Here is a 288,358-nt window from a genome sequence, read left to right as displayed (position 1 = left end):
CTCCATCTCCGTGCTCCGTTATATATAGTAAAATCTTTATTGACGTATTTCGGTTGCAGTTATATGTGGTAAAACCTTTTGGGACGTATTTCAGTGAAAAAACTATTTGTATTCAGAATTCAGTGCTGCAGTTATATATGGTAAAATCTTTTGTGATGTATTTTGGTGGAAAAACAAATCTTATTCAGCGTACAGCACTGTACTTATATGCGGTAAAATCTTTATTGATGTATTTCAGTGGAAAAACAAATTGTATTCAGCGTTCAGCGCTGCAGTTATATGTGGTAAAATCTTTTGTTTTTCCACTAAAATACGTCACAAATCTTATTCAGCATTCAGCACTGTAGTTATATGCGGTAAAATCTTCTGTGACTTATTTTGGTGGAAAAACAAATTTTATTCAGCATTCATCGCTGTAGTAATATGCAATAAAATCTTTTGTGATGTATTTCGGGGGGAAAACTAATTTTAATCAGTGTTCAGCGCTGTAGTAATATGCGGTAAAATCTTTTGTGACGTATTTCGGTTGAAAAACTAATTTTATTCAGCGTTCAGCACTGTAGTAATATATGTGGTAAAACCTTTATTGAAGTATGTCGGTCAAAAAACTAAATTAATTCAGTGGTCAGTGCTGCGGTTATATGCGGTAAAATCTTAATTGAAGTATTTTGGTCAAAAAACTAAATTTATTCTGTAGTCAGCGCTGCAGTTATATACAGAAAAATCTTTATTGACATATCTTGATGAACTTCTCGACTCTTCCAGGCTCAAAGCTATCTTGATGCTTTGTTATGTCATTGTCTGTAGCTACTAGATGCCTGTTCATGCCAGGCAGGTTCCCCCAGAAGTATCTTGGTCAATCGACACTCTGTCACTGTGCCATTCTGTGGCTTCCTCATACTGCTTCCACCTCCACACTCTGTCATTGTGCCGCTCTGTGGTCTCCTCCTGATGCTGATGCTGCTGCTGCCACCTCCAGACTTGGTCATTGCGCCACTCTGTGGCCTCCTGATTCTGCTGCCACCTCCAGATTCTGTCATTGTGCCACTCTGTGGCCTACTAATGCTGCTGCCACCTCCAGACTCTGTCGGTGTGCCACTCTGTGGCCTACTTATGCTGCTGCCACCTCCAGACTCTGTTGTTGTACCACTCTGTGGCCTACTAATGCTGCTGCCACCTCCAGACTCTGTCGTTGTGCCACTCTGTGGCCTACTTATGCTGCTGCCACCTCCAAACTCTGTCGGTGTGCCACTCTGTGGCCTACTTATGCTGCTGCCACCGCCAGACTCTGTTCTTGTACCACTCTGTGGCCTACTCATGCTGCTGCCACCTGAACAGGACTTCAACTAGAACCACACTCCCGCTGTTCCAAAACCAAATGAAGCTATCCTGAGCAAGGAGTGATGGGCAAAGTTAGACTAAATAGGGAGAGGTAAAGGTCACATGATCCACACCTGAACAGGAGGTGTGGACATACAAGCAACACACAGACAAAGTGAAACCAAAACCAAAAGAGGCTGTCAGATCACTAATGTGCAGATAATCTTTCAAACCTTCTAAAACCTGTCACAGGTGTGACAGTCATTGTGCCATTCAGTGGCCTCCTTCAGTGGCTTCCACCTCCAAACCCTGTCATTGGGCCACTCTGTGGTCTCCTCATGCTGCTTCCACCTAACCACTTTGTCATAGGTTCACTCTGTGGACTTCTCATGCTGTTCCCATCCTTCCCCACTTCATGACTGGTCCACTATTTTGACTTTTGGCCTGGCTGACATCATCATTTATTTGACACTTCTTCTGATCTGTCAGAAGAAAGGAAAAATTAGACAAACAATGGATCCTGTCTGTGTAGCAGCTGTAATGCCTGTATGGTCCTATCAGAATTGGCTTATGAATTGGTAGCCAAAAGCAGCAGTGGGTAGAAAACACAGAAGGCATACAAATATTCTATTTACGTGTCATACTGATGGATTACTGCCCAAATGCTGACCGAGTGAGGGCGGATGCTCCACAGACAGGATCCGTTTTTTGAGGGGTTATTGTTCTGACAGATCAGAGGAAGGGCAAAATAATCAGTGACGTCAACACAAACTTACTTCTGACACCCTCTCCACTCTGTCGGGGGGCTCTACTTGTATAAGCGTTTAATAGAACAGGTTCTGTAGACATCTATGTAGAATCAGCTGATGAGGGTGTAAAAGGAGTGCGCTTATTCTTGACGCTAACATCTACCAGTAAGGCTGAGTTGATGCTTGAGTTATTTGGTCAGTTTTGGCCTTGTGACTGCCCAAATAAGTGAAGTATGCAGTGATTCTAAGAGCTACACCTGTCATGTGCTTGTCATATTGACTCACAGTATTGTTTTACTACCATAGCAGACTCCCTATGCGTGTTACTGCAAGCCAGAGTGTTCTACACCCCTATAAATGCTCTCTGCCTGGAAATAGCCGTTTTTTTACACGGTTCGCCGCAAATAAAATCGGATCGAAGCAATTTTTTCCCAAAAATGCGCAAACCGGCCGAATAGAATTTTTGAAAAATTCGCTCAACTCTAGTTATTACACATTGGGTGAAATATTGAACAAATAATTGAGTATGATACATCTAATTTTACAATTTTAGCTTTGGTAGAGGACTATGGATAAGCAAATCGACTTCGGATGAAACATCCAAAGTCGATTCACATAAAACTCTGCTCTCATACTGTACGGAGCAAGAGCTCCGTACAGTATTAGAATGTAATTGCTCTGAACTCAAGTTCGGGAAATGTTTTTTTTTACAGTACAAATTAATTTATGAAGTTATTGCGCGAAGTCTTGCGAGACTTAGCAAAGCAAAAACTTCGGCTCATCGAAGCCAATACAATCCTGCTCCATACAGTATTAGAACTAAGTTTTATGTTTCTTCCGAAGTCGATTCGCTCATCCCTATAGAAGACCTCTATGGCAATGTTATTTAAAAGCTTCGGACCGACAAAAGTTATATTGGGACATTTTGTAAATTAGTTTGTTTTGTTTAATCCATCTAAATGCCACACAACAAAGTTTTAAAACTACTCCACCCATCAACAGCTCACATTGCCATAGAGTTATAGTCCAAAAATGCCTTTTAGTAATACGTTAATCCTGAACTGAATTTATTTTGAAAACCAAATTATTTCTGCTAGAAAACGATTCAAGTTTATCTTAAATTCTATCTTCCCTAAGTGCAGACTGTATCAGCTTCACTGCCCAAAAATATAAACGCAGCACTTTTGGTTTTGCTCCCATTTTGCATGAGCTGAACTAAAAGATCTGAAACATTTTCTACATACACAAAAGACCCATTACTCTCAAATATTGTTCATAAATCTGTCTAAAACTGTGTTGGTGAGCACTTCTCCTTTGCCAAGATAATCTATCCCACCTCACAGGTGTGGCATATCAAGGTGCGAAATGGGAGCAAAACCGAAAGTGTTGTGTTTAAATTTTAGTTCATTGTATTTAGCAGAACCAGGACCATACTTTACCCCTGACATTCTTGACAAGGGAATGGGCTTAGTGGAAAGGGGGTAGGGCCTGATATGTGCCATTTTGAGCCAAAATTGCACCACAATTCTGGTGCAAAAATTTGTCTCGAAGTAAGCCAACCAATAGTTGAGTCAGAGAAGCTTGTCTATCCCTGAACAATTCGTATTTGTATATATAAAGCAATTTTTCATTTGCAATATTTTTTTGTGTCAGTTTTAAGTCTATCTGTGATTTGTGTTGCTGTGCCAAATTTTTGAAGTGGAGCTCTGTTTTAATAAATTCTGCCCAAATGCAGTGTGGTTTAGTACACCAGAGGGTTTCCTGGCATGGAGATGCGACTTTAAAAGTTGCAAAAAAAAATATTTGACTTAACACTGTTCTAACCTCTAATCTGGACCAACTTCTAAAAGTGGCAAGGCTCACTAAATGTCACAAAATTTGCCCAAATGTTGCATAAAATATTGCATTTGACATCTCTTGCACTATTTTTACGCCACAAAACTGGCATACCAGATTTGATAAGCTAAACTTTTATATAAAGTCCTTAAAAGTACTCCTTAATACCCAAAATAAATACCAAGCTTAAAATATAATATACAGTATACTATATACGAAATAGTGGGTGGATATATAGGGATTAATGATGAGTGAATAGATTCTAATTGTACCAAATTGATTCATCTCATTAGCAAAAGTTCTTCACCTGTGAGGTGTTGTCAGCACAGGTGAAGGAGTACCATTTTGCTGTTGATTCACAAGGAAGGACATCTTTACCTAACAAACTCTCATCTGTGCTAATGAAACAAATCGATTTGCTCATCCCTAATAGGGATTCATTAGCCATAAGCTTTTTGGAGAGATAGATAATCCCAGCACCGAATTTATAATCCATTCTGGGCCACTGTGATAAATCTAGTGTAGGTGTAGACAGCCTGTTTAAAGTTATACCATATTTAGGATTACTAAATATAGGCCACTAAATCAAAATAAAGACCAAAATACTGCCATATAAAAGTGGACTAAAGGTCAACTTGCAATGTTTTTTAATTTTAGCGTTTTCATTTTTCTTTCCTATGTTCCTTGAACCATAACTTTTTTATTTTTCCACTCACATAGCTATATGTGGGCTTTTTTTTTTCAGGACAAGTTGTACTTTCCAATGCAACCATTTAATATGGCATACAATTTAGTGGGAAGCGTAGAAAAAATTCCAAATGGGGTGGAATTGGAAAAAACGCAATTCCTCCACTGTTTTACAGGTTTTGATCCAACGACGTTCCCTTTATGGCAAAACTGACCTGTGCCCTTCATCCTCTGCATCAGTACGATTGCAACGACACCACATATGTATAGGTTTTTATGTCTAAATAGGGTAAAAATAAATTAAAACTTTGAGAAAAAATGTTTTGTTACATCACCATATTCTGACCCCCATAACTTTTTTTATAGTTATATTTATTGAGCTGTGAGAGAGGCTCATTTTTTGCGGGGTAATCTTTCATTTTTTTATACCATTTTGGGGTGTGTGTGACTTTTTGATCATATTTTATTTCATTTTTTGGTTTTAACCCTTTTTCCGATACGCCATTCGCCGTATTGGAAAAATATTTTTATATTTTAGTATACTTTAGTATTCTTTGTATACAAGAGAAGATCAGGACTCACAGACTTTGTATACAGGAAAAGATCAGGACTTACAGTCTTTGTATACAGGAAAAGATCAGGACTTACAGACTTTCTTTATGTACAGGGGAAGATCAGGAGTCACATGCTTAATCTATAGAATATATGGGGGAAGATCAAGACTCAAAGGTTTTCTCTATGTACTGGAGAAGATCAGGACTCACTGTCTTTTTCTATGTACAGGGGATGATCAGGACACACAGGCTTTCAAAATGTACAGGAGAAGAGCAGGACTCCCAGGCTTTCATATGAACATGTGAAGGACTGGGAGGCTCCCACTTATGTGGGAAAGAGCAGAACTCACAGGATTTTTCTGTGTATGGGGGAAAATCAGGATTTAAATGCTTTCTCTATGTTTGGAGAAGAACAGGACTCCCAGGCTTTCATATGAACATGTGAAAGACCAGGACTCGGAGACTTTCACCACTTATGTGGGAAAGAGCAGAACTCACAGGATTTTTCTGTGTATGGGGGAAGATCAGGACTCAAATGCTTTCTCTATGCTCGGAGAAGAGCAGGACTCACAGGCTTTGTCTATGCCTGGGGGAAAAGCAGGACTTACAGCCTTTCTCTATGTCTGGGGGAAGAGCAGGATTTACAGACTTTCTCTATGTCTGGCAGGACTCATAGGCTTTCTCTATGCAAGGGGAATAGCAGGACTCACAGGCTTTCTCTAAGCACAGGGAATAGCAGGACTCACAGGCTTTCTCTATGCACAGGGAATAGCAGGACTCGCAGGCTTTCTCTATGCACAGGGAATAGCAGGACTCACAGGCTTTCTCTATGCACAGGGAATAGCAGGACTCACAGGCTTTCTCTATGTCTGGGGGAAGAGCAGGATTTACAGACTTTCTCTATGTCTGGCAGGACTCACAGGCTTTCTCTAAGCACAGGGAATAGCAGGACTCACAGGCTTTCTCTATGCACAGGGAATAGCAGGACTTACAGGCTTTCTCTATGCACAGGGAATAGCAGGACTCACAGGCTTTCTCTATGCAAGGGGAATAGCAGGACTCACAGGATTTCTGTATGCATGGGGGAAGAGCAGGACTTACAGGCTTTTTCCGTATTTAAATCCTGGCTACATTCAAATAATGAACCAGATCATAGGACGATAAACCTCCGAGCTCATTGTCTCTCTTCTACCCTATGCTGCGCTCAAATTCTGTAGGAGACATGATAAGGCCACTTTAACGCAAGGCTTTGCCAGCCGTAACTAGAATAATTTTGCTATACGGTAATATAAATGTTTATATTTGTTTTTGGTTAAAAAAAAAAAAACAATGGCATAAGCATCAATTCCACTATTTTGTTGTAAGGTTTATGAAGCAGGATGAAGCTTCATTGTTTCTGTATAGCCAGAAAGGAGACAATAAAGCCTGATCAGCTGAATGCTTAAATATGGCTGAATGTTTGATGAGATGAAGATGTAATTTTGTCCGTGCTCCCCAAGGATATGGTTTAAATATGACTACAGCCCCTAATCAAATAGCTAGCTCCCGAACAACCGTCCCTTCCACATATTTTATTCCGTGCATGCCTCCTTTCCCCCCTCACTCCACCAAAACCATTACTTATTCAATGGTTTGTCAGCAGTGTGCATTATTAGCGCTCCACAGATAAAAATTTTAAGTGTTGCTCCCAATTAGCTCAACAGTGACCACGTACCATGCCTGGCGCTTAATGCCTGCTCGCCGAAAGAAGCTAGTTTTGAAGGTCTGAGGTGGAGGAGAGCGGAAAAAAAAAATGAAACAGCTTAAGTATTCATTTTGAGAGGAAAGACAGCTCCTATTAACATTTAACAGCATTTGTGCAACTTGGTGCGGAGGTTATGATGCAAATGAGGAGGAATTAAAAGTGGCCAGGGGTTTGTCATTGATGGATTGCAGTCTGGCGGTGTTCACACTTCTGCTGTGTCCATCAGAAGCGATTACTGTGTAATTAAACCTTATTTCTCGACTCTCTAGTGCATAATTACTTTGTGAATATAACCATCATCTAAAAAAGCTACCAAAATGCTTTAGCATTTAGTCTGGCAGTCATTCCCTTAGCTTGTGTCAGATACAACCATCATACAGTGCAAAAGAACTGTCACTTTTAATAAGCAGGAAAAAATTAAATGAAACAGTATGCCTATTACAGGAATATTAGGCGTTCAAGTGGTAGAGTCCTTTTTCTGCCATTTGCATAATTTATTCTTTCTTTTTCATTTTTTTTCTTTTTTGTCCCTCACACCAGAAGCTTCGAGCAATTTTCTTCACATTTAAATAGATCGCACATTTAAGGCCTACTTAAGGAAAATTATCACTTTGCATATTTTAATTGTTATGAAGAAAGTGAATAGAAGAGGTCTGCAGCGTGGACTCTTGAGTCGGTCAGACGTTCAACTGTCTGATTCTGTAGCTCCCCACCGGTCCACTTGAGATAACCCTACAGTTCACCGCCGCACACATACATTTCATCAGCATGCAAATCAGCTTTCAACATTACAATAAAGTGGATCTTTGATATTTACAAACTAGCCACTCATAACAAAAATGGAAAAGGTTTGAAAGAACTTTAGGATTTTATCTTCCTTTTTTTAAATATTATTTTGTATTTTTGCCTTTTACATTTTGTATTCATGATACATCCCAGGTTCAATGCAAATTTTAATGAATATTTTCTTTTCCATTTTAACACTATCTGACCATACGGAATATTATTTTATACGACTTCATATTGTTATATTCTCTCTTCCAAATGTCAATATTTACTACATTAAATCTGTGAAATCATACAGCCCAAGTAAGGTTTAAACACAAAAATGCCATTATATTTGCCTGTATTTTCAGATCTACTGGACTGTCATTCTGGTGAACGTACCGGAGAAGGAATATCAATAACCTAATTTGCTGGTTTGTGCAAAAATGTAAAACAGGGTGTTATGAAACAGCAGATTAAAAGGTACGGGCTGTGAACAGACTGCTGACTTGTCTTTTAATTATGAGAGCTTCTTCAAAATATTTATATATTAAGAGGGCTTCCAAATTGTCTCTTTTTTAACGTTTGAAGAAAGAGAAAAAAAATATCTCAAATAAAATTGCTTCACTCATCTCATCACAAAGGGTTAATATGGATATTGTATACCCCTGATTAATTTCAACATGTCAGCTGTAACAGCATTTAAACGTGATCCCTTTGTATTCTTTCTTGGATACTGCAACCTATAATAAATGCACATTAAATAAAACAAGCTTGCAAGCCTATAAACAAAAATGTGTGCAAATTAACCCATACCAGTCCAACCATTGACACCCATCTGCAGATATCACAGTTGTGTGGTTTTTGCATGCCCTTTCTTGGCATGGTCACAAAAATAAACTGCAGCTACATGAATGGGTTTTCACACAGCTGCCACTTGGTTTTTGGTAAAAAAAATTCCACCAAATCGGACTTGTCCATCAGATTGCCAGATAAAGAAACATGATCCATCCATCCACAACAGTGTTCCTCAACTCCAGTCCTCAGGGCCCACCTGCTGGTCATGTTTTCGCAATTTCGTTTGTATTGGGCAGGTGATATTGTGATTGTCAGTGCATCAGGACTTACCACAGGTATTCATTAGTTGGGGTATTCTCAAATCGTGACTGGTAGGTGGTCCCTGAGGACTGGAGTTGGGCAACACTGCTCCACAGATCATGTTTCCACTGCTCCAGAGTACAGTGGTGGTCTCTTTTATACAACTCCATCTGATGTTTGGCCTTATGCTTGATCATGAAAGGCTTGCATCCAGCTGCTGAAAGGCTTGCATCCACTTTTATGCACCATACGCCTCAGTCTGCCACTTTGTTCTTAAAGGCTTCCACGTGATCATGGAATATCTAGGAGGGAAGACATTTCATAAAATGGCTTATTGAAACATTGGCAGGGCCACACTGGAATTCAGTGCAATCTTTAAAATGATCCATTTGTAAAGGCAGACTGCATGGAAGCTAGGAGCTGGATTTTGTACATCTGTGGCAATGAGACTGAACAAAACACCTGAATTCAATGATAATAGTGGTGTCCCAATACTATTCTTCATATAGTGTATGTCCATAGGGAGTAATGTACAAGCCCTTCTTAAGGGGTTATTCAAGATAATAAAAAATGTCAACAAGACCCCAATTGGTCTAAAATAAAAAATAATGTTATACTTACTTTCTCCAGCAACCTTTTATGTGTAGCTGGCCTGGTCCTCATCTTCTGCTTGTTTAGAAACGACAGCATTGATGTACTGGTATATGGTATGTGACTGTTACAGCTAGATATTCTAAGCTGTCTAATGATGAGAACAGAGATTGGGTACATCTGTCATAAGATGTACAGTACTCAGCAATACTTTTAGGCAGGTGCGAAAAAAATTCTGAAAAGTAAAAATGATTACAAAAAAATTAAAGTGTTAATAGTTATAATCAATTAACAAAATGCAAAGCAAATGAACAAAAGAATTTAGTGTGACCACTCATTGTCTTCAAAACAGCATCAGGTTTTTGAAGGAACATGGTAAGGAAGTTGTTCCAAACATCTAAGAATGAACTTATCACAAAACTTCTGTGGTTTTAGGCTTGCTCAAATCCTACCATCTCTTCATGTAATGCCAGACAGACTGGAAGATGTTAAGATCAGGGCCTTGCAGGGCCATATGATCACCTCTAACAATATTGTATTTCTGGAAAAACAAATACTGATACGATATTCTGTAGGCACTGCTATCATTCAGTTTCCTATTAAACAAACTTCAAAAATGAAATTTTCTGAAACCAGAACATGTTAAAAATATTAATCCAGGGATTTCTAGATGGCAAAATCAATTTGCTAGGTTCACGAATCTCAGTGATTTTTTTAAAGGAGTTGACCAGCCTTAACTAGGAGATGGCCTATCCTGAGGTTAGACTATCACTAGTGATCGACAGGGGTCCAAAGAGCTAATCTAACCTCCACCGAACAGCTGTTCGGGTGTCGCTCTGTCACCAAAACTACATAGCTCAATTAACTTTGTAGTGGATGGAGCTTGTGACTACAACACTGCTCCCATTATAGTCAAAGGGAGCAGTGCTATAGTTACAAGGTCCCTTCACTAAAGGGTTGACGATGCTGTGTAGTTCCAACACCAAGTTATGGCACACTTGAAGTTACACCCAAACACCTGATTTGTGGTGGTGTGAGAAGTAGCCCCCCTGCCAATAAGCTAGTGATGGCCTATCCTGAGGGTAGGCCATCACTAAGTAAGGAATGGACAACTCTTTTAAAGATGTTTTTATTTGTTCCTGTCGCTATATTTAAGCGGTAGCTGGAATTGTCCAGAAGACTATATAACCACTTTAGGCTAAGGATAGACACAGACTTGAAACACTTTGGGCTTTTTCTATAAAATATGTCCTATGAAAAACGGTTGCCCATAGCTACCAATCAGATCAACTTATTTCAAAATATGCTTTGGAAAGATTAAAGCTGGACAGAATTGTTGCTAAGGGCATCATTTGGCCATTAAAACAGTCACCCCCATAAGAGGCAAAATGAAAATGAGGAAAAAACTTTTTCATCTTATTGATTTTGGCTTGGTATTATAAAGGATCATGCACAAGATGATATTACCGCTTCATTTTGTACTTAACTGTACTAGGGTTCCCATAGAAGTGTATGAATCCTGTACCTCCATATGTCATCGAGTTCCCTAGTATGGAGGCTATAAGGCTCTGTACTTCCATGCATTGCTGTACCAGCTCCATACAAGGATCTGCTGTGTACATGAGCCCTTAGAGTCAGCATTGCTAATTATCATATGACTATATTATATCCATCAGTTTTTTATTTTATTATAAAAATATAGAAACCATGCATTATTATATTTCTTCTTGGCATTGAAATTAGATACACTAATCTAACAAAAGAAATAACACTAATTCTAACAATTTATCAATTATAATAATTTAAAATATAGGTAATTAAGAGTTAAAGGGGTTTTCCAGGCTCCCCATATTAATAACCTATCCTCAGCAAAGGTCAATAGTACCCAATTGGTGACTGTCTGACACCCAGCACCCCAACCAATCAGCTGTCCACTTTAGCCTGGACTTAAAACTGTGAATGTAACAGAAAGAACAGCTCCATTCAAAGTGCAGTGCTTGTGCCAATTAACTGCAGCTCAGCTCTGATTCACTTCAATTGGTGCTGTTGTGCACTAACTAGGGTGGCCACTACACTTTGAACGGAGCTGTGCTTCGAGCTCCATTCATAGAGCTAAGTCCAGTGCCGGAGGCTTCAGGGAACAGCTGATCAGTAGGGGTACAGGTTGCTGGACCCTCACTGATCAAATACTAATGACCTTTCCTAAGGATATGTCATCAATGTCAGGAGCCTGGAAAACCCCTTTAATGAGGAGTGGAGACTAGAGTCCTGAATTTAGAATCTTCATCTATTATTGAGATTAATGAGTGACTACAAAGAGTGTCTCTCGCTGTGGAGGAGCGGGCACGTATTTATATTACATGAACAGTCCATACGGTTTCCTTAAAAATAATGTATTTCTTTATTTATCCTGTGGTGGTGAACACTTGGTCTCTGATTCCACTATAGATTTAGGCTCATTGCTGGGGGTTTCAGCAGTTGGAAACTTAACAACTTATCGTGGGGGGTGGCTCATCCAATAAAATGTGATTGTCCAAAGCAAAACCCACAACACTATTAACAAGAAACTTACCACCGAAAAAGAGAAAAGCTGAATCACGAATTTAAGACTCTGAGTTATCCTCTTGTCTTAACCATTTCTTGGAAAGTTGAGTGACAACTGGTAAGGCTACCGCTACTTCTGCATGCAAAAGATATAAGTGCAAATAGATAAATTTATGAACAAATCAAAAAACATAGCCATCTGGTAGACTTATATTGTTCATTTTATGGGGTTCACCTTAAGGTTTTTAATTAAAATAGTGGTTGAATGTAAAATTGGGACAAAACCTTTATACATTCTGGAGAAGGACAGTTGAAATATTTTTTTCCAACCGAGGTAAACAAGAGAGTGTTCGTATAAGGAATTGTGCTCAAGGTCAACAAGAACTACCCAGGGATGTATAGAGGCCAAGAAGTCTTCCCTCGAGGTTACAAGGAGGATTGCATATAGGAGAGATATCACTTATTTTTGCCATGGCATTTCATGAAATGCATTTAATTTTACACAGCAGCAGTAAAACAACAGCTTTATTACCAGAAAAGTGCACTTATCAAATGATATACCTCTTTTATTCTTCAGGCTGGGTTGTCTTACACCAACTATAACTTAAACAACATTCACTGAAAAGTCACAAGATGTGCAACCACTGTACATCCATTTAACATTCGGTCGATTTGGCCGGTTCGCCAAATTTTTAGAATTTTTTTTGTTTGATCCGAATTTATTTGCTGTGAATCGCATAAAAACAACGCTATTTCCTGGCTGCAGAAAGCCTTTATAGTGGTGTAGAACACTGTGCCTTGCAGTTAAACACATAGGTAGTCTGCTGTGGTAGTGAAATAATACTGTGAATCAGTATGACAGGCATCTCTCTTAGAATCACTGCACACTTCACTTATTTGGGCAGTCACGGGGCCAAAACTGACCAAATAACTCAAGTGTGAACTCAGTCTTACAGGTAGATGTTAGCGTCAAGAAGAAGCGCACTCCTTTTACACCGTCGTCAGCTGATTCCACATAGATGTCTACAAATCCTGTTCTATTAAACGCTTATACAAATAGAGCCCCCCGACAGAGTGAAGAGGGTGTCAGCAGTAAGTTTGTGTTGACGTCACTGATTATTTTGCCCTTCCTCTGATCTGTCAGAAGAATAACCCCAAAAAAACGGATCCTGTCTGTTGAGCATCCGCCTTCACTCGGTCAGCATTTGGTCAGTAATCCCTCAGTATTGCTAATGCCCAAAAAAAGGAGTGGATCCAAAACAGAGATGACCGAGTCAACCATTCAAGAACCGCTGGGTTGCTGGTCAAGACACAACCGCTAGATGACACCGGGAGATCAGGCCTCTGACTGCGACTCCTGCTGTCACGCCCCCTTACTCTGCTGCGACCTGTGCCTGCGCCAGAAACATTTAGGCCGCTGTCATTTCCCTGTGCAGGGCCTGGCGCTTCTCTGTCTGTCATACTGTTAGATCAGATAAATAAATAAAAAGGAAATTAAAACACCCCAAAAAAGTATTTAATTTTCTCACTTTACCACACAACGGCTAATAAGCCCTTTTTTTTCCAGTAATACAATCTAAAAAGGGCTGTCATTTTCTCACTTCACCACACCACGGCAAATACTTTTTTTGTGCCACTAATACATGCAAAAAAGGGCTTTAGAACATATAACTGCACTGCTGACCGGCAAATAGGCCCTTATTTTTTTCCACTTATACACGCCACAGAAGGCTTTAGAACATATTATTACTGCACTGCTAAACGGCATATAATATATATTTTTTAACCACTATTACACACCAAAAAGGGCTTTAGAACATATAACTGCACCACTGACCGGCGAATATATTTTCGCAATTAAAATATTCAACACTATTTGTGAATACGAATATATAGCACTATATTCTAAATATTCGCGAATTCTCGAAGTGGCGATATTCGCGATTAAAATTCACGATTCGAATATTCACGCTCAACACTAATCACTTGGCACCATGAAGTCGCAGCTTCACCTCACAATGTTTTACATCAACACAAATAAACGCTTGCCTGGCCAGGCACTCACTATACAGAGGTTTTCTCTAACTCACCTCTAGCTCAGTGTTCACACTGTGGTATTCGGCTTCGGTCAGAGAGCCTCCTAGCTGGGACCAGTGTAACCCACCAGTCCTCCTGGTGGAAGCAGCAAAATACCTTGGGGGGATATGCTCCAGCTGTCCTCCTGACTCTGACCGTGCGACACCTCTCTTCTTCAATCTTCAGGCGACGATGGGTCCTCCCAAACTCAGGCTTCCTCTACCCTCCTGGCTGAAACCACACAGAGCCTCTGCAGGCTTCCTTAGCCTTGTGGCCACCCAGCCCTCCTGGCTGGGACCACACAGGCTGCCTGCAGGTCTGTTCCCTGGGGCCTAACTCCTCCTCGCACCTGGCCTCACCTCAGGCCTGGTGATCGTGGGGAAAACACAGCAAATCATCACATACATCTGCTCTAATAGGTTTCCTGCACCCTTCTAGGAGACACATATCTTCCCTTTTCATAGATGAGGCCTCTTACTGCCTCACAAGAGATATACTTTAGAGCAGCCACATGGATGATTGGCAACTGCAGACTGGAGATGGCTTATTGACTTCTTTGAGACTGTGTTTTGGGCATGATCTGTGTCCTGTGCACAGGTCATTGCTCAGAAAGAGGAGATGGTGAGCTGTGAAATTATCATTTGTGAATAGTGAATCCAAAACAATTTACATTCAATTGTATTGAGTGGGCACAATGACAGGGAACGGCGATCGCGCCGCCCCTATCATTTAACCCCGCAGATGTCGCATTCAATGCAGATCGCAGCATCTGAGAGTCACATTCAGCTTATTAGAAGGTTAATAAGAAGTTAAAACAAAATAATACATACTCACCTTATCTATTTGATTGCAGAAAGCCCATTGCGGCCATCTTTATTGCAGAGAATGCGGAAATTCTCACATGCCCTGACATGTGACGTCGGCATGTCATCACACTGGGCGGGCGAGGTGATGTCATCAGTGATGATGTCATTGCACCCACCCAGCATGATGAGGTGGTGACGTCACATGTCAGCGCTAGTGTTGAGCGAACGGTGGACTTCTATCCGAATTTCTGGATAAATTTGATTAGCCGCAAAGCTAAATTTCCTTGTGCTTCATGGTAGCAAATCGATTTTTCATGAAATTGTGTAAAAAACTAAAAAATCATACTTGAGTAAGATCACACATGAGTGAAGTATTCAAAAATGTAATTTGGCTGCTTTTTAAAAAAATTAGCTTTGTGACAAATTACTTTTTCACGAAGTGCATTTCAAGTAGTACTTCCAGTGAAAGGGAGCGGCAATAGCGTCGCTACCCGTCATTATACCCCTCAGATGCCCTGTTTATAGCTGATCACAGCATCTGATAGAAATAACAGAGTAATAAATGAATAAAATAAAAAAAAATCATACAAAATCCCATGTGCAGTAACGTATGACGTCAACCCGCTGGCTGGCATGATGACATCATGGACCGTGCAAGATTTTGCGCCAGATCTTCAATCAAGATGGCGGCGGCCGGCCTGTCGCAAGCAAATGGATGAGGTAAGTATGATTATTTATTTATTTTTTATTTATCACTCTGTTATTTCTATGAGAGGCCGTGATCCGCTATGAACACGGTATCTGAGGGGTAAATTGACGGAGAGTGGTGAAATCGCCGCTCTCTTTCTTGCAAGCACTACTTACAAAGAAATGCACTTTGTGACAAAGTAATTGGCATGTTTTCTTCAATGAAGATGTCTGCGACGGCCTCTCCGCGATCCAATGGATGTGGCGAGTATGTATTTCTTTTTACCGCCATTTCAGGAAAAATTGATTCGTTGCGCTTCGTGTTGTGTTGAAATTCGGATTCAAGGCAAATCAAATTTTTCCTGAAATTCAGATCAAATTCCACTTCATTAACTTCAATTCGCTCAGCACTAATATTGAGATGAATGCTGAAGAGTGATCTCTACAGAACAAGGACTGGGTCACTTCAATACACCACAAAAAATGTTAAAAAAAATTATCCAGCAAATTTTTTGATGGCATGTTCATTTCTACTGGACGCTGTGGGGAAGTTAAACTCAGAAATGGAAGCTTCTATGCAAGACATTAGCTCTCTATCTATGAATTTAATAAAAAATTAACCCATATTTATAGCATTATAGTTGGAGATACAGCCATTACTCATCGAGGATGATGGAGTCCCACTATTGAGTAAAAGGAATAAACGGAATGGGATGAATTAAAGGGGTTGTGCAGTGGAAAAATATTGGTGATCTATCCTCAGGTCATCAATATCAGATCGTCAGGGGTCGCATTCCCGGCATCTCCACAGATCAGCTATTTGAAGAAGCGGCGGCACTCGTGTTCAAGGTTACCTGCGCGTCATCTTGCTTGTAGAGCCAGCACAGAGTAATAATAGCTGCTCATCCACCTCATTGAGATGAGCAATTGCAATTACACTGTGTCACCCCTTCAAGCAAGACAACATGCAGGTAGTTATGAGGAGGAAGCAATGCCCGGCTGCGCGCCGCCTCCTCTTCAAACGTCTGATCGGTGGAGGTGCCTGGAATAGGACCTGTGCCAAACTGATATTGATGGCCTATCCTGAGGATAGATCAATATTTACCCACTGCCCAACCCTTTTAAACCCTGGCAATATGCAATGTTCTGACTGGTTGACTTTCCAGTACTGGGCAGTCTCTGCTGACATATCGATTTTTAAACGCCTTGTTAGTTGAAGGTAGCAGTTTTAGCACCACAGCTATTTTCTGTGATTTCATAAATGGAAAGTAAAGAGTACTTCAGAATTATTTTCAAGTGGAAAATACTGCGCGAACAGACACAGAAGGTGGTAGACGTTTGTTTTGATGTTGGGAATAGGAGCTATTGCTATATGCTCAGGGAATGTCGGCCTGTGCATTAGACAGCCTAGCGCAGCTTTACAGACATATAAATTATCATTGCCCCATAGCCCTTGGTCATTTTTATGATCCAATTTCTTTTTTTAAGTGCAGCATTTATAGAAAGGAGCACAGAATTGTAAACACTAGACAAACATTAATCTTCAAAGTAAAGTGAAATAGACTTAAGCTCACAAAAGCCATCAGAGCAATGCCAAAAACTATGAAAGAGCATTGAAAAGCAATACTTTAAGGTCAGTAAAGATCCAGGTCTCTAGTATCGAAAGAGAAGAAAACATTTACATAGAGTGTTCTTTATTGCCATGCTTCAGTAATAAGACTGGAAAGTTGTTCAAACAGGAAAGTAACAAGTGACATAAGTAGATTGCCGTTCTCATTTTCCAGGAGTGCATTGAAAGAGGTTTTAATGCACAAATGGGAGCAACTGAACAACATATAAGCAATTTATGCTACTTATATGCACAAGAGATAGATTGGCACAATGGGTGAGCATAGCGTGCAGCCTCAAGAACAGCTTCTTATTCTTTTATAATACAAATTCCTTCAACGTATTAAGATGGTTTATTTCCATTACAAAAGGAAGAAAAAGTGTGGCCATCTTTAAAGGAAATCCATAAAAATGCCATGATGAGGACAGAATTTTCAGTTTTACAGGATTTTAGAGATCTGTCCCTGACCTTTCCTCTTGAGCCGATATATCCCAAGATAAATGACCAACTATGAATAAAAACTTGCAGGAGTTGTTTATGCTATATGGGTCACCATCACGGCATCTGACAGTAATAATAGAGTGCAAAAATTTAAAAAACACTATTTCACTTCAAATTGATTCGCTACCTTGAAACATGAGGAATTTGCACCCAACCCGCTGTCCATGCCTACTTGCAGAGCAGGCCCTAAGTGGCAAGTCCACAACTGGTCAACCGTTCCTATGCTGGTAAGTGCATGTAGTCAAACCAAGCATCGGCGGTAAAAACTGCGGGGATCTGTTCACACAACTGGAAGCCAGAAACAGACAAACACACAGAGAAAGGACGTGCAGGAAAAGGTTCAAAGCCGGGAGGTCAATACAGTACCAAATCACAGAGCAGAGCGAGAGGTCCAAGTCAAGCCAAAGTCAAATCCAATAGTAACAATCCAAACCACCAAATAGCAAGTAGAGCACAGCAAGAATAACCTATAACTGGCAAGGGTGTGTTATCGACGGGGGTTTAAATAGAGCTCCGAGTCCCTGGATCAGAACCTGATAGGTCCATGACTCGGTGCTCCATTAGTCAGAACACAGCACACAGGAGAGATCAGGTGAGCAATCAGCCCACTGCTAGTCTCCGCTGTGGGGGGAAAGAGCATAGCATCCAGTTGCTAATGATACTGTCGCATCACCACGGAGCGTGCCTTAGCAGCATGTCTCTCCTGGCGCATTTGTGCTGAAGCTGGAGCTCTCACTGCAGGAGCCCGGACAGATATGTTTGCGACAATAGCTTTCTAGAAGCACTGGGACCGCTCGTCCTGCAGAAACGCAGTAGCTGCTGTTCTCCTCAGCAGCCTGTTCTAGCAGAAAGTTACATTCGACCATTGATGGGGCCATGGGCCCCAGTGGCCGCCCGATATGGCCTTATTGTAATTCATCATTGCAAATACAATCTTACATGGAACCTGTCACAGTTAATATGGAGTGTGATATGTGACCAACAGGTTATAGAGCATGAAGAGCTGAGCAGATTATATATAGTTTTGTAAGAAAATATTCTGTAATTAATTAATTTCAAATTCTGCATATTCTAGGCTACTTAGCCCAGTGGGTGGGCCTATCAGTGACTGACAGCTTTCTTTAGGTAAGTGTGTAGTCACAGATCACTAACTAGGGTCACCGTCTGGTGGTCCTAATCACAATTATATTAATTAAACGGCCTATCCCTAATGTTGATCGTGAATATTCTAATCGCAAATTTTCATTGCGAATATCGCCACTTCGAGAATTCGCAAAGATGTAGAATATAGTGCTATATATTCGTTATCACAAATATTCTAGATTTTATTTTCATCAGTAACCTCCCTTCTTGCTTGTGGGCCAATGAGAAGGCTCCAATCTCTTTGTCAGAGCTTAGCAACATCCCTAGCAACCAATAGGAAAGTTACCTACCCCTTACTATATAAGAACCTCCCCAGAAGCCATTTTCTGTAGTTTTTTTTTTGCAGTTCTTAGAGAGCAGTGACATTGCTGTGCTCTGTGCTTTCATCCGGATCCTATTCCTTATCCAATTACATTAGATAGTTAGTTAGCTCATATATATAATACAGATAGTTAGTGGGAGATAGTCAGTGTAGGTTAGATAGTGATATAGTGCAGCTGATAGGTTCCAGTGCAGGGTGTTAGGTAGTGTAGCTGATAGGTTCTGCTGTCCATACATACACGCTACAGACACAGTGCTGTGATGTCACAACAATACTTAGTGCACCAATCAGTAATATCTACTCAGATCTGCTAAAAGGCTAAGTTGCATGTATTGCGCAAATAATATGCGCATAATTAGTGCCAATTTGCGCAATCACAAAAATAATGACTAGAGATCACAAATTCTAGAATTCACAAATTTATTGCGAATATTATGCGAAAAATTCGCGAAACTGAATATTGCCTATGCCGCTCATCACTAGTTATCCCATGATAAATAAACAATGAAAATCAGACATCATACAGTAAATGAAAGTCTCTTTCTAACAAAGCTAGAACCAGCCCTGCACCTCTCATATATCCAGAGAGCTCCACATTCATTGCTCGGCTAGATTTATATCAAGCTGACAGCCCAAGGGGAGTGTCTTTTCTGCTGCAGCTCAGTGGGCGCGTCCTTTCTGCTGGAGCTCTCTCCCTATCACAGCTCAGGAGGCAGTTAGTTGAAGTATGAAACTGAGCATGTGCGGCCATCTCATCGAGCTGGACAAAGAAATAAAAAAAAGAACAAAGAGTAGATGGCGCTATACAGATCTATTTATTGAATAACTCAGTGGCTTTACAAAAAAATGTATAACATGGAATTACAAAAGTATTCAGATCTAATTGCTGGTTTGAAACTGTAAAATATTTTTCGTGGGACAGCCCCTTTAAAAAAATGTTTTAATTAATATTTCTCTTTTTCATTCACTTTCTCTCATTCTTTCTCTCTCATTCTGCCCCTCCTTCTCTCCATCATTCTCTTCTCATTCTTTCTCTCATTCTTCGCCTCTCATTCTCCCCCTCTCATTCTCCCCCTCTCATTATCCCCTTCTCGTTCTCCCCTTCTTATTCTTCCCCTCTCATTCACCCTTCTCATTCTCTCCCTTATTCTACCCTTCTCATTCTCCCCTCTCATTTTCCTCCTCTCATTCTCCCCTTCTCATTCCCCCCCTTATTCTATCCGTCTCATTCTCTCCCTTTCATTCTCCCCTTCTCATTCTCTCCCTCTCATGTTCCCTTCTTATTCTATCCATCTCATTCTCTCCCTCTCATGTTCCCTTCTTATTCTATCCATCTCATTCTCTCCGTCTCATTCTCCCTCTCATTCTCCCCCTTTTCATTCTCTCCCTCTCATTCTCTCCGTCTCATTCTCCCTCTCATTCTCCCCCTTTTCATTCTCTCCCTTTTCATTCTCTCCCTCTCATTCTCTCCCTCTCATTCTCCCCTTCTCATTCTCTCCCTCTCATTCTCCCCTTCTCATTCTCTCCCTCTCATGTTCCCTTCTTATTCTATCCGTCTCATTCTCTCCCTCTTATTCTCCCCTTCTCATTATCTCCCTCTGATTCTCCCCTTCTCTTTCTTCCCCTTTCATTCTCCCCCTTTTCATTCTCTCCCTCTCATGTTCCCTTCTTATTCTATCCATCTCATTCTCTCCGTCTCATTCTCCCATTCTCGCCCTCTTATTCTCCCCTTATCATTATCGCCCTCTCATTCTCCCCTTCTCTTTCTTCCCCTTTTCATTCTCCCCCTCTCATTCTTTCCTTTAGGCCTCTTTCACACAGCCATGTGCTGGCCAGGGCATGGGCACCGACTGTGAGCCAGCAGCATGCGAATTGTGGACCTATTCACTTGAATGGGGTCCGCGATCCGTCTGTTCCCCAAAAAGATAGAACAAGTTGTATATTTGTATGTAACAGAAGCACTGGGTTCCGTTCAGTGCATCTGCTTCGTTCAGCATCTTCTGTTCCGATCCGCATTTCTGAATGGGGTCCGCGATCCGTCCGTTCCGCAAAAAGATGGAACAAGTTCTATATATTTTTGTAGCGGAAGCACGGGGTTCCGTTCCATGCTTCTGTTCCGTTACGCATCTTCCGTTCTATTCTACATCTCCGGATGGGGTCCGCTATCCGTCTGTTCTGCAAAAAGATATAACAAGTTCTGTAATTTTGTGAAACGGAAGGACGGGGTTTCGTTCCGTGCTTCTGTTCCGCATCTCCGGATTTGCTGACCTATTCAAGTGAATGGGTCCACATCCGTGATGCGGAATGCACATGGCTGGTGACCCGTGTATTGCGGAACCTCCATATGCGGCTCGCAATACGGCCACAGAACAAATACGTTTGTGTGAAAGAGGCCTCATTCTTTATCTTATTCTCTCTCATTTCCACTTGTATTCTCTTTCTTTCTTTCTCATTTCCATTCTTATTTTCTTTCTTTCTTCCTTTCTCTCTCATTCCCTCCCTTACATTCTCTTCTTCTCATTCTCTCTCTTATTCCTTCATTCTCTCTCATTTTCTCTCCCCCTCTCTCATTCTCTCTGTTGGCAAAAATGATCTCAAATTAAATCAAATGATATTCTGATTCTAAAGAACCACATTTTTTAGGTCGAATGTTGATTCTATAGAATCTTTTTGATCATCTCCTAGTCAACATACATCATTTCAAGAGTTGAGCGAATCGAATCCCACGAAGTGTAATTTGTTCTGAATTTCAAGATAAATTCGATTCGCCTCGAAGCCGAATTTCCTCGTGCTTCGTGTAAGCAACTCGCTTTAACCTGAAATAGTGTAAAAAACAAAAAAAAATCATATTTACCTCTTCCATTTGCTCGCAACAGGCCGCCAACCGCCATCTTGATTGAAGATCTCAGCCGAAATACCATGGGTGGAGACGTAATCTCGCGCAGCGTGATTTTGAGCCAGATCTTCAAGCAAGATGGAGGCGGCTGGCCCGTCGCGAGCAAATGGAGGCGGTAAGTTTGATTAAAAAAAAATTAATGTTAATTTTACACAGTTTTTACACTCAGATGCCGCAATTATGTATGAACATGGCATCTGAGGGGTACAATGACGGGGGGAGGGGAGAGTTGCGGCGCTATAACAGCCCCCTGTCGTTGCACCAGCTACTAAATTTGAGTAATTTGTCACTAAGCGTACAGGTGAATCAGCCGAATCGAACTTTTGGAAAATCATCTCTAATCTTTTCCATACTGCACAATTTTGGAGTAAAATGTAGCAAAATGCACTATTCTTGATGTATTATTTTGTTTATAATATTTTTGAATAATCTCAATGTAACTTTTTTTAAATATTTTATATTTCTTGGCTAATTATCCCAAAATATAGTTTTTTTCTAAAATGTATATTCCTGTATTTATTGGCAGATCGACTTTGCAGCTGTGACCAAACAAATGAAATAATCAGATAGAAGACTCAGTTTTAATCATTTAAAGTTGACTTACACGAATGATGATTATAATCAACCTTGCTGTTTTTGTTGCACCCGATTGACGGCCATCGGACAAGGATTAAGCCCCGTGCACCCTCTCTCGGTTTATACGGAGCATCTAATTCCCTTTGCTGATACAAATCCACAATATGCTTTCTCCAGCACTTGTTGACATTATCAGAGCCGTTATTTCACGGTGGCATTTACACGTGAATGAATACCCTTTCTGCCTTTCTTCTGCAGCCCTGCATGCACAGCTGCTTATAGTCAAGTGGATGGATAACTAATGGTTGGTGATGATGAGGAAATAGGAAACAAAAAAGTTTATTCTGTTAGGCACATAAGCTGCGGTACTTTCACCTCTGCCCAGCTGGTAATAAGCAGTATTCAGACAATGTCCTGTAGCTAGCCAGGCTGAGATGGGACAGCTGCCTGGCTGCTGTTTAATAGAATTCATATGCCTGGAGGGTGTGGATCTTTATTGGCTACCTCCAGCAATTGAGCAACTGCTGTTTTAAATTATACTCATTGGGGCTTGTGTTTAAACACAGGACAAAACATGTTTTGACACTGCACCAGCTCTAGTACAAAATCGAACTCTGCTGTATTTCCCAAATTTTTGCAGCTCTAATAAATGAAACTATTTTAGTAAGTAGAGAAAGCTAGCGCTGAGCTATTAGGCTCCCTCACATGGAAATGTATTAGCATTTTAAAAAATCAAGTGTTTTGTGCAAGCAATGTACTTTTTTATTTATATTTAATTTTTTTATTCATTTATTTTAACATGCATTTATACAATTGTATAATAAATGCCCATTGGAAAGCACCTAAAAAATACCTCGAGCATGGTGTATTTTGAAGAAAAATGTCATACACCCGAAAAAGACAGTAAGTTTGGTTTAGGGCTCATGAACACGACTGTATGTATTTGGCGGTCCGCAAAACACGGATCCGCAAAAAAAAAATGGATGACATCCGTGTGATGTCCGTGTTACATCCATTTTTTTGTGGATCTATTGTAAGGTCTCTTGCACACGAGCGTGTGCGCCCCGTGGCCGTGCTGCGGCCCGCAAATTGCAGGCCACAATGCACGAACACCCACCGTGGGGCAACCGCAGTGGATCGCGGAACCATTCACTTTAATGGGACCGCGATCCGACCGTTCCGCAAAAAGATAGGACATGTTCTATATTTTTGCGGAACGGAAGTACGGGACGAAACCCCCACGGAAGCACTCCGTAGTGCTTCCGTAGGGTTCCTTTCCGTGCTTCCGTTCCGCATCTCCGGATTTGCAGACCCATTGAAGTGAATGGGTCCGCATCCCTGATGCGGAATGCATAGAGAACGGTGCCCATGAATGGCGGATCCGCAAATGCGGTCCGTAATGCGGCCACGGAGCGCACACGTTTGTGTGCAATAGACCTAACAATGTCTGTCTTTGTCCGCAAAATGGACAAGAATAAAACATGTTTTATTTTTGGGGGGGAACAGACTTACGGATATACGGATACAGAATGCACACTGAGTCATTTCAATTTTTTTTGCGGCCACATGGAAATGGGACGGAAATAAAATGGTACAGACACGGACAAAAAAATACGTTTGTGTGCATGAGCCCCTACACATAGGCGTTTGCTGCATTTTTTGCTACATTTTTAGCAGCTTTGTCTGCGTCTGCGGGTTTTAGCAGCATTTGTTGGCTGAAGGTCTGTGGGAAATATGAAATGCCGGATACACAAGGTTTTGTTCGTTACTGCTTTTTTTGTTTGTTTATTATGTGGTGTGTTTTTTCTTTTATTTCTACATTCTTTTCAAAAACTCAACATGCTGGAGCTCTTGACATTTTTTGAGGCGTTTTGACATCACCTTCTTTATAGAGGAAAAATGCAGTGAAGAAAAGGCTAGTGGTAAGACACACTTGGAGCAGAACAACGGATGTAACAAACCCAAGTGTGAACCTTGTAAAGTTGTGACTGTTTTTATCTATTTATTTTATTCCTGTTTAGAAAGGACAGATTGCGTAAAGGTTTGTGATTATAACTTTTTTTATTTTTACCAAACAGTGAAACAGCATGAGGGGGAACATAAGAGGTCAGACTCGCAGCGTGAGTATGCAGCAGCTCCTGTCCTGACATCCTAGTACTACTGTGGTCCCATACCATAATAATGATTTAAGATGCTATGTAACCCTTACAGTTTTGGAATGCACTGGATAGGGGCTCATTCCGTTTCCGTATTGCGGCCCGCATACGGCGGATCCGCAATACACGGGGGAACCGGTCGTGTCCATGCCGCATAACGGATGTGGACCCATTCACTTGGGTCCACAAATCCAGAGATGCAGTGTGGAACGGAAGCACAGAATGGAATCCCACGAAATCACTACGGAGTGCTTCCGCGGGGTTCTGTTCCGTGCCTCTGCACGGCAAAAAGATAGAACTTGCTCTATCTGTTTGCGGAACGGACGAATTGCAGAACCCATTCAAGTGAATTGGTCCGCGATCCACATGCGGCTGGCCCACGGTCTGTGCCCGTGCATTGCGGACCGAAATTTGCGGTCCAGTACACAAGCACGGAGCCCTTACGTTCATGTGAGCAAGCCCTAACACTGACACTGTGTTATTCAATGCATTCCAGAACTGTAAGGTTTAGGGCTCATACACACGACCGCATGCCCTCCGAGACATACGGTCCGTGAGCGGGCCATATGTCCCGGAGCGGCATACATCGTGCGCACGGGAGCTACAGCATCATAGGTTACTATGTTGCTGTGCGCATCGAGCCGCCCGCGGGACTATTGTCCCGCACTCATATGATCTTATGACTGCGGAACAATAGCCCCACGGGTCGCCAATGCGCACAGCAACATAGTAACCTATGATGCTGTGCGTTCCCGTGCGCACGATGTATGCCGCTCCGGGACATATGGCCCGCTCACGGACTGTATGTCTCGGAGGGCATACGGTCGTGTGTATGAGCCCTTATATAGCAACTAGAGATGAGCAAATTGACTTTGGACGAAACATCCGAAGTCGGTTTGCATAATACTTAATTTGAATACTGTACGCTAAGTGGTACCTTGAAACCGAACCCGAGTTCAGGAAATGTCCGTCATCCGAATTTCCGTTCCGCGTCCCTGCAAAAGAAATAGAGCATGTCCTACCAGGAATAGGCATTTCTATTATAGGGCCGGCCATGTGCGGTCTGCAAAATGCGTAACCCAGACGTCTGGTATCATTGTTTTGCGCATCTGCAATTTGCGGACCGCAAAACACTTACGGGTGTCTGAATGGACCCTTACACTCATGCTGAGATTCCAGAGTGTGCAACTCGCTCGCCTGAGAGCGGCCATATTCTACATTATGAATGGCCTGCCCACTCTGCAACTATGGGAAGAGAAAATAGAAAAGGCTACTCCTTTCATTATTAGTGGTTTTGAGAGAAAATAATAGAATTAGGTGTGATGCTGTTCAAAGAGGATATACTACTGAAATAAAAAAATAAAAATAAAAATATCTGGAGAAATGCACACCATTATTTTATTTCTGTTTTACATTGCAATTATTACCTTTTTTAGCTTCCCTAGTCACCCCCTTGCAGATCTGTAATCTTTACTTTCTGTGGGTGTAAACTTATCACATGTGACCATCAAGTACCCGCATCTCTCAGAAGTGCATTGTAGTTCTCTCTTGTTCACCTGTTGTCAACTGGCCAATTTTCCACTTTCGTTTTTCACTCCCTGCCTTCCCGGAGCCATTTTTTTGGTTGGATATACAATATAGCAGGAAGCTGGAAAAAAATTCCAACAGAGTGGCATTAGAAAAAAACACAATTCTGCCATAGTTTTTCTTTTTTTTTTTCCCGAAGTCTAAGGCCCCTTTCACACGGGCGAGTATTCCGTGCGGATGCGATGCGTGAGTTGAACACATTGTACCCGCACTGAATCCTGACCCATTCATTTCTATGGGGCTGTGCACATGAGCGGTGATTTTCACGCATCACTTGTGCGTTGCGTGAAAATCGCAGCATGCTCTATATTCTGCGTTTTTCACGTTGAAGTGAATGGGGCCGCGTGAAAATCGCAAGCATCCGCAAGCAAGTGCGGATGCGGTGCGATTTTCACGCATGGTTGCTGGGAGACGATCGGGCTGGGGACCCGATCTGTATTATTTTCCCTTATAACATGGTTTTAAGGGAAAATATTATCATTCTGAATACAGAATGCAAAGTAAAATAGTGATCGCGTAGTTGCGGATCTCTGTCTTCTTCTGGAATGTTGAGCTGCCGGCTAAGGACCTGTGGTGACATCACATCACATGATCCAATCACATGGTCCCTCACCATGGTGATGAACCATGTGATTGGACCATAGTGACGTCACCACAGGTCTTTTGCCAGGTCCTGAAGATAGAACAGAGACCGGCAGCTATGGAGCAGGTAAGTTAACTTTAAATTTTTTTTTAACCCCTCCATCCCTAACTTACTTTGCATTCTGTATTAAGAATGCTATTATTTTCCCTTATAACCATGTTATAAAGGAAAAAATAAAATGTACACAACACCGATCCCAAACCTGAACTTCAGTGATGAAGTCTGAGTTTGGGTCTGGGTACCAAACATGGCGATTTTTCTCACGAGCGTGCAAAACGCATTAAAACTCTTTGCATTCGCGCGGAAAAATCACACATTTTACCGCAACGCACCCGCATCTTATCGGGCCCTCACACGCCACGCTGGTATGAAAGAGGCCTAAGGGGTTTAGTATTAACACCTTGTGTCTTCTTCCCCTGCATAGAAAATTATCCCTCACACACAGCTCCAGTGATTGCACTTATAAATAGTACTATAGTATGCAATGCACTCCTATTTCATTTACTGTCTAGAGAGAGATTTCTAATAAGGCCTCTTTCACACGGGCGTCATGTTTTTTGCCCGGATAAGAGGCGTGTGCGTTGCGGGAAAATGCGCGATTTTTCCACGCGAGTGCAAAACATTGTCATGCGTTTTGCACTCGCGTGAGAAAAATCACGCATGTTTGGTACCCAGACCCGAACTTCTTCACAGAAGTTCGGGCTTGGGATTGATGTTCTGAAGATTGTATTATTTTCCCTTATAACATGGTTATAAGGGAAAATAATAGCATTCTGACTACAGAATGCTTAGTATAATAGTGCTGGAAGGGTTAAAATAATAAAAAAGTTAACTCACCTTCTCCTCTTGTTAGCGTAGATCCCGGTCTGTTCTTTAGCTGTGGACTGAATGACCTGAGGTGATGTCAGATCACATGCTCCAATCACATGGTCCATCACCATGGTGATGGAGCATGTGATCTGACGTCATCAAAGGTCCTTCAGCCACAGCTAAAGAACAGACCGGCCTCTACGCGAGAACAAGAGGAGAAGGTGAGTTAACTTTTTTATTATTTTTAACCCTTCCAGCACTATTATCCTAAGCATTCTGTAGTCAGAATGCTATTATTTTCCCTTATAACCATGTTATAAGGGAAAATAATACAGTGAATAGACTGTCACCTAGAACCCATGCGTGAAAATCGCACCGCATCCGCACTTGCTTGCGGATGCATGCGATTTTCACGCATCCCCATTAATTTCTATAGGGCCTGCGTTACGTGAAAAACGCACAAAGAGGAGCATGCTGCGATTTTCACGCAACGCATAAGTGATGCGTGAAAATCACCGCTCGTGTGCACAGCCCCATAGAAATGAATGGGTCAGGATTCAGTGCGGGTGCAATGCGTTCAACTCACGCATCGCACCCGCACGGAAAACTCGCCCGTGTGAAAGGGGCCTAAGGCCCCTTTCACACGGGCGAGTTTTCCGTGCGGGTGCGATGCGTGCGGTGAGCGCATTGCACCCGCACTGAATCCTGACCCATTCATTTCTATGGGGCTGTGCACACGAGCGGTGATTTTCACGCATCACTTATGCGTTGCGTGAAAATCGCAGCATGCTCCTCTTTGTGCGTTTTTCACGTAACGCAGGCCCTATAGAAATGAATGGGGTTGCGTGAAAATCGCATGCATCCGCAAGCAAGTGCGGATGCGGTGCGATTTTCACGCATGGGTTCTAGGTGACAGTCTATTCACTGTATTATTTTCCCTTATAACATGGTTATAAGGGAAAATAATAGCATTCTGAATACAGAATGCTTAGTATAATAGTGCTGGAAGGGTTAAAAATAATAAAAAAGTTAACTCACCTTCTCCTCTTGTTCGCGTAGAGGCCGGTCTGTTCTTTAGCTGTGGCTGAAGGACCTTTGATGACGTCAGATCACATGCTCTATCACCATGGTGATGGACCATGTGATTGGAGCATGTGATCTGACATCACCTCAGGTCATTCAGTCCACAGCTAAAGAACAGACCGGCATCTACGCGAACAAGAGGAGAAGGTGAGTTAACTTTTTTATTATTTTTAACCCTTCCAGCACTATTATACTAAGCATTCTGTATTCAGAATGCTATTATTTTCCCTTATAACCATGTTATAAGGGAAAATAATACAATCTTCAGAACATCAATCCCAGACCCGAACTTCTGTGAAGAAGTTCGGGTCTGGGTACCAAACATGCGTGATTTTTCTCACGCGAGTGCAAAACGCATGACAATGTTTTGCACTCGCGCGGAAAAATCGCGCATTTTCCCGCAACGCACCCGCCTCTTATCCGGGCAAAAAACATGACGCCCGTGTGAAAGAGGCCTAAGGCTTATTGCACACGAACGTGTGCGCTCCGTGGCCTTATTGCGGACCGCATTTGAGGATCAGCAATACATGGGCACCGTTCCGTGTGCATTCCGCATCACGGATGCAGACCCAATCAGTTCAATGGGTCCGCAAATCCGGAGATGCAGAATGGTGCGAAACGGAAGCACGAAACGGAACCCTACAGAAGCACTACAGAAATTCTTCCGCAGGGTTTCGTCCCGTACTTCCGTTCCGCAAAAAGATAGAACATGTCCTATCTTTTTGCGGACCGGTCGGATCGTGGACCAATTAAAGTGAATCCACTGTGGCTGCCCTACGGTGGGTGTTTGTGCATTGCGGGCTGCAGCACGGCCACGGGGCGCACACGTTCGTGTGCAAGAGGCCTAAGCATTTAGAAGTAGGGATGAATGATCACTACCCCAGCACTGAGAGGAGGAAGCTACTGACTACATTAGTTCACCACTGAATGCAGGAAAAAATGGACCAGAATTTTGGCCAAAGGAGTAACTATTTTTATTTCATAGATATTGCACTAATACTTCATCTGACAATGGTAAAGCAATATTTTCATGGGATTACCCTTCAAAATCTGATCTGCATGCTGTAGAGCAGATGGAGCTGAGCTGACTAATATATAGCTTTGTGGGGAAAAGGTACATTATTGCATGTATTTTTTTAATTTGAAATCCTGCATTTTTGGTTTACTATTCCAGTGGGTGGTCTTATCAGAGAGTGACAGTTATCTCTGTATGCAAGCTCATACATTGAAGGCTATCAATCCCTAATAAGACAACCCACTGCATTCCTAAGCCTAGAAAAGGCAAGTATGTATACAGCATGAATTAAATCCAAGTTACGCCTCATGCACACGACCGTTGTTTTGGTCCGCATCCGGACCTATTCACTTCAATGGGGCCGCAAAAGATACTGACAGCACTCAGTGTGCTGTCCGCATCTGTTGCTCCGTTCTGTGGTCCGCCCAAAAAATAGAACCTGTCCTATTCTTGTCCGTTTTGCGAACAAGAATAGGCAGTTATATCAATGGCTGTGCGTGCCGTTCCGCAAATAACTACTGTGAGGGGGCCTATATCTGGACATAACTACTGTGAGGGGGCCTTTATCTGGACATAACTACTGTGAGGGGGCACATATCTGGACATAACTACTGTGAGGGGGCACAAAAATGGGCATAACTACTGTGTTAGGAACAAAGGAGGACATAACTATTGTGAAGGGGCCACAAAGTGGGCTTTATTATTGTAAGGGGCCACAATGTGCACATTAGTACTGTGTGGTGGCACTTAGGGGAAATGCCCTAGATTACCCTGCCATACATTGGCATGGCTCAGTCTTACAGGCCAGCACAGCACCCCCTGCTGGTGATTTCACAGGGGCAGTCATCCCTTCCTTGTGTGATTATTCTTTCTTCTCTATGACCACAGGGACCTTGTTCTGCATCCAGATGAGGTCATGCCGATGCCAGCGACACCCTGGATAAGGTAGGACCAGCTTTTATTATTTAGGAATGGGTGAGTGTAGCCATGCATTGGGTTTAGTGTAAAAACTTTGCTGCCTCTTTGTATAAATTGGGGCAGGTGGGGGGCAGATCCAAAGTTTGCACTGGGGCCCATAACACACTAGTTACTTCACTAGTAATAGTAGTAGCAGAGGTAGTAGTAGTAGAGTTAGTAGCAGTAGCAGAGGAACTGTCAGTAGTAGTAGTAATAGTAGTAGTAAGGGTAGTGTTAGTAACAATAGTAGCGGTAATAGCAGTAGTAGTATTAGTAGTAGTGGAGGCAGTATTAGCAGTAGTAGTAGAGGTAGCAATAATATTAGCAGAGGTAGTAGTAATAGTAGTAGAGTTGGAAGTAGCAGCAGTAGTAGAAGTAGTAGTACTAGTAAAGGTAGTATTAGTAGCAATAGTAGTAGAGATAATATTAGTAGAGCCATTGTAGCAGTAGTAGCCACTACTAGGGAGAGCTCAGTGCAAAAAGATTATTTCAGCTTCCAGTGAATAGTAACTGTATAAATTCCTGTGCACTGAGCTCCCTCTAGTGGTGGCTGCTGGCAGACAGCTGTATAATAGAAGGGAAGCAGGTATGTATTAATATATTTTTGCCAGTTGTCTGGTGTGAATAAATTGAGAAATATGGTTTTCAAAATGAGCACAATGTTTATGAAGCAATAAAAAAGTTAATTTGTCAATTTTCTGGGGCATTGCACTTTGCATTACCTGGAAGTGATTGTCGCATGCATACTTGTTGGGATAGGGGGGCCTATAAGTTTTAGCAGTAGTAGCAGTAGTAAAGGTAGTGTTACTAGTAGTAGTAGTCATAGTAGTAGTAGTACAGGCGGTAGTATAGTTAGTATTAGTAGCACAAGTAGTAGTAGTAGTACAGGTGGTAGCATTAGTAGAAATAGTATTAACAGTAGTAAAGGTAGTATTAGTGGTAAAAGTAGTAGTAGTAGTAGCAGTAGCAGTATTAGTAGTACTACAGGCTATAGCAGTAGTAGAGTTAGTATTAGTAACAGCAGCAGTAGTTGTAGTATCAGTATTAGGGCTCATTCAGATGATCGTATGCTGTCCGCAAAAATGCTGATCCGTTTTTTTGCAGTTTAGATGCTGTCCCATTGCACGGCTCAGCAAAAAAAAAGGAAACATGTCCTATACTTGTCAGTGAAAATCATGTCATGGCCCTATTGAAGTCTATGGATCAGCAAAAAAAACTGAATGCAATCCGTTTTTTGCGGACATGCTGAACTGTCCGCAAAAAAATAGATCTGCATTTTTGTGGACAGCATACGTCTGTCTGAATAAGCCTTTAGTAGTAGTAATGCAGGTGGTAGCAGTAGTAGAGGTAGTATTATTGTTATTATTATTATTAGTAGTAGTAGAGGTAGTATTTGTAGTAGTAGAGGTAGTATTTGTAGTAGTAGTAGTAGTATAAGTGATAGCAGTAGTAGAGTTAGCATTAGCAGCAGCAGAAGCAGTAGTAATAGTAGTAGTAGAGGTAGTATTAATAGTAGTAGTAGTATAAGTGATAGCAGTAGTAGAGTTAGCATTAGCAGCAGCAGAAGCAGTAGTAATAGTAGTAGTAGTAGTAGTAGTAGTAGTAGAGGTAGTATTAGGCCCCTTTCACACGGGCGAGTTTTCCGTGCGGGTGCGATCCGTGCGGCGAACGTATGGCACCCGCACTAAATCCTGACCCATTCATTTCTATGGGGCTGTGCACATGAGCGATGTTTTTAACGCATCACTTGTGCGTTCAGTTGAAATCGCAGCATGCTCTATATTTTCCGATTTTGACGTGACGCAGGCCCCATAGAAGTGAATGGGGTGTGTGAAAATCGGATGGCATCCGCAAGCAAGTACGGATGCCGTGCGATTTGCACGCATGGTTGCTAGGAGACCATCGGGATGGAGACCCGATCATTATTATTTTCCCTTATAACATGGTTATAAAGGGAAAATAATAGCATTCTGAATACAGAATGCATAGTAAACCAGCGCTAGAGGGGTTAAAAAATAAATAAAAAATTTAACTCACAAGCTAGTCCACTTGCTCGCGAAGCTGGCATCTCCTTGTGTCTCCGCTGCTGATGAACAGGACCTGGGGTGAGCTGCTCCATTAAATAGAGGTTAAGGACCTTCGATGACGTCACTCCAGTCATCACATGATCTTTTACCATGGTGAATCACCATGGTAAAAGATCATGTGACGTACCATGTGATGACCAGAGTGACGTCATCGAAGGTCCTTAACCTGTATTTAATGGAGCAGCTCACCCCAGGTCCTCTTCATCAGCAGCGGAGACACAAGGAGATGCCAGCTTCGCGAGCAAGTGGACTAAGGTGAGTTAAATTTTTTTTTATTTTTTTTTTAACCCCTCTAGCGCTGTTTTACTATGCATTCTGTATTCAGAATGCTATTATTTTCCCTTATAACCATGTTATAAGGGAAAATAATACAATCTTCAGAACATCAATCCCAAGCCCGAACTTCTATGAAGAAGTTCGGGTTTGGGTACCAAACATGCGCGATTTTTCTCACGCGAGTGCAACGCATGACAATGTTTTGCACTTGCGCAGAAAAAATCGCGCATTTTCCCGCAACGCACCCGGCTCTTATCCGGGCAAAAAAACTCACGCCCGTGTGAAAGAGGCCTTAATAGTAGTAGTAGTATAAGTGATAGCAGTAGTAGAGTTAGCATTACTAGCAGCAGAAGTAGCAGTAGTAGTAGATCTAGTAGGGCACTCATAGTATGGCTCTGCTGTAGGACATTCACCCATCACATTGTCTACTTCCTCTCCATCCAGGCTGCCATGTGCTCCACTTGTCTTATAACAATGGTTGCAGGGACTAATGTATTCCAGCGCACCTTCTTCTCTGCTGCATATATGTTGCCTGCCAGAGGCATGCCAGGGAGGACATACATCTGTGCTGGCGTCAGAAGCCAAGTAGAGGTTCACAATAGGCACCAAGAAGTGATTGTAATAGTCAAAGGTAGGGAAAGCAGAGAGACGTTACGTGATGGAGGTCGCCTGTAAAAATAGCTTATAAGAATGTGAACTAGACTGATGTGTAACTATTAAAGGCCTAGAGCGAAACACTCTTCGAGGGGAATCATCAACATTTCTATTCCGTCAGGCATTTTATAATGAGTAACGTGATACTCCCATTGCTGTCAATGATGTTATTCAAATGTCAATGTGGCACGACGTACACATGTACAGACACAGTAGTAATGTAGAATAAACCGAAGACTTATCATCATAGGTTTGGAAAAACACACTTCATACGTCCCTTGTGCCCAAGATGTTAATATCTCGCATTCTTCTCCGTGTCTATAAATGACTGTCTCTTGGCTGCTTAACAGTGCGGCTATTCAAGAATCTGTAGATCATTGGAGAGCAGCCACAGCCAGAGGGACATTCATTCCTAGACCAATTGTTTAACAAGCCGTCTTAGAGGTGCAGATAAAGAGGATAGCGCAGTCGACTAAATGAGCCGTTCCCTGTCAATCTGCAACTGGAATGAGAGAGGAGTCAAATCGTTATGAAATTTTTATCCAAACTAATGCGGTCGCCTTCAGGAGTTTATTTATGAACCAGTGGGCGCAAATCATTCCGTAAAGGCAGTGAACGAACTTCGAGATTTTTTTGCATTCGTAATAGCGGATGAGAGACACAACGCTGTTTGCTTGATGGATTTGGAATGGCAACCAAAAATATCTGTATAGAGATGTCGGCTTACCTGTTCTCTCCGTCAGCTCGACCCGTGGGTCATATGCAAGTGCCAACAACCAGCCTCTTAAAGAGCTAATCACTAGTGATGAGCGAGCATGCTCGGCCGAGTACCGGTTCGGCTCGAGCATCGCTATGCTCGGCACCTGGCGGTACTCGGCCGGCCTAATACCACGTGTGCTCGTCACATTGCTCGAGTCTCCTCCCCGCACGTTTGACGCCTCCTAAGCAGCCAATCAACGTTCAGGTAAGTAATTCCCTTCAGTGTAATGCCATGGTAGCTATAAGCCTTACACTGATTGGCTGGCCGGAACACGTGATACCAGTTTATATAAGAGCAGATGCCCCTCGCTCGGATCATTCAGCGTCAGGGAGAGCCGACAGTAATCAGGGACAGATAGCGTTTTGCTGGAAATTTACAGATTTAACTCCTGAAAAACTATTGAAAGACCAAACAGTCCCCTTAAGGACTACAGCGTATGTTTGACAGCAGTGCAGGGGTTAAATTCAGGGACTGGCGTCTTCAGGAAGGGACAGATAGTGCAGGGCAGGAAAATCGCTTTTTTTAAGAAAAAGACAGAAAGATTTGATATTAGTGAGATCTACAGTGCGCCATCAGAAAGCAGTGTGTTTAGCAGACATTATAAAAAGGGGCTTATTCACTAGAGTGTGCCTGCTAGTGAGATATACACCGCGCCATCAGATACATTATTTTTATGGGGAAATTAACCTAATTTGTGCCACATCTGTGTGTGCGTTCAATTCGCAACGTTATATTCAGTACTCCAGCAGAGAATTATTTATATTTTGGGCAAATTTAACTAGTTTTGGGCACATCTGTGTGTGCGTTTTGGCCGCAACCGTATATACAGTGTTCCAGCAGATAATAAATTTTATTTGGGACAAATTTAACTAGTTTTAGGCACATCTGTGTGTGCGTTCAATCCGAAAACGTTATATACAGTATTCCAGCAGTGAATACATTTTATTTGGGAAAAATTTAACTAGTTTTAGGCACATCTGTGTGTGCGTTCAATCCGAAAACGTTATATACAGTGTTCCAGCAGAGAATTAATTGTATTTGGGACAAATTTAACTAGTTTTGGGCACATCTGTGTGTGCGTTCAATCCACAAACATTATATACAGTATTCCAGCAGAGAATACATTTTATTTGGGACAAATTTAACTAGTTTTAGGCATATCTGTGTGTGCGTTTAAGCCGCAACCGTAAATACAGTATTCCAGCAGAGAATTATTTGTATGTGGGACACATTTAACTACTTTTGGGCACATCTGTGTGTGTGTTCAATCCACAAACGTTATATACAGTATTCCAGCAGAGAATACCTTTTATTTAGCACAAATGTAACTAGTTTTAGGCACATCTGTGTGTGTGTTTAGGCCGCAACTGTATAAACAGTATTCCAGCAGAGAATTATTTTGCATTTGGGACACATTTAATTACTTTTGGGCACATCTGTGTATGCGTTTAGTCCGCAACCATATATACAGTATTCCAATAGAGAATTATTTGTATTTGGGACAAATTTAACTACTTTGGGGCACATCTGTGTGTGTGTTCAATCCACAAACGTTTTATACAGTATTCCAGTAGAGAATTATTTTGCTGGGGCAAATTTAAATAAGTTGTCCAACATCTATTGAATAAACCTTTTAATGTGAAGAAGGTGAGCACTAAAGGACGGGGAAGTAGGTGTGTTGCTGACGGTTCAGGAAGAGGCCGTGGCCCTGCATGAAATGAAACTGTGCCAGCTGTCGGTGAAACTAGAAAAAAGAAAAATTCCACCATACCCAGTTTCATTTCACAGTTAACTGGGCGTTGCAGGACAACAATGTCCAAGTCGGACCAGTGCGACCAGGTGGTCGGTTGGATGGCAGAAGATAATTCTTCCACCCTCTCTTGTCTCATTAGCAAAGAGTCTGGTCCACAGAATCCTCACCCTGATCCTCCTTCCTCCCACGATGAAGAGTCAGGAGTCGGACAAACCTTTGATAACATACTTGGATAATCCGAGGACCTATTTTCATCGCCACCACTAGATTTGTCCCTCTCGCCAAGCACGCTTGAAGGGGCACAGATCTTCTGCCCTGAATCACAACCTCTTGACTTATCACAGGGTCAAGAAGATGAGGTGGTAAACGTCAATTATTTGTTAATGAGGTGGATGAGGATGAGACACAGTTGTCAATCACTGATGTTGGGGGATAGGTCAAGTCAGGAGAATGTGGAAGAGGAAGTGGTGGATGATGAGGTCACTAACCCAACTTGGAAAGGTGAAAAGCCGAACGAGGAAAGCAGTACAGACGAGGAGGGATCTGCAGCACCGCAACATGCTGTAAGAGGCAGTAGTGTGGCAAAAAGTACTCGGCCGGACACATGGACAAGTGCTGGTGGCCAGGGACGCTACATTTCCCTGACTGCACACAGGGTGAATGTTGTGGAGGCCGGGAGTGAGTCGTACCCTGGGATGGCACAGGTGCTACCCACGCCCTGGATTGCGGGCCCTATGTCCATCAGGGTCTCCACCAGAAGCTATGTTACTGGCTCCAACCCCCACTTCTCCTCCTCCTCTTCCGACGCTACCTCCAACACTTCTACCTCCAGCAGTCAGCCATTAGTCGGTAGCTGGAAGCAGTGTAGCACTGCTGTGGGGAAATGTCAACAGGCCGTGCTATAGTTGATCTGCCTAGGGGCAAACAGCACACTGCTGCAGAGCTTTGGCAGGGTATAAGGGACCAGACCGAGCTGTGGCTGTCGCCACTCAACCTACAACCAGGCGTGGTTGTGTTGGACAATGGCCGTTACTTGGTGGCGGCTTTGGAGCTCGGCAACCTGATGCACGTGCCATGCCTAGAGCACGTATTAAACTTAGTGGTTCAGTGGTTTATTAAAACATACCCAAATTTGACAGAGCTACTAGTAAAGGCGCGCCCTGTGGGTGTCCATTTACGCAAGTCGTCCACAGCTTCAGCCGCTCTGTCAACGCTGCAGCAGCGCTTGGGGCTTCCAGCTCACCGACTGTTGTGTGATGTGAGCATGCGCTGGAACCAGTGGCGTACCGCCCATAGAGGCAGACCACGCCACTGCTATGGGGCCCGCGGCACTGGGGGGCCCGTAGCGCAGATAAGGCCCCGCCCACTGATGACCAGCAGCCGGCTATGCGGCTGCTTTTCTCCCCAGGGCCCCCCCCCCCCCCCATGTTTAGCTGAATCGCCTCCCAGAGGCGCGGCTAAGTCCTAGACACCCGCCCCCCTCCTCAGCGCTGCGCTCTGAAACACCCGATCCTCCTCTCGTCGGCGTCCCAAATCCCGCGCAGGCGCAGTGCCGGCGATTGCCTGCGCCTGCGCTCTGATAATACGGCTGAGGGCAACAGCTTCAACATCGTCACTGGGCATGCGCCGAGCCCAGTGACGATGTTGAAGCTGTTGCCCTCAGCCGTATTATCAGAGCGCAGGCGCAGGCAATCGCCGGCACTGCGCCTGCGCGGGATTTGGGACGCCGACGAGAGGAGGATCGGGTGTTTCAGAGCGCAGCGCTGAGGAGGGGGGCGGGTGTCTAGGACTTAGCCGCGCCTCTGGGAGGCGATTCAGCTAAATGATGGAGGCGTTAGAGTTTTCATATTTAGGCGGGCACGGCACTAATCAGAGGGGCACCGTGGAGAAAGAAAAACGCCCCTCTGGGCTCCAGTCCGGCTTACAGCAAGAATCGATTTTTAGAAGAAAGGACAAGACTGACATGGAAAAGAAGAACACAGATGGAAAAAAGGTACTTTATTAAACATGGATCCATGAGTACCTTTTTTCCATCTGTCTTGTTCTTTGGATTGTGAGTCTTGTCATTTCTTCAAAAAATCGATTCTTATGATATGTAAATGACGCTGTAAGGAGCCCAGAGGGGCGTTATTCTTTCTCCACTGTGCCCAGGAACGCCCCTCTGAAGTGCCGTGCCCGGCTAAATTTGAAAACTAATAACGCCTCCAAGTTCATCTAAATCGCCTCCCAAATCCGATCCTCCTCTCGCTGGCATCCCAAATCCCGCGCAGGCGCAGTGCCGGCGATTGCCTGCGCTATGATAAGATGACTGACGGCACTGCGCCTGCGCGGGATTTGGGATGCCGGCGAGAGGAGGATCGGGGTGTTTGCCGCAGAGCGCGGCACTGATGAGGGGGGTGTTGAGCACTTAGCCGCGCCTCTGGGAGGCGATTTAGATGAACTTGGAGGCGTTATTAGTTTTCAAACTTAGCCGGGCACGGCACTTCAGAGGGGCGTTCCTGGGCACCGTGGAGAAAGAATAACGCCCCTCTGGGCTCCTTACAGCTTCATTTACATATCATAAGAATCGATTTTTTGAAGACATGAAAAGACTCACAATCAAAAGAACAAGACAGATGGAGAACAGGTACTCTGTTAAACATGGATTCATGAAAAAAAAATTGGGGGTAAATTGCTAGTGACAGATTCCCTTTAAGGCTACTTTCACACTTGCGTTCAGAGCGGATCCGTCTGGTGTCTGCACAGACGGATCCGCACCTATAATGCAAACGCTTAGATCCGTTCAGAACGGATCCGTTTGCATTAACATGAACAAAAAAAAAAAAAACAACATTTTTTTTTTTGTTCATGATAGTGCAAACGGATCCGTTTTGACTTTACATTGAAAGTCAATGGGGGACGGATCCGTTTGAAAATTTAGCCATATTGTGTCAACTTCAAACGGATCCGTCCCCATTGACTTACATTGTAAGTCTGGACGGATCCGTTTGCCTCCGCACGGCCAGGCTGCAAGCAGCGTTCAAGTGTCCGCCTGCTGAGCGGAGGACAGACGGAGCCATACTGATGCATTCTGAGCGGATCCGCATCCACTCAGAATGCATTAGGGCTGGACGGATCCGTTCGGTGCCGCTTGTGAGAGCCTTCAAACAGAACTCACAAGCGGAGACCCGAACGCAAGTGTGAAAGTAGCCTAACATGGCACCCCAAATAAGGAGACCTGCAGGCTGCAGCAGATATCCCATGTGACAGGTCACCCCCAGGAAACCCCTAACAGTTTCTGTAGGTCATGTATAAATTTATTTAATGGGGGTGTGGCATGGGAGGAGCAAAGTCAGGAAGTGGGAGGGGCCATGGTGGGTAGTGGGCGGGGTTAAGGGGCCCAATTCAGATTTTTGCTATGGGGCCCAGTGATTCCTATGTACGCCTCTGGCTGGAACTCTACATTCCACATGTTGTCCAGGCTTTGTGAGCAGCAGAGAGCAGTTGTGGAATACCAGCTGCAACATGGTCGTCGCCTTTCGAGTCAACTTCCACTATTCACAAGCGAGGAGTAGGCATTGATGGCAGACCTCTGTGAGGTTTTAAGAAACTTTAATGAATCCACACAGATGGTTAGTGGCGATAACGCTATAATCAGCGTAAGCATCCCACTTCTGTGTCTACTCAAACGATCACTGCTCACAATTAAGGACGACGCTCTGAATGTGGCAGACGTGGAAATGGAGGAGGACTTTAGTGTGGGTGATAGCCAGACCACTCACATTTTGTTTTCTCAGCACAAATTGGACCATGAGAAGGAGGAGGAGGAGAAGGAGGAGCTGGAGACAGTTGCCTCTGCTACAGAGGGTACTACCGACAGAACTTTAATTCCATTGGTTCGATGTGGATGGGCACAAGGGGATGAGGAGCAGGATGAGGATATGGAGAGTCATCCTGACGTCGACATAGACGCCTTGCTTGTTGGTACTCTGGCACACATGGCTGACTTCATGTTAGGCTGCCTTTCCCACGACCCTAGCGTTATACTCATTTTAGATAACATGGATTACTGGGTGTTCACCCTTCTCGACCCACAAAGAGAACTTCTCATCTCTCATTCCTGTGATGGAGAGGGCAAGTAAAATGGTGCAATACCAGAAGGTCCTTGTTGAGAAATTGCTCCCAGCATTTCCATCTGACAAAGCTGGCGGCTGAGTCCGTACTTCAATAGGCAAACGAGGAAGGCAGACAACAGTAACATACTCCAGTTCCAACAAAGGCAGGGCAACACTCTCCAAGGCATGGGACACTTTCATGACACCCCGCCAGCAACCGCACCCTGAAGCGTGGCCTACTGTCACAAGGAGGAAAAAGTTTTAGAAGATGGTCAAGGAATACATAGCAGACCGTGTCAGTGTCCTCAATGATCCCTCGGTGCCTTGCAACTACTGGATGTCCAAGCTGGACACGTGGCACGAACTTGCGCTCTATGCCTTGGAGGTGCTGGCCTGCCCTGCCGCCAGCATATTGTCTGAGCGTGTATTTAGTGCTGCTGAAGGCATTATAACAGATAAGCGTATCCGCTTGTCCACTGGCAATGCTGACAGGTTGACTCAGATAAAAATGAACAAGGCCTGGATTGCCCCTGACTTCTCCACTCCACCAGAGGAAACCTGAGCTAATGAGGAACAAAAACGCTAATTAAATGTATGCTTTATAATGTACTCAATCCACAAGATTCAGATGCACCTTTTTCACCGCAAAAAAAAGGGTATATGTTTGAATCTTGTTTTCTCATCCTCCTCCTTCTTTTCCATACAGTATATATGCCCTCACTACAATGTTTTATATGGTCTGCTCACCTGTAGGCCCTTACCTCTAATGATTTATACGGTCTGGTGACCTGTAGGCCCTCACCTGTAATGTTTTATGTCAGGGGTGGCCAACCCGTGGCTCGCGAGCCGCATGCGGCTCCTTGCACCTTGACCTGCGGCTTTCAGAGGAGCGCGCTCTCGTTTACATATGCGGCTCGCAGGGGAGCGGGGATCAAAATATTAGCAGCACAGGGGAGAAGGAAGAAGAAAGCAGTCCGCCCTACCCCCTGTGCTGCTGCTGCTGCCACCAATAAGAATACAGAGGGAAAGAGGAGGGGAGGGGCTGTGGCCACTGCCACCAATGAAGGTAACTCACTCATTTATTCAAATACAGGAGGCGGGTGCTGGCTGCAGAATAATTTAGCCCGCACCCGACCTCTATAGCTGAGATCCGCGGCAGTTAATTGACATGTCATTGGTGGCGCAGTGCCCCCCCCCCCCCTTAATACGTGAAGGCCCGCGCTCTGACCTGACGCTGTGCACGTCAGGTCACTGTGGAGAGGGCACCACAGTCTTCAGAGCAGCGGCAGCAGAGGTAGGATAAGCCTCCCGCACAGTTTTATTTTATTAAAGTACTGATCTGGGGGTCTTATCTGACATGGGGGTAGTATGAGCTCAGATAAGACCCCCAAATCCTCATCAGACCCACAAAATAAGCCTCACCAGTGCTCATATAAGACACAAAAAATCTGACACCCTATGCTCACATCTCCCCTATGTCAAATCACCCCTGAGCATCTGAGCATGGGGCGGTCATCTGAGCATGGGGCGGTCATCTGAGCATGGGGTGTCATCTGAGCATGGGGTGTCATCTGAGCATGGGGCGGTCATCTGAGCATGGGGCGGTCATTTGAGCATGGGGCGGTCATTTGAGCATGGGGCGGTCATCTGAGCATGGGGCGGTCATCTGAGCATGGGGCGGTCATCTGAGCATGGGGCGGTCATCTGAGCATGGGGTGTCATCTGAGCATGGGGTGTCATCTGAGCATGGGGCGGTCATCTGTACATGGGGCGGTCATCTGATAATAAGGCGGTCATCTGAGCATGGGGTGTCATCTGAGCATGGGGTGTCATCTGAGCATGGGGCGGTCATCTGAGCATGGGGCGGTCATCTGATAATAAGGCGGTCATCTGAGCATGGGGTGTCATCTGAGCATGGGGTGTCATCTGAGCATGGGGCGGTCATCTGAGCATGGGGCGGTCATCTGAGCATGGGGCGGTCATCTGTGCATGGGGCGGTCATCTGATAATAAGGCGGTCATCTGAGCATGCGGCGTCATCTGAGCAATCTTGAAACACATTGTGAAAAACAAAGATTGCCAGAATTCTCACTAAAGCTGTTTACACTACAGGTAGGAAAGATGGTTTAAATGCACTTTTAAATGTTTGATAACTCAATTGCAGTAATACTGTCGTGTGCACGCATATTTGTGTAAAAGGATAGCTTGTGGCTCCTGGCAGTCATACGATTTTTTTTCTGGCTCTTTGTGTCTGTAAGGTTGGCCACCCCTGTTTTATGTGGTCTGCTCACCCGAAGGCCCTCACATATAATGTTTTAGAGCAGACATGCTCAACCTGCGGCCCTCCAAGTGTTGCAAAACTACAACTCCCAGCATGCCCAAACAGCTTACAGCTATCAGCCTACAGCAGGGCATTGTGGGAGTTGTAGTTTTACAACAGCTGGAGGGCCGCAGGTTGAGCATGCCTGTTTTAGAGCGTCAGCTAAACAGCAGGCCCTCATATATAATGTTTTAGAAGATCAGCTCAGCAGTAGGCACTTGCCGCTAATTTTTTATAGGGTCACCAGCATGCCCTCTCTCCATATGTTTTGGAGGGTAACCAGCTGGCCATCAAGGATAATTTTTTAAGGGTGAGTATGATGCCCTCCTTTATGTGTAAGAAAGGGTGTATTGGAGTGCCGGTTCCTTGTAATATTTGGCAGCCCTTTCACTTAGTGCATAGGTTTTAGGAGTGTAGCAGTGTACCTGAACAATTATAGCACCATGTTAATGAGGCCCTCCTTTACTCCTGTATTGGAGTGCTTCTTCCTAAACTGTATTAAAAATTGTGGGGGGGGGGGGGGGGGTTTTGGGCGTTTTTTTGTCGGTCTGTAAAAGTGGCCTACAACATGGTTCCCAGCAGCGACATTGAAGTCCAAGATGCATCCAGACATGGTCCCCCTGCTGTTCCTAAAGATTTCAGAGGTGTTTCCATCACTTTCAGACCTTTTCCTATGAACCAGGCACCCTCCCCTCATCCAAGCAGGGGGTGCCTGGTTGTCTCCAATTGACTTCCATTTTACTCGGGTGCTCGGCTGAGCGCACAAATATCGTTATGTGTTCGGACCGAGTACCCGAACACCCAAACACTTTGGTGCTCTCTCATCACTACTAATCACCCCTGACTTCAGCCAATGCTTGAAGGGGTTGTCCCACGAAAAATATTTCACATTTTTCGAAACAGCACCTGGATTTGAATACTTTTGTAATTGCACGTAATAAAAAAATTTGTATAGCTACTGAGTTATTCAATAAAATGTATCTGTATAGCATCACCTGCTGTTTGCTCTTTTTCTAATTTCTCTGTCCTGCTCAGTTTTCATCTTTCAAATGCAGCAGAAAGGACGCGCTCCCAGAAAAAGTGCATGCCTCCTAAACTGCTAGCTTAGAATAAATCTAGTAGATCAACTGGAGAAATGAATGGGGAGATCTGTGGATCCATGTGAGGTACAGGGCTGGTTCTAAGTTTGTTATAAAAAGACTGTCTTGCATCCGATTTTCATTTTACATTAATCATGGGATAAACCCTTTAAATAATCCACACTTTTTAATAGGGTTTTAAGGGATTACTAAGGTGTTTAACAGATCAGCAGTTGCTTACTTCATGTACATCTTCCCCAAGCCTTTTCATTGTTAATTTGGACTCTTCTGACCCATTTTCACCATATAAATCAATCCCTCCGGTTTGTTTCCATCCTGTACAGTGGATATAAAAAGTCTAAAAATTTTTTATTTATTATTTTTGCTTTCTGTTGATTTTGGGCTAAAATCATTTTTTTCAGTTGGTCTCTATTTATAAATTTTTAACCACTTTCCCAGTATAATGTTGTAATCTGTGTATTTGCAGGGAAGCAGGATTCAGTGTTTACAATAAATCCCGTCATCTGACTGCTCATGTGAATCTCTTATCTGTGATCTGCTGAAGGTAGGTAAGCCATATTCTTATCAGTGTTACAAAAGTTGAGCTGTAATGAGTATTTATGAGTTGTCAAGAGTTGGGCAAAAGTCTGAGCAAGCATCTCTACTGGATGAGGTTCTCAGGGCAAATAGAAACTGATTGTCTGCACATACACTCTCAATTAACCCTGTAGTACAGGAACTGCTGGGAATGAAAGAGTATTTTTTAGTCCAAAATGAGTACAATGCAAAACTACAAAAACAATGCCCCCAAAGGTGACCACAGCCTTTCAGGACGATAAGGTCTTCAAAGTCTAGACCCATTTATTTTATCTTAGTTCTCTTTCTTCCATACTATATAATGTGTGTCCAACTGATCTCAATGGATTTGCTTTTTCTTTCCTTAGGATATGTTCACATGGGATGTAAAAAGCAGTGGAGAAAAACAAGTGGCAAAATCTGCATGAGTGACATCTGGATATTGTCATGGAATTTGCTGCATATTTTCCGTGCATTTCACCCCAGGCATAAACTGACATTTACAATCTGCGTCAGATTCCTGCAGAGATATTTTTCACGACGTGTGTATGAGATTTATATTAAAAGCTTATCCATCTTACTGCTGCAACAAAAATGTAATATATATTTTTAACAGCAGACCTGCAACATATATGCCCTGTGTGAACATATCCTAAAACCACAGTCAAAAAAAAAGGCATAAACAAGTTGCTGTCTTATGTGGAGGCTGTTTTTCTGCAACAAAGATAAAATATGGTAGATAATTATTATTATCATAAATAATATGATAGTGCCCATATGGTATATCACGTAACTTTCTATAGGTCCTGAAGGACATAGCAGCTTGTTAGCAGTTTTGACATAAGTCCAGTGCTGCAGAGACCACCGGGGAGTGCGTGGAGGATGGGAGTGGTCGTTTTGGCTGATGGGAGTGGCTGTACTTTAAGTTCATGGTGGCAATCACCACTTTGGCGCTCACTAGGGCTGTGCAGTGACTTGAAGGTACATCCTCTCTACCCTTGGGGCACACCTTGGTCTTGGGGCTCCTGCTTTCTGGTAGTTGGGGTGCTCTTTATTGTAAACAGTTTGGCAGGGTGCAAGGAAGGATCATAGATGCAGTAGGCCAGCAATTGAATGGTGGAGTCAATAACCAGCCTGCAATAAAGACTTTCTTTAATGATTTGACACAATATAATCCTCTCCTATAGGCACCAACAATGATGGCAGTAGTAGTGCTCCCTGGTTCTCTCTGTTTACTTTGTAGTCACTCAACAGAACTACAGGCAAATATATCACCCGTGGGTGATGTTGGACATCAGCGCTGGAATTACAATATGAACAGCTACTGCCTGCTGAATAGATAAACTGAACAGGTTGATGGCACTGAAGGAAGAAAAGGGGGAAAAATACACAGGCAGGATGATATGTCCGCGGACTATCTGTGTGGGAAGGTGTCGGTAAATCTGCTGCAACTGAGGGCATAAAGGCACCTATGTAAAATAATGTGACCTGTACCTGAAAAGCTTCTGCCTGGATTGCCTCTTTGTATTAGTGGTGTTCGCCTTCCTTCTTTTGTAGGGACTTGAATCTTCTTTCTTCACTTCGTTTGTATCTTTTCAAATAAGCGCGTCCTCCTAGCTCACCTTCTAGCACGAGCGCTGCCCCGGCCGGAAGCACGCGCGGTGCGAGGTAGCTTGTTACTTTGGTTGTCCTGGAAACCGCTTCGGTGACGTCACCTCTAGAGATACCATAGCCTCCGTGGGACAAAAAACCTCCTACGCGTTTCGGGGCCTTACGGGCTCCTTCGTCAGAGAACTACAGGCAGCAATTGGTTTCTTCTTATCTCCTTCTGCAGTTCCCATGCTGAGGGCTGCAAATTTTAGAAACAGAAGCTCAGTCGGTCTCAAAGTGTCGTAGGTGCCAGAGTAAATAATAATTTCCAAAGCAGTAAAGTATCTTATGCCATAAATGAGTGAATACCTTATAGCCTTGTTAATTCTAGACCTTCTATAATATCTAGTCTCTTTCAGGGGTACTCTGATAGTAGAGTTACTTATTTGGCAGCTCTAGTCTCAGAGTTGCAGTTCTATGGACTTGGGCCTGGTCTGCAGGAACTCATGCACACACATCCTTCCTGTAGTTCTGCAGACTAGACTCACTAACTAGGGGCAAGCTTAGTCCATCACCTTGGTAACCTAAACAGTCTGCCAATATTAACTGTTTGCTTGCCCATACATTGCTATCATGTGTACATAAAACACACATACATACATAAATCACAACATTTCATCTCAACTAGAGATAAGCAAAGTATTGAAAAATTCCATTTAGCGGTTTCGATAAATTCCACAAATTGCTATGTGACAAATTACTTAATCAAGAAGCGCATCATGTAAGTAGTAGGTGCAATTGCCGTCCCCGTCATTGCAACCCTCTCATACATGATACATGATCGCAGCATCTGATGTACATAACACGGTCAAAAATTAAAATAAATAAATCATACTTACCTGCTCCATTTGCTCCCGATGATCTGGCCAACGCTATCTTGCTTGAAGATCTGGCGCATACTCTCAGGCGGCCCGAGATACGTCACTGCACAAGGAATTTTGACCGAGATCTTCATTGAAGATTGCCGGCCTATTGTGAGTATACAAACTACAGATTGATGTGGTATTAAAAAGCAGGAAGAGCTCAACCCCATATGCAGTGGTGCATCTATACCAGGGGGGCAGAGCCTGCACTTGCAGTCCACTGCTAATAGCAATCCCCAGCCAAAATGCATACAATGGAGGATGCCCGCAGCGGACCACAAGTACTACAATGAACATCCTACACAGGATGGCAAATGTGTGGATGTGATAAACAGTAAAAATAATATAACAAAAACAAAGACTGGTGCACTATGTGGTCTTACTAACCCTCGTACTGGTGTTAAATTGAAAGATTAGCCAATATATCCTGCTTGGAGGACATGTCTGAGCCCGAGCACCGCGCCAAGGTTTCTCAAGTAGTTAGGGACCTAACGCTAAACCTACCTGGGCCGTATGGGCAATACCAGGAGCCAGTGGGCAAATTACAGGAGCGCAAGATCCGACTCATAGTCAATCTCCCAGTAACCTCCAGCATGTGACCATGCATAGAGTAGGAAGAGGGAGAGAGCTCCGAGCCCCACCCAAGACTAAATGATATAGCCTGGGCCTCTCATGTGTACCAGAATGCTACCTGTGGATGGAAATAAAGGCACATTCAGACTAGGAGTTTATACGCCTCCAAAAAATTCCATATACAAACTACAGATTGATGTGGTATTAAAAGGCAGGAAGAGCTCAACCCCATATGCAGTGGTGCATTTATACCGGAGGGGGGGGGGGGGGGGGGGCAGATCCTGCACTTGTGGTCCGCTGCTAATGGCAATCCTCAGCAAAAATGCATACAATGGAGGATGCCTGCAGCAAATACCACAATGGACATCCTACACAGGATAGCAAATGTGTGGATGTGATAAACAGTAAAAATAATATAACAAAAACAAAGACAGATGCACACTGCGGTGTTACTAACCCTCGTACTGGCTATATCAGCCAGTCTTTGGTGGGGCTCAGGGCTCTCTCCCTCCTCCCACTGTATGCATGGTCACATGCTGGAGGTTACTGGGAGATTGACTGTGAGTCGAATCTTGCGCTCCTGTAATTTGCCCACTGGCTCCTGGTATTGCCCATACGGCCCAGGTAGGTTTAGTGTTAGGTCCTGAGCTACTTGAGAAACCTTGGCGCGGTGCTCGGGCTCAGACATGTCCTCCAAGCAGGATATGTTGGCTAATCTCTAAATTTTACACCAGTACGAGGGTAAGTAAGACCGCAGTGTGCACCGGTCTTTGTTTTTGTTATATCATTTCGGCTTATTGTGAGCAATGGAGCAATTATGATTTTTTTTCTTATTTACATTTTTTGGGGATTTTTTTTTCCAGGTGGAATCGATTCGCTACCACGAAACACAACTAAATTCAGCAGCAAATCAAATTTATCCTGAAATTCAGATTCTCAACATTAATCACAACATTTAACTCAATAATATTGGAATAACCTTTTTTAGCAGTAGCTAACCCTTTACAGGAGTCCTCTGGGGTACTGCACTAGCTGCTGACAGCACTAGATAGGGGCAAAAGAGCAGAATCAAAATAGCTTTTTGTGCAGGTTTTTCATCAGGAGTAGTGCTAATATAAAGATTTATTCTGACAGATTCTGCATTGAGTTGATTCACAGCCTATCTTCTCTGCTCTGAGTGACCGCTGTAGTGTTTGGATGCTACAGAGCAGAGAGAAAGGGCTGTGTAGGAACCTGTGTCATGTTCAGCTCCCTCAAGCCCTTCACTAGGCATATCACAATGTACGTCCTATTTCTGCACTGTTCCTTTAAAAACAATCTTTCATGCATCTAAAAGGACATAACACAACATATAGTGTTAGGCGAGCATGCTTGGCTGAACACTAGTTCGGCTCGAGCATTGCGGTGCTCGGCACATGGTGGTGTTTGGCTGAATACCGCGTGTGCTCTAGTGTGCTCTAGTGCGTGTGCTCTAGTTTGCAGGTAAGTACTGCGATTCACTGTAATGCCATAGCCATGTTGGCTGCTGGCATTAGTGTTTGGCTGGGCATCCGATGACACGTGTTCAGCTCAGTATTAGTCAGGGAGAGATGGAGAGCAGAAGGGAGAACATAGTGTAGGGAGTGAAATAGCAATATTTTAGTTTTATACTTGTTATAGACCCAAAAGTCCTTTTAAGAACTATTGTGTGTGGCAGCAATATATAGTTTAAGCGCAACCTGCGCTAAATTGCTAAAACTTGTTAGAGACCCAAAAGTCCTTTTAAGGACTATAGTTGTATCTGGCAGCAATATATAGCGCAGGTTGCGCTAAATAGCTTGCAATTGTTTGGCCGCTGCAGACAGCGACATGTTCTGCGCTACATCTCCTGTCTAACATGTGGACAGTCTAAAAATATCTGTGACATCCAGTGTACTTTTTCCGTAGACAGTGTCCGCTGCGGACAGTTACATTACCTGCTCTACATCCCCTGTATAACGTTTGCGTATCCGAAATATAAGTGTCATTCAGTCAAATTTTTTTGCTGCTGGTAGCAGCGACATTACCTGCCCTACATCTCCAGTATAATGTTAGCACATGCAAAATATTACTGACATTCAGTGTAATTTTTTTTCGCCGCTGGTGACAGCGACATTATCTGCGCTACATCTCCAGTGTCACGTGTGCGCAGCCTAAAAATATCTGACATCTAATGTACTTTTTCTGTAGACTGTGTCCGCTGATTTTTTTGCTGCTGGTGGCAGCGACATTACCTGCGCTACATCTCCTGTATAACGTTTGCCCATCCTAAATATCAGTGATATTCATTTAGTGTCATTTTTTATTAGGCGCTGGTGACAGTGACATTACTTGCGCTATACCTCCTGTTTAATGTGTGTGCATCCTAAATATCAGTGACATTCATTCAGTGTAATTTTATATTATGCGGTGGTGAAAGCAACATTACTTGCGCTATATTTCCTGTATAACAGTTGCACATCCTAATATTATCTATGACATTCAGTGTAGGAAATAAAAGAATTGTCATTTGCAACCTGTGCCATACCAAAAAGAGCAGAAGCATGAACACTAGCAACCTTAGCACCACCAGCATGATCCGCCACATGGTATCAAAGCATTCTAATAGGTGGGCCGAATGCCTGGGTCCATAATCAATGTCTGCAGGTCACACCACTGCCTCCTCTTTCCCTGTGTTACGTGCTGGCCAATCCCCTGTCGAAGACGCATGCCCGGATGCCTCCCAGCATGCACCTGGACCTTCGCAAGCACCATCAGCTAGCACAGCCACTTCTGTATCCCAGCGCAGCGTACAGATGTCTATACCCCAGACCTTTGAACGAAAAAGCACAAATACCCAGACACCCACCCACATGCCGTAGCACTAAATGCGCACCTTTCCAAACTGCAGGCCCTGGAAATGTTGCAATTTATGTTTGCGGACACTGAGGTCTGATGGCGGTAGCCGTCCCGCGTTACTCTGTCCCCAGCCGCCAATATTTCTCATGGTATGCAGTCCCAACCTTACATGAGCATGTGTCCCGTAACATCACCCATGCCCTGATCCACGCAGTTATTGGGAAGGTCAAGTGCTTTTGGCCATGGATGCTACATTTCCCTGATGGCACACTGGGTGAATGTTGTGGAGGCCGGGAGCGAGTTGTACTCTGGAATGGCAAAAGTGCTACCGACACTAAGGATTGCGGGCCCTACTTCCATAAGGGTTTCTGCCACCACCTACGTTAGTGGCTGCAACCCCCCCCCCCCCTTCTCCTCCTCCACCTCTGAATTATCATCTTGCAGCACCAGTCAGACATAAGTCAGTAGCTGTAAGCAGTTTAGCACTGCAGTGGGGAAGCGGCAACAGGCCGTGCTCAAACTGATCTGCTTAGGTGACAAACAGCACATTGCCGCAGAGCTGTGGCAGGAGATAAGGGACCAGACTGAGCTGTGACTCTCGCCACTCAACCTACAACCAGGCATGGTTGTGTCTGATAATAACCGTAACTTGGTGGCAGCTTTGGAGCTCGGCAAACTCACACACATACCATGCCTAGCCCATGTGTTCAACCTAGTGGTTCAGCGGTTTCTCAAAAACTACCCCAATTTGCCTCAGCTACTGGTGAAGGTGCGCCGCATGTGTGCCCATTTCCGCTTCCACCGGTCTGGCAATGCTGCAGCAGTGCTTGCAATTGCCAGCTCGCTGACTGTTGTGCGACGCAAGCATGCGCTGAAACTCCACGTTCCACATGTTGGCCAGGCTTTGTGAGAAGCAGAGGGCAGAAGTGGAATGCCAGCTGCAACATGGTTGTCGCCTTTCCAGTCAGCTTCCGCTCTTCACATGCAACAAGTGGGTATTGATGTGCTGCGATTTTATCTTTTGCCTGATCAGTCAAAACGACTGAACTGAAGACATCCTGATGTATCCTGAATGGATTACTCTCCATTCAGAATGCATGGGGATAAAACTGATCAGTTATTTTCCGGTATAGAGCCCCTGTGACGGAACTCTATGCCGGAAAAGAAAAACGCTAGTGTGAAAGTAGCCTTAGTCTAGAAAACACTACACCCAAATGTCAGTAGTTGTTTGATTCAAATCAGCAGTATTCACTCAATTTATGTATGGTTAATAATAAGGAAGAAGTACAGTCCAGTGCCGGTTTTATACTTACTCCCTTAACATCACCTATTGTGTAAGTATTAGTTCGCTACACAAGATAAACTGGGATCGATACTTTACCAGTTCACGTAGCTTGTCGGAAATTATTACAGTCGGTGCCTCAATGAGACCTACGCGGCATACACGTGGTCTGTGGGCCTCACAGTGGCATCCAACTTGGCCTAGACTGGGTTATCCTCAGATCAGCTGTGTGTTTTTCCTGACTGTCGGAAGGTACTGGGTCCTAGTGTCCGGACCAGACGATACCTATCCTTCGGAGTCGTTTTCTGACAACAAGTCCGTTCGTGTATCCAAATAATAGCGTACTTGGTGTTGGATTAAAATGCCAAATAGATGTCCCTTGCCAAACATGTTTCTGGGTCACACTACCCCTTCTTCAGTGGTCAGAACAGTGAGCATGCTGTTGTGTCCTTTTATATGCTTCTTGGCATTCAGATGGAATTGATTGGGACTGTGAGCCTTTCTCAAAACATGGACTCGGATCCTGCTTTCAACACAAAGTTAACGCTTGGTTGATAACAAAAACGTAACTGCGGTATCCATGCGTCTTCAATGCGTTTTTTAGGTTTTTAGTAGTATTCATGTGCTGCATTAATCTTGATTGGATTAAAAATTAAAAATTTATTATTTCCATATAAGAGAAGTATACAATGTGAAAATATAAAAAAAATATATAAAATATAAAAAATACAAAAAATACGGAAATATGTATCAAACCTATTTATGTAGGGACATATTCATATACATGCAAAGATGAACAGGATATTAAATATTGATGAACTAAAAAGCTTGATTGGTGACCAAAGAGGAGGTGGTCGGCCGGGGAGGGGCGATCGAAGTGCTGATAAGCAGCCGGACATTCGGTTTCCCGTTATATATTTATCCTGTGACCACCTAATGTACCTCCAGCCACAGAATCCAAAGTTCTTTGCTGTCAGGTGAATTCCTATTGGATAATTTTTGGGGTCTGTACTGGCCAACAGTTAAATTTTATATCTCTAGCAACATAATCACATCCCTGTCTCACTCCTCTGCCTCTCATTATGGTGGTGTATGAACCGCATTCACCGAAAGGACCTTCTAACGTCACAGGGTCATGTGACTGTGTCCCCCACCCAGCATCCACCTGTCAACTGAAAATGCTGACCGGTTGACTCTAATAACATAAAGCTGAACATAAAGACACTCTAAATGTGGCTTTTATGGTGTATTGAATACACTGTACTCCCATGCACCCCTTCCACCACTAAAAAGGGTATATGGTTCAATCTCCCTTTTTTCATCCTCCTCCTCCATCATATCAACATGCTTATTAGGCTGCCCTCGCTCCTAATATTTTAGAGGGTCAGCTCAGCAGAGGGCCCTCACCCATAATGTTTTAGAGGGTCACCAGCAGGCCCTCACCCATAATGTTTTTGAGGGTCACCAGCAGGCCCTCAACCATAATGTTTTTGAGGGTCAGCTCAGCAGCAGACCCTCACCCCTAAATTTTTAGATGGTCAGCTAGTCAGCATGCCCTCGCTCACAAAAGTTTTTAGACAGTCAGTTCGGCAGCAGGCCCTCACCCACAAAAATTTTTAGATGGTCAGCTCAGAGCAGCAGGCCCTAGCTCCTAATGTTTTAGATGGTCAGCTCAGCAGCAGACCCTCACCCCTAATGTTTTAGATGGTCAGATCAGCAGTAGGCCCTCGCCCAGGGGCGTTGCTAGGGTCTCAAAAGATCCGTGGCCCAAGCCCCAATGCATATGGCCCAAATCTCTAAGTCGACCAATCGCTGACACCCCCCTCCCAACTCCTGCAGACACTAGAACTGAAGACTTCTACTTCTCTCAGTTGCCTCGTCTCTGCAGAGTGTGACACATGCACATCTTAGGTTCCTCACTTTTCTGTACCCCCAAATACTATCCTGAAGAAAAATAAGTGCCATTCAGATAATTTTCCCCATAGTAATAGTGCTCCTCATAGTCCCGCCAATAGTAATTCCCTTCTAGAATGCCCTCATTAGTGATACTGCCCCCTACAATGCCCCCAACAGTGATAGTGCTCCCCAAGAGTGTCCCCATTCATAGAAGAGCCCTCCAGTATTAATAATGCCCTTACAGAGCCCCAGTAAAAATAAGGACCCCCTACTGTTCACCCAGTGGTAATAAAGCTCTCTACAGACCCCTCAGTAAGGCACCGCATAGTGCTCTTAGTAGAAATAATGCGGATCCCACCTATAAAGCCCCCAGTAGTAATAAGAACGCCTAATGTACCCTGGATTTAAAATGCCCCCACAGTGCCCCCAGTATTTATATCGCCCCCTACTATTATAATGCTCACCCTTAAGTACCCCAGTTTTTATACCACCCTCTACTGTTATAATTCTCGCCCTTAAGCGCCCCCAGTATTTATAATGCCCCTTGCAGTGCCCCCTGTAGTTATATTCCTCCTTTTAGTGTCCTCAGAAATTATAATTCCTCAGCACCTCCACCATATAGTCCCATGTAAATAACATTATTTTCCTCCCTCTGCCATAGAGTCCCATGTAAATACCATCACACCATTTCTCCAGCCCCCTCTAATATACAGTCCCATGTAAATAACATCCCTCTCTATCTACAGCCCCCTCCAAAATACAGTCCCATGTAAATAACATCACACCATCTCTCCTGTCCCCTGCAATATACAGTCCCACGTAAATAATATCACCTCCTCCTCGGCCGCCTTCAACATACAGTCCCATGTAAAGAACATCACCCCCTCCCCAACCGGCCACCGTCAACATACAGTCCCATCACCCTTTTAATATTCTGTCCTATGTAAATAACATCACTCCGCCAGACACCTTCAACATACTGTCCTATATAAATAAAATCACCCCCTCCCCAGCCACATCCAACATGCAGTCCCATGTAAATAACATTACCCCTTTACATTCAGTCCCATGTAAATAATTTCACTCCCTCCTACAGCTGCCTTCAACATATAGTCCCATGTAAATAACATCACCGTGCCCTAGCCACCTCCAACATGTATTCTCATGTAAATAATAACACCCCCTCAACTTTCAGTCCCATGTAAATAACATCACCCTGCCCCACCCACCTCCAACTTTCAGTCCCATGTTATTAACATTACTTCACCCCACTGTCCCATGTAAATAACTTACCTCCCTTCAGCCCTAACATACAGTCCCAGTTAAATAACTACAACTCCCAACATTGCTCTTCCTCTCACACTGAGTAATCTAGCCCTTCACTTACCTCTCCTCATGTACAGACCTCACCACAGCTTCTTCCCAGGACTTCTCTTCACTGCTGAGCCATCCTCTCCTGCACTGGTCACATGATGGTGACATTATCGCAGGTCCTTTTCAGCTACTGCACTTTAAACTGATCACATGGACTGGGATGTAACCACAGGTCCTTCAGCTCTTGAAGGGCATTAGATTCAATTGTATTGTGGTCCTGAGGATGGCGATACAGTTGTATCTAACTTGCAGGTAGGACATTCGGGGCCTGGGACAAAACATCAGGGGCCCAGGCCCCAAATGTTTTAACCTAGCAATGCCCCTGCCCTCGCCCCTAAGGGTTTAGAGGGTCACCAGCAGGCCATCAATCATAATTTTTCAAGGGTGTGTATGATGCCCTCCATTATGTGTAATAAAGAGTGTATTGGAGTGCCCGTTCCTTGTAATGTTTGGCAGCCCTTTCACTTTGTGCATAGGCTTTATGAGTGTAGGAGTCCCACTACCTGAACAATTGTACCACAATGTGAATGAGGCCCTCCTTTATGTGATATACAGGTTGTATCGGAGTGCCTCTTCCTTGTAATGTTTGGCAGCACTTGTACTTTATATACAAGTAAATATACAGGAAAGAATGTTTCCTAACAATGTTTCCTCTAAAATCGATTTTATCTTTGGTTTTGTACATATTATTGTCAGTCTGTAAAAGTGGCTTACTACTCTAACAACTCCGTTCCCAGCAGCGACCTGGAAGTCCAAGACGCATCCAGACATCCTCCCCATGCTGTTCCTGAATCATTTCAGTGGTGTTTCTATAAATTTCTGACCTTTTCCTATGAACCAGACACCCTCCCCTCATCAGAGCAGGAGGTGCCTGGTTTAATGCTCAGGTTCTCCCATTGACTTCCATTGTGCTCGGTAGAGCACCCGAGCATCCCGAGGTGTTTGACCCGAGCACCCGAACACCCAAGCACTTTGATGCTCGACCAGCACTAACAACGTATTAAAACACTTTATTTCCTTCAAATTACTTTTATTTTACATGAATTCTTTGTACTAATTCAGTGAAAGCTACAATTGGGGAGAAGGTCTCTGCATAACACCTCATTTACATTTCAAAGCACAAAAATAAAGATAATAGCAACAAAAAAAACAAAGAAAAAAAAAAACAGCTCAAGCAACAGAAAACGAAGGAATCGTTAATTGTTGGCCGTGTGGTGTGCAATTAGTCACATAAGAGTCTAAATCATTACACAAAGCTGAACGTCAAAGCTAAATTTGCATAGTATTAACGTAGATTACATGAATGTTAGATAAAAATGACCACTAGTAGCAAGTCATTAGCGGCTGTGTTGGTATCCGCAGCACAAACACAAATGCAGCATATTTTCTATGCAAATGACTGCAGATTGAGAAACCCATCAATAGGTGCTACAGTCTGCAAATAGTTTCAGTGTCGGCTTGGCAACTGTGACTCACGCTGTTGGACAAGTGAAAAGAAACCCACAGTCAGCAGCTATTCAGCAGCAAATCATTAATTAATTACATTTTAATGAACCTTAAGCGGCTACTGTGGGAGCCTTCAGAAGTTTATCAAAAATGAAGAATTGCCTTGTGTAAATCTTAAGCTGACTAAAAAAGCATGGTGCCTCGGGGTAATAGTACCGCACAATTTATACAGATAATGTAAATTCTTACTGATAAAGCGCTGGTAGGACAAACAAATGTGAACATACTAGGTACGATGCAGTGAAGGCTTAAGAAGGTCGAGTGGATATCAAGGATGGAGAGAAATTGGTTGGGGTCCCTGGTAAATAATGATCATTTGACTCTTACCAACCATCATAGGTTTAATGGGACCAACACAGATGCCTTCAGCTGCCAAGCGCACATGCAGCAGGTCAGCCAGTTTCATAGGTACAAATCTGCTGAGGGAAGCCCTTTAATACATTTTGTGACTTGCTGCATTGTGGGGTGAAACAAGACACGGTGACTAACAGGGGCATACATAGAAATCACTGGGACCAATCGCAAGAATTTAAATTGGGCCCACATGCCCCATTTAAAGCACATCCCAATAACCATTCTGGGCCTCTCCCTTTCCTTCATTAACTATGCTTGCTATATGTTATATTGTGTGTCATCAGGGCCAGACTGGGATTACAAAACTGCACTGGCACACAAAAAAGGTATAATAGATGCAGTGTGTACAGGTGTATAGTATATACAGCAGTGTATTGGCATGTGAGATATGAGGTATTAATTACAGCTCGTAACTCACATATCAGTATCTTTACATTTTGCATCTATAATACTGTGTAATATATGCAGTGTGTGTGTGTGTGTGAGAGAAAGGGAGAGAGAGCAGTGTACTGATGTGAGACATATAAGATATAATAGTGTCACGGTACCTTCTGTGACAGAGGTTAGAAGATCGGAGAGACTGACTGCACGTGAGGTTAACTGACAGTCTCTTGATTCTCAGTGTTGTGGTTTCTTAAAGGGAACCTGTCACCGGGATTTTGTGTATAGAGCTAAGGACATGGGTTGCTAGATGGACGCTAGCACATCCACAATACCCAGTCCCCATAGCTCTGTGTGCTTTTATTGTGTAAAAAAATCGATTTGATACATATGCAAATTAACCTGAGACGAGTCCTGTCCCTGACTCATCTCACATACAGGACTCATCTCAGGTTAATTTGCATATGTATCAAATAGGTTTTTTTTACACAATAAAAGCACACAGAGCTATGGGGAGTGGGTATTGCAGATGTGCTAGCGGCCATCTAGAAACCCATGTCCTCAGCTCTATACACAAAATCCCGGTGACAGGTTCCCTTTAATGACCACACCTCTTGTCAGGTGCAGCCTGTGGTCATTACTGCATTCCTTACTTAGTTTGGTCTCACACTTCATACCATGAGGTTGATATTCTCTGCTTGGATTTGGAAGAGTTGGTTTGGGGACCTTACCTGTGTTTCTGCTTATCCATTTTCTATAAGATAAGTTGTAGTGCTCTTTGTATTTTGTTGTTTCCCTGTGTTTGTTGTTACTAGGCCTCAGGGAGATGCTGGTTTGTTCACCTGGGAAGGAACCAGTTGTCTCATTCTCTGCCACTACCTAGGGCATTTCAGGGCTCCTAGGGTCTAGGCTCCAGTGTATGCATTTTACCACCTTCAGGGTCTATACATACTGACAGGAGTCAGTGCCAGGTTTAGGGGGTTTCTAGGAGGTGACCTTTTCCCTCTCCCTAGCCTTGAGGCCTAGTTCTGTGTCCCTCCCCTCCCCTGCATTCGTGACTAGTGATGAGCGGCAGGAGCAATATTCGAATTCGCGATATTTTGTGAATGTTTTGTAGAATATTTATCATATATTCGCGAATTCAAGATTATATTCTTGATTGCGAAAATCGACAATGTATTATTCCCGTAATGGGCGCATAATACCGGTGTGGGTCACTGATGCTACATTTTTCAAGCTGGTATAAGTTTCCTGAGACTGGAGAAAATGGTTGACATGGCAGAACATTAAAATAGCTTTATATTCTCGAAGTGCCGATATTCGCGATAAAAATTTGCTTTTCGAATATTCGCGCTCAACACTATTCGTGACATTATCAACCGCCTAAAATCGCAATTTTTTTCGTATCAGTGCAGCTATGGATCCTATGTCTGCACTAGTCGGACAGCTACAGGATCTGTCTTTGGAGGCAGCTGACCTCTGCGCGACCGTCTTGCAGATCCAGAGACCACAGGTGGCTGGTTCCGGTGGTGGGTACCAGGCCTGCACTGAACCTAAGGTTGCCCTCCTGGATAGATTTTCCAGAGGTAGCGACAATTTCATTTGGTTCAGGGAGTCGTGAAAATTGTACTTTAAGCTGCATTCGTACTCTTCTGGGGATGAGAGTCAACGTGTGGGTATGATCATCTCATTGCTTAAAGGCGACGCCCAGTCTTGAGCTTTTCCTCTGTCGACCAGATCACAGTCCCTTCAATCGGTAGATTAATTTTTTTAGAGTCTTGGGTCTTATTTACGATGACCAAGATCGAACCTCTCAGGCCGAGACCTATTGCTCTGAATTTAGGAGATGGTCTACGGATACGGAGTGGAATGATCCTGCTTTCCGTAGCCAATTCTGTCAGGGGCTATCTGAGAGGCTGAAGGACGTGTTGGCCTTTCATGAAAATCCTGGGTCATTGGAAGCAGCTATGTCCCTTGCTATATGTCTTTGATAGACGCCTGAGAGAGAGATCTAGGGTTCCTCACCCTGTGGACGTACTGTTGAATAATCTGTCAGCTTTCTTTTACACGTATGGTGGAGAGACACCTGTGGTTACGCCTTGTGACGAGCCTAGGCAGTTAGGAGGAGCTACTCATGAAACTGGTGGCAAGAGCTTTGGACATATAAAGATAGTCTGTTTTTGTTGTGGAAAGAAGGGACATTTTGTGAAAATATGTCCGTACGTTCAGCGTCAAGGTGAAAACAAACAAAAAAAAAAAAAAACATTTCATTCCCAACTTACTATTGGTGGTGTGGGTGTGGAGCCAGAAAACGAACTTTTTTCATTTACTGGTAGTACCCGTCAGTGGATAACAATTTTTCTGTAGGCCAGTGGAGTAGAGGCCCCAAAAATTATGTGTTTACCTGACAGAAAAGAACAAGTGATTATGTGGCTGAAGATATATTAGGTGGTCAGTGGATAATAATTTTACTGTAGGCCATTGAAGTACAGGCCCTAAAAATTATGCATTCACTGGACAGAAAAGAAGAAGTGATTATGTGGCTGTAGGTACAGTACAGACCAAAAGTTTGGACACACCTTCTCATTCAAAGAGTTTTCTTTATTTTCATGACTATGAAAATTGTAGATTCACACTGAAGGCATCAAAACTATGAATTAACACATGTGGAATTATATACATAACAAAAAAGTGTGAAACAACTGAAAATATGTCATATTCTAGGTTCTTCAAAGTAGCCACCTTTTGCTTTGATTACTGCTTTGCACACTCTTGGCATTCTCTTGATGAGCTTCAAGAGGTAGTCTGCTTTGAAGAACCTAGAATATGACATATTTTCAGTTGTTTCACACTTTTTTGTTATGTATAAAATTCCACATGTGTTAATTCATAGTTTTGATGCCTTCAGTGTGAATCTACAATTTTCATAGTCATGAAAATGAAGAAAACTCTTAGAATGAGAAGGTGTGTCCAAACTTTTGGTCTGTACTGTATATTAGACGGTCAGTGGATAACAATTTTACTGTAGGCCAGAACAGGCCCCAAAGATGAGGCATTCACCTAACGGGAAAGAACTAGTGATTATGTGTCTGGAGGTACATTAGGCGGTCACTGGATAAAATTTTTACTGTAGGCCACTGGAGTAGAGGCCCCCAAAATTAGGTATTCATCTGACAGAAAAGGCCTTTTATGCTGCTGTATATACTTAAGACAAGGACAATTCTTTGTTCTGTGTGGTGGCGGACATGTGTGGGCTGGCATGAGGAAATTCAATTACATGTGGTCGTCACAGGTTTTAAATTCATCCGAGATTCATGCCTCATTAATTTTTAGAAATGTGAGGTAGTCTACACTGTTGTAACCTAGGTGAGTGCGCTTATCGGTCACGACCCCCCCTTCCCCCCTGCTGTGCTGAACGTCCTTTTGGAGAGGACACTCGACAAGGAGCAATCCAAGAGTTCCATGGCAAATTGTGCCAGCTCTGGCCAGAGGTCAAGCCTGCACACCCAGTAGTCCAGGGGTTCCTCGCTTCTCAGAGCGTCCACATCGGCCGTTAACCCGATGTAGTCGGACACCTGTTGGTCTAAGTGTTACCTGAGGCTGGATCCGGAGGGTGGCTCTTGATGGGTTGTTTGCAAGAATGATCTCATATCTGAAGTGACCAACAAATCTTCAAACCGCACTCTTCTTGCTGGCGCACCTGTTTCGCTGTGGGTGGAAATTCCTCTGCCAGCGCCTGCAACAGCAGAATGCAGCATCTCTCACAGCAAGGCCTGGAAATGATGCATTTTGAAAGCGCTCTGTGATGCTGATAACATGTCTGCGATTTTGTGTTTCTACTGGGGGTCTAAGTATGTTGCCACCCAGTATTGGTCCTAGCCCTTTATGCTTTTGATACGGGGGTCCCTCTTCAAACACTGGAGCATAAAGGCCCCCATTTGCACTAAATTGGAAGCAGTGGAGTGCAATGACTCCTCCTCATTGCCCAGGAGAATGTCGCCCTCGGTCTCCTACCCCCAGCCACGGACAACACCAGGGATCCCCGAAAAGGTCAGCAAGGCGGGCCATGGCCGTGTAGGATCTTCTAAAATGGCCAGAGAATTTTCTGGCCTGCCGTAAGATGTCCTGGACCCTGGGGTATTTGGCAGCAAATCGCTGCACGACTAAGTTCAAGACGTGTGCCATGCACAGCATGTGTGTCATTTTGCCCTGTTTTAGCGTGCTTAGCAGATTGGCACCATTGTCGCACACCACATTACCAACTGTCAAATTGAGCGGGGTTAGCCACTGATCAGCCTGTAACTGCAGAGCTAAAAGCAGTGCAGGACAGGTGTGGCTCTTAGCTTCCAGGTACATCAGCCGCAGCACAGATTGGCAACGTCTCACCTGGCACGTCAAATAGGTTCTGGGGAGCTTGGGGCTTGTAGTGGAAGAGGCGGTAGCAGTGGAAAAGATAGAGTCAGCCGAATAGACAGAGGATGGAGAAGGAGGAGGAGAAGAAGAGGGAGGCCTTACCACACGGGTGCCAAGAATTACATGGTTGACGCCCGTAAGAAGATTAACCCAGTGGGCAGTAAAAGTTATGTACCTTCCCTGCCCATGTTTGCTAGACCACATGTTTGTGGTCAGATATATCTTGGCACTCACACTTTGTGCCAGAGACATATTAACTTGCCGCTGAATGTGGCCATATAGCTCTATGATGCCGTTCTGGGAGAAATTTCTCCTTTGGGGACCTTCCATTGCGGTGTGCCACTGGCCACAAATTTTCTAAAGGCCTCAGAGTCCACCAGTTTATATGGCAGTAGTTGGCGGGCTAGCAGTTCCGACAAGCCAGTGGTCAGCCATTGGGCAAGAGGGTTACCCGGTGTCATCAACTTTTTGCTCTCGAACATTTGGGCCACAGAAGCCTGCCTTCTTCCAGATGAATGCGACGATGGCATGGTGGAAGGTGGAGTGGAGGACAAATGGAAGGTGAGAGGAGAAGGAAAGGCAGGACGTGGAGCACTGGGAGTGTGGCTTTGTGGGTTCTGACGGCGTTGCTCCCACTGGGCTTGGTGATGAGAGGCCAGGTGCCTTCTTAAGACAGTTGTCCCTAGGTGAGTGTTGGGCTTACCGCGACTTTGCGTTGACAGCACAGGCTGCAGATGGCAACACTATTGTCAGCAGCAGACACGTAAAAAAAAAAAAAAAACACACTTCGGAGCCATGTGCCGGCGTCCTGGGAGCGCAAGATGTGACCGTGCATGGTGTATGGCTCGCTCCAGATACATTAGCAGTCTGCTTTTTGCCTCCTGTGCACTAAGAGTTCTGCCTGCTTCTCCTCCTTCTCCTCCCTATCTGCTGCTCCGTCTCTCCCTCTGAACTCCCCTCCTCTTCCTTTCTTGTGGGTGACATCCATCGACACGTCATCATCGTCACATTCACCACCACTGACATTAGAGATCTCGGAGTAGGCAGAAACAGCAGGGACCACCGTCCTTGGGCTGATCTGGGTACTGTCGTCAGACCGCTGGGTGGTAGCCGTTGATACCTCCCCCTCTTCATCCGATGCCAAGAATGGCTGCGCATCCGTAAGGTCTGGGAATGGATGGGAAAATAATTCCTCTGACTCGAGTGGAAGAGCTATGGTGGTGGTGGTGTCTATGGGGGTGCACACAGCAGAGAGTGAGGAGGGAGCAGATACAGAGGATAAGAAAGGTGCAGAAGTGGAAAGCTGAGTGAGCCACTCAACCAACTCTGGTGCGTCCTTTGATGTAATCGCACACGCACCTTCTCCAATTTCCCACTTAGGTTCCGGCCTGGTGCACCTCCCGGACCTCTACCACTGCTGAGGAATGGCCTGCCTCATCCTCTGCCTGTCATTTTCAAAATGACCCTGTGCCAATGTCCCTAGAAAAGAGCAGTATTTGTGGAAGCAGGTATATCGCAAGCCTCAATCAGTAGTTGGTGGAAGCCAGTATATCGCACCCCTCAATCAGTATTTTGTGGAAGCAGGTATATCGCACTCCTCAATCAGTATTTTGTGGAAACAGGTATAGAGAGCATCTGAATCAATATTTGGTGGAAGCAGTTACAGATGGCCTTGCGGTTCGCCCGGCCGTCGTTTTGCGGCGAACTTTGCTCATTCGTGGTTCGCCGAGCGGGCGAACATATGGCGATGTCTGCCGGCACCATATTCTTTTACATTGTGAAGAACTTTGACCCATGACACATCCATCAGATGGTACAGGACAGCCAATTGAGACGTTTTAGCACATGGACATACTTCCTACCTTATAAATAAAACCGATCTGGCCGCCATTTTATATTCAGTGTTTTGCCAGTGTAGGGAGAGGTTGCTGTGTGAAGCAGGGACAAAATGTTAGGCACACCAAACGCTAGCTAATAGAGCCACAAAAGTCTTTTTAAGGACTGGTATAGGTGTGCCATCGATAAGTGTGACTTACTGAGCGGTGTGATATACTTATAATATACTTTCTAAAATAGAAAGTACCAATAATATACTTTCTATATAGTGCATTTGGGTAGTGCAGCATTTGTTTGCGGTTTTGCTGCGTAACCGCAGCTACACAGAGTGACAAACGCTATTGGAACAAATAATTTCTACTGGTGTGATATACCAGTTGCACCCCCAAAAAGTGATTAAAGCAGGGGTGTTATATACCAATAATATACTTTCTATATAGATCATTTGGGTAGTGAAGCATTTGTTTGCGGTTTTGCTGCGTTACCACAGTTACACAGAGTGACAAACGCTATTGAAACAAATAATTTCTATTGGTGTGATATACCAGTTGCCCCCCACCAAAAAAGTGATTGAAGCAAAGGTGTTATATATACCAATAATATACTTTTTATATAGTGCATTTGGGTAGTGCAGCATTTGTTTGCCTTTTTGCTGTGTTATCGCAGCTACACAGAGTGACAAATGCTAGTCAGACAAATAATTTCTACTGTTGTGATATACCAGTTGCCCCTCCAAAAATGTGATTGAAGCAGGGGTGTTATATACTAATAATATACTTTCTATATAGAGCATTTGGATAGTGCAGCATTTGTTTGCGTTTTTTTCTGCGTTACCGCAGATACACAGAGTGACAAATGCTATTGGAACAAATAATTTCTACCGTTGTGATATACCAGTTGCCCCCCACCAAAAAAGTGATTGAAGCAGGGCTGTTATATACCATTAATATACTTTCTATATAGTACATTTGGGTAGTGCAGCATTTGTTTGCGGTTTTGCTGCGTTACCGCAGCTACACAGAGTGACAAACGCTATTGGAACAAATAATTTCTACTGGTGTGATATACCAGTTGCCCCCCCAAAAAAACTGATTGAGGCAGGGGTGTGATATACCTTCTTTCACAAATACTGCTCTTCTATAGGGACTTTTGTCATAGGGTAATTTTGAAAATGACAAGCAGAGGAAGAGGCAGGCTATCCCGCAGGTTGCAGAAGGTGCGTGCGATTATGTCAAAGGACGCACTAGACTTGGTTGAGTTGCTCACTCAGCTTTCCGCTTCTGCACTCTCGTCATCCTCTCTATCTGCACCCTCTTCACTCTCTGCTGTGTGCACCCCCAAAGACACCACCACCACCATATCCCCTCCGCTCGAGTCAGAGGAATTATTTTCCCATCCATTTCAAGACCTTACCGATGTGCAGCCAATCTTGGAATCAGATCAGGAAGAGGAGGTATCAACGGTAGCCACCCAGCAGTCTGACGACAGTACCCAGATCTGCCCAAGGAGGTTGGTCCCCGCTGTTGCTGCCTACTCCGAGATCTCTAATGTCAGTGGTGGTGAAAGTGACAATGATGACATATTGATGGACGTCACGTGGGTGCCCACAAGAGAGGAAGAGGAGGGGAGTTCAGAGGGAGAGACAGAGCAGCAAATAGGGAGGAGAAGCAATCAGAACTTACAGTTCATAGGAGGCAAAAGGCAGACTGCTAATGTATCTGGAACGAGCCATCCACCATGCGCGGTCACATCTTGCGCTCCCAGGACGCTGGCACATGGCTCCGCAGTGTGGGCTTTTTTTTTACGTGTCTGCTGCTGACAATAGTGTTGCCATCTGCAGCCTGTGCTGTCAAAGCATAAGTCGTGGTAAACCCAACACTCACCTAGGGACAACCGTCTTAAGAAGGCACCTTGCCTCCCATCACGAGCCCAGTGGGAGCAACACCGTCAGAACCCACAAAGCAACACTCCCGGTGTTCCATGTTCTGCCTCTTCTCCTTCTCCTCTCTCCTCCCATTTATCCTCCACTCCACCTTCCACCATGCCATCGTCGCGTTCATCTGGCAAAAGGCAGGCTTCCGTGTCCCAAATTTTCAAGCGTAAAAAGATGATGACCCTGGATAACCCTCTTGCCCAACGGCTGACCGCTGGCTTGTCGGAACTGCTATCCCGCCAACTACTGCCATATAAACTGGTGAACTCGGAGGCCTTTCAAAAATATGTGGCTATTGGCACACCATAATAAAAGGTCCCCGGAGGAAATATTTCTCCCAGAAGACATTCCAGAGCTTTAAGGCCACCTTCAGCGGCAAGTGAATGTATCTCTGGCAGTTATGGCATTTTGAAGAGAGAGCACCGGTTTAGACTGAGCATTGAAGCCCAAAGGCCTAGGATATGCATCTATGTTCTTCGCTGGTTTCCTTCAGGTACTTCAGTTTTCTCCTGAACCCCAAAAGCATACTGTGATTATCAGTATTGACTCAAGTGTGTGTGCGTGAAATTGGGAATGTAGACTGTAAGTTCCATTGGGGACAGGGACTGATATAAAAAAGGAACAATGTGTACCCTGTTAGAGTATATGATGACACCATATAAGCAAAATAGGCAGGGTTAAGCTGTATAGGTCATCAATAGCAGACTGGGGGAGGGGACGAATTCAGAACCCCCGTGATCAGCTATTTGAGGATGCTATGACATCAGAAACTAACAGGTATGGATGGATGCAGAAGGCTCTGCACATTGTATAATTTTGAGTGCCAACTCCAATTCACCTCACCTGAGCTGCAGTGCCTCAGCATATCCACTGCAGTCTGCCTCCAGTTCTGTACCCTATATAGCTACGGGCACTGGGCAGCCTGAAACAGCTGTTTAGTGGGGTGCTGGATGTCAATCTCATACTCATGGCCTATCCAAAGGATAAGTAATCAAACTGTAGCCTGGAGAACACTTTTAAGTTAGGTGTTCTTTCTCAGAGATAAAAAAATAAAACATCTGGCACCTTTTTTTTTAGACAAGTGGTACCATAGTAACAGAGGTGTTTTCAACCATGCCTTTCCCTTCCTTCAGAGAAATAAGTTTAAGTAGACTAACATGACCAACAAAACTTCTAAGACCAATATACCGTATTTTTTGCTCCATAATAGACATTTCTTTCCCCAAAAACAGCAGAAAAATGGCAGTGATCTTATGGATCGAATACTAGTGAACAGTGATAGTCAGTTTGCCGTGTTCGCCAGGGAACACATGCGGGCTGCCATCTTTAGTAAGGCAGATTCACCCGTCCGGCGATGCACAGGTAAGGCCCTTACCTGTGTCGGGAGCCGGTCTGAAATCAAATGCAGTCACCGGGAGCAGGCAGTTCCGAAAACAGCCGCCGGGGGCCTTCATCAGGCTGTTCTCAGAACTGCCTGCTCCTGGTGACTACATTTGATTTCAAACCGGCTCCCGGCACAGGCACAGGTAAGGGCTTACCTGTGCATCGCCGGACAGGTGAGTCTACCTCACTAAAGATGGCAGCCCCATTAAGGAAGTGCTCACTAGTCCACAGTAGACAACAGGAGAAGTGAATACAGCACTCCTGTTGCTGACTGTACTCACCGCTTCCTGGTCTTTTCTGGGCTCCATGCTGCACTGTCTTGACTGTGTACAGCGCCAGGACGTAGTGCCTGCAGTATGACCTGATGCTGTGTGACTTCAGGTCACAGTGCAGCGTTGGCCTGGAGAAGACCAGAGAGCAGTAAGTGCAGAAAGAGCTGCTGAATCTGCAGAGTGGCAGCACCATGCTGAGCAGGAGATGTAAGTTCTTTTATTGTCTGATGGGGGTCTGATCTGAGGTCTGATGGGGGTCTGATATAAGTTTTAATGAGGAATGGGGGTCTAATCTGAGGTCTAATGGGGGTCTGATCTGAGGTCTAATGAGAAATAGGAGTCTGATTTGGCGGTCTGATCTGAGATCTGATGGCAGTATGATGAGGTATGGGGGTCTGATCTGAGGAGGGTCTGATCTTAGGTCTAATGACGAATGCGGGTCTGATTTGAAGTCCAATGAGAAATTGGCGTCTGATTTAAGGTCTTATGAAGTTATGATGAGGAATGGGGGTCTGATCTGAAGTCTGACGAGGATTGGGGGTATGAGCTCAGGTCTGATCAAGATTGGGGGTCCGATTTGCGGCCTGATTAAGTATGAGAGTCTGATCTGAGTTCTGATGAAAAAAAAAATCCGATTTTCTTCCTCTAAATACTATGGAGCAAAAATATGGTATTAAAATTTTACCTTCACAAATAAGCAATTAATTTTAAAAAATTCAGAATACTTTTACACATTATATATTCTTTTTTATTGTGTCATGCTAGCCTAGCTATATGTAACCTCTTGTAGAATGAGAAAAAAAATATATAAACTACTGGTGGCAAACTACATTATATTTTATTGTTTCCAATGGATACTGTTGAAATCAGTCTAATATGAATAAAATAGATATTTATCCGTGGAAGCAGGCATTAATGAAAAGAAGTATTCAGCAGGGATGGTTAGTTACAATACTGAGCACTGATTTTATATTTTTATATTACCATTCAGACACCTAAGAAAATGAGATGCGATGAATTACAATTGAAACTGTAGCTATGGGGACAAAAAGCATTTTCAGATCTCCAAGTTAATTGTACAGCAGCTTTCTACACACACATGATCAATCATCTAATGATTCCATCAACATAAAAATCTAAGCAGAAATGTCTCATTTACATTAATAATGTCCACAAATTATATGAATTCATTTTGCAAGTGATGGATAATTTAAGCTTTCATCATCTAAAGCTTGTCTTTTTTTTCCAAGAGAAATGGACTATTTCATTTTTAATGAGTGCAATGATGATACATTTAGTTGCAGCAGATGCAAAATAAAACACAACAATAATGATTTTGAACCGGCAGAACAAGTAAACATACGCTGGAGGGAATTAAAGCAAAAAAAAACGTCCTTTATAAATATAAATGTTTGGGGAAAATGGAAAATCATTCACAATTATTATATATTCCCGTGATTCATCCTCCTAGAGAGGTTGGTAAACTACTGTAGGTATAAATATCCCGTATAAAAGCAGAAATGATCACAATGTTTCTATTGGGAACTTCTGCTGGCAGTTTTTTTTATTATGGGATTGCTACTATTATGAAGAATATAACAAATCTGGGCTGTAGTTGTCCCAACACCAAGCTGTTCCACCTACCAACAGACATTGACATTTTGTTGATAGAATGGTGGTAGAGCTTCTCAAAGGGGTTATCCCACAAATTTAATAAAAAAAAAACTTCTACAGTAATGCACACCATTATTTTAACTATATCAATGAAAAAAACTCTGCCCTCCAGTGTCATTTGCACTTTTTTTTCTCTCTTTTAACTCACATTGTCTGGAGGACTTTCTATGGAAGTCAGCAGCTCTTCATGTAAGACAATCAAGCACCTACATCTCCCAGGATACATTGCAATGAGCTTTCATTAACTCTTTTCTCCTCTGCATAGAGAATAGTCCCTCGCTCCAGAGAGCACTATGGTATGTAATGCTCTTCAATTTTATTCTGCACTGTCTAAAGCAAGGATGCCCAACCTACTGCCCTTGATGCCTATATTGTGCCTCCATCCCTCTAGTCACAGATATGCTTGTCTATTAGTGTTGGGCGACCATGCTCGGCCAAACACTTGTTCGATTCGGCATCGCGATGCTCGGCACATCGTGGTGTTCGGCCGAATAGGGTAAGTACTGCCATTCACTGTAATGCTGTAGCCATGTTGGCTGCTGGTATTACAGTGATTGGCTGGTCGGAACGCGTCACCGGGTGCTATATAGCACCTGATTACACATGTTCGGCTGGGTATTAGTCAGGGAGAGCAGAAGGGAGAGATAGTGTAGGGCTTGAAATAGCAATATTTTAGTTTTTATACTTGTTATAGACCCGAAAAGTCCTTTTTACTGGCAGCAATATATATTTTTAGTGCAACCTGCGCTAAATAGCTTGCATTTGTTTGGCCGCTGCAGACAGCGACATTATCTGCGCTACATCTCCTGTCTAAGGCTACTTTCACACTCGCGTTTGGTGCGGATCCGTTATGGATTTGCACAGATGGATCCGCACCGATAATACAACCGCATACATCCGTTTAGAACGGATCCGTTTGTATTATCTTTAACATTGCCTTGAACACCACTGAAATTCAATGGGGGACGGATCAGTTTTCTATTGTACCATACTGTGTCAGTGAAAATCCGTCCCCATTGACTTACATTGTGTGTCAGGACGGATCCGTTTGCCTCCGCATCGTCAGGCGAACACCTTAATGCTACAAGCAGCGTTTTGGTGTCTGCCTCCAGAGCGGAATGGAGGTGGAACAGAGGAAACCTGATGCATTCTGAACGGATCCTTATTCATTCAGAATGCATTAAGGCAAAACTGATCAGTACGGATCTCAGAAACGGAAACCAAAACGCCAGTGTGAAATTAGCCTAAAATGTGCGCAACCTAAAAATATCTGGGACATCCAGTGCACTTTTTCTGTAGACGGTGTTCGCTGCGAACAGTTACATTATCTGCGCTAAATCTCCTGTATAAAGTTTGCGTATCCAAAATATCAGTGACATTCAGTCTAATTTTTTTCGCCGCTGGTGACAGCGACATTATCTGTGCTACATCTCCTGTGTCACATGTGCGCAGCCTAAAAATATCTGTGACATCCAGTGTACTTTTTCTGTAGACAGTGTCCACTGCGGACAGTTACATTAACTGCGCTACATCCCCTGTATAACGTTTGCGTATCCAAAATATCTGTGACATTCAGTCAAAATCTTTTGCTGTGCTATACCTCCTGTATAATGTTTGTGCAACCCAAATATCAGTGACATTAATTCAGTGTAATTTTTATTTAGTTATATACCTCCTGTTTTAACGTGTGTGCATCCTAAATATCAGTGACATTCATTCAGTGTAAATTTTTATTAGGTGGTGGTGACAGCGACATTACTTGCGCTATACATCCTGTTTAACGTGTGCGCATCCTAAATATCAACAACATTCATTTAGTGTAATTTTTTATTAGGCGGTGGTGACAGTGACATTACTTGCGCTATACCTCCTGTTTAACGTGTGCGCATCTTAAAAATATATGTGACATTCTGTGTACTTTATTTGCGCAAACACTTATAAAACCTGCGCTACTGTACGTGTGACATACTATATTTTTCGATCTATAAGACACACTTTTCCCCAAAAAAAGTGCGTCTTATGGGGAGAATGCTGCAGTTTACATGGACGGTGGGTGTATCAACTGAGAGGGAGGAGGGACTGGGGGCCGGCATCTGGATTAGGAATGACAGCGGGGATTGGTGCAGGCCCTGTATTCTATTGCACTGCCCCGCTCACTGTTGTATAATCTTATCTAACCTGTAGGCATTGCTAAGATATAATAATCATGTGTAATCCATCTGTATTACTTACAACATTAAGTTCCATAGCAGAGATGAGGGAGGAGGCAGGCCGGGAGGGCGGGCGGGCAGCGCGTCACTCACTACGTCATGCGCCTGCTCCGCCCACTTTATGAATGAACGTCAATTAGTGTTTCACAAGGTAGATGATGATGATGAGACACAGTTGGCAATAAGTCAACCGCATTTAGTGTCTCAAGAGGTTCATGATGAGAATGAGACACAGTTGGCAATACCTGAGGTTGTTGTTAGGTTAACAAGTTAGGAGGAGGACCAGAGTGAGGAAGTGGAGGTGCTGGAAGATGACGTCACTGACCCAACCTGGGAAGGTGGCAAGCCGAGCGAGGACAGCAGTACAAAGGTGGAGGGTTCCACAGCACCGCAACAGGCTGGAAGAGGCAGTGGGGTGGCAAAAGAGAGAAGGCGGGCCACACCAAACAGGCCCGCAAATGTTCCCCGGAGCACCCCCTTGCGGCAATCTCCCTTGCCAAGGGGTAGGTGTTCTGCAGTCTGGTGCTGTTTTTGAGGAAAGTGCGGACAATAAAAGAATTGTCATTTTCAACCTATGCCTTACCAAAATTAGCAGGGGCACTATCAACCTCACCACCACCAGCATGATCCGCCACATGGCATCAAAGAACCATAGTAAGTGGGCCGAACGCCTGGGTCCTCAACCAGTGTCTGCGACTCATACCACTGCCTCCTCTTCCCCTGTGTTATGTGCTGGCCAATCCCCTGTACAAGATGCAGGCCCGGATGCCTCCCACCATGCAGCTGGACCTTCGCAAGCACCATCAGCTAGCATTGACTTCTATGTCCCAGCGCAGCGTACAGATGTCTATACACCAGGCCTTTAAACGAAAGTGCAAATACCCAGCCACCCACCCACAGACCATAGCACTAAATGCGCACCTTTCCAAATTGCTGGCCCTGGAAATGTTGCCATTTAGGCTTGTGTACACTGAGGCTTTCCGCAGCCTGATGGCGGTGGCCGTCCCACGTTACTCTGTACCCAGCCGCCAATATTTTCCACGGTGTGCAGTCCCAGCCTTACACCAGCATGTGTCCCGTAACATCACCTGTGCCCTGACCAACGCAGTTATTGGGAAGTTCCACTTAACGACTGACACATGGACAAGTGCTTTTGGCCAGGGATGCTACATTTCCCTGACGGCACACTGGATGACCGGACGCCGGGAGCGAGTCGCACGGGTTTGCGGGCCCTTTTTACATCAGGGTATCCGCCGCCACCTACGTTAGTGGCTGCAACCTCCCCTTCTCCTCCTCCACTTCCACCTCTGAATTATCATCTTGCAGCACCAGTCAGTCATCAGTCAGTAGCTGGAAGCAGTGTAGCACTGCATTAGGGAAGCTGCAACAGACCGTGCTTAAACTGATCTGGTTAGGTGACAAACAGCACACCGCCGCAGAGCTGTGGCAGGGGACAAGGGACCAGACTGAGCTCTGGCTCTCGACACTCAACCTAGAACCAGGCATGGTTGTGTCTGATAATAGCCGTAACTTGGTGGCGACTTTGGAGCTTGTCAAGCTCACACACATGCCATGCCTAGCCCACGTGTTCAACCTAGTGGTTCATCGGTTTCTCAAAACCTACCCCAATTTGCATGAGCTACTGGTGAAGGTGGACCACGTGTGTGCACATTTTCACAAGTCATCGACAGCTTCCGCTGGTCTGGCAGCACTGCAGCAGCAGCAGAGAACATTGGTAAAATACCAGCTGCAACATGGTCGTCTCCTTTCCAGTCAGCTTCCGCTATTCACAAGCGACGAGTGGGCATTGATGTCAGATCTCTGAGAGGTTTTACGCAACTTTGAGGAATCAACACAGACTGGTGAGCGGCGATAACGCTATTATCAGCATAACCATCCCACTTCTGTCTCTAAGGCGAACGCTTCACATATGGAAGAGGTGGAAATGGACAGTACACAGGGTGATAGCCACACCACCCTCAGTTCATCTTCTCAGTGCGAATTGGATGATGATGAGGAGGAGGAGCAGGAGGTGGTTTCCTTTGCTACAGAGGGTAGTACCCATGGAAATTTTATTCCATCTGTTCAGTGTGGATGGGTAGAAGAGGAGGAAGAGGATGAGGAGATTGAGAGTACTCCTCCTGATGAGGACAGCGAAGTCCTGTCTATTGGGACTTTGGCACACATAGCTGACTTTATGTTAGGCTGCCTTTCCCATGACCTTCGCGCTGTACTCATTTTGGCGAACACCAATTGCTGGCTGTTCACCCTTCTCGACCCCTGCTACAAAGAGAACTTCTCATCTCTCATTCATGTCGTGGAGAGGATGAGCAAAATGGTGCAATACCAGAAGGTTCTTGTGGAAAAATTGCTCCCAAAATTTGGCTGCAAAGTACGTAGTTACTTGGCCAACTGAGGAGGGGAGACGAGGGGAACACACAGCAGTTCAAACAGAGGCAGAGCAACACTCTCCAAGGCCTGGGACAGTTTCATTAAACCCTGCCAGCACCCTCAACCTGATGCGCGGCCTAGTGTCACAAGGAGGGAAAAATTTTGGAAGATGGTGAAGGAGTACATAGCAGACCGTGTCAGCGTCCTCAGTGATCCCATTGTGCCTTACAACTATTGAGTGTTCAAGCTAGATACGTGGCACAAACTGGCGCTCTACACCTTGGAGGTGCTGGCCTGGCGCGCCGCTAGCGTTTTGTCAGAGTATGTATTTAGTGCAGCTGGGGACATAATAACTGATAAGCGCATCCACCTGTCAACTGAAAATGCTGACAGGTTGACTCTTCTGAAAATTAACAAGGCCTGGATTGCCGCTGACTTTTCTACTCCACCAGAGGAAAGCGGCTGAACATAAAGGCACTCTAAATGTGGCTTTTATGATGTATTGAATACACTGTATTCCCATGGACCTCTTCCACCACTCAAAAGGGTATATGGTTCAATCTTCTTTTTCTCATTCTCCTCCTCCATCATATCAACATGCTTATTAGGCTGCCCTCTCTCCTAATGTTTTAGAGGGTCACCAGCAGACCCTCACCCATAATTTTTTTGTGGGTCACCCGCAGGCTCTCAACCATAATGTCTTAGAGGGTTAGCTCAGCAGCAGACCCATACCTCTAAATTTTTAGATGGTCAGCTCAGCAGCAGGCCCTCACCCACAACATCTTTTAGATATTCAGCTCGGCAGCAAGCCCTCACCCACAAAATATTTAAGATGGTCAGCTCGGCAGCAGGCCCTCACCCCTAATGTTTTAGATTGTCAGCTCAGCAGCAGACCCTCACCCCTAATGTTTTAGAGGGTCACTAGCAGGCCCTTGCTCCTAATGTTTTTCAGGATCACCAGCAGGCCATCAATCATAATTTTTTATGGGTGTGTATGATGCCCTCTTTTATGTGTAAAAAAGGGTGTATTGGAGTGCCAGTTCCTTGTAATTTTTGTCAGCCCTTTCACTTAGTGCATAGGCTTTATGAGTGTAGGAGTTGCAATACCTAAACTATTATACCAAAATGTGAATGAGGCCTTCCTTTATGTGATATACAGGTTGTATCGGAGTGCCTCTTCCATGTAATGTTAGGCAGCATTTGCACTTTATATACAGGAAAGAATGTTTCCTAACAATTTTCCCTCTAAAATAGATTTTATCTTTGGTTTTGTGCGTATTATTGTCAGTCTGTAAAAGTGGCGTACTACTACAACATCGTTCCCAGCAGCGACCTGGGAGTCCAAGATGCATCCAGACATCCTCCCCATGCTGTTCCCGAATCATTTCAGTGTTTTTTCCATCAATTTCTGACCTTTTCCTATGAACCAGACACGCTCCCCTATTCAGAGCAGGGGGTGCCTGGTTTAATGCTCGGGTTCTCCCATTGACTTCCATTGTGCTCGGGTGCTCTTTAGATGTGCTCGACCAACACTATTGTCTATATCTAGTAACTGCTCATTAGCTGTATTTTCCTTGTCAGGGGCTGGCCTGCAGGATGGGAGCATGGACAGATAAGTGCTAATGGTACACTTTGTGACCATATCTAGGACCACACATATTGGCAGAATCGGGGTCTCTTCACCCGTCTGAAACTCTAACAAGAAGTCGATGAGGTAGACAAGTATGAATGCATGTAGCTATATTTATTGTACTTTATGGAATAAATGAAATACTCCCGTGTCTGTACTCCTCCATTCTAGGGTATGAACAGACCACTCCAGATCGGTGTTTTTTCTGTAGTGGGAAAAGTATGGCAGACAGTTATGGCATAAACGTTTGATATGTCATAAATGTTTCAGTTGGCAATACACCTTTTTAGCTTTTTTGTGGCCCATGGAATTGGTTCAGTCTGACAATGTGGCCCTTGGACCAGAAAAGGTTGTGAACCCCTGGTTTATAGAGATATATAGCTACTGTATATACTTCTAAGAATTTAAAAGGCTTGACTGAATGAAAGGTGAATCACTATGTCAGGACTGAAGGGTGGGGGGCAGAGAAGCTACTGAACATGTTAGTTCACACCTGAATGCTGGAGAAGGTGGACCAGAATTTTATCCACAGGAGGAAAATGTAGTGTGCATAGAAAAAAGTATTTTATTGCAACAATACTTCATTTGAAATGGCCTATTCATTGCATAGTAATACTTTTCATGTTATAACCCTATAAAAATGGACACTTATCCTAAAATAATGTAAAGAATAGGGACTTGCTCTGCAGAGCTTTTCTTTGTCCCAGTTGATTTTTAGTCTGTGTTCAACCATTCTTAAAGAGCATATCACTAGGATATGCCATGAAGGTGAAAAAGCTGGGGGTAACAGCCTCTTCGTGCCTAAATGGATAAGGTATGATTTTATTCCTAATTTTTTAATTTTTATAGCCCTAATTTTTCATCTCAGATGCCTCAATAAACAATGAGAGTGGCATCTGAGGGGTTTAATGACGGGGGCGGTACAATCGCTGTTCCCCCACTAATTACAAAGAAATACTGTACTTCACTTGTCATGAAGCGAAGTTCTTGGTGAAATTCAGCGAGGCAGACGAATCAAATTTTTGTAAACTTCTCTCATCACTAAGTATGATGGATGTTTTTTTGAAGAAGTCCCAGCAAACATAATGCAAATCTAATGTAGCCCACTGATTAATATTTAGGATTGACAGGTTTCCATAGCCTCTACACTGTTTCTTTTTACAGAAACAGTGCTGAACAGTGCCACCGGCCATGCTATTCTTTCTATCAAAAACAGAGAATTTGCTAACAGAAAAAAACACTAATGTAGAATTAGCCTTAAATAGTGTATAAAGGAGCTGTGCATTTACAATAACCTATTATTTCATACTCATCTATAAGAACTTCCACACTGATTTGTTCTGTTATTCATGACGGAAAAAAAATGTCCTGTCGACAGGACTTTTTTTTTGTCACGTATTACGGAACAAAATGGAATGCCTCTTAAAAGCTTCAGTTTTGCATTATATCCTAGAATTCCGTTATATTCTGTTATAACTATTTTATAACGGAACACTATAACAGAATTTCTGATGTTAATGCAAACCTAACTGCTATAGTCAATCACTGGCCAGTGGTGACAAGCCTCAATACTGACAGCTGCATCCAGTGTGGTTTGCAGTGGTTGCATGTCCAGTATTTAAGCTATGAAACTTTTAGAGAGTTTCTACCTACAGGGGAAAAATGACCACACTTTAGTTAATCAGACATTAAAGCACCAGTCAACATTTAGTAACTCTGTTAGTTTTACCTACAGAGATATTAGTACTGGTGTAACAGCCTGTGAACCACTCATTGTGACCCCTTAAAAAAAAAAAAAAGGAAATCTTCAAAGAAGACAGCCCCTTTAAAGGAGATGTCCACCTTCACAATCAATTAAAAATTTTAAGCTCTGGTGCATTTAAAGTGAAATAAAATACAATTTTGTAAATGTTTCACTTGCACAAAAAAATAAAAGATTACTTGTTTGTGTCTACATGCCGAGGTAGATGTACGTGTTTCCATGGTTACAGACTATAAACAAGCCCTCTTCATTGCTTATTCCTAAAACATATAAGGGCAAGTTTACATCGCTGCTACAATTCTGTCAGTCATTTTAGTCATTTCAACGGAAAAGACGGGTCCATCACTTTATTGGGCTAAATAAAACTGCATTCTGCAATATCTTGTCCTTTTTTTTTTTCAGAATTGGTGAAAACATACTAGTAGGCTAGCAAGAAATAGTGCAAAAAATAGAAGTATAACTGCAGCCTGTCAGCTTTAATTTGAGGGTATTTACATCCAAATCAGGTGAACGGTGCAGGAATTACAGCAGTTTGCATATGTGCCTCCCACTTGTTAAGGAACCAAATGTAATAGGACATAATAATAATAATAATCATAAATAAAACTTTCACTTTTTAATACTTGGTTGCAAATCCTTTGCAGTCAATTACAGCCTGAAGTCTGGAACGCATAGACATCACCAGATGCTGGGTTTCATCCCTGTTGATGCTCTGCCAGGCCTCTACTGCAACGGTCTTCAGTTCCTGCTTGTTCTTGGGGCATTTTCCCTTCAGTTTTATCTTCAGCAAGTGAAATGCATGCTCAATTGGATTCAGGTCAGGTGATTGACTTTGCCATTGCATAACATTCCACTTCTTTCCCTTAAAAAACTCTTTGGTTGCTTTTGCAGTATGCTTTGGGTCATTGTCCATCTGCACTGTGAAGGGCCGTCCAATGAGTTCTGAAGCATTTGGCTGAATATGAGCAGATAATATTGCCCGAAACACTTCAGAATTCATCCTGCTGCGTTTGTCAGCAGTCACATCATCAATAAGTACAATAGAACCAGTTCCATTGGCAGCCATACATGCCCACGCCATGACACTACCACCACCATGCTTCACTGATGAGGTGGTATGCTTAGGATCATGAGCAGTTCCTTTCCTTCTCCATACTCTTCTCTTCTCATCACTCTGGTACAAGTTAATCTTGGTCTCATCTGTCCATAGGATGATGTTCCAGAACTGTGAAGGCTTTTTTAGATGTTGTTTGGCAAACTCTAATCTGGCCTTCCTGTTTTTGAGGCTCACCAATGGTTTACATCTTGTGGTGAACCCTCTGTATTCACTCTGGGGAAGTCTTCTCTTGATTGTTAACTTTGACACACATACCCTTACCTCCTGGAGAGTGTTCTTGTTTTGGCCAACTGTTGTGAAGGGTGTTTTCTTCACCAGGGAAAGAATTCTTCGGTCATCCACCACAGTTGTTTTCCGTGGTCTTCCGGTGTTGCTGAGCTCACCGGTGCGTTCCTTCTTTTTAAGAATGTTCCAAACAGTTGTTTTGGCCACGCCTAATGTTTTTGCCATCTCTCTGATGGGTTTGTTTTGTTTTTTCAGCCTAATGATGGCTTGCTTCACTGATAGTGACAGCTCTTTGGATCTCATCTTGAGAGTTGACAGCAACAGATTCCAAATGCAAATAGCAGACTGGAAATTAACCTCAGACTTTTTATCTGCTCATTGTAATTGGGATAATGAGGGAATAACACACATCTGGCCATGGAGCAGCTGAGAAGCCAATTGTCCCATTACTTTTGGTCCCTTAACAAGTGGGAGGCACATATGCAAACTGCTGTAATTCCTGCACCGTTCACCTGATTTGGATGTAAATACCCTCAAATTAAAGCTGACAGTCTGCAGTTAAGGCACATCTTGTTTGTTTCATTTCAAATCCATTGTGATGGTGTATAGAGCCAAAAATGTTAGAATTGTGTCCATGTCCCAATATTTATGGACCTGACTGTAAGTCATAACAAGAGCTAAATACTCAAAACGGCTTGAAGTAAAAAAGAAAATCAGCCATGTACCCTTTAAAGCTAATATAACAGTCAGGATCTCTCTGCTATCGCAGTCAAAGTACAGTTATAGTCATTTTAACGAACATAGAACATCTAGAAAAATCAACGTAAAAAAGCCTTTAACTAAAAGAACATCTCAGCACCTTGATGCCTTAAATATCTGAACCTTTAGAATGTTCCATTTATCCTTTGTTTTTTTTTAGAACATTTTACTCCTTCATGCTGTCTTTGTTTCATCCATGTCTGGGTCTCTGTAAAGCTAAAATTGAGTTTGGATTTCTTCCAACAATCTTGACTGCTACACCAGTTTGCACATAAACGATAAATATACAGTACAGCGACTATTGCTATGATATATCTTTATTGTTCTATCACGTGAAATACTTCATAATATTTTTTTTTTTCCTTTTGTTAAGAGTTTTTATGGTGTCCAGACTTTCGGACTTGCAAACAACTGATGTTACAATTTAATATAATTATAAATTTAAAGAGGTAGAAGTTTTTTCAGCAACAGTGCTGCTTTTGTTAAAGGGCTTACCCTGGTATTGCATCTGAGGCTACTTTCACACTAGCATTTATATTTTCTGGTATTGAGATCTCAATACCGAAAAAAAAAAAACGCTTCCGTTTTGTCCCTATTCATTGTCAATGGGGACAAAACGTAACTGAACAGAGCGGAATGCTCCAAAATGCATTCTGCTCTCATACCGGAGAGCAAATCGTAGCATGCTGGATCCGTTCATAATGGATGCAGATGGTTGTATTATCAGTAACGGAAGCATTTTTGCTGAGCCCTGCCGGATCCAGTAAAAACGCTAGTGTGAAAGTAGCCTAAACTTTCATTAACCTGAAAGGGTTTTTCTAACATTTTTATACTGATGTTGGCCTATCCTGAGTGACGACACGTTCCTCTGTCACATGGACTAGGAGCAGCTAAGCCTCATTCAAGTGAATAGGCGGTAACAAGCATGGCCGCTATGCAATGTACAGCTCTGTGCTTGGTGAGCTGAGAGAAGGCCCCGAAGCTTATGTCGGACCTCCACCAATCAGATACTTATGGCCTATCCAGTGGATAGGTCATCTTTTAAAAAATCCTGGAAAACCCTTTGAATGGGGCTGAGCCGCAATACCAGACACAAGCCGTGGACAAGAGTGGTGCAAAAACAGACATTATGTAGCATTTAAACTAGATGGATTTTTTTTTAAAGCGTAGTTTTTGTCTTTATTAGGAATAATTCAGCTTTATCACCACATTACATAAAATAAATAACTGCAAAACATAAAAAGTAAGCAGTACAATTTAATACTGATAGAAAATAGCATAGGGTTATATCAAAGTATCCACATTAAAGGATGAGGGAATCAGATCTACTGGTTTTGAATTCATTCTGAATTTCCCCAAAAGTTCAGAAATTACCTGCATCTAGTTCTTTCAGGACAAAAGTCGTTTATTAGAGTAAAGCAGATAGAGTCATCCTTTCTAGTTAAGTGTTCTTAGGGGAACTCTGGGTGGGTATATTTGTATTATGGAGACCAATTAATATGTGTTGACTAATGTAGGCTAGGCAACGTTCCTCTCGGTTTCTGGGAAAAAATATATCAAATTAACAAATGCTATACCTGCTGGTATCAGCTAGGCTTAGGAAAACTAATTTGAATATATTTCCCAGAAACCCTGAGGGGCATGGCCTGTCCTACAATACTCTGCACAAGTACTACGCATACTGAGAAAGAGTACCTATCCGACAATGCATATATATGGCTGAAAAAACAACAGTAGCATATTATTCTCTCTCTCGGATGGATCTTGCTGAACGCATTGCTTAGGTCAGTAACTGACTCCAGCGATCATACAATGTTGACATGAAATTACAGCTGAATCTGGGTAAACAGAGCAGTGGCGTTGGACCTGTCAAGTAACAATCACTTCTTTATTACAAGCAGAAACCAGACAACCTCTTTAACTGAAAGATAGTTTACTGTACCCTTAGAGGGAATCTATCATCTCCAAAATTAGTTTCAAAGTAAGCATATGGTGTAGGCACCCCAAAATATAACCATATCTTTCTGGTCCTCTCTCCCTGAGAAATGTTTTTTTTTATATGAATAAGGTTTTTGGTGTACCATGGACACAATTGCTTCACTGGTCAGGACACCAGTCCACATCCCTTGTCTAAGTCCCTGAGATTTTAGAGTTGGTAGCAGTGACACAGGAGATGCCAGGTACACTGAATAGAATGGCCCTGACCATTCATTGAAATATAAGAAGCATTTCTCAAGATTTAGAGGCTCAGATTTTCTCAGGTAAGCTATGGTTAGGATTCAGGGCATCCACACTATATGACAGTATGCTTACTTTGAAACTGATTTTGGAGGTGACAGACTCCCTTTAACTGCTTGCTGACTTGCAGTTGACTGTATACATCTTGGTGGGTGGAATATATCTCTGGGTGGACGTTTTAATATGTATTTGCAGAGATCTTAGCTGCGTACTAATCATGAAGCTGTGGGAGCAGGGAACCAGTAGGGCTCCCCATTGAGAAAGTAGGTATGTTTTTCCACTGTTCCTGCCATTCTCATCGCTATGTATAGAGACCAGAAAGTGCCTCTCTGGTTCCAGCAGTCTTGTAATCACTAGGGACTGGGTGTCTGTACGAGGTTTTGGGTCTTAGCAGATCCAGATCAGCTCCACAGTGAGGTTATACAAGCAGTGTACAACCTCTCTGGGGGCTGTATTCCCCCTGTAACTGGGACTAATATGTCAGCTTTCAAAGCTGAGCTGAAAGACACAGTCCGGACTGCTGTGCCATTCTAAGTTACTAGAGAGGACTCCTAGAGCAGTTCTGACAGTGTATTTCAGTGCAGCTGCCCACTGCAAGCCTACTGCAATGTTCAGTATTTGTGCCAGAGGCTTTGCCAGCAAATATCCTGTGGGCAGGGGTGTAGCAATGTGAAGCTGTATCTCATAGATACACTGGAGATTCTGCACACAGCACTCACAGGTAGCATAGAGAGTTAGCATTAGTCATGTAAGATTTATAACTGCAGCTCATAACTGTATAGACTCACCTATTTTATCACTGCATTACTGCTTCCTTAGATAGTAAAAAGATGATATCTTCATTAGCATTATGGGACGTTCACAGTTGCATTTCTAAATCCAGCCGTCTCTTACGGTAGCCGTTTCCAGCATAAATGCTGGCTGTTGGCCAGACAAAAAATGCTGCATGTGAATGGTACTGGCAGTGAATGGTAGAATTTGATCCAGTAACATCCAGTGGGTTGTTCCATGCAGGAACAGCCTGCCTGATCAGATTACTGTATGTTTGAATGAGGGATGGGTCTGAGAACTAAAAGGAAGGATTTGATAGATAATTTAGTCATGTAATTCACAGGAAGTCCTCCATACAGGAAAGGCTGAGATCTGTCTACACAAGAGAGCCTGGACTGGTGATATATGCTTGCATATTGCTGGTCAGTTAGCATTACATATGTAAAAATGCTGGAGTGCTTATTTATCTCCCTAAAGGCTATGTAAACCTTAAGAGCCTATTTTAAAATTATTGATTAACATGTATGGTAGGCTCCATTTTTGTATTAGGTTTTATAAAATATTTGTGACGGTTTGGCTCATATGGCTGCTTTATTTCACAATACATAGCAGCTTTCGAAAGCTCTGATAGAGCCGTCAGCTCAATCTCCAGCACCCCTCTGATATCTTCAGAACTTTCTACTTATAACTTATTACAAAAATGTTTATTAGCACCAAATACATGTAAATCAATAATAATAATGTATTAAAAATTGTCTTTGAAGGTTTACAGATGCAGCCTAGTCTGAGCTTCAGGGTAGTGCCTTGTTTTTTCAAATCTGGTGTGTCACTTTATATGGGAATAACTTTGGAATGTTTGTAACAAGTAAGGTAGGGGGCGGCACCACTATTCCGGCCGAACACACATGAATCTGACATGAATAAGCTGCTGAATTTTGGGTGAGTGCCGCTGTCTTCACTTTGCTCTTCACCACGTTCATACTGAATCTTACCTGCGCAGCTGAGCACCACCGACCGTGTGTGTCCTCTCCAGCCGTTAACAGCATACGATTCATCCTACCTTACTTGTTACAATTGTTCAGGACTTTCTCTTTGGGATTTGAGCACACTATATATCGCCGGCTGAGCAACACACAGGATACATTTTGCAACTACTGAATGATCATGGCTACAGAGGCATCCAGCCAATCTTTACTTGAAGGCAGACAAGGGGCGGAGGATTTTTTCACGCAGTGCAACGCCAAAGACGCCCTGCAAAATCTGAGCACTCGTGCGCTTGAGTTCAAAATAGCGCAGTTAGCAGAGAAAGAGATACGTCTCTTCTGGACAGTTAAATCACTTAATCCTATAAGGAAAGTGGAAGTGCCCAGGGGCTTAAGGATATACAAAGTTCCTGCACAGTATGAACACGATGACGTTTTTTTAAAGGAGTGGCAATCATTACACATGGGCTTTTCTCTGCAAATATTAGAAATGGTACTAAAAAGAGACATCAAAGAATATGACACCGTTAAAAGCGAACTTGATAAAGCACGGACAGAGCTGGAATCCAGGTTATCTGAAAATCTTCTGGACACCTTTGATAAAAAGCTGAATAAAAAGTTAACTGTCACGCAAGCCAAAGTCAAGGAAAGAAAAAGAGATAAATTTGTAAGAGATAAGCAGGATTATGAGTCGGGCACAATCTTTAACTGGAACACCGGTAAAAGATTTAATAAAAAACAACAAAAGAAAAAAAACTATCGACGCCAGAACAACGATTATTGGACAACGGATTCCGATTCCAGTGTTTCGGATGATCCTGGTCATACGTCAGCTGATTCTGTAAGGGAGTCATGTGACCCTTTAGGAAAAGGACCAGAAGAGGAGGGAAGACAAACAAAAGTAACAGGAGTCAGAAAATCAGGAAGGGAGAGGAAACAAGTCTCTTGGAGGAAGTAGACGTCCTCTCACCCTCTGATGAGAGTTTAGTGATCTATTTAACTGGCCGTCTATTACCTCCGGGATGCTTAAAAGTCCTTAATAAGGGACTTGGTTATAGTTTAACCGAAAAATTTGATCCAACAACCTTTGAAGTTGATCTATTTAAAGCTACCCGTAAACTATACCTGCATAAGCTATTTAGAGACACTCCACAGAAATTATCTACCACTCAAGGAGAGTTGCCACTTCAGCCGGATCCTGTGGCTTTCCAAGTATCCAACAAATTCAATGAGGATGAACGAGCCTGTCTGGAGTTTCTTACTGGAATGGATGTCACTGAGAGATCCTTAACTGATGTCTCCGTGGATCCATTTGTTGGTGGAGTTAAATCCACATTTTGCCCCCCTATGCCCGCCGGGAGTAGCATTGATATCTTCCAATATCAAGTTATGAGGGATATTAAAGCAGTGATATATTCCACTGCTCAACCAAACATCACTATAGAGGAACAAAAAGCCTTACAGTGGCTACGTTCCCAGGAAGATATAATAGTGAAACCGGCGGACAAGGGGGGTAACGTTGTTCTCATGTCTAAAGAATTTTATGTCAACGAGGCCATGAGACAATTGGGTGATACCTGTGTTTATGAAAGGATGCGGGGGGATCCCCTACCTGGTACCCAGCAGTTGTTGCAATCCCTCGTTAGAAGATACGTGGAGGTGGGTTTTTTACCCAGAAATATGTTGGATAAACTTGTCCCGCTATCTCCAGTCAAGCCATCTTGATACTTTCTCCCAAAGGTCCATAAGTCACTGAGCCACCCCTCGGGGCGTCCCATCGTCGCGGGGATTGGCTCAGTGACTGAGCCTTTATCCAAGTATGTGGACTGGCTCCTGAGACCAATACTCAGTAGTGCACCTGCTTATCTCAGGGATACTAATGAATTCTTGTTGGCTCTCAAAGAAATCCACTGGCAGAAAGATTACCAATTGGTGTCCCTCGATGTGGAAAGCCTCTACACCCGCATCCCTCATGATGCCGGTGTAGAGGCGGTCCTTGACATCGTGGCGAACCTGGGTAAAAGCCCTGTGTATTGTGAATTTATTGGGGAGGCATTAAAGTTCATCTTGACTAACAACGTATTTCAATTCGGTAACGAGTGGTTCAGGCAAAGACTGGGTACGGCTATGGGGACCCCCGTATCCTGCACTTTTTCTAATATGTACCTTGCCAGACTAGAAGACAGATATGTGTACTCTGTGAACAACCCATTTCTTTTAAAACTGAAAACATACCTACGTTTTGTAGATGATGTGTTCATAGTCTGGGAGGGTACGGAAAAAGAGTGCAGTGATTTCGTTGATTACTTAAATAAAAACGACATGGGCATGACTTTTACCCTTAATTTTGGGGGCAACAGGTTAGAGTTCCTGGATGTGGCTGTCGTGGTGGAAGGCGACGAGTTGGTCACGGAGGGTTTTCGGAAGCCCACGGCGACCAACTCCTTGCTCCACCACGACAGCTTCCATCCACGAAGCGTCAAAAAAGCCGTACCATACGGACAGTTCATCAGACTAAGATGCATTAACAGCAAAGATAGTGGCTACCATAGACAGGCTAATGACCTTAAACAGCGCTTAGTAAAGAGGGGTTACCCCGAAGAAACACTAAGCAGGGATATGGAAAAAGTGGAGAGAAATTTCTCACAGGATAGCCTCTTGAGCAACGGTAATCAGAAATTGGATAGAAGTGCTGACCAGATTGGGGGCACCAGATTTGCGTTCTCCTTCAAATACAGCCCTATGGCTGATCGCATTCGATCAGTCATATTTAAGAACTGGGATGTTTTGAGGAGGGATGCAACTCTAAATGAGCTGACAGGACAGAGACCCCTCATTTCTTTTAGAAGGAGTTACACCGTTAAGGACAAACTTGTCAGGAGCAGACTTCAAATGGACAACAGTAAGAATTGGCTCAAACGCAACCTTCCAAAAGGCAACTACAGGTGTGGAAATTGTTCACTGTGCACCAATAATTCCCAGAAAAAGAGTATTGAATTTGCTGGTATTAAACATACAGTCAATACCTTTATTAACTGTCGGAGTACTTATTTAGTATACCTATTATTGTGCACATGTGGACGTTTCTACATTGGAAAAACTATTAGATGCCTTTTTGAACGTGTGAGGGAACATTTTAATTCCATCAAGACAGGGAAATGTTGCCCTAGGTTCATAGAACACATGAGAATTGCACATGATGGCGACACAGGTTGCATTTCCTTCTCTGGCTTGGAAACCGTATCCACTCCTCTGCAGGGGGGAGATAGACACCGCCTCCTCCTGCAGAGAGAGGCTAGGTGGATATTGCGTACACAAGCCTTAGGAGAACTTGGACCTAATGACAGAAACGATCTTAGCCCTTTTTTGTAATGTCATACCACACTAAAAGTTGTTGTTTGATTTGTATGTATATCATGGTTATTGCATGTATTTTGTTTTTATATGTGTCCTACCTTAATCACCTCCTCTATGCAGACGCAATCCGATTTGTCAGTTTCCATGATGACGGCTTGCGGCAGCATTTAAAAGGAGTGATGTGGAGGCACGCATTGACGCACAGCCAGAAGAAGCGCATGTAGCGCGAAACGGTCGCCGCTGATCAATGCGTGCCTCTGAATGTCCGCCCCCTGCCTGATGTAATTTGGGATCAATAAAGCTGCTGAATTTTTTGAATACACACGGGTGAGTGCCGCTGTCTTCACTTTGCTCTTCACCACGTTCATAACTTTGGAATGTTGATTCTGAGAGTTGTTTTTCATGATAGGTTGTACCTCATGTTATCGGTCATTTTTGGCCACTATATTATGTGCTTACTTATTATCAAAAGTAAAAAAATAGCAAGTTGCATTTTTTTTATTTTTCTGAGTCACACAATACAAATTAGTTAACAATTAACAATTACCATATGTGTATTTTATTATGACATCTGTTTCAATGTGTTAGAACACTAATACGTTGAAAAACAATTTTTCAAAGTAAAAAAGATAAATATTCCAAAGCTTATTTTTTAAAGCATCAATTCATTTCGGAAGTGGTTTGAGGTGCCTATATATTAGAACCCCCAAAAATTACCTTGTTTTAAAAACTACACCTCTTAAAGTATTCCAAAAAGCATTTGGGAAGTTTGTTCAAAAAGTTAAAAACTAATTTTTTTGGCAGAATTTAGTTTTAATACAGGTGTTATCGGGGAAACAAAACTCAAATATTTATTACTACACTTGTGCAGTTTTTAGAAATATCCCATATTAAATGCGGCCCCAGTGTTCAACTTGACCTAAACACAGGTTTTGGAAATAAAGGAGCACCTTGTAGATTTTGAGGGCTTTTTATTAAAATGTTTTTCAGGCACAATTTTAGGTTTGCTGGAGTCATTGAGCTTCTAAAATATGAGAAACATCTTCCAGTAATTTATAGATTAAGCTCAATTGTTTTTCATTTTGACAGGATAATAGGAGATAGGAGAAATCGTGTAACATTTTGTGGAGTGCCTAAGTATGGCAATACCGCATATTTAGTCATAAACAGCTATTTGTTTTATTGTTTTATTGTTTTAGAAGGAATGGACTACTACTTGGCTTTGCAGTATGATTTTTGCTGGAATGATTATCTAACAGTCAAAAGGTAACTTTATATAATCTATCTCTCTATGGAGCTGTCTGTAAAAAAACTGAAAAGATTGGTGCCACATTGCGCATTCACCCCTATATTGAAAGGGACTGGGGGAAGGAAGTAATACCACTCGTCTTTTTTTTTTTATTCTCTTTCTTCACCCCCCAACCTCCTCTTCCACACCATATGGACGCCAGCTGGAAAAAAAAGGTGGAAAGGTGGAATCTGATTGGTTGCTATGGCAACTAAATCAGTTCTATGTTACACCAGTTTGATAAATGACCCCAATCATGTAGACAGAGAGTTCAGCAGGAGGGCATTTAAAGGAAACCTGTCACCTTTACTATGCTACCCTCACCAAAGCGTTTCTAAATGTTCATTGTGTAACCCTAAACATATAAATTACACTTAATTTCATTTGCAGACGAATTCAATAAGTATTATGCATTTTTGTACTTCCCGCCTTTTATCCAAATTGACATAAGAGTCATATCTTACTTGTGTGACCAGAGAAGAGTCATATTTTCAAGCTCTGACTAATCTCAGGTTAATTTGCATATGTATCAAATTGTTTTTTTTTTTACACAATAAAAGCACACAGAGCTATGGGGACTGGATATTGCGGATGTGCTAGCGCCGATCTAGCAGACCATGTCCTCAGCTCTATACCCAAAATCCAGGTGACAGGTTCCCTTTAAGGCTCAGCATTGTACATGTATGGAACCGTCAGGGCCCTGGATTAATAGCTAGGCCTGTGCCATCTGCAACGGTCTAATCCAGTCTCGGCTGTTAAGCCACTTACATGCTGTGGTCAATACTTGAGATGAGCAAATTATTGAAAAGTTAGATTTGGCTGATTCACTGAATTTTACAAAAAAATTTGCTTCGTAACAAAGCGCATTTTTTTGTAAGTAGTGGGTGCGATGACAGGGAGCTGCAATAGCAGCCATCTGATCGCGGCATCTGAGTGTAAAAACAGTGTAAAATTAACATTCAAAAAATTAAATAAAACTTACCTCCTCCATTTGCTCGTGATGGGCCAGCCGCAGCTATCTTGCATGTAGATCTGGCGCTAAATATCGTGCGTCGCGAGACGTTGTCATCACACACGGGATTTCGGCCGAGATCTTCAATCAAGATGGCAGCTGGCTGTCCGTTGCGAGCAAATGGAGGCGGTTAGTTAGATTTTTTTAGTTTTTTACTTTATTTCAATTTAAATTGATTCCCTAACACGAAGCACGAGGAAACTTTGTGGGTTTCAATCTGATCATCTCTAGTCAATAGGTACCATAGTGCTAGGCAGTTGACAAATGAAAGTGGACGCTCTGTACTCCATCGATAGATATACTGGCAGGTATAACACACTGCAATACATTTCCTTTATTTTTGAGAATCAGCAGCCCTCTGACCCATTCATTGTTTAGCAAGAGCAGAGGTTGCTACACCATTAGCTAGACAATCGAGCTGCAGTAATCATCTGATTTCCTACCTCTCTGTAACAGAGTTGTGCCTGGTTTGCACAACTATTTAAAGGGAACCTGTCATCGGATTTTGTGTATAGAGCTGAGGGGTTGCTAGTTGGCCGCTAGCACATCCGCAATACCCAGTCCCCATTATTCAATATATTTGAAGTTCTAGAGTTTCGGTAGCTCTCATGCACAGCAAAGTACCGGAGCACTCTGCTGTTTCCCGGACGGGAGGTGGTCGTAACTGTGTCTCATCTTGCCTTAGTAACGGCAAGTTGAGACAACCCCTTTAAAGGGTTTGTCCAGGATTAGAAAAGAGGGTTTGCTTTTTCCTTCAGAAATACTCCTATCTGCTTGGTATTGCAACTTTTTCCTATTAAATGAAAGCGCTTAGATGCATAGCCCATGAGCATAGCCCTAGAAAAAGGTTGAAAACTCTATTCATATTCTGGAAAGAAACCTTAAAAGGGTATTTGGGTTATAACAAGTTATCCCCTATCCACAGGGTAGGGAATAACTATCAGATTAGTGAGAGTCCTACTGGGATGCCCGCAGCTCATGAGAACGGGGGGCCCGAACCCTGTGAAAGCCCCCTGAAATGGACTATGGGAGCACTAGAGATGGCTAAGCATTGTATTTGGGTATCTCCAGTACTCCCAAAGAAATGGATGGGGTGGTGGTGCACTTTTCTGACCAGCCTCTCTGTCCATTCCAAGGGGTGTCCCACAAGGTACACGGCCAATGTTCTCGTGATCAGTGGGGATCCCAGTGATAGGACCCCCATCGATCTGATAGTTGTCCCCTATCCTGTGGATGAAGGATAACTTGCTATAACCAAAATACCACTTTAATTTCTTCTGTTTAATCAGCCTACGGTCCTAGGGACCTCTGGAGAAGATTTAATATGTTTTGGAGTCATCTTGCAAGAAGACACTTAAGAAAATGAATAAGAACCTGGTTGGTGCCATATTTAAAGCAGCAAATGAACCAATCATTCTCAATCATTCCTAAATTTATGAAAAAAAATGGATCCTAAAGGGGCTGTCCGGTTTTCTCATATTGATGACCTGTCCTCAGGATAGATCATTAATATAAAATCAGCAGGGGTCCAACTAATGGCAGCCCCACCAATCAGCTGTTTGAACAGACCACAGTGTTGCTATGAGCACCCCATTCTCTTCACTGTTTACCAGCTTGCCATCTACTGTAGATGGCAGCAGCGAATCAGTGTAATTACAGCAGTTGTAGTTGCACTCCATCCTATTCAAGTGAATGAAACAGAGAAGCAATAATAACTCTACTCTCTGCCACTGCAATTGTTGACCACAAGCAGATAAACAGTGAAGAGAAGGAATGAGCGACAGTCTCTTCTAACAGCTGATCCATGGGGGTGCCAGGAGTTGTACCTCCACCAACCTATTATTGATGATCTATCCTGAAACAAGCCATCAAGATCAATATCCTAAGTCATAGACGCTCTCAACAGGGTAGACAAGTGAAGCTCACTTTGGAGAACTAATGTAATTTTGTTTTCCTGTCAATAGTCCCAAAGGCTGGAGTCACACCTCCAGTTTCTGAAGCAGATTTTTGAACCAACACAGGGTGGGTACTAGGGAGACTCATTCCTTCACAATTTTCTTTTAGATCTACTCCTGGCTTTTGTGAATTGGCCTAAAAAGAGCAGTTTTTGAGTAGATGTAACCCAAATAGTCATCGGTAATCAGAACTACTGTCTTGTGATCTACCCATGACCTTCAATGCTGTGCAAAGATTCAATAGTTTATCCATTCAAAGAGTTTTCATTACTTTCCCTGTAAAATTAGCTCCTTGGTATTATGACATTATTTATGGTAAACCCTAGTGAGAAAGGAACATGTCCCTTCAGTGTTCCACAATGACCTTGCAGTCACAGTAGCACATCTAAGGAAAACCCTTTTAACTAAAAAAATCAATAAGTCCATATTTTAGACCCCCCTTTAATATTGGAAATAACTTTTTATGAATTTGTGTGAATACCACAATTGCTATTGTACATATGTGTATTAACTACTGTATTAGCTACTGATACAGGTTTAGGGACATTGTACACATATTCAACAATCCGTTTTCCAGAATACTGTAACATCTGGACCCATTACTCCTCTGCTAAACTGAACTTCATATGGTTCTACACAATCAGTTCAGCAGAACCAAGGATTGTCTACATGTTACAATTGAACTATGGACTGTTAAACATGGATACAATAGAGTCCTTTCTAAATGAACCCTTAGGGTGTATATTTTTGTACATCTTTGCAATGTTTTACCCATCGTAGGACCTAATAACACAAAAGTCATGTCTATGTGTTGTCCATGTTCTGTATAATCAAACATCTGTGTTTTATCAAGGACTGTCAGCCCACAGGAAATGCACAGGAGCATGTAATACTTTGGTCTGTTTTATGGACAGTGAAAACCAGTGTTGAGCAAATTGAAGTCCACTTCCAAATTTCAGGGAAAATCTGATTTGCTGAGAAGCTGAATTTCCTCGTGCTTCCTGGTAACTAATCAATTTTCCCTGAATGGCAGCAAAAAAATAAAAACAAAATCATACTTACCTTATCTGTTTGAGCGCAAAGAGCCGGCCGCTGCCATCTTGATTGAAGATCCCGTGCGAAATCCCGTTCCCGGTGACGTATGACATCACCACGCCAGAGCAAGACTTCACTCTAAATCTTCAATCAAGATGGTGGCGGCCTGCTCTTTGCAACCAAAAGGATAAGGTAAGTATGATTTTTTTTATTTTACACTGTAGTCTACAATTTCTTCCGATGCGTTTCTGGACTCAAGAGGTATCCGTAGGAGCGTGTGATGTCAAACTGAAGGTCTGCTCTTGAGTAATTACTTGCTGGGCTTCCCTTCGTGCGCGCGAGCTGCCGGCCAGGGCTGCACACTTCAGAAGGAGGAAGCTGAAGTTCTCTGCTCTGCAAGCACTAACTAAAATCAAGCAGGAACCGAACTATACCACCAATAACAAGTATAAGAGACTTTTTGCAAAAAGTGGTGTATAATTCATAATAAATGTCTCCCTAAATGTTTTGTATTTAGAGTAAAATATTGAACAATGTCAACCGAGTATGTTCATCATAATTTTGTTACCCCAAGTCGGTTTTTCCTTGCTGTTGCCAATTGATGTTGACTAGTCTCCATTTTCCTGAGCAGCAGTGTGGGTCTTTATTTTTCTGTCCATTTCCATTCACTAACCAGCAAAGCCATAGTAAAGCCGCGAGGAGAAAGAGGCTCACCATACTAACTGGCTCTCTACAGGTTGTGTCACATTAATGTAGAAGAAGATAGAACAACACAATACTCTGCACAGCATTTTAAATAGTTGGACACCAACAAGTCTGGATCTCCTAAGACTTGAAGGGCTTGTTCAAGATTAGCGAAACATCCCTACTTTCTTCCAAAAAACACCACCCCAACCTTCCGCAGGTTGTTGCAGCATTGTAGCTTAGTCCAATTCATTCCAATGGAGCTGAGCTGCAATGGACAGAAGATTTTTAATTCTAAACAGCTACATAAATAGTCAAGTGACTCAAGTCTCAAGCTTGAGTAAAGATTTTATCTGTGCCAAGACATCACATGACGTAGGTGTTGATCCAATAAAAACAAAAAAATTCTGAATGAGATGCTATTGTGTTCTGGTTTCTTTTCTGTTGTTTCATTATATTGCCATGGGCTTAAAGGGGATCTACCTCCGCCGACATGTCTATTTTATTAACTATTTACATTCCCCAAGTAATAACAATTCTGGAGCATCTATTCTTATGACTCTATGATGCACCATAGAGCCATGAATGAATTACCAGCAGTTTACAATAAAGGTCCAGCAGAGTGTTACCAGTTGAGGGTGTGTTCCTGCACAGTCTGACACTGGCAGCGCTGATTGGATAATGTCAGACTGTGCAGGGACACGCCCCCAACTGATAACATCCATCTGGACCTTCACTGCAAACTGCTAGCAATTCATTCATCACTTCTAGCAGAAATAATAAAGGAATGCATAACAGAATAGATGCTCTAAGATTATTATTACAAGAGCGATGCAAGTAGTTGCTAAAAGAAGCAGTGTCAGTGTCAGGGCTGGTTTTAGGAAGGCTGTCCGTGTATAGTCCCTAATAGAGATATAAGTGACCGAGATACTAAGAGTTCTAAGTAGATGGATTTGGTGAAATCTGCACATTATCATAGAGCTGTGGTAGTAAGATATGGTAGTAAAATCCTTCATAAGCTGTAAATCACATCTCAACTTTTAGGTGGCAACACATTTGTGCTAGACCTCTGGACACAGAGTATCAAAAAATCATGTTTTTTTTGTTTTGTTTTTTTCAACCAAGAGCATCGGACATCTGTACATATAACATAAAAGCTGTGTGCAGGATTTACTGTGTCACCTATGTTGCTCCGTGTTGTGCGACATTACAAGTTTATTCTCACCTACAAGCACTGCTCCATAATACTGCACCCAGTGTGACATGTTATGCTTTTTTTCTCATTTATGCAAAATCAGAAAGAAAAATCAGCGCATATAGTAGATGTCACAATTCTAACCCAATTACTACCTTTATGAATGATAATACTATAAAGCTTTTAGGATCCCTTACGTACGTTTGCTATATACGTTTGATAAAATTTGGCGGGATCAGTCGGCAATTTAATCTTGTGATTTCTACTGAAATAAAGGTGCCGCTTCATCATGTGTATGTGTTAGAAGAGAACCATTCTGCTCATTTATCTTCAGTTGTTCCCAGAGAACCATTTGGTTTTATAGGGGCTCTCTCTCTGTGTAACAGGAAAACATTTGGATAAGGGTCCATTTTAAGCTTCACTTTGCTCTTATTTGAGGTTTTTCATTTGTTGCCTAAGCTCGAAATAAATCTTTAAAAGGATTTAAAAGGGTAGTCTGAAAATAAAATAAAAACTCAGCAGCCCTGTAAATGATTTAAAATAATAAAAGTAATTAAATGCACCCTTTTCTCCCCTGCTTCTTCCTGCATTGTGCCCCAGTCCTCCCTGCCAATGATGTCATCTTCCATGCACATGTAACATCACTGCTGAGGCCAGTGGCCATTCGCGACCTGTACGCACTGCTGCAACCAGAAAAAACCCAGCAGTGGAGCAGACCGAAGCACAACATGGGAAGAAGCAGGGTAGAAAATGGGTGAGTAGCAATTTTTTTTTATTATATACCATTTATAGAGGCTACCTGAGTTTTTAGACAACCCCTTTAAGGATTAGAGACTGCACCACTGTATTAATTACTGAAATATCTTTACCAATGCAAGAAAATATAACAACAGAACTGAATTTAGGACGGTGATACTGGAGTTAAAAAGGATGTATCACAATTGTAGAGCAGGAGTAGCTGGACATACTGATATATAGTTTTCTGGGGAAAAGATTCAGTAAAACATATTTAATACATAATTTGATATTTAAATATTTGGTCTTCCCATGCTTAGGACTAGGAGTCATGTGGATGGTCCTACTTTGTGGGTTTTCTGGATTTTTTTTACCGATTACCTACGGTATCCTCTGGAAAGGTCATCAGTATCTGATCGTGGGGGTCTGACACCAGAGACCCTCGCCAATCAGCTGTCACAAAGCGCATTTCCTTGTATGTAGCAGGCACAATGAAAGGGAATGGCAATCGCGATGTTCCCCATCATTGAACCACACAGATGCAGCGTTCATGTTTGATCGCAGCATCTGTGATAGACATCAAAGGCTTTCAGGGGACACAGAAAACACTGTCTGTAATCTCACTTGGTGATGATGTCATCACGCTGGCCGGCGTGGTGACATCATATATCACTGCATTCAAGACTTTGTGCAGTATCTTCAAACAAGATGTCGGCTTCTTCATGCACAACTGGATGAGGCGAGTATGTTTTTTTCCGCCATTTCAGAGAAAATTGATTCGTTACCATGAACCGCGAGGAAATTCGGCTTTGCGGAGAATCAAATGTTTCCTGAAATTCAGATGAAAGTCAATTTGTTTGACTTTGATTTGCTCAACACTAGTCACTTTCATAACTTAAAGCAGATGTAATAAACTTTATACAGTATAGCAAAAAAATCTAAACAGGATGGAATTTAGTAGTAATTATAGTGGTGGTTAAGTATTTAGATTTTTTTTTTTTTATATATATATATATATAACACAATAAATTTAATAGTTATTTTGAGCCACTAAAAATCCTTAAAGTTTTGTTCACAGCAATGTAATTTACTAATAATATACTTGTCCCTGAAAGAGATGCAGTTGAGAGCTTTATGTTTAAAGAAGAAAAGACATGCAATTACACTAGTTATTGTTGGCACCCATTTATTCTTGGAAAATAGGTTTGATTCTCAATGCGTATTTTTGTCTTTGGAAGTGCAATTTCATTTTTTTTTCTCATTTTCAACATCAAACTTTCCTAAAAATAATAAGAGAAACATATTTGTTTCTGAGAGTAAACAAATAAACAGGAGCAAATGTAATGGAATTTCTCTGTACGATGTTCAGTGCATTTATTTAATGTCGAAAATGTACATCATTTGCCAGTGCTTTGGAACAGCTTTGCCACTGTCTCCATTTAAAGTAAACAAAAACAATACATTCAAAAAAAGCCAAGCTGTCCTGCTCATGAGTTGGCAGGCGTGAGACAGCTATAATCTGTACACTACTCCTCGATCAAAATGCATCACCCAGCATCAATTAGCTGTCTTGATATGTCGTAAATAACAAAACTGCCAAAATAAACAAACCACAGTAGGTGACAGTACAAGTTAGGGGGGAAAAAAATAAAAGATAAATGTCACAAGTATTAGACAATTGTTTAAAAATACATAGTAAACGTAGGTACCTGTAGGTAAAAAAAAAAAAAAAAAAAAAACAGGAGGATAGACTCTTTGGAGCCAGTAATGGCAACCATAAAATATTAATAGCTCATGGAATAATATCACATATCAAATATCAAGAACAAATAAACCAATGTTAAATATTTGTCAAATTAAAGTTATGCAATAAAGCTTCAATTTTCCAGTTTGGAAAAGAGTGTCAACAAAATATTTCTTCAGAAATGGAAGGGCATATGGTTTCTTTATAGCCTTCTTGAGTCACATGTAGTCCAAGAGTATATAACAAGATGAAGAAAGGTATGTCTTCTAGGCCAAAACACAGGTACAAGAACCCCAATAGTACATTGTTTAAATAAAAAAAATATAAATAAATCTCACTTTCATATGTATTTTGGTTGCAATGCTAATACTGAATGTCTTCAGCCCATATATCAACTTGACTTTGGAAGGCCGAATGAAACGTCCTCTGTGTGCCAGCCATAAGCCCCGGTAATGGAGAATTACAAGGTTAGCAAACATTTTGGGTCTTTTAAAAAAAAAAAAATTTAAGGCCTGGGCTATCGGGTCTTCACTGCAGTCATTTCCTATAGCATAAAAAATACCAAGCAATCTTGCAATGGTTACCAAAAAATCCTACAAGGTTGAATTTTTTCCAACCAATGCAAAGTAGCTCTTGTTTTTACCATTATCACAGCAGTTTATTGACAGCACAACCAGAAGTCACCGTGTAGGCCAGGCCTAAACTGAATATTTTTTATGGTCACCTGAAGCGATCCACACTTTTTTTATTTTTTTATCAACTGTAACCATTAGTCTTCTTGGCCAATGTGTCAACTGCAAAACTGTGCAACATATCAGGTAGATGCTAATGTATATCTAGGAAACATAAAGGCTACCTATAATGTCAATGCCTACAACTGACCATATTGGGGATTTCCTTTAATAAAAACTAAACTGTTTTTACAGTTGTTGGACTGATGTTGAGTTCATTACGGCCATAAAAATTTTGTTTCTGTAAATATATCTCTTTATAAAGAATACTTGCACCATCTGAACTTATTAAAAAAAAACTTTGATTTAATATCGTAAATGGTCATTCTGAATAACGTATCATTTACATAGGGAGAAGTCAGTTACAAATTAATATGGCAAGACATTAGCCATTTTCTTTAGGATCAACCAAATACATTCAAAGTAATTTTCCATGCCACTTTCCAATTTTTTTGAGGTAAACATACATTTGTAATATAAAGCAACAATGACGCCAACCATCTCTCTCAGCAGTAAATAGTGCTTTCAACACATTCCTTTGAGGTACTGTACAAATCAACTTTCCTGAGGTTTTTTTTTGTTTGTCATTTTTGCAGACAGAACGTTAAAAGAAATAAACTACAGAAATTAAGTTCCAGATTAATTTTCTTATCCCTTCTGCAGAACAGACAGGACTGAGGAATACTGTTGCTCGTAACATGGCAAAAAAAAATCTGGCTCTCTGTCTTTTCAACTTATCTGTTCATCTATAGTCCATTAATGTTTGAAGTTAAAGCTCTTAATATTAGCACATGCCACCAATGTAATTGTGAGGCAAACAAAAAAAGAAAGCACCACTTTAGGCACTTGACAGCAACTAAATTTCAAGAACAGCTGAATGGAATCAGTACACGGGATTCATGTCCTTCCAATGTCAACCCATGTCCACCCTGCTTCTTTGTAAATGTCGGTTTCGTTAAACAGAACTAAGCATTAAAATATGCTTACTGTCACGTCATTCAATTCAGAACATTGGCTGTTTGATGCACATTAAAGTCTACCATCTGAAGACGCAAGTCTATTTTGGCTGCCTTGTTACCTTTATCATTTAGGTCACTGCCAAAAAGGGACCCTTACCCCTTGGTCACCTAAATTTGTGTGCCAGCATTCATTGTAATGTTTATTATCACTGACTGCAACCAAACATTTTGTTCCATTCAATGTACGTGTCGAGTTCTTTCTGTGATATGCTAGGCTGAATTTTGCAGAATACATTTTCAAAGTCTTGGTATGTTACGGGCCTCAACTGGCTCGGCATAATAGCTGAGAGGTCTGAGGGTGGTATGGCATGGAGAGGACCAACCACAGCTTCCTGACACAAGCGAGCAACATCCAGTCCAGAAAAACCTTCTGTGCGCTGCACTAGGAGTGCAACTTCTTTGTCATTGAGACAGTAATTGTGCTGTGAGAGCAATTGTATTATTATTTGATGTCTGGCTGTGCTGTCTGGAAGAGGGATAAGAAGTCTCTTCATGAAATATCTCCTTAGAGATTCATCTATTTCTTCGGGTTTACTTGTGGCACAAATAACAATTATTTGGTCCTCAGCAGATGAAAGAACGGAATCTAACTGCATAAGAAACTCTGTTCTCATTCTGCTTATTGGATTGTGTTCTTCACCTACTTGGGAAGAAAGTAGCATGTCTATGTCACTTACAAAAATTACAGAAGGTTGCCGACACCTTGCCACAAGAAAGGATGCATGGACAATTTTTTCTCCTTCATTAATCCACTTTGTGACAAGATTAGAGCCGGTAATTTTAAAGAATGTGGCACCTAGCTGACTAGCTATGCATCTGCCCAATAATGTTTTGCCCGTTCCTCTAGGTCCAAATAAAAGTAAGCTCCTAGGCAAAGCTGTAAGCCCACTGAATGCATCAGATCGGATAACAGGCCATAATACTTCTTCCTTTATAAATGCCTTTACCAAATCAAGGCCAGCAATCTCATCCCAGTCAACTGGATGTCCCTGGTGGATAATCTCATTAGTTACAAGGTCAATGAGGTGAGTATCAGTGTTCTTCAGCTGTTCGTCCACAGAGTGGTTGGATGAGGTAGCTGTATGAAGTCCAGGGCCTTGCAGAGTATGTGGGAGCAGTTGTCTATGCTCTTCATTGTGTTCATTGATTGCAGATGAGTTGTATTTTCCAAAAGCTTCACTTGATCTTGAATTCTTTCCAGTGCTATATGAAGGTGGTGTAAGGGCTCTTGTTGACTGACTGCTAAATTTTCTTTGCTGATCAGTAGGAGCTAGCTGCTTTGTGGGTTTGAATGCCAAGGATGAAGACTCAGAACTTCGGTCATAGCCATTTCCTCTATTTGAGTTGGATATACTTGTGTCGGGCATTCTGTACATAGGGCTATGTGAGGTTCTTTGTTGTCCATAACTATAGCTTCCATAACTAGAATCTAAATCCCCCTGTCCTGCCATATAGAACGCTTTTCTTTTGAGGGAGCTAGCTGAACTTGATGGAGTAATTGGGGTCAAACCATGTGTTTGATAGCTGTAGCCTGGAACTGTTGTTGGTGGAAGAGGAGTTGGGGCAGGGATACCAGAAGGGAGGTAAGCAGAAGGAGGTGGTGCACTTCCAGGGCTATACCCTGACCCAACACCAGACTGTGGAGGATAGCCTGCAGGTGGATAGTTGTAGCTTGAAAGGTTAGAGGCTCCATTGTAGCCTGGTACAAGAGCTGATGGGGGTGGTGGAGGAGGCTGTAGGAGGCCGGAACTATGAAGTGGGGATGGATGAGGTGATGGCAATGCAGATGCAGATTGACTACTGTAGCTTGAATGCAGGTAGGAGCCATTATAGCTTGCTCCATATTCCTGAGACGGTAGCCCTGAATGTAGACTAGGAACTGAGTGACTTCCACATGTACTACTGGAATAACTAGGTTCTGTCAAGTTGTTGCCCACCCCAGGAGAACTGCCTATGCTGGCATCTGATGGAGGTATAGTGGCTCCTACTCCAGTTTTGCTTGCTGCAATAACATCGGAAACACAATTCATAGGATAGACGTCTGAGTTCCATGGTTCTCCATCATTTTTTCGACCATTCACAAGGCCTGACTGAGCTTCAGTGTAATTGCTGAGAAGAGGTCTTTCCATAGATCCTTCCAATATTCCAGAATATTTCTCAGCATACTTTTTCAGTAGATTTGATGCAGTTAAAGCTGATATATCATCATTGGCCCAGGCATACTGGTAAGTGCGTTGCAAATGACCACGATATGCTTCCACTTTATGAGCCGGTGACCTCGTGGTTGACGATATATCGAAGTGCTGTTCTGGCCATTGAGCATGCTCTGGCGTCCACTGCATCTTCAAGCCTATATAAATAAAAAAGAAAAGAATCAATATGATAATACTATAATGATTTCATGCACAATATACTGCATGTAACAATATATTAGAAAATTAGCAGATATTCTTATTTTTAGACCAGTCCAGTGATTGATTTTTGTAAAATACAGATACAGGTCTCCAGAAACACTTAAAATGCTATGTCTGCAGTGGTGGCTGGCTACACAATATCAGTTTTCTCCCCAATCTAAAAATATGAGACACAGCTGACAGATCACATCTAGGATACCTCTCTTATTTGGTGCTGAGCACCTAGTTAGCACAGCATAATGTACCCTGTGCTCAACAATATGACACAGACATTGCAGGTCATTCCATAATCCAACTCTCATCTAAAGTGGTCCACGACAGTTTCAAATCTGCTTCGTGGAGTGCAGCAAAGCAATCTCCCAGGCATCGGTCCATCGCTTTCATCACACAAAGCTTACAACTCAGTATGAATTACAATTGCTTTCTTTCTGCTTCTGAGCTCTGGTGTTGAGCCCCTATAGAAAAAAAAAAAACGTGTAGTGCTTGTCCTCTAGTCCGTTTCCCCTATAGGTCTCCGGGGTGCAAGGAAGAAACCTCCACTGACTATTCCCTAAAACTTTATTTTTTGTCCCAGTTTTACCCTTTGGATGCTGTGCAGCTGGAATCTATCATATAGACACAGCATTTGTTACAAGTCACATTTCAAGAGATGTCTGGAAACAAACGTAATACACAGTAATTGTGTTAATAATATATACGGTATAGGAGATAACTCAATCTAATTGGTGGGGGTCCAGCTTCTGGTACCCCAGCCAATCAACTGTTTAAAGAGACTGCAGTGCTCTGGTGACGTCAATGGGCTGCATTACCAAGCACAGACAATATATGATGAACTTAGTAAGCTTTGAGGAGGCCGCAGTCAGCTGATCAGTGGCGATGCTGGGTGTCAGACCTCCACCAATCAGATATTGATGACCTGTCTCAAGGATAGTTCATCAATATTATATTCCTAGAAATCCCCTTTAAACCTGATATCATTTTACATGATGCTGATCTAAAAGTTTATAACGATGCAGTAAAATTCCTTTAATTTACTTTGAATGGGCCTGAAGGGCAGTGGATTATCAGATATCTCAGATTATTAGATGACCATAAAAAATTATATAAAACCTGTCCTTGTAAATGTGCAAAATCTTCTAGGAAAGAGGAATCCTCTAGGAAGAAAGTCCAAAAAATGATAAAGGTGTTGTTTGAGAGTATAAGAATTTAAAGTAGCTGCAGGTAAATGTTAGAATTAAAAAAAAAATCATCTGATAAATTCCCTGCCGATCCAGGTCTGCCGCCCGCTGGTCTTTATTTATTTTCTTGGATGATGTGCAATAAGTCCATTGATTGGCTACACAATATCATCAAACCAGGAAAATAAATGAAGACTGCAGGGAATCATCTAAGTATCGGGGCCAGATCGGTGGAAGATCTAACAGGTGACTAACAATTGCTTTATAATTTTATAACATTTCCCACAGGTGATTCATTTCTAAGACAACCTGTTTAACACAAACTTAGACTTGCTATTTTTATAAGCTCTCGTGCACAAAGGTACATTAAGGGTCCCCCATTGCAGAGAGCCATAATGGTGTCCCCATAGAGATATATGAGTAGCTTTCTCTATATCTGTTTGCCTTCAATTTAATATAGGGGTCAAATAGAAGTTTGTTTGTTTTTCAATTGGATTCCATATGAACCTAACAGAAAAGAAGCGTTCTTCCTTAGACCTCCATCTATGAGCCATAACAGGGGATGGTGAAGTAGGAGCTTGTCCCATTGTGGCACACCTGCTTTGGCTATGTATCCATTACCTGATCAGCCTTTCAATTTGAACAGGGTAGAAAGGACCCTTACCTTATCTCAAATTTGGGCTAATTTCTCAAAAAAAACAAATTCAATAGAATATTATGAAATGCTTGCAAAATCAGGCCGCAATGTGTGGCTACACATGGACATATAGGATAGACATCTCATGACAGACTGTCGCAAAATCATGTCTTTTAAAAAAAAAATAGTGGTTATCCTACACCACACATCTCTGGATACATCTAACCAAGAGGAAAGGTAAGGAAGACCACATCTGTAATACCATTTTCACATTACTCTTTGGCAAGCCCCAGCTTTGGTGACAAGAATAGATTGAGCGGGTTGGGAGGTGACCCTGTGGCTATTAGCTGATGGCTCGCTTTCTTTATAGAAAAGGGGACGTCTTTAATGGAACCAGTGATCTAGATGGACAGTGCACAGAGTGCATTAGAACATATGGCAGAATAAATTTCATAGGCTAAAATATCACTGAAGGTGAAATAAACGTATGTGGTCCTATTAAAATATTGTTTGGAAATTGTCAATGTTGCAGCACATTATATGCACAGGATATGGAGCTAATAGCTGTAAATCAGTCAATTGTATCCTATCTCCAAGGAGAGTCCTTGGTTTGTAAGTGATGTCCCTGGAATTCTTTGTCCTTTTTATTTTTTTAAACCAGCAAGAAGTGGCCATGACGCTCTGCAACTATTTCTCTATTTTTTCACTATCTACTCAGCGAGTGATACTGTGTCATTTCTATGGGATCTATGTAGATTTTGTTGTCTAAATAATTGTTCCTATAGGGAACAATCCAAATAGCATGATGATTATATTTTATTAAAGAGATTTTCCAAGAGTTTAATATATATAACCTATCCTTAGGATAGGTCGTCAATATCTGATTGGTGGGAGTCTGACTCCTAGCACCCCCACTGACCAGCCTCCTCACAGCATAAAAAGCCTAGTGCCTTACACTCTATGTGCTTCGTATAGCAGCCCAGTCCCATTCACTTAAATGGGACAGGGCTTCAAATAGGTCATGTGGCTAAGAAATGTGATGTCAATGGCCTAGAAACAGGCCACTGCGATCACCAGAGTGCCACAGCCTCCTTAAACAGATGGTTGTAGGGATGCCAGGAGTCAGGTCTTCACTGGTGATAGATTCTGTTTAAAGGGGTTATTCTATTGAACAGCCCTTATGTGTCCACCTCAGTAAATGTGTCTAGGAGGACATACAGGTCTTGCCTCTATTTGTGATCCTTCAGGTATGCAGAGGGATGCCCTATGTGATGAGTCAACTGCTTCTGAAGCTTTAGCATCGTTTCTGCTTTTCAGAGATGATGATGAGCAAGTAATGAGACATTGAGACATCATTACTGAAAATGCACTCGCTGAGCATCTCCTCTGAGAAGCAGATAAGACGTTGACGATTCAGAGGCAGCAGGCTCACTATACCAGGGATCCCTCCATATATCCAAAAGCAGATAGAGCCAGATAGAGAATCAAGACTAAGCAAGTGTGTCCACTTAAACACATTTACTGAGGTGGACATAGAACAGTTGTTCAATAGAAACAGTAGATGGTGCTATGCTATATCGATATTCCATTATTATTATTTTTTTTGCTATTGCAAATACACAAATGTTTATAATTATGGTCTGGATTTAACTCTTACAAATATTTTTCATGGGATATCCCCTTTATGGCTTTTTTGTAACCTCACGCACTTAAGACATGTCCAAGTTACACTTTGACACCTACAGTACAAGAAACTATTCTGACACTCTATAAATGTCTTTGCCCTTTGGCTTTTATACTTTTGTAAATGTGAAACTACATTCAGTAGGATAAAAGTAATAGGAGACAGATGGAAGGGAGCATTACAGCAGGATCCGAGCATTGGGAGGTTGTTTGTAGTCTGTTACCACTGAGACCCACAGCTGTAGAAAAAGTGGTAGGATTTTTATTTTTTTTATCAAGACTATCTGTAAAACTTTATTTTTTATTGTTGATGGATCTGAAGTAAAAAAAAAAAAAACTGTTGTGTAGGTGGAAACCTGTAAATGTTTTTTTTCTGCTTTTGATGAGCTAGGTCCCTCAACAGGGTAAATGATGCATTGCACAATTTCCGTAAGCTATTCATGTCAGGTCCCCATATAGAGGCATATACTCTTTTTACCTGCTTTCAACCATGGCTAATATATGAGGATCATGAACAGGGAACCCCCCCTCCCCCTCTAAATGCTGGTCTATCACAATCTCTTTAAATGTATTTCAAGATTAAAAAGCCAAGTGACAATGTTAATATGAGACAAATAGAAATCAAATTTTAATCAATTTTATAAGTAAACATTTTTAAGAAATTTTTATATATTTTTTTACTATTTTCAATATTAAACAAAATCCTGATCTCTTGTCACTGACCCTCAGAATTCATCTCATTATCATCAATATAATAATAGGATATATATACAGTACAGACGAAAAGTTTGGACACACCTTCTCATTCAAAGAGTTTTCTTTATTTTCATGACTATGAAAATTGTAGATTCACACTGAAGGCATCAAAACTATGAATTAACACATGTGGAATTATATACCTAACAAAAATGTGAAACAACTGAAAATATGTCATATTCTAGGTTCTTCAAAGAAACCACCTTTTGCTTTGATTACTGCTTTGCACACTCTTGGCATTCTCTTGATGAGCTTCAAGAGGTAGTCACCTGAAATGGTTTTCACTTCACAGGTGTGCCCTGTCAGGTTTAATAAGTGGGATTTCTTGCCTTATAAATGGGGTTGGGACCATCAGTTGCGTTATGGAGAAGTCAGGTGGATACACAGCTGATAGTCCTACTGAATAGACTGTTAGAATTTGTATTATGGCAAGAAAAAAGCAGCTAAGTAAAGAAAAACGAGTGGCCATCATTACTTTAAGAAATGAAGGTCAGTAGGTCCGAAAAATTGGGAAAATGAAAGTGTCCCCAAGTGCAGTCACAAAAACCATCAAGCGCTACAAAGAAACTGGCTCACATGCGGACTGCCCCAGGAAAGGAAGACCAAGAGTCACCTCTGCTGCGGAGGATAAGTTCATTCGAGTCACCAGCCTCAGAAATCACAGGTTAACAGCAGCTCAGATTAGAGACCAGGTCAATGCCACACAGAGTTCTAGCAGCAGACACATCTCTAGAACAACTGTTAAGAGGAGACTGTGTGAATCAGGTCTTCAAGTTAGAATATCTGTTAGGAAACCACTGCTAAGGACAGGCAACAAGCAGAAGAGACTTGTTTGGGCTAAAGAACACAAGGAATGGACATTAGACCAGTGGAAATCTGTGCTTTGATCTAATGAGTCCAAATTTGAGATCTTTGGTTCCAACCACCGTGTCTTTGTGCGACGTAGAAAAGGTGAACGGATGGACTCTACATGCCTGGTTCCTACCGTGAAGCATGAAGGAGGAGGTGTGATGGTGTGGGGGTGCTTTGCTGGTGACACTGTTGGGGATTTATTTAAAATTGAAGGCATACTGAACCAGCATGGCTACCACAGCATCTTGCAGCAGCATGCTATTCCATCCGGTTTGCATTTAGTTGGACCATCATTTATTTTTCAACAGGACAATGACCCCAAACACACCTCCAGGCTGTGTAAGGGCTATTTGACAATGAAGGAGAGTGATGGGGCGCTGCGCCAGATGACCTGGCCTCCACAGTCACTGGACCTGAACCCAGTTGAGATGGTTTGGGGTGAGCTGGACCACAGAGTAAAGGCAAAAGGGCAAACAAGTGCTAAGCATCTCTGGGAACTCCTTCAAGACTGTTGGAAGACCATTTCAGGTGACTACGTCTTGAAGCTCATCAAGAGAATGCCAAGAGTGTGCAAAGCAGTAATCAAAGCAAAAGATGGTTACTTTGAAGAACCTAGAATATGACATTTTCAGTTGTTTCACACTTTTTTGTTAGGTATATAATTCCACATGTGTTAATTCATAGTTTTGATGCTTTCAGTGTGAATCTACAATTTTCATAGTCATGAAAATAAAGAAAACTCTTTGAATGAGAAGGTGTGTCCAAACTTTTGGTCTGTACTGTATGTATATATAGATATATATATATATATATATATATATATATATATATACATATACCGTACACATATAAAAAATAAACTCTGCGAGACTTCCGCGAATCTGCGTTTATTCACCCAGTATCGTGAATAAACACACATTCACGGAAGTGCCGCAGAGTTTCTTTATTTTTGGGTTTTAGGGATCGCCCTCCAGCCACTGGCAATCCAGCATTTGCTTGATTTACAGCGGTGTTCCCTGATTTATTTATTATATATATATATATATATATATATATATATAAAACAAAAAGGTCCCAACATTTATTCACAATAGTGGATGGTCAGAGATCACCTCCTCCCCGCCCATCCCTGCACATTGACTTCTCCACCGGTCACAGATCATGCCCACAAACAACCTCCCATACAAGTCAATGTGTTACACACACACACACACACTCACACACACACTCACACACACACACATACATCTGCAAATTATTATGTTCATTATTTCAGCTGGTAACAGAAAATCATTACAGAAAATAAAATAAAAATAAAATTTAATTTAATTTAAAAAAACTCCAATCATACATGACATGTGTAACAGGTGCACAGCTGGTGTGAGATAAACATTTATCCCTGATGTCATACTCCACTCAAAAACCTAATTCTGACACATCCCTGAACACTATTACATATTCTGAATAATTGATTGTTTGCTGGAGATTGCTTGATGTGCAGTTGACAGACTAATTGACACCTCCATGTCCCCTTCCATATGAAATCCATTTACAGTTCTATATCATTCTCTATGCAAAATTTACTAAATGTTCTATTTAAAAAAAAAACATGTTTAACTCTTTTATGGTCTTCTAAATATAGAGCCCATTCAGTTGATTTCCGGCAAGAACACAGATGACGAATATAGTAGCAAGTCAATTCCCTACTGATGTTTCCCGTTTGTTTCAAGACTATGGAAGTTAATTAGCGGGATGATACAATGTTAATTGTTTTAGTTTACAAGAATGCAGTCAACAAAAAATGCACCAAACCTGGCGTTGCTGTCACATTTTAGGCATAATGTTTTTTTATTACCAAAACAGGCAGATAATAATAGATTATGTACAAAGAAATTCCAGAGGGTTATATTATCTATACTCAATTTATTGACATTTATATTAGATTTACATTGTGACAGATTTAATGTCAGTTCCAGTTCTACCAGTTCTTGAAGAGGTTGACCAGTTTATATGACTAGCAGCACATGCATACAGCTAGTAGTAATTATTATTATGTCGGCCCTGATGTCCGATAGTTTACCAGGTATAATTCATGTTTACCTACGGGCCTCCTGACCTGCATGCCGGTGCTGTTCTGGGAACATGGCTGCTGATGGAGGATTCTGTCTATCAGCGGCTTCCATTCATTTACACTGAGGACTATCAAGGACACTTGCGCATGCGCAGTCCATCCCCAGTGTTACTGAATGGAGGTCGCTGATGGATCGAATCTTCCTTCATAAGTGGTCATGTTTGCAGTGCAGTGCTGGCATGCAGGTCAGGGAAGCTGTATATAGGCACGAATAACGCATATTAAACTATCGGACTTCAGTGCAGAATTGGTGCAAATACAGTGGCGGACACATGGATGAGCTCAAAACAAATCTCATCCACATGCATGAAGAAATTGACCCGTGGTACGGATTTTCAAATCCACAGGATATTAGTTTCTGCTGAAAGTGCACCCATAGTCAATGGGGAAGAGGAAAGAAATATACTAGCTTTACTTATGGTTGCCTATTGCCAAGTCTAAAAGAGTTTAAAATTAAAGAAATATACTATTGTCAAAGTTTAAAACAACAATAATTAAAAAAATGCAGCGGCTGCAGGGGTCACAGGTAGTGACATGTTAACCCAGGGGACTATCCAGGGAATGCTGCGATAGGAGTGCCAGTAGAGCATGGTTTTGAATGTATTTTTCTGCAGCTTTCTTGGGATTTGCTTCAAAAAGTTTCTGTATTGCATCTGCTATTATCTTATAGAGAAGAATGGAAATTCTACTATGGAAATTCTGAAAAATGACCGGGAAAAAAAAAATCTGCGGCCATTTCCCATAGAGAGTAATTACTCCAACTATCCCCATTACCTTCAGGATAAAGGTAAAAATGTGAGGACATTTACACTTCTGCAGATTGTACTCTATACCCAGATGAGAGTTCGGCATATTAGGGATTAGAAATATGAATTTCCTGTTTGAATGCAGTGAGAACCAGTGATTAATCCTAAAATGACAACATATGTTGTTTTATAATTCAGTGATCTCAAGCCGTTCACCATCTAGCAGTTTTGAAACTACAACTCCCAGCACACCTTGACTGTGTCAGTCCTTCAGTGTACTGTACTGGGAGCAAAATGAACCGGGGGGCTCCCAGATGTGTCTAACACAACAGTTCAGAAAACCCTACTGCGTATGAAGCTCCGAAGCAGACAGATGGTCCCTGCACCTCGGCTAACAAAGTTGCATCGGCAGAAAAAAACTTCAATTTTCACAGCAGTATCAGATTTGGGCCTCTGCTTTGCTTTCTCTAATGAGTCCCATTTTCTGCTGCATCGATCGGATGGACATTGGCATGGCAGGTGAGAACCATCAGAGAACCACACCCTGCAGCTATAGCTGGAAGAACACAAGCTGGTGGGGGCAGCATTATGGTCTGGGGAATATTTTCATGACATTCTCTGGGGCCACTCATCCATGTGGATGGCACTCTCAACCTATTTGAGTATGAATCCATCGATGCAGATCACATACACCCATACAAGCTAATTGTCTTCCCTGTGGTGGATAGGATCTTCCAGCAAGACAAGTAAGGGGACATGTCACATGGCTTGACATGTCTGACATTGTTTGACAAGAGTCTGATCAAGGATCAAGACGTCCAACTACTACCCTGGCCCCTTTATTCACCAGACATGAACTCAATTGAACCCATCTGTGGAACCACCTTGATGGTCGTGTTTGCTCTATGGATCCTCTCCTACACCTCCTCCAGCAGCTGTAGGATGCACTGAAGTCAGCATGGCTCCACATACTGGTGACAACCTACCAGGACCTTATTGAGTCACTGCCTGCCCGTACAGCTGCTGTCAGTGCTGTGCACGGCGGTTACTCTGGATATTAGCTGGTGGTCATAATAATGTGACTATCTATTTTTCTATCTATGCACCTACACATATTTTATATATATACACACACACACACACACACACACACATATATACCCACACTCCAATATACATAAATCTGTGAAAACGTAGCTGTTAATTGGAATAAACCTCTAATTTAGCAAGCAGTGACTAGCACTTTTTTTTTCATCCCATTATTCTATGCGATTTGATCGCTCTCCAGCTTAAGACGTCAGCCGGTAGAGCTGAAAGGTACCGCAGCATGAGTGGAAAAAAAAAAAATCATCTCAACAGCGAAACTGCAACAATCAATTTGCAGAGTATAAGCGCTGGCCAGTCTCAGCCCATCGTGCATGCTGCTTCACTCGGCAATCTTTAAACAAGGCCCCACAGGGCCTCCGCTGTCAAGTCGTATGTGCCAGTATCACCAAGCTGCCGCTCCAGTCGAGGCTCAGGAGGAAAGCAAAAGCAAGTAATCCTGCTATAAGCAGCTCCAGGAAATAAAGAGCGAGTCAACAGACAGCAACAGCATACAGTCAACTATATTTAGCCAGCTTTTATGGAAGAGAGATTATATTTTCAAATACAAGTAAATTATGGGAACCAAACGATACCTGTCAGTTTACACAGATTCCTAAAATCTACAGCCATGTACTTCTACATCCAGGAGTGGGAGACCACAGGCTTAAAGGTGTTATCCCATAAGTAATATAATAAAAATTTTAATCAGACATCATATAGTACATGACAGCTCTGTACCTCACATGGATCCAGAGATCTCCCCATTCATGAAATCATACTTACCTCCTCCATCTAATTGCGATGAGCTGGCCACCACCATCTTGATTGAAGATCTAGTGGGAAAACCCACGCGGCCCGTGATGACGGGATTTTGCGCGAGATCCTCAAGCAAGATGCCGACGGCTGGCTCATCGCAATGAAATGGATGAGGTAAGTAAGATTAGTATATTTGGCAGACCAGATGGGCCAAATGGTTCTTATCTGCCGACACATTCTATGTTTCTTTGTGGACTTCGATTCGCTCAATGCTAACGCCTGATTCTCAAATTACTGCATGATTTCAGGGTTTTGGAAAAAGATGCTTCATGATTGTTATTCCATTGGTAATACCGTACAAAGTTTTACTAAAAGTGAAAGGTCAGGAGAGGTGACAGGTCCTCTCTAAGGTATTCAAAGTCATTTGGACAGACCTATCATCGGACTATTGGATTAGCGGACTACAGATATTTCACATCCTACATCAGCTGCCCCATAGATAGATACCGTTAATCAGCTGATAGATTCAAATAGACTTAGCGGGGTCGATTCAGATATTGATCAAAGGTAAAATCCAGTCAAAATGATTTTCTGGTCTGTCGTGGACATTCATATACATCTGGACATTCATATACATCGTCACAGGTGCATATCTATCAAGCAAACATGGTTGATAAAAAAAATGGCTGCACAACTTTACACATACAAAAACAATAGAGCTGAGAAATGGGGATCATTCTAAATTAAAGTGGTATTATACCTACTATAAATGGAAAAATGGAAGCTCTTAGCGCACATTTTTGATCAAACATGTGTCTGGCCCATATACCAGATGGGTACCTAACACTAACATACCGCCTCTCTTGGACTTACCTAAGCCTACATTTTCAGGGCAGTGTAGGAACCAGCTACATTTGTACTCTGCTCAGGCAGACGGGCGTTGCTCAGTCTAAAAGAGGTGCTACCCTCAATTTATACTACAAATTTAGACTAGCACATTCATATACATAGTCACAGGTGCATATCCATCAAGCAAACACGCCTGGTAGATGGGCCCGACACACGTTTGATCAAAAATGTGTGCTAAGAGCTTCCATTTTTCCATTTTATAGTAGGTATAATACCACTTTAATTTATAATGATCCCCATTTCTCAGCTCTATTGTTTGTATGTGTAATGTTGTGCAGCCATTTTTTATTAACCATTAAATGGTCAATAAAATTTCATTCAAATTTGCATAAATGGTACAGTCAAATATAAGAAATGTTACATTTTAGATAAAAATTGCTCTTTCTATCAGTCCCCCCCCCCCCCCCTCTTAAACTAACTTTCAATCCTTTCTCATCCTTACGTCTTTAACCTTTTGAGACCAGGTTAATTTTTGTTTTGTGCATTTTTGTTTTTTCCACCTCGTCTTCCAAGAGTCATCAATTTTTGGCAGAAAAAAAGTTGTATTTTTTAATGGCATCATTTAATTTACCATATTTTGTATAGTAAACGGTGAAATACAAAACAAAAACAAAAGCAACATTTCGTCATAGGTTTTTGGGTTTTGTTTTTACGGTCTTTGCTGAGTACTAAATATGACACAACAACCTTATCATGTGGATCTGTATGACTACGGTGATTTAGCATAGGTATATGGTTTTTATTATGTTTTACTTATTTTGGACAGGGTGATACCAATTATTTAAATTGTTTTATTATATGTAAAATTAGGCACAGGGGGTGATTTAAAAAAAATATTAATTTTTTTTACTTTATTTTTCAGTCCTCCTCAGAGAATTGAACATGCAAATATAATTGATTGCTCATACCATAGGCTACAATTGTATGCTACTGCAGTTATGGGATTTTCACTGGCTTCCTATTAAGGCAAGCTGCAGATAGGACTTAACAAGTGGTTTCCTATGGCAGTTTCTATCGGCCTTCAAAACGTCCAAGGCTGCATTAGCAACTAATCAGAACCTTGCAAAATAGGGGTGCCTATAGCAGGTTAGAGGGCACCCACAAAGTACAGATTGGGCTCTACCCACTTCATACTCTCCTTGTGCACCTGGAAGTACAGGTAGGTCAAGGTGGGCAAAACAGTTGATGTCTGCCATGTGGAAAGCTCACATATGTGGAGCAAAAAAGTTTAGGCTACGTTCCCATATATCTGGCTATCCGTTTTAATTTCTCTCCCACACAGAAACGCCAGAAACTGATTCTGGAAGTGACCGGACTACGTGATCCTTGCTGGCATTTAGGAAAACGGCCCCAGCACTTAATGTCTTTCTTTTAAGGGGCAGCAAATCATAGTGCCCGAATGGTGCACCAAATGTCTAAAAATGTAATTGATTGTATTCGCCTCAGTAATAAAAAGTCTATCATATTTTCCATAGGACAATTTCAGATACCAGCAGTAACTAAAATGACCTATATGTGGCCCCCACCAAAAATAAATAAATACATACCATGGGCAATTTATGGATGAAAGCTAAGGGTAATATTTATCTTGTGCTGGAAATTGGCAGATTTACAATACATCTGGGTGAATCCTCATGCTATTCACAACACACAATAATGCTGCACATTTACAGGCATAGCTGCAACACATAATACATGGGGAATTATCACCAAATGACTGCAAGCTCCTTATCCATGTCTACATATATAGCCACACGGGTACACAAACACAATCATTCACAGATATAGCGTCAGTTTTAGCATTCCATCAAGGAAAAGATCAATTTGAGTACATTTGAAAGAAGCTGTACTCAATTTTGACCCAATAGACTGAGCTAACAGGGGTCAAAAAACAAATTTATAGGTCTAATAACTGCGGGCCTTAGTCTTGAATGAACAAGGCATCCCTGCTCTTAAATGACTTTTCGAAGCGTTTAACTTCACAAGTAAAAAAAAAAAAAAGGAGTACAAGACAGAATTTAAAGGACAAGGATTCGGCGATCGGTTCTATTTATAGGTGGAAAAAAAATGTCCCTCGTAGCTTTATTGTCTGTAAATTGAGAAAATGCGTTATTTGGCAGAAGAATAGCGAATGTTATGGATGGTTAAAGACTACGTGATTAATGTACCAATAAAAAGTATCTTACAATAAAAAAATAAAAAAAATCTGTTGATAGGACAGGGTGACATAGAACATTAATTCTGTGTCCTTCACTCCCAAGACCTCTGTATAATTTAGTCCCCATGTGATGGCTGTGGAAGAAACTACATATACAATTCATTTGTGTGGGCTGAATGTTGTATTCTCTCACACAATGCTCTATATGAAGATAAACTACCTTCCTGTGCCGCATGTGGAACTCGCTTAAAAAGAAGACCTTCCTAGTACAGTAGGGCAGATTTATTCTGCACTTCTCCATTGCTAAGGGATTAGAAAGCTTGTCTCCAGAAAATCCCCTGGATCTTGATGAATGCCCCCACACTGATGTATTCTTATATGTAATACAGCCATCATGAGCCTTTGTCTTCAATGAAATGGGAAAGAAAGTGGTTTTCCGAGATATGGTGCATTGTACCGGAAAATTAGAAAGGTCTGTTAGTACCTATGGGCAGGAATATTGGGGCAGTTAAATGCATTACATACAAATAGCAGTTCAAAATAACCTGTACTCATATAGTACAACTGATAGACATATATTACATACATTTCTAATGATATACCTATATAATATTTGCTCCTACGAGGAAGGTCTATAAATGGCTAATTTGGATAGTCCTGGGCAACTGTGTTTTGGTCTACTAGTATTAAATGTAATTTATTAGGACCATAAGAACAAATATTTTTTCTTTTTGGAATTTTGAAAAAAAAAGTAAATAAATATGTGAAATTTACAGAAACCAGAATGAGGGGGAATGTTTTCTAAAGAAGAGTTTTTGAGGAATACACATAGGATAGTCCTTAAATGTTTGAACCATGGGAGCTACCCCTATGGACCCCACCAGTTAGCAGAACTGGCACAACTACATTTATGAATCCACCACCGTGCCTGGAAAACCACAAAAGGGGCCATGATGCTCAGATCATTCTTCCTGCTTATCATCGGGATCCAACCCTTGGGAATCCCACCTACCACACATTTTTAATACAGCTCAACAATTTGTAGTCGAGGGGAAATAAGTTCTAAAGTAATCACATTTTTGGACTTATACAAAATCTATTTTCAGTTTGATTTAGATGAATCTTTCAATATGGTGGAAACGACAAAGAAAATGGCATCTGCCACCAAAAAGGGATCATCTGTTTACTGTATTCTAACTTAAAAAAATAAATAAAAAATCCAACAGTTTAATGTGTTATTGACACCATTCCCGCATCCATAGTACTGAGTTATACTTTGTGCGAGACTTGAGTAGGCAGTGTCCACATGTATGGCAGACGTCGGGTCTTTAAAGATGGAGTCCGCTCATAACTTAAACGGATGCCATAGCTGCTAGGTGCTTGCTGTTTTACACAGCAGATATCTAGAGGCAGAGTCGATGGCAATTTAACCTAATTTAACCCTCAGATGCCATGGTCACTTGTGAGCTCCCAAGGTCCAAATGGCTCCCTCACACCGAGATCAAGAGAGCCATTCAATTGTTATGGCAGCCTAGGGCTTTCTGAAGGCTCCAAGGCCTATCAAGATGAAGTTCCCTTCAAACCCTGCCTGTGGCAAGGCTAGATGGGAGCATAGTCATTTTTCCATGACTTAAATCTTAAATCATTGAGAAATAGATTAGATTTAAGATGTGTTGGCTACAGTGGCTCAGTGTTTAGCACTGGAGCCTTGTAGTGCTAGGGTCTTAAGTTTGAAATCCAAGGAACTGCATGGCGTTTGAATGTTCCCTGTGTTTGCATGCGTTTCCTCCCATATTCCAAAGACATACTGATAGGTAACAAATTGTGAGCTCCACTGGGGACAGCAAACGATGATGTCTGTAAAGCTCTGCATAATATGTCAGAGCTATATAAGTAAAGGTTTATTCACATGTCCATAAGTGTTTTGTGGATCCGTGTGCATATGGTCGGCACTATAATAGAATAGGACATGTTCTATTTTTTTGCGAAGCGCAGACCGGAAGTTCGGGGCCACGGAAGATAAATGCAGATGCAGATAGCACACTGTGTGCTGTCTGCATTTTTTGCCGGCACCATTGAAAATGAATGTGTCCGCACCCGTTCCGCATAATTGTGGAACTGATCCGGACCATTCACACGGACGTCTGAATGGAGCCTAAATAAAAAACATTTTCCAGAACTGGTAGTTTTAGCCTCATCTGAAATCTTCTGCATTGTCTGACAGACTTCAGTAGATACTGTATATACCCCATCGTGTAAAACTTTGAAAACTAGCACTTGAAAATAACCTTATAAGTAGCACTTAACATCCGATATGTGACTAACACTATTAAGACTGTCTGAAACTTCGTACTTTCTCTCCATATCTATCAATGTGAAATATCCATGTTGTCAGTTCTTATTTAGTTTACCACAAGACAATCAGATTTGATAATATACACAGGGTCAAACATTAGCTAAAAGTTTTCTGTGCCAACTGAAGGCTACTAGATATGTGGTGAGGCAGTATCACCAATGAGAAGAATACATAATAGTAGTCACATAGTATTGTGTCACAGCCATCACTTTTGCAAGATGAAACAATATTTCAACTGAGCATTATGGGTAATGCTTAGCTTTACACCTCTGCATTAAATTGAACTAAGGACTGGATCTATCTCAAGAAACCTTAGGAGCTTGAAACAAAGTATTCGCTTAACATTTTGTTCACACAATTTTTGACTGGATGGTTACAGGATGTTGATAAATTTTATCAACTCCATATGCCCTGGGCCTGTTAGAGCATATGACCCTTCCCAAAAACCTATAAAAAATGAGAGACTCTGTATGGCCATGTAATGCATGGCTGTGTCACGGCCACGGTTATGGTCTTGACTCCTCAACCGCATGCGGTTGCCTGCAGTTTGGTTTTGGTGTTCAATCACAGGTGAGGGCCGCTGGTGTGTGGCCTCACTTGTGGTTGCCGCGAGCAACTAGTCGTATGGTGTTGGTTTCAGCAGAGCAGCCTGAGCGGTGCTGGGCAACTTGCTGCATGGCATGCGGTTGCACCTAACAACCTTCATGTTGGGTGTTGTGTTTGTTTGTCTGGTGTGCAGTGCGTTTTGTGTTGTGTGTGCACTAGGACTCTTTTCTTCACTGTGGCTGCCCGTGGCAACGTTTGGTTGAATTGTACATGTGGTGGCAGTGTCTCGGCCTTCGGGCTGACTCCCAGGACATGGTTGCCACCCATGTCGTTGCCTGCGGCAACAGCCACAGTGTGATCTTGGTTTGGACACTTTCCCTTTAAGTGGTGTTTTCCCTTCCCTGGTGTTGGAAGGGTTAACTCCCTTTCTGTGTGTGTGAGACACTGGGTGTGGCGGTGTGGGTGTGGCCTTTTAGGCCTATAAAGCCTCAGTGTTTGGCATGTGTCAGTGGGTTGCTTCAGCCATGCTTAGCTGGAGCAGCCTCCTGTGTATATCATCTGCCAGTGGGGGCCACCCTTGTGGTCATAGGTTTATCTGTGAAGTTTATGTCTTGATGTTCAGTTGATGTTTTCCTTTGTCTCTGTTTATTGCAACTACGGATGTCCTGGTTACCTGTGTGTTATGTGTGCTGTGTCCTCTAGTTGTTCTGTGGACATTAGTAGTGCATGCATGGGTTCCAGTTAGCGTGGCTGTGACAGGTACGTGTGGAACTAGTAGTTCGCCTGTCATATCTGTATGTTGTATGTGTTCCCCCATTCCTTGCAGCTTGGCCAGTGAGACCCCTGTTCCTCCGTGTCCAGAAGGAACAGGCCATCTTACCTTGACTCCTAGTTCAGGGACCGGTCGGAGGGTGAGTTAGGGATCTGAGGTTCCTGAGCATGGGCCCTCCTACCTTCAAGGTCGGCCCATGCAGCTAGGAGTTAGGGTCAGGTTAGGGACGCTTTAGGAGGTGACCTGCTCCCTAATCCTGTCGTCCTGGCCGAGCAGCCTAACATCTTCTGTCATCCCCATCCCCATCCTCAGCCGTGACAGGCTGCCCATCTCATGCAATGTATGGGTGGACAACCCTTTGCCATCAAGGACAGACAGTCACCATTTATTTGGGTTCTGCTTTTGCGGTATAGGTGGCAACCCATTTAAAGACCATACACTAAGCCAGTGTATAATACTAGTTATCACTATGCAAGCTTGGTGTATAATAAGATACATTACAATAAGCTCAACTTGAATTTATTATGAGCTTGAACATACATAAGATTCACTGCTTAGGCATTTATGAGGGTTAGTTCACTGAATAAATATTGGAAAGGGCACTCACAGGGTGGTTGTTGGAGTATAGGCCAGGGATTGGGATCCTTAGTGAATCCTGACTATCCTACCCCTGCCAGTACCCTAACAGACTCTACACTGTTCCATAGCATTTTCTCTAGTCGTGTTTTATTAGTGAACCTATGGAGAGTAATCACAGATGTGTGCTACACAGATAGTCATAACCAGACCACATATATAGGATAGACTCACTAATAAAGTCCTGCTACAAAACAAACACTAATAGGTCCTGCTTAATCAAATGACCACAGGAAATATACTCCTCTGACACCTGTAGTGATCAAGTGCTAGACAGACGTGTAGTAACAACAGAGAGACAGTTATAATCAAATCTCAAAATGGTGATTGTGAAATCAAAAAGTTGAAAATCAATGGTCCCCATAAAGCCTCTTGCTAAGCATAGATACATAAATGCAGATTAAGGTAATAAGTATGGCCCACAATGGGGCCAATCACGCAATGCTGCAGTCAAGAAGGGTCCAGCATACAGCCAAAAGCCCTTATAGTCGAGGAGTGGACATGGACCACACAAATGGTGGTCAAAAATGTGAGAACCATAATTTAAATTTACCTAAATGTCACCAACAGTAGCTGCTATTCTCTATTTAGTTCAATGGAGGTGAACAAACTAGCCTACAGGTCTCTGTAGGTCATTAGTAAATCCTCCCCATTATATACAGTCAAATCAAAATATTGACCTATATGTTCTCAGTTGAATTATTTTGAATGCATTTTTGGAGTCACAGTTTTCGTTTTTGTTGGTTTGTTCTAGCCATATATTAATTTTACAATGTTATTCTTCAAAATTTTCACTTAATTTTTCAATATTATTCTTCAAAATTTCTACATATTTGTGCATTGTGAGATTAATTCTGATATAAATACACTTCTACAAAACGTGTATAAAGAGAACATGCTTTTTTAAGTACTCTGTCTTCACTATAGTCTTTGGAATGGAATGCCTATCATCCGCAATGCTGCAACTCAGCACATATTGGTATGCGTTATTTTATCATGTCTATTTTGTCACACTCATTTTATTACCCTACACTACTTCAGAAATTCTTTTATCTAGTTCAATGTCAAAAGGCATTATCAGACGGCATATGCTGAACATGGCACAAAGCACTGGCTCGTCGGCAGTGTCCGTGGAACTCACAGAAGCATTAAAATGTTAGTAAAGTAACCAATTGATGAAAAAATGACAGCTTAATCACTATAAAGTATTTAACATTAAGAGGGTTTTTTTTCACTAGGAGAAGCAACGCCTGAGAATAATTTAATGGGGGTTAGACGTTTAATGCTGTTAAATAGCCTACATTTTGCACCTAAATTGAGTGTAATATCTATTAAACATTAACTTACAAATTCTAAAGTGCAGGGATATGTCTGTAAGAAGCAAAAGTGTAACATAAATGATTCATTATGTTATGGTTTGATTTAGTCTGAAAAGAAGACAATAAATGAAAAAGGGGTTATTGAAACTACCTAGCTCTACCGGTTAGTAATGCCATACCCCACGTATCCTTCCCTTCTAGAATTTTTCTAGAAGGGAAGCTGTCATTGAGGAACTAAAGGGATCATCCAGCCACTTACTTTTAAAAAGAAAGCTCAGAATTATGTAAAATAATAAAATGATTAGAGATTCAAATTTGATTAAAAAAATTGTTAAAAAATCAAATTTTGAAGTGAGAGAAAATAATCAGAACATCATCCATAGCTTTTCAGGGTGACTGAAGCATTTTCTTAGGTCGGGTCAAATCAATTCTGGTCCGCATTAAAACGGATACGTTATTTGGTTGAATTAGACCAAACTGGATTTCCAGAAATTTACTCATCACTAGTAATAATAAGCCTTTCAATACCCGACATTCATGTTATAATACTTCCCGGGTCCCCTGTATTTCCTCTATGATTTTGCTTCCGCCAATCACATGGAGTACTGACAGGTATATAATAGAGACTCACATAGTGTCACCTTAAACTGTAAGGGCTCACTCACACGACCATATGAATGGTTCTGCATCTTTTTGGAACGGGTGCGGACCTATTCAGGGGCGTAGCTAAAAGCTCATGGGCCCTGGTGCAAGAGTTCAGCTTGGGCCCTGGTCCTTCAGTGCTTGTTGGCAAGGGGCAGGGGAGCACATATCCTTCCCTCCAGCCAGTGGTGTAAATTGACCAGTATGCGCTTTCTATAATGCCAGTGTCTTATGTGGCACAAGGGTCTTTGGACCCCCTCAGGCTTCTGGGCCCAGTAGCGACTGCTATCTCTGCACCCCCTATAGCTACGCCCCTGGACCTATTAATTTCAATTGTACTGCAAAAGATGCGGACAGCACACGGTGTTCTATTCGCTGCCCCGTGAAAAATATAGAGCATTTGTATAGTGGGCCACCTGTTCCTTTCCGCAAATTACGGAATTCACACGAGTGGCATCCGTTTTTTGCAGATCTGCAATTTGTGGACCGCAAAACACGGCTGTGTGAATGCGCCCTAATTTTCTGTGCATTGAAAAACAAATTAATATAATAATCTATCTCTCTAATCCGTGCATAATTTTCCTTAAAACACCTAAAAAAGGAATTTTACATCCCATTTCTCATTTTTTTTTTATTACACTTTGTTTGAGCCTTTCTAATTTGCCAGTGCATGAATTTTCCTAAGACAAGCTCCATTTTGTATTCATTATAGTAGTGAGACAGATGCACAATGATAGCCTTTTCATCCTCTATTCTCTCGCTCAGCAATGAAACACACGGTGGCCAAATTCAGTCACATCCAGGAGGGTGTTTTTTTTTTTTTTTTTCTTGCTTGACAAGTTGTTGTAATTGAAATGAAGTCTAATCAGACTCATTACCTGTTTTCAGCAATTTGCACCACAGAAGATGCTTATTAGGTAACTGTGTTTAATAAACCACTCTCTAGAAAAATAACAGTAATGAGCCCTTAACAGTCAATCCACGGTGTGAATGTAATTTGAAAAGTGTTACTGGTGCTGAATTGATTTTCACATTTAGTAGTGTCATAATCAAGTCTTAGAAAATCGGCAAAGAAGAGGCCATAAAGAGGTAAGTTGCACAAACAGACTGACTCAAAAGAGAAGGGCATGTTTGAATTAGAGCGAGTAAACTACTGCTGCACAAAATCGTTTTCCTTGAAAAGCTTATTTGCTTCACTCAAGGACAAAGAAGGTAAGTTTCTGCTCACTCTGTACTAATATAGACAGATAGAAAGATAGATAGCTAGATAATAGATGATAGATAGATATATAATTGATAGATAGACTCTGTTTTAGCAATCAGAAGAGGTTTCAGCACCCAAGCCCCACAAATCAGTGTGTTCAGTGCGGTGGTTTTGTGTCATTTTTAAAACGGTTTTTGTATTGTGAGGTTTCACCAAATTTATGAAATGGTGCACATTATGGATATATTTGGCACAACAGCATGCGGTCTATACCAATGTGTAACCAGGTGCAACTTTTTGGCCACAGTTGCAAAGCTCTCATATAGTAAAATATGCCATAATCCAGGTTTACTTCCAGTTCTTAAACTTAGACCATTTAGAAAACTGGCAAACTGTGGTTGCACACAGGCAAAAGTCTAAGGATTTTGCACCAAAATTTGCGACAAATTACCACCACAAAACAGATGTAATTCCAATGATAAATTTCCCCCCACACTGTTTATTTCAGGAAAAAAACTACAAAAAATAATATGATGGTTTTATCTCTGAGCCCACACAGAGTACAGGTTTGGTCTTGAAGTTCCATAATGTGTTACTGGTTCTCCCAGTATTAAATAGTAGCCGTCTTTGTTAGATCACAAAAAAAATTAGCAATCCAACTGGAATTATTTTTTTTTAAAAGAGAGAGAGATTATTGCATACTTGTAACAGCGCCCATAGAGTTCTTTTGATTCTCTCTCAGATCATTCATCTAATGTGTCCAGGTAGACACATACTCCCAATAGCCCAGTCCCACTACATTAATCCTCTTGTGCGTGGGTAGCAGAGCGCAGGACAACCAATAAGAATCAGCAAACCAGGAACGGCTTCTTTTTATTGGCACTGATTTGTGGGGCTTGGGTGCTGAAACCTCTTCTAATTGCTAAAACAGAGTAGATCAAGTTCTTAAGGTGACCTTACAGGAGATAAAAAAATAGTCAAAATGGAAAAACTAGCATAAGCGGTTGTTCGTAATGGTCAATGGCAGATTTGTACCTGTCGAAAACTTAATCAGCCATGCTAGAAAATTGTGTCTGTTTTCATGCCTGAAACTGTTTATGGCATGATTTTCGGAATTCAGAGGATCAATTGCCATTGTACACAAGGACCAGGGAGCCAGTTAAGACCTCATGGACATGACCATATCCGTCTTCTGCATCTTGCATTTCCCCCTTCCGTAGGTCCTGCACTATGTTAGAAATGGCTGTTCTTGCCCTCAAAACAGACAAGGATAGGACATGTTCAATTTTTTTTTCGGGGTCACTGAATGGACATAGGGATGTGGACAACACACGGTGTGCTGTCCACATCTTTTGCAGTCCCACTGAAATGAATGCATGAGTGCATGAGGCCTTAATCTGGCATGTTGCTGGTGGGGTCCTTCATACAAACAATCCCATAGAAGACTGGCCGCGATGCAGTCGAACATTATCTTAAGTGTATGACCAGCTTTAGAGTTGAGCAAAGATTAAGGGGCACAACCCTCAGATGCCCCTTCTTTTTAGTGATCTGGGGGGCACCCACGAATCAAAATGTATGACATATCACTATAGATCAGGGATCAGCAACCTACGGCATTCCACCTGTTCTGAAACTACAACTCCCAGAATCCTCCTTTCACTTCTGTAGGAGTTACAAGAACAGACGAGTAAGTGTGAATTCTGAGAGTTGTAGTTTCACAACAGCTGGACTGCTGAAGGTCGCAGATCTCTGTTATAGATGGAAGCTTGTTAAAAATGATAGCCATCCGAATAGAAGGTTGCTGCAGCCATGTTAATAGATTAGTAGACTTTTTGGAAAACAGTGTAATACATTTTTTTGGAATGTGCCATCCAGTTTGACATATCCCTCAGTAAAACTAGGAATTCAGATAATTAAGTCAAGATAGACAAGGGTCATATTATGTTGCAATTGTAGCAGGACTATATTTTTTATCTGAAAAAAATTACGGTATCTAAAGATGGGGAACAAGAAGAGATACAGTGGCGGAAATAATTATTTGACCCCTCACTGATTTTGTAAGTTTGTCCAATGACAAAGAAATGAAAAGTCTCAGAACAGTATCATTTCAATGGTAGGTTTATTGTAACAGTGGCAGATAGCACATCAAAAGGAAAATCGAAAAAATAACTTTAAATAAAAGATAGCAACTGATTTGCATTTCATTGAGTGAAATAAGTATTTGAACCCCTACCAACCATTAAGAGTTCTGGCTCCCACAGAGTGGTTAGACACTTCTACTCAATTAGTCACCCTCATTAAGGACACCTGTCTTAACTAGTCACCTGTATAAAAGACACCTGTCCACAGAATCAATCAATCAAGCAGACTCCAAACTCTCCAACATGGGAAAGACCAAAGAGCTGTCCAAGGATGTCAGAGACAAAATTGTAGACCTGCACAAGGCTGGAATGGGCTACAAAACCATTAGCAAGAAGCTGGGAGAGAAGGTGACAACTGTTGGTGCGATTGTTCGAAAATGGAAGGAGCACAAAATGACCATCAATCGACCTCGCTCTGGGGCTCCACGCAAGATCTCACCTCGTGGGGTGTCAATGGTTCTGAGAAAGGTGAAAAAGCATCCTAGAACTACACGGGAGGAGTTAGTTAATGACCTCAAATTAGCAGGGACCACAGTCACCAAGAAAACCATTGGAAACACATTACACCGCAATGGATTAAAATCCTGCAGGGCTCGCAAGGTCCCCCTGCTCAGGAAGGCACATGTGCAGGCCCGTCTGAAGTTTGCCAATGAACACCTGAATGATTCAGAGAGTGACTGGGAGAAGGTGCTGTGGTCTGATGAGACCAAAATAGAGCTCTTTGGCATTAACTCAACTCGCTGTGTTTGGAGGAAGAAAAATGCTGCCTATGACCCCCAAAACACCGTCCCCACCGTCAAGCATGGGGGTGGAAACATTTTGCTTTGGGGGTGTTTTTCTGCTAAGGGCACAGGACAACTTATTCGCATAAACGGGAAAATGGACGGAGCCATGTATCGTGAAATCCTGAGCGACAACCTCCTTCCCTCTGCCAGGAAACTGAAAATGGGTCGTGGATGGGTGTTCCAGCACGACAATGACCCAAAACATACAGCAAAGGCAACAAAGGAGTGGCTCAAGAAGAAGCACATTAAGGTCATGGAGTGGCCTAGTCAGTCTCCGGACCTTAATCCAATCGAAAACCTATGGAGGGAGCTCAAGCTCAGAGTTGCACAGAGACAGCCTCGAAACCTTAGGGATTTAGAGATGATCTGCAAAGAGGAGTGGACCAACATTCCTCCTAAAATGTGCGCAAACTTGGTCATCAATTACAAGAAACGTTTGACCTCTGTGCTTGCAAACAAGGGTTTTTCCACCAAGTATTAAGTCTTTTTTTGTTAGAGGGTTCAAATACTTATTTCACTCAATGAAATGCAAATCAGTTGCTATCTTTTATTTAAAGTTATTTTTTCGATTTTCCTTTTGATGTGCTATCTGCCACTGTTACAATAAACCTACCATTGAAATGATACTGTTCTGAGACTTTTCATTTCTTTGTCATTGGACAAACTTACAAAATCAGTGAGGGGTCAAATAATTATTTCCGCCACTGTATGTGAAAATCCTCACCTTGCTGTATATGGGGCGTTCTCTATCTAGTATATCTATAAAACCCTATACTAGTTAATTGGTTTTAAGGCTTCTTGCACACGTTGCAGATTATGCATGGATTTTGTGCACAAAAACCACAACATAATACAGTACTGACAAAGTGAATGAGATCAGACAAATCTCAGGTACACTTAGCTTTTTTTTCCCTGTGGAAACTGACCTGCCATATTAATTTTGAAATCCGCAGTATGTATATTTTTCAGAAGATTCTTTGTGCAGATTTCGCCAATTGCAATGCAAAGGGTGAGACTGGGGCAAATCCACATCAAAATCTGCAAGCAACACATGTGGACTTCAGTCCAAAAATGCTGAAAAATTTGCATGAAAATCCATGAGAAAATTCTGTTTGACAACGGGCACCCATGTGCTGGCAGCCTAAGTGTTTAGGAATGTATGGTCCTTTGAGTTAAAAACCAAAGTAAGACTGGAACAGCACCACTTGTGTCCACGGGTTGCATCTGGCATTGAGCTGCAGAGCTGTGATATCAGGTACAACCTTGCAAAAAAGTGGTGCTGTTCCCAGAAGAAAAAAGAAAACACATCTAATTTTTTTATTCACTTACCACCAGTTAAATAACCAATGATTTCAAAAGTTACAGAAAGCTTAAGTGAACTTTAACCAAGAGTTCATTGGTCATCCCATAGTATTAAAGAGGACAGAATTCCAAGAGGCAGAAAGCCAATCTGATAAGTAGAGAAGACACCATAAGTTTATAGGTTAAATGTAGATCATATAAAAGCTTCAAGCAGTAGGACAGGTCAAGGCTAGCTTTTCAAGTATAGGTGTGAACTGTGCAAGTCTCAAGTATCAGGGAGTAATGAAAGTAGAATTACAGATGTAGATAAGCACACAAATCAGGTCAGGGGTGGATCTGAGTAACTGTCAAGAGCTGGGGGGGGGGGGGGGTCAAGAGAGCAAAACACAATGAAGTTCAGTTTAAACCACAAGTGTTGCAATTGAAAGAGGATGTTCTCATATAGAGCAGATGATCTGAAATTGAGAATTTTGATTAAAATTCGCTGTTAAATAGAGATTGCCTACTCTACCTATATATAGAGCTAGTTAAAAGTATAATGAGCCATTACGACAAAAGATTTAAGTACTGAATATCTTGTACATTGTAAGCTCTTGTGGGCAGGGTCCTTGCCCCTTCTGTACTAGCCTGTTAATAGGTTTTTGTTGAATGTTCTTGTATTTTATATTATGTATGTGTTACCCCTCTTGATGTACTTTAATGGCCATTTCAAATAAATAAAAATAATATTAATAATATATGTGAGTCCCAGTGACTTTTTTTCCATTATGGGCCCATTTTGTTTATTCCTTTTTTTTTATATTCACTTTTCATTTTCTTTTAGTGGACAGTGGCTATAGGGTTTGTTTACTTGCTGTAAAGCTTTGGGTAATGAGTATAAAACATTAGAAAAACCTTAGCTGTCTTAACTGTAATGGATGACCATTTCTCATATTGACCTATACTCTGATTAAAATGTTTCCTCATAGTGGCATACGGTCTTAACCAAGTTCCTTCAAGCAGGCTTTGTAGGAGCATCTTTAGGGTGCAGTCACATAGTCGGGTTTCAGATGCAGTTTTGGAGGCCAAAACCAGGGGTGAATTCAGAAAAGAGGAAAAGTCATATTTGTCCTTTACACTTTCTTTCCTTTTATGATCCACTCCTGATTTTAGCTTCTAAAACTGCATGCATAAACCTGACCATTTGGCTGTACCCTTGGAAATCTACTCCCTAACAATTATCTTTGTAGCTAAGAAAAAAAGTGTTCTGGTTGCCAATGTATTTTTGTCCCCCACCCCGTAGATTAATTAATTCATTTATTTTATGTACTTATATAACTCTTCTTTATTCCGTAGTGCTTTACAGAAATTAACATCAAGCTGCCCCCAATGGGGCTCACAATCTAAGGTCCCTATCAGTATGTCTTTGGACCGTGGAAGGAGACTGGAAAACCCGGAGGAAACCCACACTAACACGGGGAGAACATACTCCATGCTGAATTGCCCTGAATAGTTGCCCCATATGATCCACATGATATGAATGAAACTCACCATTGGGTAAGTACATTGGGGGCAATTACCATTATCCTTACATTTGAGGCCAGAAATAAATGCTTGCAAGAAATAAAGCTGATATCTTGAACTGAATTGCACCACCCCATGGTAAGTATTTAGAGACAAAGCATTTGATTGTGGCTATTATATTAAACTAAATGATAAGCACTTATTGGGTGAACATTTTTATTTTCTGAAATCTGCCATCTCTGTGGGGAAGATGTATTTTAACATCATACTGTATTTTCTCCTTCCCATCATTTCTCCTTTTAAATCCGCACTCGCTCTCCCTTATTGCACTTTTTACAGCTCTAGTAAGTATAAGAAGAGATCAAAAGATAAAGTAAGAAGGCCTACAGATTGCTCCAAGAACTGAAAAAAGATGATACTCTGTGTCCCATCCACTATGCCTGTGATTGGCTTGATAAAAACCATGAAGAGGGAACCAGATCAGTGCTATTCGCTGCCTACTGAAGTTGGCCTCATGAGGCCGCTTGCTCCCCATGGAGAGAGAATAGCCTTCATAAGCAAGAGGCCTCTATTAGCAGCATACAAAGCACAGTCTCCCATTACGGAGCGCCATTATCTCATTAAAGAGACAGCAGGGACAATGAAGGCTTTTTTTTCCTCTCGTTTAAGACTATTGACATTTTTCTCCCTGTTGAGAATGACAACATGAGATACGGTATAAAAACAACTGCCAAAAAACAAAGAAAATTGATATCAATGGAGAGAAAGCAACAAGATATATCAAGATAGAAATATAGAGATTGTCCCAAGGAAGCAAGGCTTCACTTTTTAATTTTTTTAAATTTAGATCAAACTAAATAATAAAATGTAGTGAAAAAAAAGACGCTCTTCATGCTTATTCTTGGAAGCCTTGATTTAATTTTACTTGATACTTAATTTTCTATTCTCATAATTACTGGGCACCGTACAGGATTAGAAAAAAGGATCAGTTTTTTTATGTTTTCTCCTAAATAAACTGTGACACTCTTGCCCTTAGTTTGTGTCTGATACCGCATTTCAATATTATTAAAGTGAATGAGGCTCATCTCCAATACCAGATAGACCCCCAAAGACAAGAGAGACATTGGGGGACATTTTATCAAATCTGCTATTTGTGCCGTAAAAATGTTGTAAGTAATGTTGCACACAACATTTTATAGCAAAAGTAAAAATTTAGCAACTTTGTGTGAGCTGCACCTTCTCATACCACTTTCAGAAGTGGAGTGACAAGTTGTTTTGAAAGGAGATTACTTTTAAGATATTTATGCAACTTTATAAAATGTCACAAAACTCCACGCTAGGTAAGCCCCAGGAATAATTTCACTAAAATAGGTGCAACAACATTGTACTTGCACAAAATGTATAAAAAAAAACAAGTGACGCGTTCATAAATTTGATGCATGTTAGCATAGCAACTCCAGTGTCAAAACTAACTTAAAATATAGCTACGATGATGATATTTCTTGAGAAAAAGCAAGACCTGAGTCTTGAACAATTATTTTAATATGGTATATCAATAAGATAGTCATAACATTAAGAACATTGGAGTCATGACCTATGGGATTCCCATTGATCATAAAAATGAAGGGACTGAGGTGTTTTGGGATTTTCCTTACATAGTAGAGCTCCCAGACCCCTGCTGTTCAGGGGACTATAACACAGCTCTACTCAAGTGAATGGTTATAGCATAGTTCCCTGCACAGCAAAAGTCTGGGAGCATCGCTCTGAAGGTAGAATCTGTGGGGGAGAAACAGCACTTAACCAGCACCACTGCTACTTTACACTCAGGTTTGGTGTAGATTCTGGCAGTTGGACCCCCACCAATCAGTTTGTGTTACTGCATCTTGCAAAATGCCATCATTGGCTATAGTGGCAAAACCCCTTTAAGATTAAACAAAAATATGAATATATATATATATATATATATATATATATATATGTGTATACATATAATTATCTATATTTTAATATATCCTTTTCAGAAATAGGTTAAATACAATATTTTAGAATCATTTCCACAGTAAGATAAAATAGCTAAATTAGTTTAAAAAAGTATGAAAAAGAAAAGAAGATATATAATAAAATATTACATTTTCAGATGTATAAATATCATGCAAAACCCATTAAAATAAAAAGCTCTATTATAAAAAGATGATTTTGAAAAACTATCAATAAATATTCCATTTTGCAGTGGCGGACTATAAATCAAATGAACTTTTCCTGAGGTAGACAAAATATGAAAAGTGCAACCGCATCCAGCTTTTAACATAAAATTACTCATCTGAGTCAGAAAATACTGCGGTAAGATAATGTGAAATTATAACATCTACGACTCCAGATTCGAGACTCTCAAAAATCAATCATAAGGATAAAATTGTGTTAATTTAATGATGTGGTTGATAGCATATTCATATTGGAATAAAATGTATAACACACATCTCCTCCTCCCTCTGTCTCTCTTTGAATTGCCCCTAAGCGAATCACAATTTTATTTTATTTTTTTCAACCCATCTTGGAAAATTTGGGTTAAATTCCTGAATTTTAGAATCGATTTGCTCATATGTAGCCTCCACTCATTCTAGTATACACTATAGACCCTTTCTGATTCTATTATGCACCAGTCAGTCCCCAATAATTCTAGTATGCACCATCGAACCTCCACCCATTTTAGGATGCACCATAAAGCATTCTCCAATTCTAGCATGCACCATATATTCCCCACACATTGTAGTATGCATCATAGAGCCTTCTCCAATTCTAGCATGCACCATAGAGTTCTCAACAATTCCAGTATGCACCATAGAGCCTCCACCTATTCTCGCATGAGCCATAGAGGGTCCACCAACTGTAGTACATGCCATAAAGCCTACATTCATTCTTTGCGCCATAGGCCCTCTTCTAACTGAAGGGTTCTCAGCAGCACTAGTGATAAGCAGCAAGGCTCATATTCGAATTTGTGATATTTCACAAATATTTTGTAGAATATTCGTCGAGTATTCGCAAATTCGAATATTCGTTATATTCTACTTTTTTTTTTTACTCGAAATTCAGCAAAGTAATGATCACATAATATGTGAATATTACGCGATCAATACAGGCGTGGGTCAAAAACTAATATATAGCACTATATTGAATATAGTACTATATATTAGTTTTTTAGAATATTTATTATTTTTTCCTCCCTGCTTAAGTTGCTTGTGGGCCAATGACTCATTTGCCCACAAGCAAGAAGCAGGGAGGAATCATGTGTTCAGATGGAAAAAAAATTATCTATAGTCCTTTTCTCTGAATTCCTGACAGCTAAATCCTTATCAAACTAATTGGAATTTATCTACTGTATAATGAGGATTTATGAGGTGTCAAGAGTCCAGAGATAAGGGCTACATAATGAGCCTTAAGAACAGCTCTCTGATGGATTCAGTGAAGCAGAAAACCCGCTATCCTGCAAATGAACTAAAACTAAATCTAACCCTCTCTTGTTAAAATCTGAGGTCCCATTTTGGAGAAATTACTCTTTTTTTTTTCAATGAGGCTTTAGTGCACCGACAGGTGGGCCTAGCCCCTGAGAGCACCACAGCTCTTCCACCTCCCGCTGAAGCCACTTTCCCTCCTCTTAAATGACAAATCACTGAGTGTGTGGAATTTCAGGACCAGACAGAAAGACAATGATCATGTGTGGCCCTGCTTCTCAAGTGGAGGGGAAGTGGTTTAGAGGGAAAGGCAGAGGTTTGGCAATGCTTTGAGGGGCTAGGTCCACCACTTGGTGCTCTGAAGCATTACTAGCATATAGAATCAAATACAAATTTCTCCAAAAAAAGCTACAGATCTGAACAAGAGAGGGGTTGCTTCACTTAACAGGATGAACTAGAGCAAGTAGTATGCCTAGCTTAATAGGGTAGATCCTGTTAACAGATTTCCATAGGCCGGTCATATAGATTAGATAGCCGTCTACTGAATACTCAGCTTGGCCAAGCATGCATCCGCTATAATGGGGAAAGGTTAGAAGGCCATGACCAAACTCCTCTGGTAGCAGCTTATCTCACTCAGAACATAATGATTAGGCTGTTAATGGTGGAGAGTCAGGAGGCCCCCATATACATTAGATAGTCAGTCTAGCCAAAATCAGCAGGTATCTTGCTAGTTTAGAAGCTATTCTTGGGAGACCGATGAAGTGGTTTACATAAATTTTTCTGTACTTTTCTTAATTCATTGGATACCTCCTTTAGAAATGAAAGTCTTTTGGAGTGAAGCATCCCCTATAAGTAATTATTATTATTATTATTATTATTATTATTATTATTAATAATAATATTATTTTTAATTTAATTTATATTCCAAAATATTAGTACTACAATTTGGAAAGGAACTTTTCATTCACAAGTGACTTTTGGCCATACATGGTTGGAGAGAATTCACTAACTGCTAAGACGCAAGTTACACTAAAATAGGTTTAATGGGCCATTTTACATTAAGCAAAACCAGATATGACATTTTCTTAAAAGGTCTACACAGCTAAGACGAAAAATGCCCTAAATGGTTCACTTAAAAATGGCTGTTGAGCTTGACAGCTTTTTTAATATACTGTATGTAATGTTTTAAAGTGAAAGACAGTAATACAGGACATGTTTTTACAATATAAATCTCTGGTGAGAACTGGGTATTTTCAAGATCAGTTACATAGCATACTCTACTAATGATTAAAGTGTCTCTAACAGTACTTTCAATTATATACTATTTGAGAAAAAGCTCTAGCGCTCTGTGTTAGAAGAATTCATGCTGTGATTAATAGGTTAGAATCTGTTCTGGGATGATGTTTTATAATACACAGCACACTTATTATAGGACGCTCTATAACTATTTCTGTCAATCTCTGTAGCTTAAACGGAAAGATTTGTCCAGTGCTGAAAGCAGACCACAAAACGACCATGAACAACCTCTCAGGTATCAGGTGAGTGTATTAACACAGACATTGCAGTACATGTATCTGTATTGAGACAGAGATTATGCCCAATGTGATCAAAAGTGAAAAAATTATAGTTCATGTGATCCATTGTATGTTTCCCGAAACTGCACCTTTACCTTTGGGTTAGAAACAAGTTTTTATGTTAAACTTATCTTTAAAGAATTTTTGATGATGCTATTTTTAATTTTCCATGTCACTATATTAAAAAAGCTGCCGTTTCCACACAATTCCTATTCATAGTGGCCATTCCTTCATCTGCTCAGTTCACTTTTCAGCAGTCATCTTATTATCATTAACAACAGGATTACACAGAGGGAAATTTCACCTATATACAGATAACACAGGATCCATAATTCACAATAGGTGATTGACAAACTTGCCATAGAAGTCAATGAGCCTCCTCCAGTCTATTTTGTCTATGTCCCATGGTGGCTACTGTAATGTATATCTCTTACTCCAGTTAACAATAGCTCAGGCAAGATGGCTTCCCCCATAATCATGTTCAGGTAATGGAGTAAAATAATCTACAATCACAAAATAAGAACTGATTACAAATAATGATATGTGTCACTAGCTGGTTTAAACTTAGCAGAAAAAATAAATTTAGATGACACATTAACTTCAATTTCAGATTGGTACAAGTCCAAAATCTGGTACCTCTGTCGATTATCTAAAAGAGCAAGCATGGCAATGCTTACTGCTCCAGCTCACCATCATAAATGTGAAAGGAACTGAGCAACAGAACCAGGCCCAGAAGCAACCGTATGGTCAGCAATGTGCCTGAAGGGGAATGCAGACCCTTTATTCAGATGATCTTGGGAGAGTCAGACCCGCACTGAACAAATATAGATTACCGGTAATGTCCCATAAAACTTCCTTAAAATCTGCAATAAATGTCGCTCTGTCAAGAAAGGAATATTGCTGAATTTTCTACTTTTGCACAAACTTTGCAGCAAGCAGAATAGTGCGCACCATCAGCACGATGCCACAAAACATGACATTCATTTAAGGGTCCATTCACACGTCCGCAATATCATTCCGCATTTTGCGGAACGGAATTGCGGACCCATTCATTTCTATGGGGCAGCACGATTTCTATGGGTCCACAATTCTGTTCCCGAAAAAAATAGAACATGCCCAATTCTTGTTCGCAATTGCGGACAAGAATAGGCATATTCTATTAGTGCCGGCAATGTGCGGTCCGCAAAATGCGGAACGCACATTGCCGCTGTCCGTCGCAAAACACACACGGATGTGTGAATGGACCCTTATTAAGTATAGTCCTTAAAGGGGTTATCCCATGATTGACGTGAAAAATAAAATTCTGACATTATACAGTACATGATAATACTTTTATAACAAAGCTAGAACCAGCCCTATACGACATATTGGTCCAGAAACCCCCACATGCACTGCTCCAGTTGCTCTGCTAAATCATCTTCAGCCTGGCAGCTCTGGTGCAGTGATGGCCAGTTTGCAGTGTTCGCCCGCGAACACATGTGGGCTGCCATCTTAACTCACAAGTCCGGCGATGCACAAGTAAGCCCTTACCTGTGCCTGCGCCACGAGCCGGTCTGAAACAAATGCGCTCACCGGGAGCAGGCAGTTCCGAGAACAGCCCTATGAAGGCCCCTGGCGGCTGTTCTCGGAACTGCCTGCTCCCGCTGACCGCATTTGTTTCTGACTAGCTCGCGGCACATGCACAGGTAAGGGCTTACTTGTGCATCGCCGGACTTGTGAGTTAAGATGGCAGCCCGCATGTGTTCGTGGGCGAACAATGCGAACTGGCCATCACTGCTCAGGTGGCATGTACTTTCTGCTGATGTGGTCACAGAAATTTCTGCAACAATTCTGCCACATGCAAATTCTCTCTTAAGAGCTGTTCACATGGGGTCTTTCTCAGGTGGAGTTTGGCACCGAGCAAACGGCTCCTTAGAGGATGACTTGTAATGGAACAATTTAACTAATGAAGTATGACCAACAAGTACTCAGGGGGGCCTCAGAAACCAAACGGTCTCTGTTCTTCCTTCTCTATCGATGATGTGTTGCCATGACATGTTTCCGCTACAGCCAATCACTAATGGTGACCTCAGTGGTGCCGATAAGTCATGGGTACAGTCAGCACTTGTCTTGTCTGGTGTAGACACTATATTGCTGGAGCAAGAAGAATAGAGAACTGCGAAGGAAAAGGGAAGCATCAACCTAGAAGCAGAACATTAAAAATATTCAGGCCTTCTATTCCTAATCTATCTCATGGATGCTCACAGCCAATCATAAGCCTGTATTGAATGCTGGGATATTTTTGGGTGAACGTGCCAGCTCATAGGATGTTACCTTCCAAATACCATTCTAAAATATCTGCATTTGTCTTGCAAAGTCTTAAACACTAAATAATTTAGAGATTCACTACAGCTGCCGGGTAATCAGTGGCAATTCTATATGTGACAGTATGTCTAGCAAGTTTGCTTATTAAATTATGCACATACTACTTTATACTGCTTTACTAATCTACAGAAGTGGAAAAAAGGTAGGATGTTTTATGAGGAGCATAATTGTCCTCTCGATATCTTCTCCCTTGGCAGGAATTTGCAAGCCGTTCCTTTTCAGCTCTCCACTGTTCTTCAAATATATTCCTACATAAAGCTTGGAACCTCACACTGGCAAGTTTGTATCTTTGCAATTTAAATTCAGTCACTGTATCTCTCTGACAAAGGATGCCAAACGGAGGGGGGAAGGCCATTCAAGCTGTTGACTGCAGGCATTTAGGATTTAATGGCAGCCCATGTCTGCTGGTGACTTTCAAGAAGAGGATATTATAAGTGGCGAGACAGGCTAAATTGTAGGTTTAGTCATCTGAAACGCTGATACATGCCAAAATGAAGACTTATGTCCACATAAGCATGTTAAGTGAATTGTGTCGGGAGAAATCCCCACATGGGATCAAATTATATAATTGTTTTCAATAAAGATCACATGCAGATAGTCTCCATGGCCTCCTGGATACTGAATGTATTTGCTGTACTTGGACTGACACATGAAGAAGTGTGGAGTGTGGAAGAAAAAAAACTGACTGAGGTTTTGAGATCTAAGGCGACTGTCCCCAGAGGAAGAACACAGATATTTTTTAAATGCCATTTTGTACATTCCGCCCTTACCAAACATTAAATTTAAGAGACAGGCAGAACAGAGAATAAAAGTCATATCTGGCAGGGGTAGAGAGGGCACTGATTGCACCAACAGCTAAAAAGTGCTTTGTGTTAATCAAATGGCTTTTTTTTACATTAATTAAACTGACAATGTTAAATGTATAAAGGTATCGCTTGCATGAAAAATTTTCAAAACTAAAGAATTAATAGTAAGAAAAATATAGATTTTTTTTAACATCCAAAAGAGTATAAGACTAGTAGAGCAAAAAAAAAAAAAAGTATATGCCTATATTGATTTACATAATTTCTTCAGCCTGGAGCTCCTTGCAGAAATTTATGCAAACAACGTTGGTGTTTGGTATCCAAAGGTGAGATCCATGCATGTCCATAGACTGGTGATCAATTGATCACAATGGGTATGGTGCCACTGCCACCCCAATGATCGATTCCGATCGCAGGGGAAGATGAGGGCAAATCTTACATTTCAAGCATTACATATTACCCATGCAAAAGTAATGGCCATACCAAGTCTTTCACAACTGAAGCTGCTCTTTAATCACTCTATTCTATGGCGTATTGACACGAGTCCAAACAAAGGACACTAACCCATATGCCTTCCAAATACCCTACAAGGGGTCAAAGTTACACTATCCAATTAGCAACAGGAACACCACAGCAAATGGACAGCTATCATTCTTTTCCTATGGTATAACACAATACAAAAATTTTTGTCATACAAATTCTCCTGGTACAATTAATTAGATAAATAGTGGATATCATTAATATATAGAGCCACTTTAATATGTTTGGAAGTACAATTCAATCTAGGGGGTAAAAGCCATGAATATGATCATAAGAGCCCAACCTAAATGACCAACATACCGTGTTTCCCCGAAAATAAGACATCCCCCGAAAATAAGACCTACCTCTAGTTTTGCCTATCGTTGTAATATAAGGCATCCCCCCGAAAATAAGGCCTCCCCGATTATAAAGCATCCCCCGAAAATAAGGCCTCCCCGATTATAAAGCATCCGCCGAACATAATGCCTCCCCGTTTATAAAGCAAGCCACCCCAGAATGTAAGGACCCCGCAGCTACGGTACCTTAAGGCGCCGCTACGCAGCTCACTGATTGGCCGCAGCGCAGGCGGTGCGAGGTCTCTTTAAATCAGAGAGCCCGTGCCGCTGCCAGGACAAGCTGCCGCCTTCTTCCGCCCGCTGTTCGCTCTGCCCTGATGGAGTCTCACAACTTGGCTGGCACGGACACACAGGGGACGGGGTGACAGGTGGGGGGGGGAAATCTGATGGAAGGTGGGGGATGTCTGGTGAAGATGGGAGGGGGGGAGACTAAAACGGTATTTAAAATGACACAGGGTGATCAGAGGGGGGAATCAAAATGACACAGGGTGATCAGGGTGGGGAGGGGGGTCATTTAAATGACAAAGGGGGATCAGAGGGAGGAATCAAAATGACAGGAGGATAAGAAAGGGGTACTAAAATGGTAATCCCCCTCAGATTCTCCTGTGTCATTTTAATTCCCCCCTCTGATCCCCCTGTGTCATGGAAAAATAAGACATCCCTGAAAATAAGACCTAGCGCATCTTTGGGAGCAAAAATTAATATAAGACACTGTCTTATTTTCGGGGAAACGGTAGCTGTTGTTGTCCTCCAAGAATAATGCCACAACAGATTATATGGGGTGCAGATGTGTGCTTCTTTACCTTTCTTCTTCCCTCAAAATGTGTATTTATTAACCTTTCTCTTCTCGGCTTGAGAAATCTCAAGATAAGTGGCACAAGGTGACCAGCTTTGAAACAAAATGTTTGCAATGTTCTTTACTGTATTGCAAGTTAGGCTACTTTACCACTAACTTTACTAGTTCCGGCAGACTTTTTCAGCAGAGAACAGCCTGACAGAGCTCTCTGGATCTTGCATTGCCAGATGGCCCGGCTGGCCACGTTTGACTATAATGGGGTCCAGTGGAGATCCAGATGCTACCTGCCAAGTATGCCAGCATTCAACCAGGGTAGCAGCCGGATCTTTGCCGGACCCCATCATAGACAATTAGGGCTAGTGGGCATTCCAGTAAAATCTGCCGGAACTACTAACAGCAGTGCGAAAGAACTGTAGCACAAACATTTTTTTTTTCTTCAAACTTGGCTATCTTGCGCCACTCATCTAGGGATCTCTCAAGGAAAATGTTAAGAAAAGAGGGAGGGTATGGAGGGATCCATCTGTATTGCTGCTCAGACACAACCCATGGACAGGCATGAAACTTTTTTCGCTGAAAGCAGTCATGTTTAAATTATTCATCTTGATCTTAATTCACAATTATTCTGATCATTTCTTGTTGAAAGCGTTACAGATTTCTAACATCGATATACTTCAAAAATAAAATCTCAAATCAACTCTTCAAAGATGGTGGTACAAGCATTGCAATTGGTACAGTCTGCTATGTTATACAGTGAAATACATGAAGCACAAAAAAAAAAAATAGGTCAAGGTTCTCTAAATGCATTTTATATTACATGTACAACTTCCTAGAAGCCAACAGAAAGTAGAAAAGAATCACAATGGATCTTGAAAGCCATGCAATATTTATTATTGAACGTCTTGGAACATACCCAAAATCAACACAATAACAAAGCACAGATGGAGTTGTTTAGAATGCAAATAATTGGCTTGACACCAATCTAAGACTAATTAAAACCTGTTAATTTACCATTGTGCACCATATTGAAAATAATCAGTTTGCACTCACGTCTATAAACGCTAATATATAGCCTGCTAATAGAGTCTTTGCCGCTACTTCTGTGTTTGCTAATTGCAAGCTTTCCAAGATACGGCTGTTGGGTAATTTTATGACACTTTGCTAAAATGGTTTATGCTCAGCGCAGAGAGTTACAGCACGTATTTACACAGCCATATTTATTTAATATTTACCACCTGTGTCTCCGTGGGGAAATATCGTGCAGCAGAAATAAAGGAATGTCAAAAAGTTCCTCCGTTTTACAACTCTCAGTCTGAAGGAAATATCAATTCGACTTGCAACATGTACCATGTTCCGACTTGTCATAAAATGTAAAAATCTACAGAACCATTTGTCTAACTACAGAGCAGACATTTAAGAGAAAAAACTGGTAACACCTGTAGGTGTTAGGGGAGTTAATGTGTACAATGTGTCTCTCCAAGTCTAGTACTATTCATCTCACTCAAAAAGTTAATGGTCTACATCAATGGCTCCATGACCAATCATTGTGAACCCATAGAGCTAGCTACAATAGCATCACTGCTCGAATGTAGGTCGGTGAGTGACAAAGCATGATCTTATCATTGTATTTAGGTAGTAAAGCTTAACAATGAACAATATAAAAAAAATGAGATTTGCTCAAATGGTAAATGGAACAGTGCTGAAAGTAGATATCAGAACAGAGCTGAAAAGCAAGGGTGTCAACATGATAACCTTGATAAAGCTTTCCTGTAGTTGATCAGTGCTCTCTGACTTAAAGGTGTCTTTCCTAAATATTAAAGAAGAATCTTAGAGGGGGGTTGTCCCATCTCACTATTTCCACAGCAACATGGGAATAAACGACAGCACGAGGTGGCCAGGCTTATGGAAATTGCCGAGCAAGCAGGAAGTTACAGTATTGTCTGGAAGACCGGCCACCTGGGAACAGCGCTTAGTCTCATCTCTCTGTGGAAACGGCAAGATGGGACAAACCCTTTAATATACAGTTATAATTAAAGTACCTAAAACTAATATCGGACCTATCGGAAAACAGAATTGAGTGATAGAAGGATTTATATCCTTAGAGCCTTCCAGGTAGCCTTCAAAGTAGTCTATAAGCTTTCATACAGGCAGTCTTACTTATTCATTTTATTTTATTTTTTGGGATCTGTAGTCTAGAGGTTACCCACAAGAGAATTAACAAGGTCAGGCGGAGAATCTGTAACACAGGCCTAGCGCTAAGTCATCCCAAATTTACTATAGACCTTATAATAGAAGTTACTATGTCTAAAGGACATGATCATGCTTAGAAACTACTCAAAGCTGTAGGCTTCTCCACCCAGCTTTACCGTGGACACTACACATGCATACAAGAAGTATTTTTACAAACCCAAATTGGTCCTTGAAAGTGACAGAATGTGAGGCTTAGTATAACAATCCAGAAAGTGTGTTCCACAGCTTCAGAATCCAGTGAAAGTATGTTTTACAGTAAGACAGCTAATATTGGTCATTGCGTACAATTAATTTTTGCTGCTTGTCAATGGAAATATTATTCATAATTTAAACTTGGACATATGGAATTACTCACAAATGAGAAATATGTATGTCAAGTTATGAGGATGGATATTAATCTTATTATTACTATAATTATTATTAACATTATGCAAGATAATATTACCTATATACCATTTTCTGCTCATAATCTCTTTTCATTCTCAAAAGCATTACCTAAAATGACACCATCAATGGTCTGTCTGAAGACTGAGTTATCCATTTTGAGATGCATAAGCATTACATTATTAATACATCGTTCTACAAGATTTTCTATATCACTAACATAAGTTATAACCCAGAAAAAAACTGAAAAAGAAAGGTTGCTATATAGCGTACAACAAATTCTTGTCATCAAGATGAACACAAAGACTATAAAAGAAAAGCACACGGAAAGTGAAATAACAAGACCTACTGCCACACAGTATAGCTATACACCTAAGTAGTAATTTTTTTGCTCGCTCACATCTAGACTAACACAGCTACTATGGTTGCATCAATTAATTCTGATATGGAGGGATGCATCAGGCACAACTCTGAAATCTAGTAATACAGATCCTATCAAGGTGATTTCCAATCAACTGTGCAGTGAAGCAAGAATTATTAGAGTGAACCGAGGGAGACCCTTTCATTTCCTTTAATAGTGTTCTTTAAATTGTGAATACTAATATAAAAATCAACATGAATGTCTGGTTAGTATAAGCAATTATATTGGGAAAAGTCATTTTCAAACTTAACAATAACTTATTTTGCTTCCAGAATGTCTAATGCATTGCAATTTCAACCTAAGCAACTGAAATTAGGGAGTTTAACCCTTCTAGATAAAGCAGAACCTAGTACAAAATTGGTTTGGAATGCATTTTGCCAGTAAAATTGACACACTTGCACTACAATTGTACAAGATAAAAGATTACAAGAAATCTCAGCTGGTGCCACAGAACCAAGCATATAATAGGCTATCATACTTTGGCACATTGATGCTTGGAAAATGAGATTTCCAACCCAAAACGGTTGATTGTGGAGGCTCTTACCAGTGAGGAACCCCTGTCAATTGCTTCTCAGACAAGACTATATTTGAGGTTGAGCTAACCGATAAAAATGTAATATATATATATATATATATATATATATATATATATATATATATATATAGTGTGTTAAAGACCACTTCTATTTTAAATTTAAACAATTTCCTGTAAATGTAAATTCTAGAGTTTTCTTCAAATAAATGAGTTGAGCTGCAGTACTCAGCAAGCCAATGTGCCTGGGGAAAACTGGTCTGCAGATTGCGGGGTTTGAATTAGTTCCAACTCTACTAAACACACAATTCTTTTAAAGGGGTTTATCCGAGTTCAGAGCTGAACCCAGACATATCCCCTTTTTTACCCAAGCAGCTCCCCTGAGATGAGCATCGGAGCAGTTAATGCTCTGAAGCTCTCCCTTGCCCTTTGCTGTATCACTAAAGTCAGGGGCTTTTTTGTTTACATTTTTACACTACTAGGCGGAGGCTCCTGCCTAGCAGTGTTGCTGGTGACATCACCGACACTAAAGGGTGGGCTTTAATGCTGCCCGACTAGCAGAGACCTGATACATCATTGGATCTGCAGAAAAAGCTCTTGCCTTGCGCGATTCAGCACATGGCAAGGGAGAGCATCGAAGCATGAAATGCTCCGATGCTCATCTCAAAGGGTCTGCCTGGGTGAAGAAGGGGCTATGTCCGGGTTCAACCCTTTAAACCTGGCTACTCTGTTTTTGGTGGGAATGGCCAATAATCTAATGGAGGGGGGGGGATTTAAGAACCTATTTGCACCAGTTTTGTGCTGTAAAATAGATACTCCACTAGTATTAGGTGTATCAAAAACTATGCCAAAAATTGCAGCAAATTATAACACAAATCTATGTCTGCTCAGAGCCAGGAGAGAATTCATTTTCTGTTTCACACATAGCCAAAGATGTGCCAAATTTATGAAGCAGGTTCAGGGTATTTTTTTGTTAAACTTGTCTATGGCTTAAGCGTTTTTTAAATATACTTTAAACAAGTGTTTTTTTAACTTCCATAAAGAGATTTAAAAGAAAGAACCTGAAAAATTATTTCTCCACAGCATGCTATAAATGCACAGATGAATAAACATCACAAGACAGGATAGCTTAGTCTGTAGTGAATTTCATAATTCACAATACACTTTAAAGGGGTTCTGCAGTTTGTTTTAACTGATGATCTATCTTCTGGATAGATCATCAGCATCTGATCGGTGAGGGTCCGACACCCTGGACCCCCGCCGATCAGCTGTTTGAGAAGGCAGCGGCGCTCCAGCAGCGCCGCAGCCTTCTCGCTGTTTACCGCTGGCCCAGTGACATCACGACTAGTATCACTGGCCTGGGCACGGCTAAGCCCTGTTCACTTGAATGGAGCTTAGCCCCCCAGGCCAGTTGATACAAGTCGTGACGTCACTCAGCCTGCGGTAAACAGTGAGAAGGCTGCGGCGCTGCAGGAGCGCCGCTGCCTTCTCAAACAGCTGATCGCCGGGGGTCCCGGGTGTCAGACACCCGCCGATCAGATGCAGAACCCCTTTAAAGTGTATTGTGAATTATGAAATTCACTACAGACTAACTAACTTGTGGCATAGGCATAAGCTTACACCGGCTGTCTAGACCTAAACCAAATTTATCATAGGGGCTCATTCTGGATGATAACTCTGGTGCAGGGGTAGATACTTTTCTCCAAGTTTTGAGTCAGATCTTTATGAAAGAATTATGGCACAATTTTGGCGCATTTTAGGTCCTACTTCCCAATTAAACTTTGTCCTCCACCCCTTTGTCAAGCATGTCAGAAAAAAAGAGTAGAAACCCTCAATGTGACAAATTGCAAATATTTTTTGGTGCAGATACTTAGTACATTTGGACCATTATGTGTGAAACGAGCCTTATTGTACAAACAAAGCAGATTTTTGATGCAAAATTTGCTGCAAAATCCTGTAGTGGATTTTGGTGCTGATTTGCCACAGGTGTCACAACTATATCTTGCAAGGAGCAAAATTTGCTCTTGAAATCCACCGCATAATTTAATATCCTGCAGATTTCTTTTGCAGAGTATGAATGAGATTTCCTAAAATCGCGTACACTTTGCTGCTCCTGTAAAACACTGCAATTGTCTGCACACAAATGAGGAGCTTATATGTCTCGCCATGTATTTAATTAACCAGTTTATAACAATAAAATGGTTGGAGGCCTAACAATAAGGCCAACCGTTGTGCATAGAAAACACATATACCTTGTGGATAGGAAACATCGGAAATGTTTTTAATTAGGTTTTCAAGTTTAGCTGGAGATGACCTGTACTGACCTAAGTATATTTAATACAGTCCAGAAAATCCAAGTCTCAGACCTCTCTGGGCACAAACACCAGATATAATCAGAGATTAATGGTTGTGGGTGCAGTGACATGACTTTCTGTAATTTCCCGGTGGTGAAAGCGTTAAAATAAAAAATATAGTTCATAGACAGGAGCTTTAAATAAAAATTTCAGCATTATTAGCCACCAGACGAGTTGATGTTCATTTTAAATGCAAATGAAGTGGCAAACTTGGGTAATATTGTACAATTGGAGATTTCATCACTGCAGATGTTTTGTCTTCACATTCTACATTTTTAAGATTTTGATCGGAATTAACTGGGCAGGAATAGTCGTGCTACATTATGTGTCAAAATGTGAAAGTAACAAGAACAGACAATGAAGCAGGAGGGACAGAAGCTTTACACCTAAGAGAGTTAAAACCATTTTAAAAAATCCCATTAGCTGCAGTGAGGAAATTGATTTCCTAGATAATGAAAACTCTTTTTCCTCCTAGAAAAGGATTCCAAAGTCAAGGAAGAAAGCAGATGGAATGCTATAGACGGATTATGAGAGAGAAAAAGACTCAATCCTACTATCTTAATACTACCCCGGATGAATGTGATATCTACATTCGAGTACACACTACAACCCTAGCCAAATGTTATATTACCCCATGACAGATAGCCAATTACCCAACTAACACTTACTAAAAAAAGTCATGCACTTGTTGGGATAAAACTGCCATAATGTTATATGGTCAAAGGTCTAAATAAAGGTATTTTAAAGGGGTTTTCTAGAATTACTATAGTTTTGTAACACATACGCTCCTGTTGTTGCTTACTTAATGCTTTTTCTTTCCAATTTGGACTCTCCTGATCCATTTTCACCATGTAAACCAATCACTCAAATTTTTTTACAATCCTGTATGTAGCACTTCCTGTTGCTGGATCCAACCACACCCATGATGCACTTCTCCTTTCTCTGCCAAAGCTCTGGCCCCCTCCCTAACAACACCCAGATAGTGTATAGATCCTCCCACCTAGCTAGTTAAATAGACACTCCCCTATCACTGCCCCGTCCAGGGACATAACATCATAGGAAATAATCTCATCATGTAGCCCTAGCCTAAAGCTAAACACAGCTGGGTTGTTATGGAAACCTGGAGTAAAACTGTGTGTATGTGGAGACTAAGGACCTGAAAGCTTCTATTGGCTGATAAAGGGCATATGACTATGTCTATGGCAGTTGGGATGTGAAGAGAAAGATTTGCAGGCTTGTATTGGCTAATGCAGGTAATTTTTGGGGAATATCTCAGGAACGGTACTTCCTAGAGAGCTGTGACCCCCCCACAAGATTTATTTCCAGGTAGCAAGGGATGTGTATACCAAGTTTCATTGAAATCGATGGTTGCGTTTTTGAGTGATCGCGGAACATACATACATATATATATATGTCCTTTTTTATGTATATAGATTAATTAATAATTTAAAGGATGATGATGCAAACCAGAAAACCCCTTTAAGGAGGACATGCTAGTTCTCTTCACATATATATTAAAAAATAAATACTTGTGTTCTTCATGAGGTAAAAAACTATTCTGGTGCATTTTTTACACAACTACATGTTGTGTCATTACTTTGTATTCCTCCTAAAAATGTAGGAATACATTCACAACTAGGTGTTAAGATTTGGGCTGTATCCCTTCACACTTTAATTCTGCCCAGACTTTGTAGGGACACACATATTTCACAACTGGGTGTTGTAATTGCCTGTATTAATGTGTTCAAAATTATTTTTGAGGAATAACTAAGGGCCCACACAATGAAGATTTACGGGAAACAATGCTCCAGAACTTTTATTATTTGGGGAATGCAAGTATGTACTAAAATAGACATGTCAGGAGAGGTAACAGATCCTCGTTTAAGCTTATTTATTGTACAGGGTGGGCCATTTATATGGATATACCTTAATAAAATGGGAATGGTTGGTGATATTAACTTTCTGTTTGTGGCACATTAGTATATGTGAGGGGGGAAACTTTTCAAGATGGGTGGTGACCATGGCGGCCATTTTGAATACAAATTTAGTTTTTTCAATAGGAAAAGGGTCATGTGACACATAAAACTTATTGGGAATTTCACAAGAAAAACAATGGTGTGCTTGGTTTTTACGTAACTTTATTCTTTCATGAGTTATTTACAAGTTTCTGACCACTTATAAAATGTGTTCAATGTGCTGCCCATTGTGTTGGATTGTCAATGCAACCATCTTCTCTCACTCCTCACACACTGATAGCAACACCGCAGAAGAAATGCTAGCACAGGATTCCAGTATCCGTAGTTTCAGGTGCTGCACATCTCATATCTTTACAGCAATGTTAAAAGGGTATGAATATTTTTTCAAGGCACTGTGTGTATATATATATATATATATATATATATACACACACACACACACACAGATACCTTACAGTAACTAGAGGTCTTCACTGTGTGGTCAGTATTCTCACCTGCCAGTAAGTTTGCATGATTTTAAATGGCACAAGAAGGTCATTGAATATCTACTGCAAACAATTCTTCTGGGTGAAGATCATCACGTATCAATGATGTAGTGGAGACAATATTATTCTGTTGACTTATCAAATCAGATAAAGAATTTATTGTCCTCACAGTTGGATCTGTGGCCATAAGCTGTGCTATGCCTGAGGCAGTTACCTTTTCTGCAGGCTCCTTGTCCCAACCTTGACTGTATGATGTTATTCATTTTTGCTAGATTTTAGCCCTTAGCCATGAAAATCACCCCTTCCCCCTTCTAAAAAAAAGTATCTTCACAGTCATTACTTTCAGCATGGACAACTCACAACAACATGTGTTCATCCCCTCCACATTCCCCAATGTAATTGCTTTCTTCACTAAACTTCTGCAATTTATGTCTTCGACTTCATGCCATGCAATACTTGATGATTCACAAGAAAAGTCATGGCAGCTAGATGAAATTGTGATGGAAAGGCATGTTTCAGGAAGCAGAGGTCATAGCTATATCCTCATGATCAAATTGGATCTTCTTGTTTATTCTTTAATAATTTAATGCTAGAATTATAATGCTTTCAGCATAAAACTAAAAGTAGACATTCTAAAGTGATTCCTTGATATACGCCCACATATTAGACAATGTTTTTAGGTAAAAAATCCTATATTTATTCCAATTAGAATTCATCTTTTTATATTTCAGTTTTAAGAAGAAAATCTTAAATCCAAGTAAGTTGAGCATTCCAGGTCATTGCAATGCAGCGAAGAAGCTTCTTTTATGTCTTACAATGGTGTTGGAGAGGTTAACTCATAAAAATTTAAAGGGTTGTCATAAAAGGTGGCGGGTGGATAAATACTACTTGCAGATGAACAAAACATGTGTACACATGTGCACATTAACCCCTTAGTGACCAGTCTCTTTTGGGCCTTACTGACCGAGTATTTTTCTTCCTTTTTTAATATTTGTGTTCCAAGAGCTATAACTTTTTTATTTTTTCGTCTATATAGCCTTATTAGGCCTTGTTTTTTTTTTGCGGGACAAGTTTTAGTTTTGAATCTCACCATTTTGGGGTACACATAACTTTCTTATTAACTTTTATTTACTCTTTCTGTGAGGGAGATGGAAAAAACAGCAATACTGCCACTGCGTTTTTACATTATAAATTTGATGCCGTTAATTTTTTTTAGTATAAATAACATAATATCTTTTTTCTCTTGGTCACTATAATTACAGTGATACCAAATACATAGTTTTTTTTCCCGTTTTACAACTTTTTTTTGCAATAAATCCCCCTTTAAAAGAAGAAAATGTTTTTGCATTGCTGCTTCACAAGACCCATAACTTTTTTATTTTTCTTTCTATAGAGTGGTGAGGGCTTTATTTTTGCGGGATGACTTGTATTTTTCATTGGTATCATTTTGGAGTAAATGGTGCTTTTTGATCGCTTGTTATTATGTTTTTTTGGTGGAAACTAAGAATAAATTAACAAAATCATTTTATTTTTTTATTTTTTTACGGCATTCACCGTAGGGTATAATTTACATGATATTTATGTAGTCTGGGTTGTTATGGAATACCAAACATATGGGAGATTTTCTTTTTGCAATTTTCAAAGCGTATTTTCAATGAAAAAAAGCTTAATTTTTTTAATGGAATTTTTTTAATTGAATAAATGTGTGGTTTTTCATTTTTTTTACCACTTAATAGTCCCACAAGGGGACTATAACAGACAACATTCTGATTGATATTAAAATGCAATGCATTATCCCTATAGTGCATTGCATTTTAATATCAGTGCTATTTTGACATTGACCAGCAGGCTGCGCCAGAGAGAGGCAGCCTGCTGGAAATTACTAAAGGCTGTTCTGGGGCCTACACGAGACCCCAGCCAGCATTTACACACATCAGCACACTGCAATCGCATTTGCGGGGTGCCGATGGGAGACAGAGGGAGTCCGCTCCCTCTGTCAGCACTTTACATGCGGCGGGCGCCATTGTCCGCTGCATGTAAAGTGTTAAACAGCCCGAATCGGCACTCCTGCCGGCTCGGGCTGTTAGAGCAGTGCCGCGGCTCTCATGTGAGAGCCGAGCCCCCGCTGCAGGTGGGACCCATGCAGTGTTTAGACTGGGCCGCCGTAAAAAAGGGTCAGCCTAGCCTAAGGCCCCTTAGTGACCGCCGTGAAAAGGCATATGGGTGGTCACTAAGGGATTAATAAAGAGAACTTCTGTAATTTAAATGTGTTTTATGGATGAGGATTGGGAATATTTGTACAGTTTAAGGCCTCTTTCACACAAGCTAGTTCTCTAGCATCCGAATTGAATTAATTCAGTTCCAACCCATTAATTGAGCAATGTTTATCACTGATCATCTATGCGTTCAGAAAAAATTGCAGCGTGTTCTGTACGTTTTTTCTCTCAGCCCTGGCTCAAGAGAAATTAATGGGGCGTGTGTGAAAAAAAGGAAGGCATTTGGATGCAATGCATTTTTTACTGATGGTTGAGTGTTATTCTTCAGTTTTCTTCACATTATTGAGAAACGCATGAAAAACTGATTGAACTTGCGTGCAAGAACATCAGTTCTCCCCTGAATGGACCCAGACTAATTCCATATTGCTCTTGTGAAATAATCCCCAAAAAATTATTTGGTATCCTATATCAATTTGCACTTAGGTTCCAAACTGTTTGTGATTTTTATTTTTTTAGATCATCAATAAAAAGCTTGGTGTGTTTTATTTTGCGTTTAAAAACGGGGTATAACTTATATAAAGAATATTTTAGGTGACAGCTGTGACTCAGGCACCCTGGTGCACAGATGCCACACTGAAAGTAAACCTTTCAAATGTCATATCTTTAAAACAGCAAAATATTATATCAATTATCATGGGTGGTGTACAATAGAGAGGGTCCCCAAAGCAATCATAAAATCAGGCCCTCCATTAGGTACATTCTTGGGCCAATATGGGGTGATATTTGCCCAATCATTTGTGCGCATACTCGTTCACAATGATTGCTAAGTGTAAATATAAATAGTGATCGAACGATGAACGATAATTTGATCGTTTGACATTGATCACCTCTTTTATGCCAAATTGCCAATATAAAAAATCATCCCCTTTATTAAAAAAGGAACAAATGATCGCACAATTATTTATAAATCCCATAACTATTGCATAATACGAATGCAAATAATCGAGGATAACCTTGCTAGATCAAGATTGGTGCTCTTGATGGACAACTTATCTGCCTGTGCAAAAGGACCTTTATTCTTGAAATGAAGTCCTGCATGGGTCTCAAATAGTGTTGAGCGCGAATATTTGTAGTACAAATTTTTATTGCGAATATTGGCACTTTCATAATTCGCGAATATTTAGAATATAGTGCTATATATTCATTTTTTTCTTTTTTTACAGTACACATCAGGTGATCATCCCTCCCTTCTTCTAGCTTGTGGGCCAATGAGAAGGCTTTGTCCCAGCTTAGCAACAACCCTAGCAACCAATAGAAAAGTTGCCTACCCCTTCACTATATAAATTAAAGGCACTCCCCAGCAGCCATTTTGTGGAGTTTCATGTGAGACAGAAAGAAGCTTGAATACTGTGCTGTGTTAGATAGTAATAGGGAATTGTGTAGCTGAATAGCTGATAGGGTCCAGTGCAGGGTGTAGTGTAGGTTATAGAAATAGTTAGCTTAAATATATAATCCAGCGAGTTAGTGCTAGATAGTGTAGGTTACTTAGGGAATATTTTAGCTGATAGTTTCCAAGGCAGGGTGTACTTTAGGTTAGATAGGGATATAGGATAGTGTAGGGTTTAGCTGTCTGTTTTGTCCATTAGTGTCTGTATCTTTTGTGTGTGAAAAAAAAATGAAAGCAAAAAAACTGTCTTTTAGTCCTAGTGTTTTAGGCTTTAGTTTGTGTAGTGATTGGTGTTTTTGTCTTTTGTCAGTGAAAAAAAAAAAAAAGTCTTTTAGTCCTAGTGTTTCAGGTTTTATTTTTTTGGTGATTAGTGTCTGCGTCTATTGTGTGTGAAAACAAAACAAACAAAAAAAAAATGAATTTTAGTCCTAGTGTTTTAGGCTTTATTTGTGTTTTGATTTGTGTCTTGTCAGTTAAAAAAACTAATAAAAAAGTATTTTAGTCCTAGTGTTTGAGGCTTTATTTTTTGTGATTAGGGTCTGCGTCTTTTGTGTGTGAAAAAAAAAATAGTTTTACAGTTTTTGGGTTTATTGTATATTTTAGTTCATTATTGCCCCATTGTCCCCACCCCAATAAATTTTGCCCAAATTCCCTCTTTATTTATCTTTTTTTTGGGGGGTGTATATATAAACCCACATCATGAGTGGACGTGGTCGTGCAGGCAGCCATGGTAGTAGTAGGGGAGTGGGGTCTAGTGCTGGACTACTACTAGCACAGGGCCGCTCCTCTACCCACAGAGGGGCGGGTGCAGGTGTCTGGGGCGTCCGCCTCACCTGTGACTCGCAGGACGCCAAAGCCGTGGTGTCATTCGTGGCCCAAACCAGTGGCACGGAGTCCTCTGCCCCTACTCTCAGCAGCAGCTCTCCACCTCCTGGAGGCCCAGCCCCTAGCCCCCAAGAATTGATCCTGATGCTGTTAGACAGCAACAGTGAGAGGGAGATCTTGCGGAAGGTAAAGCAGAAGAGTGGGCTAGAGCTTGGTCCGGATGGTCAGGACCTTTTGGAAGGGATGGAGGAGGAGGGGATACACCCCATCCGTTCTTCAGTGACATCCCTTCCAACTGGTGCGGGTGGTTTCAGCTACAGAGCCCTCGCACCTGGTCAGACCCAGGAGTCAGCGAGGGGACATCGGAGCCAGTTCAGGGGCTCCACGTCTGCTGTTCCTCTCAGTGAACCACTGGTCGACCTTGGGTCTGACATTACAGGCGATGAAGAGGAGGGTGATTTAGAATGGGTGCCACCTCTCTTGTCAGGTAACAGTAACAGCAGACAGTGCACCAGGTCACCAGTGAGCCCAGTGTCAGGGTCTCCGCTGGTAATGGCAGCCGGAGAAGGAAGCAGCAGCAGCCAGATCCACCTATGCGCACCGAGCCCGAACAGGCACAAGTCAGCACCACCCCATCTGACAGGAGATCGGTGCGTAAGTCACCTGTTTGGGCTTACTTCACCCTGGCAGCAGACGATGTAACAATTGCCATCTGTCAGCTATGCCATGCCAGGGTGAGGAGAGGGAGGTCTGTTGCTTGGCTGGGTACCAATGCCTTTACCCAGCACATAAGAGAAAACCACTGGCGGGAGTGGGAACATATGCATGGCGGTTGTAGCATCGCCATCAGCAGTGTGAAGGGGACAGCAGCTCCTGCCACTGTACGGTAGCCACCCCTACCCCTTCCAACAATGCATACCCACTCCCCCGCTCCTTCTCCTAGAGGTACTGGTACCGGCAGCCAGACCTCTTCCTCCACTGCACCCTCCTCTATCACCTCCACTGTTGTCCAACGCTAGCCGTCGGTTGCCGACACATTTGAACTCATTGCGCCCTACAGACCAGCGACCGACGCGTGCATTTACTCAATGGAGTCCAGTCAAGGCAGCAGGCCCAATCCAGATGGCGTGTCCCCGGCTGCCATTTCTTTGCCAGGACCAGCGTCCCTGCCCTACACCAGCACATTGTGCAGAATGTATCCCTGGGTTGCTGGATCGTGCTGTCAGGGTGCATCTGACAATGGATGCATGGACCAGCAGACATGGGCAGGGATGCCGATACATCAGCTTTACTGCCCATTTGGTGTCCCTCCGAGGCGCCAAGGGATCATCACATGTGGCTGCATCTGAGTTTGTGGTGCCGCCCCGGGGTGTCCAGGGGAGAACTGCTGCTATCACTCGTGGGGTATATAGTGTGGGGTATTTAGTGTGTGTTATTATATATATATATAGTGTGTTTCAGCAAAATAAATGTGCAATGTGCATGTGAGAGAGATTTCTCTGCTGTCCATAAATACATGCTGCACAAATAGTGCTGTGATGTCCCAACAATACTAAGTTCAACAATCAGTATTATATTGTAAGACCTGATTAAAGGTGAAGTTGTATGTATTGCGCTAAAATATTCGAATCAATAGTGGCGATTTGCGCGATCCCGAATACTTTGAAAAACTCTATCTGCATATAAAGCTATTGTTATGACATGCATGGAATTTAAATCTAAAACAGTGCTGCAATGTACAATTACTTACCGTGATCAGGAATTCTTCCTCACCATCTCGAAAGTTGCTGCCAATCATTTTCATCACTTACAGTATGTAGCTAATATTGCGTATGTGCATGCGTGCATAATAGCGCAATCAAAAAGAATTTCACGAATATCACGAATATTTGGCGAATGTTCGCCTAAATATTCGTGATATATAAAAAATTTGAATATTGCCCCTGCCGCTCATCACTAGTTCTAAACACTTAACAGCAAATGGGGTGACACCAACCAAGACTAGACTCCCTTTCTCCAAGAATCCTTTAAAAGCTACACAGGCAGTCTCTATAGATTGTAAGACCTGAATGATGCAACATTTTCAGGCATACAGCATATAAAACACCCAAAAGTAAAATTTTTGCAATAGTTTAAAAAAACATAAAAACACCATTATTAATGTATAACTGTCATATTTTTATAAAAAAAGCTATTTTAGCATATATTAATGCTGTAGCAGCTTTATGCATAAAGCAATCTTTAGTTTCTTCACTTACCACTGTTTACCTTGAGTTTTCCCCTTAGTTACGGCTGTTTTGAATCCTACTGCCAGTTCTCTGAGGCCAAAACTGCATTCCCTCAGGTCACAAACATGCTGTAGCCAGCAGCTTCCTGCCAGCCAATTAGATTGGATTACTGAGAGACACGCCTCCTCACTCTGAAGCCTAATGCAGGCATGCAGTGGGAAGGACCGCCCCTCAGTATTCCTAGCTGGAGACAGACAAGCCCTAGCAACGGTCTTTTAAAGGAGCAGTGGAAAGGGAAAGGAACCATTAATGAAAGATGTTATTGTAAGTCAATTACAGATCTTTTGGCAATCATTGACAGACAGACTAACTCAGGTATACATGCCTAGCTCTAATGAACTAGCAAATAAAAAAAAATACGACAGTTATCCTTTAACATGCGATCTAATATCATCAGATTTTACTATGGCTATTAACAACTGACATGCAAAAAAACTTTTTGCAAAAATACATACAATTTGTTGTAGAATCAACTTGCTCATCTTTACTAAACACTTTTGTAGGTAATATCAATTTTCATAATTTAATGCTACAGCATATGAGATGATATTACATACATTCACCACTACTATTACATGGCGAGAAGCGACATGGCTGTAAGAAATCTCATACAGAAGAATTCCGCACAGCACCCAGACTTTATGCATAGACCATTCTGCTAAATCATTTACAAGAAATAAATTACTTGCTCCAAGGAAAATACTGTTTTTTTTCCAGATTGGTTGCAGATCACATAAGATCTTGTGCAAACATAACCTTATGGGAATATAGAACTGAACAGTAACTGAAAATAGCCTACTTTACATTTCCATAGAAAAGCCCTAAAACTGCTTTAATAGGAAGTCCAAAATATATATATTCGCGCGTGCCTCAATGCAATATGCTTCCCATGTGTACTGTGCAAAATGTTACAGAATCATTACATTACTTCTTATTTCAACTTAGAGCCATTTCCACTTCTAGTTTTCTGGCAAACAAAAGTATAAATTTTACCAAGAAATAAGGCAAAAGAGAGTATACCTTCACAGTTCACACCATTGTGCATATTTTAGGCACCCCTGAAACAATGGTGGAGATTTACTGTTCAAAATGTGCCAGAATTGTGGCAAACATACCATGTGCCACATTTATAATGGGCTTTAGACACTTTTTATGCTTCACTGAATGCTTTTGCAGAGTGTGGGTAAGAAAGAGGGGAAGGGGTGTGTGTGAATAGATTTGTAATATGCACCTGTTTTCTTAACAACAGGCATAATTTTTTTGGTGCAAAATAATAGTGTAAATCAAGCTAGCCTAGATCTGGCATAAGGTAGAGAAAAATGTCTACCGTCTACCAAGATGTGCCAAAACAACAATTTTTAATAGCACGGACAACTGTGATAACCTTGGCACTTCTTAAAGTCTAGTCTAAGTTAGTAAATCTGCCCCAACGAGTCTAATGATTGATGCATATGCCATTTTGCCTTATGGTGTCTTTCAGATGGCCAATAGCAAACTCATCCGTGGTCCGGACAGTGAACATGAAGAATTTTGTACATTGGTCAGTTTTTCTATAGACCCATTAAGTTGAATGAATGAATGAAGAATGGGGGGGGGGGGATTTAGAATGACAAATCTAGAACATACAATGATTTTCTCTGCACTGACCAATGGTCCATATGGAAAATCATGTGATGATACCAATTCAGTTGAATGGGTCATTGTTCAATCCAAGTGCTGTCCATTGAAAACTCAGATGGAAATACTGCCGGTGTGATAAATTAGGCCAAAGGAGTTAACTGGGAATTTCATACTGATGAGACATTCTTTCAGTTGGTTAGCAATATGTAAGTGATGGTCCAATTCTTGATACTCACTGAAGAAACCACGGTGATCCAGTGAGTACAGCATTCCTTTATTGATTTTTCAGGCACAGTGTCATACATTTGCCAGTGGCTGTGCTTAGTATTGCAGTTCAGTCGCTTTCCCTGTAAATGAGGCTAAGCTGCAGTACCAAGCACAGCCACTACCAAATGTACAGTGCTGCGCGCCCGTGAAATAATAAAGGAGGCGCAGCACTAAGAGCAGCCCACAGCCCATTCAGTTGGCTGCCTGGCGTTAGCTTCAGGAGTTGGACCTCTGCTAATTGGATGACGACCAAACCCAAGAATAAACCATCAATATTAAAGCTCCAGAAAATCCCTTTAAGGCAACTTTATCGTTCATATTTTTAAAAATCTAAATAGGTCTATCCTTTCATAATAGGTGTTTAGTTTAATTGTTATGTTTGTTATATACCAAGTTCAACATCTCCTGCTTCTAACATGCCATATGTCAATGCCAGGCATCCATCACCCAACACTAGGTGGAGCTTACTGAGGTCAAATTTATTCAGTTCCCACTTACCTCAATAATATCTCAATATGGTAATAATACACAAATACATAAGTAAAGTGCATAAATGGCACCTAATAGCATCTACTATAGATTCCCAACAGCATTTTCTATAGATTCCCATTGTTGGCTATGGCAGCAGGAGAATTATAGCTACATAAAGTTTTACAACCCAACACGGTAGCAAAATTCAGACTGCCATAATGCTGGGAAAAATACACAGACAATAGAACACAAGCAGCTGAAGGTCTGAACTATATTTTTTTCTTAAAAGCCCTTGTTTGGTCCCCCAAAGTTCCTATTGATATTTATACCTCTGTATTTATATGTATATATGCTAAAATATTATTCCCAGCTGTACATTGCATCCATGTAGTCTTCAGCTCTGCAAGACCATTTAGTTTGATATGCTTTCCTCCTACAGCAGCGATCACTTAGATTTCCTGATTTCCCTTATTTTTGACAGAGGAGCTTGCCCACAACTTTGATGGTGCTTGTGTTTAATTGTGACAAGCTCAGAGAGGATGTCTGAATGACAGAAAAGAGCCCCGTTAACAAGGAGAGTCACCAAAGTTCTGTTTCTCAATGTACGGATGATAAGCTTTGTTTAAAGATGTCAATCACCCAGACGCTGTAAAATTATTTAAATATGTATTTGCCATCTGACAGATAAATCAGTCTGGAAAAAAATAAAAATGTTTGGCAGCCTCCCTTGAAATGTTTTGTAGCTCTCTGTAACGGTGGAATGTGTCTACATGGAAAGTCAAAGACTGCTGGAACCTCAGTGTGACAGGAGGCTTCCAGATAAAAGAATGACAAGGAGCAGGAGCTATTGTAATCACTAGAAAACCTAGACCATAGTCACAGCTACAGACATATGAAAATATAGAGACTATAAGAGCCAAACATGTCAACCGTCTTCAGTGGAGTAAATGGAACACTGTAATGATAGGACAATACAAATATAAAAACAATGTATCAAAATATACTAAGAAACACCAAATATATAACAAATATCATGATGCCCAGAAAAAAAACAAGAGCTCCTCTCCAAGTATCAAGTGACACATCATATCGACATCTTAATAGTTTTGATCGGGGGAGTCCCCCAGCTGATTCCTGAAATAAAGGGGCAGAAGCATTGTTACCCTATGGTTTTGTTTGGCTGGAGAGGTAGGCTTAAAAGGGCTGTAGGATTTAACTTTTTTTTAATTACCCTTCACCCAGGAAGATTGTTGAAAGGAAGTATACGTATCTGCTCCCTACTGCTCTGTTCCGATTCCATGGGTCCATGGCTGTCTTCACTGTAGTTCCAGTTACCGCATGTAAACCTCCTGGACAGTGTCATGAGCACCACTGCAGACAATGGTTGGCCTTGGCAGTGGCGTGTCGCCAAGTGGCATTTCACTGCTGGTTTACGTTTCAATTGAGAACATGTCAACGCTGAGGCCAATCATTGGCTACAGCAGCGCATATGACCTGTCCATGCAGTAAATTCACATTCAACTGGAAGCACATTGAAGACAATTGAATGAAAATTTCAAGTGAATGGGCCTAAGCTGCAATACCAAGCACTGCTATTATAAATGTACAGCACTGTGCTTGATAAGCTATTAGGAGGTCAAAATGATCATTGGCGGCACAGTGGCCTCTTCTAACAGCTGATAGGAGGTGGGGGTTTGGGCAGTCGGACCCCCGCCTATCTGATATTGATGACCTATCCTGAGGATAGGCCATTAATATAAAATTCCTGGAGAACCTCTTTAATACAGTATTCAGGGTCATATTATCCACTATCATTATTCTTTGAATATATACAAAAATATTGCAATTTACATTTCAAAGAAAAATGGAGAAATGCAAAAAAAATGCAAAAAGTAAAAAAAAATTGCATAAGAAAAAGGCCAATTGCAAATGCTATCTAAACCATATGTTCTTTTATTGTACTACAAAAGCTAATAATGCAAACAGGAGATGCAAGACAAGATCTAGGACACTTTCCAACATATAATTCAATGCATATTGCCCGTGAATTTACTTGCTTTAGCCAAAGGCTTTATGTATGTTTCACTGGTAAGTAGGTTTTCTGTTGAAAACTTGACATACACCAGACTTTGCAGATTCTAAAAGAAGTGAACGGGAAAGGACACATGCTATGTTATGTTATTTTCTAGCGATAACAGCAAATTTTTTCCCCCCGTTTAACAAATTAGCACATAAAGACTGTGGAGACTGGCTTAATTAATATATAGACCAGCTGAAGCATATACAATTAGCTGAAATTAGCTAAAATTGGCCTTTTGGAATTACAGCGTCAAACCCAAACATTGGTAAATTGTAAAATTAAATATAGAACATCATTTTGGATTCAATTAAAGGTGATGCTTTGAGGATTAAGGATATGGGGAGTTGAAAAAATATTTTTGCTGTGAATAGTTCTTACACAGTATTATTTTATCAGACTAGGGCTGGAGGAAACTCACGCAAACATATGGAGAACATACAAACTCAATGAAGATATTGGCCTTGGTCAGATTCAAAGCCAGGATCCCAGCACTGCAAGGCACCAGTACTAACCCTTGTAACATACTGATGCCTATTAGGGTAGGTTTACAATTGCATTAAATAGATCCTTCAGGCAGTTCTGGCAGCGTACAGCCTGACAGATTTTACCGGCAAAAGATTTTGTCCACTTAAAAGCCCAAATTTCCCCAGAATGTGGCCAGATCCCCGCTGGATACCCTGATAGTCAATGGCAATGAACATCAGTATTTAGCTAGTGTGGATCTGGTAACTTCTGGCAAGCAACAAGTTGCAGACAAATCACACAGATCTTTTTGTTATTCAACTTTACCAGCAACAGATTTTGTCCACTCGAAAGCTGTAATTTCCCCGGAATGTGGCCAGATCCCCGCTGGATCCAATTATAGTCAATGGGGTCCGGCAATGAACATCAGTATCTGGCTAGTCCAAATCCGGTGAACTCTGGCAGGCAGAAAGTTACAGACAAATCACACAGATTTTTTTTTGTCACTCAACTTTACCGGCAACAAATTTTGTCCACTCGAAAGCCGGAATTTCCCCAGAATGTGGCCAGATCCCCACTGGATCCCATTATAATCAATGAGGTCCGGCAACGAACGCCGGTATCTGTCTAGTCCATATACTGTACCGATAGCTGTTCACAAAAAGTGAAGAAAGCAGAGATACAAATGTATACATTTTAGGTTTTACTAAATCTTTTCTCACAAAACTTTAAATCAATCTGCTGAGCTCCTTCAGCTCATTAATGTGCTGCCTGCAGATTTCACTGCAATTTTGGTGAAAGGTCCTCTTTAAAATCCCTTTACAACTTGGAGAGTTAATTTCAAAACGCAAAAAAAGGATAAACGACAAATATACAATCATGAAAACACTAGCGTTAAAGTAGCTAATGGCCGGAGATTTTACCGCAATATATCAATGCATAAAACTGCTACAGTACAATCTCCATGAATCGCTTATCCCAGGATCACATCCAGTTAACGGTGATTGAGCTGTGGCAACCATTAAGAATCAATAGATCTTTAGAGTTTACAACAACCAATCTGCGATTGATCTTTGTTTTTTTATGTAAAAAGCCATAAAAGACCCAGACACTTGCCATAAGCATTTACAAATAGCGCAATTAACACACTCCGAAACCTCGCAGTCAAAACAGGTCAATAGTTCTGAAGTACTGTACAGCGGAAACAATTGTGGTCGCCTTTTGCGCTGCTGAGCTGCTAATAAGGTATACCATATTCCTGCCGATGTGAGATGTTAACAATTATAGATGTGTTTACTGCATCTCCAATTATAAAAAAAAAATATTGTCAACAGTCAATCCGCGCCTCTGTCGGGGGAAAAAGAACAGTGGATATAATAACGGCCAAGACATTTACAGGCAGTAAACAATTATTCCAGAAAATGTCTGTATTATTACGCTACTGCCCCAAGATTTATTGGTATGAGAAATACTGTGAAGCCAAAAATACATTTCTGGATGATATATGGCTTGAAACATATTTACTGAAATTAATCTACAAATTTCTTCCAGGAATTATTCTCTCTACGGTTTATAAGAAAACCATGGATCCAGTGTAGACCATGTATAGTTTCATGATAGGAACTCAAATTGGCGTAACATATAGCAGTTTTAGCTTGACACAATTGTTTGGGTTAAAAGGGTTGTCCAGTTTCAAGAGGAAACTGAAAAACACGTGAATATAAAATAGATCCTTACTTGCCTGACAGCATCCACACTGCTGTGATGACATCATGTAGACAACATGTCATGGCTAAAACTAATCAGTGACTGGCAGCAGTGGTCACAAGTTTCTGATGTGGCAGCACCGTTGAAGGTGGGTAAACAGAGGCCTGCAGGGAAAACTAGAGCAATGGTTGAGGGTCTGCTGAGTAATGCTACATTCACAGTAACTTTATGAAACCCAGCAGGAAAAGGAACAACCTGTTGGAGTTCATTATATCCAGCATAATCCTGGATAATATTGGGAACCACCCATTCCCCTTTAACTACAATGGGATCAGGGGAAGATTGCCCATAGACCTTACAGGGAAATTTCCCGATGGGTCGATGCCCAGGAGGCCATCTGGGTTCTCCTCATAACCAGCCAGTGGAAGTTTTTGGGGATGTATTTTGTGCTGCTGGCAGTATTTTGTGATGGACTGTGGTATTTGGCTCTGTTGGGGTGGTATAATGTGCCATAATATGGTATTGCTGGCCCTGCCTTCCATCAATTTGGACCCAAATACAAAACAGGGCCACTTTTAGTATATTTTTCTTGGGCCACTTTAAGTTCCCAGACTGTCCCTGAATGGGATCCTATAGGGATCCAGACAATTTATGGCATAAGTTTAGGCTTTTAGCTGGATAAATACTGCTGCATGCAGAGGTTTTTGCCCAGCCGACAGATGGCATTTACACCAAGACAGGCTTAACGTTAATGTGAACCCAGCATAACGATCTAGTGGGACATTTATCAAACATTTGGTAAAATTTGAGACATTTTGTGATCCTCGCCACTTTTCAGTGTTTAAAAGCTGAAAGTGGAATTAAACCTGGGATTATAGGTCATTTACTATGTGTGACTTTTGCAAAAGTCACAAACAAGTCCCAACCTGGCAAGCCTCTGGTCTACTTTTACACCAAACCACATTGCACTCATGCCACCTATAATATTAAAGTGCACCAGTTCATACATTTGGTGCAGGCACACAAAGCAAAGACAGACTTAAAACTGACACAAAAAAAAAAACTTGAAATGATAAATGATCCACCTATACAAAAACTGCAGGTGGATTGCATGTGCTGTCCAGTTTCCTCCTGAAACCATCTACAAGAGAAAAAGAGCTGGTCTGCACCATAATGGACCATGTCTCTTAATTTGATCACTCGGCTATCTTCGGAACTCCCAAAGCTGTGAATGGAGTGCACACAGTGCATGCGCAGTGTCCTCTCCTCCATCTCGTGGGGCCCATTCTGGAGATAGGAGAAGGTTCCAGAGGTGGGGCCTGCACCTAACTGACATTAATGGAATAGCCTAGCAATAAGCCAACAATATATGAGGTGGAAATACTGCTTTAAATTTAAGAATGTTCCAATTTCACTAAATTAATTCTAGCCAAACTTTGAATATTAGTCCCAACAACAGTAGCATCTCACTTGATATTTACTTCAATTTTATAATATTTTTTCCATGTTCTCTTATTCATTTTGGCTTTATATTCATTTGTGCTATAACATTATTACTACCACTACCATTAAAATAAAATATATGACTGTCAAATTAAGAAAAAGATTAGCAGTGGCAGTATATACTTTACTCCATAACGACAATTAAATATCCATAATCTTACTGGCATAACACAGGAGGCCAGAAAAAAAATGACTGAGATCCAAGTACCTCATTATCATTTAAACATATATCAGTGTTTTATTCTACTTTGTCACAGCCACTGAAAGAACAGTTTCAAACAGAATGTGGTCTTTATAATGGAAGGAATGCAACTTTACAAATAGAATTACATGGATCATCAAGACTAGCAGTTAGATCCCTATCAAGAAGAACGGCAGCCAAGTACTGACATGAACATTCGTAGACATGTCCCTCAAGCTAGGGGCATTTTGCAAAGTCAAAGACATTTATACAATATAACAAGTACTCATAGGGTCCCATAGCAAGAATTCAGCCAAACCTCAGTCCATTTAATATTTTATTATTGTCCTTTATTACTTTACCTATATAGTCTTTTAACTTTGTAAGGTATCTTCATTCTTCCTGCAACAGACTAATGTACCTTATTTTCACTCCTAAAATCGGAGGCAGACCTTTTCAGCTGCTATGTCTACTGCCATGGAAGTCATACCCTTGTACTGTACTGTAGTTTCTTAAAGAGATATTTCCATGTGGACATTTAAGGCATATCCATAGGATACAGGCAGGGGTCCACCTCTATCTATATTCACTTCTATAAGAGTTAGAAAAATAGCTAAGTGCGCTCACAACAGTCCCATAGAATTGAATGTAAAAAGCCACACATGCAGCCATCTCTCCATTCCCGATGGCACAAGCCAGGGCCCCATTTGTCGAGAGGTGGAACCTGCGCCTATAGGATATTTTTGGATGGAAATACCCTGTTTACAAGTGATCTATTATGCATAATCCTTTGAGGCAGAAAGTACAGCAATAAATTGATGTTTGAGTAGTTTGCTATACAATGATCTATACCAGCACATTTACAATGGGGAAACTTTAACTACAGTATTATCCTACCCCCTAACACAGTATACAGGACGAAAGCAGGGCAGGTTCTCAAAGCAAAAACATGAGTAGACTCTAAGCACCCTAGGGACGATAGCCTAAAGAAAGAGAAAAACAATATTGCCTAGTATACCAGGTTCCCAAAAATTATTTTCTAAATTTAGCATAGTAGAGCTGATTTGCAACAACTTGAGAGACATTCAGTACCACTTCTGGTTGCAAAAAAAGGAGTTTTTATTAATATCTTCTAAAACCACATGCAGATATGGCAACAATTCTGACACAATGATTAACAGCTTGTATTGGCTCAAAATAAATCTGAATGTTTCAGCATTATCTGCTTGCAGTTTTAGAGGCTTTCAATAAAGAGACTCCTTTTTTGGCAACAAGGTGCTGGACGTTTTTCACGTTTTTTAATTTAATGTGTGACCTGTATGTCTCCATGGCACACTTCCCCGCATAGGTGTGATATCCCGTAGCTGAACGTTTTATAGATTTGCAACAGTTCTACGGTGGCATATTCATGGACAAATGCTTCACAGCCAATGGCGTCTCAAGGATTTATATTTTTCCTCCTGGGAAACCCTACAGAGATGGAAATGTATATTTATATATTTTTTTGTTTTTTCCTGGTAGCATCTCTTTATAAGCAAATAAAATGCATCTCATGGATACATGATTCCCAGGTTCTTACATTCTCATATGGGGAAAAAAACAATTGTCTGTAAAATGTCCTGTATTGAAAAACCTGACAATCTCTAAACCCTTTCATACAGGGATACAGGCTTGAGTGCAGTCAAGCACCATGTTCTTCGAAAACCGCTCATGATTTTTTACATTCCTAGTGATTTATTTTAATGCAAAGTCCTTGACTTTTTACATTCTTAACTACAGATGATCCATGGACAACCACAATCTAACGACTCATGAAAATTGCTAAATAGAAAGCGATCTTCATGGTATGAATGGGGGGAGAAAAGTTCAATTGACATGATACTGTAAATCATTAGTTTTCAATGGAAAAGTGAGTTTTAATAGTTAATTCACTGTTTCAAACACGGCTTAATAAAACAATTGGAATACATGCAAGTGAGTTACATGTGTTAATCCCATTGTATTTATTAGAAATAGTAAGACACTGTATATTAGTAAGGCTTCCTGGTGGCGTATGCAGTCTCTGTGCTTCTGGATTGAAGTATCCCTAGACACTGTGTGCCATCATATGGTGACATTGTAGCCTCTCCTAGATGCAATGCTCCTTTGTATGGTATGCAATGGGACTTGGAACCGCAAATCAGTTACTTCCAGTTTCCACATGACTATACATAAAATAAATCCAAAAGTAATAAGATTTATAGCATGGGCCTATACAACTTTTCTTGGGTTCCCAATCACCGGACCCTCCCGGTTCTGATGTGTTGCGATTTACAGTTGGTGCATAGAAGTAAATAGTTAGCCAATAAATTCACCCACTGGCATGTATCAGCCAGCAAATTAAAATGTTTGCTGGATCCATTTGCCTTTTTCTACATGTGGGTATTAATAATAAAATTTAAGTAATATTGTAACAGCGGCTGCTGTGCGCTGATGTTCCCCTGCTTACCACCGTGGTCCCGGGTGCCGTGTTCAGTGGTGATCTACTGTCAGGGTTTCCTTTCAGCCCTGGCCACAGAATGCTTGCTGCTTGTTTCCTGCAGCATTTCTTTAAGGGCTGGCGCATGTCACTTCCTGTGTTTTATGGGTTGGATCATGTGACCTTGCCAACCAATCCTAGCCCTCCTGCACATATATAAGTAGCTCAGCCACCTTCCCGGGTGCCTCAGTGTCAAGGTCCTTGTGTCCTGCTTAGGTTCCTATAATCTGCTTGTGTTCCTGTGTTCCTGTATTCCTGACTCGTACTTGTATTCCTGGACTCTGCTACCTATTTGATCCCTGCCTGTTTTCCTTAACTCTCCTGTTGCTGATCCGAATTGCCTAACCTGTACCTGTGCCGCCTGCCCTGACTGATTGCCTGTCTGAATTCACCTTCGGTCCTGCACTGTTGCTTCTGGTTACTACTCAGACTGCTGACAAAGCCTGTACCTCTGGTACCTTTCTTAGGTACCTCCTGGACCAGCTGCCTCATGTGCCTATCCTCCTCAAGAAGTAGCAACCTGGTGTTCCCCTCTGGAAAGTCTATCCCCACCATCAGGGGTACTGTCAAGATCGAGGGGCTCACTTAGACAATGCCCTTAGAGGAGATAGGACATGTGGCATGGTGGGTTCACACCATTTTACTGTTTGAGCTCTGTTCATGCTAGCGTTATGCTATTTACATCAGGGGGTTTGGCAGGTTTTGATAAGAAGATCGCTCTCAGAAATACAGGAAGCACTATAGAAATCTTACATATTGTTGGATAGGATGCATCAAAGCTAATTTTAAGACTTGATGCTGGTGTGAAAATAACCTTAAAGGGGTTTCCTGGTGTGCATCAACATCCAGTAATATAATAATTTATGAAGGTAGCTGCATGTTGCAATGTCTTTCTCTTATCTTTATTGCTTCTATCTTCCGTTCTAGACTGTAGTCACATGACCATGTACATGCAGCTCTTTCAGATTTCCTGTGAAATTATGTCCACGGCAAAGCGAGAAAAAGTGCATCATGGGTTTGGCTACTGGAAGTGCTAAATACAGGAAAATTGGTCAGGGGAGTCCAAAAATAAATAAAAATGAATGGGGAAGATGTACATGGAATAAGCAACTACATGAGCATATGTCTTAATAAGCATAGTAATCCTGGCACCCATATACATGAGATAAAATCAGCTAAAACAGCCAATTTTGCTAATTTTGGCTTACCATTGTTTAAAAACATAATGTTCACAATAGTTCATTATCTGATTGTTTGCTATTGACGACTACACCAGCATTCCTTTACACAAGTTTTGATCAATCTTCCCCAGTGTGTTAATTAGTGTTCAGCAAACTGAAGTTCACGAAGTGGACTTTGATCTGAATTTCATGAAAAATTTGATTCACCGCGAAGCAGAATTTCCTTGTGGTAACGAATCTATTTTCCCTGACATAGCAGTAAAAATAAAAATAAATCATACTTACCTCATCCATTTGAGCGCGAAGAGGCCGCCGCGGCCATCTTGCTTGAAGATATTGCGCAAAATATTGTGCGCGGTGCTGTACGACGTCACCACACTGGCCGAGGTGGTAACGTCATCACACACCGCTCAAGATTTTGCACTGGATCTTCAAGAAAGATGGTCGTGGTGGCATCTTCGCAATCAAATGGATGAGGTATGGATTCTTTTTTTTTTTCATTAGCAAATAGTAAAATTCTTTAATATGGATAATATGGATCTTAGATGCCGCGAATAATAATGAACTTGGCATCTGAGGGGTTCAATGACAGGGGGGGGGGGGGGTTTGCAATTCCTTGTCATTGCAACCCGCTATTTACAAAGAAATGCGCTTTGTGACGAAGTAATTAATTACGAAACAATTACTTTATTTTTTTTTATTTGGCAATGCAGCCAAATAGAATTTTAGAGAACTTCATTCATCTCTAATGTTATTTCTTATTTTTTCAAAATTGACCCTCTGATCTGCCAGTTTAGTCTACCATGTTTCTGGCAGGTTTGTTCCCACAATCAATCTCACGGACGAACTATTGACATTTGTTGTATGGTTAGCTTTAGATTCAAATGTCTACCCCCAGTTTTCAGGAAAAGCTTATCAACATTTTTATAATTGTTCCTATTTAAATCCTGTAATTGACCTCCTGGAAAATAACTGTATGTTGAACTTAGAGCAATATTGTGATTCTTAATTATGGGAACTCGTTTATTCATGAAATATCTCTAGACTAAATAATACTTTTACGTCTTAAAAAATGTGATAACGAAAATTAGGATCCTAAAGCCTCCTAAGAAGATGAGTATACTTAAATGATAATATGCAAATGACAGCGAATGCACTTCACAATAAGTAGGCCAGGCCATCCCGATATTCTTTTTCTTATCGTGCAGTGTTTCTTGTGGGATATGTCTGTAGCTATCTCTGAGTTTCTAATTTGTAATTTGGACTACACAAGTAGATTCGTTCATGATTGACATCGTAGGTTGTATTTAAGCATGAAGTTATGAGCAATATATGTGAGTACTAATGCAAAAAAATCCTGAATGCAGTATTGGCAAAGAATATTTTTTGCAAAGCAATCAAACATTAATCTGAATGCACAGTATAATATCTGTAAGGAAATTTAAGAGACATGTTCTCAATAAATATCTACTTGTGCAAAATAATGATGCAAATCAGACAATGGGTCCATGCTGATCATGTATATTGCTTAAACTCCATTACATTGCTATCTAGTCTCTAGTGCAGGATAAGCCTAGACTTCTTTAAACCTAGGAAATGTGCCAATTTTTTTTGCTTATATCTCCACCATGGACCTCAAATATGTACATCTTTACAGCTATCCCATCCATCAGAGGCATGACTGGCCTACCAACCATGTTATATTTATAGTATTGGTACCTTCTTATGTAACCTAAAGCATCAAATCTCTGATGTGATTGCTACTTCAACACCCACTATAGCTACACCTCTACCATCTAGCTAGATAAGACAAATCCAAAGAGGTCCCCTTCACTTTATTCTGGAAACCATGTCCCCAAAAATCTGAATTTACTGCAGCTCAACGCCGCATTCCCCAGCATAACCGCTGCACAGTGTATGGAACCTTCTGCTTCCAGCTCTGTGCAATGTATAGTTTTGGATGCCACAGCTGCCTAAAACATCTGAGAGGTAGAGATGCTGGGTTTTGGACCCACAAACATCTAATATTGATGACCTATTCTTATATTTAAGTCCCATAAAACTCCTTTAATAATCCCTAGTTGCAAAGAATAGGTCATTTATATTTACAGAAATAACTATATACTCTTGTACCCAGTGCATGGCATAGTCTAGTTCCTGAGAAAGCACAAGATCTATGGTTGTTACTCTTCCTTAGGCTGCAATCGCAATTTCACAAGCTTTTCAACGCAGTCGATGTGCTATTTGAAAAATGGTACCCACTGGTACACTAAAGTAAAAAGGAATAAGCAGTGAACAAGAGAAATAGTTATTGTATATGATGGCAATCAACATCAGTAAGCCAGGAAAAAAAGCCTCTGCTTGGCTTTTTCCTCTGTATTATCATGACATAAAGATACCGGCTATTATTGTGACGTATGCACTATTAGTTCCACATTCTTCCTATACATTTCTCTTAGTAAATCAGCCTCATTGTATAAATACTGTAGATTCTTTATTTTTTATAATGTTTTGACAAATGACAGCAGTATTTTTGAACTTCTATAAAAAGAGTCATTTCTCTATACGCTGAGAAGCTTTGGCATACACAGATGACAGGGGGTTTCATAGCAAGCATATGACTTAGGTCCCTTTCAGGTGCTGCTTGACACCACCATTGGGATAGATGGTCCTGGGGCCCCCATCTAATTTTTATGACTTGAGAATATGTCTAGAAATTAAATTCGACCAGAATAAAAATATACATATATGATTCATCAGAATTTCCAGGATTCAATTTAGGAGAAAGAAAGAGAAATAGAGAAAAAAAGGAACTTTCGATTCTGGAAGAATCAATTTGTTCCCAAATCAAATTTCTTGGCCAATTTGGAAAACAATTTGGGGAAAGATTTCATCATGGCAGCTGATCTGATACTCTCAACATTTATTCATGCTAGAAACATTGGGTACTTATGTCCCTGGCTGGTGACCACAGGTTCTCTACTGAATTCAACCATATTGCCATCCTCAGGACAGTGATACAGTGGAACTCTACAGTGAGGGGAAGTAGTATTTTGTGCTGCACTGTGGTATTTCATTCTGTAATGCCAGATATTGCTGACAACATATATCCCTTTTACCCCACTTTCTGTCAATTCGGACTTGCCCACAACATGGAGTCACTTTTAGATTTTTTCCAGGGCCACTTTTTCCTAGTCTGCCGCTACTGTGCTGGTTCTCAACATACCTTACAATCATGACAAGTCCAATCTGAAACAGTCCCCCATAACTCTAGGAGCCCTATAGCATGGGCTACCAAAACTACATACATCCTCACTAGAAAATACTGTATAAAACAGTAGCTTGTCTCTAGTTACAGAAATTCTGTAGTCTAGCTGGTATCTGAAATTATGGATTCTACTTCTAAGCAAACATTTCGTAAATCAAATAATGTCTGCTTGAGTACTTGGGAATCCTGCAACACCGGGTCTGTTTAAGAATCAATATCTAGTCCTTTTATTCATGTGCACTGGTATCATGAGATGTGTTCCTGATATGCCAAAGTCACTACCAACTTCTTAACACATTACTTAAAGGCGTTATCGGACAGTTTTTAAAAATATCATGGGAGAAAACAGGCTTATAAAAGAAAAAATAAACTTAACTCACCAGTTAAAAGTGTCTCTAGTCCGTGGGAATGCCCATCTCCATCGGTAGAGATGAGCAAAGTTTTCAAGATTTCGATTTGGCTGCTTTACTGAATTTCACTAAAACATTTGCTTTGTGACTAACTACTTTGTTATGAAGCGCATTTCATTGTATGTAAAGGGTGCAATGATGGGGAACGGCGATTGCACTGCCCCCCTCATTGAACCCCTCAAATGCCATGTTCATTGGTGATTATGGCATCTGAGATAAAAAAAAATTAGGGCTTTCAGTGGTTAATCAGTTTAAAAAAACAACTCAATTTATCCATTTGATGCCGAAGAGGCCGCCGCAGCCAGCTGGCCGGCGAGGTGACATCATAAGTCACCATGCACGATATTTTGCGCTCAAATGAATGAGGTGAGTATGTATTTATTTATTTTTTTACTGCCATTTCAGGGAAAATTCATTTGTTACCTCGAAGCACAAAGAAATTCGGCTTTGCGGTAAATCGAATTTTCCCTCAAATTCGGATCAAAGTCCACTTTAGACACTTCAATTCACTCAATCCTATTCATCTGAGTTGATGATGTGCTTGCGCAACTGACTTCTGATGTCAGTTATTGGCTGAACGGTCACATGAATGATAAATGTGACATCATCACCCCCAGTCCAACTGGGACCAGAAGTCCTTGAGACCAAACCGACTGTGCTGACATGGAGAGACCTTTAGCAGGTGAGTTAAGCTTTGTTTTTATTTTATAAGCCTGATTTCTACCTTGAGAATTTTAAAAGTTATGTCAGAAAACCTCCTATATAGTTGTTCATTGTCCTTTTTGTACTGCACCTCCCCCATTTTCTACATGGCAGAAACCTTAACTAGTGCCGCTGTTAGTGTTTTTGGGAACTGTGCATGTGATGTAATGAAGATGTTGCATAGTGTTACCTAGTGCACTTACTGTACCTCCATTTGCCTGTCCACCAAAGATCTAGCTGTCTAGAGTGTCTGGTAAGCTGACATATTTAAGGAATTGTCTTTCCTACTCAAGTGTACAAACATACAAGGAATTGAGGTCACTGAATTATTTTTGGGTATTTTTAACTCCATGATTATAACGGCGTATCAATATTTTTCAACACAAATTTAATATTATAGGATAATAGCTAATAAAACATGAACACATTTGCAGCAAGTCCTGGAGGAGCTGGTGCAAAGGATGGGAGTGGTAGTGGTCCTGATGATGTGTTGTCACTGTGTACTGCCTAAGGCCATTGCTCTCTGGGGATTGGTGCAGTGGAAATACAATAATGTAGAATGAGGCCATAACGTATTAAAGTCTCTTTTACTAAGTGCAACATGGAACATCAGGTACATTCAATAGCAGCTGATTTTCTGGCACCAGTAATGAAATATGGAGGCATTTTGGATGGCTGCTATTTTAGCACTTATGTTCTACTGGCCTTGTAATGTCCTGGGTGTCTTAGCCTTAGTCCCTCACCTCACAGCAGTGTCTCTAATGCTGGTTGTAGCTGTTCACATTTACTTGAGAATCTATAACTGTAATTCTCTTTAGAGAATACTCAATAGGAGCAGGAGCTCAGCGGTGTGCTTCTTCTCCAATCTGGAACTAAACAGGAATTTCCCCTACTGGCAAAAAGCATGACCATCCCACTCTTACCAAGAGAGGAGGAACAGGGTGGTTAGCCCTGTTCCTTGCCAACCATTGCCATCCACTTCCTTAACTGGAACAAACGTCCAAAACATACAAAATACATAACAATATAATACATAACTAGATAGAAATGTAACAGCACCAGGTCTGAAGTACTGCACATCTATTTCTTTCCAACCCTACAAATGTAAGACTACAGAAATGTATTTATTCAGTGAAACTGTTAAAATATCAGGAGTAGCAAATGTGGAATCGTACACGAGTACAATAAACCTTATTTACAATGGGATCCTCCACTTAATCCAAGGCGTTGTGTATATAAGCAAACGTAAGACATTCCTTCCCTCGTTCAGCGTTTGCCCTGGTGAAAACCTTTGCAAAACACTGAATACAGGTAGCAAACGCATTGGCTACAAGAGAAGTTTGCTTACCTTGAAAGCTTTTTTATTTTTTGTTTAACAATCACAAACGTTGCTATCCTTAAAATCTGAAATCAGGCCAGCCATTCATCTTCAAGGTCCCGGTTCCTTTAACAGACGTACTTTAGAGAACCAGCAAGTGAATCCTAATTGTGTTTTATTTAGCTTCATGTTACATCGAAGAGAAACAAAATCAATACCATTTGTACAGCAATGAAGAAAAATGCAATCTATAAAGTGTTCTTATTGAGTAATTAAACACCCTATTATTGTCAAGAGCAGTGAAACCATGAATTTGATGAAAAGCTTTATTCAGGAAAATACTGCAATGATTAATACCACCCTCCATATTAGATAAAAATGACGGTCTTTTGTGCCGGGTAGCCAGCAGCCACATAGGAATAAGAGAAGTAGATGCTAGTAGCACAATAACAGTATAACCTTGAACTGAACTTCCATCCTCAAGAAATTAAATGCTTTAGCGGGACTTTAAATCCTTCCACTTAGAGCTCATTTGTGTTTCATGTCACCTGCAGTTCCTGAAGAGAACTCATTATCGTAAAAAAAAAAAAAAGAAAAGGAAAAAGTAAGGAAAAAAGACAATCCTTTTATAATTTCTATTATAAATGTGAATTTTGTTTTAACAAAAAAAAAGTGTTTATGTCTGGAAGGGATCACAGTAATAACACTCCGAGGCCGGCAAAAAAGACTTTAGCTATTAATGTGCTTTCCTCATTTCCCTGGGAACATGAACAAAGAGAAGCTTCTACAAGACACAGAATGAATAACGGAACAAGAATGATAGTGTAGAAAATGGAGCTTTATACCCTCTTCTATACCATAATACTATTTTACATGCTCTGTGCTTTCACTGGCTGGTTATTGTTCTGGCTTTATAGGAAAAGACAAGCAGCAGCACTAAGCTGTTGACCAACAATTCCCATCTTCCTGTAAGTAAAGCTATCTATACGTTGGTAGTCACAGATTTTCCTGTTTTGGAAAATCTTAGTTTTGGTTCCCATTACAGTTTCATTTTTTAAGGCCATGGCCCACATTTACTAATGTGTCTGCACCAAAAATCTGCCTAAAAAAGTGGTGCAAATTGGTGGGATTTGGAGCATCTAAGGTGTCTTCAATTTTTTTGACATTTTTTGACATTTTTGGGGCTTAACAGAGAGGGTTGTGACTTTGTGGGAAAAGGGCAGGGCCTAAGATGCATCATTTTGCACCACAATTCTGGGGTAGAATTATGTCTCTAAGTAAGCCAACCAATAGTCGGTATAGAGTCAGAGAAAAATGTCTATCTCTGCACCAGATTTATTATTCAGCCTGAGCCCTTGTGATAAATCTGGTGTAGGAGTAGACAGTCTGTCTAAGTTTAAGTAATCTTTAGGATTAGTAAAGCTGGGCCCATGTTGTTTTCTGGCACAATGGCCCAGATTAACTAAGCCTGTGGATGGTGTAAGCTTAGACTGGCTGTCTAGACCTGCACTAGATTATCACAGAAGCTCAGGCTGGATCGAATATCTGGTGCAGGGATAAGTACTTTTCCCTGACTCTATACTATTGGTTGGCTTACTTTGAGACACATTTTATTGCCAGAATAGATACACCTCTTAAGCCTTGCATCTTTCCTGTGAAGCTCTGTCCCATGTTGAGCAAGGCAAAAAAAAAAAAAGCATTGCTCAAATTTGATTAACTTTTTAGACAGATATTTGGCCCAGACATATTTGTAGATCCCAGTCAATATTCTTTGCAAAACAAACATCTTAATATGTTTATTTTGATAGGAGCTCTACTTTTCTGACAAGAGATCCAAATCCTTTGCATGGAAATATGGTCAGATTCTGGCTTCCCACAGCAAACAGTAGTGGGGCTTATTGAATACTGCCATTTAATAAAAATAAGCTCCCCCTAGGGGTTACTGAAGGGAGTATTCTATTATTTAAAGGGGTTTTCGGCTTTCATCAAGAAACTTAACAATAGGGGGAAATGGGTTACAAGAAAGAACATTTTAGTACTCACCTAGTAGATCCATCGGCACTGCTTTGGTTCTATTGATTAGGCTTTGTTTACCTGACTGCAGCACTGACATCACATGAAAAAACATGACTGCTGCAGGCGATCACTGTTCTCATTAGTGTATCTTTGAGGGCAGTGACTGGCTGTAGCTGCCACATGTTGCCTATGTGACTTCAATGATGCAGTTGGATATATAAAGCCTAATAGGAAAACTGGGGCACCAGTACTAGATCTACAAGGTGAGTAATAATGCATTTTTTTTATCCCATTTACAAGTATTGTCCCAGTATTGTCTTGGTTTCTTGCTGAAAGCCACATAATCCTTTTAATTCCATTTCTATGTAGAGAATCAGAAAAACATAGCTTTGTCACCTACCAAGACATGTTGTGAAAGTAGTCTTCACACAATTGTGAACCTATTTTGATTAAAATGAATAATAAAATTTGTATAAGGGTGGACATAACCTTTGAAGCATCGTTGGCTGATATCCAATGATTTTGAGACGACAGAATTAGATTCAAGATCCAATTTGCAGCTGAGGCAATGGAGGACCATGTTTCCCCATTTTCACAAGTGGTGGAGGACCCATCAATTGGATTCCCCGACTCAGCAGTTGGGCAAATAGTGTACATCACATGTATGTCTCTATTGTCACCTCTACATGATGACCCAAATACTAAGGCCTCAAACAGCTTTTAGCAATGCAGATCTGTATTGTATATGGATCCATAATATGGTGACTAGGGATAATACTATGGAGGAGAATTATCATATCCCTTGTGACAGAAGTGGCTTTGAAAAGTCACAAGGTGTGTGACTTTACATGCAACTTTTTGAAAAGAAAGAGTTGCAAGTGCCTCTTTTTACGCCGCCCTCACCACTTTTCCAAAAGGGCAAGGACAGGACAGGGGTGTGCCCAACAGTTTGGAAATTTTGTTTTCTGGTGCAAATGAATCAAGAAATTTATGGCAGCTGTGAGCTATTTCTGTTTAGGCGCACAGACTGATGCACTTAATTTAAGATTTTTTTTTTCCCTATATCTCTGTCTATAGACTATGGAGGCACCATAGTTATCTACTAATTTGTCGAACCTAAATAAGCACCCATTGATCATGATAATGGAGATCCTGAATTGCCCAATGAGAATTAAGCAGTTGTAACATATGTGTCCCAGCACTCCACTGTCATGGTAAGTCCGGGGCCTCTGTTCTCATGATTGTCCAATTTTCATAGGATAGTTTTAAGGTTTTTCCAATTAGTGCAAATGAACAGGTAAGTAAAGTTAATTGTGTAGTCTTTCTACTTCCTCTACCCATGCCCCTTTTTTCCCAACATTCTGGACCTTATTAACGATCACAACAACATGTGACCACTGTGGTTAGTCACTGGCGTCAAAGGGTCACTGTTTAGGCAAGTGATTGGCTGCAGTGCTCATGTGTTCTCGATGCTGTGCCAGTGCTTGAAGTCCATGGAACATGGACTGGCAGAGAGAACTGGAATGGCAGTGCTAGGGCAGTGGGCAATTCAATCAGAAATGCTTATTTTCAAATTTTACACTATTCCCTGCCTGTGCGCAAATTTTTTCTAATCTCAGACAATTCCTATGCATAAGCCTCAGGAAGGCAACTCCTGCCCACATTTGGACTTCTATAATGTTCTACACTTGACACCTCACCCGTGACGCTAAATAAGAGCTGCTTATACTGTATATGTATGGCAAAAGCATTTTAACGTGTATAGTAATGTGCATGTACACCTACTGTATAAGCTGAGTGTTGGTGGACATGCATGCTTAGTCACTCTCCCCACAGCCAGGTCTCTGTATCCCTTGTTCACTGTCCTCCTTGTCAAAAAGATGCATAGCCTCTGTAATATCATAACAATATAGCTGAGAAGAGTTCTTCTACAAGGGATGTAAGAAGGAATTGTATTGTCAGCTGCCAGTGGGGGAAGGAGACTAATTCTGTCCTGAACAACCCCAATTTATGAAAAAAATTAAAATAAAATGAAAAAGCTAAACTTTATGCTAGAAACATTGTAAAGTACTTTGAAACAGCAATTAACAGCTTCTTAGGACCTTGGGATGGAAATGATTTATGGCATAATCCCTTTAATTTAAAAACATTATTCACAATTTATATTTCATGTCGCAAAAAGAAATAATCTACCCATTAAAAGTTTAAAATTACCTAAGCTTAAGACTACCTTCCCCAAAAGATAGCACTGTGGAATTATGAGAGGATGTGCCTTTGTCTTTCAAGATATTAGAAGGTGATGTAGAGACAAGTCTAAATAAACAGTGGCTGAACGGCTGGAGCGATAAGGGCATATTTAACATTTTTCATTAAGACAGGTACAAATTACATTTTGTCTGTTTGTGTGTCATGATAAATGCCCGACGCTGAGATAAGTATGAGATCCTACAGCAGCGTCAAGGGGGGAAAAAATAAAATAAAAACAAGAACCCAATTTAATGTGCATATTTAATTTCTTAAATCTGGGGTCATAATTTTTACAAATTTCCTTGTAAACAGTTACTGACAGAAGATTTGTAATTTGACCCAATATAATCAAATAAGCAAATTAAATATAGGAAAATGTCAAAGAGCAGGAAAAAATAAATAAAAAAAAAGCTAAATTAAATGTAAAAAATATAGAACATTAATTAAGAAAAATATAAACAAAAATAATTAAAAAAATTGAGATTTGGTCATTAGATACATCATCCTGTATTCCAAATTTTACTGCTGGCTTTACAGGAGCTGGATGATAGCAAATTTAAGATTTTAAGCAGCACAATGTGGATAATTTTAGCTGTCGTTGAGGGCCAGATGACCACTTTTCGCTGAGGTGATAAAATGAAACGATTGCTTTGTTTTGCTTCAAGGGTTTTGCTATACCGTATATTATTACAATGGGAAAACATTGTACGGTCTGGAAAAGGACAGGGAACATTATCAAGGTTATGGTAGAGCCTGAGTTAATTGCACATTAACACCACAGACAAAAGAAAAGTGGTGTTTTCTACCTAGCTGTCAAAGCAAACAAACTAAATTTCTAACCAAGTGGTCATCTCAGGCACATGCATTGCTTCCTTACAGTTCCACCACCAGTGCATTTTCATGCAAAAGAAACAGCAAACTGCATCCTGTCCCAGTATAAATATTATGGATGTGTATGTAGTAGGTGCAAAAGAGAAGAAAGATTCTGTCAGATGTTGACTACAACTGGGGACAAGGATCAATATGGATACAGTGAAACAGAGATGAACAAATGAATTATTCAAATCAAAATTCAACCTAAATTTTTTTTAAATTTCTGATTAATTAAAATCAGGATTTCTTGAGATTTGATTTGGGAGATTGTTTAATAAATTAAGAAATTTGTTCATCTGTGAGACCTCTCTAGAAGACCACCTTTTTCAGAAAATCACCCCCATATGTAGACCAGGTTTCCTGTTACAGAGTTTTAGGTGCATCACATTTTTTGGGGGGTACTAACTCTCCTTGGGGAGAGAGCGCCTTAATCGGCATGAGGAGACTTAAAGGGCCATACACGCTCCTCTGGAATTCTGGGAAGAAAGTGATGCAAATAAGCTCTTAACAAGCTCTGCTTCTGATGCCGCAAGATATGATGCAGCTATCCTATAAGTCAATGTTCGACCCTTTAAATAGGTCTTTAGATATGACTCAGATATTGAGTAAACCAGCACCTCATGTGCAAACAGCTGTTTCGGAAGGATTGCCTCTCATCAGTTCCACCCAAGTGAAGACCACTTTTCAGCGCAATTTGGGGATCTAAAATAACACTGAATCAGGGCCATATTAAGGGTTCCAGGAGTATTGAGCAGTCCATTAATTGAGAGCTCCAGTCAAGTGCGAGTCCATTCTCCACCACATAATGGAAACATTTAGTAAGACTTGTATACTGCTTTGGAGTTAACCAGGAGGTATTTTCAGTGCAGTGAGCAGCATAATCGCCAGCATGAAGACGACGGTCTGTGGGAGGCAAGAGAATGCATCACATGAAGTATGGCACCAATTTTTTTTTCAGTGTGGGCATACCCCTGAATACATGCCCAGAACCAAAATCATAAGGCAATACCGTAGCAGAACCAAGGTCACTGCATAAGCTCAGCACTAGGAGTAAGCGAATTGAAGTCCACAAAGTGGATTTCAATCCGAATTTCAGGGAAAATTCCAATTTTCTCATGCTTCATGGTAGTGAATCAATTTTCCCTGAATAGCGGTAAAAAACTAAAAAAATCCTACTTACCTCATCCACTTGATCTCGACGAGCCGGCCGTGGCCATCTTGATTGAAGATTTCACACTAAATCTTGTGTGCGGTGACATATGACATTACTACACTGGTAGACGTCATAACGCCATAATAGGCCACGCAAGATTTCACGCTAGATCGTCAATCAAGATGGCGGTGGTCAGCTCGTTGTGACCAAATGGATGAGATCAGTGGGATTTTTATTTTTTATTTTACACTGAAATATTAATGTCAGATGCCACGATCAGCTATGAACGTGGCATCGGAGGGGTACAATTATGGGGAGTGGCACCACTGTTATTGCACCTACTACTTACAAAGAAATGTGCTTAGCGATGAAGTAATTCGTCACAAAGCAAATTTTTTTGTAAAATTCTGTGAAGCAGCCAAATCGAATTTTCCAGTACTTCACTCATCTCTACTCAGCACCAGAACCAAGTCCATACGTCAAATGCAGCATCAGGAGCTCATACCATAAATACAGTACCAGAACTAACCTCAGTACAGATATACAGCCCCAGAACCAAGCACATAACAAATAGTTTACTTAACATTGAAACTGCAACACAGAGAAAGAAAAGTAAATTTATAGATTCATGGAAAATCCACCCATATGAAGGTAGTTTTACTGTGAAGGAGGAAGGATTCAAGCTGCACATCTTTGGGACAAGAGAAAGTACAAAGAAGAGTCATTTTCATGTAATACCCACTTATTGGTCAAGTGATTTTCAAATCTCTTTGAATACATGCTATACACATCTATGTGTATAAATATATAATGTGTATCCACATACATGCACACACTGTATACAGTGAAACCTCCGCCAAAACTGCAGTGAAAATGGTCTTCTGTAGGGGTAATTCTCTCAAGGAAGCGCTTAATAGGCAGAAACAAATATCTATCAGAAAAGTCTGGTCTAGATGAGGGTTGACTTTTCACAGAGTTGGTCTAGTGGGAGGCTTCACTATACTCAGCAACATTTCAGCATTGGTTAATCCAGGAATTGGTAATGGCAATTTGGCAAAGAACGAGTAAAGAAAGATCAAGCTAAATTTGTTTTAGCATTTTAATTTAAGCTTCCTTCCATAATTTATTTTAATTAAGCAAGATCATAAGTTCTCATATGTTTGATAATCTGGAATATTTGGCTTTTTAATTATCTCCATTTTCAGAACTATGGTACATTTTGTAGAATAAGGCCCAGTTCACATCTACGTCGGAGACACATTTCAAAGGTACAGTCACAGTTTCCATAGTTGTCAGGAAAATAGTATTGTATTTGGTGCTACTTTTCCCTTATTGTGAAAGACCCTTTGGTGGAGCTTGACAGACCCCATTATAAGTCAACAGGATCATTCAGGCACTTGTTCATGAAAAGGATCCATCACTGCATTCATTGTGGAAAACATGACGTACATGTAAACAAAACCTTAGAGGACCATACACATTACATGAATTTGGGCCAATTCTGCTGACTTCCTGGGACTGGTTGACCATCTAATATGCATGGACATGTTCTGACTCTTACTGAATAACAGATGTTGAACACATTGGAGTTCAACATACCTGATTCTGTGTCCTCATGGGAGATAAGCCACTGCAAATGTATAGGGCAGCAGATTATTTCTGCTTTCCCATTAAAACACATGCATGCCCATCTGAGCCAAGAGTGCATTTATATCCGTAAAGTTCAAGAAGAATAGATGTTGACCCATTAAGGCCCTTTTCACATTTGTGGCAGGAGTTCCAGAAGGCTGTTCCAGATGCCAGAGCCATCTGGATTTGGCATTGCCACATATAACCGAGTGCTGCAAATATGCCGGCAAATATGCTGGGATTCGACCAGAAAACAACTGTGTGCAGCATTATTTGTCCGATCGAATTCCAACACATTTAAGAGGTAGCTGTCAGATCTCCGCCAGACAACATTATAGTCAATGTGGCTGGCAGCATTCCAGTAATATCCGGCAATGCTGGACCTAGAGAACTGCCGTGTGACACAGGCCTAAGCTTTTGGTCAACTTCTAAGATGTATGGCTAATGTCAGAACAGATCTGCATGTTTCAGACTCACAACGGTGCTAATCTCAAGAAAGTTAGAAGAAATTCTGAATTTCTGAAGGCCTTATGCTATGGCTTTTGTCTATCCGAAAAAGGTGCATCTTGGTCTTCAATTCACCTTTAACACATACCTCTTACCTCACAAAACTGTCTGCTTGAGTAACAACTTGCAATAACAATTCTGGAACAAGTTTTCATATAACTGTATAATGTGTTGTCCCTCTATTATTCCTGACAAACATTTATAAATAAAAGTACAACTGGGTGTTACCAGTGGGGTTGGGGTGTCCCTGCATAATCTGACAGTGACAGCACTGATTGGCCAGTGTCAAATTTTGAACGATCAATCTCCAATTGTAACAACCAGCTGTAAACTTACAAAGAAACTTCTAGTAGGAATGATAGAGAAACAACACAACATAAAGTCATAATAATAGATTTTTCAAAATGGTCATTTAATGTGGAATACAATTATATTCTAAAACAGATCTGTCAGGAGAGCTGGCAGGTCGTCTTTAAGATACACCACGTATGCAGATACCTGCTATTATCATCACTAGTTTCCATGAAGGATATCTCTGCAATCACAGCAAACAGAAACAGTCACAGCCAATGTGTAATCATTAAGCCATTATTGATCACAAACTGTAAATTAATAACCAGACATAAACCTTCTCTGTGGATTCTGGTGACACAATTTCAGATATTAGAACATTCACAAGTATTGCAAAAAAGTTCAGCACACAACACTGATGCCTAAAGTACCTTCAGGCTTCCAAAAAGCTTTCCAGCTTTGTTACCTCCATCACAAGTAAATATTTTTAATTCATAGTTCTGCAATATGCATTTGTGGTTTCTCTAAGCACTCCATCATCCAGTTTTATGATAATTAAACCGTCAATGAGAAATCCAACAATAAAACATCTTTAAGAAAAGCACCCAAAATTTTATTGAGAAATGCTACTGTAGGGGGCGGTCCTCTTGAAGTAGATGGCCAGTATGATTGTGTATGATAAAACTGAAAATCAGTCGCAGGAAATGTGGTCTGATAAAGGGGTGGTCTTCTCAGAGGCAGTCTTTTGGATAATTTATAATGAAATCATTCCATAATTATTAGTTACTTTTTAGACAAGTGTCAATATTATATACAGTGAGTAACCAAAGTATTTGAACACCCTGCGATTTTGCAAGTTCTCCCACTTAGAAATCATGGAGGGGACTGAAATTCACATTGTAGGTGCATTCCCACTCTGAGAGACAGAATAAATAAATAAAAATTCAGGAAATCACATTGTATGATTTTTAAAGAATTTATTTGTCTTGCATTGCTGAACATAAGTATTTGAACACCTGAGAAACAGCAAGAATTCTGGCTCTCAAAGACCTGTTACTTTGCCTTGAAAAGTCTACTCCACTCATTAATCTGAGCTCTTTAAAGACCCCTGTCCACCCCACAGTCAGTCAGACGCCAACTACTACCATGGGCAAGACCAAAGAGCTGTCAAAAGATACCAGAGACAAAATTGCGGCTGGAAAGGGCTACAGGGCAATTGCCAAGCAGCTTGGTGAAAATAGATCAACCGTTGGAGCAATTGTTAGAAGCCCTTGGACTGGGGCTCCATGCAAGATATCACCTCGTGGGGTATCACTGATGATAAGAAAGGTGAGGAATCAGCCCAGAACCACAAGGGAGGAGCTGGTCAATGACATGAAGAGAGCTGGGACCACAGTTTCCATAGTCACTGTCTGTAGAACACTACGCCGTCATGGTTTCAAATCATGCATTGCACAGAAGGTTCCCCTGCTCAAGTCATGTCCAGGCCCGTCTGAAGTTTGCCAATGACCATCTGGATGATCCAGAGGAGGCATGGGAGAAAGTCATGTGGTCAGATGAGACCAAAGTAGAACTTTTTGGTCTAAACTTCACTCGTCGTGTTTGGAGGAAAAAGAAGGATGAGTTGCATCCCAAGAACACCATCCCTACTGTGAAGCATGGGGGTGGTAACATCATGCCTTAGGGTGCTTTTCTGCGAAGGGGACAGGACGACTGCACTGTATTAAGGAGAGTATGCATGGCGCCATTTATTGTGAGATTTTGAGCAACAACTTCCTTCCCTCAGTCAGAGCATTGGAGATGGGTCGTGGCTGGGTCTTCCAACATGACAACAACCCAAAGCAAACAGCCAGGATAACCAAGGAGTGGCTCCGTAAGCAGCATATCAAGGTTCTGGAGTGGCCTAGCCAGTCTCCAGACCTAAATCCAATAGAACATCTTTGGAGGGAGCTAAAACTCTGTGTTGCTCAGCGACAGCCCCGAAAGCTGACAGATCTAGAGGAGATCTGTGTGGAGCAGTGGGCCAACATCCCTGCTGCAGTGTGTGCAAACCTGGTCAAGAACTACAGGAAAAGTTTGACCTCTGTAATTGCAAACAAAGGCTTCTGTACCAAATATTAACACTGATTTTCTCAGGTGTTCAAATACTTATGTTCAGCAGTGCAAGACAAATATTTTTTTTTTAAATGATACAATGTGATTTCCTGAATTTAAAATACTTACTAGAAGTGCACTAATCGTCCCACAACATGGACAGTGACATACCAGATGTATTATGCGAATGTGCGATATATATGTGGTGTAAACCTGAAAAAAAAATATGTGCAAAATGTTCTTTACCCTTAATAAGACCTCTGCTTGCTGCGACTGATTTTTTTTTCTACATTAGGCTACTTCCACACTAGCATTTTTGCTGGATCCGGTAGGGTCCAGCAAAAATGTTTTCGTTACTGATGATACAGCCATCTGCATCAGTTATGAAAGGATCTAGTTGTTTTATCTTTAACATATTTTTAACACTGACAAAACAGATCCATCATTAACTCCATTGAAAGTCAATGGGGGAATGATCCGTTTTCTATTGTGGCAGATTGTGCCAGAGAAAACGGATCTGTCCCCATTGACTTGCATTGGGTCCATTTTGCTCCGCATCCCCAGGACGGAAAGCAAAATACAACATGTTGCGGTTTGCTCTCCGGTCTGGGAACGCAACTAAACGGAACGGAATACATTTTGGAGCATTACGTTCTGTTGAGTTCAGTTTTGTCCCCATTGACGATGAATGGGGACAAAACTGAAGCGTTTTTTTCCCGGTATTGAGTCCCTATGACAAAACTCAATACCGGAAAACTTTATCGCTAGTGTGAAAGTCCCCTAAGATTGAAAACCTATAGAGACCCAATACTTCCAATATCTTGGAGTTTTCTATATTGCATCTAGGTATCTAGTCTAGGCAACCCGTCAAAGGACCTGCGGAGAGCGTGATGATGTCATCACGTGATCACACTGGGCACGCACGGTGACGTCATCAGTGATCACGCTTGCCGCAGGTCCTATGGCGGACAGCCTCTCCACGATCAAGTGGATTATATGAGTATCACTTTTTTTGCTTTCAGACACATTTTAGGAAAAGTTGATTCGTTACCACGAAGCGTGAGGAATTTTTCCTGAAATTCGTATCAAAGTCCACACTAATTACAATGCTTACAAAATGTGTACCTGTACTATCTGGCTCTCCAGTCGCGAACAACAAGAAACCTTACCATATGGGAAAAGAATATGTAAAAATCAATGACAATAAAATAAGGATAAAAATAAATTAAACACAAAGAAAGTAGCTCATAAAGTTTATTGGAACTGAGATACAGTACTGTATGCTGACAGTCCCAACAAATTTCCAATTGTAAGTGTGAATTGCATTATTTCTGTTATGGGCAATGGTAGTGGAACCACTGTACCTATCAACAGGTTTAACTTTGGGCTTGACATAAGTGTGTTATCCTGACACTCTTCACCCTTTAATCGCTATGCAGGGTACTGGACTTCGCTGCTGGGAAGTAATCAGGTCACTTCCTCCTGGAATAGTTCCAGTGTGGTTGGCTGCTGACCGATGGGGATCAAAAACACAGTTGGAACTGTAATACTCATAGTCAGGAAACAGGCCGAGGTTAGTGCTGGCAGAGTATGTGCAAATCTGAGAAACAATCCAAAGGTCAGGGCAGGTGGCACAGGATTAGTACGGTGAACAGGCAGGAACCAGGAATCAGACAGACAAATGGAAATAGCCCTTTTACAGGCTTCAGCTAGCTAGGGAGACCCAGCAAGATCTGTAAATATCAATTGCACAGGCCAGGGCACAGTCAGGCTGCAGTTCACAGAGCAGGAAAATATTAACCCTAGCAGTGCTGAACAGGTACAGAGGTACAATCAATACAAGCCCTGATTCACACATAGGAAGCTGGCACATGTGTGCATATGACAACAGTGGCCACCGCCATAGTAACAATATCTGCTACTGTATATACATATCATATCCAAACCAGTTAATGGTGAGATTTCTAAAACATTAGTGCAAATCAGATGAGCTGTCTACATCAGGTTAAATTACAAATGTAGCAAAAAGTTGATATATTTATCTTGCAATGATCCTGAATACCACCATACACTATAAGCTATAGCCTATTCTTATCCGCAATGCTTCTGAGCTTGCATCTCCTACTTGTCCAGGGCCTGCTTTACTGATTCACAGAAGCCCAGTCACAAAATTTAGCCTCGTCTAGTAAATGGCACCAGTTGCAACCAACAGAATTTTACCTCTTTAGCTTTGCACCAGGGCTATGATACAAATTATACCATTATATTCTATAAATTCTATTTAAAAATAAATAAAATTTAGATAAATAAATATATAAAAATGTATTTAAAAAAGTCCATCTAGGTGTGTAAGTAAGTAGATGCAGGAGGTGACACATAAGCAGAGACTCTTATCAGGGTATGCTGAATAATACACTTTTGGTGAAACTGCTGCTTTTGTAAGGTCATCGTAATAGACCCACTTTATATTATTATGTTCATGGCAAGATATAAAAAAAAATAATCATACAAAACTATGGAAATTAATGCACAAGCGAGTCTGTATTATAGGTTCACACAGTAGATCAAAAGTGCATTGACCCTTTGTATCTCCAACTCATTATCTTGAATCTGAGTTCTGCTTGTAGGAATTGGGATTTGAATTTGCACACCAATGTGGCGCATTTCAAGATCTTGAGCACAGTAGACAGATGGGTCACAGTGAAGTGGAGGACGGTTGCCCCCGGGGAGGCAGAGGCTGAATGAGTGACTGTCGCGCAGTTCAAGCAGTCGACATGCTGCTGACTCAGGAGTGGCCGCTGACTGGCACCTCTGCTGCCATTGAGCCATCTCTGCTGGGAGTAGTTACAGCCCAGTCACGCTGACAGGTAGACTCTGAGCAACTCAAAGTCCTTTTATCATGTTCTTATAGCTGCTTTTTATCATCTTCATATAGCTACATCAAGGTGCCATTAGTAAATAGCCTCTGCAAACTATCCAAATTAACAAAGGCATAAAATAGACAGAAGCCAAAGAGATGCAAACAGGGAAGGTTTACTGAGATTGGACGAAAAATGAAAACATTGTATTCATTTACAGCATTGCGGTGTAGACAGGAGAGGCAGGTCAACGACAAGTCTTTAGTAGGTCGATCATTCACATCAATTAAAGCCTATATAAGAGGCTTTATTTAATCATTATCGGAATCAAACAGCTTAATTGCCTTTGCCTTTCTCTGCCTGATAGCAATCACAGCTACCTTTACGGTTTCTCTAGATGGATGGCTTTCCTACAAATCGTGACCTTTAACTTAATATTTAGCTACATTGAAAATAGACATGAGTGTGGATTTAACAAGTGATCTACGCATATGGATCAGTCACAGACAAGTTAAAAGGAACTATACAGCTCAAAAACCCAAAAAGTCAATGAAGCCCGTGGCCATATTTGCTGCAGTTTTGATGAGCATCAGACTTCCCCTGCAGGTCAAATATACTATTGATAGCCAAGGGGACCATGTAATATGAGGACGATCCAGAGAAAGAGCTGGGTTCAGCAACCTTCGGCACTCTAGCTGCTGTTAATGTTAAACAACAACTCCCAGCATGCACTCTTATTCGGCTGTTCTATAGATGTGACACCTATAGAAGTGAAAAGAGGATTCTGGGAGTTGTAGTTTCAGAACAACTGGAGTACCGGAGGTTACTGATCAATGACCTAGTGGCTCTCCTCCCTCTCTAATAGACTTTCTGAGCAGGTGACCCACCATATATATGTCACGTAGACAAGTATGGATGGTGTTGAATTCATGAGATACTAGGGGATCTCTATTAAGCCTCATGCACACAACTGTGTCCATATTGAGGTCCACAAACCAGGGATCTGCTAAATACGAATGCCTTCCATCCACAAAAACCATCTCTTCACCCCTCATGGGTGCCTAAGAAACAATTACTATTAAAACACTTCCGTTCTGATGTTCCCCCTGTTCTCTTCTTCAACACATAGAAAAAAGACCACTCAGCCAACCATGGCCCACAGCAGTGACCTGCCTCAATCTGTGATGGCCTCAGCAGTCATTTCTTCAGTGTTAAGAGGGATTAGGAAGCAGGGATTATCGAGAGACTGGGAAACATTGGAACTGGAGAGGCGGGAAAGTTATTATTTATATATTTTTTTACACTATACGGAATTATCGGAGAACTCCATTGAGAGTGTATGCAAGTCATGGATGGCACATCAGGTGTCAGTAACTAAAGGGGACCTAAACCTTTACTGAAACCACAAAGGAGCAGCATCGCTTATCAAACCACTTCAGCTTTCATTGGCTTTGCTCTGCTTTTCCACAGTGTGGAGTATGGTTCCATAGAAAGTATACAGGATCCATTAGGATTCATACTCCTCACGTTGGAAAAGGCAATCAGAGCCAATGAAAGCCAGACTCTCTGAGAACCCTTGCTTGCAGTTTCAGGAAAAGTTTAGATACCCTTGGTTGGCCAGCATTTGGCGTCCACTAAAGGCTCGAAACAGAACACTTGGTTTTCTTGAATGTAATATTGATGGCTTTTCCCTCAAACAACCCATAAAAATAACGGTCCCAGAAACCCCATTTTTTATGGGCAGAACTTCACTATGACGAATAGTACCTGAGATACTAATTAGGATGATTCATTAGGATGTTGCAAAATGTAATCTTGTGGTTCCCTAAGACTCTGTCATTGGAACAACAGTTTTTTCTGCGAGCAGGAGAAAACCAAAAGCTAAAGCAGGCGAGCCCCGGGGAAATAAAACTCCCTCCAGCCTACAAACAGGCTACAGAATATTTGACAAGAGTCTGTAAGCTATATGCCAAGAGGTAAAGTATAGGCCAACCTTTATCAATAGGCTACGTAATGCATGATATTTCATTTTCACACAGATGCTCTTCTGTAGCTTTGGGCCCAGAAGACACCTCCAAATTGCTTTAGCAAATGCAATATGCATTCAAACTGCAAATGTATCCACATTTTATAAATACAATTCTGGCTCTTGAATAGTGCACAAATATATGCATTAAGTATATAAAATAAAATAAAAAGCCCCTTGCCTCTTTCCACCACCTGTTGGTTATGAGCGGTACTGCACTGGGTTTTCTAAGTGACAGTTTATTAATAAAATGCAGAAGAGAAGCTTCTCGTCTTGCATCATGAGCTCTTACCTTTTTATAAGCTGCTCCCACGTGTCTTTTTCACTATGCAAAACAGATGTCTGTCTTCACTTTAGAATTTATTGAATCCCAACGAAATCCTTTTAAGTATAATTGTCCAAGCGAACCAGTAATATCCAGGTTTCTAATTAAAACGTAAACTGTGTAATGAAGACATCAGGTTTTTAGGCAAATGTCTCTCCCCGTGTCACTTGGGGTATGGTAATTATTGGAGCAGATCTATGGATGCTCCTGGATTGCACACAAGTCCAGATTAAACACATTACTGATAAACCTTGGCTTTTGCACTAGGGAATTGCAGGCTCTAACCCTCTCCAAGCACACGCAGGATATTTATCAGAGAAAGAAATTACAAATATGATAAGGGATAGTTGAGATTTTTTCCTTTATTACAATTTCTGGAACTATTCAGGTTAAAGAAAAATACATACGCCATCGCATACAGAACAGGACAGACTTTCCATGTCTCAAGGAGCCCAATGTTGCTTTTGAGTTTAGGTACTAAATACGTTCTTAGTGAACCAACTTTCACTAAGAAAAAACAAACAAAACAAAACAAAAAAAAAATTATACTGTATAATTATATGGGAGGCGCAATGCTTATGGCACATGGTATGAAGTTTCCTTATATGTAAGGCAACTAACATAAGCCTATTGTGTAAGCTTTATATGACTTAAAGGGGTTGTCTGACTTGTCTCCCAAAAAATGATCTAAAGATTTCAAACCAACACCTTGGTCTGAACACTTTTGTAACTGCTATGCAATAAATCTATCTGTATAGAGCCACCTGCTCTTTGTTCTTTTCCTAATTTCTCTTTCTGACGTTAATGCACAGGGTCAGCTCCATCCTTCAACTGCCACCAGCCATATCTACTGTTAGAAGCTGTGACAGAGCTACAGCAGGAAGTACACACGTCATGAGGTGTGATAGGGAAAGAGCTGCAGCAGAAAGGACCCCCCCCCCAACTGTGCTAAAAAAGACATGCAGCAGAAAGGACAGACCTCCTGAACTGTGATAGAGAGAGCTGCAGCAGAAAGGACAGACCTCCTGAACTGTGATAGAGAGAGCTGCAGCAGAAAGGATATCCCCCTCACTGTGATATAGAGAGCTGCAGGAGAAAGGACACGACCCCGAGCTGCCAGCTGGAAATAAATCTAGCAGAGCAATTGGAACAATGAATGGGAAAATCTATGGATCCATGTGAGGTACAGGGCTGGTTCTGGCCTTGTTAGAAAAGGATTGCCATGTACTATATGACATCTGAATTTTGTTTTTTATACTAATCATGGGTAACCCCTTTGATGGTAATAGTAGATACTTCTTGGAGACCATATACTTGGAGACCAAATACTTTCAGAACTAGACCATCCAAGAGGATTTAAATGGGTTTTTTCCACCAATAACCTATTTACAGCATAAGGGCTCATACACAGCCCTGTGCGCTGCGCCTATACGACTCCTTTAATACCGCTGTAGTGTACAGTGCAAGCATTGCTTCTAAGGGAGAATACCTCAATACATATTAAGTCAGATGGTGCATTTAATATTTTTATACTGTAAGATTTGTAAAGAATCCAACAGAAAAACCTCAATATGAAGTCCTGCAGAAGCCCTTTTACAGCTCCGTACAAAATAGGGTGCATGAGCCATTAGGGTCATAGATAGATCAGTCATGATCTAACTATTGGGACCCCCCACAATCACTGGAACAAGAGACAATTGTCTGGTGAGTGCACTTAACTGTCTCAGAATTTCTGTATTAGACAATCCGATTTAACAGGCGACTGTCAGGGAGGAAAGCGTTCCTTCCCGGCAATCGCCTGGTCGCTATCAGAGGAGACCACTGCTATTACATGCAGCGATCGCCTCCTCAGTATAGGGAGGAACGATCATTATGCTATCACTCTTCCCTATATTGAATCATTGTTTGCCGGCAGCAGATCGTGATTAGACACCACGATCTACCGCCGGCAAACAATGTCAAAAGATTTGGATTGCCCATTGAACAAGCCCATTTGCTCGTTCATCAGGAGATTTGCGGCAGTATTAGACTGCCAGATGAACGCTAACAAGCATTACTAAATCTGCCGGTGTAATACAGGCTTTACAGAATTGCACAGAAAGACTGTCTTAGGAGACAAATTGATTCATAGCAAGCAATTTGCTTATCTCTAGTATCCAGGGGCAGACTGACCATAGACACTACAGGAAAACTTCCAGGTGGGCCAATGCCCAGGCTGCTGGCCAGGCACATAATAATCCTCTCAGCATTAATTAATGCTAGAAGCTCCAGGTACTTATGCACCTGGCTTGGGGCCACATATGCCCTCCTGAATTCAACTGTATCACCATCCTCGGGGCACAGGGGTAACAGTATTTTGTGCTGCACTGTGGTATTTGGCTCTGCTCTAAGGTATTGCTGGCACTGCCTACTTCCATCGCCCTGCCTTCTGTCAATTTGGAAACGCCTACAACATAGGGCCACTTTTAGGTTTTTTTCAAGGGCCACTTTAAGTTCCCACTCTGTCCCTACTAGTACCGCATCACATTTCACTTTCATTGCAATTCTGCTGTACAACAGCAATCCTTGCAAGGATGGCAGCTAACCCCGGGGGGGGGGGGGGGGGGGGGGGGTCCAACAGAGAGAACCACATAATCACCTGAAAACAATTTGTACAAGCTGAAAAAAATGCTACCACTCACACTATATATTTCTATTGACCAGATGACTTGCATTTAACACCTTAATTATATGTTTTATTCTGGGCAAGGAAATCAATACAGTTTATTACATGCACTGGATAACTTCTCGCTATTTTCTTGCAGATAGTATACTGGGTTATTTTTGCTGGAAATAATATCACCTGATGAGAACGCTGATACAGGCCATGATTTCCTGGTAACAGGGAGATCTGGAGACATTTACCGAAAGAATGATTTCTAGGTCTCGAAGTCCACTATCTGACGGCCAAAGCCAACCCTCTTATTATTTTTACATAAATGCCAGACACGCTCGTCTGCCTGGACAACCTGGCTTTGTGGATATCCAAGTAAACTGTAAAAGAACGAGTTATTACATATATTTTTAAATAGGAGTGACTGAATGCAGGAACGACGTGTTGTATTGAATAGATGGCTAAAGCTTTCTCACTAGTGCGTGTTTGGTCGTTTTAGATCTCATTATGTAGATAGCGACAAGTCGAGGTGATTTTCTGCTAAAAAAAGTGTGTGTGTGTGTGTGTGTATATATATTATTCACAAAAATTAAACCAAATCATGTAATTTCTCAATTTTTTAAAAAATAAATAAAAATCTAATCTAGCAGAAATGTAATGAATGACTTAAGTAAAAAAAAATGCATCAATTTATGCTATCTAATCTACAATATGTTTAAATAGTCAGTTAATTAAACTACAATAGTATAATGTAGATTGTAAGCTCTTGCTGGCAGGGTCCTCTCCCCTTCTGGTAATAGTTTCTCGTTTATTGGTTTTATATGATGTACAAAGCCATTGAATTAATGTTGCTTTAAAATAAATAATAATAATAATAATAATAATAATAATAATAATAATAGTAATATTATATTATATGTTAAAAAAGCAAATGTAAAAATAAAATTGTTAAATTAAGCATTATCAAAATTGATTTACGACATAAATATGCGTAACCTTAGGGGCACAGACAACATTGTTATAGCACCATAGGATATGGAAATGTAATGCTAGTGCTCAATCAGGTAACAAAAACAAGTTTAAAAAAAAAATCAATTTGGTAATGTGATACCAGTATAATGTTATAATATGTATGTGGTTACCTTATGCTTTTTTTTGACAATTATAAAGCCTCTATTGAAATGTTAATCATCCCTTCAATAAAGCAAAGGATTAATAAGGGGAAAACGGTTACGTTCCAGGCAGGGCGTAATATGTATTTTTTTTTTTAAATTTGCCTGTGCCAGATGCTGTCAGTCAGAACAAAAAACTGTCCAAGCAGACGATGTATGCGTCTGAATGTTGATCGTGTTGGAGTAAAGGAGGGTGGGGGGGGGGGAGAAGAGTGTGTCAAGGATTCGTGGTCCTTCATCTTTGCAGTACAGCAAACACGTCTCTCAGTATAGCGCAGACAGCTGCTTCCACTTCCTAATGTGCCCTAACTTAGATCACTGAAAGAATTGTCAGCACTGAGAGAAACACAAAGATAACACAGTCAGCTGCCATGAAGAAGGGGGGCGGGGGGGTACAGCTCAGAAGAAATGGGATTTGTTCCATTTGCATGATGTGGTCTCCCTTGGGCCCCTTTCTTTCATATCCAGAGCACAAAAGACAACACTTAACATATTTGCTTAAAGATGACAACCTCATGTTGATTTGATTTGGATGTAACAGCGTCAGGATTACGGCTATAGGAATACATTATATCTATAGCTGAGCTGACAAATGTATCTCTCGGTGCCACTGTCTCCTTCATCTGCTTATGCAGCCATTTTACCCTCCCAGGGGTGCTGTCCAAATAGTAACTTTAGAAGACCGAAGGTCTAATTTTATGGCAATGCTTTTCAACTCACTAAACAATATTATTTTTAAAATACATCATTTTTATTGGTAGTCTACCTGCTGGGAAAAAAAAAAAAAAACACTGGCCACTGGAGAATTTATGAACTGTATGGGTCTTCTGACCTTAATACGTTTCACATATTAAGACAACTTTTTTTCTCGTATGGCAAAAAAAAAAAAGAGGTTTTATAAAATAATGAATGGTCAAATAAGATATCTACATATTAGGTGTTAGATAAAAATATAATATATATATATATATATATATATATATATATATATATATATATATATACATAATCGCTAATATATTTTGCAACAGGAATTCTATCTGTATCGAGAAATATCCTGTTGCTAACTGTTTTCAGAGTTTCATTTCCGGTGACTTTTCTATGTATAGAGAAAAGAAAAATAAATTGTTCAAGACGTAGGGTGAAGGAAAATAAATTTGCAATGGCACCAATTCTCTAATTAAAATAATATAGAATTAAAAAACAAAAACTAAATGTAATGACATTTTAAAATTAAATAAAAATAAAATACAACAAAAATAAGGTGAATATAATTTATTTTACCATCTGTATTTTCTAGCACTATTCTTGTGTGTGTGTTTTTTATTATTCAGTAAAAGCTGAGTTCATTTATTGTTTAGTATATAGCTCTGATAAGGCTGGATGAGATGATCTCCCAGTGGACCTGTGATGATTGCAAAACCTGCACTGATATCAAGCGGTTTGTATTTTTCTTTTAGTGATTTATTTAGGAAATTAACTATCAAGGTTTATTCTTTTTACATGTTTATTTTTTACTACTGAACAATTATTTGCCTTATACTAAAGAAAACATACAAGAATAAAAAATAGATAAAATAAAAAAAATCAATAACTTTGTGACTAATAACCCAAACAGGCTGCAAAAGACACAGCAAAAAAGAAGGTTTTAATATCGAAATTTATTGTGTGCTTACAGGAGCCAATTATTGTCTTTATTTGCAGTTTTTTTTGTGTGATTGTAGATGAAGTCATTCTTGACTATAAGTGGAAAAAGAGAAACCATTTATAGACAAGTGCACTTACACTGAAATTAAGCTGTAAATATCTGGGCAGGGCCATTACTGAAGCCTAGAAACATCTGGGGCTATAGCCCAAACCAGGCCTTACTCCCACCATGTCTTTGTAATTGCTTATATGATTTATAACTTGCTATTTCTATTAAAACCGGCTTTGCAAGGAGCCATTGAAAAGGTGAAGTCTGTAATAAAAAAAAAGCTAATCTGTGCTCACAGTTTAAGAAAGCAGATTCATCTAAAATAAAAAATAAACTGTTTTTTTTTCATATAGCTGAAAAATATTTACTTGTTTTTTTTTACTGTTGACTTCTATCACCGAAAACGATACAATCTGTAAAAAACAAACAAAAATAATAACAACAATCACAAACACAAATTAAAAGCATTTGTTTTTGTAGGATCGAGCTTGCCACCCTCTGTAATCCACCGGTAGCTCCCCCTGACATTGGAGAGAGTATAGAAAATGGAAGATATAATGACAATTTACAGCAATATGGTAAAGAGATCATAAGATTACGGACTGCAAAATGACTACTTAATTACCCTTTAATGAGATACAGTTCAGCTGAGTTGACGTCCTATCTTGAAATGTCACTCACTGTGCGGCACAATTCCTTTTGTCTACTTATTTGATGAAAAAGTCGGTGGAGCAAAATGCTTTTCAATGTAATTTAGTCTAAAGAGCCTTGTGTCCAATATGGGAACAAGAAAATAAAAAACTTATGTTGGTTGTTTTTGTTTCCCATGTTCAATTCAATATCAGCAATGCACCAGAACGTAATGACGATCCCTCGTCAAAATAACGAGGACGATAAAGAACGTGATGGCAGCGATATAAATTAGCAAAGCAAACAGCAAAATACTGTACAATAACTACAAGTGCGCAATACACACTGTGGTTTACATCGGGTTTTCACGAAATGATGTAACGCTGTAGCCAATCCAGCACATGGAAATCTTTCTTGTTGGAAAAGTGTAATTTTAGCATGCTTATAAAGTAATCAGCACCAAAATACTTCTTCCGTATACCCAAACTTGATGTCACCAAAATAAAGGTCCTGTATGTAGGCTTATTATTGTCATTGCCTAGGGGTAAAACACCAAATCTGTGATTACTATGATTTTTTAAAAGCTATTAAAAGAGGTTTTCCACAAGGTGAATTTATCATTGTAGGTGTGTTTGGGGCAATTTCTTTTAGACTAGAGTTGCTTTGCATAGTGTGTAGATGCAACTTTAAAAAAAAAAGTCACACATCATAAATGAGGCATATAGAGTGTTCTAATCTGTAATCCTGATCAACTTTTCATTACACTTTTAAAAATGAAGAAGATCCTCAAAAGTTGCTAAACTTCACCAGAAGTATCCCAAATGCACCAAATTGCACCCACAACATCATTTGTGACATTTTTATGCCACAAAACTTATGTAGCAGATTTTATAAGTGCCCCCCTAGGCCTATACTCACACAGAAGCAAAGCTCTTTGGGTCATTTCCTCGGTATTAGGTCAGATGTGTTGCTATATGCTCTCTAACGGTGGGTTCTCACACATAGGCTTTTGTGGCATTTTTTTGACAGTTTTTAATGCGTTTTTTTTAAGCCAAAGCAAAAAATTGGTTGGAAAAAAGAATAACAAAAATATAATGGAAAGACATAAGGTGGATTTACACAGGAAGATAATTGGGCAGATTATCGTGAATAAATATATCTGCTCGTTTCCAACAGCCTGCCCATGTAAGCGGCGGATCACCCAATGAACGAGCAAAATGCTTGTTCATTGGGTGAAATGATAATTAGTTCAGGCACCTAAATAATTGTTTCTTGGCAGCAGATTGTGCTGTCTAAATAGTGATTTGCTGCCCATAAATAATGTAGCTTTTAGGACGAGCAATCACATTAGTAACTGCTCATCCACAAACTGTGGAGGTGATCACTGCATGTAAATGCAGAGCTTCACCTCCACTTAACAAGCAGCCGACTGTCAGGAAGGAACGTTTTTTTCCTGACAATCGGCTTTAACCTCCTCCTAATTAATCTACTTCTGACTATGGCGCAAAAATATGCCACAAAACCTATGTGTAAAGCCTCCCTAATGGAGCTATGCGTGGAACCACAAAAACACCCAAGATGGAACATTAAAAACACTCCATCGAAAATTATCTATCTCACTTAAATGCATCCACTCCTCAGGCCTTGCATAATAGAGTTCATTAGTTTTTGCAATAGTATTCCCAAAATAAGAGCCATAGATAGTAAAATATCATTCTAATTCTGAACCAACTAAAGGGCATCTTTACACTGCCCAATGAAAGGGAAAATTATAGCTAACGCTTGTTAGGGATAATTTGCCTGTGCACAGGAGCCAAAAATTATCTGATGAACGAGCAAAGTGTTCATTCATCGGGTAATAAGATTGTTTTTGTGGACACCTAAAGTATCGTTTGTCGGCAGCAGATTGTGCCATCTAAACGGCACTCTGCTTCCAGCAAACAATGATACTGTGTGGGAACAATCTATGGCATTAGCGATCGCTCCTTCCCAATATTTGGAGGGGATCTCTGCATGTAAATGCAGTTTTCTCCTCCGCTGACGAACAAGTGCTTGTCGGGAAGGAACACTTCATCCCAGAAAATCACTTGCTACATCGGGCTATGTAAAGAGGCCTTAAAAACTGTAGGTGATGACCAGATTTAGCCAATAAAGGTGGGCCATGCAAAATGTAAATAAATGTAAATCAAACAGAATGTGATTATTTGCAAATATAACAGACCAATATTTTGTTCACAATAGAACATAAAACACATATCAGATGCCCAAAATGCGACATTTTACCATTTGAAGAAAATTTTTTTACTTATTGAGAAATTGTTGGCAGCAGCAACACATCTCAAAAAAGTTGGGACAGGGCCAAGTTGACTATTGTGTAGGATCCCCTCTTCTTTTAACAGTTTTTAAATGTATGGGAATTGAGGATACCAATTGCTAGAGTTTGGGAGAAGATGCTGTCCCATTTTGTCTGATGGAGGATTCTAGCTGCTCAACAGTCCTGTTTTTTGTTTTTTTTGCCAGCTTTTCATTTATAATGCACCAAAAGGTCTGAATTGTAGGCAGGCCAGGTCAGCACCTGAACTCCTCTTCTATTAAGCCATGCAGTTGTGATGGATAATAGTATGTGTTTTAGCACTGTCTTGAAGTACACAAGGCCTAAACTGAAAGAGCCGTTGTCTGGACGGGAACATTTGTTGTTCCAAAACCTCCATTTACTGTTCAGCATTGATAGCGCTTTTCCAGATGTATAAGAGGCCCTCGCCTTAGATGAAGCAACTCCATACCATCAGAGATTCAGATTTAGAACTGTGTGCTGTTAACAAGCTGGATGGTTCCTCTCCTTTTGAAGCCACAGAACATGCTGTCTGTGGTTTCCAAGAAGGATTTCTGACCAATGAACAGGTTTACATTTTGCCTTAGTCCATTTTAAATGAGCTTTGGCACAGGGGAGATGGCGGTGTTTCTGGATTGTGTTGACATATGGCTTCTTCTTTGCATGATACAAATTTAACTTGCTTTTGTGGATTGCGCCGCTACCTGAGTTCATAGAAAATCATTTCTTGAAGGCCTCCTGCACACGACCGTTGTGTGCACCCGTGGCCGTTGTCCCGTTTAACGTGTTTTTCTGCGGTCCCATTGACTTTCAATGGGTCCGTGGAAAAATCGGAAACTGCACCGTTTGGCAGCCGCATCCGTGATCCGTGTTTCCTGGCCGTGAAAAAAATATGACCTGTCCTATTTTTTTCACGGCCAACGGTTCACGGACCCATTCAAGTCAATGGGTCCGTGAAAATCACGGATGCACACAAGATTGGCATCCGTGTCCGTGATCCGTGTCCGTGATCCGTGTCCGTTTTTTCCTATTATTTCAATGGCAAACTTGACTTAGATTTTTTTTTCATTTTTCATGTCCGTGGATCCTCCAAAAATCACGGCAGACCCACAGAAGAAAAAACGGGCATGGATCACGGTACAACGGAACCACGTTTTGCGGGACGTTAAAAAATACTGTCGTGTGCAGGAGGCCGAAGTGTTCCTGAGCCCATGCAGTAATTTCCAGTACAGAATCATGACTTTTTAAATACAGCTATGCCTGAGAACCTGAAGATTAAGAGCATCCAATATAGACCATCAGCCTTGGCAATTGCACAGATGGATTTTTCCAGATTCTCTGAATCTTTTGATGATATTATGTACTGTAGATGGTGGGATATTCAAAATCTTCTCAATTTTATGTTGAGAAAAATGTTTCTGATATTATTCCACAATTTGTAGATGCCGTTTTTTTTTGCAGATTGGTGATCCTCTGCCCATCTTTGCTTCTGAAGACTCTTCAATTATTACATGCTCTTTTTATACCCAAGTCATGTGACTTAGGCTAGTTTCACACTAGCGGCAGGACGGATCCGACAGGCTGTTCACCATGTCGGATCCGTCCTGCGGCTATTTCGCCGTGCCCGCGGACCGCCGCTCCGTCCCCATTGACTACAATGGGGACGGGGGCGGAGCTCCGGCGCAGCACGGCGCTGCACAGAGAAAGCCGCCGGACTAAAAAGCCTGACATGCAGTAATTTTAGTCCGGCGGCCTTTCTCCGTGCAGCGCCGTGCTGCGCCGGAACTCTACCCCTGTCCCCATTGTAGTCAATGGGGACGGAGCGGCGGTCCGCGGGCACGGCGAAATAGCCGCAGGACGGATCCGACATGGTGAACAGCCTGTCGGATCCGTCCTGCCGCAAGTGTGAAAGTACCCTTAGCAGTTTTTTATTACTTTTTTTTACTCTTGTCTCAACGTTTTTGAGATGTGTTTTGTCATCAAAAGTTCTAAATCAGTTCATTTTTTCATGAAATGGTAAAATGTCTCACAACATCTGTGTTCTATGTTCTATTGAGAGTAAAATCTAGGTCCATGATATTTGCACATCATTGCATTCTGGTTTTTAATGACATTTATTTACATTTGCATTTCAATTGGGGTTGCATATTAGAAATGAACAAATCAATTTGTTAGAATCAAAATTAGAACCCACATTTTTCAAAAAATTCTGATTCATGAGAGAGAGAGAGAGAGAGAGAGAGAGAGAGAAAACTTTTGATTCAGGTAGAATCGATTCCTACTGTAATAAAAATTTTGGGCCAATTCGCAAGGAAACGAATTTCAGTAAACTAGATCATCTCCAATATATACATATATATTACAAACACCTACATATGTAGAAGCAACCACTTGTAAACAGGAACTAGTGTTAGTTTTTTTCTGTAACCCAAATACAATAATGATGTTCCACAGATTAAAACAGCAGTTCATCATCCATTTCTAGGCGACAGTATCTCTGCAGAAATACTAAGATAAGATAAACCTGTACAGATCTATTCATCCAAATAACCATTTCAAACTGAATAAACCACTTGGAAGCAATAATACCTCCCCAACCCTTACTGTGTATATTGAGGAACAGAAATTTGGATGATTCTTAGATTTACCCTTGAGCTTTTTTATACGTAGAGATTTTGTAATCACATGGCACAGGCAAAAACCTAATAATTAGTTACAGTATCATGTTTGAGGGGAAACATCACAAGTTAAAAATCCAAAACATTTAATAAAAACCTTTTTAAATGAAGCCTTTTTTTTTCTCTGCCATGGATAGCTGCTGACAATGTCTTAACAAAAACAGCTACATACTCTTCACCATTGTTTGATTTGGATAAGAGAAATTGCTTAATGGACCTTTAATACCACTCAAGAACTACAGGTGATGTTATATTCTCAAGAACTGGAGGGAAGAGCGAGCATCGGACGTCACTGTGCTCGGCGCATGCCCAGTGACGAGGATGAAGCTCCTGCCCTCAGTCTCCTGCAGATCGCACAGGCGCAGCCCTCAGTGGGTACTGCGCCTGTGCGAGAGTTCGTTCGGCCGTGGCAGGCTGGGGGCGGTTAGACAGTGCAAGGAAGGCGGGCTGGGCACTGTAAGAGGGGCGGTACTGGGATCTCTAAGGGGAACAAAACGCCCCTCTGGGCACATTCAGGACTCATTTGCATAACCATAAAAGTCATTTTTTACAGAAACTACTGGACGGATTACAAGATAAAAGAGCACAGCCTAATCAAGGTAAGCTGTGCTGCATGGCTGCTTTAAAATCGGATTTTGGGTTAGGGGAGGTGACAGAATCCCTTTAAGGGGTTTAAAATGTTTTTATTTTTTTTATCCCCAGAAACAGCACCAGTATACCCCATGGACTGGGTTTGGTTTTCAAGCCCAGTCCTAAGTAAATTAGTATTTTATTAATTTATATATTGCCAACATATTCTGCAGTGCTGTACAGATATGGCTACCACTCACATTGGTCCATGCCCCATGGGGGCTCACAGCCTAAATTCAGCTATCAGTTTGTTTTGATGTGTTGGATGAATTTACCATGCCTGGGGGGAAATCCACAGGGAGAGCATACAAACTCGATGCAGATGTTGCCTTTGGTCAGATTCAAACCAGTGATTAAGCAACAGTGCTAATTACTGAGCCACCAGGCTTGGTGGGTAGCAATACCAGATACAAATGATGGGCAAGAGAGGCACTTGATGCCACTTATGTTGTTGATGCCACTTATGTTTTAATTTGCAGCCAAATTTCCACGCTGCTCCAGAGGAAATGCCACCCAGTTAAATAAAATCTTCTTGCAGCGACTCTATCCTCTGGCTCTTAAAGGGAGAACCCTTCTGACATCCATTTACCCCAATGTGGCAGATGAAAATAGGGTGTCTCAGTGAGACATTCGGTTCAAGTGCATTCACAGCAGAAGTTTAGTTGACATTTACAAACTATATAAAATATTTTCGTTAGAGGAGATCGGAGAGAATGCTGTATGAAATTCAGAATGAATAAGCATTCTCAGGAAGACCTAGATGGATGAATAATACTTCTCTGTATGAGCCGGGGAGATCAGTTCGAGATTTAAGACAGTTTTCTTTAAGTTGTAAAGATTTTGAACCTGTCAACCCTGGACTGTGCGAATGTTACAAGCTGACATCAAAAGCCATCCCGCAATCCCTTCAGCATCTATCAAATTAAATGCAGATTACATGTGTTTCTAGTTCTGCTGTCCAGATTAATATTATTAGCAGAGCAAGAATCTAATTTGCAAATGTTTTTCCCCGCATATAGACACAAATAGGCTGCTGTTGTCTACAAGGTTACTCGAACAAACTATTATTCCGACATCCAGCTTCCATTTGAATTTCTCTTGTCAGTCATCAACAAGTACAGTACCTTAATGTATTCGCAACGCTACAAATTAGAAGTACAAAAGTGTCAACCAGCCCAGCTGGTATTTCTGCAGCAGTAATATCTAACAAAGTGACATTTAGCAGGAATGTGCACAGTCAGTGACGGTGGTGAACGGTAGGTTACTTACTCCCCGTTCCATTGTCACCCCTCATTCGAGATGTCTTAGAGTAATTGTCAATTCCTCTCTAGAGCTGCTAACCCATGAAAACAAATAGTCACATCAAAGCAAGGAGAAGCTAAAATCTAGGTTTTCTGAACAATAACTATTTACTTACACATAACTGGTATCCCGACACCATAATTACCATTTATTACAAAAGATGAATACAGCATATAAAGTACGCAAACATAAGTATAAGGCTTCGTTCACATGACTGTTCGGACTTTCCGTTTAGGAGCAGGAGAACGGAAAGGACGGATAAGGCACACAACTGAGCCAAATGGAGCCCTTAGGACCCTATAGACTATAATGGGGTCCAATATGTTTCCGCTCAGAAGATGATTTTGAAGCATGCATGCACAACTTTTGTCTCTGCTCCAAAATCATCTTCTGAGCGGAAACCTAACGGACTCCATTATAGTCTATAGGGTCCTTAGGCTCCATTTTGGCTCAGTTATGTGCCTTCTCCGTCCTGAACGGTGATGTGAACGAAGCCTTACTGAAGGCATGCTGTACAGAGACAATATTATAACTTTGTATTCCAAAGGAAACAATGCAAAGAAAGTAGTCAACAACTAAATTATAACTATGAAATAAATAGTGGAATAAGATCACCTGCCCCGCAGCTCAACTGATACATAAACCTTGTTCTTAAAGGGATATTCCCTTCTGAGGCATCTATAACAAGTCCATAGGATATACCATAAATGTCTGGTAGCTGGGGTGCCCATCAAATATTTAACTACCACCTTTTGGGAAAACAGTGACATAGGGTGAAACCAAAACTGGTTTGTCGTCCCATTTTCCCTAAAGGTGATTTTTTTCTAGAGCTGGGACCTAAACCTTTTAGACATTTAAATGAGTCGCCCCACATATAATATTCTGCAGTTTTATAACAATCACCTCATCTAAGTACTTTTGTAATTGCATATAATTGTAACATTTAGTATAGCCACTGGGTTTTTCATTAAAATGCATGTGCATAGCACCACCTGCTGTTTGTTCTTTTCTTAATTCTTTGTCCACTTCTCTAAGGTGGACGCACATGCTCAGTTCCATCCTTCAACTGTCTTCTGAGCTGGGATAAAGAGAGAGCTCTAGCAGAAAGGATACAAATCCTGAGCTGCAACAGAAAGGATACATCCCCTGAGCTGACCGCTTGATATAAATCCAGCAGAGGTATTGGAATAAGTAATAGGGAGATATCTGGATCCATGCAAAGTACAGGTCCAGTTCAATCTTTGTTAAACGAGAGGTCATGTACTATATGATGTCTAATTTTTTATTTTTACATTCATCTGAGATGGGAAAACCTTTTAACTGCATAGATTCATACCAGCCAATAGATGGTAATCTTACAAAGCAGATCATAGTGAGACTACCGCTACAGTATAGAGGCCCATTTCAGCTTATTATATAGAATAATATGTTATATAATGTGTTCCTTTTAACACACATACACTTTGAAGGTCAACAACCAGTTTTAATGCATATTCCAATTTGTAGGTGCCCAACTTTAATAGTACAATTTTTCAATATCTGCAATTCTCTAAAGTTTGCTCACTTGCAAACACAACTATTTCTAGGAGACAGATCTCCAGATAGAGCAGGAAAACCAGCTTTTCTTTAGCCTTCAGCCTGTTTTCCATTGTCAAATTATAGACACCTAAGGCTACTTTCACACTAGCGTTCGGGCGGATCCGTTCTGAACGGATCCGCTCATATTAATGCAGACGGAGGCTCCGTTCAGTACGGATCCGTCTGCATTAATAACTTTAAAAAAATTCGCAAGTGCGCAAGTGCGAAAGTAGCCTGCGCGGATCCGTTCAGACTTTCAATGTAAAGTCAATGGGGGACGGATCCGCTTGAAGATTGAGCCACATTGTGGCATCTTCAAACGGATCCGTCCCCATTGACTTACATTGAAAGTCTGGACGGATCCGCACGGATCCGCACGCCTCCGAACGGCCAGGCGGACACCCGAACGCGGCAAGCAGCGTTCAGCTGTCCGCCTGTCCGTGCGGAGGCGAGCGGAGCGGAGGCTGAACGCCGCCAGACTGATGCAGTCTGAGCGGATCCGCCTCCATTCAGACTGCATCAGGGCTGGACGGCTGCGTTCGGGTCCGCTCGTGAGCTCCTTCAAACGGAGCTCACGAACGGAAACCCGAACGCTAGTGTGAAAGTAGCCTTAAACTGTTGATGAGTCCAGGGGAATTTGACCAATTTGCACTTCTTAATTTTGCTTGTGAAAGCCTATTAGGAAAATACAGTCCAATATACGAGCTCCAAAGTGCAATAAACCTTGTTTACCTTATTGTTTCTAACCATGTATTACATTGTAAAATAAATAGAAAAACATTTGAGAACCATGCACGATGTCTCAAATTTGAAAAGCAGCCTTTGTAGGAGAATTGTAGCATTACATGAGGCCCAAGTCCTTTAGATAGTCCTCTTATATCATGAGAATACACTCTAATAGTCAGGGGTTGTCCTAATTTCAATTTAAAGTCCTTATCACAAATTTATGAAGCTTTACAATTACAGGAGCCTCAAAGACTGACCAATTCAAAGGGACAGACGAGAAGGTGATAACATAGGTAGTCATTTTGAAGGGTTCACCTCACTAAATGCATTATTTATAGCAAGCTCCATGCACTGCCACACAGGTGTCCAGAGCCCTCATACTAGCTTGGTTCTCCAGGATTGCCCATGTATTAATTCAATAACAGACATTTTTATGATATATATATATCTTGTAACTTATCTTTATTTTCTTAAGAATAATAATATTATCTGAATTTAGGAGTATAGTATATATCGGTGCCATGGTTATATATATTAGATTCTAGACTGGGTTGCTAACTGTGTGTAAATTCTTGGGTAGTCCATAAAAATAAGGTACTTTTTTCAATGGCCTTAGAGAAATGTATTGTGTTTGTGATTTCTTAAATTGGATGAGATTGTGCAGATTATTATAATTGTACTTAACATTTTACAAGTCGCAGTAAGTAAATTATAATGTTTTTATAGTATTATTCTGAGCTAAAGATATGTTACTTATAATCTTTATGGTTTACTATTATAAAACTAAACACCTGGATCTGAATCCTATTGTAACTGGATGCGATTAACCATTTAGTATAGCGAGTTATTCAAGAGAATCTATCTGTAAAGCGCCATCTACTGTTTGTTCTATTACTTCATTTTCTGTCCACCCCACTAAGGAGGACACTGATACTCAGTTCTATCCTTCAACTGCCACCTGCCCTGTCATTGACAGTGACAGAGAAAGGGCTGGAGCAGAAAGGACACAATCCCTGAGAAAGGATACATCTCCAAAGCTGCCAACTTGAAATACATTTTGCAAAACAACTGGAGCAATGAATGGGAGGAGCTCTGGATCCATATGAAGTACAGGGCTGGTTCTAGCTTTGTTAGAAAGTTTTTGTCATGTACTATGTGATGTCTAATTGTCACTTTTATATTAATCGTGAGATAATCTCAGAGGGTTCCAATGTGTGTTTTTATTAGCTGTTGTGATATTTTGATGTTATCCGCACAAAATAAAAATCTCAGGTTAGCAATCCTTAGCTAATAATTTTATTATCCTATATATTAAATAAATAAAAAAAATTACTTTTCAGATTTTTTTTTTATTCTGTGTTTTGGTAAAAATGTATTAAATAGGGCAAAATCCCCAGTGTCTGGGTGTTTTCATTTAACTTTTTTTTGTTAGATGTAACAGCCAAACAAATGAATCGTCAGTAGATTTCACTGTAATGAGCACAGCATTACTTAAATGCTTAGAATTTTTATTTAAAATTTGCATTATTCATGTTAATAAATGCAAACCTTAAAATATTTTACATGGATTTTATTCAACAGTTTTAGTGATTCTATGTAACATATTACCTATCGTTGGATTCAGCTCTTTAAGATGATCACTAGCATTTTATTGGCTTCACCCCCAAGCATTCTCTTGCACAATAGGAGATCCTTCTGCTCCTGAGGAATGCTGGCTTTCTAGAGGAAATGGAGCTGAGATAATTAAAACTTCCCTTTGTTTACTACAATCTGACAGAAAAAAACTGCTTGTTTTCAGTGTGTTTGACATCTAAGTTGTGCTAAAGACTAGAATGTAAGAAAAAAAATTCCATTAGTATTAAGGGACAATATAAGCCAAGTGTTTTACATAGTTTTTTTCTTTTAATTATTTTTCTTTAAATTTGCTAAAAATACAAAAACATTGTCAAACATAGAAATGTATTGTGAAAATTCTATACCATCTAGACCTAACAATGAATTAAAGACTTTTAAAAGGCCATTAGATTCCTTAATTTAAAAATGTTGCAAAAAAATATGGCTTAGGCCTCATGCACACGGCCGTTGTTTTGGTCCGCATCCGAGCTGCCGTTTTGGCGCCTCGGATGCAGACCCATTCACTTCAATGGGGCCACAGAAGATGTGGACAGCACTCCGTGTGCTGTCGGTATCCATTGCTCCGTTCTGTGGCCCCGCTAAAAAAATATAACATGTCCTATTCTTGTCCGCGCTTTGCGGGCAAGAATAGGCATTTATATTGAAGGCACTTTGTCTGGAAGGTCATGGAACAGGCTTAAAGGGGCATCCCCATCAGAGACAATGGGGGAAAATCACTAGGATATGCCCCCAAAGTCTTATAGGTGTGGGACCCACACCTACACCGAGAGCTGAGCATGGAATATGGTGGCTGGAGGACCCCAGGTTTACAGGGGTCCGGCCACCACCAAGCGCTCTCCCCGTAGTAATGAAAGGGAGCGCACCGTGCTTGCATGGCCACTGATCCCATTCATTTCTTTGGAGCCAACGGAAATAGCCAAGCCAGCGCTCGGCTATTTTTGGAGGCCCAATTGAAATGAATGAAGGACGGCTGTGCATGCACAATGCACCCTCCATACCTTTCGGGGCTCAGTTCTCAGTGTAGGTGCAGGTCCCGCACCTATCAGGCATTGGGGGCATATCCAAGCATTGTCTGTGATGGGAAAACCCCTTTAACTCTATGCCATCCCTCTTACTGGCATAGATTTAAGCCATTTTCTATGCCAAAAAACTGATTGGAAGATGATAAATAAGCCAAGCCTCCCAGCCCAACTTTAGCAGTGCCCACACCAAAATTTGCTAACTATTTATGCTATTAGATTAGCAAATGATCTCCCATGTTTTTCCCGCTTGTGGTTTTAAAAAAAAAAACAGGGTGTAGAAAAAAATTAAACACTCTAGGAAAATGCAAGCTCAAAGACTCCACCATTGATCTTTGGACATGTCTGATTGGAAAATATCCACCTGGAGCTTTCTTTGGTTCAGTCAACATATTTATAAATGTTTTATATGTTAAAAGTTTTGTTGCTTGTGAACAGAAAGTATCAATTATGACCTAAGGTTCAACAACTCAGATTAATTTTCTAGGTTATGGTCAAGAAAATCAAACATACACATTTCTTAATTTCTTAAAAAAGACACATCCAGTTATTTTATAGTTTTGCTAGGCTCTGCAGACCACACTGTTATTAAAGAGATTTTTTACCAAAAGAATTTACCATTCAGATCAGCTAAATGCTACAAGTCCTGTTTATTTTACCCTTCTAATAAACTGTTTTTCCAGGGGACAGCTACACATTTTTCCGCAAATGAATGGTTGGCCATCCTTGAAATGCATGGATGTTCGAAGCCCACTACAGGTAAAAGTGTGACTCCCAATTCAAGCACATAGAGGGAGGTCCCAAATAGGGACATATGGTCAGGGATTATCCTGATAACACAACTCTTTTAAATGTAACAAGGCAAATGCAAACAATGTAGCAGTTTATGCATTATCACATTCCTAAATAATTCCAGAGATCCTGGATCATTATAATCCCAAGTGAGTAGGGACCAGTGTGTCATAGAAACAGGAACTGACTATATTACATACAGTAGCTACTTGAAATTCCACAAACACAAACCATGAAAATGCAGTGGTCTGTTCAACAGCTCATATGTTCAGCAGGAGATGCTGCATTATGGAGATACCTCTGCACAACAGATCCTCTATATGGCTTAAAGAGGTCTATCTGAATGATAGGTTACCTCTTTTTCCCCTGTAAACATGGACAATAATTAGCCATACTGCATTAGTAAAGTCTATTAGACACCATGTTTGTTTTGACACACTAGGGTACAATCCAACAGTTGACAATACATTTTCAGTGGCCAATTCTTCTATCTTTCTAAGAAAACAGAATCAACAATATAGATTTCAACTAAATAAAACAAAATAAAAAAAATCTTAAAATCTGTAGAATCTTCTCCCAATAAAATCTTGGCTCTTATATTTTTATTTGTCCAATCCTATGCATTTTATTTAAAAAAGTCACTGAACTGAAACATTCTGCCGTTTTAGCAAAGAGAATATTTTAAGTCTGCAAGTGACTATAAAAGCTCAATTATCTTGTAATAATATTATAACATTTACATTGCAGTTTGGAGTCCAAGAACTTTTTTTTTCATCCCGAAAATCTGACAAAATATACAAACACTTACACACTCGTTGAAATAAAAATAAATATTTCAGCCACAATAAACAGCTCTGAGCTACGCTTTTTCCGCCTTCTGATGGCGGCTAATTAGATCCTGATGTGAACAGCTAAAACCAAAACTATTCTGTATCCAATTGTTAAAACTGCAACATTTCTTCCTATTTATCTGAAAATTTGACTTCGCTTTGCCCTCTCATTTTTATTTCTTCCTTTTTTCCCCTGCTAAACATTATTATGGGCAAAAGGTTCTTTCAGAATTGGTGAAAATCCCAGCAAAATAGAACAGTACAATTCTTTATTCCGCTCTTATGGGAAAAGAGACTTCTATTTCTTTAATGCATTCTAGCCATCCCAGCCTAAGGCTGGTGCTGTTTCCCAATCTTTTTTTTTTTCCAGAAACCAGTTCACCTACACTAGCACTGCTTATCGTTGTTTTCTGTTTAGCAGAAAAATTGCTTTTATAAGCCAGAGGTTTATAGAGGCATCAATCCTTTCTAAGTCAGCACTTACACTGCCTGTATCTAGACTTTGCTCTGTAAGCAAGCAATACAGAAATTATGCTAAACCTATCACCACAATTCACACACGCAGACTATTGTACATTTATCTGATAAGAAGCTGCATTTTCCAAATATTCTGATTTGTCAGGATCAGATTTTCTCGATTCGGGATAAATTTTTGATGACAGAAGAAGATAGAGACAAATAAAGAGATAGAGAAATAATGAGAAAGATAGAGATTTTCCAGGCATATAAAGCCCTTTTGAATCGGGCAGAATCGATTCATACCCAAATCGAACCGCATGATCAATTCCAACAAATCAAACCTGAAACTAATTTTAATAACTTTGCTCATATCTAATATCTGCACAACTATTGTATGTAACAATTTTTTCCATTTTTAGCATTTCCTCAAAGATATATTGAAGTTAAAGGGGTGATCTACAATAGCTATCCTATTTATTTATTTTATGCACTTATATAGCGCTACTATATTCAGCAGCACTTTACAGACATTAGCATCAAGCTGTTCCCAATGGGGCTCACAATCTCAGTTCCATATCAGTATGTCTTTGGAGTGTGGGAGGAAACTGGAGTATACGGAGGAAACCCACAAAAAGGGCTCATGCATACAGCAGGTCCGCAATACTTGGGCACCCCGTATGCACCCCGGACCACGGATGCGGACCCATTCACTTGCAATTTGTGGTCGGCAGCACGGGTCCAGCCAGCATACTGTCATGTGCATGAGCCCAAACACATACAAACTCCAAGCAGAAGTTGTCCTTGGTCAGATTCGAAACTAGGACCCCAGTGCTGCAAAAGGCACCAGTGGTTCTGGTGGTGCAGATAAGCGGAACCAGATGGTTCATAATATAAACAATGGATGCTAGGAACACCCACTGTTTTGGAGGGGGCCTTGTAACCCTAATTTTTAGAGATGTAGTAGGATAAGTACACGTTAATTCATCTACCACAAACTGTATAATAACACTGTGATGACCCATTATGCATCCTGAAAGGTGAAATACTTACCTATATCAAAAGACAGGTTTGCACTTAGTTATATTATGCATTCTTCTTGTATGAATGGATCCACAGAAGGGCATGCATCAAAACTGGCCTTAGGGAAATGGTTAAAAAATGGTACAGTGTATGAACACAAATGTAGACACATTTACTATTATTGCATATTGCAGTTTTAAAAGTTAGGCCAGATTATATGCCACCGTCACTGATAAATTTATTTGGGCCCATACTATACCTTCCCATGCCTTGAATTTTATGACAAATTTATAAGAAAAAAATGTGTATGCTGTATGATGGCTTCTAGAGGAAAATAAAGTGCCTTAAGGGGGCCATACACTGCAGTTTCAAATTAGGTAATCGTAGAACCATCAATGAATTGGACAAGGAAATGCATTTTCTTTATGGCCATTTGAAATCATCCTAATTAGCATTTACTTGGATAAGCTTCAATTTTCAATTTTCTTGACTGTTTCTCTGTTTCTCAAGCTACGCATAAATACCTATGCTTGAATGACCTGCAAAATGGCCTGTCAATTCATTACAAGCTAATGGTATCGCTGAAGCATTAAATATTCCTTGGTCTACAAGTGATGGTTTGGCTCGGCGGATAGGAAATTGGCGATGGCCTACTCAAAAAATTGCCAACATTAAAACATTTCTTGCAACAGTTTTTATGATGGATTTTTATTTAAAAAAATAACACAAATTAAAAAGCTAAATAGCATATTGAACATATTTTTCCAAGCACCTTCTTTTCCAAATTCAGATCTAAATAAACCACAGTTGAGTATTCATATTTGCATTATTTTCCATCGCAGCAATGGATTTTTACAGCAAAATTAGCACTATTCTCAGACTCAACCCTGACAATAACTAGATGAGCCTAATTGCAAGTCATTGAGACCTATTAAGATTTGTTGGGATCCACCTGGAAATGGACCCCTCATACTAGAAATGTGTCCGTTTAGTACAGAAGCCATAATGGTACAGGAAAAAATTGGACTCTGCAGCCTACAAACTAAATGATTTTCCAGTCAAATGAAGTCTGAAAACTGAGTACTTGGCATAATTTGAGTAGATATTAAAGTGTTTGTGCAGCGTTAGTAAATGGATGACCTATCCTTTATCATTATTAGATAAGCGGGGGTCTGACTCCCGAAACCTAACGATCAGCTGTTTGAAGTGGCCACAGGGCTTGCACATTCTGATATTGATGGTCTATCTTGAGAATAGTTCATCAATATACTAGCAGTGCACAACCTCTTCCATTCTACTTTATCTGTGTTAGTAAATGAACCAGCATGTCCTATGGATCCAATGAAGCACTGTCTAAAATGCTGAAAGGGGTATCCCAGCTTTTAAGTATTATCACCTAGTGAGGTCATCAATGTCAGATTGATAGATATTGTTGGCACCCCCACTGATCAGTTGTTTTTGGCAGCCACTGGTGATGGAAACTAAACAGTGGATGAAGCTAGAAGCAGAAGGCTCCATCCATCTGACTGGTGGGGCTTCCAGGTGTCTATCCCCCAATTATCTAATACTGATGACCTATCCTTTGGAATGCACCTTTAAAAATAATTTGTAAAAGTAAAAAATATATATACATTATTATTAATATTTTATAGTACTAAAGTGGACCATCACGTTATAAATTGAAACATGATTGCAATATTAAAAAAGTGAGAATGTATTTTAAATATTCACCTATATCATGTAGATAAATGCTGGCGCACAGATGATAGTTTTGTATCAGGCACAAGCCTCACAAGGCTCTGTAGCTAGAGGCTTTGCCCTTAATGTGAGATGCTTAGGGCGATAATTTAGAAACCATTCTGAAAGGTCAGGGATGCCAAGGCCCCTCACAGGGTGATCGGTTTCACTTACATGTCATAATTGGGACACACTTTGGCTAAGGACAGGATCTTTGCTCATTGTTTGTTATAACGTTGTGCTGTTGTTGGATTCTCTTTGACTTAATCACATGAAAAAATATACAAAAACTTTTGTTAAATATATGTTTCAGTATTACCACTTCACCACAAGATTAAAACCCTAGGTGTACTAGATGTAATATTTACAGTTGTAGCAGAGTTTAGTTTCTCACTTGCCACAAGTCTGTAGTGCTATGAATAGGTTATAACTCATTGGACAACGGGTCTTCTTCTCCATCTTGGAAGATAAAGTTATATTTTATCCAAAGAGGAAGGGAATCAGTCAATGAAGGCTTCATCTTTCCCACTTTATGGATTTTTTTTATTTTTTTATTTAAGTTTTGGTATGATTTAGCATCATTTATATGATAGTGCTATAACTTGCACAATTTTTTTGTATTTTTTTTAAGGAAGTCGGTTAGGTTCTGACATGAATTTCCTCATGGTCTTGCTGTTGAAGAGAGGGACAAGGATAATTTTCTCTGTTGGAAACTGTTTTTGGAAGAATGGAATGAAGAAGATACAATGAAAACTGCACCAAAAATCTAACTTCCAGATCTGAGTTTTTAATTTTAAAAATTATTTTAATTTATTTATTGCTGAGACATAAAGTAAAGTTCTAATGCCCCAAGGAATTCTCAGTAACATGACCCCCAACCATTTAAAAGAGTGTCTTACTATATGGCAGTGATGCCTTTTGATACTCTGAGACACATGGGCCTGTGAACAACTGCACTCCCTATAGCTATACTTCTGCTTCATTGGAAGCTTGAATCTTCCAAAAATGAGGTCTAGGCACACCAAGGACATACATTTTAGTCAAGAAATAAGTAGTTGAGTAGAACATCCAGATTTTTATGACTCGTTTATTCTTTTGTGCTTTTTTTCTCTTCTTCGTAGCCATAAGCAATAAGAAATGTTGTACAAACAATGTAATAAAAAACAGATATCACAACTTATATCAGTTTTCATTCAGTCGCATCTCTAGAGAAAAAACGCTTCTTAGAAGGCAGCAAAACGAGTGCACGAGAATTTCAGTGGCGTTTCCTAAACAAAATGTCTACTATTCTATGTAACTGCTTGTTTAGTGCATCACAAAATACATCTATAATAGTACAAACCTCAATAGACTTCTGGAAAAATAATCTTTAGTATGAGGTTTATAAAAAAAAAAATAAAAAAATTAGCATTTATGTTTTTTATGTGAATGTATCTTGAATCTCTGATAACTTAAAGGGATTATGTGGGAATTTTATACTGATGGCCTATCCTCAGGATAGGTCATCAATATCAGATCAATAAGGGTATCACTCCTGCCGATCATCTGTTTGAACACATCTCGGCACAGAAATTAGGCCTCTTTCTAGACATAGGAACGGGCTGCAATACCAAGCACAGCTGCTCTATGATGTACGGCGCTGTGTTAAGGAGGCCGCAGCACTCGTCAGAACTCCGTTGAGCTCAGTGGCCTCTTTAAAGAGATAATCAGTGGGGGTTTTGGGCGTCAGACCCCCGCCGATCTGACATTGATGACCTATCCTGACCATAAGCCATTAATATCAAATTTCTGAAGAACCCTTTAAGGGGGTTGTACAGGGTTAGAAAAAACAAACATTCACTGAGCTCAAATGCCCTATACAGCACAACCCATAGAAAAAAGTGGCACTATTTTTGGAAGAAAGCAGTTATACTTTTCTAATAACATACTGCCTCCTTTAGGATGTGCCAGATCAGGGGGAAGACATGTTTATGGACATTCTCTAAGTAATTCCCATATTAAACACTTCCTTAAGTACCTACCCAGTCTAAAAGTACATAAAGTACATTTTATTCCATGAGTGTCCATTTAAACATTAGATATAGTGAAAATGTGGAACAATTGGGGTTCTAACACCTAGGGGTAGACTGGTCATAGACCCTACATGGAATTTTCCCAGTGGGTTTATGGCTATAGGGCCACCTGAGCCCTCTGCTCTGATGCTGGCTGGGTACATAATACTGGGGGAACTATAGGGGTCATTATTAGAAGAAGTCCTGGCAGCATTCTGAACCTAGGGCTGGCTTGGGTGTTATGTCCCACATCTCACCTCCTAAGCCCCTGCTCCATTTCCATATTAGAAATAATTGGAGGAGGACAGAATGTCGCAGCTACTGATGACCACCACAGAGGGAGAGCTTCTGGGGAGGTATTTTGTGCTGCACTGTGGTATTTGGCTCTGTGGGATTGTATTACATGCTTCACTATGGTATTACTGACCCTGCCAAATAGTATTAGCTTCATCTACACATGTTGCCCCACCTTCTGTTAATTTGGATCCACTTTTAACACTGGGGCGACATTATTATTATTTTTTTTCCAGGGCCACTTTAAGTTCCCAGTCTGCCCCTGCTAACACTTGCTGTTTCATTCTAAATATCAATGGGGGTCCTGGGGGGTGGGGTGGTTGTACATCCTCCAATCACACATTGATGTTCCAATCTATGAATAGGCCATTAATGTCAATTGCAAAAACACCACAATCCATTTCAGAATGCAGGTCCTATGTTTCCCAGCACATTTTAATGGGGAAAGTTGCAGCTGGCCAGTAAGTGTAGTGTAATACGGCTGCCATGGAGATGAATGGCTGAGCATGTAATAGAAGGAGGACTCAAGTCCACCAGAATAGGAAGAACTTTATTTATTTAATATTTATTTATTTTATGTAGCATTGACATACCCCATGTCGCTTTATCATCCCTTACTGTCCCCAATGGGGCTCACAATCTAATTTTCCTATCAGTATGTCCTTTGGGGTGTGGGAGGAAACAGTACAGTACATGGGGGAAACTCACAGAAACTAATCGATAACCTACAAGCTTCATGAAGATGTTCTCCTTGGTTGGATTTGGACCTAGAACCCAAGAGCTGCAGGCAGTACTATCCACTGAGCCGCCATGCTGCCTATTTTGTCTCATATACAGTAGGTGTGTTCTAAGCAGAGACACACCTCTACAATATCTACATACCCTATCAGAGCAAATAGACAAGGGTTGCATTCATAAGGCTCTTTAAAGGACATCTGTAATCACTTACTGGTAGGTCTCCATTCCTTTACTGTGCATGTATGTCACAGTGATGGGGGCACAGCACAGCGGAGCCTCTGGGAGCAATGAGGTGCAAGAGCACCACCTTTGTTGCACCTTGGGGGTAATTTGCATACTATCAAATGCCATTTTTCTACAGATTGCCGACACATATGGTGATACCAGAAATATCATCAGATTCTGCAGAAAAACACCTATCTATAGCGGCTGACCACATTTCCCCTACTGGTAAGTGATCACATATGCCCTGTAAGATTGTGCAACTTGTGCTACATTACCGTACAGAATGCATGATTTCAACCATACTGAAAATCTTCAGGTCTATTGGGTCCTTTGTGTAGAAAAGTAGAGTAAATTATATATAAAAGAACATTTTAACTAGAAAAAAAAAAAGGTACCCACAACAATAAAGGGTAGATATTTCAAACAGGCCACTCAGCGAGTGAACAATGCCAAGAAACATCCACTCTATAATATTTATTTGGCCCATGGATTTAGCAGCATTTGCAAAATTTTCTGCATTTTACCAAGTGCTTATAAAAGTAATAAGTTGACTCCCAAATTCAATAAATATTACTTAACGGCATAATTAATGTGGAATTTTTTTTACAAGCACGCAGAAAAAAAGAAGTCACTACATTATATATATTAAACAAAGTGATTTCCTGCTGCTTTACTTCCTGAAATCACTTGCAGGCCATTTAATCATTAATGAACCATATTAACTATACAAAGAAAAGTGATGCTAAAAAGCCCGGCGTGATTGGAAAAAGTGCTGTATACAGGCCCTGGTGACCAACGTATAATTGACCACAATACTAACTCATGACTGGTGTCTTCTCAAATCAGGTCCATTCTCAGATCAAATCAAATCTCATTTGTCTTCTTTTATATCAATGTATGAAAAATCTACAATTTCTTGCCCTCCTTTTCATGTTTATATTCAGATATTTATTATACTTGGAATACCTTAGATGTAAATTATCAAGTGCATTTTTTTTATTAGTGCTTATTAGTTAGTTATTTTGACTATTAGTGTCAATACTGAAGGGATAGGTCATCAGGTTTAAAGTAGAGCCGCTGATCAGCAGTAAAGATAGGATATAAATCTGCATGTATGCAATTGGCAATTTTGCCTGGATAAATATACAGTTGATGGGGGTCGGAACCCAACTTTTTCCAATGTGCTTTCCACGGAAACCTTTTTGAAAGTAGATTTACTATAATAACCACAAGTTACATTTGCTCAACGAAAGCAACCAAACTGAATAGACAAGTATTCCTGAACATGTTGCATTTATATCCAGTTTCACTAGGAACCAGTGTTACGATTCAGAATACAATTGGATGCCTATATTATATTATTCATACAGAATATTAACCTTAAAATATACAGTGCATTCTGAAAGTCTTCAGACCCGTTCACTTTTTTCATATTTTATGTAGTGATGAGCGGCAGGGGCACTATTCGAATTCGCAATATTCTGCGAATATTTTGTGGAATATTCGTCATGTATTCGTGAATTCGAGATTATATTCTTGATTGTGAAAAATCGGCAATGCATTATTCGCGTAATGTGCGCAAAATACCGGCGTGGGGTAGGCAACTTTTCTATTGGTTGCTAGGGATGTTGCTAAGCTGTGACAAAGCTTTCTCATTGGCCCGCAAGCTAGAAGAAGGGAGGGATGATAACCTGATGTGTAAAAAAAAAAAAAAAAAGAATATTCGCCATTACGAATATATAGCACCATATTCTAAATATTCGCAAATCCTTAAAGGGAACCTGTCATGTGAATATTTGATTATAATCTAACTAAATATATACAATCATTAACTACTAAAAAGTACCTTAGATGTATTCACTTACTGGTGTGACAGATGGTTACCTCATAATATACACACAAAGATGCTGCATGCTAATGAGCTGATTTGAGTCCAGCGTGATGTCAGTGAGTCCAGCGTATATTTAATTTAGAGCTATAGCCACTCCCCTGCCCACCTGCTGCTGATTCATATGGAAAAAAAATGTCAATCAGCAGCAGGTGGGCGGGGAGACTCAGGAGCTCATGAATATTCAGGACTCATCATTATGAGCTGGAGCTTTTCAATACAAGATGTTGGCAGATTGACTGGGTCAATTAAAAAAAGTGACCCGGCATTTTGCTAAGAGAATCAGTCACTTATTTATGTTGCCCTTAGTTAGAACACCATAAAACTGGTGACAGGTTCCCTTTAAAGTGCCGATATTCACGATAAAAATTCAGTTTTTGAATATTCGCGCTCAACACAAATTTTATGTTCCGGCCTTGTACTAAAATTTACCCCATCAATCTGCACTCAGTACCCCATAATGAGAAATTAAAAAGAGAATTTTAGCAATTTTTTGCTCAAGTTTAATAAAAGGGAGAAACTAAAATTTCACATGAACATAAGTATCGTATTTTTCGACCTATATGACACACTTTTTCCCCCCCAAAAGTGGGTGGAAAATGGCAGTGCTTTTTATGGGGCAAATGCTGCCGTTTACACTGATACACCACGGACCGCATGCTGCACAGCGCGGTCGGAGGTGTATCAGCTAGGAGGGAGTAGGGGGTGGGGGCCAGCATCTTGTTTTGTAATGGCAGCGGGGCCCGATGCAGTCACTGTATTCTATTGCACCGGGCCCCACTCACTGTACTAATCGTATCTAACTCCAAGCAATGTTTAACTATAGAATATCTTCAATCCTGTAGCCTGTACTTACGTCCATAGCAGGCAGGAGGCAGGAGGCTGGGCGGGCGCGTGATGTAGTGAGTTACGCTGCCAGTGCCCGCCCGCCCGCCAAGTCTCCTGCCTCCTGCCTGCTATGGACATAAGTACAGGCTGCTGGATTGAAGATATTATATAGTTAAACATTGCCTGCAGTTAGATATGATTAGTACAGTGAGCGGGGCCCGGTGCAATAGAATACAATGACTGCACTAGGCCCCGTTGCCATTACAAAACTACTGTAGATGCCAGCCCCCACCTCCTGTATTGGAGGTCATTCACAATACACAGGGACACTGTTATGGGGGGGATCTGTGGATGACACATAGCATAAGATGCTATTTATCTGTCTTCCACAGATCCCTCCCATAGCAGTGTCATGCCATCCACAGATGTCCTCATAACAGTGCCATCCACAGACGTGCCCATAACAGTGTCAGCCCCAGATCTCCCATAACAGTGTCAGCCACATATCCCCCATAACAGTGTCAGCCCCAGATCCTCCATAATAGTGTCAGCCACAGATCCCTCATAACAGTGTCAGCCACAGACCCCGATAACAGTGTCATCCACAGATCCCCCATAATAGTGTCATTCACAGACTACCATTAGTTCAAAGCCCACTAAAAGCACACCTTTTGGTTCAAAATATTTTTTTTCTTATTTTCCTCCTCAAAAACCTAGGTGCATCTTATGGACGGTGCGTCTTATAGGGCAAAAAATACGGTATTCAGACCCTTTGCTATGACACTTGCATTTAGCTCTGGGGCCTCTCATTGCTCTTCTTCTTTGAGGCGTTTATACACCTTGACTGTATTCTATCTTTGGTAAATTTAGTTGATTAGATATGATTTGGAAAGTTAAAACACTGTCTCTATAAGGTCTCAAAGCTTACAATGCATATCAGACTAAAAACCAATCCATGAGGAGGAAACAACTAACTATACAGCTTAAAGGCCTCATGCACACGGCCACTGTGCGCCGTTCCGTGCATTGGGGACCGCAATTGTGGTCCCCAATGCACGGGAAACATCCATGCATTCAACTTGAATGGGTCCGTGGTCTGTCTGCACCGCAAAAAATATGACATGTCATATTTATTTGCAGTGCGGAACAACGGAATAAAACAACACGGAAGCACTTCGTAGTGCTTCCAGTGTTCTGTTCCGTGACTCTGTTTTGCATCTCCGGAATTGCAGACCCATTCAAGTAAATGGGTCCGCATCCGTGATGCGTGGTGCACACGGCCAACGGGCGTGGATTACTGGCCCGCAGTTTGTGGGCCGCAATACGGCCACGGCTGCCCAACGGGCGTGTGCACTGAGGAAATTGATCCTGGTCCCGTGCGGCGTGCATCCTAGCGAGTGCTGACCAGGCTAAAGACAGGATTTTATGGAGACACAGATCTCGAGAAGCGTAAAAAAAATTTAAACTCATGGGACAGAGAGACTGTCAGAGTTGAGGAAAGCTGAAGCTAGACAAAAGTACAAAGATATTCTTGATGAACCTCAGGCTGGGCCAAAGATTCACCTTCCAAAAAGACAATGACCCTAAGCACACAGCCAAGACAAAGGGTGGCTTAGGGACAAATCTGTGAATGGCTCAGCCAGAGCCCTGAATTAGACCCAATCGAGCATCACTGAAGAGACCTGAAAATGGTTGTCCAGTTGTCTCCATCCAACCTCACAGAATTTCTTAGGATTTGCAGAGAAGAATAGCAGAAAATCCCCAAATGCAGGAGTTCAAACTTTGTGGCATCATATGCAAGAACACCAGTGGCTGTAATTGCTGCCAAAGGTGCTTCAACTAAGTCCAAAAAGGGTGTGACTACTTGTGTCAGTGCAATAGTTAAAAAATTTTTTTTAACAAATTTGCAAAGATTAAATTCTACCTTATATAAGCTAATATATTATACCATAATAATCATAGAGTTTTATATCCTTAAACACTACATATATTTAGCTCACATAAATGACAAGATATGTTATATACAGGATCCCCTTGGTGTTTGATACTTGTTATTATAGATTAAATAGCATATTAGGCTAAATTAACAGTACAATAAATATTGCCCATACAACTGCAACAGCAGTGGTCACATGACCATGTCCATACAGCTCTTTCCGATTTCCTGTGATGTTATGTCAAAGGTGTATGTCAAAGCAGCAAAAGGGCAGTCATAGGGGATGTCTATGTAATTAGCTGGGTGGGAGGAGCTATAAAGTAGCTGGGCATTGTTTGGCGGCTGTGCAGAGCTGCAGCAGAGTCAGAAGAAGTGCATCATGGGTTTGGTTGGATATAGCAACAGGAAGTGCTACATACAGGATGTAAATGAACAAGAGTGATTTGTGTACAAAGTGAAAATGGTTCCTGGAAGAAGGGAAAAGGGGAAGGAGGGGGTATTTTGTTCAAATAATGAGTGAGGATCCCAGGGGTCAGGTCCACCCCATACCAATATTACTTATCCCAGGAATGGGTGATAAATGTCAATGTCTGGAATATCTCTTTAAAAACACATTGATGAGGCAGAATTTCACTTTTGGCAGCTGTTATAAACTACATAACAGCAGAGGACAAAACCCCTGATAAAAAAAAAAAAAATGTTGAGCAACTTGAAGCAAACGAAGTGGAATTTGATCGTCACAAAGCCGAATTTACTCTCTCTTCGTGTTAACGAATCAATTTTTCCTAAAATGCTGGCTGAAAAAAAAAAATATGATACTTACTTCTCACTAGGGATGAGCAAAGCGAGCTACAGATCCTTGATCTGAAGTCGCTCCGTCCCAAACTTAGTTTTAATGCTGTAGGGGGATCTGTTGTTGTGCAACATTAAAATGTATGTGCTCCTGTGAGGGGAAATGCGTTATAACTTCAGCATTTGATTATTTAACTTGAAAACTGTTTTAAAACAGGCATCCGAAATCGGCTTCAGTACCGACTTGTACCTCGGTAACGAAGCCGACTTTGGAACCAAGTTTTAAAATGGTTTTCAAGTTTAAAAATCACATCCCGAAGTTATTCGACTTCGATGGTAATGAATTTGTCCTCGCCGGTGACCATAAATTCTAATGCTGCACGAAGACGGATCTCCGTACAGCATTAAAACAAAGTTTGGAGCGAAGTGACTTCAGATCTTGGATCCAAAGCTCGCTTCGCTCATCCCTACTTACCTCATCTGCCTGTACTTCCAGATCCCTCACTGTATGACATGAGGACCCAATTTAATTACTTTTCTTAAACTGGTTGCATGACGGATATGAACGTTGAATTCAAGCACATAAATTTGTCAAGCCAAATATAACAAAATCTTAATACCTCTCCCTCAAAAGCTTCTTATAATAGTGATCTACTGACCATATACATGTCAGATCAGCCATCTATTACCTATGAAGAGTTCTGTATTCACCTCCACATAAAAACTGCCACAAATACAGTATAAACAACTGCCATGGCGATCAACACATCATCATTTTCACAAGGGGCTGATGAGTGCTTGGGTAATGGGCCATATCAGCTCTACAATCAACCCCGATTATAATCTCTAAAGAGACTTATTTATATTCATATCCTATCAAGGATAGCCAGCAAACCATCTGTCTTATTCTGTCAGGTGTCTCAAAAAGCCGCATACATCTCAGTGTCAAGAGGGCTGCAGAAGCAAGTGTCACACGACATGTCCCTAGCTGTCCCTTAAACACACATGCATCTTCACTTCATTTAAAATGTTAACTGCAAATTATTGTTCTTTCCACTTAATGTCTTTACACAAATGCCACTGCCAGCATTCCTCAAACAACTCGCAGGATCTTTCTTTGATGGACAATGTCTGTTCATGCTACAGATTACAAGCAACGTTATCACCAGAGATAAGATTTGGATTGTACAAATACTTCAAAGCACATCAGTTGTCATGGAGATATCAAACATTCTAAATTCTAGGACAAATTTGTATATTTAGGGGAACAATTGATTATTCCAAAAACGTTTGATCATTTAGAGGATTGTAAGTAATATGACCAATCAAAGGCTCATCATTAGTTTTCTACTCAAGTCCTGATCTTCACCTCAATGCCCGTAACAGTTTAACAGCATATTAGAAAATAAAGACAATAGTGGGAATTATGCTCAAGAAATTTTCACGTAGTCAGAATGTCCCTATCAACAAGTAGCCTCAAGCTGGAATTTCCCCACTGAGACATTTTGCTGTTAATTGCCTCATTCTAGCGAATGATGATTCCAAGAGAGAAAAATAACTCCTCTCAACTTGCCTTATGGCATTTAAACCACCTGTTGATAGTTTTAGCCGTATGTGAGTAGGTATTCAAAAAGAAAAGCCTTAAGAATCAACACTGTTTGATCAATTAGTAAGAAGAAAGCAATGAAAAAGAACAGACTTTCCCCTCCGATTTAACATTCTTGCCTTGACGCACTACATCTTCACATGGTCTGAATGTCAATGGAAATCAAGCCTTTCATCCTCCACCACCTTGTTCCTGGTTTAAATTTTTGAAAAATGTATGGAAGTAATAAAATCATTTTTTCCACCCAATATTTGAGTCCTGGAACAAATCAGATGATACAGAAGATGGACAAAAATTGAACATATTCTAATGAGGATTTAAGGCCCTACACGGACAGATGAATTGCCCGTAACAGTTGCTTATCTACAATATAGGAAGTTGACAGGGACTTGCTTACTTTCATTTTTACTTGCCAATTATTGGAAGAGCAATGAACAAATGATCGTTCTTGTGTGAATGAGCGCAAGAGCAATAATTTCTGTGATTGTTCATTGAAACCTCTCCTCTTAAGAGTTAAATTATTTGTCAGCACCGCATCCCCTGTTCACATGGGTAGATGTTCTGCCAACAAATTGTAATTTTTATGTCTACATAAAAGGAGGTGATCAACAAGCAAGCATTTACTCATTTGTCACTTGATTGCAGGTCATTTTTCAGTGGGCAACGATTGGGAAAAAAACATTTGTACAAACATCTGTTTGGCCATCATTGGTCCATGTAAAAGTTCCTCTAATCAAATTCAAAAAAGACCTTGTGTTACAAACATTTACCAAACCATCACAAGCCTGGAAGTCAACGATATTCTGGCTCTGAAGACAATTTTCAAGCATAAGGCTGAAAGTAAGGGTACTTTCACACTTGCGGCAGAGGATTCCAGCAGGCAGTTCCATCGCCAGAACTGCCTGCCAGATCCTGCAATCCGGATGCAAACAGATGCATTTGTGAGACGGATCCGGCATTTCTTTTTTTCACAGATTTAATGGTCTGCGCATGTGCGGATGGAAAGAACGGATCCGTTTTGCCGGGACACTTGGGGCCGGATCCGGTATTAATGCATTTCAATAGATAGTGTTCAGGATTTTTGGCTGCATGCTGCAGTATTTTCTCCTGCCACAAAAACATAAGAGGGACTGAACTGATGCATCCTGATGCATACTGAATGGAATGCTCTCCATTCAGAATGCATTAGGATAAGACTGATCATTTTTTTTCCCTGGTATTGAGCCCCTAGGACGGAACTCAATACCGGAAAACAAAAATGCTAGAGTGAAAGTACCCTAAGCAGACCTTCTAGATTGGTTTATGACCGAAATAGCCAGTAATGGAAACTTGATGCAACGTATGCATATAGTATGTCTAGATCGGAGCTGATTACACCACCTAACATTCCCAAGTCATGATGGTCCTCAGAATGAGCTAAAAGACAAGTTTGTTTATGGCAACTTTGTATGACAATTGGTGAAAAGTGAAAACCAAGCCCAATACTAAGAACCTTAAGTTATGGGCATATCATGGAATTCAAAATCAAACTTATGATAACAAATCTAGAAGCTCTCATTTCTATGAGTAAATATTGAACAGGACTTTTCATACTGTTGGGTTATCTGGCCAAAATCTTAGTCTTCAAAATCACTCTGAATATCTATGGACGTATTTCTGGAGCTTAATAATATTACAGGCTATAGCCACTAGAGAGGGGTCTTCCTCTGGATCAACTTGCGGGATAACAGGCCGAACTGGATGGACAAATGTCTTTTTTCGGCCTTATGTACTATGTTACTATGTTACTATGTAATACACACGAAGTAGATATAGATTTAGGAAAGAGGCCCATAGACACTTCTACAGCCATTCTTCCTTCACTCAGATGTATAAAAACATTAGTGACTGTGTACAAAAACCATCCGATAAAATTACTGTGAGAGATACGCAAAAACATTCTGTTACGAAGGCTTTTTCCAACATTGCTACACACAGCAACAGAAGATTAAATATAGGCTCAATTCTTTCTGTTCACTGAAACAATCTTGTAAGCATCTGGGTTTCCGAAGGAATAAAAGAATCTAGTTACATTTTCTTTCTCTCTCTCATTTTTTTTTTTTTTTCATTTCTTTGAGCTCTTTTGATTTGACTGTTCATAGCCGAGCCATCCTTGAGTGATGTCAAAAATAGCTTTTGAAAATAAATGGTGAGCCTACAAGAGCATTCAGATATATTCTTGTTGGACTTTCCAGTGCAGATTTCTGCTGCAACTTGAAACAGCTGCTTGATTTAAATGTATCTCAGGCATCACATTGTGATACCAATAGCCTGTTAAGTCTGTGGAAATGGCAAATCTCCCTGGTGAAGTCTACAAATAGAGTCTTCTCAACCAACAGCGGGATGCTTAACCCTCTTGGTACCAAGGCGGTGGTGTCACTCAAACCAACAGTTGGTCATTGTTTTTCGGTAGGGAAGAGTTATAGCTTTGCATGGTAACTCTAAATAGTTCAGAGAAATGCCTGAAGAGGTTTTAAATACAGATGTAGCAGAGCCTAACTGTTTGGAGACGGCTCTGCACATCACGATAACCAGATAATCCATGTTGACTCAGTAGCTGTATCTGGGTAAGATAACACATTGAGAAATCAAATGACAAACTCAGCCTGCTGCATCTAAACATTCAATGACTATAGATTCATAGAATAACCATTTAAAATATCCTGTGCAACAGGAAGCCATATAGCAGCCTAATTTCTACAAAGTAACAGGTAACGACTCACACACCATGGCTGATAAAATACCGTAATGAGGCCTTGCAAAAACTAACTCAACATACTCATTGTTGGGGCATTATTAGTCAATGGCCAAGAAGTCTCAACATTATTTTGTGAATAAAGCCTATGTCAGAGCACAGGTATCACACCATGACCACTGTCATGATGTGCCATCTCTAAATCTACGGTATGTACATCCATCAGTAGACCGACTACAATACCTTCACTCAAGGAGTCATCAGAGTGCCTCACCAAGAAAGTGAAATGACTAATTAAGCTCTGCTACCACAATACATGGGGCAGTTATCATAACAACCAATGTGATGTTATCATTATCCACTCAAACTACCCTGTGTCGGCATTTGACGGTTTTGCATATTACCACATGCTCAAGTAGCTCATGTAGTGTTACAGATGGAGCAAATGGAAGATTCATGCTGAAGTCTCTCATAATGGGAAATGTTTACAAAATATTTACAAACATTGTAGCCAAAGCTTAAAAAAACTGAAAACAGTATCAGTGACAGGAAAGATGACGATGGAACGTAATACATTTCCATTTTGTGCAGCCAAAACAGAAACAGAATTTGTCAACCACCGTGTAGGTATACAATTAGCAGGGATTGTGTCAGTTCTAAACATTAAGTCATTAGGATGCAAAGTAACGATCCGCAGAACCTCCGCAACACCGCTTCACCAAACTGACTAAAGTACAGTTTAAAAATAATTAAAAGGAAATATATACAATTATAAATGTATGTATAGAAAAAAATATGTAACAATATAAAAGCACACAGCTATATCTATCTACATGTATCTATAGAACCTATAGATACATATAACAGATAGACAGTAATAGATAGATAAATAAATAGACTATATTTGGTTCATTCAAAAATCGTACAATGTAAAAATAATACTTGGAGGGTCTACTATATATTTCCAGGATTTAGGTGCAACAAGTGGCATTGAAATGACACATATTTTATATTGCAAAAAATATTAATATATGCCTTCAAACATACCATATGCTATATATACACATCCATATGCAGTTACAAGAGGCAGATAGGACAATTATTTTTCGCCTAGGCTTTGTTTGCCAGTCTTTAGGGGTAAAGAGGGTTTTTCTTCGACATGAATCCACTCTACTATTATATGAAATAAAAAGCACCTGATGAATACCCAGCCTAAAAATAATCTAATAAGCAGCAAGAATCAAGGCCAAGTGCTCAGAGATTCGCAAAGCGGCATAAAAAAAAAACCCTGAAGAAGCATTGACATAGGGAACACAATTGCTTGTCTCTAGTATTACCAACACACTTGTAATAGAGGGAAAATTTTCGACATAAAAGATCTAAAACTACGCGGAGTGACTGACAGCAAGATCGACACCCAAAATGGAGGGGAAGTAAAAGTTGAAAAAAAAAAAAAGTTACAAAAGAAAATTAGTGAAATAACAGACAACGCATAGCGGGGCGATTAGTCTATGTTGCACCGCCATCGTCCAGCACACAGGAGTGTGAATATTTCATTAGGGAAATCATCTCTAGCTTGTCTGGATGGGGTTAAGTGAAGTCATCTAAGATCTTCTGCCTGTGACATAATTTAACCTCTCTCCTACAAACAGGTACCAGGCGAAACTATTTTCCTTATGAAATATTTACAGACCCAGTTTCATTGCAGACTCTGGGCTGAATGAGAAAGGGAAGATGCCCTTTTCTGTTTTAAACAGCCCGTTAACCATTCAGGTACCGGCCGGGGAAGGGCCAAGGGTCCTCAAAATAGCGTCTCGCTAAAAAAAAAAAAAAAAGCTTAATTATTGTATCATCTATGACATTTTAGTTTACGTGTTGATGTAGCAAAGCCGAATTTCATTATTTACCACTGCAGAACAGCACTGTGATAATACTTTACATTACCGGCAGTCCTATGTAAAACTGGAATATTATAGGGTATTGTGGTGTAATGTTCAGCTCTGCTAAGCCAAAAGCTATGAAATAATGCAAAATATGGGTACCCATTTACTGGCAGACTGTGGGGAATGAGGAAGGGGAGATGCCCCTTCATTTAAAAAAATCTTGTTAACCTTTTAGATGCCAGTGAGGCAAAGGCCAACAGTGTAGAAAATATTGTCTCCGAGAGATCAGCGTAACTATTATGACCTCTTCATTTATTTACAGGTATAGCAGAGCTGTATATCTCATTTAAGGTTTATGCATTATGTTAGCTGCAGTCCTATGTAAAACGACTAACATCAAGAACATACTGCTAATTTTATGTAGTGTAATAGGCAGCGTCGAGTGTACAACAAAAATTAGAAATTCAGCTCTGCTATACCCGTATGTAAACTAAGATGTCATAGATGTCATTATAACTTTACAGCTCTGATTATGTTATGGACATTATGTACTTACAGATGCAGCAGAGCTGAGTTTGCCAATATGAAGAAGGTATTGCGTGACAAACTCAGCTCTCCCACATCTGTCTCTACATACTGGCCATGAAAGGTGGGCAATTTCTTAAGCACTTTTAAATAAGCCTACCCCACCAGTTCTTCCTCGAACTGACCTCTTTGAGCCCATAGTGTAGTGTAAACCTAATAGACGGCGGTGAAAGGGTTAAACCCAAGGATTGGAGTAAACATGCTGGCATGGAAGATTTCACCCATCCAAGTCCCATTATGTTACAAATCCCAAGCTTTAGAAGGATTCTTTCATAGACAGAAGCGTTGTCAAAAAAAAGAAAGAAAAGAAAAAAAAAAAAACTCTTTTGTTCAAGTAAAACAAAAACAAAGAATTAACAGCAGTTTGTGTCGAGCAGAGAAAGAAGTTAATATCCAGAGCTCCTGCTGCCGGAGACGTGAAGGCAAGTTCCTGGCAACAGGCAGCATTTTCATGCTGAAGTAATTACAACACATTTTCGTATTAGCGTTTCCTAATTGCAGGAAATTAGACTCATGCTTTATTACGACAAGCATTTCATATATAAAGAGAAAAAAAAAGAAAAAAAAAAAAAGAGACACAGGCCTAATGTATTCTAGAACGCCATATAATAGAACTGCATAGGAGATCCCATCCATGGTCACCAGAGGTAGACAAGGGAGAGGGCATCAGGTGCTACTGGGTATGTGGACAGCGTGGTAAGGTAGGGTAAAATATAAGGTTAATAGGAGATACATAATAGAAGGATGGATAGATAGATAGATAGATTATAGATAGATAGATAGAGATAGTAGATAGATAGATAGAGATAGTAGATCGATAGATAGATAGATAGATAGATAGAGATAGATAGATAGATAGTAGATCGATAGATAGATAGATAGATAGATAGATAGATAGATAGATAGATAGTAGATAGATAGATAGAGATAGAGATAGTAGATCGATAGATAGATAGATCGATGATAGATAGGAGATAGATAGATAGATAGATAGATAGATAGATAGACATGAAATAGATAGATGGATTTGAGATTGATAATGGATAGATATTAGAGATAGATATGAGATAGACATGAAATAGATAGATAGATATTAGAGATAGACAATTAGATAGGAGGCAGATATATCTCATATCTAGCTATCTATCTCTCATATGTATCTGCCTCTTAACTATTACATATCTATCTATTATCTATCTATCTAAAAACATTAAAAAACGAGGCTGCACTCTGAAATAAAGTGAAAAGGGTGGTAGATATGCTTTATTGATACCATTATCTCCTATCTATCTATGTCATATATAATCATCTATCTATTATATATTTACCAGATAGATCTATGTCACAGAATGGATATACAGATGTAGCAGTAGGTTTGTCCTATGTAAAGCTGCAGAGATACGGTGTAACTATAAAATCCTAACGCCTCGCACCAAATGACAAACTCAAACATCCCAGCTCCACAATGAGCACTGCCCAATGCCCAGGACACCGCACGCGTTCTCTGCTCCGGACATATACCTATAGGTGAATACATGTTACTATAGAACATCTTTAGAGCAGTTGTCACTTTGGACTGCACAGTATTATGTGGATTATCTCACGGACGCTCCAGTTTTGCACGCCATACATTCAGTACTAGCCAGAGAGCATTAATTACTCCACATACTGTACCTATCTATGTCTCCTCCGGACTGACAGGCAGCAGATAAACTGCTTTGTTGTGCAATTTGCAAACACGTGGAGTTTCCATTAAAGTCAGCAGAGGTTCACGAGGGATGTCACACAATCTGCCACTTTCACCCACACGTCCCTCACCTGCGATGCAACATTCCTTGGCAGCAAAGCAAAGGGTTAACGATGGGTCCTGTACACACACACACACACATATACACACGTATATCTACAGGCCTAATCACATTGCTCTTATGACATCTTCCGCACAATCTGTCTACGCTTCATAAAAAGGCAACATGAAAAGAAAAATACATCTTCTGATTGCTCAGCCGATCCTGGCGATACATATGTTGCAGTGAATTGCTCTACTGTATTCAGTAACGTCCTCTCACCCCCCCCTCCACCTCCTTGTGGGAAATGACATTCTCTACATAACGATCCATTATTCTATGGACTATAGAAATTCTCAGTCCGCACATCCATTTTCTAACGTTCAACTTCTCGCTATCAGTGACTCGGTGAAAAGAATCTACAGAGGTATCAATTATTTAAGTTGTGCTAATCACGAGCCTACAGGACTTTAATGTCTCTCAAGGGCTGCAGAACCAGAGAACCGTTTTATCCCCAAAAAATCAATATATCATGATATAATCCAAGGAGTCCGTCGATTTCCCTGACAATAAGTATAGATTAACCCTCATGCTACCTCTTAAAAATATAACTGCACCACCGGCACCCCCAGCGCTCCTATACAGCACATCCTATTGGGAAGGTTATTTAAGTTTGCCTTGTTAACCCCTGTGCATGCTGCACACAAGTAGCTAACTTTGCACTAAGATCATTTGGGCGTCAAAGACAACAACGGCAAATCTTCGCCGTCTTTTCAGCTTTTAAAAAAAATATATATATTCTTAGGGACTTTAATTTTTCTACAGGAGGACTTGATTGGTTGATTAATTGTTGATTAGGAATGCGGCAAGATCAATCATTTTCTCCAGCTCGGCGTGAATGCTTGTCGCTAATTGAATCTGACAGTCCAGATTTTTCCTTCCACTAAATTTAAAATACAAACACATGCAGGTCTCTAGCAAGGTCTCTGGTCAAAATGAGTTCAACAGTCACAACAGTTCCAATTGGGAAGAAGAAAAAAAAGGAAAACGTTACTTGCAGCTATAACGAGGGTCGGACTGGAGAAAATTACTGACACCTAGTAAAGAAAGACTCATTTAAACAAGAAAGTCGTAGAATGCGAACCCCCCGATTGTGTCGTGGCCACAAATGACACAATACACCACTTGGCTTTGAAGGGCACAAACTATTCAACTTAATATTATACTTCTGACTGGGGATTGTTACCAGTGGGAAACAAAACTCCTCTTGCCTCCAAGCAATTAAGAACAATTATATGTCTAATTAAGAGATTTTAATGTGGGGGCTTGTTAGGGGGGGGGGGAGGGGGGTTGTTATTGTAACCAAGGAACACATCAAATAATACTAGACTCAAAAGTATTCAGTCGTAAACCACCTATACAATGAAGCGATTGAATATCTAATAGGATATACAATTACAATATGATACATAAATTCTATAAAAACCCATCTGGATTTCCTATTCGAAATGACTACAATATGGAGATGTCGTCAATTAGGTAGGCCACAGATACAATGGATTTTTAGCAATTATGTACAAAGAAAAAGTCTAAAATAACAAAAGGAAAGGGCGATTTTTAGGATTTTTCACTACGAAGAAATACTCAAATTACAAGGTAGGCTTCTTAACCTATGAGGACTAGCAAGGGTCTGATGATAAGGTGTAAGTAGCATTTACCCAAGACAAACAGCGCAAGATGCGGTTTTAATTTGTGCCCCTGCTTGCCATTTGATAAATGACTCCTAAATCACCTATTTCACAGCAAGCAATGATATCTCAATGTAAATAACCAAAGCTAATAAAATAGGTCTATGGGGTTTATTCCAGGATAATATCCTAGAGCCTCAGAGAGGGAGTAGAAAATAGACTCATGGCTGTCCAGCAGTCCATTAAATTCCTTTAATTTTAGTGTTTCCTGAAAAACAAAAAGTATAAAACACACAGATTTAAAGTCTTTAGCTGAAGCCTGACATAAATCATCGAACAAGATGCACGACACCAATGTAAACAAACATATAACACACACACACACATTCACATATATATATATATATATATACACACACACACACACACATACACACACATATATACACACACATTCACATATATATATATACACATACACACACACACACACACATATATATATATATATATATATACACACATACACACACACACACATACATATATATACACACACATTCACATATATATATATATATATACACATACACACATACATATATATACACACACACACACACATATATATATATATATATATATATACACACACACACATGCACACATACACACATATACACACACATATATATACACATACACATGCACATATACACACACACACACACATACATATATATATATATACACACACATATACACACACACACAACTGGGCACCATGTGCTACATCATAGCTCTACTAAGCATAGCCTTCTTTTACAAAGAAACAACTTGGCTTCGTAAATGCATTTTGACCATTTTAATGTATTTTTATTTATTTATTTATTTATTTTAAAGAGCTCTGAGTGAACTCTTATTTTTGTTTTCCCAACTTGTTTTATAAATGTGGGGATTAAAAAAACATCAAAGCAGTGTCCACATAGAAGCCAAGTTTTAGAGGATCAGTGTGACAAGTCGCAGCATGATAGATGTTGTTCTTGATAAACGACTTGTTCAAAAGACACACTGTAGCTTTCATTTCCTGACCAAAACACACTTTTAATTTGCAACAGCAGAGAAGGCAGGAGTGTGAGTCAGTCCCTAATTCCCAGCTTTTCAGGCCAAAACAAAATACCACAACTGCGCTGCATTCAATGGACCATATTTACCCCTGGGAAACCTCTTTTTTTTTTTACCCCAACTAATACAATACATATTAGAAATGACATTTTGTAGCTGTGAGGTTATTCGCTTATATGGCAATGTAAATATCTATTTTTTATAAGACACATTTTTTATATATATATATATATATATATTTATATATAAACTAAGATAATGCTTAGATTGCAGAGCTTAGTCCTTTCCCCCCATGTACAGTGTACTATTGCTTATTTCAAATTTATAAATGTAATATCCTTCTCATCACCAACAGAAGTCCAATCTGCTCAGAATATATATTACAGCTTTAAGATCACACAGGGAAATCTCCCATCTGGCAATCAAATTCGCTTCAACAGCTCTGAGAAAAAAAAAAAAAAAGGTTCTGCTCTCTACAAAACATTTCCCAGTGCAGATTATGTGCATGCAAAATAAACAGTCTACTTATTGATCTTTTCATGACAACAAGTACCACAAATGCAAAGAAAAAAGTCACGTGATTGACTTCACACAAGTGTGTGTTTTCAGAAAATGGAAAAAAATATGCAGAATTAATTTATATTGTATTATGCGTCTGTGTACGTGTTTAAACTTAGATTCACTTTTTAATACTATTGTGGCCTGCACCTTCAGCTTCTAATCTCCTAAAAATCCAGGAATTTATGCTGCAAATTTAACAAGCTTATTATGGTAGTTTGATATATGTTTTAACACACTATATTAAAAAAAAAATTATTAAACTCCCCCCCCCCCTCCAAATCTCCCTAAATCCTTCTTACTGCATCTCCACTGACCTTTGGTATAGTAAGGTGGTGATAAGGAATGAGAAAGAGAGAAAAGGTTAAAAAAAATGTCAGAAGCTGCTGTGCTCAAAACAATTAAAAGGTATGAAAAAAAATCACATCAAAAAGAAACAACGTACACAAAATAACCTTTTGCAAGCGGATCATTAAGCAAATCGATCGCCGCCTGTCTTGAGTTGTAAACAGGATTTTGCTAATTATATTGAAATGGGTAGAACAAAATGACAGATGAAAAAACATAATAAATGAAAAAAAAATGTAAAAAAAATAAATTCTTAACTACATACAAAAAAAAAACTAAATAAAATAAAAAAGTATCTTAACTCCTTTGCTACTACGTCTGACCCCAGAACTTTGAAAACTTGCCTAGAATGATGATATCAAGGACAACAGTTGAGTGTCAAAAATAATAATGCAAAAAACAAAAAAAATTAAAAATGAAAAATAAAAAAAACGTTGAAGTTTTGGGAATCTCTGAGTATTTACATACATGAGTGCAAACAGTTCAACTTCCCCCACCCCCCAAATGCTATTAAGCTGTCATTATTATATTACACACATGTGAAGTAAATTCCAAAACTGACATACCATATACACTGCTGCTGCTGATCATGTCTTTAGTGCCAGCACAAGATGCCGAATGGGATTTTTCACAAGCAGGAATTCCAAAGGTTGATTTTCATTAAAGCCACTTTTCCTCTCAGCTATCAAATGTCACTGCCTTGAAACGTGGGCCCTTTCGTCAGGTATTCATTTAACCTACATGCATATAATTAAGGGTGGAGAAACATCAACACAAGAGATCTCACATCACAAAAGAACAGGGAGAAGTACAACAGAAAAAAAAAAGCAGAGGAGATACACAACTGTGTTACATTCGCTCTCATTCAAGCCAACAGGAATAACATGACTTTATTAAATTGAGCAGCTCCCCCCCCCCTCCTCCTAACAATCTGCTCACCATGCTGCCTTAACACCACCCTTAATAATGCTGATGTCCTAGTAACACAGCCCATAAAAGCTACAGTCCCAAACTTTCTTTGCAAGAACCCCAAACCCAATTCTGACCCACTTAAGAACTTTAGCTGTACTCTAGTCTTGCCACACCCAACTTTCCTAAGCCATATTTACCATGGAGGTAGCCATTGCCATAGACATATCCCTTCTGTCCCTGAAATGACTCCTTGCTTCCCCCAGGAAGGAGGCAGAAGATACAGGCACAGAGCAAAGATGCCTGGGTTCCTAGACATTCCTGATCCTTGTAAATATGTACAAAACCCCCCTCTGATACAATGTAACCGAACTGACTGCAAAGCCAGGCTGAAGAACAAAACACTGACTGCAGCAGCCTGGCAATAAGGATACAAGGAATCACCACTTACCTGCATGTGTGTACCACTGGCAGCAGATGGGTTACTGGAGCATTGATCTGCTGTATTAGCTGATGTAGGAGGAAATCTCTTGAAGTGAAAGCAGCAGCAGTTCATGGTTTGGATCAGCAGCAGAGAGTTCTGCACATGCTGCAACAGAGGACACTCGCTCTGCTATAGCAATAGGGATGTTATTTGCAGACTCCAAAGGAAACAATCAATGCAGATTTAAAAAGGGGAGGACAAAAAAAAAAATAGAAAAACCTTGAAGTTTTAATTTGTGTTTCTAGCATAAACCCCTCACCACCAGGGTTGCAATCTTGTTTTCCTTGTATGTGGGGGTTGGACTGGTGGAAGCATCAGGCTGGCTTCTGATGGATGTGCAGTGGTCACTCCCCTCGTCCCTGCCCCTCTCTCTCTCTCTCCAGCTTGAGGTATGCATGGTCTGCTAGCACTTCCTCCTCTGTGCAAGGCTCACTGACCAAATGCTTAGACAACAAGCCTCCATGTATTTAGCTCAGGCTTTGCATTGTGTAAAGACAAGGGGGGAAATGAAGCCTTTTCCTTGCGATCATCAGCAACAGCAGGGATACAGGAGGCAGCAAGCCTGCACTGTGTAGTAGGGGGTGTTTACAGAAGGGCTGATTGATGGCTGTGCACTCACACACTGGGATTTTCTACCAGAGGCTTTGCATGGGGTACTTGCCAGTGATTTACTGCAGTACATGTGCGAAGCAGGGACAGGTTTGCTGCTCTTTTGTCTGGGAGAGAGTGGGACAAATGATACTGGATGCTGCACATATTACTAACCTTAACGCTTGCGCTGTTTTTGTAGGTACAGGACTAGGATGGAACTGCAAAACTAGGAGAGCGCAGCTGCTGAAGAAGCTCTTGTGGCACCTGGCAAATGGGTGCATCATACCGAAAATAACAAGGAGTTCTGCAGAAATGAGTATTTAGATGTAAAGGTTATGCAAAGAAACATATATTTTTAAAATTTATTTAATTTTATATATAAATATATGTGTGTTCTGTTATGTCTAACAGTTAAGATAGATAGGAAATAGATAGATAGATATAAGATGGATATGAGATAGATAGATAGATAGATAGATAGATAGATATGCGATAGACCATAGATAGATAGATAGGAAATAGATAGATAGGAAATAAGATGGATATGAGATAGATATGCGATAGATAGATAGATAGAAAGACCATAGATAGATAGATAGATAGGAAATAGATAGATCGAAAGAAAGACCATAGATAGATATAAGATATATATGAGATAGATAGATAGATAGATAACTAGATAGATAGAAAGACCATAGATAGATAGGAAATAGATAGATAGATCGAAAGAAAGACCATAGATAGATAGATAGATAGATGGATATGTGATAGACAATAGATAGATATAAGATGTATATGAGATAGATAGTTATGCGATAGATAGATAGATAACTAGATAGATGATAGATAGAAAGACCATAGATAGATAGGAAATAGATAGATATAAGATGGATATGCGATAGACAATAGATAGCTGAACCATAGATAGATATAGGATGTATATGAGATAGATAGATAGATAACTAGATAGATGATAGATAGAAAGACCATAGATAGATAGATAGATAGGAAATAGATAGATAGATAGGAGATAGATAGATAGGAAATAGATAGATAGATAGATATGCGATAGGCCATAGATAGCTGGGCTATAGATAGATAGAATTTCCTGGAATTAAATTTGGGTTTAATTCCTATGAATAGATAATCAGATTTGATTTGGATATAAATAAATACCGCCCAAATCAATCAAATGCTGAGATTGCCCTGAAAAGTTGTGTTTGTCCTCTGAGGTCTCCTAGGGCTGTATCAGCCCCTTTCAAGCTTTTCAATGCCAAGACAGAATTAGTATTGTCAGAGTGATAACAGGCTGTTTAAAAACACGCTGCACTGTCAGTTTTATTTATTTTTTATTATTATTAAAACATGGTCGAAAACATATCCCATTTTAGTGACAGACGCTTTCTTCAGTGTCTTCTGACCTGTAAAATGTTGATCGCCATTTTGAGAGATTCGTCCAAATCAAAATTGCAAAAGAATCGTATTTGGCTGGATTCCAAATTTTTGAGGAATTCAAGTCAAATCTGATGAATCAATTTTTAAGGAACAGTTACAAAAATAACATTTGGGGTAAATCTGTCTACATTCACATTGTTGTTTCAAAGTTTTGAAAACTTTTTTTCTTTTTTTCCAAATTAAATGCTATGGCTGCCATATTAATTGTACTGTGTAGATACCTAGCTGTTGATGGATACTATTACTAATATATTAGTAAAGTCTTTTTAAAGCAAGGCAATTATTAAAATGGGCTTTCCACTTAAAACTACATGATGGCATATGGTTAGGATCTCATTGTTGTTGTTCTGAGTAGATGAACTCCCAACAATCCCTACAATTGCCAGTAACAGCAGGTAACATGCTATTGCTTGAATTTAATACATAAAATAATAACTAGGCTTTAGAATTCGGTAAGTTCATTGTACCCTGTTTTTTCAGCTTTGCAATTACATTTGAGTTTCCATTGCTTCCACTGAAGACAAAAGAGCATGCTATGGTTCCAACAACCGCAGCATGCCCTGAGGACCTCATGGTTTCTACCACATTGTGTAAATGGGGTTTGCAAAGGTCACTAACACACATGAATTTGGTCTGGTGTTTTTATTACCAGTAAAAAACACCAGAATAATTGACGACTTTTTTTCTTTTTTGCCACCTTTGGTTTTTGCCACAGTTTTTGTGCATATATTTTATTTATTTTTTGAAAACAGTGTGTGTGTGCTCACACTACGTTGTCTTCGTGGAGTTTGTCACCTATAGAAAGGTGATGTGAAAAATACCTGAAAAAAATATCAAGAACTACAGCATTCTGCATTTTTGAAAATATAAAAAAATGCCAGTAGCCCCTAAAAAATATGTTTACCTTCCTTGCATTCATATTTCCCATAGAATTTCCGCAAACATCTTTTTTCTCTGCAAAGAATGCTGCAAAAAACAAGAAAGGGCAGAAAAGAAATGCCAGCAGAAATCTATGTGTGAAGGCAGCCTAGGGGTAGGTTAACAGTGAGTTTTTTGGAGCAGGTTTTGAGGCAGATTTCCCTGCAGGTTTATCAGCCCAAGCCAGAAGTGGATTTGAGAGGACTCAGACATACAAAGGAAGGACTTATACTTCCCCTGCCTGTTAGATCCACTTCTGACTTTGGCTGTAAAAAAACAAAACAAAAAACCTGCTGGAAAATCTGCCTCAAAACCTCATTGTAAATCCCAAATATACAAAAGGTGGCATGATTAACTTTAGCTACCCTTATGATTTGGAAGCTGAGGGCTCCCTTGTTTCAGTGCTTAAGGCTCTACGGCTATGTTAGCCCTCCGTTCTTAAGTGATGCTGGATTGCTAGAACAGGGGAAACCGATCCCTTATTCCACCCAGCCACAAGACCACAGCTTGATGGCGAACCCTGCCGTTCCATCCAGAGTCTGTGGAAAGAATGGAAACAGCTCAGCTGCTTGTGGTGGTGTGTCTGTGGAATGGATGATAAATGCTTCTGACTGTGCCCTACGGTAATAGATTTTAAGAAGTTTTTAAGAAATAGACCTTGATGGGCCTATATTTAAACCTCAATCATGAGTGATCAGAGCATATTCAGCCCTCAACGATCAGCAGAATGAATGGGTCACGACACTTGCTGCAGGTCTGCAGTCTCTTTTTTTTACAATTACTTTTTGACTATTTTATGGTTATTGCTGTAAATTCCGTATTCAAGTGAAGGAGGCAAAACCGCAGCACCTGGTGCAGACCGAGATGGATACATGACTGTTTCAAGTACAGTCCATCAATCTCATGTTGACCTTATTCTTAGGGTACAGCCACACAGTCAGGTTTCTTGATGCAGTTTTGAAAGAAAAAAATAAGAGTGAATTCAAAAAACGAGAAAAAGTTGTACTTGTTCTTTACACTTTCTCTCCTTTTATGGCCCACTCCTTTGGCTTCCAAAGCTGCGTCCAGAAACCTGTGGTCGGACCCTAAGGGTATTCCATCAATATGCATTCATGTTTAATCCAAGCATAGTAAACTGCTTAATTTTTCATTGCTGCATCTGTTCCATTTTGTTTCCTTCCCATTGGTCAGCGGGTGCACTTTGGTGCTCAATATTTTCAACATACAATGGTCTTTTCTGACCCATCGTAACTTGAAACTAAACTCACCATACAATGTCTCAGACTCAGATCCAACCAATCAAGGTCACTTCTCTGGTAAAATAGCCGTATTAGTTACTAGTTAGCAGCTATTCCGGATTATAATATGTAAGGACTTGTTTTATCTGCCTTAAATCTTAATTTTCTTTTATCTTGCATGACATTTTGGGGCTTTGGAACCGATTGCTCAACTTACAATGGTCACCCTGGAACCAATTAATATTGTAACTTGAGGGACGGCTGTACTAGATATTGTTGAGCGAAGTTCGATTCAGCTGCTTTGCCGAATTTTACCAAAAAATGTGCTTTGTCATCACATAGCGCATTTCTTTGTAAGTAGCTGGCATAATCACAGGAAATAGCGATTGTGCTGGCCCCCATCATTAAACCCCTCAAATGCTGCGTTCATCACTGATCACAGCATCTGAGATGAATATTAAGGCCTTTCAAAGGGGTGATCAGTCAAAGTAAAAATACAAATTGTACTTGCCTCCTCCATTTAAGCTTGAAGATCCAGCACAAAATCTCGCGCGGTGCGTCATGACATCATGGGGACATCATACGTCACCTTGCATGAGATTTTGCACGGGATCCTCAGTCAAGATGGCATGGCAGTCTCTTCACGCTCAAATGGATGAGGTGAGCATTTTTATTTTTTACCGCCATTTCAGGGAAAATTGATTCATTACCACAAAGCACAAGGAAATTCGGATCGAAGTCCACGTCTGATACGTCGATTCGCTCAACACTAATTGCAGAACATGGTGATGTAATGGCCTTTGATGACATTTTACAACATATACCAGCTCTCGGTGAGTACTGATCCTTGCCGAGATCCCTCTCGTGTAGGGAATCTTACTGGCATTGCTACCTGGTAAAAAGTATGCAAATTACTTGGCCCCAAATGAGGGAATTTTCTCTCTAGTGCCACCAAGGGCTAATTTGCAAATTGAATAACAGCAAGGACTGGTGCAGGCCAGATAAATCCAAATTCTAGCCCAAATATAGGACTAAACATAGAGAATTGTGAGACTAGCCTGGGGTTGTTAGAAATGTAGATGGAAAAGATTAGGCTACTGCACAAGTTAAAACCTTCACTTTTAGTCCCAATAATCATGACAGCACACAGTCTATGGATTCTTACTTCAACCAGCTACTTTCATAGGACATACTGGTTAGACTGGAATAGTGTGTCCTTAAAGAGGACTTGTCACCTCTCTTGACTTGTCTGTTTTAGGCTACTTGCATTCCCCCTGCAATCACTATTCTGGAGAATCGTTTTTCTCTGACTCTATGTTCTGCAGTTATTTCTGCTAGAAGTTTATGGATAAAGGTACAGATGGTTGGTACCAGTTGGGGTATGTCCATGCACAGTCATCCACTGGCAGTATTGGACACACCCCAACTGGTAACATCTAACTGCATCTTTATCCCTAAACTTCTAGGAAGAATAGAAAAAGAATGACAAAACATAGAGTCACAAGAATAAATGATCCAGAATTTTTATTTCACACGGAATACAATTATTTACTAAAACATACATGTCAGGAGTGGTGACAGGTCCCCTTTAAATTATGTAATGTAAATAAAGAGAAGAGTAAAGTATATAGAAGCTTCCAATCATCATTTACATGTATATATCGTACATGTTTTGTGTTTTTTTATAACCATTTTGCTCCGATCACAGATCCTCCTCACGGCAGGTGAGTCTTGGCTGAGCAGCACGGCTTACTGATCACAAGGCACCCTGGGCACCTCCATAACCTAGCCCCATCTAGTGATACAGCAAAGTGCAACTCCATCCTCAGCCAACCTTCATGCCCAGCACGGCTAAGTGTGAGCCCCTAAAGGGAACAGAATACAATTCACCCATGAAGAACAAAGCCTGATATAAAGTGCATGTTAATCATCACATAGGTTATTGCTAGTCCAATATAATATAAAAAGCGTTCTACATGTTTATCACAATATACATGTAGAACATAGAGATAGTCACTACTTATTTTGCCGGCTGCCCACACTTGAGGTTGTCTGACTTCAGCGAATGTCATATATCATGTAGAGAAAGTTAATACCAGACACTTACCAATGTATTGGGATTGTCCAAATCGCCTCCTTTGCTGGCTTTATTCATTTTGCCATCTCATTATACACTGCTCGTTTCCAGTAGTACAGTCCACCCTGCAATCCAGCAGAGGTGGTCGTGCTTGCACACTATAGGAAAAAGCGTCGGCCTTTGTGCACTCCTGCTGTCCCGGCCACCCAAGGCGCTTTTTCCTACAGTGGCCAAGCACGACCACTTCTGCTGGATTGCAGTGTGGATGTAACTACGGAAACAAGCCGTGTATAATGAGATGTAAAAATGAATCCAGCCTGCACCTGAAGCAATATGGACAATCACAATACATTAGTAAGCTGCCTTGTATTACCTTTCTCTACATTCGCTGAAGTGAGACAAGCCCTTTAAGGATGTAGTTTGCCGCAAGGGAGTGGTAAATGCTCTGAAAGTCCTCACTGGGGCACCCCTTTACCTGTATCCTTATTAGTCTATGCTTTCATGAAATCCTAAGTTCGTGGTCGGAACACCTTGCCTCTGTCCACAGATACTGTATATGTTTTCTACAGTTCAAATAAACATCATATCTTTGTAACCAGCTTTTTTAGTCTTATTCGATTTTTTTATTTATTTAGTGAGTTCAAGGAGTCAAAAACTGCCCACAGGAAAACTATCCCCCGTGTTAACCAAGCCATGTCACAATAGTAATTTGCCTTACAGTACATTCACGTAACAGTGAAAAATGGCACGTGCCGGCTTTTTTTTAACAGCCGTCACACATCAGTTTGCAGAATCCTTACTTTTTTTTTTTTTTTGTTAACAGGCCGAGAATAACGTCAAAAAGTAGGACATGTCCTGTTGTGCCCGGTTTCCCAGACCAACAGCCCTCATACAATCATACAATTCAAAGGGGCTGTTTTTAATGGCAATATTTCAAAAAGGCATTGAAGGCATTGTATAAAAATGGCTCTTCGTGAATGTAGCCTTACACGTGGATTTTCAGCATTGTTCACTCTCATTGCGTATTTTTGTATCTGCAGCATCTCCTGAATTCTGCACAGTTATGCTGTGGTATGTATGTCTTGGGTTTTAAAGACCTAGGCCACATGCATTGTGCTATAAATTGTCGTGTACAAGATTACCCTTAAGGGTAAGGCCACACGGTCAGGTTTCTCCATGCAGTTTTGGAAGCCAAAATCAAGTGTGGATTATAAAAGGTGAGAAAGTATACAGAACATATGCCGCTTCTCTTTTTTTTTTTATTCACTCCTGGTTGTGGCTTCCAAAACTGCACGCAGTAACCTGACCGTGTGGCCTTGTTCACATTTCCATGTCAGTATTATGTACGTTAAAAAAGCGTCCTTATTTAATCAGTGAAGATGTCCGTGAAGGATCCGTGGTGTGTCTGTTTTTACCCTCCATGTGTCATCCATAATCCACGGATGTTGCTCAGCTGAAAATTTATTTAAAGAGTGTGAAAAACGGACGATCCCATTGGTGTTGTATCCATGAATTTCACTGACCCATAGACATCAATGGGTGTGTTTAAACCGCATCACCGACCAAACTAGTACATGTCTTTGTGATTTTTTACTGACCCATGGGCAGTAAAAAAATACTGATGTGTGAACAGGTACGTGGGAAATGTGGACAGCACGCGTCCATGAAAAATGGAAGTGTGAACGTGGCCTAGGAGAAGACTTTTTATCTCTCTTCTTTTTACAGAACAAGAAACTTGGATGCCAAGAGTCAATCTTAAGAAGAGTCACTGCAGTTGCATTTAACTTTTTACTTCACAGAAGAACCAATGGATTAATATTTTCCTTCTTTGGGATTATTCTTTAAGCTTTGTCAATAATATTACAGTTTTACTCTCGATAAAAGTATTACATTGCCTGGCCGTGTTATTACTAATTAGCCAGCAGAGGTAAGAATTTCCCAGCCTTTGCTTCTCTCTGTTTGAATCGGCTTCCGTCTGAACGGAGTAAATTATATTACTTGGTGACGGTTTCTGTGCTTTTATGTGACAGAACCGGTAACCAGGTTCCTAAAAAAAGACTCAAGAAAAGGATCTCTGCAGGTGGGGGTTCAGGTCAATGCATCTTTTAAACAAGTAGCATCAAATATTTAAATCATGATATATTTTTGTACGGAAATGACAAATCTCTGGCTTTTATTTAAATCATAGAAGGTTTGATAACATCGTCGGCTTAAACTTATACCAAAGGAGATAAAGACCGGCGCTTTCATAACGGTGTCACCACCTCCAGCTGTTTAGTTCTTAAAACAACACAAATGCAAATTGAGGAATACATGAAAAATACTACAAATGACAAATAGAACTTCACATAAAGCAGACTAAAGATTTTTATTTTTTTATAAGACAAAATTAGAGAATGACATTGAAAGAAAAATTGTAATAAGAAGATAGTAAAGCCTAATAAACATGCGAGTCCTCACAGGTCAGTATTTGCTAGGCCACTGTAGGGTGCTCAGTCAGATGTTGCATTACATATTGCTGTCCTCTCGACCCAAACTTCATAGACCAGAATAAATCCGTAGTAGAGCATCAGACATATCGGTATTACAGCCCAATACAACTCTCTATCTATACAGAGCGATAGCTTGACCAAGTGCAAGCAGTTGACTTAGATTTCCAGGCCTGACATTCTCGGCAATGAACCTTCCACTTCACAAAGGGGTTGAGTTCTGGTTCTAGTAGAGAGTGCACTAAAATTGCCATGGAAACTTGTGGCCCTTTATTTGGGTAAAAGTAACAAAAGTTAAAGGGTTTGTCCAGCCTTTACTAAGTGATTGCCAATCCTCAGAATAGGCTATCACCAGCTGATTGGCAGGGGCTTGACACCCCATCACTCCGCCAATCTGCTGTTTAGGTGTAAGTCCATTGCCAGAAGTTAGTGCAGGAACTAAACAGCACTGTCAACCCTGTAGTGGAGGGATTGAAAGCTGGACAACTACTTTACGTAGATTAGGACACATGGTCTTCAACACTGATCAGGAAGGCAGGTTCATCTGATGTGATTTTACCACTTCAGATATTTATGGCATGTTCACAAATTCCAGTTAAGTTGTCACAACCAGGATTAGGCTAAAGTAGAGTTGGCCAATATAACATTGTTCTGTAGGGTTCACACTTCAGTTATTTCATCAGTTATTTCCATCAGTTATTGCAAACCAAAACCAGGTACGGGTTAAAAACACAGAATAGCTGCAAATCTTTACATTTTACCTTATCTATGAGTAGGCTTCGCTACTGTTTTTGATTCACAATAACTGATGAAAATAACTGATCAAATAACTAAAGTGTGAACTCAGCCTAACTCGCATAGACTTCACTGACAAGAGTAGCATTCATACACAGCCACGGTTCCATTTGATATACTTCTGTATGGTTGGTTGCCTTGGTTTGCAAGACAGCAGTAAAGGGACTTCTATTTTCCCGATAGAGGGCCCAATGGGTGGGGCATCATCCTAACATTGTTCTCTTCTTATCTACCAGGTATGGAACCTTGTATGGTCCTCTCTTCCTGTAGCCCAAACATCTGAAGAGTTGTTCAATGATGTTTACTTGGGACATCTGAGTTCCTGTTGCCTTCTTGTCCACTTGAACAAATCTCACTCACGTGATCAATAGCTTTGTACCCTTGTTGGCACATCTTAACACAAAATAGTGTATGAACTGTATGTGATATATTTATTAACCATTTGCACAGCAATTTAGTGCTGTTTGTACCTTGCACATCAGTTTGTAAAAATTCTGTATATATAAAAAATATATATACAGCGCAAGCAGTCACAGAGAAGTACAGATCATATCAAACATATTAAAAAGAAAAGAAGAGAATGAACTTCAGGGTTGGTGTGACAAATTGAATATAGAATCTGTTTCAGTCATTAAATGTGACTAGCTTCTATCGGAGTGCAGACAAATATAATTTCCCTTAAAAACACTTACATCTTGGTCCTCGGCAGGGGTTTAGCTATAGTCAGCACTCGCACCAGGAGACCCAGGTAAAGATTTTGTACTTAAGCCAAGGAACTTCAAATTAAACCTGCTCCTGGCCCATATAATCGACTAGTGCTGGACATCTGTCAAGTAGTGTTGATCGTGAATATTCTAATCGTGAATATTGGAACTTCGAGAATTTGCGAATATCTTCGTAATCGTGAATATTCTAGATTTTTTTTTTATCAGTACCCATGATCCCTCACTGCTTCTTGTGGGCCAATGAGAAGTCTACGATATTTTTGACTTTAGGAGTAGTGTTGATGGCGAATTTTCGAATTGCAAATTTTCCAATTAACGATTTTCGCAATCAAGAAAATAATGAGATCACAAATTCTAGAATTTGCGAATATATGACGAATATTCGCCCAAATCTTTGTGAAATATCGCAAATTCGAATATTGCCCCTGACGCTCATCACTGCTGTCAGGTAGAAGTAGTATTAAGTGTGACAAGCAATTTTTAATACAATAAACATTAGGAAATGTGGCCATGACATATAATTTGTGTAAAACAGTTGGTCTGGACCCACTTTGTCACTGAACCGATTTGACTTGGGGACTAGTGTTGGTCGAGCACCAAAGTGCTCGAGTAGAACATCTCGGGATGCTCGGGTGCTCTACCGAGCACCCGAGCACAATGGAAGTCAATGGGGGAACCCGAGCATTAAACCAGGCACCCCCTGCTCTGAAGAGGGGAGGGTGTTTGGTTCATAGGAAAAGGTCAGAAATTGATAGAAACACCACTGAAATGGTTCGGTAACAGCATGTGGAGGATGTCTGGATGCATCTTGGACTCCCAGGTCGCTGCTGGGAACGATGTTGTCCGAGTAGTACGCCACTTTTACAGACTGACAATAATACGCACCAAACCGAAGATAAAATCGATTTTAGAGGAAAAATTGTTAGGAAACATTTGTTCCTGTATATTTACTTGTATATAAACTGCAAGTGCTTATAAATCACAGAAAAAAATGCACCAAATGGATATGCCACTGACTATACTAGCTAGTCATACAAGCAGATATTAAAAGCTGAGACTTTTGCCAATATATTCCTGTCAGGAACACATCGGAGCCAATCATGCACCACGTCATGGTCTCTCAGCATGGCAAGGGTCCTACCACTACGCTAACTATGGTATGAACACGGTCTGAAGGTGATGAAATCCAGCTCACAGCCAAGCTTCCACACAACCGCATAGCAGGACAACTAATGCAATGTGAATAAAGCAAGACTGTAAGCCACACCCATATCAGACCGTGTGATGGAGGTTACCAGGTGCAAAAGAATGTTTAAATGCCAGGTAAAGGCACATTCAATACATATAAAATAAAATCACAGAAATATAGTGGCAAATATGGGGGAACTGCTCAAACCCCAAACACTGTAGCGTGTTTCTCATTTGGGGAGCAGTTCCACCGCATGTGGACCGCAGCAAACGACCATCCCCAGCAAAAAATGCATACAATGGAGGATGCCGGCGTGGTCCACATGCACCACAAAGGCATCCTACATAAAACAGAGCATTGTGAGGATGAAAATATATAAATATCACAGAAAAAAATGCACCAAACAGATATGCCACTGACTATACTAGCTAGTCATACAAGCAGATATTAAAAGCTGAGACTTTTGCCAATATATTCCTGTCAGGAACACATCGGAGCCCATCATGCACCACGTCACGGTCTCTCAGCATGGCAAGGGTCCTACCATTATGCTAACTATGGTATGAACACTGTCTGAAGGTGATGAAATCCAGCTCACAGCCAAGCTTCCACACAACCGCATAGCAGGACAATTAATGCAGTGTGAATAAAGCAAGACTGTAAGCCAAGTGCAAGTGCTGCCAAAAATTACAAGTAAGAGGCACTCCAATAGAACCTGTATATCACATAAAGGAGGGCCTCATTCACATTGTGGTTCAATGTTTTAGGTAGTGGGACTCCTACATCCATAAAGCCTATTCACTAAGGGAAAGGGCTGCCAAAAATTACAAGGAACTGGCACGCCAATACACCCTTTATTACACATAAAGGAGGGCATCATATACACCCTTGAAAAATTTTGATTGATGGCCTGCTGGTGACCCTCAAAAACATTAGGAGTAAGGGCCAGCTGGTGACCCTCTTAAACATTAGGGGAGAGGGCCTGCTGCTGATCTGACCATCTAAAACATTAGGGGTGAGTGCCTGCTGCTGAGCTGACCATCTAAAACATTAGAGGTGAGGGCCTGCTGCCGAGCTGACCATATAATAATTTAGGGGTGAGGGTCTGCTGCTGAGCTGACCTTCTAAAACATTATGGTTGAGAGCCTGCTGGTGACCCTCTAAAACATTATGGGTGAGGGCCCACTGCTGAGCTGACCCTCTAAAATATTAGGAGCGAGGGCAGCCAAATAAACATGTTGATATGATAGAGGAGGAGGACGAGAAAATGGAGATTAAACCATATACCCTTTTAAGTGGTGGAAGGGGTGCATGGGAATACAGTGTATTCAATACACCATAAAAGCCACATTTAGAGTGCCTTTATGTTCAGCCGCTTTCCTCTGGTGGAGTAGAGAAGTCAATGAAATCCAGGCCTTGTTCATTTTTATAAGAGTCAACCGATCAGTTATTGTGCAGCACTGAATACCCGCTCTGACAAAACGCTGGCGGCAGGGCAGGCCAGCACCTCCAAAGCGTAGAGCGCCAGTTCGTGCCACGTGTCCATCTTGGACACTCAATAGTTGTAAGGCACAGAGGGATCACTGAGGACACTGTCTGCTACGTACTCCTTCACCATCTTCAAAAATATTTCCCTCCTTGTGACACTAGGCCACACATCAGGTTGAGGGTGCTGGCGGGGTGTCATAAAACTGTCCCAGGCCTTAGACAGTGTTGCCCTGCATCTGTTGGAACTGCTGTTCCCCTTGTCTCCCCAGCTCGATTGGCCAAGGAACTACGTACTGCAGCCAGCGTTGTCAGATGGAAATGTTTGGAGCAATTTTTTAACAACGACCTTCTGGTATTGCACCATTTTGCTCGTCCTCTCCACCACAGGAATTATTATTATTATTATTATTATTTATTATTTAAGCGCCATTCATTCCATAGCGCTGTACATATGATAAGGGGTGCACATACATCTTACAGACAATTGCACTAATCATAAACAAAATGAGTTACAAACTGGTACAGAAGGAGAGAGGGCCCTGCCTGTGAGGGCTTACAATCTACATGGTATGGGAGAAGGACACAGTAGGTGCGGGTGAAGCAGGTCGTGGCGGTATAGAGGCAGCAGGGTCACTGGTTGTAGGCTTGTCTGAAGAGGTGGGTTTTCAGGTTTCTTTTGAAGGATTCCACTGTAGGTGAGAGTCTGATATGTTGGGGTAGCGAGTTCCAGAGTATGGGGGATGCACGGGAGAAATCCTGGAGTCGATTGTGGGAAGAGGCAATAAGAGGAGAGGAGAGAAGGAGGTCTTGTGAGGATCGGAGAGTGCGTGTGGGGGTGTATCGGGAAATTAGCTCAGAGATGTAGGGAGGGGACAGGTTATGGACGGCCTTATATGTATTTGTAAGTACTTTGAAGTGAATTCGTTGGGCAATGGGGAGCCAGTGAAGGGATTGGCAAAGGGGAGAGGCAGAGGAATAATAGGGTGAGAGGTGGATTAGTCGGGCAGCAGAGTTGAGGATAGATTGGAGGGGTGCGAGAGTGCTAGATGGAAGGCCACAGAGGAGAATGTTGCAGTAGTCTAGGCGGGAGATAATAAGGGCATGTACAAGTATTTTTGCAGATTCAAAGTTAAGGAAAGCGCGGATGCGGGAGATGTTTTTGAGTTGGAGACGGCAGGTGGTGGAAAGGGCTTGGATGTGCGGTCGGAAGGAAAGGGCAGAATCCAAGATCACTCCAAGGCAGCGGGCTTTGTTGACTGGGGATAGTGTGCAGCCATTGATCGTGATAGATAGGTCTGTAGGGGGGGTTGAACAAGATGGGGGAAAGATTATGAATTCTGTCTTATCCATGTTAAGTTTAAGAAAGCGAGAGGCGAAGAAGGATGATATAGAAGATAGACATTGTGGGATTCTAGATAGTAAGGTGGTGATGTCTGGACCAGAGAGGTAGATTTGTGTGTCATCAGCGTAGGAGTGATACTGAAAGCCATAGGACTCTATGAGCTGTCCCAGGCCAAAAGTGTAGATAGAGAAGAGCAGGGGTCCTAGGACAGAGCCTTGCGGGACACCAACAGAGAGGGAATGAGACGAGGAGGTGGTGCGGGAGTGGGAGACGCTGAATGTCCGGTCTGTGAGGTATGATGTGATCCAGGAGAGGGCCAGGTCAGTGATGCCAAGAGATGAGAGCGTTTGCAACAGAAGGGAGTGGTCAACAGTGTCGAAGGCAGAGGACAGGTCAAGGAGAAGGAGGACAGAGTATTGTTTCTTGGTTTTGGCTGTGAGTAGGTCATTGGTGACTTTGGTAAGGGCAGTCTCGGTCGAGTGGTGGAGTCGGAAGCCAGATTGTAGGCGGTCAAAGAGGGAGCAGGAGGAGAGGTGGGAGGACAGTTCTGAATGGACATGTTGTTCAAGTAGCTTTGAGGCATACGGAAGAAGTGATATGGGGCGATAACTGGACAAGGAAGATGGGTCAAGTGAAGGTTTTTTGAGGATGGGTGTAATGGTAGCATGTTTAAAAGCAGAGGGGAAGACACCAGAGTTTAGTGATAGGTTGAAGAGATGAGTTAGGGCTGGGATAAACACTGCAGTGAGGTTAGGGATGAGGTGGGATGGGATTGGGTCAAGTGCACAGGTGGTCAGATGAGATTTGGAGAGTAGAGTGGAGAGTTTACCTTCTGTAATGGTAGAGAAGTGGGTTTTGGGAGAAGAGGACCGAGCAGTTGTGTAGAGGGTCTGTGGGGACTGTGTAGTAAAGCTTTCTCTGATGTGGACTATCTTTTGTTTGAAATATTTGGCAAAGTCCTCAGCTGAGAAGAGAGGAGAGGGTGGGGGCGCTGGGGGACAGAGAAGGGAATTAAAAGTGCTAAAAAGTTGTTTAGGGCTGTGGGACAGGAAAGATATGAGAGATGAGAAGTAAGCCTGTTTTGCATCAGCGAGTGAGGATTTGAATATGAGGAGGGATTGCTTGTATGCGGTGAAATGATCTTTAGAATGGGATTTCTTCCATTGCCGCTCAGCAGCCCTGGAAGCTTGTCTGAGTTTTTTGGTCAGGTTGGTGTGCCAGGGTTGTCTGTTGATTTTCCGGATTTTGTTGTGTGTGAGGGGGGCAACAGTGTCCAGAGCTGTACTTAATGTGGTGTTATATAGGGTGGTAGCAGCTTCTGGGTCTTGGAGGCAACAGATGGTAGAGAGTGGGAGAAGAGAGTCAGAAAGCAAGCAAAATTCAAGCTGTTTGAGGTTCCTGCGGGGGTGTGCTAGTGTGTGGACTGGGGGAGCTGCAGAAGAGACCAATGAAGAGAAGGTGAGTAGATTGTGGTCGGATAGGGGGAGAGGCAGATTAGAAAGGTTAGATAGGGAGCAGAGGCGGGAAAAGATCAGATCCAGAGTGTGACCATCTCTGTGGGTGGGAGCTGAAGACCACTGTGATAAGCCGAAGGAGGAAGAGAGCGACAGGAGTTTAGAGGCGGCCGAGTGGCATGTGTCAATAGGGATGTTGAAGTCACCCATGATGATAGTGGGGATGTCGGCAGAAAGAAAGTGTAGTAGCCAGGTGTTAAAGTGGTCAAGAAATATGGTGGCTGGGCCTGGGGGGCGGTAAATGACTGCTACTTGAAGGTTGGAGGGAGAGTAGATGCGAACAGAGTGTACTTCAAATGAGGTGAGCGTAATGGAGGGTGGCAGTGGAGTTGGGCTGTAGGAGCAGGTGTCTGATAGGAGAAGACCAACTCCTCCACCATGTTTGCAGCCAGGGCGGGGGGTGTGAGTGAATTGAAATCCACTATAAGAGAGTGCAGCAGGGGAGGTGGTGTCTGAGGGTGTCAGCCATGTCTCTGTGAGACCCAGAAAGGAAAGGTTTTGAGAGATGAACAGTTCATGGATGTATGACAGTTTGTTACAGACGGAGCGCGCGTTCCATAATGCTCCTGCAAGAGGAACTAAAGGCACAGGGGTCAGAGGAATGGTTATTAGGTTTAAGGGGTTGTAGAAATTTGTAGACGGAGATTTGTAGTGGGACATGGAGGTGATAATGGGGATTTGCTGAGGGGGTCCTGGATTTGGAGAGATATCACCAGCAGTAAGGAGAAGCAGAGAAAGTGTTAATAGATGAGAATAGGAGAGGGCATGAGGTGTCTGTGTGTGTTTGGGAAGGAAGTGTTTTATGTTGGCAAACAGGTTTGTGCAAGCGGTCAGATGAGAAGGTAAGATGGACGAAGAGATGAATAGTTCCTTGCTGGGTGAATGGATGAGGGGGTATTTCAGGAGGTTATGGACAAGGAGGAGGAGTACGAGGAAAAATTTAAACATTGTTTGCATTGACTATGTCTGTAATTACCTGTGGTCCCCGTCTGGTTCAATTCTGGTATAATTCAGTCTGTGCACTTAAAAAGTTGCACTTGAGAGATGTTGCATGTGGAAAGACCAAGGAATGAGAGATGAGAAGATCTCTTTGTAGCGGGGGTTAAGAAGGGTAAACAACTTGTAATCGGTGCTGGCCAAAATGCATACAACGCGAGGGTCACGGGAAAGGCAGCCTAACATAAAGTCAGCCATGTGTGCCAGAGTCCCAACAGACAAGACTTTGCTGTCCTCATCAGAAGGATGACTCTCAATCTCCTCATCCTCTTCCTCCTCTTCTACCCATCCACGCTGAACAGATAAAATAAAACTTCCATGGGTACTACCCTCTGTAGCGGAGGCAACCGTGTCCTGCTCCTCATCATCCAATTTGCGCAGAGAAGATGAACTGAGGGTAGTCTGGCTATCACCCTGTATAATGTCTTCCCTCATTTCCACCTCTTCCACATGCAAAGCGTCTGCCTTAATTTTGAGCAGCGAGCGTTTGAGTAGACACAGAAGTGGGATAGTTACAATGATAATAGTGTTATCGCTGCTCACCATTTCTGTTGATCCCTTAAAGTTGCGTAAAACCTCACAGAGGTCAGTCATCAATGCCCACTTGTCGCTTGTAAGAGCAGAAGCTGACTGGAAAGGTGACGACCATGTTGCAGCTGGTATTCCACTACTGCCCTCTGCTGCTCACAAAGCCTGGCCATCATGGAAACGTGGAGTTCCAGCACGTGCTCATGTCGCACAACAGTCGGTGAACTGGCAATTGCAAGCGCTGCTGCAGCGTTGCCAGACCAGCGGAAGTTGTCGATGACTTGCGGAAATGGGCACACACGTGGCGCACTTTCACCAGTAGCTCAGGCAAATTGGGGTCGGTTTTGAGAAACCGTTGAACCACTAGGTTGAATACGTGGGCTAGGCATGGTATGTGTGTGAGCTTGCCGAGCTCCAAAGCTGCCACCAAGTTACAGCCATTATCAAACACAACCATACCTGGTTCTAGGTTGGGTGGCGATAGCCACAGCTCAGTCTGGTCCCTTATCTCCTGCCACAGCTCTGCAGTGGTGTGCTGTTTGTCACCTAAGCAGATCAGTTTAAGTACAGCCTGTTGCCGCTTCCCCACTGCAGTGCTGCACTGCTTCCAGCTACTTACTGATGTCTGACTGATGCTGCAAGACGATAATTCAGAGGTGGAAGTGGAGGAGGAGGCGGAAGAGGAGAAGGGGGTAAAAATGCCTCTCAGATGGGAGGGTTCATTTGTACAGAGGATTGGTAATCCTAGGCTGAATGATCAGGAGGATATGATAGTCCTCCTCTTTACAGTACCCCTATGGTTGGGAGAAGCAAAACTATAGCTCCTGTTTATTTGATTCCCCCAACCATAGGGGTACTGTAAAGCGGAGGACTATCATATCATCCTGACCATTCAGCCTAGGATTACCAATCCTCTGTACAAATGCACCCTCCCATCTGAGAGGCATTTTGACCCAGTTATCGCCACAGGTTATTACCTGCGGCATCTATATCGTTCTGTACGAATTCCCCGACATGGACAGAAACGTGCCACGTCAGGATGGTAACAGAAGCGCACTAGCTGGCTATTCATATTTTTAGATTTAGGGATCGGGCCTGAGTAGGGACAGGTATCCGGACAGGGTCGCCCCTTTTGGGGAGGGTGCTCTGTGTAGATAGGTAGATTGAAACTAGCCCCCTTCACCTTCAATAGGGTGTATTAGGGCACAGAGCTCCACCATATTTAACTCACCCTGTCCAATACCGTGATCCTCCACTGGACCTACACCTGAAGTCTGTCGGATTCGCCCTCCTCAGACTTCCCTGGTCCCGGTATATCTATTGGTCTGGTAAGACTTCTCACACCTTTCACTGGGTGTAGCAGGATTTCTCTTTGTCTGCCAGTATTGTTGAGGTACCAGGCTTAGACCCCTTACGTTTTTAGAGTTTTGCATTACAGGTGGTGTGTTTTATTTCATCATTAATTAAAAGTTATATTTTAGATATACAATCTTCCTTTGGGGGTCCACTTTTGCTTGAATATTAGAGTGTTTGATTGAGCCTACACACTTGAGAGCTCTCATTTTGCTAATTAGTTCTGAGGATTCTGTTAACCAGACTCTTGGCTACTGAGACTGGACTTTGTGGAAGACATGAAGCTAGGTATCGTGTTTCTTGTGCTCTGGCAGCAGGCACAGTTTCACCACGCCACGGGGCCACGGCCTTTGCGTGCACCATCAGCAGCATGGCCACTTCCCCGTCCCTTACTGCTCGCCTTGCGCATATTAAATGGTATATATGCTTGTAAGTATTTCACACGAACAGTAGCGCAGGTTTTGTAAGTGTATGCGCAAATAAAGTACACAGAATGTCATAGATATTTTTAGGATGCGCACACATTAAACAGGAGGTATAGCGCAAGTAATGTCGCTGTCATCACTGCCTACTAAACAATTACACTGAATGAATGTCACTGATATTTAGGATACGCAAACGTTATACAGAAGATGTAGAGATATAGTGCAGATAATGTAATTGTCCGTAGTGGACACCATCTATTAAAAAAGTACACTGGATGTCACATATATTTTTAGGCTGCGCACACGTTAGACAGGAGATGTAGCGCAGATAATGTTGCTGTCTGCAGCAGCCAAACAATTGCAAGCTATTTAGCGCAGGTTGCGCTAAAAATATATATTGCTGCCAGATACAACTGTAGTCCTTAAAAGGACTTTTGGGTCTCTAACAAGTTTTAGCAATTTAGTGCAGGTTACACAAAAAATATATATTGCTGCCACACACAATAGTCCTTAAAAGGACTATTGGGTCAATAACAAGTATAAAAACTAAAATATTGCTATTTCAATCTTTACACTATCTCTCCCTTCTGCTCTCCAGTTCTCCCTGACTAATACTGAGCCGAACACGTGTTACGGCCATCCAATCACTGTAATGCCAGCAGCCAACATGGCTACGGCATTACAGTAATGGCAGTACTTACCTGCACATTTATTGGCTGCGTAGCAGGCAACAAACGTGCGGGGAGGAGACTCGAGCATCGTGCTCGAACACACACAGTATTTGGCTGAACACAGCAATGTGCCGAGTATCGCGATGCTCGAGCCGAACTGGTGTGTGGCCGAGCATGCTCGCCCAACACTATTGGGGACTACTCTCAAGGTCATTGTCATTGTGATCCCCTGAAGTAGGTTCCTTTCAGAAGGCGGGTCAAGAGACACCTGTACATTGAACCAAGGGGACAGGCAGAAGCGTTGTCAGAGGATAAGCCTAGGTGAGTTCTTTCAATAACATAAAGCAGCTAGTAGGTCAGGTCAAGTGGCACAGGGTCAATACAGTTATCAGGCAGTGGTCAGGACAGGTGGTATGGGGTCCATAAGTTTATCATGCAGAGGTCAGACACACGAGTTCAGAATACACAATTGTGGCACACTTTTGAAACAACTAGACTAGCGAGGAACCTTATTGCTAAGACACCTTTCCATAGGGAAAGGAGCCATATATTCCCCAGAGGAATGCTGTCATAGGCTGCAGACGGATTAGACCGTGTGTGTGCTGACCCTTTAAGTGCTGGGAAGAGCATGGATGACCTGTGGGAGCATGCAAAATCCAGATCAGGAGACAGAGAGCAGGGACAGCAGTGAATGATGCAACGGGAGTGTTGAGTACTTTGGTGGCCATGACCGCCGAAAGAGGGGAGATGCTGGTAGACATGGACATACCTTGTTATATCTAACTGTATAACTTTTATATCATTACTTCTACAAGGTACAAAAAATAACAATATCACATGGGTTGGGTAGATACTCGAATCGACGATAAAATATACTCATCAAACGTATCTAATAAAAGGCAAAACTCCATGACCGTAATGATAATCCCTAAAGTATAGAAGGATGTGTGTATTAATCAATCCATAATTAAGCTTTTACTCCAGCTGTATAATTACTGCTACATCTTTAAGCCTGCCTAACAGGTACACTTTAATTAATGGGGAGCTCGGTTTTGGTTGATATCAGCAGCTGTTGTACTTTGTTCAGTTTGATTTGAAATAAAGCGATAATGTTCTTGCCATGTATCTAAAACATATCCCCGTAATCATATCATAAAATTGATGTTTTAAAGAAATCATTCACTTTAAAGTAATTGCAAATACCATTTAGGAAACCTTTCATGTTTCCAACGTAGTAAATCACTGATCGTCTTATTCACATTACGCACACTGTAAGTGGTTATAAATTTATATAAAATGGTTAATTACAACCCAAAATGACATTTACAATATATATTGCTGGGGTCCTGCAATGTAATTGACTTTACTAAAGTCTTGCAAATGTAAGCTGATGTAGACACAGTGTTGTAAATGTAATGTCGACTAAAAATCACATCTTAATCTACTACTTGTGCAGTGAGCTTAAAAGGGTTTTCTAGTTTGTACCAACATCCTTTAAAATAAGCCTTGATGAAGGTAGTTGTAATTTTGGACTGTATTTATTTTACCTGTATTGCTCCTATCTCCTGTTCTGGGCTGTGGTCACATGACCATGTCCATGCTGCTCTGTCTTATTTCCTGTGATGTTATGTCCATGGGAGGGGCAGTGATCGGGGAGTGTCTATGCAACTAGCTGGGTGGGAGGAGCTATAAACTAGCTGGGTGTTGTTAAAGGCGGTGCTGGAGCTGTGGTAGAGAAAGGAGAAGTGCATCATGGGTTTGGTTGGATACAGGAACAGGAAGTGCTAAATACAGGATGCTATAACAGTTCTGACTATTCGCCTGTCAGAAGGCCCAGATAACAAAATAGTGGTAAAGAATATACTATAATCACAGACTACCACCATTAAAACTTAGCCTTTATTTCAAAATGTATATTGAAAAAGTAAACCAATGTGCCATTTAGTGTGATGTCGGCAGTTTCGTAGCCCCTGAAACCAGGAAGGGAAAATCTGATCCCTAGCCTGTCCCTATGCTACATACCCTGCCTTGAACGGAATAGCCACCCCGATAGGAGCGATCCCATGTCAGGAACCTCCTGTACTTTCTAGGATGGCCCTGGCCTGGGGATAGACACTATCAACAAAAAATAAATAACGGACCACAAGGTCCACTATTGCAAGTATCCCATGTAAGTAATTACAAGATTTGATGTATTTCTCACAATGTTACATAATATAGTAGGTACAAAATTTAAATAATATAAATATCCCAGGTCAATAAATCTCCTGTGGTGTAATTTGAATATATTATTTCCAAATATAATCGTCCCTTTTCCAGATACAATTGTCCCAATTGTTCCAACACGTTTCGCTATGTAGATAAAACTGAGTTGGGAGAGAAAGCTGTCAACTGAACAATTGTTTGTTGTGCTCCCAGTCCCCATAGTCTACTCGAATAACTCAAAATATCCAGCTGTTCTGCTCACTGTTGGTGCATCAAGTGCCCTCTCAGTTGTGGTAGTTTTCTCCTGCATCTGGTACAGGATAGCCTAGAGGTATTTATCTGGTCTGTGGGCCTTCTGTATACTCCTGTGCTCCTTCCTACAGCTCTTTTTTGTCTCCATGAATGCTTATAATTCTCCTGACTCTGGTGCCACTCTCCTGCATGCTACTGCACTGTTCTCTACACAGACTTTTCTCTTTGTGGAGTCATCTCCCTAAATCTGCTTTCCTTACCACCCTCATGTACCCATCACCATTCTTCTTCAAGAAAGAAGTGGCCCTCTTTCTGTACCCTCCAATGCAGGTTAAAAACCCTTGAGCAGAGGTGGACTCACATACACAGTCAATCCTCAGTGATTTTTTTATTTTTTTTTCCTCGTCACAGAAACACCAATTATATGTGACCTGTGCAACACTGAAATTAAATGAGCTCTTCGGGTGATATATTTTGCTAATAAGATCTGTATCTTTATGCCTTATTATATGTTCACATTCCATTTAGTGTCAAAATGACGATTTGGACGCCTGACCCTGTCAATCAAGTGGAGAAGGGAAGTGCCTTTTAAAGGAGCTAGAGTGCACTGAGTGCTAGAGCCTACCCTCAGTGCACTTAAGAGCAAATTTGCATATCAAAAAAAATATTCCTACTGAATGCCTCAACGGATGGGTAGGGCAAGGGGGGGGGGTACAAAAGTAAACAGCTGGGGCAGCAGAGATATCAACAGTATCCACTATAACAGTGACATCTACAGTACCCCGCCCCCTTAGCAGTGACTTCCACAGCCCCCACCCCTTAACACTGCCCCCCACAGTGCCCCATCTCCTTAAAATAGGACCTCCACAGCAGCCCACCCCCTTAACTTTGACCTTCATAGCAACCTGCCCCTTTAACAGGGATTTCCACAGTACCCCACCACCTTAACAGTGACCTCCACAGTGACTGCTCCTTTATCAGTGACTGCCACAGTACCCTGCTCCCTTAACAGTGACCTCCACTGTACCCCATTCCCTTAACAGTGACCTCACAGTACCCCCCGGCCTTTTAATAGTAGGCTCCACAGTCCCCTCCTCCCTTAACAGTGACCTTCACAGTTCCCGCTCCTTTAACAGTGACCTCCACAGAGGCAGCATCTTTATTAGTGACCTCGACTGTCTCCTTAACAGTGATCTCCACAATATCCCGCCCCCTTAACAGTGACCTTCACAGAGCTCCGTTCCATTAAAATGTGACCTCCACAAGACCACCCCTCCTTAGAAGTGACCTCTACAGCATGCCGCCCCTTAATACTGACCTCCAAAGCGGACCGTCCCGTTAACTGTGATCTCCACTGTTCCCTGCCCCCTTAACAGAGAACTTCACAGCGCCCGCTCCTTTTACAGTAATCTCCACAACATCCCGCCTCCCTAACAGTGACCTCCACAGTGGCCTGCCCCTTTAGCAGTGACCTCAAGAGCGGCCGCCCCTTTATTAGTGACCTCCAAAGTGCTCCGTCTCCTTAACAGTGATTTCCACAACACCCCACCCCCTTAACATTGGCCTCTACAGCAATCTGCCCCTTAACACTGACCTCCATAGAGGACCATCCCCTTAACTGCGACCTCCACAGCAGCCTGCCCCTAGGGTGGCCAGAGGTTTGGTTTTAGGCCAGACAGTCCGGCTTTCAGACTCCTTGTCCTCCGTTCGGCACAGGGCCTGGACGGACACGGGGATGTCCTTTTGCAACAGCTCACTCTCAGACAGCAGCACTGTGCTTTCTGACCATGAGCTGCCGGGAGAAAGTCACCCTCCCTCCCACCCCTGTAGCTGACAGAAGTTGATTTTTACCTTAATTTTTTTAATCCCCGTCGGCTGCGGAGTGAAAGGGGGCGTGTCCTAACAGGGTTGGGGGTGGCTTAGCGGGATCTGGGGGTGGGGTTTTCAGGTACGTTATTAAGTCAGGAGTGCTGTGACCTCCACTTAACTCCCTTAACAGTGTCATTCACAGTGCCCTGCCCATTTAAAGCTGACCTACAGCAGTGAATAAATAATGGCTGGGTTGTTATGGAAACCTGGGTAAAACTGTGTGTATGAGGAGACTAAGGACCTGTGAGCTACTATTGGCTGATAAGGGACATGTGACCGTGTGTATGGTAGTTGGGATATGAAGAGAAAGACCTGCAGGCTTCTATTGGCTAATGTAGGTCATGTGATGTGCCATACTTGCATATTTTTTTAAATATGTGTATATATATCTCAGGAACGGTACGTCCTAGAGAGATCAGACCTGGTCTAAAACCTTTCCGGACACCTGATGTACATGTGTGCCAAATATCGTGATTGTAAATGCGACAGCTTGGATTCCTTTAGCGGACATACATACACACATACACTCAGCTTTATATATTAGATATTCTTTAGGGCACTTGTTCAAGGTATGACCTAGACACGAGATCCACATGCAGATTACTGCTCATTGCACAGTACCTGCACTTGACAATGGCAACTACTGGTGCAGCCTAGAGACTTGCGGTAATCCTCATGTGGATCCGCAGCCGAGCTGCCCCTTGTACAGGCCTCCTGACTGATGCTGCTCATTTCTAATGGGTTGTTTTGTACAGTTTCATAATATTGATAAAACAAAGTCACCTTGTGATCTTGTTATATTTGCATCTTACGCAGATATTTCCTGTTTAACACATGCAGTGTATTGTCACCTAGGCTCACACCTTTTTGATACATGCAGTATGTTCTCAGGTTTGTATCTTACTAATGCTCAAGCTAGCAGAGGATCTAGGGTGTCTTGAAAACTGTCTTAAGAACTAAGCATCACCTGACTTCAATGCCATAACAAAGTGAGGGGCGCCACACCAGTATCGTTCACTGCAACCTCACACCTGAACAATAAACTTGAACATGTAAATTGGGTGAAACTAAAAAGTTGCAGATTTAATTTTGGACAGATTATTTATAGTACATTCTAGTATACAAAAATAACACCTTATTAAGAAGGGTTTTCATGATTATGTCACAATTGAACATGCAGAACTGTACAGTAGTACAGAGCCTGGGTGGAGGATTTAGTATTCAATTTGCGCTAGTTTTGTGTTGAAAAGCATTGCAAAATTATGACATATGCCATTGGGACTTTTCACACCTCGTGCCACTTTTATTTAGTATTATTTATTATACTCACTTATATAGTGCTGACATTCCACAGTGCTTTACAGACATTATCATCCTTCGCTGTCCCTAATGGATGTCACATTCTAAGTTTCCTATCCGTATGTCTTTGGTGTGTGGGAGGAAACTGGAATACCCTGAGGAGACCCACACAAACACTGGGAGAACATACAAATTCCATGAAGATGTTTTTTAAGATGAAAACTCAGTACCCCAGCGCTGCAAGGCCCCAGTGCTAACCACCTAGCCACCATGTTGCCCCTTTTGAAAAGTGACACAAAGTGAGTAGGGATTGGCTGAAGGGGCATGGCTAGAAATGGTCCAAAAAAAAGTTTAAAGCCATAAACTCATATCCTGACTGATCTACTGGTGACAATCTTTAGTTCTGTTTCTGATATTGCCTTGGTCTTGGTATTTTCTTATTTCAACCGTGCCCTTTTCCTGATCTCTGTTTCTGATATGAACGCTGTCCTCTTGTTAAAACTTGTTATTGGGATCTCCTGGTTCATAGTCTGGACTGTCCCTGGTCACTATTCCTAGGGTCTGAAGGCTCTTTCCAAGGTCTTCTCCTAGTTGCTTCTTCTGGTGTCTCCAACTTTCAACCAAAGCCTGCTCCTTGTCACAGTTCCTGCTATCTGCTAATACTGCCCAGGTCTACTCTTAGTCACTGTTCCTGGTAACTCCTCATTCAGTCCAAGGGTGCTTCTGGTCACTGCTGCTGGCGCCTCCTAGTATTGTCTCAGGTTGGCTCCTGGTCATTGAGCCTCCTGTTTCCAGTACTAGGTTGTGCTCTTAATCTTCATGTTCCTGGTCATTTACTAGTCTCTCTGTTTCTGGTTTCACTCTCCACATGAGTCCTGTGACTACATTCCTGCCCTGTGACTATGGTCCTGTTCCAAACTTTGTTTATGTCCTCATTTTATACTGCTACATCCAGGTGACAATTCTTGGAACCACTACCCGGAGATCATTATGTAACAAAGTCACATCCACTTGCAGCTGAGAAACAAAACAAAAAAAAAATAGCAAAGAATGCTTCATAGGGTAAAATGTTTTCAAAATGTAGACTGTGGCTTTCATAGGGGAACACTAGTATATGTGCTCACCTTCCCTAAGTTGTGCAGAGGCACTACCGCTTAATGCGCATGTGCAAATAGTTGGAGTACTGCAGAGTCTGGAAGCTACCAGGTCCAGTAGAAGTGAAAGACGTAGACAGAAGAAGATTATGGTCTGGAATTCACCATCAGCTTTAGGAAGTTTTGTTTAATCAGTAGTGAACACCTATAAGGCTAGGTTCAGATCACCATTTTGTTTTACATTCCTCTGATCCTTCAGAAGAACAGAAAACAAAATAAAAAATAAAAATGTATTCTTTATTTTGATCATCCATCATGCTCAGTTATGCTCATTTTGTAACCAGTTTAGCCATTTCTATCTGAGATTTGTTATTTTAGAAGGGAAAAAAAGTCCCCAACAAAATACTTAGCCACTGCGCTAAACATGATACAAAAGCCACAAAAAAGCTAGTGCATTGTGGACAACAATGTTATTAATAAAAATATTGGGAGAAATTTATCAAATCAGATAAGTCAATTTACTGGCCTAAAATGTCACAAGTCATGTTGATTGTGGCGTTTTCTGTGACATTGGTTACATTTTGCAACATTTGGTGACCCATCACCACTTTTCAAAGTGGTTATATATCTAAGGGACAAAAGTGAGATTAGACCTGGATTATGGCACATTTACTTTGAGTGACTTTTGCAAATTTTGCACAAAAAACGCATCTCCCCATCAAGCAAACCCCTGGTGTACTTTAACACATACAGGTATAATCCATATTGCAGACATACCAAATATATTAATAAGGAGCACCATTTCATAAATCTGGCACGGATACATAAAGCAGGCAAAGACATACTTAAAAATGACACAAAATCAACCGCAAATAATAAATACATCCCATAATCTTTATTAATGACATGATTCATAATGAAAAAAAAACATATAAATACTGTGTTAATGCCATGAAGCACAAAGATTGGAGAAAAGCCCATCCATTCAAAGGCAGAGCAGTAAATGCTACTAAACAACTTGTAACAGCAAATTGGTAATAACATAGCTAATCATAGTACAATGTAAAAAATATATTTGTAGCCAGTAAAAGAAAGACAAAAAAAGGATTGAGATTCTTCAGTGGTTGATACCCTTTAATGGCTAACTAAAAAGATGATGACACAATTGCAAGCTTTCACCCAAATAGCGTTGAAAGTTAGCAATTGTGTCATCATCTTTTCAGTTATCCATTAAAGGGTATCAACCACTGAGGAATCTCAATCCTTTTTTATCTTGTACAATGTGCATACTGGTACACCCCAAGCAACACGTGCAAAACCACTCATATATAGTAAAGTGCAGTGTGCACAATGATACAAATAAAATACAGTAGCTAATTACAATACAGTGTATATGCTAATACATACACGGGGACAACTATCCAAAATTCGTTTTACATAATAAAGCAAAAATAACTTACCCATTGTTTAAGTGGGAGGGGTCCCACATCTGTGAACCCGTGGGCATGTCACATTAAAGGGGTTTTCCAACACTGTTTAACTGTTTAACTGATGACCTATGGAGAGTGAAAGCAGAAACATAGAGACTAAAAAAGACCAGTAACAGAAGCCAGGAACATGAAGATTAGTAGCACAGCCTAGGACTGGAACCAGGAGGAACAATGACCAGGGGCCAACCTGAGACAAAACTAGGAGATGCCAGGAGCAGTGACAAGTACTCTTGGAATAAACCAGGAGATACCAGAAATAGTAAATAAGAGTAGGTCTAGGCAGTATCAAGAGATAGCAGGAACTGTGACCAGTAGCAGGCTTTGGTGGAAGCAGATCCCATGAACAGTGACCAGGGACAGTCCAGACTATGAACCAGAAGATGCCAGGGATAAGGTTCAGCAAGAGGACAGTGTTGAAACCAGGTCCAGAAGTAGGTCAGGGTTAGAATAAGGAAATACCAAGACCAAGGCATTATCACAAACAGACATAAAGGCCATTACTAGTAGAGCAGTCAGGATATGATTTTTAAACTTAAACAAATTTGTTGGTCCATTGAACCATTAAATTGTCAAAAACTGCATTAGAATGCTTGAAATGCACATCCTGTACCCTGATACGTTGTGGCAGCCATCATTACAGTTTATGTGGCTATTATAAGCCAGTGAGATTTGTTTGTCGCCAGCAGTTTCCAACCCATTGTGTGATGGATCCAGCCAATAAGATTATGGGTTGCATCAAAAGGGGCAATAGATGCCCGTGATAAGAACATAGTCCTACCACTTTACAGTCCAGACCACACATGGAGTACTGTGTACAGTTCTGGGCTCCTGTGAACAAGGCAGACATAGCAGAGCTGGAGAGGGTTTAGAGGAGGGCAACTAAAGTAATAACTGGAATAGGGCAACTACAGTACCCTGAAAGATTATCAAAATTAGGGTTATTAACTTTAGAAAACAGACGACTGAGGGGAGATCTAATAACTATGTAGAAATATATCAGGGGTCAGTACAGAGATCTATGCCATCATCTATTTATCCCCAGTTCTGTGACTGTGACGAGGGGACATCCTCTGCGTCTGGAGGAAAGAAGGTTTGTACACAAACATAGAAGAGGATTCTTTACGGTAAGAGCAGTGAGACTATGGAGCTCTCTGCCTGAGGAGGTGGTGATGGTGAGTTCACTAAAAGAGTTCAAGAGGGGCCTGGATGTATTTCTGGAGTGTAATAATATTACAGGCTATAGCTACTAGAGAGGGGTCGTTGATCCAGGGAGTTATTCTGATTGCCTGATTGGAGTCGGGAAGGAATTTTTTATTCCCCTAAAGTGAGGAAAATTGACTTCTACCTCACAGTTTTTTTTTTTTTTGCCTTCCTCTGGATCAACTTGCTGGATAACAGGCCGAACTGGATGGACAAATGTCTTTTTTCAGCCTTATGTACTATGTTACTATGTTACATTACTCTATCTGTTTGTGATAGAAACCACTACACAGATGTGAACAATCCAAACAATGGAAATGTTAATGTTGGTTACTGTGTCCAGGGATACAATGCACTTGGAAAGTGTTCTGACCCTTTCACTTTTCTCACATTTTGTATGTTGTGACCGTGTGCTAAATTAAAAACAAATCGCCCCCCCCCCCCCCAATCATTCTGCACTAAACACCCCATAACAATGTGAAAATCTTAGCAAATTTGTTGAAATGGAAATCCGCAAAACACGGACAGCGGCAATGTGTGTCCTGCATTTTGCAGACCTCACATTGCCGGCACTAATAGAATATGCCTATTCTTGTCCGCAATTGCGGCCAAGAATAGGACATGTTCTATTTTTTTCGGATACGGAATTGCGGACCCGGAAGTGCGGGTCCGCAATTCCCTGTCCGTGCAGCACATCGTGCTGCCCCATAGAAATGAATGGGTCCGCAATTTTGTTTCGCAAAATGCGGAACGAAATTGCGGATGTGTGAATGGACCCTTACTCAGTACTTAGTTGAAACCCCTTTGGCAGCATTTACAGCCTGTAGTCTTCTTGGGTATGATACCATAAGGTTTGCACACCTGGATTTGGGGATTTTCAGCTATTATTCTCAGAAGAGCCTCGCAATGTCAAAGTTGATGTAGACTGTCAGTGGACAGAAATTTTCAGGTCTCCCTAGAGATGTTCATTTGGATTCTAGTCAGGACCCTGGCTGGGCAACTCAGGAACATTCACAGAGTTTTCCCTAAGCCACTCTTGTGTTCTTATGGCTGTATGCTTAGGGTCATTGTCTTGTTAGAAAATGGACCTTCGGCCCAGTCTGAGGTTCAGAACATTTAAAATAATGTTTTTATCAAGAAAATCTATGTACTTTGCTCCATTCAGCTTTCCCTCAACCCTTAACAGTCTCCCTGTCCCAGCCACGGAGAAACATCCACACAGCATAATGCTGCCCTTACCATGTTTCACTGTAGGGATAATATTAGTCAGGTGATGATCAGTGCCTAGTTTCCTCTTGACATGACTCTAAGGGCTCATGCATACGACCGTATGTATTTTGCGGTCTGCAAAACAGGGATCCAGAAAAAATACAGATGACGTTGTGTGCATTCTGTATTTTGCAGAACGGAACAGCTGGCCCCTAATAGAACAGTACTATCCTTGTCCGTTATATGGACAATAATAGAACATGTTCTATTTTTTACCAGAACGGACATGCAGACATACGGAAACAGAATACAGATGGAATAACAGTTTTTTTGCGGACCCATTGAAATGCATTGTTCCGCATATGGTCCGCAGGAAAAACGGAATGGACACGGAAACAAAATACGTTCATGTGCATGAGCCCTAAGAATGTATACCAAAAAGTTCAAACTTGGTTTTATTAGACCAGGAAATCTTGTTTCTCAGTCTGAAAGTCCTTCAGGTCCTTTTTTTTTTATTTTTTATTGCAAAGTGCAGACAGGCTTCCATGTGTCTTTTACTGAGGAGAGGCTTCTTTTGGCCATAAATCCCAGATTGGTAGAGTGCTGCAGTGATTTGACCATTTGCACACAGGCTCTTTAAAGCTTAGCCAGAGTGACCTTTAGGTTCTTGGTCATCTCTCTTACCAAGGCCGTTTTGCCCTAATTACTTAGTTTGGTGGTCTCTCCAGCTCTAGGAAGATTCCTGGTTGTTCCAAACTTCTACCAAATATGGAGACCACTGGGCTCTTGGGAACTTTCACTACAGCAGAATTTTCGGTGCCTTTCTCCAGATCTATGCCCTCACACAATCCTGTCCCTGAGTTCTACAGGCAGTTTTTTCCTCCTAATAGTGTGGTTATACAGACAGGCGTGTTTCTTTCCAGATCAAGTCCAATCAACTGAATTTACCACAAGCGTTATACTATCAAGGTGTAGGAACATCTCAAAGATGATCAAGAGTAATTGGAGGCCCCCTAGAGCAAAGGGTGTGAATACTAATGTCCATGCAAAATTTTATTTTTTATTTTTTATTACATTTTCAATAATTTCTAAAATTCTATTGTCTGTCATTAATGGGATATTCAGTGCAGACTGATTTGGAAAACTAATAATTTATTTATTTATTTTAGCACAAAGCCGCAACATAAAAAAGTGAAAGGGTCTGAAGTCTTTCTGAATGCATTGCACATGTAGATATGTACTGTAGTTGTGTGTTTCTTATATTTTTGTAACAAAATCTAGCTTTATGATTAATGTAGTATGTAAGTCTATCTATCTATCTATCAATCACTTTTTTATTGCTTATTATTTTGGCAATAAGCCTTTAGATGACATTACACTTCTATGGGACTTGCATGACGAGTAATTTCAACACAGGGATTTATTTGCAATTGTTTTCAAAACTGTGCTCTAACCAAAGGTTATTTGGACAGTCAAAGGTTGCCCTACAAACATAGACAATAACGGCTTTAAGCAATACCTGTATAGTACAGAATTGATTTTCCTTAAGGCCCTGTTGCTTGAATGGTAAAATTAGTACTGTACTTGCATTTATATTGAGCTAAATACTCAAATGCTTCCTTACATAGTAGTATGGGCATATTGTACTGTATATGTGCTATAGCATTGTGTATTCATTCAGAATCCCTAAACATTTTGATTCTGAGGGTTAGAATTAGAAATGAACAAATTTTTCAAAAATTCGATTTGCCGGTTCGCCAAATTTTTGGGGAAAAATTTGGTTTGATCCGAATAAATTCACGGCGAATTACATTAAAAAAGGCTATTTGATGGCTGCAGAGAGAGTTTATAGTGGTGTAGAACACTGTGCCTTGCAGTAACACGCATAGGGGGTCTGTTTTGGTAGTGAAATAATACTGTGAGTTCCGTATGACATGCAGATGACAGGCGTCGCTCTTAGAATCACTGCACAGGGCAGTCACGGTGCCAAAACTGACCAAATAACTCAAGTATTAACTCAGCCTTACAGGTCGATGTTAGCACCAAGAAGAAGCGCACTCCTTTTACACTGTCATCAGCTGATTCCACATATATGCCTAGAGAACCTGTTCTATTAAACTCTTATACAAGAAGATCTCCCCTGACAGGGTAGAGAGGGTGTCAGCAGTAAGTTTGTGTTGACGTTACTGATTAATTTGCACTTCCTCTGATCCCTCAGAACAATAACCCACAAAAAACTGATCCTGTCTGTGGAGCACATGCCTTCACTCGGTCAGCATTTGGTCAGTAATCCATCAGTATTGCTAATGCCCAAAAAAACAGGAGTGGATCTAAAACAGATGACACGTGAATGGAATATTTGCATGTCTTCTGTGTTTTGTACCCACTCCTGTTTTTGGCTACCAAATCATAAGCCAATTCTGATGGGACTATACAGGCCATACAGCTGTTACACAGACAGGATTTGTTGTCTCATTTTCCCTTCCTTCTGACAGATAAGAAGAAAGGTCAAATAAATGATGATGTCAGCCAGGCCAAAAGCCAAAATAGTGGACCAGTCATAAAGTGGGGAGGGTAGGAACAGCATGAGAAGTACACAGAGTGGACCTATGGCATAGTGGTGATGTCGAAGCAGCACGAGGAGACCACAGAGTGACCCAATGACAGGGTCTGGAGTTGGCAGCAGTATGAGGAGGCCACCGATTGTCAAAATGACAGCGTCTGGAGTTGGCAGCATCAGGAGAAAGCCACTGAGTGGCACAATGACAAAGTCTGGAGTTGGCAGCAGTATGAGGAATACGCACAGTGAAGTACGTATATATTTTTCTTTCTGTACTGAAATAGGCCACTAAACGCTTTCAACACATATAACTGCTGAAGAGAACTGAGAATATATTTTTATTTTTGTACTGAAAAAGGCCACTAAACCCTTTCACCACAAATAACTGCAACATTGAAGTGCGTATATATTTTTCTTTCTGTACTGAAATAGGCCACTAAACACTTTCAACACATATTACTGCAGAAGTAAACTGAGAATATATTTTTCTTTCTGTACTGAAATAGGCCAGAAAACGCTTTTGCCACAAATAACTGCAACTGTAAAGTACGTATATATTTTCCTTTCTGTACTGAAATAGGCCACTAAACACTTTCACTACAAATAACTGCACTAGTGAAGTGTGTATATATCTCTCTTTTTGTATTGAAATAGGCCACTAAACGCTTTCGCCACAAATAACTGCACCAGTGAAGTGAGTATATATTTTTCTTTTTGTACAGAAATAGGCCACTAAACAATTTTTCCACAAATAGCTGCAACAGTGAAGTGCGTATATATTTTTCTTTCTGTACTTAAATAGGCCACTAAACGCTTTCACCACAAATAACTGCAACAGTGAAATGCGTATATATTTTTCTTTCTGTACTGAAATAGGCCACTAAACGCTTTCAGCACAAAAAACTGGAACAGTGAAGTGCGTATATATTTTTTCTTTTTGTACTAAAATAGGCCACTAAAGGCTTTTTAACATAGCACTTGCCCCCCAATAACAAGAACAAATTACTGGAATGACAGAGCTGTATAATGACTATTTGGATCCCCAAATAATCTTTCCCTGCACTTGTAAATCGCATTTCTAGCACTGTCCCTCAGCGCATTTTTATGTCTCTCCCTGCACTAAGATGCTGTGAAATAATTCCTCCCTATAATTTCCCTGCACTTTGTAAATCTTTTTTTTTTTTTTTCACAATGAGGTTTTTCCGATTGCTGTCCCTAGCGCCTTCTCATGTCTGTCCCTGCACTCAGAACTGCTGGAAAATGTCTGAACCTAAGACTGGCCACCGTATTTATAGGGCTTTTGACATCACAGGGCTGACTGCTGATTGGCTGCATGCATGGCATTATGGGTCATCCCGCCTCCCCACAGTTCCTTGCCCCATGTCCTCACATGTGTAGCCGTCATTTTAGCTTCCATTTTAGGAAAAATTGCCATTCGTTACCACAAAGTGCGAGAAAATTCACATTTGTTGCGAAATCTAATTTTTCCTGAAATATCGGATCGAATTCCACTTCTTCAGCTTTGAGTCGCTCATGTCTAGTTAGAATGAATCAATCAGTAAATAAAAAAGTGAAAAAAACACATAGTTACATAGTTAATGTAGTTGAAAAAAGACAAAAAAGTTCATCAAGTTTAACCAAGGCATAGTTGGGTATGCAAATCCCAGTAAAGAAGTGAGACTCAGATTTCAACATATTTTCATAAGCATTAATGTAATTTACTTTAAGACTTCATCTAAACCCTTTTTAAAACTGTCCACTGTTCCTGCTGTGAACGTATCTTGAGGAAGTCTATTCCACAAATTTACAGTTCTTACAGTAAAGATGCTTTGACGCTTCAGGAGACTGAACTTTTTCTTCTCCAGTCGGAGGCAGTGCCCCCTTATCTTTTCAGGGCATTTTACATGAAACAGCTTTCCACCATATTTTTGTACGGCCCATTTATATATTTGTATAGGTTAATCATGTCTCCCCAAAGATGTCTCGTCTCAAGACTAGGGATGAGCGAACCCATGAAAGTTCGGGTTCGCCGGGTTCGGCCAAACTTATGGTGAAAGTCCCGAACCCCATTTAAGTCAATGGGGACCCAAACTTCACTTTATTATTTTCTGTTATAACATGGTTATATCGCCAAATAATGTAATACTTAAGACAGAATGCAAAAGGGACACCTTTAGAGGCATTTCATTTTGCATTCCGTCACAATAGAAGTCTATGGGAGCCTAACGGATCTGTTATGCTTCCATAGACTTCTATTATGACTGAATGCAAAACAGAATGCCTCTAAAGGTTTCCCTTTTGTATTCCATCTTAAGAATGACAATATTTTCAGATATAACCATGTTATAATGGAAAATAATAAAAAGTAATTCATAAATCGCCCAAACCTGGACTTTAGTGAAAAAGGGTACCCAAACTTGCAAAGTTCAGTATGAACTCAATCTTTGCAGTTCGGGTTCGCTCATCCCTACTCAAGAATAAATAAATGTAATTCTTTAGTCTTCATAACTAAGACCGTCCATGCCCCTTATCAGTTTAGTTGCTCTCCTTTGTACTTTCTCCAGTTCCAGAGCATCCTTTCTATGGACTGGGGCCCAGAACTGAACTGCATATTCCATATGAGGCCGCACCAACACTTTGTAAAGTGGTAATATTACATCCCTGCCCCGTGAGTCCATGCATCGCTTAATGCATGACAATATCCTGGTAGCCTTAGAAGCAGCTGATTGACATTGAATGCTGTTATTTAATCTACGATCTACAAAGACACCCAAATCCTTCTCTATAAGTGACTCTCCCAGTGTTACATTCCCTAGGCCTATATGACACACAAAGATTATTACTAACAAGATGCATAACTTTACATTTATCCACATTGAACCTCATTTGCCAAGTTGATGCCCAATCACTCTGAGTGTTCAAGTCAGCTTGTAGTTTATGGACATCGTCCATAGACTGTACAGTTCTACATAGCTTAGTGTCATCTGCAGAAATAGAAATGGTGCTATTAATCCCATCCTCAATAATCATTATTAATAAATAAATTAAATAATAGAGGACCCAGCACTGAACCTTGGGGTACACCACTTATAACTCGGGACCATTCTGAATAGAAATCATTGACCACAACTCTCTGAACTTGGTCCTTCAGTCAGTTTTCAATACAATTACAAACTATACTTTCTAAACCTATAGACCTTATTTACCTATTAAATGTCTATGAGGGACAGTGTCAAACGCCTTTGCGAAACCATAAACACTACATCCACAGCCACCCATCTGCCGAGGCTTCTACTCACCTCCTCATAAAAACAAATCAGGTTAGTCTGTGAACTTCTGTCCTTTGTAAACCCATGTTGGTTATCACTATGATATGATTTACAGTCACAGACTCCTGCATATAGTCCCTTAAGGGTCCTTCAAACATTTTCATCCAACAGAAGTTAAACTAACTGGTCTAAAATTACCTGTGGAGGACCTAAATCCTTTTTTGAATATGTGCACCACATTTGCCTTGCTCCAGTCACTTGACACTGTACCTGTACCAAGAGAATATTTAAAATGATAAACAAGGGCACATCAATGATTGAACTGAGCTCTTTAACCCTTTCTACCCCAGGCCAGTTTTCATCTTCCTGCCCAGGCCATTTTTGGCAAATCTGACATGTTTCATTTTATGTGGTAATAACTTTGAAACACTTTTATTTATCCATTTATCCAAGCCATTCTGAGATTGTTTTCTCGTGACACTGTATTTTATGAAAGTCATAAATTTGAGTCAATATAGTTCACCTTTATTTATGAAAAAAAAAAAAATTTACCAAACATTTAGAAAAATGGGCAATTTAAAAAAATTATATTTCTCTGCTTTTAAAACTGAAAGTGATACCTCATAAAATATTTATTACTTAAAGGGAACCTGTCACTGGTATTTTGTGTATAGAGCTGAGGACATGGGTTGCTAGATGGCCGCTAGCACATCGGCAATACCTAGTCCCCATAGCTCTGTGTGATTTTATTGTGTAAAAAAACTGATTTGATACATATGCAAATTAACCTGAGACGAGTCCCGTCCCTGAGATGAATCAGGGACAGGACTCATCTCAGGTTAATTTGCATATGTATCAAATGTTTTTTTTTTTTACACAATAAAAGCACACAGAGCTATGGGGTCTGGATATTGCCGATGTGCTAGCGGCCATCTAGCAACCCATGTCCTCAGCTCTATACACAAAATCCCAGTGACAGGTTCCCTTTAAGTAATAAATAATTTATGAGGTATCACTTTCTGTTTTAAAAGCAGAGAAATAGAAATTTTTAAAATTGCAAATTTTTCTAAATGTTTGGTAAATTTGGGATTTTTTCATAAATAAAGGTGAACTATATTGACTTAAATTTATGACTTTCATAAAATACAGTGTCACAAGAAAACAATCTCAGAATGGCTTGGATAAATAAGTGTTTCAAAATGTTTGGTAAATTTGGGATTTTTTCATAAATAAAGGTGAAATATATTGACTCAAATTTATGACTTTCATAAAATACAGTGTCACGAGAAAACAATCTCAGAATGGCTTGGATAAATAAAAGTGTTTCAAAGTTATTACCACATAAAGTGACACATGTCAGATTTGCCAAAAATGGCCTAGGCAGGAAGGTGAAAACTGGCCTGGAGTAGAAAGGGTTAAAGAGCTCAGTTCAATCATTTATGTGCTCGTGTTTATAATTTTTAAATATTCTCTAGGTACTGGTACAGTGCCAAGTGACTGGCACAAGGCAAATGTGGTGCACATATTCAAAAAATGATTTATGTCATTTAATTTTTTTAGGAAGTTAGAAGGCTTAGAATTTTAGGAGCAATTCTTAACATGTTTAAGAAAATTGCCAAAACCCCCTTTTTAAGGACCATTTCAGGTCTGAAGTCACTTTGTGGGGCTTAGATAGTAAAAATAAATGACCCCATTGTTAAAACTACACCCCTCAAGCTACTCAAAACTGATTTGACAAACTTTGTTAACCATTTAGGTGTTTCACAAGAATTAAAGGAAAATGGAGATGACATTTTTATTTATTTTTGGCAAATTTTCCAATTTAATCCATTTTTTTCTTTAACACATCGAGGGTTAACAGTCAAACAAAACTCAATATTTATTAGCCTGATTCAGCGGTTTACAGAGACACCCCAAATGTGGTCAAAAACTGATGTAATGGTACACTGCAGGGTGCAGAAGAAAAGGAACGCCATATGGTTTTTGGAAGGAAGATTTTGCTGGACTGGTTTTTAGATTCCATGTCCCATGTTAAGCCCCCCTGATGCCCCCTTATAGTAGAAACTCCCAAAAAGTTACCCCATTTTAGAAACTAGGGGATAAGGTGCCAGTTTTATTGGTACTATTTTGGGGTACATATGATTTTTAATTGCTCTATATTAAGTTTTTTGTGAGGCAAGGTAAACAAAAAATGCCTGTTTTGGCATCGTTTTATTACAACCTTCATCTGACAGGGTAGATCATTTGCTATTTTTATAGAACAGGTTGTTACAGACACATAATTGTCTATATGTCTACTTTATTTTTTTGTTTGTTTCAGTTTTACATAATAAAGAATTTTTGAATAAAATGTATGTTTTTGTGTCTCCATTTTCAGAAAGCTATATTTTTTTATTTTTCTGCCGATCATCTTGTGCAGGGGCTTGTTTTTTGCAGATAGAGTTGACGTTTTTATTAGTACCATTTTTGGTACATTTTTTTATCATTAATTATTACACTTTATGGGCAAGGTGACCAAAAAATTTGTAATTTTGGCAAAGTTTTTCATTTATTTATTTTTCTAGCGTTCACCTGAGGGGTTAGTTCATGTGATACTTTTATAGAGCAGATTGTTACGGATGTGGCAATACCTAATATGTATACTTTTTCTTATTTATTTAAGTTTTACACAATAATAAAATTTTTGAAACCAAAAAATGATGTTTTAGTGTATCCATAGTCTGAGAGCCGTAAAGTTTTTATTTTTAACCTATTGTCTTAGGTAAGGTCTCCTTTTTTGCGGAATGAGGTGATGGTTTGATTTGTACTATTTTGGGGGGCATATGCATTTTTGATCGCTTGGTGTTGCAATTTTTGTGATGTAAGGTGACAAAAAAATTGCAATTTTGGGCACAGTTTTTTTTTAAGATGTTCACCTGAGGATTTCAGTCATGTGGTATTTTTATAGAGCAGGTTGTTACGGACGCTGGAATAGCTAATATGTCAAATTTTATTTATTTATTTAACTTTAGCACAATAATAGCAGTTTTGAAGCAAAAAAAAATCATATTTTAGTGTCTCCATTGTCTGATAGTTATAGCTTTTTTATTTTTTGACTGATTGTCTTAGGTAGGGTCTCATTTTGTGCGGGATGAGGTGACAGTTGATTGGTCCTTTTTTGGGGGGCATACACTTTTGATCGCTTGGTGTTGAAATTTTTGCAATGTAAGGTGACAAAATCAGCTTTTTTTTACACAGTTTTTATTTTTTATTTTTTTAAGGTGTTTATCGGACGGGGTGGATCATGTGATATATTTATATAGCCGGTTGTTACAGAGACAGCGATGCCTAATATGTGTGTTTTTTCTTTTCTTTTTTCAATTTATTATTATAAAATCAAGGGAAAAGGAGCGTTTTTCTTTTTTCACTTGAAACTATTTTATTTATTAAAAACACAGTTTTTTACTTTTTGTAACTTTATTTCTGACTTTAACTTTTGGAGGTCTGATTCCTCTGCAAAGAATTACAATACATCTGTATTGTAATTCATTGCCTGATAATGTATTACACAGAGTAATACACTAACAGGTTGCCTAGGAGATCCAGCCTGAGGCTGGATCTCCTGGGCACCCATAGTAGGCAGGTCCCGATGCAGTGAAAGGCATTGGGCAGTCTATTCCCAGCATCGGGCTGCCTTCTCACCCATCGGGTCCTCGCCACAGCAGCGCGGGGACCCGATGGGCTCCCTCACCCGCAGCAAACCCCTACTATGTCATGGTCAGTGCTGACCGCGGCTTAGAGGGGGTTAATGCTCCTGCAACAGTGTTTTCACTGATGCCAGCGCATACAGCAGGGGTCCGGCTAAAGGGAACAGCCAGTCCCCTGCAGCTGAACGGGCGGGCGCAGCTCCTGCATCCGCCCGATCAGCGGGCCGTAATAGTACAGCGCTTGGTGGCAAGTCACGTCCCGCTGCGCTATACTATTATGGCGCTGGTCGGGAAGGGGTTAAGCATTCTTGGGTATAATCCATCTTAACCCGGAGCCTTGTTCACTTTTACCTTATTTAACTTAGCATGGATTATATCTACAGTTTGCCAGTTGAGTATATTACTGGATGTACTAACAGCCCCAGCACCACAGATATCTGCTCCTTTCTCTTCTTTTCTATAGACAGAGCTAAAAAAAACATTTAGTAACCCTGCCTTTTCCTTATCTTCAGTGACCATCTATATGTCCTACAGCATTGTGTATTAATTCAGAATCCCTAAATGGTTTGATTCTGATGGTTAGAATGAATAAATCAGTAAATAAAAAAGTAAAACAAAGAAATAAACTAAAAAAATAAAAACACATAATACCAAAACATAAATAAGAACATAAATATGAAACAAACTTTCAAATAATGAGAATAATAGTAAATCAATCAATAAAAAGTAAAATTAAAATAAAGAAAATTCAAATAAAATAAAGATATTAATAGATTGTAAAAAAAAATAATAGAAATGTGTCATAAATTAAAACCTTTAAAAATTATATCTTTTTATTATTTTAGACAAGTCAAGTCTTCATGGATAAGGGAGGAAAAAAAGATAATTCTATTTTCTGTAGCATGCCAAGAATGAACTTAGCATTATAGCAATTACATTGTACAATATGAAGACAGCCTTGAAGATTATTCATTCATAAGCAACATAACAATATGGGCATTTAAAAAAAATGATGCAAGTTTGTAAGAAGCAACAGATCTTTGTTAAATCCTTTCTGTATCCTGCTCATTAAACATGATTTGATGATTCAAATTCATTAATAAAAACACCTTGTGAGTCTAACCTTCTTCACCCACTGATTGTGGCAGAAGGTATGAAAATGACATTAGACCAGTGGTTCTCAACTCCAGTCCTCAGGGCCCAACTGCCGGTCAGGATTTGAGAATATCCCACAGAATGAATACCTGTGGTAAGTCCTTATGCATTGACACCAATTATATCACCTGCTCAATACTAAGGCAATCCTGAAAACATGACCGTCAGGTGGGTCCTGAGGACTGGAGTTGAGAACCACTTCATTAGACAATTGGCTAAAATCTCTGTTTTCCACCTATTCTAATACAGCCTATATACATTTTCTGGGGAGTAGTATTTTTTTTATTTTTTTTTTATCAAGTATAGGTTTATATTTATATCTGAGTGTTTTGTAGCTGTATTGTAAGAAATCAATCTCTACTAGTCAAATATAGTCTTATTATTTAATATTCAGAGGCTACTATTATTTATACCTAACAATTGCTTCTTCCAATGTCATGTCAGTATAGAAAGTTCTCATAAAAAATGTAAGGAAACCAACAATGTGAATTTCAATAGGTAGTATTCAATTATACATTGTCTGCGGCCATAAAATGCCTAGTATATCGGGAGAGAATGTTCCTACAGATAAAACTTTAAGAACGTGTGCAGAAGACTACCCTCGAAGGGCCATTATTTATCCACCGGGGTTATTGGTATAAAGCGATTTACCATACAGGAAAATCCAAATGCCCATTGCCCACAAAGTATATGAAGACGCTACAGTTTATTTATCAATGCATTTTATTGTATGCAAAATATCAAACCGCACAAGCAGCTGCATTAAAATAACCCTTAAACCCTCTCCATGCTGTGCTGGTTCCCACGTGCTATTAAAATGTATAATAAAAAATAAAAAAATCACTGTAATGTTAGCCATAGAAACTGATCAGATGATTGCTTTGATTGTCTAACCGGCACATGGCAGATGGCAAGAACCAAATCTAATTGGCTACTATGAACTAGGACCAATTTTTTTTGCCTGCTTATTTTTTTAACTACTTAATAGAAATCCTGAGCATCCATTGATTTAAGGCTGTGCTAAAAATTGACCTATCATTAAGATATAATAAGTTAATGTAATAAGTAGTGTATATGACTGTATGAAACTATAATACGCTATCAGAAGAAAATGTATCACACCTTTAAGTGTTCTATAGTTACCTGTTAGCACATGTACTGTATATCTGTAAAAAAAAAAAAATAAAAATCTCTTATATTCGATAATTTAAACAATAAATGTTAGATTAGTGCTGAGCGCACGGCTGCCGCAGTATCTCTCCCTTGGTGACTCCTGCTGCTCCTGCTGTGAGAGGGGAGAGGGAGGAGGAGGATCCTATCACCGTTTTTCTGTTTTAGCCTGTGTTTGTGACTGCTTAAAGGGTGAATGCATGGTTTAACTCTACACATTTTTTTTTGGGGGGGGGGGGGGGCAACACAGATGTCTTCAGCTTCCAAGCGCACAGGTCAGCCAGTTTCCTAGGTACCAATCTGCTGACAGATGCCCTTTAACGTCTCGTCGGCAAGCTCATGTAAGCTGTAGACAGGACAGTTGTTTGTCAGCCTCTCTATTCTATAAAGTTTCCTTTTTAAAGTGAATTCTATAAAACAAAATCTAGCTTTTAGTTCAACACATTTGTGTCTATATTTCCAGCTTGTTGAAAAGAAAGTATCTTCTTTTTTTTTTTAAAAGGTCTTCATAGAGAAAATGTTCTTTTTATGGAGAAAACATATTTTTCAAGGACACATTTAATGTAAAATGTGAATCAGTATTCTTCCCTGTACTTGTCTAAATCAGAATTTCAGTAAACAAATGTTAAAAGCAATGAAAACAGCACAGCCCTATAATTCACTACAAATAAGGCTTTGTTCACATGTGGGCTGATTTGCTTTGCGATGGTAAGAAAAAAATGATATAGATATGAAGAAACCCATTATAAGTCAAATGGGGTCTGTCGGGATCAGTTGGGATCTGTTTGAAAATGGATCTTTTAAAGTTCTCATTGCTTCAGGTTTCTGTTGTTTTTCGACCACTAGTGGCTACGGTCTCACACTGTGAAGAATCAGTGCTGCAGTTCCACTTCTTACCACTGGAGGCTGCTGTTTCCCCCTTAAAATTGCCCTTAACCACTTCAGCCCCGCAAGCTAAAACCCCCTTAATGACCAGAGCACTTTTTACACTTCTGCACTACACTACTTTCACCGTTTATCGCTCGGTCATGCAACTTACCAAAATGAATTTTACCTCCTTTTCTTCTCACTAATAGAGCTTTCATTTGGTGGTATTTCATTGCTGCTGACATTTTTACTTTTTTTGTTATTAATCGAAATTTAACGATTTATTTGCAAAACAATGACATTTTTCACTTTCAGCTGTAAAATTTTGCAAAACAAACGACATCCATATATAAATTTTTCGCTAAATTTATAGTTCTACATGTCTTTGATAAAAAAAAAATGTTTGGGCAAAAAAAAAAAATGGTTTGGGTAAAAGTTATAGAGTTTACAAACTATGGTACAAAAATGTGAATTTCCGCTTTTTGAAGCAGCTCTAACTTTCTGAGCACCTGTCATGATTCCTGAGGTTCTACAATGCCCAAACAGTAGAAAAACCCCACAAATGATCCCATTTCGGAAAGTAGACACCCTAAGGTATTCGCTGATGGGCATAGTGAGTTCATAGAACTTTTTATTTTTTTGTCACAAGTTAGCGGAAAATGATGATTATTTTTTTATTTTATTTTTTCTTACAAAGTCTCATATTCCACTAACTTGCGACAAAAAATAAAAAATTCTAGGAACTCGCCATGCCCCTCACAGAATACCTTGGGGTGTCTTCTTTCCAAAATGGGGTCACTTGTGGCGTAGTTATACTGCCCTGGCAATTTAGGGGCCCATATGTGTGAGAAGTACTTTGCAATCAAAATCTGTAAAAAATGACCGGTGAAATCCGAAAGGTGCACTTTGGAATAAGTGCCCCTTTGCCCACCTAGGCTGCAAAAAAGTGTCACACATCTGGTATCGCCGTACTCAGGAGAAGTTGGGGAATGTGTTTTGGGGTGTCATTTTACATATACCCATGCTGGGTGAGAGAAATATCTTGGCAAAAGACAACTTTTCCCATTTTTTTATACAAAGTTGGCATTTGACCAAGATATTTTTCTCACCCAGCATGGGTATATGTAAAATGACACCACAAAACACATTCCCCAACTTCTCCTGAGTACGGCGATACCAGATGTGTGACACTTTTTTGCAGCCTAGGTGGGCAAAGGGGCCCAAATTCCTTTTAGGAGGGCATTTTTAGACATTTGGGTCCCAGACTTCTTCTCACGCTTTAGGGCCCCTAAAAAGCCAGGGCAGTATAAATACCCCACATGTGACCCCACTTTGGAAAGAAGACACCCCAAGGTATTCAATGAGGGGCCTGGCGAGTTTATAGAAAAAAAAATTTGGGCATAAGTTAGCGGAAATTGATTTTTTTTTGTTTTTTCTCACAAAGTCTCAATTTCCGCTAACTTAGGACAAAAATGTAAATCTTTCATGGACTCAATATGCCCCTCAGCAAATACCTTGGGGTGTCTTCTTTCCAAAATGGGGTCAGTTGTGGGGTGTTTGTACTGCCCTGGCATTTGAGGGTCTCCGCAATCATTACATGTATGGCCAGCATTAGGAGTTTCTGCTATTCTTCTTATATTGAGCATACGGGTAATGAGATTTTTTTCTTCCGTTCAGCCTCTGGGCTGAAAGAAAAAAAATGAACTGCACAGATTTCTTCATTTGCATCGATCAATGTGGATGAAAAAATCTCTACCAAAAAAAAAAAAAAAAGGAGGGGAAAGGCGTCTGCCAGGACATAGGAGCTCCGCCCAACATCCATACCCACTTAGCTCGTATGCCCTGGCAAACCAGATTTCTCCATTCACATCAATCGATGTGGATGAATAAGTCATTGGCGGGATTTTTTTTTTTTTACATACAAACGTATCTGTTACTGCAGAGTAGAAATCTCGTCTTGCAGCGCCGCATACACCGACTTGCGTGTAATCTGACAGCAGCGCAATGCTTCTGTCAGAATGCACATCAGTGCTGCAGCTAGTCGATCGGTTGGTCCACCTGGAAGGTAAAAAAAAAAAAAAAAGAAAAAACCAGGCCGCAACGCAATAATTTTATTAACTTTGGAACAGAATATATAAACTTTAACTTTTTTCACTGAACATTAACCTTTTTGCTTACTGGTGCTTTTTTTTTTTTTTACCTTTATAGAACAAACCTCTCCTTCCCCATGGGTCAATGTGCAAAGCGCAAATCGCCCAAAGATGTGGCGAAGTGCGTTATGCACTTTGTCCCAGGTGAAAGGAGAGGTTTGCAGCAGCTGTGTGAGTGAATGGGCCCTAATAGCCCTGTGTGCCTGTCCTGGTGAGATGATCCCTATGCTAATAGTGTACCTGTGAGTGGTACTTCCGGAAACACTCTCCAAAGCATAGGGCAGGGTGGTCAGGACAGTCAGGACAGAAATAGCGGGTGTCATGCCTTATTCCACTCCTGCTACAGACACAACATCTTTTTCGGGGTGACGGTTGGGTTGAGGTACCAGGAACGACATTGGGGAAATGTCGCTCGTGTAGACGGCTAACTACACTGGTGGCTGAGTGGCCATGCCACACATTACCTGTAGTAATACTGAACAACCCCTTTAAGGACACTATTTGTATTGTCGTGTCTGCGTGAATGGAGGAGAGCATGTAAACGTCACGCTTGTCTCTCCATTTCACCGCGAGCAGTTCTTCGTTACACAGTGCGGCCCTCTGCCCCCTTGCAAGACGTGTGCTAACGAGCCGTTGGGGGAAGCCCGCGTGACTAGTTCGCGCGGTACCACAGGCGCCAATCCGTTCTAGAAACAAATGCCTAAAGAGGGCCACACTTGTGTAAAAATTGTCCACATAAAGATGGTACCCCTTGCCGAATAAGGGTGACACCAAGTCCCAAACTGTCTTCCCACTGCTCCCCAGGTAGTCAGGGCACCCGACCGGCTCCAGGGTCTGATCTTTTCCCTCATAGATCCGAAATTTGTGGGTATAGCCTGTGGCCCTTTCACAGAGCTTATGCAATTTGACCCCATACCGGGCGCGCTTGCTTGGGATGTATTGTTTGAAGCCAAGGCGCCCGGTAAAATGTATCAGGGACTTGTCTACGCAGATGTTTTGCTCTGGGGTATACAAATCTGCAAATTTCAGGTTGAAATGGTCTATGAGGGGCCGAATTTTGTGGAGCCGGTCAAAAGCAGGGTTGCCTCTGGGACGGGAGGTGCTGTTATCACTAAAGTGCAGGAAACGCAGGATGGCCTCAAAACGTGCCCTGGACATAGCAGCAGAGAACATGGGCATGTGATGAATTGGGTTCGTGGACCAATATGACCGCAATTCATGCTTTTTAGTTAGACCCATGTTGAGGAGGAGGCCCAGAAAAGTTTTAATTTCGAAAACTTGGACTGGTTTCCACCGGAAAGGCTGGGCATAATAGCTTCCCGGGTTGGCTGTTATAAATTGTGTGGCATATCTGTTTGTTTCGGCCACAACTATGTCTAAGAGCTCCGCAGTCAAGAACAGCTCAAAAAATCCCAGGGCCGAACCGATCTGAGCTGTCTCAACCCGAACTCCAGACTGGGCGGTGAAAGGGAAAACTACAGGTGCGGCTGAAGTTGGGGACTGCCAATCAGGGTTTGCCAGCGCCTCTGGGATTCTAGGGGCTCTACGGGCACGTCTTTGCGGTGGCTGCGACGGGGTCACTACTGCTCGTGCCACCGTACCAGCTTCAACTGCCCTTCTGGTGCTCGCTACTTCACCATGTTCTACGGCAGTGCTGGTACTAAGTCCAGGGAGGGCTGGGCTGCTGGTGTATGCCTCACCACGTAATCCGACAGCACCAGCCCCACTCTGCTGCTCTTGAAGCGGATCCTGCGCAACCTGTGGTCTAGCGACACGGGGCCGGGTACGCCTGGTGCTATCAGGGACCTCAGCCTCCTCGTCCGAACTTTGGGTCAGAGAGCCACTGCTTTCTACAGGTTCGTATTCTGACCCGCTAGATTCATCAGATGAGGGTTCCCATTCCTCATCCGACTGGGTCAGAAGCCTGTAGGCCTCTTCAGAAGAATACCCCCTGTTTGACATGTGGGCAACTAAATTTAGGGGTATTCCCTGAGACTACCCAAGAAAAAAAAGCAAGCCTGTCTTACAAAGGGGAGGCTAGCGAAGTACCGGAGGCCGCTGCGGTTGATAAAAAATATCAAAACAGATTTTTTTATCGCCGCAGTGCGTGTAAAGTGAATGTGCAGCGATCAAAAAAAAAAATTTTTTTTGTCACTGCGGTGGGGCGGGCGTGGGCGACCGATCAGGCCTGATCGGGCAAACACTGCGTTTTGGGTGGAGGGCGAACTAAAGTGACACTAATACTATTATAGATCTGACCGTGATCAGTTTTGATCACTTCCAGATACTATAAAAGTACAAATGCTGATTAGCGATACGCTAATCAGCGAATAACGGACTGCGGTGCGGTGGGCTGGGCGCTAACTGATCCCTAAACTACCTAACCAAGGGGCCTAAACTATACCTAAAACCTAACGATCAATACCAGTGAAAAAAAAAAGTGACAGTTTGCACTGATCACTTTTTTCCTTTCACTAGTGATTGACAGGGGCGATCAAAGGGGTGATCAAAGAGTTAATTGGGGTTCAGGGGGGTGATCTGGGGCTAAGTGTGTAGTGTTTGGTGTACTCACTGTGTAGCCTGCTCCTCTGCTGGATCCAACCGACGAAAAGAACCAGCAGAGGAGCAGGCAGCCATATAACAGATCATATTTACTAATATGATCTGCTATCTGGCGCTCTGATTGGATTTTTTAAAAATCATCAGCTTGCCAGCCGCGATCATTGGCTGGCAAGCTGATGACGAATTACTCCTTGACGAAATGCCGGCCCGAACTGCGCATGCGCGGGCCGGCATAACGCGTCATCTCGCGTCTCGCGAGATGACGCGTATATGCGTCAGTCTGCGCAGCGATGCCGACTCCGGACCGCACATCTGCGTTAGGCGGTCCAGAGGCGGTTAAAGGGGTTCTCTCACTTCAGCAAATTACATTTATCATGTAGACAAAGGTAATACAAGGCATTTACTAATGTATTGTGATTGTCCATATTGCTTCCTTTGCTGGCTGGATTTCTATTTTTCCATTTCATTGTAGACCCTTCTTCTGCTGATAATGAGATGACTGCTGACCTTGCCGCCAGTGTACACAACACAAACTGAAAATGTCAGGAAGTGGCAAGTATTGGGGAGTCTCAGTGGCTACTGTGAAAAATAAAATATTTTTGGATTTTTTGGGGATATAAAAAACATATACTGTAATCTTTTTGTGCCACTGCAACGTCCTCATAGATTATTAGCTCTTTTGAACAGGGCCCTCTTTTTTTAATTGTTGATTAGTTGGTTAGTATATACAGGTGAAACTCGAAGAATTTGAATATCGTGCAAAGTTCATTTATTTCAGTAATGCAACTTAAAAAGTGAAACTAATATATGAGAGACTCATTACAGGCAAAGCGAGATATGTCAAGCCTTTATTTGTTATAATTTGGATTATTTTGGCTTACAACTTGTGAAACCCCAAAGTCACAATTTTGAGGTTCCCTTTGCTCAGGGGGTATGGATTATTTAGCTGATTAGAGTTTGACACTTTGAGCCTAGAATATTGAGCCTTTTCACAAAATTCTAATTTTAAGCCGCATTAATGCAATTCCTCTTTATTTGCATTACTGAAATAAATGGACTTTTGCACGATCTTCAAATTCTTCGAGTTTCACCCGTAATGTCTGGTATTGCTTGCACATGTATCCTCTGATTGTAAAGTGCTGCGGAATATGTTGGCCGCAGTGGGGCACATAACCTGCTGTTCATGATGGAAACCTCCATGCAGGGACCAGAGTGACTCCCATGACTCTACACGACTCCCAATCTTGCTAGAAGTTTACGTGTGAACCATAGCGCGACAAAGAGAGGGAAGGACCGAAGCAGCCAGAACCGAGCGGTAGGAAGCTGGTAATTATGCCTGACTCCACAGATCTGGCAGGAAGGGGGGATTTTAGAAAATTTTAAAAAGAAGGAAAGCCCTTCTATATGTAAAGCTAACATAAAATTGACAGTAAAGTTCTGAAGTGTATTCTGTATGACATGCCTGTCCTTTCAGCAGTATTTAGGGCCTCTTCAGTGATACACCACAATTGTATGCTAATGATTATACATACCGCTTACATGTTCTTGAACCTATACACTAAATACTAAATACTGGTCATAAACAAGTGTAAGATGTGGGGCCTTGCCGGTGAGAGCTCAGTGTCGACAGGAATACGTTATGTTGAAAACACAAGGCCATTTGGGAATTACCTAGTGTATGCTATAGCTGTATGATATACTGTACCTCTTTGAAAAGATACAGTAGGTGTTCAATGAGTGCCTAAAGCAATGTATTGGGGACACTGAGATCAAGAAAGTGGAAAATTCCCAAAGCCAGGGAACACTGCTAGATATCTGCTTGAAAGTTAGAATCAGAGGTGATTATATGACAAGAGAGAAGACAAAGGTCATTCTCCGAGTGAGAAAGGGTATATTTACAGTACAATAAAATGTACAGATATAACAAAGCGATATACTGTATAGGATGTCACAACTGACATAGATGGTTGTATATCTATCTATCTATCTATCTATCTATCTATCTATCTATCTATCCTCTGTCTAATTATGGCCCCTTGCCCATCAATCACCATTGAGTCACTAGCATTACTAGTGTTGAGTGAAGCATTTCTAAACGAATCAGAATTTCCTTGTGCTTCTTGGTAACGAATCAGTTTTCCTAAAATAGCGGCTGTACGTGTTACAAAGTGAAAGTAAGTGTAGAGGAGACAAGCCTGGGAACGTGAGCTCACCCATAATGCCATACATCCAGCCAATCCTCAGGTAGCCATCCCCTTGTGATGTCGCCATCTTCCTGTGAACTTAGCAAAGGGAGAGACGTGACAAGACGTCCATGGACTAAGGACAGTGTTGCTGCAAATTCTTAACAGAGAATGTAGAAAAATATTGGAGAGGGAAAGTACAGGGAGAGCGTAGGAGACCTACAGTTACAATTTATTGCCATGTACATAACTGTGCAGTGCACCAAGAGTCATAGCTACCGGTAATCCATTCTGTTAGCTGTGCCGTCAGTATTACAGGCAGATCTAATTTATCACTGTGTACACAAGTGTGCAGTGCACCAATATTCATAGTTAATCCGCTCAGTTAGCTGTAGAGTTACTGTGTGTCAGTATTACAGGCCACTGTTACTTTTATTCACATTGACTTAGGTATACCTGATTTATAGTGATTTGAGATAAATTAATTTGTAACAAATCACATTTCTTGTTGAACTGCTGAATATGAATTTTTCAAAACTTTGCTCATCTCTAATCATTACATTCACTCATACTACCAGTCACTCTAACGTAAGCAGTACCAGTGCTAAACTTTCATTTACTGTTACCAACCACAATCATATACATACATCCATCCAATCAGCCATAACATTAAAACTTAATATTGTGTAGGTGCAGCTCAGACTGTTCTGATGTGGTGACACATGGACTCCAAAAGACCTCTGAAAGTGTCCTGTGGTCCCACAGTACTGTAAGCTGAGAGATGCAACCTCCATGGATCAGACTTGTTTTTCCAGTACATCCCACAGATACTCCATCGGATTAAGATGGTCTGATAAGATCAATACCATGAACTTTTTGCTATGTTCCTCAAACCAATCATGAACAATTGTTGCAGTGTGACCTGAGCAATATCCTTCAGGACAAGGCCACTGTAATTAGTGTATACTGATGGCATGAATGGGTGTACTTGGTTTAGGTAGATAGTATGTGTAACATCCACATGAATGACAAAACGCAGCAGAACGTTGACCAGAGCCAACTGGCTTGCTTTCTGTATCCTGGTGCTATCTCTTCCCCAGGTAAGCCCACCAGGCTGTCCACATGATGTAAATAAAATGTGATTTCTTAGGCCATCTTCTTCCATTGCTCCATGGTCCAGTTCTGATATGCATGTGCCCATTTTCAAAACCCTTCTGTATGTTACCTTATGGCTGCCATACTTTTTCATAATTACATTGTGCCAAAAAAGGGAACATGGTAGGAATACATATGTACACTTGTGCTTTTCTGTTCTTTTATACTTTTTCTTTTATAAAACTTTTTAGGGAGATACAAAGATTTCCCAACAAACACATCATCAATTTAGTGCACACTATGTATTCTGTTGCCTTCAATGTGCGAGTTTTTAAGAAATATCTTGAACTCCAATATACTGTAATTTCTACAGGCAAAAGATGAACAATATATGAACAAGTCCTAATAGAGTCATTTTAAAATGCCATGGAATCACAATTGGTGCCTGGGAATAACATTAATATTACATTCTTAAGAAATGAGAAGGAAACTTGAAATGAGCACATCAATCTTGAAAAATAAAACACTACATATATAATGCAGTCTAAAAAAAAAACTACAAAAGCTTCAAAACAAAGGGGAGAAAATAATGAAGCCGCTTGTCTAGATATCAGATAGTTAACCTGTTGAAAATGAAATCTCATCTCCAGGTATTCTCCGTGGTTTACACTGCTAATAAAGAAAGTGCAAACAGCCACTGTTTGCTTCTGGTCACTTCTGGAGAAATTTCAGCTTCTCATCTGGGACTATAATCGCAACCGTAATAGAGTACGAAAATCTGAAGAAAAGTAATATTCTGTAGAAGGGGCTGCTGCAGAACACAGAACAAGTTTCCATTATAATGTCCCTCTTGCTGTCTCTATTTTGCTGCCTTTTTCTTTTTTTAACGGAATCATAACAATTAGTTAAACCAGATAGAAGAATGCCTCCATATTTTGGCCACATTCCAGGCTGGTCATTATCTTCTGACTATGCTTCCTGGTTGACTGAAATTCCATTGCTTAAAAAGTAAACTCTTTATATCCATGCTCTTTCTGGTCAGCAATAATATGAATTCTTACATTCTATATGTTACATCTTTATTTTATATCTTTAAACTGTGCAGTCTGCAGCCCCCTGTGCAACCAGGAGTCTGACTGCATAGTCTGCGCCAACCTTATAAAAGCAGTCTTGCTGTGTACTCAGGATTTCCTGTAAGATAGGGGAAATGCCACATGTGCAGCAGAACAGCAGCAGCACCAGCCGCTGTTCCCAGCAGTGCCTCTCCGCGATAGAGCTCACACACTGCAGACTTGAGAAAGGGGCCATGCACCCCGAAACGCATCATCAGTAAAAGATCAATACTTCATCTGTGCCTCGGGTCGTGTCTCACGCCTACTGACTATCCATCCAGAGACGTTGCAGATACCATAATGCTGCTCATTCTTGTGCAATTCTTCTCCACCCCTGGGGTTCTAGATAGTATCAGCTGCACCAACCCTCCACCGCTATAAAGCCTACCCTGGAATTGTGCCCAGTCACGCACAACAAATATAAGTTAGTAGGGTACATACCCTACCAGGGTCCTTGCACTTGTACATACTTACTCTATAAGCACCTTTTTATCTCTCTAGTTCTCTACTCTTTCCATTAAAAGCATTCTGGTTGTGTAATCTGGATCGCCCCTATAACAGCAGTCTGGGTGTGTATTCTGATCTCTCCCTATAACAGCAGTTTGGGTGTGTAGTCTTACCTCTCCATATAACAGTAGTCTGGATGAGTAGTCTTACCTCTCCGTATAACAGCAGTCTGTATGTGTAGTCTGACCTCTCCCTATAACAGCAGTTTGAGTGTGTAGTCTTACCTCTCCGTATAACAGCAGTCTGTATGTGTAGTCTTACTTCTCCATATAACAGCAGTCTGGATGTGAAGTCTTACCTCTCCATATAACAGCAGTCTTACTTCTCCATATCCCAAAAAAGAAGATGGAGGCAGCATGCTGCCTCCATCTTCTTTTTTGGGACTTGTTACGCAGGAGCCCTGACGAATATTGGACTCCAGGTAGGCTGTTGCATACCGGATGACCTCAAGATCTGGTGAGTGCGATTCCACAACTATTGTTTGTTACTTCTCCATATAACAGCAGTCTGTATGTGTAGTCTTACCTCTCCGTATAACAGCAGTCTGGATGTGTAGTCTTACCTCTCCGTATAACAGCAGTCTGGATGCATAGACTTACCTCTCCATATAACAGCAGTCTGGATGTGTAGTCTTACCTCTCCGTATAACAGCAGTCTGCATGTGTAGTCTTTCCTCTCCGTATAACAGCAGTCTGGATGAGTAGTCTTACCTCTCCGTATAACAGCAGTCTGGATGTGTAGTCTTACCTCTCCGTATAACAGCAGTCTGGATGTGTAGTCTTACCTCTCCGTATAACAGCAGTCTGGATGCATAGACTTACCTCTCCATATAACAGCAGTCTGGATGTGTAGTCTTACCTCTCCGTATAACAGCAGTCTGCATGTGTAGTCTTTCCTCTCCGTATAACAGCAGTCTGGATGAGTAGTCTTACCTCTCCGTATAACAGCAGTCTGGATGTGTAGTCTTACCTCTCCGTATAACAGCAGTCTGGATGTGTAGTCTTACCTCTCCGTATAACAGCAGTCTGGATGTGTAGTCTTACCTCTCCATATAACAGCAGTCTGGATGTGTAGTCTTACCTCTCCGTATAACAGCAGTCTGCATGTGTAGTCTTTCCTCTCCGTATAACAGCAGTCTGGATGAGTAGTCTTACCTCTCCGTATAACAGCAGTCTGTATGTGTAGTCTTACCTCTCCGTATAACAGCAGTCTGGATGTGTAGTCTTACCTCTCCATATAACAGCAGTCTGGATGTGTAGTCTTACCTCTCCGTATAACAGCAGTCTGTATGTGTAGTCTTACCTCTCCGTATAACAGCAGTCTGGATGAGTAGTCTTACCTCTCCGTATAACAGCAGTCTGGATGTGTAGTCTTACCTCTCCGTATAACAGCAGTCTGGATGTGTAGTCTTACCTCTCCGTATAACAGCAGTCTGGATGCATAGACTTACCTCTCCATATAACAGCAGTCTGGATGTGTAGTCTTACCTCTCCGTATAACAGCAGTCTGCATGTGTAGTCTTTCCTCTCCGTATAACAGCAGTCTGGATGAGTAGTCTTACCTCTCCGTATAACAGCAGTCTGTATGTGTAGTCTTACCTCTCCGTATAACAGCAGTCTGGATGAGTAGTCTTACCTCTCCATATAACAGCAGTCTGTATGTGTAGTCTTACCTCTCCGTATAACAGCAGTCTGGGTGTGCAGTCTTACCTCTCCGTATAACAGCAGTCTGGATGCGTAGTATTACCTCTCCGTATAACAGCAGTCTGGATGAGTAGTCTTACCTCTCCGTATAACAGCAGTCTCGATGTGTAGTCTTACCTCTCCGTATAACAGCAGTCTGGGTGTGCAGTCTTACCTCTCCGTATAACAGCAGTCTAGATGTGTAGTCTTACCTCTCCGTATAACAGCAGTCTGGATGCGTAGTATTACCTCTCCGTATAACAGCAGTCTGGATGTGTAGTCTTACCTCTCCGTATAACAGCAGTCTGGATGAGTAGTCTTACCTCTCCGTATAACAGCCGTCTGTATGTGTAGTCTTACCTCTCCGTATAACAGCAGTCTGTATGTGTAGTCTTACCTCTCCGTATAACAGCAGTCTGTATGTGTAGTCTTATCTCTCCGTATAACAGCAGTCTGTATGTGTAGTCTTACCTCTCCGTATAACAGCAGTCTGGATGTGTAGTCTTACCTCTCCGTATAACAGCAGTCTGGGTGTGTAGTCTTACCTCTCCGTATAACAGCAGTCTGGATGTGTAGTCTTACCTCTCCGTATAACAGCAGTCTGGATGCGTAGTATTACCTCTCCGTATAACAGCAGTCTGGATGAGTAGTCTTACCTCTCCGTATAACAGCAGTCTGGATGAGTAGTCTTACCTCTCCATATAACAGCAGTCTGTATGTGTAGTCTTACCTCTCCGTATAACAGCAGTCTGGATGTGTAGTCTTACCTCTCCGTATAACAGCAGTCTGGGTGTGTAGTCTTACCTCTCCGTATAACAGCAGTCTGGATGCGTAGTCTTACCTCTCCGTTTAACAGCAGTCTGTATGTGTGGTCTTACCTCTCTGTATAACAGCAGTCTGTATGTGTAGTCTTACCTCTCCGTATAACAGCAGTCTGTATGTGTAGTCTTAACTCTCCGTATAACAGCATTCTGGATGTGTAGTTATAACTCTCCGTATAACAGCAGTCTGAGTGTGCAGTCTTACCTCTCCGTATAACAGCAGTCTGTATGTGTAGTCTTACCTCTCCGTATAACAGCAGTCTGGGTGTGTAGTCTTACCTCTCCGTATAACAGCAGTCTGTATGTGTAGTCTTACCTCTCCGTATAACAGCAGTCTGGGTGTGTAGTCTTACCTCTCCGTATAACAGCAGTCTGTATGTGTAGTCTTACCTCTCCGTATAACAGCAGTCTGGGTGTGTAGTCTTACCTCTCCGTATAACAGCAGTCTGTATGTGTAGTCTTACCTCTCCGTATAACAGCAGTCTGGATGTGCAGTCTTACCTCTCCCTATAACAGCAGTCTGACTGTTTAGTCTGACCTCTCCCTAAACCAGCAGTCTGACTGTTTAGTCTGGTGTGACCCGTATAACAGCATTCTGGCTATAGCCAAAGCATTTATTTATTTTTTTCACTTATATAGCGCTGACATATTCCGCAGCACTTTACAGACATCATCATCACTGTCCTCGATGGGGCTCACAATCTAAGTTCCCTATCAGTATGTCTTTGGTGTGTAGGAGGAAACCGGAGTACCTGGAGGAAACCCACGCAAACACAGGGAGAACATACACACTCCATGCAAATGTTGTCCTTGTCGGATTTGAACCTAGGATGCTGCAAGGCACCAGTACTAACCACTGAGACACTGTGCTACCCTGGTTGTGTAATCTGGTGTGCCCCCCTATAACAGCATTCTGAATGTGTAGTCTGGACCTCTCCCCATAACACCAGTCTGGCTGTGAAGTCTGGTGTGCCTCCCTATTACAGCATTCTGGGTGTAGTCTGGAGTGACCCCTATAACACCAGCCTTGGTGTGTAGCTCCTCTATAACCGTAGTCTATCTGTATAGTCTAGACTTCTCAGAGTGAGCTGCTCTTTGTTAGCGGGGCACCTTTCCTTCTCTCGATGAGGTCCATATACCTAATAGGGTATATTTTGTTTACTTCAAGCATTCCTGTTTCAGCCATAACCATTTTTGCCATTGTGGTCCATGATTTACAAATCACAATCAAATCACCAAGTCACTATCCCTGAAGAGCTAGAAATGTATCAACGCCTATTAAAGAACAATACTATCTCCAGGAACATGACAGATGAGCATGCTTCTTCAAAGAAATCTTCATAGATATGAAATTATACCATAGGCAGAACTGTCCTTCATTAAGACTAGGTCTTGCTGTAGTTTTCTTGGGACATTAAAGAGACAATTCTCCAGTGTTCATCTATCAAGGCAAAATAGGTGTGAACTCAAGTCCAACGCTGTCATCAGTATATTAAAGATATATGGCTTATTGTTTTTCTGTGAATGAAATGCCCTGGTGATCTGCCCCAGTAGTCCTTCTCAGCAGCTGTGTTAATGAAACATTTCATACATAGTCAGAAACTTACTTGAATGTATTAATAGATGACAACAAAAAAGGAGATGTCAAAATATTTATATGACATTCATTTATTTGAATGTCATCTTTATAGCAGTCGAAGCACTGTTTTTTTTTTTTATTACACAGCTCCAAATTCCCTGTGTAGTCATAGAAATAAATGGTAAAAATATGGCTGCCTGTAGCCTCTAATAGGACTAGCTGGTGAGCTTACGGCATACTGTTGATACAATCCCCAAAAAAACTAATAAAACAATATGCTATGAAACTCCTCCTAATGGTAGCTGAGAGCAGGCAGGATTGTAATGTCAATTTATGCATGTACAAGGTATTTCTAGCTTTTTATGAAAAAAATGAACTTCCAACTGCTATAAAGATAGAATAAGAAAATAATAAGCACATGGGGAAAATGTATCAAGCCCTGCATGTAAGAATTCTGACTTTAAAATGTTGTAAAATTTGGACTTTTTTGTTAATTTGTGACTGCTACACAGACAGTATCCATTGTGCATCTCATTTTTCCTTCCTTCTGACAGATCAGATGAAGGGTCAAATAAATGGTGATGTCATCAAGGCCAAAAAGGCTAAAACAGTGGCCCAGTCATGAAGTGGGGAGGGTTGGAGAACAGATTGAGAAGTCCACAGAGTGGCCCAATGTCATAGTGGTGAGGTGGAAGCAGCATGAGGAGACCACAGAGTGGCCCAGTGAGACAGTGGTGAGGTGGCATCAGCAGCAGCATGAGGAGGCCACAGAGTGGCACAATTACAGAGTGTGGAAGTGGTAAAATTTGGACTTTTTTGTTAATTTGTGACTGCTACACAGACAGTATCCATTGTGCATCTCATTTTTCCTTCCTTCTGACAGATCAGATGAAGGGTCAAATAAATGGTGATGTCATCAAGGCCAAAAAGGCAAAACAGTGGCCCAGTCATGAAGTGGGGAGGGTTGGAGAACAGATTGAGAAGTCCACAGAGTGGCCCAATGTCATAGTGGTAAGGTAGCAGCAACATGAGGAGGCCACAGAGTGGCAAGGTGACATACTAGGGAGGTGGCAACAGCAGCAGCATGAGGAGACCACAGAGTGACCCGATGACAGAGTGGGGAGGTGGGTGGCAATAACAGTACCTGCTGATGATGGTGGGTGTAAGAAAAAGCACTTGGCATCAGATGTGTGGCTTCAGGCGGGTGAAAGCATCAGAATATTAGCTGAGACAGGTAGCCAGAAGGAACCGGTCTTTTTTGTCAAGGTTTGGGGGAGGCAGCATGGATGATCTAATCTGATGCATCAGGCATTGGTTGGTGGAAATCCTGGCTGATGCATGCCTGATTCATCTTGAAAAAGGTCAGTCTCTCCACATTTTGGGTGGACAGGCGAGTTCTCCTTGGGGTAACTATGGCCCCCGCCGCAATAAACACCCACTCTGATGCCACACTACTGGCCAGGCAGGACAGCTTTTCCAGAACAAACTCTGCCAGTTGTGTCCAC

General features: G+C 41.0%; 1 protein-coding gene across 2 annotated transcripts; it reads right to left on the bottom strand.

Moving 5' to 3' along the window:
* Positions 1–95,175: 95,175 nt before the first annotated feature.
* FIGN (fidgetin, microtubule severing factor) lies at positions 95,176–230,310 on the bottom strand. 2 transcript variants are annotated; one of them, XM_044303726.1, is made up of 3 exons: positions 230,011–230,310; positions 229,217–229,387; positions 95,176–99,790 (listed from the first exon to the last, which is right to left on the bottom strand). In XM_044303726.1, the coding sequence occupies exons 2-3, from the start codon at positions 229,239–229,241 to the stop codon at positions 97,587–97,589; spliced, it is 2,229 nt and encodes a 742-aa protein (XP_044159661.1). In that variant the 5' UTR covers positions 229,242–229,387; positions 230,011–230,310; the 3' UTR covers positions 95,176–97,586. The 2 variants fall into 2 exon arrangements, with proteins under 2 accessions (XP_044159661.1, XP_044159662.1); XM_044303727.1 differs by lacking the exon at positions 230,011–230,310 and adding an exon at positions 229,760–229,787.
* Between the last annotated feature and the right edge of the window lie 58,048 nt (positions 230,311–288,358).

The sequence above is a fragment of the Bufo gargarizans genome, chromosome 8 (genome assembly GCF_014858855.1).
Source record: "Bufo gargarizans isolate SCDJY-AF-19 chromosome 8, ASM1485885v1, whole genome shotgun sequence".
Classification (NCBI taxonomy): Eukaryota; Metazoa; Chordata; class Amphibia; order Anura; family Bufonidae; genus Bufo; species Bufo gargarizans.
This window is presented reverse-complemented; position numbering and strand designations above follow the sequence as displayed.

Coding starts and splice junctions, on each gene's coding strand:
- FIGN (XM_044303726.1), bottom strand. CDS start 229,241: ATGATCAGCAGCAGCAGTGTATATG. Junction 99,791..229,216: donor CAGCAGCAGCAGTGTATATG/GTATGTCAGTTT, acceptor TTATTTATATAG/GCTTGAAGATGCAGTGGACG.